Here is a 288,358-nt window from a genome sequence, read left to right as displayed (position 1 = left end):
TTCGGTTTCTAAATGGCATGGCTGTGTCCGGAGTCATCCTTAATGGCTTCTCACTAAGTATCTATCTATCTGCTTTTTTGTTTTACCACCTGTCTGTGCTTGAACCTGTCTGACTGCTGCCTGTCTATCTACCCTCAGAGGTGGAGTGGATCCCAACCAAAACAAGGACAGTAGTGGGCACACTCACATCCTTTTTCTTCACGTTTGGTCAGATGATCTTGGCTGGACTTGCCTATTGGCTAAAAGACTGGAGGATGCTTCAGCTTTCTGTCTCTGCTCCTCACTTCCTGTTTTTTGCCTACAGCTGGTGTGTGTGCAGAATCCTTTTGGTCAGATGGTTGGAATTCCTTAGCTGTGATTGATCCTTTGACTTTGTGTTCTTTGCTTGGTTAGGTGGTATTCAGAGTCAGCTCGTTGGTTGGTGGTAAACCGTCGGTCTGAAGACGCATTAAAAAGTCTTCATCGAGTCGCTCGAATCAACGGAAAACCCGAAGTTATCAACAAGCTGACCGTAGAGGTGACTGTCATCCTTTAACATGAGGATTTGATCCATCCCATCAGCTGACCTTCGGCCCATGTGACTGCAGGTGCTACATTCTCATATGAGAAAAGAAATCGAGTCCAGTCGATCGTCCTTTTCAGCGATCGATCTGATGAGGACCAGAGGGATGCGGCGAATTTCCATCTGTCTGGTTGCTGTTTGGTCAGTTAATCACTCAACCTCCTGCTTTATGTCCTTATTTGTTTTATCATGGTCAGTCCAGTAGCACAAGTTCGAAGTCAGTCATAAAATACTTTAATACTCATTTATTTGCTGACTGTGACCACACATCCAATGCACTCATAGTACTAGAGTTCACCTGTGAACCTGTCTACAGGTTTTCAACCAGTTTTGCATACTATGGCTTAGCAATGGACTTACAGAAGTTTGGGGTGAGTTGTGTCACAGTTGTGTATCTCCTCTTCCTTTTCTCTCATCTGGTGTTCCTTTGGTGATGTTTTTACTTAGTTTAGTTTAAACTGCTCTCTTTATGGCTGATTCACACTGAACTGTCTCACAACTGACTATTGGTCGTTCCAGGTGAGTATTTATCTGATGCAGGTCATCTTTGGAGCTGTAGATATTCCAGCCAAATTGTTAGCTCTGGGCATGCTCAGTTACCTTGGGAGGAGGGTATCTCAGGTGTCCTGTCTTTTTTTGTCGGCTGTCATCATCTTTGCCAACATCTTTGTTCCCACAGGTAATATGATTTCGAGGTTTAAACAAAGTTCTGGTTATTTTCTTGTTGGATTCTAAACCCATTCTGATTACCAGTTTTTCAGACTATAAGTTGCAGCAGCCAAAATATATAAAGACAAAAAAAATCCTACACAAGTCGCACTTTTGGGAGAAATTTATTTAACATAATACAGGAACAGGAGCAGAGGTTTCATCTTAAAAGGCAAACCATAATAAGGAAATAGATAACAATAATAGACTGAACATAGATGCACGCTTCACTACTATAAAACACTGATGTTTATTTAGCCTCATGAAACATAGGACGAATATTGAATATTAGCTGAACAACTAGCTGAACAATTATTTAGATAACCACAGCATAAAGAGCATGCTTCAAATGACTAAATCCATTGAAAGCCACTATGCTGATGCGGAATAATTCCACCAATTGATGCTGTCTGTAGCAATTACTGATACATAAACATACAGCACCCTCTAGGGGTGTTGATATATATATTTATTTAAATCACACATTATAAGACGCTCCTGAGTATAAGTCGCACCCCCAGCCAAACTGTGCAAGAAAACGCGACTTATACTCTGAAAAATAGGGTTGTTTTTTTTTCATATTATCGCCTAATTGAACCCTTACCTTGGTGTTAATCTGATACCAAGCACTCCTTTTTCATACCAATGATTCTGTTGGTCTGTGACTGAGTTGAACTTTTACTACAGTCCATGTCAGATCCCCATCTGATCTGCATTCTGATCCGTCTCAAAACAGACATGCAGACCCTTAGAACCACCCTTGCCTGCCTCGGTAAAGCCTTTACATCTGCATCCTTTACGACAGTCTACCTGTATACTGGAGAGCTGTACCCAACTGTCATAAGGTGATACCACACACCCCACAACACAACAGAAGCTCTTCTGCTCATTGCTAATAGTTCTGACCGTGCTGATCATGTGTTCTGGACCGCACTTTCAGGCAGACGGGAATGGGCTTTGTTTCCACGATGGCAAGAGTGGGAAGCATGGCAGCCCCTGCTGTCCTGATCTTGGATGAGGTAATGCCACCGATTTAAATCTTCAGTAGTCAGAACATGAAAAGAAATAAAGTTAGGTTGAAAGGAGGAAGGGACGGGGTTTGGGGAGGTATGTAAAAAAAAAAAAAACTTTGTCTGACTGTGTACTGAGATGGATTTGGTCTTCATTTGCTCGATCATAGCAGTAATACAGAGACTGTTGCTGAGGTATCATAGACATTAATGTCACATTTCCCCAGGTCTGGCCTGCTTTACCCAGCATTGTGTATGGTGGTGCCGCAGTTCTGGCCAGCGGTTTTGCCTGTTTCCTCCCAGAGACTCTCAACATACCATTGCCTGACACAGTCGAGGATGTAGAGGAAAAATGGTGAGCTGAAATGAGAGCAAAGCTTGTAGATTGGGAGAAGCTTTCAGCTGTTTTATCATGGTGTGGATGCAACAAGGAATTGAGGAGAAGATCCTAAATCATAGCTAGCTTACAGCCCCTCACACCCCTAACCTAACATTACCGAACAAAAATGGTTAGCAATACTGGACCTATCTAACAATACAGTTTTGATCCAAATTCCTGCTCAGAAAACTGAGACATACATGGATCCATTTGCAACCGCAGTTGGCTCTGGTGTGTGTGTGTGTTGGGTGTGTGTGCAGATGCGCGTGTACATCTGTGTGTAGGTGTGTATCTATGAACTGGAGAAAGTTTGTGTGTAGCTTTTGAACTTTTTTTGGTGTTCAAATACTTTTTTGGTTTAGGGTCAAAAATGATCCATAAGACAATCATAACACCCTAGTGGTGCACAGCCCACATGACAACAAACGTAAACAAAAACATGTTTTTCTAATATGAAAGTCTCTTCAGGAGAATTCACAGCATATTAATTTGAAAAGGATATGTTAAGGCATTTATCCAAAACTAAACATGGTAGTGGGTCACTTTTTACCTGCAAGACAACACAAGGGTTAAAAAGATTGTGTCTCATTTGATGTATTTTAAGACTTCTTCTTAATGTTTTAGTAATTGTTTTCTTCTGGTAATGAATAAGATGTTACTCACTAACCGTTTAATAACAATCATGTTTTTAGGTCAAAAGGAGGATTCAATTTTAGACGGAAAGAAGGCGGGTCTGAAAAGGAAGGCGGAGCCCCACTCAGTGACGCATGCCAGCATAAAGGGGTGGCCAATAAGGAGGCGCTTCCCTTAAAAGAACTGAAGGACACAGAAGAAATTGGTCTTAATGCTCTCTGACCAATCAGATGACTCCACATGAGGATCCCTAACGTCCCTGGAACTGATCAATCAGATGTGCAGAGTAGATCTGTTCAACAGACTTTTTAGTTATATAAAATTACTGATGATGCAAAGACAAAAAGCATCTAAAAATCTAAAAGAAAATGTGCAGAAAAGTGAATAAGCAACAAGTGATTACAAACTGACTGATGTAATGCATGGAAAAAGAAGCAGACACCAAAAATGATATGGTCGCATTTTTGTTGAAATCAAAATAGCTGCATTGTTACTGACTAATCAAACTTGCTCAGACGATGGTAACAGTTCAAAATAAAAATATTGATTAAATCTGAGCAGCCTACGTTTTTGATTTTCCTGTCTTGTAGAGTGTTATAAGGCTTGTTTGTCATTTCACTACTACAGTACAGTACATGTGCAGTTTTAGGGTCCTATAGGATCACTTCATACTCTTCTTGTCTCACTCATTTTCAGTTACCCCCATCCCTGATCCTGTAGTTAATTACTGTATAAATCAATCAGTCACAGCCTGTCCTCTGGTTGGAGGACAGGCTGCCCTCTCTTGTAGTCACAGCCCCCCTTGCACACTTACGAGTTCTCCTCTCCCTTTTTGTCTTTGCTTTACCGTACAGTAACTACACTAAATGTTGTTAACTGTTAGTCACTTAAAATGAAATATAATTGAGACAATGTGGCCCAGTTGGAATTCATACATAATAAAGCTCTGCCTGTTGTTTCATTCTTTATGTGTAACTGTGAGATACTTTTTTCCCTTCAGGGGTCGCCATAATGAATCAGCTTCCTCCATCCAACCCTGTCTTCTGCATCCTCTACTCTAACACCAGCTACCTTCAGGTCTTCCTTCACTGCATCCATAAACCTCCTCTTAGGTCTTCCTCTAGATCTCTTGCCTGGCAGCTCTAGACTCAGCATCCTTCTACAATAGATTCATTGTCTCTCCTCTGGACATGTCTGAACCATCTCAGTCTCTGACTTCTTCTCCAAAACCTCTAAAATGTGCTGTCTCTCTGATGTCCTCATTCCTGATCCTGTCCATCCACTCCCAAAGAGAACCTCGTCATCTTCATCTCTGCTTCCTCCAGCTCTGCTTCCTGTCTTTTCCTCAGTGCCACTGTCTCTAGGCCCAACAACATGGCTGGTCTCACCACAGATTTGTACACCTTTCCTTTCTTTGAGCTGAAACTCTTCTATCACATATCAGATCTGACACTTTTCTCCACCCATTCCAACCCGCCTGCACTCGCTTCTTCCCTTTTTTTCCACACTCTCCATTACTCTGGACTGCTGATGGGATAGATACTTAAATCTGTACTCCCTCTTGCTGTGGCTTACCTTCATTGCTTTCCTTTCCAGAGCTAACCTCCACCTCTCTAGCTTCTCCTCCACATGTTCCGTGCTGTTGCTACAAATCACAATATTGTCTGCAAACATCGTAGTCCATGGTGATTCCTGTCTAACCTCATCTGTCACCCTGTCCATCACCATTGCAAAAAGGAAGGGGCTAAGACCTGATCCCTGATTTAATACCACCTCCACCTTGAACTCCTCTGTCACCCCCTACAGCACACCCTCACCAATGTCTTACAGCCCTCATACATGTCCAGCACTGCTCTAACACACTTCTTTGTCCCTTCAGACTTCCTCATTCAATAATACAGTTCCTCTCTAGACACCCTGTCATAATCTTTCTCCAGATCTACAAACACCCAGTGTAGCTTTCTCTGACCTTCTCGGTACTTCTATATCAACATCTTCAGAGCAAATAATGCATCTTTAGTGCTCTTTTTTGGCATGAAACCACACTGGTGCTCGCAAATGTTCACTTCTGCTCTTAGGGTAACTTCAACTCCTCTTTTCCATAGCTTCATTGTATGGCTCAACAGATTTATTGTTCTGAAGTTTGGACGCCTCATTAACAAACGGGATTGCATTAAATCACTTGCTCCTTCACGGCTCATTCATCAGAACATAAGGAAGGACTTGTCATCTCGTTTAGCTTATCTTTGCCCCCCAACAACCCACTTTAAAACAGCATTCAAATCAGTCAGTCAGTTACAGTCTATTCGTTTGCAAAAACAAAAATCTCACTTGAAGGCCCAGTATCATTTCATCCCTTGGCCCCATTATTTAGCCCCTCCCCTCCATAATGCTTGTTCAGGTGAATACAAAGAACTGTTCTTACCATAATTTTAGCAGTAAAGTTAGTTAGCCCTCAACACAGAGGGCTACCATGTGAAAAAAAAAATCAATCCATTTTTAGTACTTTAATCTTGTTATTTTTTACGTTTACATTTTTTGTGACTAAATGATACCCAGTGCAATTCGTTGTCATGGTAACAGCTTCAGAGCCAGCACCAATCTCACTCAGAAGCAGCAGAGGTAAGAGGTGTCAATTCTGAAGGTTATGAGAAGTTAGACAAAGCATCATTTCAGAGGGAAAGTTCATCTCTTACTGCTTGTTTTTATCCAGATAATAAAGCAAAAGTTTGTTTCAAAGAACCAAAGTCCAAAAATAAATAGTTCAAATTCTCATCTTGTATTATCTTTTTCTTAGATTCTTAAAAAATTATAAAAATAAACACACTATAAAAATCGTTCATATCTTTCTTACTGACCTGCTGTGATGAACTGTGTATATCAGCCTATGTTCCAAGTTTCTGTCGTTCCGGCCACCCAGTGGAGTTTAGGACATAGAACATTTGGGCCATGTGACCAGAACATATTTTTTAGGTGTACATTATCACTGTGGATTGCCATGTTTTATACCATGGTCCGGGTGAATACTCGATTCTGATTGGCTGCTGGGTGTGCGTTAAAACCTTATTATTTTACTTTATTACTTTATTTAAATGTTAAGCTTAAATGTTTTATATCACTGTGCCGGCTTCTTTAAAACAACCTTTTGCTTCATCATTTGGACAACAACAAGCGGTAAGAGGTGAACTTTCTCTCTGAACTAACGCTTTATTCAACCCATCGGAAATATCAGCATAGATATATATTACCTAATCTTGACTGCAGCGGTGGTGCGGCGCGAGGTGGACTATTTGTTAGAAAAGCAATCCAAATTGGGAAAAAAACAAGAATTAAGGACTAAAAACTGGTTAATATGTATTGCTTTTGTATGTGACCATGGTATAAACGGGTTAATGGCCTTCGAAGTGTGCGTTTATTACTTTTTAACGCACTTCGCGGAAGCAACCGTCCTTTCAGGCTTCCACGGCGTGCGTTAAAAAGTTATAACGCACATTTCGTCAGACATTAACCCTCACTCAATCTACACTTTGCAGTCCATCAAAATCTGGTATAACCAAAGGTCAAATCTACTTTCATCGAGTTGTCTTATGCATATTTTGATGTACAGCTAATTATTTTGATTTTAACTAAAGATTTTAAAAAACTAACACGAAAACTAGATCAAACATTTCTTCACAAGAAAAAGTGTAACATTAATGACTGAAATAACTTGACTTATGTCCAATCATTAATTGACTGTACATGTGGACAAAAAGAAAACACGCAAACTGAGCAAAACATTTCACTTCCACAATCAATCCTTCCAGACTTATTTAGGTGGAGATTGATAGACTTGCAGAATTACACACCAACACATGCACGTTTGTGAAGGTGGCATTTTTCCAGAGATAATAGAAAAACTCATTTCTCACGTCTTAATTGGTACAGACATTTCCAAGCTTTTTTCTTCTCCTGCAGCAACCTCTCCAGGGGAATGCTGATTAACTTTCCTTTAAGTTCTAGTACTACCGACAGCACCTCCCCGCATCCCTTCACAGATCCATCATCTGACACTTCTCAGCTCTTTGGAGAACAAGATCATTCCGTCAGGTTCCATCTGCCCTCCTGTTACTGGCTGAGCATAACTACGTACTCATGGAGCTGGTCTGCAAAGGCCTCAAGAGCATAGAGAGAGATCCATTGTGAGGAAAGGAAGAGCCGCAAACAGCAGAGAACCCAGCCCACCATGGACTACACTTGCAGCAAATGCGGCAGGCGCTGCAGCTCCTGCATTTGCTTATTCAGCCACAGTCAGCACTGCTGCCCAACAACAAATTGCAGACTCCAAACTACAGACAGAAGGATGCCAGGTTTGGACAGAATGAGTGTGACGTCACTCATAGAAAACGGCTTACTTCTGGTTCCAATGAAATGAAGTCAATTCAGTTGCCATTTTCCACCGCGTGACGTCAGTAAGCAGTTACACGTCAATCTGGGTCAACATTTCTATGGCAACCACTCTTGCCAATCAGGTGTGAGCTTGTTGAAAGGCCACACCCCTAATGCTGAAAGCGGGCTCAGGAGACTCTTTCAATCAAACATTTTGAATGTTTGACATGGGACCACGTACTTTTATTGAAGCATCTGATTGATCGGTTTACAACTTGAAAAACTTGCATTGCAGAAAAAACAGAAGATTGACAAAAACATGTTATAAAAGGTAGCAGAGCAAGAATGGTTACGAATGAGTAATACCTGTTAATTTCTCAATAGATCTCATGTTTTGCTTCTTCGGGCTGTGCGGTTTCGCATCCAATGTGTCAAAATAAATGAACGTTACTTTTTTATTTTTTTAGAGGCCATTTAAACATTCTGGTTTGATAAATGTAGCAGCATGTCACTGGTATAAGTCCCAGTACTGGCAGAATGAACACAGAGTGGGACAGACACCCAGCATTGTTTTCTCCACCATTGTTTCTTTTATTGTCAAAGTACCCAATTCTACTTTGATCAGTATGCTCTATCAAAAGGAAGGTGTTTTTTTATCGCATAGTAACATAATTGGAGAATACTGCAATCCTCTGCTCATGACGTCACCGATCAAAGTGCTAATCAAAGATGCATTGATCTTCACGCACAATGTTTTTGTTTGCTAAAGACTGACGCCTCCCGATGGATCTGACGGCACACAGAATCCAACAAGGGGCCAATCAGAGACTGCAGTTTGCGTCGTCTCTGTTGATTGACAGTCCCTGCAGCCAATGGGAGTGCTGCTAGGCCTCTGGCCGCGGAGCAGGGGGGCGGGTGCTGCGGCGTTCCGCAGCACAGCGGAAGAAAATGGCGGCCGCGGCTGCAGAGCCCGGAGCGGCGGTTTCTGCGGTGGACTCGGAAGCTCCTTCAGAACCGGGCCCGGATGGCCAGGGATACGCTCAAGTCCCCTCCGGGCCCGACGCTTTGCAGGAATCTGAAGCGGCTAGCTGGCGCGAAGAGAGCGGAGCAGACGGAGAGGCCCGCCATGTCAGGCCGGAGCTCGAGCCTGCCAGTCCCATCAGAGAAGCCGCGCTGGAGCGGCTCTGCCCCGGACTGCCGGGGGACCCAGAGGCCGGCGGCAAATACCGCGGAACCCCGACGGACCCGCAGCTGTACGCCGTGTTTCTGCATTCCTTCCCGGTGCCACCCTCTGTCACCGAGGCCGGCCTTTCTCTAGACGAACCGGCCGAACCCACCACAAATGTGACGACGGACCGGGCCGAACCTGCAGACCGAGACCGGAGCTACACGGCTCTCATCCAGGCCGAGCCCCGGCCTGAGCCGACGGAGGAGATGACGAGCGGCCCGGAGCCTCAGCCTGCTGGGGGCCGCGGCCTCTCCGACCCCTCCCCACCCTGCTGGTCCCCGAAGAGGCGCCCTCCGCCGGACCTGGTGAAGCTGGAAGAGCCGCCTCGAGCAGACTCTCCATCAGCCTCCACGCTGGCCTCTGTTCTGGACCTCAGTCCCGGTTCCGAGGTTCGGGTTTCTCTGGACCACGTCATCGATGACGCGCTGGTGGTGTCCTTCCGGCAGGGAGAGAAGGTGTTCTCGGGGGTTCTGATGGACGTGTCTAAAAGGTAAACTCCCACTTCTCAGGTTATGGGTCAGAACCAACACCGCAGTTCCAAGCGCAAACTCTCAGAATGCGAACCAGGACCTGCTGGGCAGAACATCTGGACCACAAGTGTAAATTCAGAAGTTCTGCTAGAACACGGATATGTTACTGATGATCCCAATCCTGAGTTCTGCGGAAGCTTGGATCAGGAGACGGCCTTGAATAACTTCATAATAGTTCAAAGTGTCATCAAATGCTTTAGGACCTCGTAGGTACATTGATTCATATAGTTAATAGTTTTATTTCATTTCAAATCTATTCATGTACATAAATATAATTTCTACGGTGGCCCTGAAGTCCAAATCCCACCATCAAATCACTCAATGCAATGATGTGAAAGACCACAATAAAAAATAATAAAGCAATAAATATTTTAGAATTAAAATTAAACGAAAAATAAAGAAACAAAATTAAATAATACCAAATTAAAATCCAATGTTTTGGGGGAAAAAAGTCATTTCCAGAAAATAAAATGAAATGCTGAAAAAGCAAAACACAATAAGTACTATGGGATGTTGCTGATTGGATGATGATGTTTAATTTTTGACGTTTCAGGTTTTTTGAAATGCATCTTTGCATACTAAGAGTTTTATGATTAGGACAGAGCAGATTCAGCGTCGCTTTATGCCAAATAAGTTTTGGTTGAAATGATGGACAGTAGTGGTGTAACGATTCATTTGAAACAATCCGATCCTCTGACCTACAATGGATTCAGGACATCTTTACCCAAAACTTCAACCAGTGTGACTCACAGAGAAATACCTGCTACTGAACAGAGCAGATGTTCCAGATACTGGGTTCCTTTGATTTCTTTAATATCCGTAAGTGTACATTAAATTTGCAACAACCAAGTAAACAAGAATGAATGTCAAATCCATTCACATTTTAGTTTCCTAAAGTTCAGTCCACTGTTGTTCTTCCACATCCAAATGATCCAAAGGGAACATTCTTAGAACCTTCTAGCACACTGTATGGTCACATGACTTTCTAAATTCAAAGTGTTGAACTCATTGGACTGGAATGATGGTCGATCAGTTTTTGCTGACATCACATGTGTGTTGTTTTTACGTTATACTAAAACAAACCTACCATGTCTCAATCCAAATGGTGTTTTCCAGTGTAGATATCATCGATTTGGTTCACTTTGAAATGATTGGGTGATGGTAGAGGTTTACTGGATTAACAATACAGACAGAACCATCTGGTTGGATTGTAGGAAAAGAAATCGACTCATCTATTGTGTAGGTTACACCCCTACAGGGCAGACATTGTCATCCAACCAGCAATATCCCATAGTACCTACCTGTTCCAAGTTCTGATTGTTTCCCATTTTTTTAACATTTTGATTTCTGGAAATGACTTGTTTTATGAAACGTTTCCTTTTTTGGAATTTTGTTTTGATTTCTTTCTAAAATGTAAATTTGTTTTTTCTTTTTGTCGTTGTGGTCTTTAATTTATTTTCGTGTTGAGTGATTTGCACTCCAGGGCCTTGGAGGCACTTTAACGTTGGGAGTTGGGTCATCTAGACCCACTAGACAGTGCTCTGAACCTTTTTTCTTCAATGATTTGTGATCTTCACTGGTGTCCATGGATTACATGAAATCCTCTTCACCATTATCCACCTTTGTCATGGTAGGGATAATGTAAGGGTGGGGTCATGTTGACCCCACAAGATAGCACAAGGGTTAAAGACACTAACTAACCGATGAAGCATGTTTTTGCACGTGTGGGAGGAAACCCACACGTGCAATGTCCACACAAAAAGAACCCAGCGGGGATTTGAACCAGGACCTTCTCATCGTGAGGCCAGAAGGCTTGAGAAACCAAGTGACTAATCAAAGGACCGGTGCAGATAAATGATGAGCACAAGCTGTTCTATAGGGAGGAAGTTAAAAACAGGCTGTCCCGTGTTCTTGAATGCAGTTGTACTGCAGTTGTTGGGAACCCACGATGGCGTCCACACCACGGTACCTGGATAAAGTTGACGGTTCTAGTTTGAACCCTCCGGCGTAGCTCCTCTCAGCTCCTGCAGTGTCCGCGGCCACCCGTTCCCTTCTGAAAGTCGTCGCTCCTCCGTGAACAGCTGAAGCTCTGCGAGGACAACACGGCCGCTCTCACAGCCAGGCGCTTCTGAAGACACGGTCCAGATGGGCGCCGACGGCTACGAAACTTCACACCTTTGTCTGCTTTGCTTTCTCGCATGGCGATTGAAGCGGACCAAACCTCCTGGATTAATTGGGGCGTTCTAAAGGCTGTTCATCGGTTACAATCCTGAGACTAAACCATGTAAAGAGCACCTGCACCTCCTCTGATAATAGGATGCAATATTTAATATGTAGGAGGGTGTAGGGAAGGAACCGCACCGTCGGTGGGCGGATTGAGTCCTTCACTGAAAATGATAAATATTCTTTGAGAGTCTTACATCACTCACTCCATTTCTTTCCCAATGTGGGTTCACCCTAAAGCGAACGTGGACCCTCGCCCGCAAAAGGACCAGGTTAGTCCGTCTGGTCTGCACCGGAGTTCAGGTGACCTTTCACCTGCCTAAACGGCCGACTTTCTGAACTAAACCCTGGTGTGAATCAAACACACTTGTGTAAATGCACCTTTAAAATCTGTATTCAGCTTCTACCATCAACCTCTGGAGGCTTTTCCGCTTGTTTACTGTCATCTGTCTGACATGAAGGCGGTAGTACTAATCCTGGCCACCAGAGGGAGCCAACAAACAACAAAGTTGTGTTCATGATGAGAAAGATTGTTGTGAACTTCAGAAAAGGACTCAAATTAATACATTTCATATTTTACTTAAAGAAAAAAAATTATTATTTAAATGTAAATATTAAATGTAAATATTTTTGAAAGTATTGCGGACACTTTAATACAACATTTATCCATAAAGGCTTAACAGACTGCATGCAAATAATAAACATGTATTCGTAATATTAAATGTAAAACCAGAAACGAAGCTTTTGTTCAGGTCTTCAGTTCATCGTCTGATCTGGGCTCAGTCTATTTCCTGGAGTTTTTGTAAATATCCTTGCTGCTCTTCCTTCCTTTTTCCACACAGGCGACTAACTCAGACTGTTTTGTGTTTGTTTGTGTGTGTGTGTCTGTGTGCATGTGTGTGCACGCAGGTTCGGGCCATACGGCATTCCCATCACAGTGTTTCCCCGGCGGGACGACTGCAGCCGTGCTCCTGTCTTTCTGCCGCCATCTCCCAACAACACAGACCCGCCTGCCAAACAGGAAGAAGCTCACGACACAACACCGCCCCCTCCCACTTCTCCTCACACTTTGACCTCCAAACCACCGCCGCTGTTCCAGGAGGGTGCACCTTACCCCCCGCCTTTGTTCATCAGGGACACCTATAACCAGGCTTTACCTCAGCCGCCGCCACGCAAGATCAAAAAGCCAAAACGACGCTACCGCTGCGAGGAGCCCACCTCCATCATGAACGCCATCAAGCTTCGTCCGCGTCAGGTCCTCTGTGAGAAATGCAAAGGTGTGGTTGCATCGGTGGGGCACAGGGAGGTGCGGCGAGGCGCGGTGGACCTGAGGAGTGACGAAGCGTTACGGAGAAAGCGAACAGCCAACGGGCCCATCTCCTCCGAAGTGAAACGTCTGCAGAGCGACGACAAGAGAGCGCGCTCAGACAGGGGCTCGTCCTCAGGGATACACACTGCATCCTCATCTTCCTCCCACCGTGTCTTAAGGGGAGCGGCATCTTCCTCCTCTTCCTCCTCCTCCTCCTCCACTTCTGTTTCTTCGAGCCGCATGCGACTGAAGCTGAACAGTAGCAAAGTTCTGGCAAAAGGTTCCGTTATGGAGTGCTCCAAGGCTCGGCAGGTTCTTCAGAAGCTGGCGAGGAGCTCCCAGCCGGCGCCACATCGACGGCCCAAAGACCAAGACCAGAGTCCGGACCAGAGCCGCAGCAAAGCTGTGACTCGAGCCGCTGCCCTGCAGAATCACAACCAAAAGGTCCACTTCACCCGGCGCCTGCAGCGCCTGAGCGGAGCCGGCTCCAGCGGCCACACGGCGCTGCCCCCCAGAATGCGCCTAAAGCCACAAAGGTATCGTACCGACGAAGGCTCGGCGTCCTGCTCCTCCTCTCTGTCGCCTCAGAACACTCGTTCCTCGCCACCCAAACTGGCCTCAAACCCCACCCTCACACAGAATGCCACACCTCCTACCCTGACAGCTGCTCCCCCGACCCCTCCTCCACCCTCGGAGGTGCAAGGAGCCGGAGGAGCAGCGGATGGGAAGGCTGTGGAGGCTCCTCCCCCTTCCTCTTCCTCTTTAGACTCCTCTCCTTTAGAGGGCTTCCCGACAGAACCCGTGGACACCCCCCTTCCAGGGACTCCACCATTACCCTCCTCTCCACCCACCCCGACACATGACCCGTTCCCTGGCCCGTTTGTGCCCCGTGACCCTGCAGCGCCCCCTCCTGTTCCCCCTGTTAAGGCAGAAGGTGAGGAGGAGGAGGAGCAGGAGGAGAGTGGTGACCTCAAAAGGCGTCATAAGTCGCCCACACAGCCCCCGCCTCCATCTTCGTTTTTTTCCAAGTCTGTGTCCAAGTGTGTGCTGCCCGACGGCAGAACCGTGTGCGTCGGCGACATCGTGTGGGCCAAGATCTACGGCTTTCCGTGGTGGCCGGCGCGCGTTCTCGGCATCACGGTGTCCCGGCGCGGCGACACGGGCATGGCGGTCCGGCAGGAGGCAAGGGTGTCGTGGTTTGGCTCGCCCACCACCTCCTTCCTGCCCATCACCCAGCTCTCCCCTTTCCTGGAGACCTTCCAGTCCCGCTTTGACAGGAAGAGGAAGGGGCCGTACCGCCGTGCCATCGCCGAGGCCGCCAGCGCTGCCAAGCAGCTGACGCCCGAGGTACGCGCGCTGCTAACACAGTTCGAGACGTAGCATTAGCTGTGCCCGGCTCCCACCCATCTCCACCAAATCGATGCCCCGCCCCTTCTGCCCTCAGTGGGAGGAGCTGATTTTAGACTGATAATTGTGAGTCAGTATTCAAGAGTGAAGGCGAAGCTTCTGGTCGCAGCATTTCCGCTCGGCTAGGCGCTGCCTTTCCTCGGTCCTCAAAGCAAATCTTCACGGGTGTTGGACCAACCTTCAGGTCCGCGTGTGTTGTAGACCCGATCAGAGGACGGAGTTCTGCCCTCTACGGCCCGGTTAGCAGCGTGAATGCTGGGAAACCCCGCCGTGTTCCGGTTCTGTTGGGCTTTCGGAGGAGCCACTGAAACTTTTGTTCTGTTGAAGCACAAAAGGACCGACTGTGAAACGTAGTGCTGTGGTCCAGAACCGGCTCACGAAGGCCTGCGCGCCTGGACCCAGTCAGACCGTCTCTTAAATCCCAGACTTCTCAATTCTCTGATCAGATTTTGTACTTGTAGGTTTTTAGTTTTCCCTTTTTGGTCGTTTAAACCAGACTCAACATCCTCAGATGTTTTGTGAAGACAGTGCAGCCAAAGTCTAGGTCTTTGGTTAGAGAGCCCCGCCCCCCGGTCTCTGGACAGGTAGGACACTGACTGCTGCACAGGTCAGCTGTGACTGTGATGCTGACGCTGCATTTGACCTTTGCTGTGTGTTCTTGGAGCTGTTGGACTCTTTTTACCATCTGTTTGCAGATCAGAGAGTCTGAAAGAGTGTACATGTTTTTCTCCTGTTTCAAATCTGTTAATAAACTATCAAACTGTTCTTTCGTCATCGTCGTCATTTTCCCTCTTCTGTGATGTTCCACTGTGAGAGTGCCGCCTTGCTCAGCGGCATGCTGGCTGCAGACATTAGATTTTCTCACCTGCAAACAGATTTTTGGTAAAATGGTCTGCGGAGCTGCTTTTTACCAGAAAGCGCGGCAGGGGCGGACTCGGTTTTCCCAGCTGCTGCGCAGCGACTCTGGTGGAAGCACCTCTCTGCTCCACAGTGGAAAAACTGAACACAGCTTCTTGAAAATCTGCTGACAGGTCAGAGAGGTGCAGGTGGGCATCTGTCTGCAGAGCAGCATCCGTCCTGTTTCAGACGCTCTAGTTCAGTTCTCCCAAGAGGGATACATTCAGGAAAGTAGTGGCGGCTAATCAGAAGTGAAGGGATTTAATTTGATCATGTTAAACTAAAAATAGGTCATTTCCTAAAGCTGATCCTTGCGGAGCACCGTCCTGCCTGTTCAGGGTTTTCCTGCTCAAACCGGTTCAGCTTAAATTGACCCCTTATGGTTACCAGGGCTACTGAACATTACTGCTATCAACCAAAACCCAGGCTCAGGAGAAGCAGCAGGACCTAGCTGTAAAGCTGGTGAAGGATGAAGATGGAGACCAGCAGCAGCCGGTTATTGGAAAGAAGCTACCTTTCAGGCGTGTGTAGGCCGTGGCCCCTCGGAACAGGCGCTCCGTTTTCGGGAGGGGAAACCATTTTTACTCGCTGAAGTCCATTCGAGTCAGCGGTGGAGGAACCTTGAGCGCCAGCAGCAGCAAAGACAAATGTAAGTGATCGTCCTTTTATCTGTTCCATCAGAGTTTTAGACAACAGAAGCTTAGCAGAGCTTAGTTTAGTTTAGGGGGCATGGGGAGGGTGACCTTTAACCCCTTGATGCCCAAATTTATTTTCAGCTATAAAATAAGTCACATTTTTTGCTCTTAAGGAGACGCTGAATTAGGTTTATTTTGGAGCTGAAGTGGTCCGCTGCCTGTTTGCACCGGTAGGCGTGAAGGGGGGGTTAACGGATGGAAGGTCTGCTCTCAGACGGTTTGGGTCGGTTCCTGTCCTGACGGCCTCAGGTCTTCACGTCTTTCCTCTGCACTGTGTTCTGGATGGAGCCCCGCAGACGACGGTCAGACAGGAGTTTCACTCCGTTCCCTTTGACCGTGACAGACGTTCCTCACAGCCGTGTTCAGCTGTGGGGTTGCAGGTTTCAGTCCCAGCGGGACCGCAGTCGATCCCTGGATCTTTGGACCCTTTAAATAACCCACTGCGATAAAAATGGTGTTTTAAACACGTTTTATCTGTGTGTTTTTTGGATGATGGAGGACATATTGAAAGAACATTTAGCCTAAATAAGCATTTCTAAGTTTTTCATTAAATTGTTGTGAAAAAAGCAGCTTGAAAAATGTCAGATTTGTTATGTAGAAAATACGCTGGGGGGGGGGGGGGCACAGTCTTCCTGCTCTGCTCCATTCTGATGCCTCCACCTGCAGACGTATAGATCCACGAACGTCTTTGTTTTCCTCGTCTGAGCTTCAATCTGGATCTGGATAGCTCCGATATTGCTCGCCATTTTTGTTGCAACAGTAATGTTAGGTTAGGGATATGAGGGGCTGGAAGCTAGCGGGAGACGGTGTAAAAGGAGGGGTCTCAGTAACAAAGAGGGGAAGGGGGGCAGGCTTGCACCTCACCAACAACCCCCCCCCCCCCCCCCCACAACTCAGGTGAATTTCCCATAAACTCCTGCCGCTCTGCAGAAACTTTGTCCTAGAAAATGACAGGTTTTTTTGATTTGACCGAAAAACAGCATCATCATAATTCAAAGACCGCTAAGCAATTTCCTGTATCTATCTGCATCCGTCTATAGAGTAACTCTTGTAATGGATCAAAAGATGATCGGAGTGGGACTTAAACAATAAGTATGTTTAGCCTGGTGAAGACGCAGCAGTTCAGTTAACTGTTCTCATCCTGTCCAGATTAGAAAAGTCCAAACTGGTACAGAGAGAGCCTCTTTCAAGGTTATTCCTCACATCCACCTAGCTTAGCAATCATGACGTAATGTCCTGAATTGGTTTACAATCAGAGGAAATCGCTGAACACTGAGGTTGTCTCCTTGTTTTCTGCAGGTGCATGAACCCAGATCTACAGAAGACACGGGAGGATCCTCTGGAGATCCGGTGTGACTTTGTCAGATCAGAGTTAAGGGTTTTTATTGGAAATCCTGTCATTGAGTAACCTTTCAGCGCCTCCCTGGCATTCAGATGTAAACCAAAGCGCTTCTGTCAGCAGCTGCAAGAGATTCACTGGACTTTCAGAGCATCAGCAGTTTTCACAAAGACTCATGTTCCATTAACTACAGGTCTGGATCTGCAGCAAAATCATGCTGATCTGTGGGGTTAAAACCCTGAAAATCCAGATAATTCTGCCGCTGAGGCTCTGAAAATACACCAAATGTCACTGAATAAGGTTGGCATGAGGAGGGAGGAGCGTGGATATGTGTCATATGTATTCACCATGACACCAGTGTGAACTGTTTGTGCCGTTTGTCCTCCTAAAGGAGCTGAATAAAGAAAATCAACAAAACAAAGGGACCTCCTGTCATTTTTTGGAACAGGTGGAGGAAGCTTTTTGGTGTGGTGTATGACTATAAAAAAGGAAAGGTGTAGAAGACTGTGGTGTCAGCAGCCATGATGTGGGTTTAGAGACTCTGCTGCAGACATGAAGAAGCCGAGGTTCTCTTTAAGAGACCAGGATGGATAAGAGAAGGAATGAATCCATCAGAGGAACAGCTCATGGTAGATGGAGATAAATGCAGATGTAAACGAGTATTTCTCTGTCTCTCTGCAGCACAACCCTGAAGAGCTGCTGACACTGGGAATCCTGTGAACTGATTGGCTGAGAGGGCGTAAGCGGGGTCAAAGCAGCCAGAGAACGGCGCCGTTGGACGTCAGTCACTGAGTGTGCAAATTTATATTTTTAAGAACAGAGTTATTGCAAGACGACCTGTTTGTGTTGCCATAAATCCCGGGTTTAAAAAAGTGATTCCACGGGTCGTCTGTGCGTCCTCCAATCAGCGGTTACGTTAACCAATCATCCAATGATCACTCAAGAAGTGTGGCTTTACAGACGCTGCAGTTTCTGAGTCCGACTCAAAATGAAGAGGCTCGGCCTTGTTTCCCTAACTCTCAGGTGTGACAGGTGTCACCATCTGGTTCTGCAAGGCAGGTCAAAGGATTGTCGCCTTTTCTTTCCCTGGAAACTCCTGGAAGCAGCTGAGGAAGCTGTGGGCCATCCATCATTAGATGGTGGTCCGAGTCTGAAGAGGCGTGTCCGTCCTCCAAAGCCGTCCATAGCACAGAGTCATTGCCCTTTGATCCTGCTGTGCGTTGATGTGTCCTTGGGCAAGGCACTGAACCCCACGTTGCTCCTGGTGGCTTGGGTAGCACCTTGCACGGCAGCTCAGCCACCGTTAGTGTGAATAGTTGAAAATAGTTTGATTTGTAAATCGCTATGGACTAAGAATGAACTCGACAGGTTCTAATGATGTTCTAGCGGTTGGGGCGGGGCTTAAAGTCCACCTGGACTCTCTGCTTTTACAGAAAACATCCACTCTCTCAGAAATTCATCATATTAGAGATGCATTTGGGTTTTAGTTGGTTTGTTTGCTTGTTCTCAGCGGCAGGAAGTGGGGAGGTGACGGACTGGGTTGTTTGCTTTTGTGTGTGTGTTTGTGCGTGTGTGTGGAGGAGGAATTGTCTCTGCTTGAAATGAATGATAGCTTTTCAAATGTTTGCCTTTAGATTTTTAACAGAAAGAGATGAAAATATATGAACTATAATGAAACAGAAGAGAAATGGATGCAGGTGTGAAGCGGGTTCCTGCTGGGTTCCAGGCAGTGATGAATGGTACCTGCTGCAGGTTTAGCCCTTGTGCCATCATGTGGGGTCTAGAGCAGTGTTTTTCAACCAGTGTGCTGCGGCACACTACTGTGCCGTGGGAAATTGCCCTCATTAAACTGATCCAACAACATTTCCCATCCCCAGGATATCAGCTCTGTCTTCATCCAAACAGGCCCTGATAAAACACTGAGAAGTTAGGGATATGAAAGATCGTAAAATACTTCTGATTCTGCTCATAAAGTCTCTCAGTTCTAACAAAAATACCAGCTAAAGCTCGTCTTTAGCGGTGTAGCTTTCCACAGAATCCGATGTCAGACCGTGGAACAAGTGAACAAAACAATGAAGCTCAGAGACGGTTGTCTTTCTGCGTTCTGCGGATTTTTCTCCCATGATGCATTGGGTTAAAGTGAAAACGTCTCACCGCACAATGAGTCTCTCCTCTTAACGTCTTAAAACAACAACGAACACAAATCAAACAGTTTTTAAATCTTTTAACTTAACTTCTAATACATCTTTTAGAAAAAACAGCTACAGCTTCCAGCTTTTTCTGCCACAAATATCACAAAAATGCACATGAGATTATGGGGGGGGGCTGTAGATCAATACAGACTATGAGTTTCTCCTGGTGTGCCGCGGGATTTTTTTCAAGGTTAAAGTGTGCCGTGGCTCAAAAAAGGTTGAAAAACACTGGTCTAGATGACCCCACAAGACAAGAGCGCTGAACCTCTTCACCTTTATCCACCTTTGTCATGGTAGGGATAACACGCCAATGTAAGATAGCACAAGGATTAGGTGAACTTTCTAAGGGGAGCCCCTGCTTCCTCTGGTGTGAAACCCTCTGTCTGTAAAACAGAGACACAAAGCTACATTTCTCTTCCTTATTTATTTTCCTAGTCAGCTTTAACATCTAATGTGGTCAGAATTTTTTGCAATACAATAAAAAAACTCACCATTAGGTCCCAAAGGCAGCCATCTTGAGCAGGATGTAGGAGGAGGCGTGTCTCACCAGCTGCCTTTTCATAGGTTGAGTAGAAGGCGGGTCTTCGTGTTTAATGAAACTTTTAAAGCTATAAGTTGTCAAATGTGTTATCTGCAAATGTCATCTTTTTTTAATTATAAAAATGTAATGTGGGTAAAGCATTGCAATATTTTAAGTAAATATCATAAATGTATTTAAATCTGAAGCTTTATTTTCTCAGTTGTCAGCAGGTGTGGACAATGGTGGTGATGAGATGAGATGATATTCATGTATTCATGTTATTTCTGAAGCTTCTCATCCACTTTAAAATAAAACGTCCTGTTTGGCCTCTCAGCTCTGCCCTTTTGCTTCCTTTATTTCTGGAGTGGAACGCAGGCAGCGGGTCTGGCTGTGCTCAGGTGGCTCTGACAGGTCAGTCGCTGACTTCCTACTCTTTCAAAAGCAAAATTTTCCATCATGCAGATTTGGGTTTGAATGTCTGTTAAATGTCACACACCTGAGTGAGGAAAATGGTGTGGCTTACCCATGGGGGAGCTGCAGTCAGGAATCATTTAGCTAAACAATCATCCATCTTCAGAACCCCCTTTTAGGGTCACACGGTTGCTGGAGCCAACCCCGCTACTATTGGGTGAAGGCGGGTTACACACTCACATGCATGTCCAAAGCCACCAATTGACCTAAAAAGCTTGTTTTTGTAGTGTGGGAGGAAACTGGAGAAAACCAGAGAACATGCGAACTGTGAAGAAACATCCCAGCCAGGATTTGAACCGTAACCTTCTCACTGAGGCGAGGGTGCTAACCACTGCACCACAATGCAGCTGCAATAATGTTCTCCAAGTAACACCCAGCTGTCATGGATGAGGTCTTCAGGTGGACACCTTCTTAATAACCAGCAGACGTTGGCTTTGGCCCACTCCAGATCGGAATCTCAGCATTCCAGCGTCCCGGAATCTTCCCCCTGCTTCTCTGACTCTCGCCTGGATCCTGACTACCCATCTCTCCTCTGATAATCTCATGCCTGTTATTGACCCCTGCATGCCTGACCCTGATTTAGCTTTATGAACTTTTAGCTGAGCTAATAAACCTGCTGCAGTTGGAACCAGCCATCTTCCTGTTCTTGTGACGGGTAGGGACATAAAACCATCCTCCCAGGGACAAAAATATCTCTCCCAGCTAAAATCGAATGCAATCTCAAATTCGTGGTTTGTAGAGATTACCCACAGCATGTGGACAGGGTGTTGCTCGACCCAAGGAACCAACTCACAGAGGGCTTAACCCCCATCCCCACATCAGCTGCTGGGCCCTCAAAGAAGGGACAGGGGCAGACAAGAGATAATTGGTGACTGACCTCCTTGTACTGCGCTACAGGATTTTTTGGTGAGTTGCAGTTTATAATGACACCTGTTGTTTGTAGGCCTGCACGTCTAATGTGCAATTGAAAACAGAGGCAAAAATGTGTAGCACACATACAGCCCAAAAAGCATGGAGGTCACTTTAACTTCCAGCCCTCTCACTCAAGGTTTTCACCCCAAAACTATGAAGGTATTAATGTTCCAAAATGGATGAGCTTGTAGATTTGATTTGAGAACTTGTAATACAGAATGTGAAAACTTGTGCATCAAAAATCGGCATCTGTGTGTAAAAATCTTCTGCTGTGAACTGACAAATTTCCATTTGCATGTGTTTATTTAGAGTTACAACTTCAAATCTGTGATTACAACTGCTCAAATGTGCTTCTGCGTGTGCTCGAATCTGCTGGCGCAAATCACAAGTGCGCTACAGCTGCGCTCTGAATTCTGACACATTCCTTGCGAGAAATTTGTGTCAAAAGTGATCTGTGTCCGATAATGGAACAAGGGGGGGAGGGAGGGTTAGAGGAGGCGGAATCAACCAATCAGAGTGCAGGACTTGGAGGACTTGGTATAGTTAGAAAGATCTTCACAGATTCGGACTTCCTGCTTCAATAATTCTTCCGATAATCGTTAAAATGTGACAGAGTATCTCAATCATTTTGTATTAACACGGAGAGTGAACTACAAATACATTTCTAAAGAAAAATGTCATTTTTTTCCCTGCAATTTAATGAGAAATGATCTCTTCGTGCTTTAAATGAAGACAGACAGCTAGACGGCTGCCAACAGGAAAATCATCTTTGTTGTAGCAGGACAATAGGGCCAGGGCTATTGAGCATCTTTATTATAAATCAGATGGATTAACATTTGAAAACATGTATTAGAAACCATACTGGGTCTGTGACACCGCGCTATGCCGGCGGCCAGCCGCCGAACTCCCCGCCTCTTTGGAAGCACCACCATCAGGGTGCACGTCACCATGGGGGAGCAGACTCTCTTTGAGCAAAGAGCTGCACATCAGCAGCGAAGGTCCCCAGGCATCCCAGGCGTTTGTCGTCGTCGCTACGGTGACGAGACTCCAGCTGCTGTCGGATCCGTTACGTCGAACCCTCCTCCTCCCCAAAGCAAAGCTCTGCTGTCAGCGCTGACAGGTCTCGCAGCTGAATCCCTTTTGGCAACACTGGGTTGCTGGAGCCTATCCCATGTACTGTTGGGTGAAAGCGGGGTACACCCTGGACAGGTCCCCAGTCTGTTGCAGGGCCAGAAACATTTCCATTCCCAAGTTCATAAAAGATTATTTATAAATTTAGAAGTCATGCTGAATGGAGAATGTCACGGGTAAATGAAACTCTCCCAGTAGGCAAAAGCTGTTTCCAGGGAAACTAATCAGCAGGTGAATGAGCAGTATGCATAGTTTTTATTTCTTATCCTTTTCATAAGATGATGTCTCTGTGAGGGCAGACTCACAGGAGCTGATGGATAATCTACAGGTTCAAACTCATATGCAAAACTTAAGAGACCATAAAAATGTTTGTACTGTACAAGGGGACTCTTTACTTCAATTGCTCAAATTTGAGACCAGAGGAATTTAATTAACAGTTGTAATCCCAAAAGGAAGCAGGAAGAAGGCAAAGAGTAGCATGTTTCATGTATATTTAAATAAGTTCAAGCTGTTTCTCAGAACTAGAGTCATTATTTTCACTATAATTTGCTTTAATATTCCTTTGAATTACTGCTTTTTTTACTTGTGTATGTCATTTGGAAGAAATGCCAATCTTTATAGGTACCGTTTTTGAGCTGCACACACTCTTGTCCTTACATGTCCTTAACGGTCAATACACCAGCATCCCATAGAGGGACAGATCACTTGTCTGTGTTTTTGGTTACAGCAATGATGTGATTTCTACTACCTCATTGGTAAGCATTGCTGCATAGACGCACCTCAGCAGGTGACACGTATGTCACGTGCATGTGCAGTGACAGCAGAACTGTCTGAGCACTGACACAGTGCGCCCTCAGGTGAGGCTCAGGGTCCAGGTGATCGCAATGGTTAATAATCTGTTAATATTTGTCTGGACTTCAACCTAACCCCCAACACTCCCCACAGTGAAGAATTGTCACACTGAAACAGGTGAAATGGACGGCAGCTTCCAGGTAAATTTCCTATCGATCAGACCCATTATTGACACACACAGAGGCAGCTGTGTGTGTTTGTTTGTGTACCTGTTTGTGTGTGTTTGTATTCATGTGAGTGTGAGCAGCAGGGACAGTAAACCAGGAATTGATCCATTTTCTCCGATGTGTGAAAGAGTCAGGATGACCTGGAGAAGCAGCTTTCAAAAAAGCAAAACAGGACAGCCGAGACAGACGGATACATCAGAAAGAAGGAAGATGGGATGGAAGCAAAAAACGCAGTGGACATGATTTACACCATTGAAGATGTCCCTCCCTGGTACCTGTGCATCCTGTTGGGACTGCAGGTAAACGGCTGTGTGTGTGTGTTTTTCGTTATTAAGCTGATGATCATGAACTCGTCTCAATGCCATCATAAAGTCAAAACCACACTTTAAATTCTAAAGTGTGTGTGTGGAGGAGGAATTGTCTCTGCTTCAAATCAATGAGAGCTTTTCAAATGTTTGCATTTTAGATTTTTTAACATAAAGAGATGAAAATATATGAACTACAATGAAAGAGAAGAGAAATGGATGCAGGTGTGAAGCGGGTTCCTGCTTCCGCTGGTGTGAAACCCTCTGTCTGTAAAACAGAGACACAAAGCTACATTTCTCTTCCTTATTTATTTTCCTAGTCAGCTTTAACATCTAATGTGGTCAGAAGTTTTTGCAATACAAGAAAAAACTCACCATTTGGTCCCAAAGGCAGCCATCTTGAGCAGGATGTAGGATGAGGTGCCTTTTCATAGGTTGAGTAGCAGGCGGGTCTTCGTGTTTAATTAAACTTTTAAAGCTATAAGTTGTCAAATGTGTTATGTCCTTTTTTTTTTAATTATAAAAATGTAATGTGGGTAAAGCATTTCAATATTTTAAGTAAATATCAATAATCTAAATGCAGAAATCTCTTCTTCAGTTTCCTCACTGGCTCTTTTCTCCCCAAAGAAACTTGTTTGGCTTTTATTAACTTTTAGCTTTGGGCTTATGACTTAGCTAGCGCTCCGAGCGAGTGACGACTTTATATCACGTAACACAGCAAGACAGGTGGATGTGGTGAACAAAATCTGGTAATTTTCCAAAATAAATCTCCTACTGAATCAGAAATTTAAAAAGCGGAAAGACTCAAATCTTTTTTTTATTTTTTTATTGACAAAATTAAAAATTATTCAGCAGTTTTACCTTTTGGCAGTAAATGGTTTTACAAATAGAAAAAACTAGAACAAAGTCTAAGCGGCAGATGAAAACAATATAATAAGATAGAGTAATAAGCAATAAAAGCAAATAAAACATAGATATTTATTACCAAACTCAAAGTGTCAAAAAAAAAAAAACATTCAAATAAAATAAAAAGAAACAAAGGCATTAATCCACATAAACCGATGAAAAGCTGAAGAGTTTTACAGTTTTCGATTTATGTATTTTTTTAAGAGATTTATATTAAAAAAAGCAGGAAATCATTTTTAAAATACAAAATTTGAGCTTCTCTTTTATTAAATGAAATGTATGAATAAAAGGTTTACCTAAAATAACAAAAGAATCAAAGTTAGCGCATGAATTTATTTTCTGTATGTGGCCCAGTACCAAGCGGCCCTCGCAGGGTTTGGGACCCCTGAGTTAATGGGAACAAGCAGCACGTTGAAAAATGACGAGTTGAGGACACCAAAAATGTAAAAAAAAAGTGACGCAGAGAGGGGGGCCCTGGAAATATGTCCATATATGACAAGTTGGGAGAAAGACTGCACCATTTACAATAGAGGCACCAATTGTATTAATTTTGCGTCAAGTTTGAATCTAGGCCCGGGTCTGGGTCCGCATGACCTGGCATCTGGGTCCGGATCCGGCCAGCTGACCCCTAGTTAGTGAGCCCTGATTGAGAGGAACACATGGATCCACAGAACTAAAAAGAAAGCTGGGTGTGATCTTGTTTGTTTCATTTGTTAATGAATAGTAAGGCGTTCCAGCATGTCCTAGGGGCTTCCTTCTAAATGAGCACGCTATCTTCCCAATCATTAACTTTGCGGACTGAAACTTTCCTTCAATTGTTCTTGAGTCCTGTTTCAATGTTCTCCACTGAGCCTCCTCTGTTATGGCTTTTATTCTGGAGTAGAAATGCTATCAGATGCACAGAGGTTGTGAAACAATTAACAAAATAATCAGTGTGTGCAGGAGTAAAGGCCAAGAGGTTGTCCTCCGTCGTGCTGGAATGTTAATGAAAAAGTTTCCTTGAATTCAGTCTCAGCATTTTTGGAAACCAATCATTTATCTAGATTAAAGATAAGGTGCTGTGCAGTCAAAGTAAATAAAAAGTTTATTTTCAGTCTTTTATTGTTGAAGAATGATCAAACAGGACAGAGTTATGAGGAAACATCAACAATTATTTGGTTCCACAAGAAAAAAAAAACAAAGATCAAGCATATGCTAAAAGTGAATGTGTGTTCCTGTGTGAATGGAACTGTTACTAAAGGTAGAACAAAACTTTATATGCATGAACTTGGCAGGATCCAATAGATTTCAATCAGTAGTCATCTATTCTGTCAATGCTGAATACATGTTTATGTGTTCAGCATTGACATGAATATTATGAATTAATCATTTATACAAATATTTAATTGTGTTTAACCCTAAAGCAAAAAAGAAAAAGATTTCACACAGAAACTCCAAACAAGGGCCAGAAGACAGTATTGAAATGTACATCTTTTTCCACTTTTACTGCCAAAAAGGGAATTTCAGACCCTTAAACGAGTTAAAGTTGCTCTGTGACTAGATCCCACCCCTCCTCCTCTGACAGTTTTTCTGGGATTGTTCCGTTTGAAAAACGGCAAGGAGATGCTTCATTCATTCTAACACCATCTTCCTGCTGCAGTCAGGTTTCTGTGAGACAGAATAGATCAACACGATCATCAGTTATCAAACCATTCAGTAGCAGACACTTTGAGGACAGACGTCTGATCTTCAATTGGTCACCTTTATTTGTTTTGTCATCGTCATCATTTCTTAATAAAACAACTTAAAATGGTATTTCAATCATTTAAAAAGTTGACTGATCATTTTAAGTGTGAGTTGAGGGAGGAAAGTCTGGGCATATTTGCTGTCCCGTGGCATGGATGGATGGATGGATGAATGACTGGATGGATGGATGGATGGATGGATGGATGGATGGATGACTGGATGGATGGATGGATGGATGAATGACTGAATAGATGGACGGACGGACGGACGGATGGATGGATGGGTGGGTGGGTGGGTGGATGGATGGATGGATGGATGGATGGATTTTTAAAACTGCAACATATTTATATACTTTGTTCCTTTTCTCTTTATTGTTATGTGTGTCATTATAATAAACTGTCCACACTTCCTGTTTCTGGTTCAACAATACTATGCCACAGTGGCAAATGCATTATACAACTTGAATCATTACGAAAAACCAACAAGTCAATGTTAAGAACCAAATGATAGCAACTGTGTAATGGAAAAAAACTCAAACATAACAGGGGTGGGATTATGTGAATTTGCTTCTTCCCACTCCCTTTAAAGCTAGTAATCAAACTCTTTAGATTCAGTGTAGTTGATTTTATTGATTGATTACATGAATTTAAAATAATTGAACACTTCATTACAAAAATTACAAAACACAGATGCAGCAAACCCAGTTAAGATATCAAGTAATTAATTGTTGTGATAAAAGACAAAGATGTTAGAAGAGGTAGAGTAGATGCAAATGTGATTTTCCCATTTTTATGTAAAGACAGTGGTTTTTAGACAGTAGAGCTGGAATGTAGGTTACAATTCTGCGCCTTACTCCTTTTTTTCACAGCATTACCTGACATGTTTTAGTGGGACTGTTGCTGTGCCGTTTCTACTTGCTGAAGCCATGTGTGTGGGTCAAGACCAAAACACTGTGAGTCAGCTGATTGGAACCATTTTTACCACTGTTGGCATCACTACTCTGATCCAGACAACTGTGGGAGTCAGGTGAGTCTGAGCAGGTACACATGGGCCAGGTAAAGATCTTCTCTCTTAGTGTGGTGAGAGTAGGAGATAACAAGTGTGTTCTTGTGGTTAGACTTCCTCTGTTCCAGGCCAGTGCGTTTGCTTTCCTGATCCCTGCCCAGGCAATACTTGGCCTTGACCGTTGGAAGTGTCCCAGCGAAGGTCAGAGTCTGTCTGTTTCAAACCCTGTTCTTCATGAACTCACTGCCTCAAGGTTCTAAAGTTTGATTTTATCCACAGAGGAGATTTACGGAAATTGGAGTGTTCCCCTCAACACCTCACACATCTGGCAGCCTCGCATGAGAGAGGTATGAGGGCATCTTTGGCATTTATACTGTGGTCAGAGGTAGATGAAGCATAAAGATCAACCATAACATTCATCATTTTACTTCAAAGAAAATTTTGGTGTTGCTGTTTCTGCTCCTGGACTTCTGTATTTTCAAGCTCACTTAAACTGATAAAGGTTGGTGTTGCTAAAACTAAAAAAATAAAAAATTGCTCTGTGCGCATCATCGCTAGTGACAGACGATACCAATGAAAGGAAAGGTATACAAAACTGTGGTGAGCCCAGCCATGTTCAGAGTGGCACAGAGGAAAAGATAGGAAGCAGGAGGGAGCAGAGATGGAGATGCTGAAGTTCTCTTTGGGAGTGACCAGGGTGGATAGGATCTGGAATAAGGACATCAGAGGGACAGCAAATGTTAGAGGTTTTGGAGGGGAGTCATACACTGAGAAGGTTCAGACATGTCCAGAGGAGAGACAATGAACCTATTGTAGAAGGATCCTGAGTCTAGAGCTGCCAGGCAAGAGATCTAGAGGAAGACCAAAGAGGAGGTTTATGGATGCAGTGAAGGAAGACCTGAAGGTAGCTGGTGTTAGAGTAGAGGATGCAGAAGACAGGGTTAGATGGAGGAAGCGATTCACTGTGGCGACCCCTGAAAGGAAAAGAAAAAGGAAAAGTTTGACTCAACATAAAATGTGAATCCACAATTTCCTATTCTATCATTCAGGCTAACCAACTTCTTTCTTTATTCATCACGTTGGTGTAAGGGGGCACTGGAGCTGCAAAGTCTCTGGGCTGGATCTTTGTTCTTAAACTTTTTGTTCTGCCTAAGAAGGCTACAGACTTTGACCTGGAATTAAGTCATACGCCCAGTCCAAGTCTGCTGGGTTCTGATCCAGTTCACATGAACCAATGAATCGTTGTTTGATGTTTCCTGCAGATTCAAGGTGCCATCATCATGTCCAGTCTGGTAGAGGTTATCATAGGTCTGTGCGGGTTACCCGGTCTGCTGCTGAAGTACATTGGTCCACTCACCATCACGCCCACAGTTTCCCTCATTGGCCTGTCTGTCTTTACCACGGCGGGGGACCGTGCAGGATCCCACTGGGGCCTCTCAGCTCTGTGAGTCACCTGAACAAAAGTGTCACTTGTGTGTTTCTGTGTGTGTGTGTTTTTCTGTCAGTGTGGAAGGTAATGTCCTCCCAGAATATCTGAGGATTTCATTGGAACAGCTAGTCAGTTTAGTGAAATGTTCCATAGACTGGATCAGGGCAGGAGGTCTTGTTCTAATACCTGTAGATTTTATCTAGAAGTTAAAAGGATGCTGCAGATTACCACCTAACTGATCTTCAGATATTTAAGGTTTTTGGTTTAACTCTATCTGAACTTCCTGCAGTTATGCAGTTAAGTCTTCTCTGTTGACACTTAAATTGGTTTCTGCGTATAGGTTAGAGTTGACAGGTGCTATGTTGTCCTGTACCCCTCTCCAAGTCCTTGAGAATGGCTACAGATTCAAGCCATGAGTTTAGGGAGGTGGGTGCCATGGGAGTTATGACTTTGGGTCTGTCTGTGGAGTGGATGGAGCCCTCCTGGACAGATGCTTTAGAGCACAGCACATACTTTGGGCATTGAGATACTTGGCTTTGGCACTTTCCCCTGGTGTTGTGGCATGAATCTCCACCCCGCCTCTGTTTTTAATTGCACATTTGACATGCAGGAAAAGTTGGACACCCCTGCTTACAAACAACAGGTGTCATTAAAAACTGCAACTTGCCAAAAAATCCTGTAGCACAGTACAAGGAGGTCAGTCACCTATGATCTTTTGCCTGCCCACATCCCTTGTTTGAGGGCCCCAGCAGCTGATGTGGGGATGGGGGTTAAGCCCTCTGTGAGTTGGATCCTTGGGTCGAGCGACACCCTGTCCACATGCTGTGGGTAATCTCTACAATCAATGAATTTGGAATTGCAATAGATTTGAGCTGGGGGAGATATTTTTGTCCCTGGGAGGATGGTTTTAAGTCCCTATCCGTCACAAGAACAGGAAGATGGCTGGTTCCAACTGCAGCAGGTTTATTAGCTCAGCTAAAAGTTCATAAATCTAAATCAGGGTCGGGCACGTAGGGGTCAATAACAGGCATGAAATTATAGGAGGAGAGACGAGTAGTCAGGATCCAGGCGAGAGTCGGGGCAGGCGGCAAACAAACAGTCATATACAGGGTCAGGAAACAGAAGATGAGGTCCAAAGTTAACGCTCGGTAATGAAGGCAGAGTGGCACAGACAATGCTTTGCACTGAGCTGAGCTCAGTGCAGTGCTTTAGTATGCTGTGGTTGATTGAATAAATAACAATCGGGTGCACAGCATCCAGGAAGTGTGCTCTGGGGTTGCTGGGAGCTGTAGTGTACCTAGAACTCTGGGGACGGCTCCTGCCGATGACCAGAGGCGGAGACAGAGACTGAATTCTGACACTACCTTTCTGTGCCAGGTCGGTCTGTATGCCCATCGTTGCCTCTGTAACTAGAACTTGACCTGTCTTGGCTTTCCAGTTGTTTTCCTGATGGAGACCAGTGCTCTTCTCCTCACAGATTTTATTGTGGGTTTTACAAAACAATCACTAAATAAATGCATTAAATGTCAGTACTAGGCCTATGTGTTTTTTATGTGTTGGAATGACATTGTACCTATTGTGCTTTACCCCCTCATGTTTTTATAGTGGTTTCTCATTCTATCTGCAGGTGTATCCTGTGCATCGTTCTATTTGCTCAGTACCTCAGAACAACATCAATTCCTGTTCCTTTTTATAGCCGAAAGAAAGGTCTGACCTCAACCAAAGTTCAGATTTTCAAAATGTTTCCCGTAAGTGAAAAATAATACAGTGTTCAGACACATGTTGATGCTGTGATTCAGTTCTGTGATTTCTAAAATCCTAAAGTTTTTTTCCACCATCAGATCATACTAGCAATCATGTTGGTTTGGCTCGTCTGCTACATCCTCACTTTGACAAACCTGCTGCCCAGTAATCCAAGTCGCTATGGTCACAAAGCCCGGACTGATGCCCGAGGCGACATCATGGCATCAGCGCCATGGTTCAGAGTGCCCTACCCATGTGAGTCCGCCCATTCTGATGATGGTGATGATAAGGAAGAAAAAAAAATTGATATTCAGATATGACCATATCTTCAGGCTTCAGGTGTGATGTGAGACTGAAGAGTGTCATCAAGAGGTCATGATTGTGGTTGTCGGGATGCTGAAGACAGTCTGCAAATGTTAAAGATAATCTGAATAATGATCTATATTGCCTGTACATAGCAAGAACCCCCTTTTGGGATCATGGTGATTACCATCCGAGCTACTGTTGACCGTAAGCAGGGTACACCTAAAACACCAGTCTGTTGCAGGGTCACAAACTAACATGCAAACCTAGAACCAATGTAGGAACACCAATTAACCAATGAAGCATATTTTGGGACTTTCGGAAGAAATCAGAGTGCCAGGAGAAAAACCCACACATGCACAAGGAGAAGATGCAAAGTCCACACAAAAAAAAATCCAGCTGAGATTTGAACCAGGACCTTTTCACTTTCAGGCAACTGCGCTAACCTGCTTTACCAACTACACACCTTTTTTAGTCATGCTGGTAGTTTTCTATGTGTAAAATACACATTGAAGAATGTGATGTGAAAAGGCTTTAAGTCATATCTAATTTTCCTTGTTTTTGATGCTTTTTACAGAACATATCAAAAATGTTAAATGCATTGACAATTCAATTCAATTCAATTCAATTCAATTTTATTTGTATGGCCCAAAATCACAACAATAGTCGTCTCGATGGGCTTCGAAGTAATACATGAACTCAAAAGGATCACGAATACAAAGAGTTCAATAGGAAAATACTAAAAAGAACTAACAAACTGACTAAGCTATACTGGCATCCCTGCCCTTAGACCCCCCTTTGCGGTAAGGAAAAACTCCCAAAAAAAAAACGGATTCCGGAAAAAACGAAGAAACCTCAGGGGTGAAAACGACGAAACCTTCATGAGCTTTGATATGAATGAAAAAACACATTTAAATTTATGGCAAAATTCTGAGCACATGTTTTTTTCATATATATAATGACAAATTGGAAAATTCAGAGGAATTTGAACCAAGTAGCTTCAACATTCCTGTGTCACTCAGTGCTAACCACAATGGCCCTGTTGACATTGATGATCGTGATCAGGATCATGATAGTAATGGTTATATTGAGGGTCACAAACCTGGAGCTTCAACTTGTTTATTTTCAGTTAGTCCAGGAAGTACAAGAACACAAATTCATGGAACATTGGCTTAAGACATCAAAAATTTTTAGCTGCTGGAAAAACAAGATAAAGGGATGAAGATGGACAAACTCAAAGTCCCTGAAACATCTGTTAGAAGACAGAAAAAAAGTTTTCAAAATCATAAAAGTGGTTGTGATGAGGCTGTTTATAATAAAGTGCTCCTGTAACACGAAGGGGGCTTTTCCCCTACAGGCCAGTGGGGGCTGCCTGTGGTGACAGTTGCGGGGGTGCTGGGCATGTTCAGTGCCACCATGGCAGGTATCGTGGAGTCGATTGGAGATTACTATGCCTGTGCCCGTCTTTCAGGGGCCACACCTCCTCCGGTACATGCAATTAACAGGTTAGGGTGACGCTGTGGACTAAACCAAACTCAAAAGTTCCAGTTTGGGCTGAGTTTTTCTGTCATTGTTTCAGGGGGATCTTCACTGAGGGTGTCTGCTGTATCATTGCTGGTCTTCTGGGTACAGGAAACGGTTCCACCTCCTCCAGTCCAAACATTGGTGTTCTGGGCATTACAAAGGTCGGTACATTCATTTACCTAAAGAGACCTCTTAGCTTACCAGTCCTTGACTTGGTGAAACAAAATGAACCGCGTCTGTAGATTTGCAGAGACTCATGTGTTCCTCTTGTGTTCATGTGTTCCTCTTGTGATCCTGATGATGTTGGCATTTTTGGTTTGTCTGCAGGTGGGGAGCCGAAGGGTGGTCCAGTATGGGGCTGGTATAATGCTCCTGCTGGGATCAGTTGGAAAGTTCACAGCTCTATTTGCCTCACTGCCGGACCCCATCCTGGGAGGGATGTTTTGCACGCTGTTTGGTTAGTTTCAGGCATCAGAGCTTCATGCGAGAACTATGACAATGCCTCATAAATCCAAGTCTTTGTTTGTTCCTCAGGAATGATCACAGCCGTTGGACTGTCCAACCTGCAGCTTGTTGACTTGAACTCATCCAGAAACCTTTTTGTTCTTGGTTTCTCAATGTTCTTTGGCCTCACTCTGCCAACATATCTGGACACACATCCTAAGTCAATCAGTACAGGTACGTCTGGGTTCATCTGTGCCGAAGGACAACAGCTGGTCTTTGATAGGAATAATATACAGAATCAAAAATGATTCATTTATATCAAATCACTAGAGCTTTATTGGACCAAATAGAAACTCAGTTTTGGTAAACACTTGGGGCAGGAATTTGAACTGGCTTCCAAATTCCAAGTTTTGGTTTCTCTCACTACGTAAGGTGAGTGTGAAATGGAACATTATTTTTACTGAAGAGTCTGTCTTCTTAAAACTAATTCTAGATCAACATTTATTTTATAACCTGCACTTTCTGCTGATGGTTAATATTTGTAATATTTACAGCAATAAACCATCTTTCAGACACGCCAAATCACCATCCAGCACGTAAATGCAACCAGCTCAGTCTCAGTAATGGCTGCTTCATGCAACATTTCCACAGTATTGTTGGTCATAGTTAGATAGGAATGTTAAAGGACATTTAGACTGAGAAATTCCCTCACATGATTAATAAAGTACAGTAACATGACATAATCTCTCCTGTGGTAAATGGGAGAAAATCTCATTACTTCTGTTACATTAATATAAACTAACAAACAGGGACAGAAGGAGCAACATTACCTTTGACTTAGAACCCTTCCTGTTGCAAACACTAACCACTCAAAGAGAAGAAGAAAGCCGGAAAAGATCAGTAACGAGTTTTGAGAGCTGACTAACTGATGGCTGAGGAAAGTGAAAGCTTGGATTTATATGAACGCCCTTTACATTTTTGGACGGTGTGGCTTCATTCAGATTCATGTCATGAGGATAATTCAGACATGCCTTTTGTATCCAGGTGTTCCAGAACTGGACCAGATCCTGACAGTTCTTCTGTCCACAGAGATGTTTGTTGGAGGTTTCCTTGCCTTTTGTCTTGACAACACAATACCAGGTATACCAAAAAAAAAGTATTTATTCATCGTAGTTCACTTGGTGTTTTTTCAGGTTTATTCTTAACATATTGGAATCATCTATTGTAAAAAGGGCATGACCCGCTGTTTTCATGAACACTTTCTGTGTTTGGGTAAAAACAGAAAGATGGCTGTTTTAGGAAGAGCAAATGGGGTAAATGTCAGAACTTCTGTACTGAGTTGGCCCGGGAGTCGGTGCTGGTGAAATGTTACTGTTTGTAGGCAGAGAGAAAAAAAGAATCAGTGTGTGAAGGAGAGGAACTGAAGTGGAACGGTGAGGTTACGCAGAGCAGAGGTGGAGAAGGTGGAGGACTTTGAGTTCTTAGGGTAAACAGTCCAGAACAAACAGTGGAAAAGAGGTGGAGAGATGTGTTCAAGAAGGTTGGAATGGGTGGAGGAAGGCTTCAGGTGTGATGTGAGACTGAAGAGTGTCATCAAGAATTGAAGGAAAGGGGTGGAAGATGGTGGTGAGACAGAGACAGGAAGCAGATCTGGAGGTAGCAGAGATGAAGATGTGGAGGTTCTCCAGACCAGGATGGAGAGGATCAGGAAGAAGAGGAAGAGATCATGGTGGATGTTTCCTTATCTAAGAAGTTGATGAATAATAGAGACAATATTATGAAACCAGCTGATCACTGCAGTGTTGTTGTGGTGATGGAGAAACAGCTGTATTTTTGGAAACGTTACAAGCAACTATCCTGAATTAAATACGCCTTTCAATATGGAAAGACTGAACATGATTATCACTATCTTTCAAAAAATATGCGAGATCAAATAGTTAATGCTTAGCAGAGTAATGACCGAACAGGGAGTTCTGAACCTCAAGCCAGATGATTTTATTTACTCCCTAAAGTTCACAAAGTTATATCTTCTTCTTGCAAACTCTTTCAAATGCTCCCAGGGTGATCACTAGACTGCAGCTGTAAAAGCTAAAGGTCAGCTACATTTTGACAAGGAAATCAAACGTACCTTCAGTCTAACGTAAAGGGTTAAGTGACACTCAATAAATGTTTTTTTTTCACCTGTTTGTATGTCTTCCGTAATATCCATATTAAAATAACAACTGTGTGCATCAACTGTAAAAAGATGTTTTCTACAAATTTGATTACAAAAACATACCAAAATATAGAATAGTTCCAATTATTTAAATCTATTCTTCCACAAAAGACTTTAAAGTTGATGGACAGAGCTTTTTACTCATAAAAAACATGACCTTGGGCATTTAAATAAGGCTAAAAGGGAAAGTACTACAATTCAATTTTATTTATGTAGCCCAATATCACATTAATGGTCGTCTTAATGGGCTTTTTACCCGTAATTGTAAAGTAAACATAAAATTTTAATGATCATGAAGTAACAGAATTCAATAAGTAAATTCTAAACTAAACTAAAAAAACAGACTAAACTAAACTGGGTATCCCTGCCCTTAGAGGAGAAATTTTCTTAAAAACTGGATTCCAGAAACAAATTACAGAAAAAAAGAAGAAACCTCAGGAGTGTCAACATCACAATTTTTCACATTTGCACCGGACAAATCTCAAAAAAAGGCTTTGTGCTAATTCACATAACTGGATGGATACTTTCAAGTGCCACAACCTCTCTATTAAACTTAGATTAACAATAGATCTCCACTCCATTGTTTTCTGGACACAACAACTTTAAAGGACACAACAACTTTTTTAAAGGAATAGATGCACCCCTGTATATAAGCAGTTACCTCCCTAACACACAGATGCAGGACTAGTTAAGTTCTAGCTGCTAAGATTCCACAGATTTCGTGTATAAAAAGATTTTTACAGAAACCACTAAGGTGTTCCTCACTGTATTGCCCAGCAGAGAGCGCTCCTGGACTTTTTCAGGTTCGGCTTTAAGATTTACAAGTCCAAACCCGCCCAGGTCTCATCTGCTCTTCCTGTTGTCGCCACTTATTCTGAGCCACCTGTCAAGCTAGTCAACAGAATAAAAGAAAAGTTTAACTGATCAGGAACAAACTGATCAAGACTTCAGAATAAATCAGCACTCCAAGGTCATAAATAAATACTTCAAATTTCACGCCAAAACCAGGCCAGTCAAAGAATGACTACAATTTCTGGGCCATGGTGAGAGAGAGCAGGGAACCTCTGATTAGAGAATCAAAAGTTTGAATCCCTCCTTTGTGTTGAAGAATATATGAGTGAATGGGACTGCGGCTGTAAACCATTTAGGGTCTTCTAAGAAGGGATTAACCCTTGTGCTATCCTAGGCACTTTACAATGGGAGTTGGGTCATCTAGACCCACTAGACAGTGCGCTGAACCTTTTTTCTTCAATGATTTGTGGTTTTCACTGGTGTCCATGGATTACATGAAATCTCTCCACCTTTATCCACCTTTTTCATGGTAGGGAGAACACGTCAATGTGAGGGTGGGGTCATCTAAGATTCTAAGAATCTGTGCCATTTACCAATCAAAAAGTGGTAGAGTCTGTATGATTTGATGGTCCAACGCAGGACAGACAGATGGAGACGCTTTAGACACTTTCAGAGGGGGAGCAGGGATTTCATCTGTGGAAGGACGCTGAGATTACCGCAGGCAGGAAGGAGGACCAAGCGCTGCCAGAAACAAACGTTTTTTTTTCCATAGTTTTTGTAATGCAGATTTGTTTTCATCTTATTCTCAGGTACCAGAGAAGAAAGAGGGCTTGTGGGATGGGGTTCCTCCTCCATCTCCTCCTCTTCCTCCTCGTATGACTTTCCTGTGGGGATGACCGTGATAAGGCGGACCCGGTGGCTCAAGCGCTTTCCCATCAGCCCCTCCTTCACAGGTTTCAGGGCGCATGATGATGATGCTCCTCCCGAGCAGGAGGAGAGAGAGGAGGAGGATGAAAGCCAGCTGCCCACCACCAAGTTGTGACGAAGCCTTGACTCTGCACAGAAGCAGAAGGACGCTGCCTCCACTTTCACAGATAACCCTGTGAGAAAACGCCATTTACAGGACTGTCAAGGTGTTTATCTGTAACCCAAAATTTCCCCACTTGAGCAGCATCTGTTACCATGGAAACAGAAAATTAAAAGAAAATTAAGTTTGATTTGATGTGTATTATTTTTCCCTTTTATTTGTTGCACCACATGCATGTTGTGGGCTACAGGTCTTAGAGAACACTTATAGCACACGTAAAGTTGAAGTAGGTGAGACGCAGGCACTTTGTAGAGATTTTTCAGTTTTTCAGTTTGTGTAGATATCCCACACTTAAGTGCACGTGCACCTTTTAATTTTTTTTAATACGAAATGGTTTATTGTGTCATGATGTGTATGACGCGACAGACCCAGACGCTGGAACCCGGAAGCAAACTCAAACCAAGAAGTAGTTTAACAGATTTATTTCTCTTCCAGAATGGGGCATAGAGAAAGTTTGTAGCTTTTGTAATCTTGCTGATACGTCCTGTCGTCTGCGTTGAATCTGGATGTTGGAGCAGGGGTTCGAGACAGGCTTGGTCCTTGGCAGGAGACTTGGCCAGACAGGAGTGAGCGAGACCGGAGCGCGGCGAGACAGGATCGTCGTGGCAGGAGCAGGATGGATCAAGCTCTTCGAGAGGAGCAACCAGGTGGATAATCGTAGTGAAGAACCATTAGAGCGAGCGACAAGGCGAGGTAAGTAACAAGTTGAAACCAGGAACACTAGGTTAACTTGGCGACCACACATAAGCACCGTAGAGTGTAATGAACTGGCGATGAATACTGGGGTTGGATCTCCTTAAGAAGGCTGGAGCGTAATGAGGTGAGTATCTGCAGCTGGTTCCAATCAGCAGAGCAGAGGAGAGATGGGAGGGGGAGAGTAGGCTGCCAGAGGCACCATGACATATTTCAAGCAATCAAACAAGAATAATACACAAAAAACATTACAATCCTCAGTTATACATTCATATAATGACATATCAAACTTAGGATAATTAGACATAAAATGAAATATGGCTTGAAAGGGAGTGGAAGGAAGCGAACTCATATAATCCCACCCCTGTTCTACCGCAACCATTTTATTACATGATTTATCATTATCTGGCGCCTAACTTTTTTTTTTGTAATATTGTTTTTATTTTAATTTTTGGTACATTATCAACCATAATCACAAGCTTTACATCCAATTTGTATATGTGAGCAAAAATAGAATAAACAAAATAGAACAGAGAAAAAAAAACTAAACAATAACAAGAAGAAAAAAAAAGCAAATCAACCTCTACTAATCAGGAAATTAAAGAAAAGCCATCTTTTGATACATTTTTCAAATACAAATGCATTTTTTTTTTTAAATACTGAATGTTTACAGAGTATTCTTAGTTAGTCTTGGTCATCCACAGATCCATTCTCCAAATTAAGACTCCTCACAAAACTTTTTAGAGGACCCCACATTTCTGCAAACAGTTCCAACTTTCCTTTCCTAATACATGTAATCCTTTCTAATGGAAAAACTACGAGCATCTGTTTCACCCAGTGAATCAATTTGGGCCTACAGGTTCTTCTCCAAAACATTGCAATGGTTCTTTTTGCTTGTAAAAAATTCATGTCAATCATAATTTGTTCGCTTTTACTAAACTTGGGATTTGAAGGATATATACCTAGAATAAACATAACAGGATTTGTTGGAACAGTTTTTGAAACAGTCATCTCCACTGCTTTTCTAACCTCCTCCCAAAAAAGTCTTATCTCAGGGCATTGCCACATGCAGTGGAAGAGAGTCCCTTTAGCCTCAGCACACTTACAACAGATATCGGGAATATTACTGTTATATCGGTTCAGTTGCGCTGGTGTTATATATGTTCTCATAAGCCACTTGTATTGCAGAACCCTAAACCGAGTACTGATTATCTGTTTGTGAACTTTGCTACAAGCTAACTCCCAATCTTCCTTTGACAAGGTTGTTTTGAGATCCTCATTCCAGGCCTTAAATTTAAAATCAGAGTTTTCCTTAGAGTTGGACAACAAAAGATCATAAAATTCTGATATGGCACCTTTATTCCGACTATTTTTAGAAAGCATTCTTTCAAGTGATGTTTTTTTTGGCTTAGTTAATTGATTACCCTGCCTTTCTCTAATAAAACTCCGTAACTGAAGGAATTTAAAGAAACATTTCCTATCAATGTTATACTTGCATGTCAGTTCGTCAAAGGACATTAGTGATTCTGAATTTGGTAAATATAGATCCTGTATTGATTTTAATCCTCTCGAAGACCAGTCTTGAAAGATAATATCTGCCCTCCCTGGGATAAAATACTGGTTTCCCCAAATTGGGGTGTACAAAGATAAGTTATTAGTTTCATTAGTATGCTTGTATACCCTAGACCAGATTTTTATTATGTATTTAACAATTGGATTTGTAGTTTTCTTAATCAAATTAAAAATCGTATCTGAATAAAGATAATATGGCAGTGGTAAATCTAGACCAACAGATTCCATTTCTTTCCACTGGGGGGCATCAATAATTTCAAAATAAAATTTTATTGATCTTAATTGTGTAGCCCAATGATACCAAATTATATTTGGACATTTTAACCCGCCCTGGTTATATGGCAGTTGCATCATGGATAACCGAATTCGTGCTTTATCATTTTTCCAAATAAATGCAAGAAATTGTTTTTTGATTTTTGAAAAGAAATCATCAGGTGGGGGCAATGGTAAATTCTGAAACACGTACAACATTTTGGGGAGAGTATTCATTTTTATAGCATTAATTCTTCCCATCAAGGAGAGAGGTAAGGACATCCACCTATCAACAGACACTGTAATTTCATTTATCAAAGATTCATAGTTAACCCTAACAACGTCGTTTAGTTTACGTCTGATTTCTATACCTAAATATGTAAAATGATCCACAAGTTTGAATGATAAAGCCCGCGAGTTAGGATTGCTAGCTTGTTTTTCATCAAGTACTAGAATGGCAGATTTTGTATTATTGACTGTATAACCAGAGATCTTGCCAAAGTTTTCTATCAATTTTAAGATAATTGGAATTGTTTTACTCATGTTTGAGATGAATAGGATAACATCATCTGCATACAATGCAATTTTGTGTTCTTCGTGCCCGATTGTTATTCCTGCTATATCCTTATTTTTCCTTATGGCAATTGCAAAAGGTTCTATTGCCAATGTAAAAAGGAGGGGCAACAAAGTGCAACCTTGTCTACATCCTCTCTTTATCGTAATCGGCTGCGAGACATTTTTGTTTGTCACCACCTCAGCAGTAGCATTTAAATATAGTAAGCGCACCCATTTTAGGAAGTTGTTGCCATACTCAAATCGATGTAAAACGTTAAAAAGATAAGGCCATTCAACCTTGTCAAACGCTTTTTCGGCATCCAAAGATAAGAAGGCTTTATCTGTGGTGTTATCTAAACCATGAATAAGATTAAGAACCCTCCGAACGTTATGAAACCCCTGCCGCCCTAAAATGAAGCCGTTTTGATCCCTATGGATTACATAGGGTAAAGTTTCTTGTAGCCGTTTGGCCAAAATTTTACAAAGAATTTTTAAATCAGCATTCAAAAGGCTTATTGGTCTCATGTTTTCGCAACAGTTGTTTGGGCGGCCAGGTTTGGGTAGTAGTGTTATAGTGGCTGCTGTCAGTGATTTTGGTAAACTTCCACATTGAAATGCTTCTAAAAACATATCCAAAAGAGGTTTAAGTAGTTTAGATTTGAATTTTTTGTAAAAGTCAATTGGAAGTCCATCAGGGCCAGGTGTTTTACCTACCTTCATATCATCAATAGCCTTACTGATATCTTTTTCCTCCAAACTAGCTTCAAGTCTTTCTGTAAATTTTTCTGGAATTTGAGGAATTTCTACAGAATCTAAAAATATATTTTGACTATCACAGTTTTCCCCTGAGTTGTATAATTTCCCATAATATTCTCTAAATTCTTTGTTGATTTCTACAGGATTGGTTATTGTAATACCTTCGCCATTTATGATTGAAGTTATTGCTTTTTTAGTTTCTAATTGTTTAATTTGCCATGCCAATAAAAACCCCACTTTCTCTCCTTGTTCATAGAAGTTCTGATTAAGCCTGATAATGTCAGAAATTGCTCTATCTGCTGACATTTTGTTATATTCTGCTTTAAGTGTGAACAATTCTTTTTCAGCATTAGCAGTATTATTTTTGATCACCTGGTTCTGAAGAGTTTTTATTTTAGTCTCGAGTAACAATCTCTCTTTATGAAAATCTCTAGTTTTGGATGAGGTGTAACTAATTATATATCCTCTCACTACAGCCTTAAACGCCTCCCATTTTATTGCTGCAGTTGTTTCATTTGTATTAACCTTGAAGTAGTCATCTATTACCTTTCCAATGTATTTCAGAAAATTATCGTCTAACAGCCATTTTTGATTTAGACTCCATTTGGGTGGATCTCTGACAAGGGCATCCTCTGTGTAAATGATGCCACATGGTCCATGATCTGACAGCAGTATACTATCATAAAAGCAATACTCAATTTTGGATATTAATAAGGCAGATATTAAAAATAATCAATGCGAGAGAAAGTTCGGTGTGTTCCTGAATAGCATGAGTAGGTAATGTCATTGGGTTTTAAATGTCTCCAGATGTCTATTAAATTTAATTCACTCATAAAATGTTTGATCGTTGTCCTGCTTTTATTGTGGGTATTGTCACATCCAGTAGATCGGTCCTTAGTTGGGTCTAATGTACAATTCCAGTCTCCTGCAATTACATAGAGACCTGGGAGGGTGGAAAGAATAAGAAATAAATTGACAAAGAAATGATCGTCATCGACATTTGGCCCATATAGATTCACTAGATTCAATCTGGTTTCAAGTAGTGAGCCTTGGAGAATCAAATATCTTCCTAATTTGTCTTCAATTACATTTGACACTTGGAAAGGAACTGAATTATGTACAAGGGTCATAACTCCTCTTGCTTGTGAGCTGTAAGATGCTGCATAGACAGTTCCCTGCCATCTCCTTCTAATCTTCACATGGTCCTCTTTGATAGTGTGTGTCTCTTGTAAAAAGACTATTTTTGCACCTGAGTCATTAATCTTATTCATTACTTGTTTTAGCTTTTTTATTTTCTGCAAACCTCTGCAATTCCAGGATATGAAATTAATTTTCATTTTTTTAGACATTTTAAATCAAAAAACAAAGTTCTGATGACTGATTGTTTGAGAAGGTTGATCACTGAACAAAACACACTCTGAACTTCACAAACAAAAGGAAAACCCATCCCACACCTAAGTGGTTACCCCCCCCCCCCTTTCTATATAGCTTCCTCTAACCTGTAAGGATAAATCGTTGACCTCGATTGGTCCTCTAAAAAAAAAAAAGAAATGTCACTAAATTAAAACGCTCCCCTGCTCCGTTTTATTTTCTCGTTCTCTACCCCTTTTTTATTCCCCTTTTTTCTTTGTTCCCCTTTTTTTTCTTCTTTTATAATGCTTTTAAATGTTACTGTGCACTGATATAAAGATATCAAACAGAAATGTACATAAGAGAGTCAGTAAATAAGGCATGTGCAGATTTAACTGAATACAATTAAAGAGATGTTAATGATATACAAAAACAACAAAATAGATAAATAAATAAAAACGCTGCTTTATTATGCAGTATTATCTAGCAGGATTTCTCTTGGATTTCTCTTATTTTCCTACTGTGTACTCATTGTTCATTAATTTAGAGATATCAAACAACCAAACAAAATATTCAACATGGGTAGTAGATATGGCATGCACAGATTTAGTCAAATGAAATTAAGCAGAATGTTTTTAAGATTAAAAATAAATAAATCGAACAGAAATAAAAACTTGCAGAGCCTAACCTAGCTGATTAGGTTCCTCTTATTATATTAATATGAAGATACAAAAAAAAAAAAAAGTATTTAACAGAGCCCAGTAAAGGTGGCATACATAGGCTTAAAAAAGCTGTATTTTTACTATGCAGTCTAACCAAACTAGTTAGATTTTTCTCTTTCAATGCTACTTATGAACTCCTGCACTTGTGATACATTATCAAATGTGTGAGTTCTTTCTTTGTATGTTACCAGCAGCTTGGTAGGTGGTCTGAATCCATGCCTCAGTCCCAGTCGCCGCAGCTGCGCGCGCACCGCGTCGTACTGCTTCCTCTGTTTGTGCACCTCAGTTGCCAGATCGTTGTAAAGTCGAACGTTGATATTCTTGTATCGGATGTCCCCCTTCTTTCTTGCAGCATTCATTACAGCGACTTTCTGCTTGTAGTTCAGAAACCTCATAATCAGAGGTCTTGGTGGATCTCCCGTAGCTCTTCTGGGTCCGACGCGGTGCGCTCTCTCCAGCACCAGAGGCGAGCGCAGAGGTCCCATGTCCAGCGCGTCTGCTAGCCAGTTCTCCAGAAATGAACACGGGTCGGGACCCTCCGCTCCCTCCGGCAGTCCGACCACCCGAATATTGTTTAGGCGCGATCTGGTTTCCATATCAACCAATTTATCCTCCAAGGCTTTGTTTCTTTTTTCTAAGTCTTCAACTTTGCCTTTGAGAACACAGCACTCGTCCTCCACCGCGGAGACGCGCTCCTCAGCTTCTCCGATCCTGCTGGTGCAGTCAGCTAGCTGCTTTGTTGTTTCTTCCGCTGCTTTCAGAATATCGTTCAGCTTGTCCTTAAACTCATTCTTTAGGTCCCCCACCGCCTTCAGGATTTCCTCCTTAACAAGTTTAAGTTCACTGGCCGCTCCGGTATGGGGCACAGAGCTAGCTTCTTTAGTATTAGCATCTTCCTCCCCCGGACCAGCTGTTTCTTTGCTGGTTTTTGGCTCTGGAGATCTTCCGAAGTCAGACAACTTCGACTGTGTAGCTGTTTTCCCCTTTTCCTTGGCCATCTTGGCATGAGTTGGCATTTTCATTCAATTAAAATTAGCTTCCCGTGCACACTTTCCCCAAATTGGATAATTTGAACAGGATTTTGGCAAAAAAATATCGGAGCTGGCTCGCGCACGTCTCTCTAGTTTGCGGCCATCTTGGGAAGTCTCGCGCCTAACTTTTATCAGAGAGAAATAAGAATCCTTGAGTATCAATAATGCACATGACAAAGATGAACTGGAAGGAGCTGCATTTCCAGAAGAAAATCCAGGGTTGAATGCTGCACTGCTGAATGAAAGCTGAATTTGCTGAAGAAATGGCTGAACTGTCCCGGAAAATCCTGGAATATCTTGAAAAGTTAAAGGACCAAAAGTCAAACCAGGAATAAACTGAAAAAGTTTAACGTTGTAATAGTAGAATGGTTAAAATAGGTCAAAATTGTACAAGAAGTTAAGCATGAAAGCTTGTTGAAGAAATGGCTGAACTGTTGAAAATTTGAAGATTTGAAAGAACGAATATGTTAGGGGAAAGGAATGAGCTGAACGATTTAATAGTAGAATGGTTAAAGTAGGTGAAAAACTGTAAAAAAAAAAAAATTTAGCGCAATGTATTTTAATTGAGCAAAAATCCTGGATAATCCTGGAATATCTTGAAAAGTTCAAGGACCAAAAGTCATAGCAGGAATAAGCTGAAAAAGTTGAACATTGTAATAGTAGAATGGTTAAAATAGGTCAAAACTTGTAGAAGGAGTTAAGCATGAAAGCTAAAATTATTGAAAAAATCACTGAACTGTTGAAAATTTGAAGATGTTGCTAAAATGGCTAAAAGTGCTAGCATTAGAATCAACATCATCAACTGACTCAAAAAAAACCCACATTGTTTGAGAGTATCATATTGGTAAAAGCTACATGTTCTAAGTTAATAGAAAAATCCACTTTTTTTTAAATGGTGGCTTTTCTGTTGATTTTATCTCCATAGCAACCATTTTATGTTTGGGTCGCCTGGGGTTGACGAACAAATCGACGTCAGTTTCAGATGAATCAGAAAAAGTAAACCTTTGGACGTCCATAGCAACGAAGTTTGTTTGCTAACCACGCCCACATTCCTTATATGTCCAGATCCAGTGAATTTCAATGTGTTTAGTTCCAGCCATGGATGAAGTTTATTGCAATATTTGCTTCAGATTTTGTCATAAAATGGCCACCAAACAGTAGGTTGTTTCGACATCCCATAATGATTTCTAAACGTATTTTATAGTCCAAAGCCCTTCGATCATTTTAACATTTGAACGGTGTCTCTAGCTAGTCTGTTGAAGTTATAATGGTTGAAAGAAAAATAGGTTTTCGAGGATTCTCAATGTATTTCAATGGAGCAAAAATCTTGGAAAATCCTGGAATATCCTGGAATATCTTGAAAGGTTCAATAAAAAGGGGCCACCATATAATAAAATGAAATGAATAAAAATTAGAATAAAGTTGTAAAATCATAAACTCATGATTTAAAAATTCATAATTTTAAGGAAAAAAGTCATGTTATTTCCAAAATAAAGTTGTATTTTCCTAATAAATAAAGCTGTACATTTACAAAAACAAGAATGCTTTTTTTCTTCTTAATTTGAGCTTCAGAACATTCCAGGCTATAGCAACAATCCTAAACATCAAAATCAATCAAGAAAAAATAAGCCAAGTGCAGCAGATTCAGCGACATACTTAAACAGTAATGCTCGATTGTTTCAACGTTTTGTCAAATGTAACATTTTATTTCTTCTATGGTATTTATTTATTTATTCATTCATTCATTTATTTATTTATTTATTTTGTGGTGGCCCTAATAATCCGTCGAAATGACAACTACGTGTCTTTTTTTTAGTTATTGAAAATTCCTTCGTTCTAGAGCCGCTTACACGGACATTAGAGAAGCGCGACGGCGCCATACTGCCCCCTGCTGGTGCGAATTCTGAATAGCATCGAGGCAGTTCCTGGTTAGGGGAAAACACGTTTTTTGGCGACTGCTAGCTCAGCTTCCAACTTTAGTTTGTAAAAGGATGGAATAAATTTCTTCTTCGTTATCCAAAGAACGACCAATCAAAGGCGATACTAAAAGTGAACTTTGTAGGTTGCATATGTGTATAAGGTATGCTTTTGTAAAGGAGTTTGGCCACGGTTAGCCTCGGCAGCTCGCGGCCCCCAGCTTAGCTAGCGGACTTGCTAACTAGCTCCTGTCCAAAATGAATGAGTGCTGCGCCGCCTCGAACTGTGACTACCAGCAGCGGGAGTCGGGAAAAGACTCGCAGCTTTTCAGCTTTCCGTTGGACCCGGAACGGTAAGATTTAGGATTTATGTCGCTTTGAGGGGAAAACCAGGCCGCTGATCCCAAACAGCGCGAGATGTGTAAGTGTTAGCACTAGCTTAGCACCGCGCTAACTACTACTAGCGTTAACTGTGTGCAAATGGCGCAGTCTTGATGGTTATGAAAGAAAAGTACACGCGAAACGCAACACTTTAAACGCGTTTAACCCATTTAGTCGCATTGAATCGCTTAGACACGGATGAAGCCTTTATAAAGAGAGACAAACCACTTTAAAAACATGTTTAGCGATGTATTATTATTAGCCGTTTGAAGTCGGCCCGGTCCCCGTGTTTGCTAACCTGACCTCAATACATCAAAGATACTATTTAGGTGATTAGATAAACTCAAGCGGGAGCCGTGAGAAGACTTGTTGATTGTTGAGTTGTGTATTGGTGTTGTTTGTGTCCTGAGAGCGTTTTCAGTAGATGTTAGCCATCAGTACAGTAGCGATGAGCGTGCTCGCCTGCAGGTCTTTCCCCGTGTCCTCAACAGAAAAGAGGCGCTGCGCTTTTATTTACTGCTCACTTTAGTTTTAGCTTCATTCTGAACATTCGCTTATTCATGATTGGCACTTATAACTACACGAATTCAGAAGATGCTTTCATCTAAAGCGAATTACTCATGGAGTACACTACTAACTTACGCTTTTCAGTGGTTTTTCTTTAGGAAAATGTTATTCGAACTAAATATTTTTGAGGTGGCATTTCACTGGTCTGTTCAGTCTGTGCCAACATCTTTAATTTTATTGCATTTTATCCTAACCTACAAATCAATACACTTTTGATTGCTTGAAATGAATAATATTCCAATATCAATCAATTCATGAAAGACAAAGGTGTTTTTAATTCGTTTTTGTGGCATTTTTCTGATGCTAGAGGATATGGGTACAGAAATTTAAGATTCAAAATGACATTGCTTATCATTTTCTTTATTTAAATCGTTCAGGAGCAGATGAAAAAGTGCAGTTTGAAAAAGCTCATAGTTGTTACGTATCGGCATGCATCCACAGTCTCCCTGCTCTGCTCCATTCTGATGCCTCCACCTGCAGACAAATAGATCCGTGTACGGATGGATAGCCCTGCTCACCATTTTTCTTGTTGCTATAATGTGAGGTTGGGGGTGTGGGGATCTTTAAGCTAGTGAGAGTATAAAAAGACGGATGACGGGAAGTTAAAGCAGACTTGTTCTGCTCCAATAGTCCCGCCCACAACTCAGAGGTGAATTTCTAATGAACTCCTGCTGCTCTATGGAAACTATGCCCTAGATAATGACACAATTTTTATAATTTTGGCTAAAAAATAGCATCAGCATAAATAAAATACCACTGGGAATACTTTTAGAATGGATAAAAAGATGATCATAGTGGGATTTTAAATCCAAACATCGATTAATTATTTTAGGGTGAGCAGATTCCTATTTATTGATTGATTCTTATCCAAAAACATATGTTAGTTTATTTTATTGTAAGAAATTTGGAATGGGATTCTTTTTGTAATTCATTTATTTCAAGCAACCAAAAAAAAAAGATTGCTAATGAAAACAAACAAAAGAAACACACCCAAACATAAACCAAACGTAGGCTGGTGAGTCTTGACTGGATTGGAAAAATAAAAAGTACAAGATACGTTACCATATACAAATGTAAATGATGCCATTATAATTACTTCAAATCTTAAATCAACATAGTTTTACTCATCCATACCGTTGATGACACATTTAATAAAGGTTTTTTTTCCAAAAGGCTTTAGTTAATGGTATGAAGCGAATGCATCGAATTCCACCACTATGATGCTTTTTGTAACTGCTTTTTGACATTTTTATTGTCATTCAGTTCCTAACTTCTAATTAGATGTATTTCTATTTTACCAGTCCAAGTGCAGATCATTTACCAAATCCAAAGAGAGATTTCTATTCATGATACTTCAACCTTTGTTGATAATTGTAACCCTAACTATTACTAGTTAGCTGATGAGTGTTTTTTTATTAGAAAACTAAAATCTTTTTCAATCAAGATTAGAAAACTGGAAAGAAGTGGAATCAAAGTGAATCAAATGGAATAGACTCTGTGTTTTGGCTGTGAGATTCATCCTCATTCAGCCTCAGTGGTTTCTCTTTGAAAACACAGTAAATTACCTTTTCTTTATTTAAGTTTTTTTGTAACTATCTTCTAAAACAGGGAATGTACTGATGTTGTTGGGCCCCCCCTGAAGTGTGTGGTTGACATTATCAAAGATGTTTTTGTGGCTGAACGCCGTGACTTGAACTCATTCATCATGTCTCAAGTGTGATTGTGCCCCCCCTCCCTCTGTATTTCCAGCTGCAAACAGTGGACCAACAACTGTCAGCGAACAGACCTGGCTTCTCAGCCCCCAGAAACTCTGCATAAACTCTACAGACTTTGTTCCAAACACTTTGAGTCCTCCATGATCTCCCAGCAGGTAAGAGTCCAACCTGCTGCTCCTTTACTTATCTGGAGAAACGGTCACTTTCCTTTGTGCTGGTTGCTGTTCCTGCGGTAGAAGAGTGCAGAAATACATGATGGCTTAAGCGTTAAAACATTGACGTGTACAAGCGCAAAGCCGCCTTTCTCTGCAACAGAATACCCTGATTCACGTTGATCGCGTTGTAAAGGTATGTAAACACAGAAGCTAAACTGCGGTGTAACAGTTTTACTCTTGCTTATATACTTTTTGAAATGAGTAAAACGATGACCCGTTTTAAATGTTGCACACTGAAGCGTTAATTCACACGAAAAAGTTTGAATAAAACGGAATCTTGTCTGCAACCAGGACACCTGTAACTTCTGCTAATCACCTCCGTGCAGCTTCAGTTTAAACTGATGAAGCAACAAAACCTGACAGTTTTACCAGGATACAGAAAGAACTGGCAGATAAAGCGTTTGGACTCACAGCAGCAACAGGAGGTTTTACAAAAGGTGTGATTTGGAGACAGGGGTGTCGTTACACACTGATGCTACGATGCTATCATGCTAACAAGTAGCATGACTACTTTAAAGTAGATCACGGAGAGGACCTGGCAGATAAACGCAACAAAATTAATTCATAAAACATTTATAAAAACTGTATTCTATATTTAAAATAGAAAACACTTTGTATAAAACTTTATTAGTATTATACATATTGACAGGGCTTTTCCTGTCAATCTGCTCCTCTTCAGTAAATCAGTAAATCTTTTCTCAGCAGGTTATATTTTGACTTTCCTGTTGGTTCAGACCACAGGTGACTGACTGAAACCCCTCTTCTCATGGGGACGTTTTTCAGCAGGAAAACACAAACAACTCATTTGGGATTTCATAGACGGCGTGAAAACAGCAAAAGCAGAGAGCAAAGACTGATTAGAAATCCAAACAGGAGTTCATTAACCCTTGTGCTATCTTAGATGACCCCACCCTTATATTGACGTGTTCTCCCTACCATGACAAAGGTGGATAAAGGTGGAAAGATTTCATGTAATCCATGGACACCAGTGTGGTTCACAAATCATTGAAGAAAAAAGGTTCAGCGCACTGTCTATTGGGTCTAGATCAGTGTTTTTTTTCAACCAGTGTGCCGCGGCACACTAGTGTGCCGTGGGAGATGGTCAAGTGCGCCGTGGGAAATTGCCCTCATTCACTGATCTAAAAACATTTTCCATCTCCTGGAAATCAGCTCTTTGTTCATCCACACAGGCCCTGATAAAACACTGAGTAGTTAGGAATATAAAAGATCTTAAAATTGCTTTTTCTTTGTGTTTATTTAATTCTATTCAGGGCTCCAGACTGCGACCAATTGCTCGCATTTTGCGACCAAAATTTGAGAGTGTGCGACTGAATTTTACATCCAGTCGCACATGTGCGACCAGTTAATTTGCCTCCCCCACCCTACGTATTTTTTTATACATTAAATGTGGAGGGGGCACGTCAATGATGAATGAAATAATCTGTGACGCAAGCGCACACGCATGCAGGCAGACACACACACTCGCGCACATGCTCATGAAACGCGAGCACACACTCTCGCGTGATGCCCGTCTGTGAGGCGGCCACTGCGTGTGAGAAGAATAAGTCACTGTAAGTGGCTAAAATATGTGGAGGGGCGGGGCCTAGAGATATTCGCGCGCGCGTAAACATCTGTGGGAAGGAAACGGAGACAAATATAGTCACAACCTGATATGTGCGTCTGAGCTATGAGTAAGTGAACTATTGATTCATTCTTCCGGCCTGCGGCTAGTGCACAGCAGGGGTCTCAAACTCGCGGCCCGCGGGCTATTTGCGGCCCCCAAGATGATATTTTGCGGCCCCCGCCTTAATATGAAAATTTAATGTTACTGCAGCCCGCCAGTTTTAATGAATGACACTTTTTCATTGTCGTGCACGGAGATGACCAACCAATCACAGTGGGGTAAATGACTCTTGGGGGCGGGACAAGGACGGGGCTTGAAAGCAGGACACCTGACAGCCCCCTCCCTCCCCGGACCACATGAAGGAGTTCCTTACTTTCCTTTCTAGAACCTATCTATTCGATCGTAATTTTCTAAATACATGCAGTCCGTGCTGAACTTTTCTCTGGGTCTCACAGAACCGGAGGAAGGTTTAGGTTTTGGTTACGGTTACGGCGGCGCATAAAATGGTTCTCGTGCACGGCTGTTGTTACGGCAGCACACCGCTCCCGCGGGAGTCGGGTCAGCTGAGGAGAATAAATGTCCCACACCTACATGCGTGACAGGGGCTTGAACTTTAAATATGTGCGAGTGACAAGATTTAGTTTTAGACACACTGAAAATACGTGGGGAAAATGCAAAGATAGACGTGTTTGAGATGAACCGGCACCTCGCCTGGATCGTCGGGGAGACCAGGCCGGGGTGGGGGGCTGTGAGATGAAGGCGAATCTGCAGCGAGACTGAAGGACAACAGGAAGTTGGAGTTGTCCTTAACATTCAATTTAGTTTTAATATTCCTCTCCCTCTTAGTGTGATCTGTGTTATTATATATTTATTTTACGATTATTTTAATGTTTTGTAATGCATCTACCCTTTTTTAATGAATTGGTATTTTAAATTATTTTAATTAATCACTCAACTACAAAAACCATCAGGACATGTCCCATAATGCATTGTTTTGTAGTCTGTAGGGCAGCTTTCAGTCAGTTCAGTTTCCAGCTGTGTCTAGGTAGGTTTGCCCCTTGCTCCCACCCCTTTCTCGCGATATTTTTGTGATGATTGACAGTTGATGTTGGAGCAAAAACAAAAAATATATGTCACACACCAGGTGATCTGCGCAGCGTTGAGTCCACCTGGGTGATCTCAAATACGCTTATTGTGCATCTTGGCTGCACCTATTTGGTGTCACAAAGATACATTTCCATCTATTTTCTTTACTATTTGTACTGTCATGACAGCGATGGTGCTGTCAGTTTACCTTGTTGCATTTTCAAAAGTGAAGAATAAAATGTGACACTGAATTTGAAACAGCACATTGTAATTTCTGCATCTATTATTAAAGTATTCAATAGTAATACAGTGGAAATTAGTAGATTTGGTTAGCATGTTGATTTACGGTATGCGCCCCTAAATTTTCTGGTTGTGCCCCTAAAATTTTCAGTTAGGGGCCACTGTGCTCCTAGTGAAAAAAGTTAGTCTGGAGCCCTGCTATTAAAAACATTTTGATAAGAATGACGGTGCCGCGATTTAGCTGCAGCTATAACTGTGTAAGGAAAAGTCCCGCCCCTTTAACTGTCTCCGCCAATCATTATTGAAGGCATAATCACACGTCATCAGTCTGACCAATCAGAAGTGCTTAAAGTCTTCACTTCCTTGTCCCAATTCTGCTCGTAAAGTCGCTCAGTTATAACAAAAATAGCAGCTAAAGCTCGTCTTTAGCGGTGTAGCTTTCCACAGAATCCGGTATCAGACCGTGGAACAAGTGAACAAAACAATGAAGCTCAGAGACGCGTGTCTTTCTGCCCTTTTTCGGCAGTTTTCACACTACATCTCCCATGATGCATTGGCTTAAAGGGACAGTACACAATGAGTCGTCCTTGTGAAAAGTCTTAAAACCACAAAACAAACAGTTTCTAAATTTTTCAAATTTAACTTTTATTTCATCTCTTAGAAAAAAACAGCCGCAACTTCCTGCTTCCTGCCACAATTATCACAAAAATCCACGTGAGATTGCGGGGGGGTGGCTGTCGATCAATAAAGACCATGAATTTCTGCTTTTTTTTTTTTTTTTTTTTTGGATGGTGGTTTGCCGCGGGATTTTTGTCGAGGTTAAAGTGTGCCGTGGCTCAAAAAAGGTTGAAAAACACTGGTCTAGATCAGTGTTTTTCAACCTTTTTTGAGCCACGGCACACTTCAACCTCGACAAAAATCCCGCGGCACACCGGCATTCAAAAAAAAAGAAAAAAGGAGAAACTCGGTCTGTATTGATCCACAGTCCCTTCATGATCTCACATGCATTTTTGTGATAATTGTGGCAGAAAAAATTGTGGCAGCTGTTTTTTAAAGATGTAATAAAAGTTAAGTTAAAAGATTTAAAAACTGTTTGATTTGTGGTCGTTGTGGTTTCACGACGTTAAGAGGAGATAGTCGTGCACCCAGACGCTCACACTGTCACTTTAATAACCAAATGCATCATGGGAGATGTAGTTCAATAATCCGCCGAACCCAGAAAGACAACCGTCTCTGAGCTTCATTGTTTTGTTCACTTTTTCCACGGTTCGACACCGGATTCTGTGGAAAGCTACACCGCTAAAGACGAGCTTTAGCTGGTATTTTTCTTAGAACTGAGAGACTTTTTCAGCAGAATTCAGAACAAGGAAGTGAAGACTTTAACCACTTCTGATTGGTCAGACTGATGACATGTGATTAAGATCCCAAGAATGATTGGTTGAGACAGTTAAAGGGGCGGAACATTTCCTAACATAGCTAAAGCTGCGGCTAAATCGCGGTATCGTCATCCTTATCAAAATGTATTTAATAGAATCAAATAAACACAAAGAAAAAAGTATTTTATGATCTTTCATATTCCCAATTTCTTAGTGTTTTATCGGGGCCTGTTGGGATGAACAAAGAACTGAAATCCTGGAGATGGGAAATGTTTTTAGATCAGTTAATGAGGGCAATTTCCCAAGGCACACTTGACCATCTCCCACGGCACACTAGTGTGCCGTGGCTCAAAAAAGGTTGAAAAACACTGATCTAGATGACCCAACTCCCAACGTTAAAGTGCCTAGGATAGCACAAGGGTTACAAAAAACTGTTTTTATTTGATGTTTTCATGATGTTTTGACTTCCTCTGTATGTATTTAAAGTAATATAATTTTTAAAATAACATCTATAATTTTTTTTTTAAATAATGGAATCATTTGGTTGTTTATTTTTTTTAATTAAAAAAAGAAAATTTGGGCTCTGGGGTTGTGATTCAAACTTGGAGCATCAAACCAATCGCAGCAAAATCCGTTTCAAGGCGTTTGCCGCCAAAAATGCTCCGCCGAGTGCGTTCTGGTATTTCTCTTTAGGAGATGCTCAAGCTAGCGGTAGCTCCCAAACATCTGCATTGATCTGCAAACATTTTTACAGCTGGTATTTAGTAAAACTTTGTTTTTGAGACAATTTCCAAAAGAGATGTTAAAATAAAATAGTTTTTATTAAATATAACCCACCACTTGTAATTTTTGTTAAATTAAAAGCAGGGAGAAAAAAATGATTAAAATCAAAAATGAAATTTGGATTAAAAAAATCTGCCATTTGTATTTTTTGGCCATGTCGCTCAGCTCTACTTACTCAGGATGGGGGCTTCAAGCAGAAGTTCCTGCCCTATCCAATGTGTCCAGACAATCAAACTGCAAAGCAAGGATGTAGGTTTGGTCTAACTTATATAATCTAAACATTTTATCAGCATTCAAAACTCATAGTTTGAAATGACCATTTAAATATGCTTTTACTTGCTATTGTTGATTTCATTTATCTTTTTTTCCCTTTAGCAAATAAATGTAAAAAAATAAAAAATAAAATGTTTAGGTCCAAAATAACAGCAGTCATCTTCAAGCTACAAATTCTAAGAGTCCAACTTCCAATGATGGATGCTCTGATGAAAGGGGTTGAAGGTGCCAGCACCTCCAGGGTACATCTCATCTGCTGCCCCCTGGGAAAAAAATGGAGACAATGAAAGGGCAGAAAGAAGGAACATAGAAAGAAGGAAGAAGGTAAAATGCAGAATAGACAGCAAAAGTTGCTTAAGACTTTTGGTCTGAAATAGGGCTGGGCCATATGGCCTAAAACTAAAATGTCCGATTTAATGTTTTTTAATTCCATTTCCGATTTATTTCCTGACACCCCCCCTTAGGGAAAGCAATAAGTACAAACTTCAGACAACATAAAGCAAATTTTGCTTTAATCAAACACAAGACAAATGTAACCCCCATTTCTGGGATGAATAATAAATAAATGAACTCACTCTGGGAATGAAAGTCACACTTTGTAGTCTAGACTAAAAAGAGACAAACATTCACTTGAGAGTAGCACCATTTTCTAAAGAACTAACAATACATTCAAATCTGAGGAAAAATACAGAGTGACTTCTTTCATTGTATCTAGCCCAAACAATGCAACAACATTCAGGGATACATGGCATGATTATGCACTCTCTTAATAAACCCTGTCTTCTCCACGGTATCCATGGGTACCATGTCTTTGCCTATATGCAAAGCGACCGCTTCGGTAATTCTTCTCCACTGTGCCTTGTGCAAAGGATTCGGCTCCAGTTAGCGGTTTTTTAGCTATGTTTTTTTGGTCACTGCGGTTTTGTTCGCCTTCGGGTGACTGGCATTTTTCAGATTCGTCTGGATGTCTCCGTTTCAGATGTTGGAATAGGTTTGTGGTGCTGCTGCCTTTGACTGCGATGTGCTTTAGGCAAATGTTGCAGCGTGGGGTGTCTTGCTCCACGTCTGTGGCAGCAAACTCATACCAGTTCCAAACAACAGACGATTTTGTTCCTTCCCACTCTCACCAGTAGCCATTTTTGTCGCTTGCTGTTTTGTGTGTGCTATGATGTTGTTGTTTGTCTCTTGCCATATTGTCGTGTGAAAGGAAGCTCCGGGGATCCAAAAATGCGCCATTACACAAAAACTCGATGTAGTTATTTTTTAAATTGGCCATAACAAAAAATTCGAATTAATAAATTCAATCGATTTTTCGCCCAGGCCTAGTCTGAAATATATATGGAACTGCTTTCTGTGCACAACCACACACATCTACACACTGAAATACCTGCACACCTGATTAGACCTGCACACACACATTTACACAGATCTACACAGACACAGCCAACTCACATACTCATTCATGTATACAAACCCTAAAACATGCAAAGATGATCTCATTTCATCTTTAACATGAGCAGAAGCGAATGTTTGTGGCAGAAATTCCACCGTGTATGATCATAATGTGACGATGTTGCAAACAAAAGAAGAGTTAACACAACTGAAAGAAGTCAAATGTTGTGTGGCAGGTCTGTTTTGTGTGTCTACTTAACCATATAGAGTGTCTAAAGACCCCCAAACCTGCCAATAAATGTAAATAAACATAAGTGGGCGATGTCCAACTGGGTTTGTGCAAAGAGTCTTAATGTGAGATTGTCCTCTCTTTACATGAGTAAAAAATAGTTTCAGCATAGCTCATGTTTTCTAACATGACACATCTTTCTATTTTTCAGGATGCTTCCACCTTTGTCCTAAAGGAAGATGCTGTTCCCACAATATTTGACTTCACTGTGAATAACCAGTCAGAAAACAGCAGGAAACGAGCTCAAGAGCCTGTAAGTCTTTTACGCCATCTTTGATGCAACTGTTTGAGTCCATCCAACATGGAGGCAACTTCAAGTAAAATGTCCGTGTTTTCCCTTCATTTAGTCAGAAGAGGAACCTGCTGCCGTGAAGAAAACAAAGGGTGCATAAACGTCTTGATTCTTTGCCGTTTAAAATTTGTATTAAAATGCAGAGACATTGGATGTGAATGCAGTGTCTTCAGTTCTCACATATACTGTATGTCTTGTATCTTGTCAGGAAATTCAGCATCAGAAGTAGCAGAGGAGACAATAGAAGTGTCTGGTGAAAACAGGGCCCCTCTGGCGTCAGAAGTAGATCCCCAAAGCCACGGGATTGGAACCACCTCAAAGGCGGAAGATGTTTTGAAAGTTTTCTTCAAGGAAATTCTAGCAATGACTGGATTTAGCATCAGTGGAGCAAAAACTGATGAGCCAATAGGAGGCGCAAGGGGCCACCAAGTTCAAAATCATGTTTGCTTAGAGAAAATTGACAAGAAGGAGATCTTGCAGTTCAGCGAGGACCTGATGCGCGAGGAGATTCAGACCAGTTTACGACTCGCCCGATTCTTCTCCATTCTGCTTCAGGATGCGACCAACATCGAGGGAAAGGAACAGATTCCAGTCTTCATCAGGTCCGTCACAGTGACTGGTTTCCCGCAGAAGCACCTCATTGGCTTTTTGCCATGTGACTTAGACGCGGAGAGTCTGTTTTATATGCTAATCTCTGAGCTGCGAAACAAGTGGGGTCTGAGAATGGAGCACTGCAGGGGCCTCACCTATGTGGTCACAGGGAGCATGTGTCAAAAGATGCGAGATCTTACCTGCAAAATCCTACAAGAGCATCCACAGGTAGTTTTGTCACCAAGTGACCCTTATGCATTCAACATCTGGATAATCCGCTGCATGCCTGTGCCTGCCATCCAGAAAGTGGCCGATTCGGTAGAAGAAGTGGCGTCGTTACTCAGGAGAACGCCAGAGCTCAGCAAGCGATTAGAGGGGAAGATCCAGGTGACATACGGGCATATAAAGGGAGAGGTTGAAAGGATCAAAGCCAGCCTCGCCGGGAACTGGGAGTACAGCACTGATGCCTTCCAGACCATGCTAGAAATCCTTGAACCAATCCTGAACTGCATCAATGAGGTCATCTCAAAGGTGGACGAAGACACGGCTGAGCGGATGGCCAAGCTCAAGCCCATTCTGAAGAATTTCAACTTCATCATCACACTTGTAGTTCTAAAGAACACCCTGTGCTGCGTGAGCATACTCAACTCAAGTCTCAGGGGGATCATAAGCATCAGCAGCACGTTGCAGTACACAATTTCCAACGCCTTGAAGCTGGTCAACAAATACCTTCAGGATCTTGCAATACTTAACAGAAAATGGTTCTCAGATGCCATGAGTCGAGCAAAGAAGCTGGCAGTGGAGATCACAAAACCGGAGATGGGTCAGGGAGAGGCAGCTGAGATGCCATTGGAGGACTTTTACAGAGAGACTCTTAGCCGGCCCATCCTGCAGTACCTCATTGCTGAGGTGAACAGGGTGTTCAGCATAGAGATGGTGAGGATTCTGCGATGGCTCTCCTTGGTTCCGTCTTACATGGCTGACCATAATTTCAGCATTCGCAGGGATAAAGTAGCCGATGCAAACTTGAACAATCTTGCTCGGCCCGACACGTTTTACGAAGAGCTCGGCTGCTGGGAGGTGAAGTGGAGACATGCGAGCAAGCGCAGGATCCTGCCGACCACGGTGTTCGCCACTCTGAAGATACCAGATATTGGCTTTTACCCCAACGTTCAGAGCCTGCTGAAGGTGCTAGGTACAGTTCCCTGTGTGAACGCCGAGGCAGACGTGTACGGCCAGTACCACATGGTCCTGGAGCGGTGCCACGTCTTCCTGAAAGCCACGCCAGTGGACCAACGGCTGTGCAGCAAAGCATTCGTTTATGTGAACCAGGATGTACATTTCAATGTGGAAAAAATGGTGGAGACGTTTGTTCAGAAACATCCAGAGATCTTGCAGCTGCTGCAGGTTGTAAGTAGACACTAAAACGATGCGTATCGCTTGGATTTTTGTGTTTTCGTTCCTCGGTAACGTGTTGTGTGGCTGTATTTTCACAGGATGACACAGCAGAGATAACTCCACAAGGTAAGATTTATCAAGTTATTTTCTTGAAGCTGTGCATTTAAAGGAGCCCTCTTCCTAAAAACACAAAAAAATAATTCATGTGGGTTTGGATAAGTATTACTTAATTATACAGAAATCGTTTTCTGTGGCAGTTTGTCAGAGTGAGCTAAAATAAGCTTTTCAGTAGGCCCGCACAATAAATCGCAAACCTAATGTCATCGCATTATCAAGCTGTGAATGCACATAACGCAAATGTTGGTGAAAATTGAGATAAATGGTAAATGGGCTAAGACAATCTTATGGTAGCTTAAAGTATTCAACAAATCAAATAATCCCTTTTTGACCAATCAGATGGAGCCTTTTTTTAATGTTAGATGCTGCCTCCTATGTAGACGAGGGCCATTGGAGTGTAATTGGAGTTATAATGACGCTTATTTGAATCAAACTGTTGCAATGAAATTGAAACAATGTTTCTAGTTATTCTGCTAATTGTTCATTTATCACAAGTTATTTTGTCATCGCCATATTGATCACTAATATTGCACGTCGTGAGTTTTCCTCACATCGTGCTCATATCTTCCTCATATCTTACCATTCAGGATCACTTCCACAGAGACATTTATTGTAATACATTTGACTGATTCAAAAGAGAAAAAAATAAATAGCATTTTCATTCAAAGTAGATTTGAAAAAACGACATATTTAAAGTCCAGCATACGGGTTTCGTCCAGCCGGAGTTGGGGGCGCGAGACGAGCCAGAGGCAGGATCCACAGCCAGGTGTAGGGGCAGGAACAGAGACGAGGTACACGGTCAGGTACAGAACAGAGACGAGCCAGAGGCAGGATCCACAGCCAGGTGTAGGAGCAGGAACAGAGACGAGGTACACGGTCAGGTACAGAACAGAGACGAGCCAGAGGCAGGATCCACAGCCAGGTGTAGGGGCAGGAACAGAGACGAGGTACACGGTCAGGTACAGAACAGAGACGAGCCAGAGGCAGGATCCACAGCCAGGTGTAGGGGCAGGAACAGAGACGAGGTACACGGTCAGGTACAGAACAGAGACGAGCCAGAGGCAGGATCCACAGCCAGGTGTAGGGGCAGGAACAGAGACGAGGTACACGGTCAGGTACAGAACAGAGACGAGCCAGAGGCAGGATCCACAGCCAGGTGTAGGGGCAGTAGTAGAGGCGAGCCAGAGACGAGGTACACGGTCAGGAACAGGAGCACGAATGAGCCAACTGCAATCTGGAAGCACTCCCTCACTCTGGAAGCAGTCCCTCTGTCCCACTCCCCAGGAGGGGAGAGGGACAGAGGGACAATACATGAATCTCACTGCACCAAACAGAGGCATGGAAAACTAAATGATGAATACTTATCAAGAACAGAGGAGAGAAGGAGGGTAGAAGTAGATGAGAAAAGAGGACAGAACCCCAGTGCACCATAGTTACCCCAGCTTCAAAATTACTAGCAGCCTACTAACAACTAATTGTTATTGTTATTAATTTTAATTTAAAGACATTAACATTCATTTAAATAATCTCTGAATACTAGCTAGTCTGACAATAAGCCTTTCCAAAGAGGAATGTTTTCAGTCTAACTTTGAATGTAGAAACTGAGTCGGCCTCTCTTACATGAGCTGGAAGCTTATTCCATAAAACAGGGGCTTGGTGGCTAAACGCTCTACCTCCAACCGTACTTTTACTAATTCTAGGAGCCACAAGCAGTCCTGCATTTTGGGACCGAATTGTTCTATTTGAGTGGTAAGAAACTATGAGGTCTTTAATATAGGATGGGGCCATACCATGTAAGGCCTTAAAGGTAGGCATGAGGATTTTGAACTTGATTCTAGAATCAACTGGGAGCCAGTGAAGTGAAACTAACACAGGAGTGATGTGATCTCTTCTGTCAGTTAAAAGATTTTCAACATTAATTTGGTAAAATAGGTACCTGAAATGAGTAAAATAGTTGTTCTCTTGTGAACTGAAAAGCATTTGTCCCCTCCTTCATTTCAGTTGCAGTCCATGGGAACCATGCAGAGAAGGACACTGAAGAAGAGCTGCAGCTCATAAACCTGGAGATGGATGCTGACAGGCTGGTGGAGATGAAATGCGCAGAGACTGACCGAGAGGCTCTGAAGTCTGCTTTGCAGGCCGCAGTGACCTCTGCTTACAGCAGTCAAACCAGGCCACACAGTGATGTTGGTACAGGCCAGGATGGAGAAGTGGAGTATGTGACCAAGTCTGAGATGAAAGAAGTCCTGGCTGTGTGTGAGAGCGCTGTCAGGGAGGGCATCCTCATGGAGGTGGGGACCTCCTTCTTCTCTCTGATAATCGACCGCGTTGTGAGACTCGGGGACAGCGATTATCTCCCGCTCTTCCTCAGATTTGTGGACAGTTTTGATGTGATGCGTCTGGAGCTGATGGGATTTATTCAAGCAGATCTGGACTGTGACGCGATGGTCCAGCGGCTGATGGACATCGTCACTGTGGAGTGGCATCTGGATTTGAGTAACTGCAGAGGTCAAGCGTATCTCGGCTCTGGTGACATTTCCTACAAGCTAAAGGCCTTTGCCTGCAAAGTTCAGGAGAAGCACCCTCTGGCTATAAGCACCCACTGTTCTTGTTACTCTTTCAACACATGGTGGTCAAAATCCATCCCAGCCCCCGCTGTTAAGAGAGCACTGGACACGTTTGAAGAGGTTGTGGCGTTTTTTGGCGGCAGCGCTCCTTTAGAGAAGCAGCTTGACCACGTCATTGCGTTTGGTCTTAGAGAGAGCTTTGAGAAGGTTCAGGAGTTACAGGGGGCCTTCTGCTCTGTTTGGCACGAGAAGCACGATTCCTACGAAGCTTTTGTGCAGATTCTAGAGCCGTTGGTTGAGTGTCTTGAGAAGATCAAGAGCAGCCCACAGAGATGGACGCTGTCCGTGTCTGACCAAGCAGGAGCCCTCCTCCGCAAGGTCATGGAGTTTGACTTCATTATCGCCATGGTGGTCCTGAAGAACGCCTGCTCCTTCACCAGAGAGCTGAGTGCGGGACTCCAGAAAGACCAGTTCAGCACGGCATCCCAGCTGTCCCAGATCAGCGGCATTGTGGCCACGCTGAACCGAGTGAAAACGAACATGAAGGTCTTTCATCAGAACTGGTTTGACGAGGCCTGCGCCATCGCCCAGAGCCTTCGAGTACAGATCGAAGTGCCAGAAAACTCTCTGCCTAGAGACGGGATGATCAAGCCCGTGGGGTACTACAAAGACTGCCTGAGTGTGCCTCTCATAGACAACCTCATCAATGCTGTGAAGGATTACTTCTCAGATGATCACAGAGAAGCTCTCAACTTCCTCTCGCTGGTGCCATGCTCCGTCACAGTCAGTTACATGTTTGAGAGCTTGAAGTCGAAGCCTCCGCTCTACAGCAGTGACCTTCCAGACGCAGACAACTTCTTCACGGAGCTGTGCTGCTGGAGAGTGACTTGGAAGACCAAAGTGGCCTCTGTGACCATCCCAAGCTCCATATTTCATACACTGCGTCTGCCGCTGATGCAGTACTTTGGGAACATCAACATTCTGCTGAGGATCATGTCTGTGCTCCCCAGTACTGTACTGGAGGACTGTGGGGTTGTAATGCGCCACAAAAGGTTCCTGGACTACCTAAGACACACAAATCCCAAAGACAGGTCTCCATGTTTGGCCATGCTGCAGGTAAGCACAGACTACAGCAGAGACCTGGACCGCATGGTGACCCAGTGCTTGAAGGTGACTCCACAAGCCTTGGAGGGCATCTGTCTGGTACGTACCTTCACTCCTCAACGTCACGATAAAGTTTTTAATCTTTCCACTTTTGTAAATGTGTTGGGTTTGTTTTCCCCAACCAGAATCAAATGTGTGCAAATGTTTGGTCCATATTGAACCATTAATCCATTAATTTTACATAACAGAAAAAAGAGATGTTTTTCCCACTTTAATGCAACTCTCTCCTTTAATACAGAAGAATGTTTGAAAGCTGATATTTAATTCTTATTTCCCTCCAATAATGTAGACTGTATTTTGAAATCCCCTTTTCTGAAAACCAGTTTTCAGAAGGTAGTAAACATGCTGGGTAGTTTAGGCCCCCGTTTCAAAATTAGTCACATTTGAAGCCTTTTGTCACTTTGTCAGGTGAACTATGAGGTCATAGAACTGTCAGGAGTGACACGAATTGACTCTTCAAATAACATAGCAAATAAGCAGGATGAGCTCAGTATTCTGTGCTTCACAGCATCTTTTCGTTTTCTTCTTTTTTTCCACTCCTAAAGACCCACTCTATTGAAAAAGCTGTTTTTAACATGTTCTTACGGCGTTTTGCTGATGATGGACGACATATATGAAGAAAATTAAGAATTAAAGTGCATTTCTGAGTATTTCTTTGTTCAAATTCTTGAGAATCCGAAGCAGGAGAGAACAAATGGTGCAGTCAAATAGATCCATGTACGTCTTTGTTTTCCTCGTCTGAGCTGGAATCTGGATCTAAACCGTACGGCTGGATAGCTCTGATGTTTCTTGCCATTTTAGTTGCACCGGTAATGTTAGGTTGGGGGTGTGAGGGGCTGGAAGCTGGCGCGAGAGTGTCTGACTAAATAGCAATGAGAGCGTGGTTGGGTTTGTTGCCCACCTCTCAGAGGTGAATTTCCACTGAACTCCTGCTGCTCTGCAGAAACTGTCTAGAAAAAACAACACAGGTTTTTTAGATTTTGGCTCAGAAAGCCTAATCTTTATTTAATGACCACTGAGAATGATTTAATTGTAGAGCAAAGAGATGATTGGAGTTTAAACCCAAATCTAAACCAGATGAACTAATGTGTCTTGTTCTTCTCGCAGGACAAAGAGTCTAAAAGTCTGGTGAGAAACATTGAAAACAGCATGGAAGGTATGTGGAGATGTTTTTCTGTTGTCCGTTCAGCTCTTGTGTCGCTATAATGGCGCCCGTTTTCTTTTCTGCCTCTTTTTGTCTAGTGGATTGTGTGGAGAAGGAAGTTGAAGAGCACAAAGTCCATCAGTCACCTGAAAGGGTTCAAGATGTTGAGGTGAAACCTGCAGATCAGAACGGACACACAGAAGACAATCGTCGAAACCTGCAAACGCTCTTCAGGCTGGCTGCACATTTGGGGAAAACCAACCTCGGGCTGAGCGACCTCTCAGAAGAAGAGCAGGAACTGTACTTTCAGGACCTCAAGATGTGCCACTGGTTTGGAAGCGAGGGCAAGAGCGCCCCCCCTGTTGGTGATGAAGAAGTGCTGAGCCTCCTGACGAATGCCATCAGAGAAGTCATACTTGAAGAAATTCAGGAGTCCCCGTTTTTCTCTCTCATCACAGACAAAGCTGTCAGAATCGTCGATACGACTTACCTGCCTGTTTTTGTCAGGTATGTTCGGGAATCTTCTCCTAAAGTAGAGCTCATGGGTTTCTTACCTTTTGACGAAAGCTCTGATGTTGAGATGCAAGCAAGTAAACTTGCAAAGCTCCTTACTGAGGACTGGGGGTTACCCATGTCTCAGTGTCGAGGCCAGGCTTTTATGTATTTAGGTTTAGGCTATCAAACCCTGAAGAAAATGTCTTTGGAGTTCCTGAAGAGCTACCCACTCTGCGTCGTCACGCCCAGCGAGTCTTGTGGGCTGGCCCAGTGGCTGGCGGGTAGCGTGCCTTGCCCCTCGGTGGCGAAAATGCTGGACATCGCGGAGGACCTGCTGCTGTTCTTTGACGAGTCTCCGTGCCTGCAGAGACAGTTGGCACAAGCTGTTGACGGTCTGCTGAACAACCCCAGGGAAGCTTTGGAGGAAATCCCAGAGACCTGCTGCTCCAGGTGGAAGAAGAGGGAGGACTTCTTCGACATTCTCACCGACACGTTGGAGGGCATCCTGAGCTGCCTGGATGCTGTGAGCTCCACAGCCACAGGGGCCAGGTCCATGCACGCTCAGGTCCTCTCCACGGCTTTAAGGAACATGGACTTAATTATCACTCTAGTGATTCTGAAGAACGCCTGCGCTCCGCTTCGTAACTGCAGCACGGTTTTCCGCTGCGGCAACCCTGCCGACATCCTCTGTGAGGTGGAGAAAATCCCCACCATCATAGAGAGTCTCAGCAAAATGCTGAAGAACATCAGCAGCGTGCACTCGCTTTGGTTTGAACAGGCGTTCCAACTGGCAACCAAGGTGGCTCCTGAACAAGTCTGCTTCTCAGAGGAAGCCAGCAGCTACGATTCTCCTGAAATTTACTACCGAGAGAACCTGAGCATTCCTCTGCTGCAAAGTCTCATCGAGGAGATGAAGTATTGCTTCTCAGACGGCCACTTGAATGCACTGTCAGTCCTGTCTTTGTTGCCCGCTTGCAATCCTCAGCCGGTAGAGTCTGGGGAAAGGCCCTTCACCCTCTACCTCTGCGAGGTGGAGGCTGAAGTCAACACCTGGGCTGCCGTGTGGAGAGAGAAGTACCAGGACGTCGCCCCTCCGACATCTATAGCCGAAACCCTGGCCCATCCAGAATCCAGGAATCATCCAGCGGTGAGCCTGCTGCTCAGACTGGTGGCCGTGCTGCCCAGCGTCAGCATGGAGTGTGACAGAATGAAGACCACCCTCAATTCTCTGAGGGACCTGCTGAAGAGGACGGTGTGCAGAGGCAGTCGAACGGACCAGCTCATGCTCCTCTATCACTCCACTGCGCTGCAGAGGCTGCCAGAGGTCGTCCAAAAGAGCGCCGAGGTGGATCCGGAGAGCAGCACTTACCTGTCGCAGGTAAAACTCACCGTGCTTTGGTGCCTGGATTTAGGTTTGAAAAAAGTATTGACATTTTGTGGGCCTTTTTTGTTAGCTTTTCTTTCTGTTTCCCTTCTGCTTCAGTCTAAACAGTAGGGCTTTTTAGTGCATTAGTCTGAAGTAGCTTAATCAGGCTTTGAAAGTTTTTATAACAGCACGAAAGCTTTTAACCAATTATGATGTGAAATAATTGACACATTTACTAAACAATAAGGCAAGTGATCCAGATAAAAGTGAGTTTAAATTGTAAATTAGTGAATTTATGTTAAGGGAGAATGTAAGGTGGCGCAGTGGTTAGCGCTCTTGCCTCACAGAGGCCGGGGGACCTGAACCAGAATACCAATGGGGGGGGACCTTTCTGGTATGGAGTTTGCATGTTCTTCCGTGCATGCGTGGGTTTCCTCCGGGGACTCTGGCTTCCTCCGAGCGTCCAAAAACACGCTTCATAGGTGAATTGGTCACTGTAAATTGTCTCTAGGTGTGAATGTGAGAGTGCATGGATGTGTGATTGTGGCCCTGGGACAGACTGGTCCCTGTCCCCTGCCTTCGCCCACGAGTGGCCGGGATAGGCCTCAGCAGGAAACAAACGGATTAGAAGATTAATAAATGAATTAGTGAGAAAATAAAAAACAATTCTTAATTCATGATTACTAGATAATGTGACTAAAACGTATTTTACAAAGTCTACTGAACATCCATGAAAGCAGAATCTTATTCTGTTTGGTCCCGGGCTGCAGGCGGGTTTGTGTCCGAAAATGCTTCTCAAGGGCTTCAGGCTGCAGATTATTGAGTGGAATAAGTGTAGCGAATGCTTGGAAATAGAAAAGTAATATTCATGATCATTTCAGACCATTGTTCTGATGAAAGCATCAAGTCTAGAGGTCATTGGTTGGTGTCGCTTTGCAGCATTTGAGCAAAAAACACAAATATCCCAAACAATTTGAGGAGGTTTCTAAATATGAGTGTGTAGTTTAGTCCTTCATGGTGAGATGAGCTGTGTTACTGTTTCAGTCTGACTAAAGCCTCGTCTCTTTCAGGTGATGCAAACTCTCCAGCGTCTAAAGTTAGACCCAGGTGAGTGCCTTCACGCCGCTTTAAGCTGCTTTCACAGCGAACGCCGTACGCGCGACAGGGCTGTCCAGTTTCACGGGTACTGTAACTCCCTGTTCAGACACGCTCAGACTGGCGTTTTCAGCGTCCGGTGCGGTGTCTGGCAGCAGCGCAGCAAGAGTTCTACGCCAACTGGAAACACCTGTCTTCACATATCTGAGAGTCTGTAGTGCATCAACCAATCAGAGACTCAGCTGAGGCCCGTGAACAGCGCCACAGTCCAAAGTCAACATGTTCTACCAACATTAATAAGATCCTCTCATTTTATTTTTTCTATTCTCGGGCTAATCTAACTGGTTCACAGAGACAGAAGTAGCAGCCGTCATTCAGAAGCATGTAGACGGTGAAGCTCAGCCTTCTGGAGAGTCTCTGAATGATGTCATGAACCCAGACATGGAGACGGGATTACCGACACTTTTTTAGAAAATACTTGATCTGCCTCCATCTTCTTTGTCTTTATGCATTGTAATGAGATCTACAGTCAAAGCTTGCATGTACATGACAGCAGCTCCTCCCACATGCGGCGGGAGCATCAGGGTTAGGAACACATTTGTGTCGAGCAGCGAATTTGAACCGAGGCCGCGGCGTGCATGAATCTGACGTGGGAATCGCGTTTGGCGTGAACACGGCTTTACGGTGTCTTCTTTCTGTTTGTAAACCAGAAAGCTTAGGCCGGATTCTACCTGAAGCTACCAATTCCTGGTCTGGCGTGGGGGAGGGAGCAGCTGACGGAGAGGAGGAACCTGCAGATGAAGAGGTGATGCTGATGACCGTCCCCGATTCCAGAGCAGCCGTGTCTTTCTATGAGCCTCAGCAGCGCGAGCACATCATCAAGGAGCTCTGGGACTCCCAGTTCTTCACCATCATCACCGAGCAAGCGGTTGAAATAGACGGGCAGCTGTACGTCCCGCTGTGCGTCAGGTACTTGAAAAAAGATTACATCCAGTGTGAGGAAACTCTGGCTTTCATCCCCTTCACTGACGACTCGCTGGTCCTTTGTGAGGCCATTGAAATTGCACTGTCTGAGAAGTGGGGGCTCAACATGGAGTACTGCAGGGGTCAGGCCTCCCTGAGCGTTGGGGAAGTAGGAGCCCAAATGAGGGCCGTGAGCTCGGCTATCGCCGAGAAGTACCCACACATTGTCCGAACGGTTAGCTCTGCTCTGTCGCTGAACGGCTGGCTGGCCAAGTCTTCTCCTGTGGAGCAGGCGGCCGGCGGAGCGGCGCTCATAACCAGGCTGCTGCACTGGCTCACCGAGGACGCACAGCGCCAGATCAAACTGGAAGACACGATCCTGTACGTGTTCCAGCAGGATGAGGGGCGGGGCAACGAGCTGAGGGACAAGCTGGTGAAGAACTGGGAGAAAAGTCACGACATGCATGAAGTTATGGTGGAGATCTTGGAAGCAGTCATGCTGTGTTTGAATGAGCTGAAGGTGGAGGGAAGCACGTCGGAGCAGCAGCAGGCGGCCTCCTTCTTTGAGGCTGTCTGCAACTTTGAGTTCATCTTTTCCACGGTGGTGCAGAAGAACGTCCTGAGGGCCACGCAGAAGCTCAGCGCCGCTCTTCAGGGCAAACCGTTGGACGTGTTGATTGCTGTGAACAACTTGCCCGACGTGAAAGCGGCCCTCTGCAAACTGGAGAGCGACATCGACGTCCATCACAAAAGCTGGTTTGAGGAGGCCGTGTCCCTGGCCTCCAAACTCAACGTGACCATGTTGCATCCCGTGCTCCTCGAGCCCCTGAGCGACTTCTACAAAGAGTCTGTGAGCGTGAAAGTTGTTCACCACTCGAAGGTAGAAATCAGCGAACTTTTCACCGAAAAGGTGTTGGATACGTTGAGATGTTTGGAGATTGTGCCTTATGCAATGTCCAAAGTGGAAACCAGCGTCCTCAGCGGTCTGGTGTTCCGCCTGTACAAGGAGGACCTGCCCGACCAGGTGTCTCTTAGCTTTGAGATGAAGACGTGGAAGGAAAAGTGGCTGGACCCTCTGTCCGGCTACCTTCCATCCACTGTGCTCGACACGCTCAAGACGTCCCAGATCCGCAGTTTCAGCAACATCGAAACTCTCCTCAGGCTGCAAGTCATCCTTCCTTTTTCCAGGCGGGAGAGCAACTTCAGACAGGGCCGGCGCAGCCTGCAGGACTTCATGCAGCAGCAGAGGAGACTGCTGTCGGAGCTCCATCCTCTGTAGATTCAAGTCCCAGCGGCAGCTTCAGCCACGCCTCTGCAAGTCGCTCAACGTCTCCCTGAAAGACAAAGGCTCTCCTGGAATCTCTGAAGACTGGATTCCCATGTACACTGATGAATTTTATCCTGCAAAGCCCCTTCCTGTGCTCCCCTTTTCTATGAATTTGTAGTTTGTACAGTCGTTCTGCCCCACGGGACCAACAAACCAACAAATGGAGAAACAACAACTCATCGCTGATGCTTTTCAATGCTTGTGTGCCTTGATGAGACACTAATATTTCACCTCGTGTTCCATATTAATGGAGAGTCTAATGATGTTCTGTCTGCTTTTAGATGGTGGGGGAGGGATTCAGAATGATGACATTGGCCCGTCTCACATGGGGGGCACAACCAGAAATAGTTGGTTCTTGTGTCTCCTGAAAATCTCCTGTTTTTGTCTCCTTTCAGAAATTTGCTGTTTCTTTAAGAAGGATCTTTCCTCAATAGTAAAACTCCATATATATTTGTCAAAAAAAATTATTAAAATAATACAAAAAGACGTTGTGTGGTGGTCGTTCACATGTAGTATCTGTGAAACAACAGCAGATGGCGCCGTGGAGCTTTACTGGACCCCAGAATGCAACAGCGTTTGTTCTGATAAGTCAGATTTAACAGCACATTACCTGAATACCATGAGAATTACATATACATTATGCATCCTTACAATAACAGCAAAATTATACATTTCCCCACAGATCTTAAATTTGATCAGAAGGAATCATCCAGTGGATCTACACGATCCGAATTCGGCATCTTCTCATTTTGTTCTGATATTTTAGTCTATCTACAAAGAATTCAGCAGTTTGCATCGAGGAGTCGCTGTCAACCGGGTCTCACTTTGAGCTCTTCTAGTTGTCTCGAGCGAAAGCGTCTCCATTAAATAGAATCGGTCAGAGTTGACATTTTAATTTGTTTTACCTGTGAGCTGACAAAGATCTGCTGTTTAAACTTCTTAAATGACACTCTGACCCTAACTGTCGGTGTTTAAACGTCCACAAAATTCAGATAACAGGAAAGAATCAGATCCATGCAGTCCAGATGCCACAAACCTCTTCATCAGTCTGCTGAATTGATTTATTCGAGAGAGGGGGGAAAAAAACACACTCGATGACGTCACCATTGAAGTTCTGCTACTTTTAAACGCCCTTCCCGTCGACAATCACTTTAAAAGTCGCCACTTGTCTGTTCTTCATGGCGTTACCTTTGCTCACATGGAAGCTGAAGGGTTTGTAAAACAAACCGTGACAACAAAAACGGCAGTTGCCATGGATACGTAACGCTGTTCCGGAGGATCATGGGACTTTTGTCTCTCGTTCAGTTTACACATGCGCAGTCGTAAAAAAATTAGGTTTTGGTTGAAATATATTTATAACTGTACTGTTACTATATATGCCACTTTATAGTGTATAAAGTGACAGCAACGTTGCCCCTGTATTTTATATATATATGTGGCTGTCTGCCACCGAAACATTAGCTTCCTTGCCTTTGCACGTCTTAAGTAATCCCAGACACTCAGACTTTATTGTCTTATAGTTATTTAGTAAAACTGGAAGCTTTAATTTGCAGAAGCAGAACAACACATACAAATGTTCCACAAAGTCTTTTAAATGAGGTGACATGGGTTTATTTTCTTAATGAACATAGTTTTATAATGTAAAATACCAAAAATCTCAGACATGTTTTGCACTTAAAAGAAAAAACGCCGTCTTCTTTGAAAAGAGAGAACTCCAGTGTGTAATCTGAGGGCTGTGCGCCCCTGAAAGACTAAACAAATGCAGCCAGAAAAAGGTTTAAATTGCATCACTTCTCCTAACAGCATGACGCCAAGCTTTTGACTGTGAAAAACCACTTGTAGGTGTTTTTTAGGAACAGCAAAATGAAAATAAATTCTATCAGCAAGGGCTAACAGGAATTTCTCCAGTTATTGAAGCAGAGTTTAAAAAAAAAAAAATCACTGACCACAAACAGAAAAAAAAAAATTTGCTGCATTATTTAAATTTAAGGTTTCATGTTTTTGCTGCTTTAAACAATTACGTCTTTAGTGGTTCGTCTATCATAATACACACGTTATTGAACATGTGATGTGTAAAACATGACACAAATATTCTATGTAATGCCATATATATCTCTGTTACAGCAAAAGTCATATGTTACAGTAATATATTGCTTTAGAAATGGCTCCAGCAGTTAAAGTTCGGCACTGATATAAGACCTCTTGCCGTCTGTCATGTCAGGATTAGAGTGTTCTCCAGGAGGACGTTAAAGAAAGCACTTCATTCAGGAAAAACGACAGACTGTTCAAGAGCTAAGAGCAAAATCTTAGGTTTGAATCATGCGAGGAAATATTTCAGGGATTGATTTCAATAAAATATATGTAAAAATTGCATGTTATAACAAATGAAGATAGAAAAACCAATTCCCCATCCCATGAAGTGGCCGTGAATATTATTTCTTCTTGTGACTGAAGCATCCTTTATTTGGTCTTGGAACATCTTCACAGAGGAGCAAGCATGCAGCCAGGAATTTCAAAAGCTTTGTGAAGTGAAATAAAAGTAAAGCTTTAATCATTTATAAGGACACTGGTGCCTTTACGCCTCCACTTAACCACAGTCTAATGGGCTGCATTCACAAGAACCAGATGTATTTCCACAATTTATCTATTGTAGTGTTTGGGGGCCTGCAGCCAGGACGGTGCCAAGTCGTGTCAGTCCTTCGTTGTTTCGGGGGCTTTTATTTTTACCAGGAGGTACAGGTGGAGGGGAATCTCTCGATAAGACCAAAATAGTGTAAATTGAAATGCTCCCAGATTCCTGTTTGCTTGGCCTCAGCACGCTTTCCTCCTCTGCTGCCAAGAGGGTCTCCTCAGATGCACCAAGGTGTTGTCATCCTTGGAGAAGAAGAACGCGTCCAGCCCAAAAGAACGATAAAAACAACCAAAAGAGAACTTTAGTTCCCGGTCTCCTAAAGCTGCTCTATGATCATAAATCCCAACATATTTATTGGATTATAAATTATTTTAGTACAGAGCGGGAAATGTAGTTTAACAATTGAGAGATTACAAAAACGGTTTCTAAAATCCTCCTTTTCTTACCCGTCATGACCCCAACAAATGGGACTGACATCAGACGGCTTTCCTGTTTTGTTTTTTCTCCAAAGCAATGACAGTAAAGAAATCCAGATTATTACACGGACACTCTTTGATTCATTATTAACCCATTAACGCCTGAATTTATTTCCAGCTACAAAAAAAAAAAAATCCCTTATGACTTTGGCTTCAAGTCTCTGCTAAATGAAGGAGCAGAAGTGGTTTGTTTGATGCAGATTTGCACCAATAGGGGTTGAGATGTATTATTCTTAGGTTTTTTTCCTCCTGTCCAGCTGTTGTTGCTGAGGTGGAGGATGGTTTCACCCTCCGACTCTTAGCTCGGCCTGCTTTTTCCTGCTTCTTTAGCGCCTGAGTTTGTCTTCTCGTGCTGCTTTCCTGTCAGAGTTCAGGCGTCAGCCTGGGTTTCGGAGCGCCGCAGACACTAACCGGCATCGGCCGCTCGGCTCTCCAGCAATCACTTGCTGTGACAAAAAGCAGATGATGGGATTTTCTGTCCAACACAAACCTGTCCAGACTCATGAAGATTCAGCGGATGAGGCAATCGTAAAAATAATCAAATGGTAGAAAACATGTTAGTATCTGTGTACAAAAAAAGTGGATAAACTTAAATGATTAACTGGTTTTGTTTGAAATTACATTTACTTTACACTTTAAAGATTGTGTTATTGTTAATGAAACTTCAATAATAATTTGCAATTAAAATGATTTCATATCATGGAGCCTGGTCTCTACTATTGGTAATTATTGTGGTTGACCTCCTTCTTTGACTTTTATTGTTGCCGGAATTTGTTTCCAACTATGACCTAAAAAAAAAAAGTCATGTATGTTTTTGCTTATAAATAGAAACTAAATTAAAGTCATTTTGGGGCCAAAGTGCTTTGATGCATATTTGCATCAATAGGCTTCAAATCCTGAATTTGAATCCTTCTATTTGCAGCAGCAGCAGGACATTCAAAGGAATGTAACTTTCATTTTCTCCTGCTAAAGCTTCACATTACAGGAATGCTGGACGTTGAGAGCAGAATGTAAACTGAATGAAAGCTTCAGGTAAATCCTCGCTGGACACGTTTGACTCCGCATGAGGCCGCAGCAGTAAATCTGCCCTCCTGCAGAATGCGAGCGGGGATCCTCCAGAGGGAGAGTAAAGAGCTCTTCCTGTCTCCCCAGCTGAGCCTCCTGATCTTGATCTTTCCGACTTTGGGAGAGCAACAGTCTGCGCCGAGCATTTATGCAGAACGAAGCCAGATCTGGGCTCGCAGGAAGTTTTACACAAGAGCAAACACATGAACATTAGCATTCACGTTTTCCAGAAAGACATCCGGTTGAATCATTTTTCCTCCAAAACATTTAGAGGAATGTGTAAAAAGTAGCTGCAGGTCTCCTCAAACACGAGTTTTTAAACTATAAACCCTGCCTGTGTGAGCTAACTAAAAACCACATCCCAAGTGTTATCGCTTCTCTGTAAATCTGGCTTTTACCCCAGATGGACCATGCTGCTGTTTTGAAGGGTATATTATTCTATTTAGCCGTCTGCGTTGGTTGGAAGGTGAGATGTGCAGATCAAAGGGATTCAGACCCGTGTGTCGAGCCGCTACACAACATTCTGCTGTGTGAAAGAGCCGCCGTGTTTGAAGCTATAGGCATGTCAAACGTGCAGGTCTAAAAACAGTGGCGTTGGTGAACCGTCCGGGTCTGACCGGGCCTTGGCGCTCCTCAGAGGAGAGCAGGAGGCCGGCGTGGAAGGGAGGCGCAGCTCAGACGATCAGAACCACCGGAGCTTACATTCCCACAGCTGGCTCAGGAAACGTGGAGAAAACGCAAATAAGAAAACGTCTCCCCTCACAGAAACTCTCTCGGTTTGCATTTGTGCGTCCATTCCTGCAGAAAAACATCATGTTTGTCCTTCTAATCTGACTAAATAAAAGATGCCGACATGATTCTTAGAAATGATCTTGAAGGTGAAGAAGAGCGAAGGACTGTGTGTTATTTTGTGAACAGATAAAAACAAATCCTTCAAAATAATGCAAAAACACGGTCGGTGAAGTGCTGCACAGCTATTTTAAATGAGGTTAAATCCAGCCAAACACTTATTCTAATATTCTAAAATGCAAAGTCAGTCATTTACTGTATGATTTAAATGAAAGTGTATTATTGTGTATTATCCTGGAATGTGTTTGTAATATTCTACAGCAGCATTTTAAATTCAAACCAAGTGTTTAGAACCACTTTATAAAAATGTACAGATAGTCAAGAAACTGTACAAAAAAAAGATTTGATGAATTTGACGGAAACTGCTCGGGCTTCAGTCTGAAAAAAAGCAAATTAAATTCAGAAATAGGAAAGGCAACAAATGCAACAGTAAAGAGTCAATTTACACGACAGCTGGGCCAATAAATACAATAAAGATCGATTTGAAATGTCTTTTCTCTCTCTCTCAGTGTTTTAATGCATGATGGTTCATTCAGTATTTGCACCAGCACTGGAAACTGAAACGGAGTTTTATAACAGTCCAATGTAAATAATAAATAGTATAGTTTTTTCATGCACATCTTTAATAAGTAAATCTGTTCTGTCGGGAGACTTTATGGAGGTGTAGGTCTGAATCTGGTCGTCTCCTCTTCACCGTTTGGGAGAAAATTCATGGCGGATTTTCAGATGATGTTGGCCTTAAAGCTGTTTCCAGCTCAGAAATCTTCACTGAACTTTATGATAGTAATGACAGAAAAAGTGTAAATAGAGTGAAGTTAGCGCGGGGGCTGCTGGGAGTCCCGCTCCGGGTGAGGACGGCCTCCCTCGGCTAGTCTGTGCCGCGGGTTGCCGGTTCCCCGTCCAGCCCGCTTTCTTATGCTAATGCAGGTCTGACATCAGCAGTGAGATCAAAGCCGGCCGAGGTACTTTAGAGGCGAGCCTGCCCCCCCCCTCCTCACTCTGCCCGCGCCCCTTCACGCGGTCCACACGCGCGCGCGGACCCTCACCATGCTCACCTGGCCGCGGTTGTCCTTCCTCCCCGCTCTGGGATTTACTAAAGCGTCTGGCTGAAGCCCCAGCGGAGCGCTCGCGACATCTGGACCGGCAGACATTCCCGCGTGTGTCCCGTGTGTGTCGGCGCGTGGAGCGGGGGGTGCAGAGGTAAGCTGCTGCTGCTGCTGCTGCTGGCCGCGTTCGGCGCTGCGCAGCTCCGCCCGCGAGCGCAGACGGAGCGGCGGAGGCTGGAACCGGGAGCGCGTGACCACAGAACAAGCATGCAGTTCAATACAAGAAAAATACTTCGGAAGACTTTTTACGCCGAAATTATATTTAAATATTCATTTATTGTTTGTTAGTGTTTTTAAATACTTTTGGCAACAAAATCAAAAAGTGATCGTTGAAATCTATTGTTTCTTGATGAAATAACAAATTTGATTAAATTAAAGAAACAGCTAAATTGTTTAACTTTGTGCGCGCAGATTCAGGTCAAACCGCACGTAGATGTAAGGAGCTAAAAAAGCTTAAAGCCTTCAACAGTCCGGACAACCTGCGCGGGTTTGGGCTGTTTTTTCGGGTCACGCGGGAAAACGCGGGTCTTGTTTTACCTCTCAGGCCACCAGGGAGCTCCAACAGCAGCTGCGCTTCGTTTTCTGTCAGCTCCTTTTACAAGATTTATCCGCCGTTTTCCCACGGTTTGGACCTCACCTGCCTGACATCCATCCTCACGCGCTCGCTGCACGCGCCCACAGAGAGAGCGGCTCCAGCAGGCTGAGGCTGCTTTCCCGCTAACGTCAGCCCCAAAACTAACGGAAGAGGGACGTTTACAGTTAACGAAGTTCCAATTTAAAGCACATTTGCATTTAATGCACAGGAAGAATTTTTTTAAAAAGGAAAAATTATCAAAATGTGTTAATAAATGTATTTTTTCCGCACTTAACATCATTTTGGTAAACTTCAGTCAGTTACAAAATGCAGGAAAAGAGACACTTCCTGTACATCTGCGTTGTTGTCCCTTTTAGCTGATGTTTGTTTCAAGTCAGCCGGTGAAACATCAGTGCAGCTTTTGATTATTGGAACCTCTGGCATGTGTGAAACAATGAAACCTACAGCTTATTTTCCATGGTTGTTGTGGAAAAGATGCTGGACGATGACCTGAAGACGTTTCAGCAGAACCGATTCAGAGGAATTTCTCCATTTCTCTGTTTACCAAAGACTATTCTTTTTGGGATGGGGCCTTTATCAGATCTCCGAGCTCACAGGTTGTGGTTTCCTGGAGAATTCCACGTGGCCCATCATGGCACTGCAAGCATTCACCACAGGACTGAGAGGAGGAGCTGTGCGATGAGCGTTAACCTCTGTGTTTGAACCCAGCAGATCTTTGTATTTGTGTCCCGCGTGAACCGGAGCCTCCATCCATCATGAAGAGCCGCTCTCACATCCTGCCTGTTGGTGTGCTCACAGCCCTGCTGCTGTCTCAGGTCTGCTCGGGCATCAAATGGCTGTAAGTAATCTCTGGGCTGGCCGCCATTTTATTCTGCATTGTTACAACATGTCACGAGAAAACAAGATTTGCTGGATGTTTAACGGAGTGGTGGGGTTTTTAAACTCTCCTTTAAACCAAGGTTTGGTTCCCGTTCAACCAAAGAACGGAAGGGGTGTTAGCCAGAGCGCTTCCAGGTCCCGTTGGGAAAACTTCTTGTTACATAAATGGGGAAAAGACCCAATATGTTTATTTCAAGCCCGAAATCGCAGATTCAAATGGACCAGCCTCTGCCGCTGTGTAGTTTAGTTTGGGCTCAAAATATAAAATACTTTACCAAATATTAACAGAAACTTTGAATTGGAACAATATGCTGTTTTATCGGAGTTCAAAAACAAACGCTTAAGTTAAGTTTTAAAATACAAAGTTTCATGCGGTCGGCTGCGATGATATTTGGATTGCGATTTTGCTGTTCAAACGTCTATAGTCGCCTTGACTTTACCCAACATATAAGTAGTTTAAAGATAATGCAGCAACAACAAACAGCTGTGAGTGCAGGGTCACCATCATTGGACACATAAAGGCGGCAAAGCAGATCGCTGTAGAGGCCGCACTGAGCGGTTCCACCACCTCAGAGCCAACCCACCATCTTTAAGCCTTGCCAGCTTGGTAAATCCGTGAAACTTTTGTGTTTTTTGTAGTAGGAGTGTGTAACCTTTAAAACGATACGTCCTGCTCCTCACCACAGACTAAGACTAGGTAGTTAAAGATAGAAATGGTGAATTATCTTTAATTTTCCAAACGAGTTCCATCATTTTACGGCTTATTTGTTTTTCAGTTTTCTCTACCCTAAGCGGCCTCTGTTTGGGATGTTTTCCTGGTAAAAACAAAAGAGTCTCACCGTCTTAAAATATATCTGGAGACGTCACTAATACTGTCAGACTTGTTCCCACAGACCGTGGATTCAGCCGCCGTTTTTCTCTCTGTTCGGTTTGCAGAACACTGTCTCAAACGACTTCGCACATCAACCAGACCCAGCACTGTAAGCGGCTGTCTGGCCTGGTGTCGTCGCAGGTTCAGCTGTGCCGCAGCAACCTGGAGCTCATGCAGACCATCGTCCAAGCGGCCCGAGAAGTCAAGAAGACGTGCCAGAAGACTTTTGCTGACATGCGCTGGAACTGCTCCTCTATCGAAATCGCCGCAGACGGCCAAAAATATCCGCCAGACCTCGACAGAGGTATGAAAATCCACAACCTTACAGGGTCGTGAAAAAACGGGGAAGCAGTTTCTGTTTGAAATTCGGTCTAAGGATTACAATGCTCATCATTTATTTATTGCCAGCAGGATCTTTCCAGCATTTCCTTGGAAATGCACGGTCATGTGCGCAGTCCTTACATGTGCTTTTCCGAAACCCGACTCTTCTCAGCCCATCCACAGAATGTTTCCATTTTTATCAGGACCTTGAGTCTCACAGGAACGGTTTTTGTGGCTTTAGGGTCTCTCTGAAATGGACTTCGGCTTCGGCTAAATGAACAGTTTGCATCTGACAGAAAACGGCTCATCTCTAACCCGTCGTGACTCGGAACTGAGCAACCCGCAGTCCGACGGGATTTCTTCCTGTACTTCCAGTTGGTCCTGCGCTGGAACAGATGTGCTCTCTGTGTCGGCACATCACTACCAATCACACCGGGCCGCTCTCCGCTCTACAGAGTGCGGTTTAAAAAAGACATCGTTTCAGCTTTTGCCTTCATTTTCTCTGAGATAACAGAAACAAAGAGGAGAAATCAAAATATGTTCACAAGCTTTGTTAAATACAGGGTTCCCTTGTTTATCGCAGAGGTTACATTCTAAAAATATCCCGCAATAGATAAAATCCACAAAGTTGTATTACAAATGTTTTAAGGGGGAAAACTCCTCACACATTCTACACTTTTCTCAGACAGACATGAACATTTTCACAATTTGCTCTCTTGTTTAAACTCTCAAAATTCAAACCTTTACTGTCAACCTAGTCCAGTTTTTTCGAATGAAAACAAATAAAATCAAAGATTTATGTAGATGTGTCAAACTGAAGACATTCTGTACAGCAGACACGGCACAGAGGAGACTGCCAATCGGGACGCAAACATGATGCGCTGTAAAAAAAAAAAAAAATCATGCAAAGTCTGCAGAACAGCAAGACCGTGAAACGTGAAATGCAATATTTCTAGGGAATGCTTTATTTTAAAGGAACCGGTTTACGTCAGAGCAAGCTGGTGACTCCGAACTAAGGAATTACACAAATTGGTCCTAGACTACTCGATCACAAGAGCAGCAACAAATTCAGAATAAACCTCTGGAAGTAAATACAAGAAAGGTCAGACGGTTTTATTGGTTAAAACTTTAAACTGCAGAGAAAAAGCAGCTAATCTGCAGAAATCCAAAGGATACAGTGAACTAAGAGTTCATTGTTTTTAAAAACTTTTTAATCAGACTTTTTTCTAATGATTTTAGTTTACAACTGAGGAAGGTGCACGGTGGTGTAGTGGTTGGCGCTTTAGCCTCATAGCAAGAAGGCTGTGGTGGTTTAAATCCCTGTTGGGTGTTTTTTCTGTATGGGGTTTGCGTGTTCTCCTCATCCATGTTTGGGTTTTCTCCGGGCACTCCGGTTTCCTCCCACAGTCCAAAAACAGGCTTCATGGGTTCATTAATGATCCTAAATTGCCCCTAGATGTGCATGAGTGTGTTGTCCTGTCACCTGTTCTGGGTGTACCCCACCATCACCCAACAGTTTCTGGGTTTTTGAAGATGGATGGATGGAACAGATGAAAGACCCAAACAAAGCTCCTGTCTTTATTCTGTTCTGTTGTGTGAATGTCACTGTTGTAAATTGTTGTTTGATTTATTTTCACCTCAGTTTACGTCTCTGTATTTCCCCACGATGTTTGATCAGAGTGAAATGAGTGAAGGCCAAAGTAATAAAACCCGTTTCAGGGTCAGCCGCTGACTCAGTCATGTAAGCCTGGTGTTGACATGGAGGTGTGACGACGGTTTCCTGATGTTCTGGCTTGTATAATGGATTCTTGTAATGAAGTCATAATTTAGGGATGTAATTGGAGCATGCCTCCTGTCTTTCCACCTGTGTGACGCCGTTTTCTTTTCTCTGTTTTCAAAAAGGAACGAGGGAGGCTGCTTTTGTTTATGCCTTGTCCGCTGCAACCATCAGCCACACCATAGCGCGGGCGTGCACTTCCGGAGACTTGCGCCTTTGCACGTGCGGTCCTATTCCTGCGGAAATTCCTGAGCCTGGCTATCGCTGGGGGGGCTGTGCCGATAACCTGCATTATGGTTTAATGACGGGCTCCAAGTTTTCCGATGCTCCCATGAAGATGAAGCGATCGGGTTCCCATGCCAACAAGCTGATGCATCTACACAACAGTGAAGTTGGGAGACAGGTGATGACCTTGGATATTACCATTCATTTAGTCCATTCCCGTTCAGATAAAGTGGGGCGAGAGGTCTTAAGCTACGTTCACACCCGGCATGTGTCGCACGTTCAACAAAACTTTTAGCATGCGGTGTTCACACTGGACTGTGGCTACCCCATACTGGCGCATGTACCAACAGTCGGAGGAGGCTTGATGAGGAATGTCAAAGCCGTGCAAATCGGGTGAATCTTTTCCCTTCACATATCTATTCTGGCATGTGAAAGACTTGGTGTCATAGAATGCTGGCTGGGCACAAACTGCAATTATTCATTTTTTCTCCATGATCAATTTTCACACTGTTGGCATTTCTGTAAATTAACATACATCTGAGTCCCTGATTGGTCAAAGTTCAATTAGTTTACTTTCAATGCACGTTTTGTATGTAGCGACTGAAATTGGACATGAAAACTTGGGATAGCGACATGCAAACGCGAGAGTTTTGAATGCGGAAGCCCTTGTTTTTGTTTTTCTTTGAGCTCCCATGACGAGTGAATTTCTCCCTGTGAGATCAATAAAGTTGAGCTCCATTCAAAACGCACATTTACGCCGTTTATGTAGACATTTTATTGGAAGTGGTCACTTGAACGCGCGATGCTGGGGCCGGTGTGAACGTAGCTTTTCTTTCCATCAGCAAACTCAAAGCAGCTAAACGGCTTTTACAGATTGTACCACGCAGAAATGATTGCTCCTTCATCTCTCTGTCCATCTTCAGGTACTGAGAGAGTCGATGGTGATGAAGTGCAAATGCCATGGTGTATCTGGATCCTGCTCCATAAGGACTTGCTGGAGAGGACTCCAAGACCTCAGGGAAATAGCCATGGACCTTAAGACCAAATACCTGTCTGCCACCAAGGTGATTCATCGGCCCATGGGGACACGCAAGCAGCTGGTACCTAAAGACATTGACATCAGGCCGGTGAGGGAGAATGAACTGGTCTACTTGCAGAGTTCCCCAGACTTCTGCTCCAAGAATGAAAAACTGGGCTCTGTTGGCACGCAAGACAGGTGATGCTGCCAAGTCATATTACTCCTTCAGTTTAGCTCAGTTTATGACTTTCGTTGACTATCAGAAACTTTCCAGTGAGGGACAGGCATCCCACATGAAGAATTTAATTACAATATCTATGGTTACATCCCCCCGACTTAACAGAAAACCAGCTATAAACGTAAAGAGCTACCTCTGAGGTGTCCACATCCAGGCCTCAAGCTTCTTGGTTTTTTCCAAACAACTCTGTCAACGCAGCTTCTTATTGGGGGAATACACCTGAGCCAGGTAATCAGGTGGAGCAGGGATGTCTGGAAAACAAGCAGGAGGGGGTTCGAACCTTGGCAGGGTTATGTTAAGGGTCATGTTGTGCCACTGCTGTGCCTTTGAGCAAAGCCCTTAGCTCAGGATGCTGCAGTGGAGCAGCTCATAAGCCACAGATTGGTCTGTGGTTGTACCGGGCAGCTCCCAGCCATGAATGCCTGAATGTGAACAGAGCGTCCTTGAAAACAGACCTCCCCTGTATAAAGAAAGGTAAACACATTTTTACATAGAAGCAAAAACAAAGTAAAAGAAAACAAAAATATGCAAAAAATTAGCAGATTTTGACATCATTATTAAACAAGGAAAACCCAAAACTCCACACATTACACAGAATGAATGGCAGTAATGTCACTGGTGGGATCGCTCCATTTCCTGTCTGCTCTGGCCATGAAGCCTGAAGGGAACGCTGCTTTCTAACAAAGAGAACTTAGCAGGTCATGAAGCAGGAAAACAGATAAAGGTTCAACTCAATGGGAACCAGACTGTGCACTCAAACGGAAGAAAATAAATTTAAATTATATTTAATCTAATTGCAAAAAAAGATGATGGAGTTCAAAGAAACATGCTAACAGTGGTTCATTTGTCTTGCTGACGGAGGCAGTTCCTGTTGCTCTTTGTGCTTGTGTTTTACCTTGAAATCTGCCTGAAATTCAGAGATTAGTGGATCTATAAAAAGAAGAAAGTAACAGTTTTTGCGTTTTGACTTTAATTTCAGCTATAAGATGACACATTAAAGACCCACTCCACAGAAAAAGTCATTTATGGTGTTTTAACAAGTTCTCATGATGGAGCACATTATAAGAAAATTAGGCCTACAAATGCATTAATGACTATTTCTTTATTCAAATTGTTGTGATTCAGGAGCAGATGAAAAGGCTGGAATCTGGATCCAAACTCAGAAGAGAATTTCTAATGAACTCCTGCCGCTCTGCAGAAACTATGTCCAAAAAAAACGACCCAGGTTTTTTGATTTTGGCTAAAAATGACAGAATCGCAGTTGAAGGACTACTGGGAGCGATTTGAAAATAGATGAAAAGATGTTTGGAGTGAGTCTTTAAATCTTATTGGTTATGCGGGTTTTTATGTTGATTCTTTGTTGCTCTGATCTCAAATGGTTGCCTTTCCTGCTTCCACTGTTGTTAATTCAAGACATAAGCCGGGGCTAACTTTTGAGAGGATTTTTAATTGGAAGCACTTAACCAATAATTTAATAATAGCTTTTTCTTTTTCTCTATGTGAAGCTCTTGTCTGTCAACACTGTATAAGCCTAAACCAGAGGATTAGCCCTTGATCTGGACTGAAAAGTTTGTCTAAAGGGGAAGGAATACTTTAAGGATTTATTTCCGTCAGTTTCTCCGGCTGTAGCTAAAAACTCTTAGCACTGGAGGAAGATGGGGGCCTCAAGTCTTTGGATGTTGTGAGGGTCTTGATCTTTTCGACTTTACATAATGGTTGGAGACAGTGCTTCTGAACTGGGAGACCTGGACACTGGTCCATATTTTCTATAAGGGGGGACCGGGGGATGTGCTTTAGCTACAGCAGACCACACTATTCAGCCTTCCTGGGAAAGTCTGCTCCAGCCTACTGAAGAGAGGAATTTGTCTGGTAGTCAAATGTGTGATTTATGAGGATTAGTGGGGTTTTTGTCTCGATTGTGGAACAGCGAATCAGTTCTACGCGTTGCAAAGAGCGCTTGGGGCTTCAGCGAAGTTTGCCTATCCAATCTGTATTTGCTTTTAGGATTTTTGTCCCTCAGTTTTCTGTGGGAGCTGCTCTGGGAATATGGAGTGCAGGGCCCCCTACTAAAGGCCACCCAGTCTCTGTTCACTCAAGGCAGGACTTTGGTTTGTAGTCTTGGGAGTAGATTGAATCTGTTCCAAATGGACGTCGTCACCATTTGTGTTCATACATTTTATGAACAGAATTTTTAGGCACAGCCAGAGTTTTGGTTTGGGACCCACAGGGTTTGGCTCCTGCTGTTTACAGAGGATGTTGTTCTGTTGGCTTCAGTGTGAAGATTGACATTGTGACGTGTGAAGCGGCTGGTTTGAGATTTGGCCTTCTAAGTTGGAGGTCATGGTCCTTGACCAGAAAAAGGGGTTTGGACTCTCTAGGGAGGTGGAGCGCTCCTGCTCTTGCTCCTGCTCCTTGTGAAGGGGTTTAAGAATCTTGGGATCTTGTGTTTACATGTGAGGGTAAAATGGAGCCAAAGGTTGACAGGCGGAGAAGTGCAGCAGGTTCAGAAATGAAGTCATCGTATGGATTTGTAGTAATTTAGACAAAGGTGAGCCAAAAGGCAGAGCTCTTGATGTGCTGGTTTGTCTTTGTTCCAACTCTCACCTGTAGTCAGGAGCTTTAGCTCATAACCGGAAGGATCCCACATTTTGGCGGCTAAAATAAGTTTCTTCAGCAGGGTGGATGCGCTCTCCCATAGGATGAGGAGCTTGAAGTAAATTCAATGAAATTCAAAGATGAGGTGGCTCAGGCATCTCTTTCAAATGCCTCCTGAATGTCCCTGGAAAGTTGTTCCAGGCATGTTCCTCTGGATGGAGGCCCCATGTTGGAGGGATTATGTGCCTCAGCTGGTCTGGGGGCACTTTGGGGTTCCCCTGGCAGAACTGGAGGATATCTCTATGGAGAAGGAGGTTCTGGGCATCTATGGTTTAACTGCTGTGCATGGTTTGTCTTGACAACTCTAGATGTATCTGTGGCCTCCAAACATCTTCAATGGAGCTGGCCAGGTCAAGGATCTTGCTTTGGAAAACCACAATGGGGTATCAATGGTGGTACAATGGCAACTGGGCATTTGTCCCATCCAGTCTCAATCTGTCCTGTTTCAGGACATTGAAGCCAAAATTCTTTGTCACTATCTGCTAAGTCACTATGAGCTAAAGTTAATAAATTGCCTGTTAATAGTAGCTAGTTATGACTGAGAACGTGTGTATAGAGTGGCTGGAGCCTGTGCATTCAATTCAAAGTTTTTTGACTTCCACTTCCATCGTCCTGCTGTTACTGTCAGCTTTCCCATTTGATTTGTTGACTGACTGTGAGGGAAAGTAATGAAGGCAGACCTGTGAAAAACGTACAGAGCACTGAACTGATTGTTTTAGCATTACACTGGTGTCCGTAAAGTTGGAATAATTTGAATTCAGGGCTTAAGAACGAATCACATGAAATCCATTTTGGTCTGTGAGGGTGGGAACTGAAGCGTCCCCTTTGGGAACACCACATCAGCACCAGACCCGTCCTGCAGACAGAATGACCGTGAATGTCTGCTCATACAGGACATTGATTCAAGTGCTGTCAGAATTAGTAGCACTACTGACTGTCCTAGCAGGGTCGATAAGACGCAGTGGCCCCTGAGAGTGCCCTGTCTGTGGCTCGTTCAGACACTTGCCACAGAAAAGGCCACTCTGAAAGGGCCACTCTAAATGGAGTCCTTGTGCTGTTATCTGAGACAGTTACTGTGGTAATGTGGTTATTCTTGGGACTGAAGGCACTCAAGCTGATATTGATTCAAGAGACCTACAGAAATGGGGACAGAGTTAATGGTCACCCAGGATAAAGGTTTGGTCACACCTTTCACTTCTGCGTCTGTTTGTGACGCTGCAGCTCACTTATGAGCGCGACCTCCTACAGACTATCTGGGTCATTTTGGGGGAAAAGAGCAGCTCTCTGCCTTAAGCCTAATGCGTTTTCTGATAAAGACTGGAAACAGCGCTGCAGAGGAGCAGACACCGCACATCCTGCTTTCCTACGTTATTTTGGGCGGGATTGCACCAAATCTGTTTCATCAGCAGAATCTGTTGCCCTGTATTATCATTACAGTGAAAGAATGCTGTGTGCATTAGTCCCGCTTACATTTGCTCTGCTGTATGGTGACTCGGTGCTCAGCAAAAGCCGGAAGAAAGACTTGACCCATGGCCAGGAAGGGAGTTGGATTCAATGGAGTAAAGCTAGACGGTGAAGTTACACAAGCATTTTGTTTATCTTCTGCTTTAAAAAAAAAAAAGCAAAACAAAGCCAGGGTTAAACACCCACCCCAATGAAAACGGTGGGATTTTTTCTGATAATGGAAGTTGTATAAAAAGAAAAGGAAGCTTAAAATGGCATTTCTGAATATTACTTTATTCAAATTGCTGTTAACCAGGAGCAGATGAAAAAATATCATTTGAAATTATATTATTTGTGACGTAGAAAATACACCAAAGTCTTCCTGCTCTGCTCCATTCTGATGCATCCACTGTCAGACAAACAGATCCACGAACGTCTTTATTTTCCTCGTCTGAGCTGGAATCTGGATCCAAACTGCAGATGGATAACTCTGATTTTGCTCGCCGTTGTTGCTGTTTGGTTGGTACTGGTTGTAAGGTTAGGGGGTGTGATTGACTGTAAGCTAGCGAGAGAGTGTGAACAGAAAGCTCTCAGTAACGGGGAATGGAAAGGGGGGCGGGGTTGCTATTACAGCTCTGCGGAAACAATGTCCTAGAAAACCACAGGTTTTTTGATTTCGGCTAAAAACTGCAAGATCGTAACTAAAAAACACTGAGAACACTTTGAAAAAAAGCCCAAAAAATTAACAGAGTGGGACTTCAATAGGAGGAGGTTTCTGTATTTTACTCCATTATTGATGTGTTCTGCCCCGTGTTCTTCCACCACGGGGCAGAACAGACATAAACGTAGGACAAATCCAGTCCCTAAAGTATTCCACCACATTGTGTTTGCTTATAAATGTCACACATCACATGATTGTCCATCATGTGTACCTCGGCCTTATGCCACTTATCACATATAAGCAGATGATAAACTTGAGTCAGGCTCTCATTTATGTGGGATATAAGTTATGCGATCACAATATTTTCTCTTTACTGTCAAATGAAAGTGCACATTTGTTGCTTATTCTTCTGTTTCTCTCTGCATTCTGGTGTTTTTCATTTTTTAGAGCATTCAGTATCTGCTGGAAGTGTCTGAAACGGGTTCTTTTTGCTGCAGTTCCTGCTTAGAAACATCTGTCTGCACTGTGAACAGAGGAAGTCGGCAAATAGGAAAAGGAAACAACTCTTTAGAAAGTATTTAAATGATCAGCAAGTCATTTTCATAAACAAAAAATCTTGTCATTAGAAATCTAGAAACAAGGAGTTCTACACGAGCAGTCAAAAGAGCTGCAAAGAAATAAGACTGTTAGATAGAATTACTTTAAATTGGATGTTAAATAGCCCAAAAATACATATATTTTTTAAATTCTAATCAAATGTTTGTATTTTTTGAGATCTTGTGTACAGTGAGTTTTCATGTACAGTTATGTGGAGCGACAAAAAACTAGTGTGATAAGTGGAAAAGACTTATTTTAAAACAATGTGAACAAAAGGAGAAAACCATCTTAGTACATCCTCTTAAAATCTAAAACGAGCACTTTTTCGTAGAACTAAATCTAAATGATTGTTTCCAAAATACTGACAATGAATGCCAGCTTAACTTGTCAACATTTATTGAACTTTAAAATAACAACCTTAAAGTAGAATCAAAAATTACAGTAAAAATGTTTTGAGTGTTAGATAAAAGTAAACAACAATAAAGTGCTTCTATTGCATGAAGCATTGTAATAAGAATGAGAATAATTTCTAGATATCTTAACAAGACAAAAACAAAATCTCAACTGTACAGATTTGGAGAAAAGCTTGGAGAGTGTAGAGCAAAGGGATGTTAGAGGAACCCTAATAAAACATCTGGAATGTCCAAAAACGAAGTTCTAAATCTTTACAAGCGTCAAATAGAGAAGAGCTTTAACTTGAATCACGTGGCAGTTGTGAAGCATCTTAGTTTCTGACTGGATGAAAAAGTGAAAAGGCCTCTGCGGCGCACACCAGAGGCTGGTCATCAACGGCTGTCGGAAAACAAGAGTAAGCCAAGGGGGGGTGGGGTGGCCGTGTGGACTCAGCATGTTTTGTGAGAGGACCATGGATGCCCCGGGCCTCTTCGGTGAGCCCCAACAAAGCCCCGGTTGCTTAAAGACAGCATAACAATGGAAAAGGGGAGAAAAAGTGCGTGTCGGAGAGAACACGAAGGGTTACAGCCGACAACACGGAACACACTGAAGGGCTGTGGCTTCATTGCATGCATGTTCGAACCACGGTGTTGTGAAACACAAAGCACAAGTTCTAAATGTGTGTGCTCTCCTAATTTCAGGCAGTGCAACAAAACCTCGGTTGGCAGCGACAGTTGCGACCTGATGTGCTGCGGACGTGGCTACAACCCCTACACGGAGAAGCTGGTCGAGCGCTGCCACTGCAAATACCACTGGTGCTGCTATGTAACCTGCAAAAAATGTGAGCGGATTGTGGAGAGATACGTTTGCAAATAGGCCTGTGCTCCTGCCAGCAACCCCCCCCCCCTGAGCATAGAAGGCTACAGATTAACCAAAGCACTACATTACCAAGAAGGCCTACTTTTGTCTTAAGCTGTTTGTATCTCCACAACAAAAGATCCGCTCCTGTGCATCTTTCCTTGTATCTTATCTCTAAACGTGGAGGTGTTTCATTGTTCAGACCAGTGCAGATGGTAATCGCACAACTCCAGAGAAACTAAAGGTCACTTCTGTCAATTACAAAAAACAGTGAAATATTTGAGGTTTTCTGTTGGAAGAAGGTTTGCTCCCTTTGTTTAAAAAGCAGATTCTTTTATAGACCTAACATATTTAAAGGTACTATCAATGCTTTACTTTCCCTCTCATGATGGACGATGGAGGACAGAATACTATAAAGGGAACCTCAAATGCTTTTCGCTCCTGGAGGATTTTGTTTTGAACTCATCTCGTGCCGTGTGGATCCTGATGTGCCTTCATCCCTGTGGAAGAGCAAAGATCGCAGAGACCTTCATCAGCACTTGGCTGCAGTTTTTGGTCTCACGTTCAGGCGGTTCAAATGTATTTTTCAGAGCATATAAAATAAACTCATGGATTTTCTAAACCACTTTACCGTGGATGTATATACTGTTACTTTGTATTTTAAAAATAAACAGAAGTATTTATAAAAATAACCCCTCGAGTTCTATGATTTATTTTTTGACTGGTGTTTGTTTGATATCCACATTTTACAGACCAAAATGAGAAGACGTTAGTAATGGGGTTGAGTCCTCGCAGATGCAAACGTCAACTTTGAGAAGAGTTGGATGGATTTCCTTTCTCCTCCAGCCATGCGTTGGCCTCAGGATTTTGAACTCGCGTGAAGCTCAGCATGCTCGCTATCACGGCTGTGCTTTATGGTCGTGGGCTGACTTTACAGCCATACTCATTCCACATTTAAACAGGCTGATTGTCCAGTGCAGTTGAGCAACAAAACGTTTATCTGGAGTTGGGACATTTTTGAGAGTTTGCGGCTCACAAAACAATCAGAAGTGATCACGTCCCAAAGCTAAACCAACAAGTGAGTCATTATGTCACACCTCACAAGATTAGATCATTCCTACGTCTGACACGTTAACTATGTGAAAGGAAACGCTGGCCTCTGCCAAGTGACCCTCTGAGAAAGCCCTGTTTTTAAGCTGTGACGTGAGTAAGCTGACCTCACAGTTACCTACCGTCTTAGAATTCTTATACTACACGTGTGTACTGTATATGCCTGTGCCAGTGACTGATGGATAGGTGTTTAACCATCAGTCGATTTCAATTCCTACCATCAAACCACATCAATCTAGCAAGTTCTTAATCAAATCAACCTGCGTGATTGTAAAACTGTTTCCAAAAGAAATAAATGGATAATTGTTGTAGGAAAATACCATGGATCACAAGGATTAAAAGAGGAAAAAGTCAAGAACAGGAAAGCTGACAGAACTGAGCTAGTTTGCTACACACGAAACTCAGGAAACGGTACGTTTATTAATACGTTTATTAGATCTTGGCCAGCTTTGATGTAGACCTGATGGAATTTGTCATAGATAACATAAAAGTTGAAATATTTGTGGACATAACTGTTTAATCCTTGTGCTATCCTAGGCATTTTAACATTGGGAGTTGGGTCATCTAGACCCACTAGACAGTGCTCTGAACCTTTTTTCTTCAATGATTTGTGATCTTCACTGGTGTCCATGGATTACATGAAATCTTTCCACCTTTATCCACCTTTGTCATGGTAGGGAGAACTCGTCAATGGAAGGGTGGGGTCAGCTAAGACAGCACAAGGGTTAAAGATGAGGGTAGAAGCATTTTCTGCATTGGATTGGGCCCGAATGACAAACTGAATTTAAGAATATATTTTTTCTTTTTGCTCTGTGTAAGGTTCCATCCATTTGACCCGCTGTTTCCCTTTCATCCACCATCCACCCCACATTTTGGGTGAAGGCGGGATGGATGGCTTACCACCCCATCGCAGGGCAAAGCAGAGTCTGACACACACACTCACACCTCAGGGCAGCTTAGAGTCACCAATTGATCTATGATACATATTTTGAGACTGTGGGAGGAAGGCCGGCATGCCCGGAGAAAACCCACAATGCTCGAGGAGAACATGCAAGCAACACACGGAAAGAACCCAGCTGGGATTTGAACCAGAGTCTTCTTGCTGTGAGGCGAGAGTGCTAACCACCACATTACTGTGCAGCCCTTGAAACATTTCTTTTCTTTTCTTTGGCATTTCAATAAACTTCTGGTGGTTCTCCAGTTTGCACATGAAAATGGAGAACATGGTGTTTCTGTTTTGGGGCTTTGGCCTCTGCTTGAGTCGCTGGTTTATGGGGCTAACTCTGTTATTCAAGGATTAATAGATGGTAGTAATAATATTAGGGCTAATACCAGCTTGGACAGTATGCTTCCAAAAGCAACAGTACTCTTGATCGGCCGGGCGACTGGGAGAGAGACGGTTTGGCCGCAGCGCAGGCTTTCAGAGGTTCTGACCCGTGCTGTAGATGCACTTTTGTGGATCGGACCCCAGCTGCCGATCTTGCAGGCATTTAAATGGGAGCACAGCAGCAGGTCAATTAACCCCCCATCCAAAATGCTTTTCTGTGCATAGGGGGGTTGCAGAAAAAAACAGTGTTTAAAGCATCAGGCATTATTTTAGCCAAAAAACGGAGAAAAAGTGTTAAAAGTTTGCGACATATTTGCCCTTGATACATATATGCAGGTAATTTAATAATTACTCAGATAGTTTTCAGTGTCAATCATTAATTTTTGTTTTTCACCAGCTATGTATTACATTAGGAAAAATCAAGCCCGTTAAAGATTAACTTGCCGCTTAAATGCCTTCTGGTTGGTTTCACTCACATCCCAGTGAAAACAAAAACCACAGAACAGATCCAGATGATCAAACAGCGTCTTCTGTCCTGCAAACATTGTTTTTCAATGAATTTAGGTAAGAGAACCAAAGAGCAGCAGCATTACAGTCCCATACTTTGTGGTTGACATATTTTATGTAGGGGCAGAAATCAAAGCAGTTTCTTTAGTATTTGAGGCTGTTTTCAGACAAAGTAAGTAAGAAAAGCTGCACAAATCAAGCCACACATTGTGCTGAATTTCAGCAGCAAGAGCATTTGGAAATTAATATAAATGAGCACAATTTTGTTTTTATTCTTTGTAAAGATTGCCTCATTTACATGTATTGTTTTATTGTCCAAACCACATAATAAAGCTTTACGACAACACAAAAAACTGCAGCAGGTTTTTTGAATCGGTGCAGCAGAACTGAAGAAAGTAAAAGTGCAAGAACCTCTGGACAGACGGAAGAGAAACCTGATGACCCTGCACGGGGAAGACGACTAGTCTCTGCAAATGCAATGACTCTGGTCAAGAAACTGTGAGAAGGATAGAGAAGCAGTTGAAGTAAATCACATTACCAAACATTTGGTCCTCTTTTGGAAGTCACGTGTCCGAGTGTTTGCTGTGCCCCCCATTCTTTCCTCCAGCAGGAAAAGCTCCTTGTGTTGCCATGGAACCTTGAAAGTTCTGCAGGTCTAAGCTTACTGGTGGTTCTGCTCTGGTTTGGGGCTGTGCTGGCTGTTTTGTTCTGCTTTGCCCTGAATTGCCTGTTTTTAGCTCTGCTCTGACGCTGAAGCCCATCTGCGCCACAGCCTTTATCTTCCAAGGCCTCTTTGCAGACCCACTCCAAAGAAAACTGTGTTTTGGTTGTTAGCATGTTCTTCTTGTAGCATTTTTCTCCTGATGGAGGACTTATACGAAGAAAATGAAGATTAAAACAGCATTTCTGAGTATTTTTGTATTCAAATCATTGTGAATCAGGAGCAGACAAAAGTACAGTTGGAAAAAGATCGTATTTGAGACGTAGAAAATATGCTGGGCGGGCCACAAGCTCCCTGCTCTGCTCCATTCTGATGCAGACCAACAGATCCATGAAAGCTTTGTTTTCCTCGTCTGAGCCAGACTCTGGACGGCTGGATAGCTTCAGTATTGCTCATCATTTTTGTTACACTACTTATGTGAGGTTACAGTTGTAAGGGGCTGTAAACTGAGAGAGTCTAAACAGGTGGGTGATGGGAAGTGGGGGCGGGGTTGCTCCATGCCAAAGGTCCCGCCCCTAAGATTCAGCAAAAGGAATTATTAAAAAAAAAATTATTTGTAAGGTTTGAAAAAAACCTACAGAAATAGTGTACATTTTTTAATTTAAAAGCTTCAAAGACTTTAAATTGAAGGGACATTTTTATCTAGAGTTTCCAGGCAAATGTGCAACAATTCAAAATGTTTCTAGACTTTGAACCCAGTTTTTTTTTTTTACAAATTGCGGTTCTTTTTTAATAAAGAAAAAAAACCTGTTTGCTTTGAACAATGTATTGTCATGTCTTATAAAAAGCTTTTTTGTGTTTTTAATTTTGTTATTGTTTCAAAAACCAGTAAGTGCTGCGATGTGAAAAAAGGTATAATTCTACACTAGAAGTCTGAAATTATTTCAGCAAGAAGTGTAAAAAATAGCAATAAAACATCTTTTTTTTTTTAATCTCTATTATGCAAAATGTTAAAAGTACTTTTTTCTGGCATCTTCATCTGCAGTTTGTTTGTCTTTATTGCACAACATTGCATTTTTTAAGTGGTAACTTTGATGTTGTTGCAGTAAAAAACTAATGATACATTTTTCAACAAGAACTTTAAAAAAATACCAACAGTGGTGTGTTTTTACTTTAATGTGAAACAAAATGTCACCAAATTTTTTATGACGAAATTCTACTGTTTTACAGTTAAAAAAATTCTGTTACATTTTTTGTTGTTAGATTCCATTTTGGAGAGGAAACATCCTCCAAGAATGTAAAGTATACCATAAGAACAGCAGCAAAAAGCATGTTTAGAATAAAATTTGATTTTCATTTTCTTTATGGTTAAACACTGGTAACATCAGCTGCCAGTTTTTATACTACATGACATCTACATTTTGTTTCTTTCAGTATTTTATCGTGCTGTATTAAACCAAAACTAAATTAAAAACAAATATTAATTAAAAAGAAAAACAACACAATTAAGAGTTTACCTCTAATCCTCCTAAAACTGATGTTATATTTAATAACCAGAATTTGCCAATTTTCTCATGTTAAAATAGATATGGCAGTTGTGTCTTTACTGTGGTGTTTATGCATACATTTAAAAAAAAGTACCACAAATGTTTTTTATTATTTTAATATAAAACAGTCAACTTTTATCAAATGTAAATTAGTCATTTTTTCTCGTCACTTTTACTATAAATGTAAAAAAAAAACTGGACACAAAACTACAGAAAATTTAATGCTGCATCAAAGAAAATATATTCTTAACATTTTTTTAGTTCTTTTGGAAAATAATTAACCTTAGTTTTGTTTCAGGTAGATGAGTCCTGAATAAAGAAAACAATGGTCTCCACAGACCTGTCTCCATTTTGTCTGAGCAGTCCAGTGGAAATATTTTGGCCACATTTGAGTCTGATAGAGCCTTTGAGTGTGTTAATGGATCGTTTTAAAAATGTCTATTTGTTAAAAGCAGTCGCCTAATGTGCCTTTCATCTCTGAACGTTTTTCCTTCACAAACGCTAGTTTGGAAAGAGCATGTCTTCAAATCTGTGCATCATTTATTCCTCTTTGGCTGGGACCTAACATTGATCAGTAACACGGGTCTGCTCTTCATTCTTGTGTCGACAATTTCCAAATACAGTTTGGTTCAGAGCTCCGTTCATTCATCAGTTCCTGCTGCTTGGGTTTTGATTTTGGCATTATTTTCTCCACAAGTTTACACAGGAACTGAAAGATTTCACAACAGGGCTTTTTCATGAAAATAAATCCATAAAAGTAGAAAATGTAAATATAAAAAACATGCAAATGATCCATTTCTGACTAAATTGTTTCTTTTAGAGCATTAATAAATATTGGTAACATATCGGTTAACGTGAAAATGAATCTTAGCAGACCACCAACACGAACATCAAGCAAAGACATTGATGATTAGTTGACCTGAAGAAGAACTGCTGGTCATGAGAGGAGACGCATGAGCTTCAGAAACATCATCAAAGACACTTCACACCCCGGACACTCCCTGTGTGATCTGTTGCCTTCAGGCAAACGCTGAGGGTCAAACAAAGAGCAGCTTTTACCCCGCTGAGATAAACATGTCAAACATGAGTAGGAAATGCTCAAATTAAACCTGGACTTCTTCTAGACTGCTTGAGCTGTGCAGAACTTTGACCATGTAGGGTTTTTGTTTGTTCTTCTTACTTTATTTTTCTGGTTTTAACTATTTTAATGCTTATTAATTGTGCATTCTAGTTTTTTTTAATGATATATGCACTTTTATCTGGCAACAAGTTATTTTTAATTTCCTGTTTTTAGTGACTGAACAATGCAGTCTTTGTGCATTTTTATGTATATTATTTCTTATTTTTAGTTGTAAGTTTCACCATGGCAAATTGTTTCTTTTAAGGGGCCTATATCATGTAAAATCAATTTTTAAAAAGCTTTTAATTGTTTGACAATGTTCATTCCTCTCGAAAAGAAACCCCAAAGTGTTTTTTTTTATCCATTCACTCATTTCTGATCATTCCTCTAAAAACCTGCTCTCTGAGCATCAGCCCCTCCCAATCCACAAAAACGAGTGTGTTCTCACATTGTGACATAGACCAGTGAGAACAGCCCCTATCAGGAAGAGTCTGTGCTGCCAGCCCCGCCCCCAGGCCAACAAACACACCCACTTTCTCCATGGAGCTAGCGGTGATCTGCTAAACTCTTTCTTTTTCTATGCACAATATGCACATCCATCTTTGCAAAAGTTTGGATGTTCTTTGTTTTCGTGGGAGACACCCAGACACACTGCCGAGGGCGACTCGAGGTTGACGTCAATGAGCCAAAGGCCGTGCCTTAAGAGATCGAGTCATCTTACATTCAGGTAGAAAAATGAGCTGTGAAAATTACTCATATTTTAAAGAAAATAGTTCTTTAGTGTGGCCAAGGTAATATATTTTCATAAATGCAAATGTTTTACTCTAAAAGGCTGAAGTATAGTATGGTATGGGCCCTGTAACGTTAGTGTTGCTCAGACCAGAAAGCACTCTCTGAATGTCATTGTATTGGCGACAATGACAATAAAGATCTGTCCATATGAGGATCTGGTCTGAGTCCAAATCCAGATTTTGAGCCTAATGAGGAGAATGCTGTCTAGTGTGGGTCATGGTTCTCTCTGCACTGCTTTCTGCTGATTTGCTGACTCAGCTGTTACTCCGGAGTCACTCTTTGAGTTCTCAATGAGTGGAGAGCATTTCCTTTGGGCTTTCAGCAGCTCCTGCAGAGCTCCAAATGAATGGTGGAATGTTTGGTTAGGGTCAGATATTAGACATGTTTGCTAGACCTGGATGAACACTTGGTCCACACTAAGACATTTTGAAGTTCTCAGTGATGTACAGTAAAACAAGAAGTTCAATTTGTTCAAAACATCAAGTGAATTCTCTTGATTTCTTGGGTGTGTCTAAAGACCGTTACACATATATATAGGCCGTGTACCTGTGCAAGATCTGACAAAGAAGAAGTGAGTGAGCTAAGGAAAATGTTGGGGTTCATTTCACATTACAAAGCCTGCATTCCAAACTTTTCACGCATTGCCAAACTCCTTTACACCTTGTAAAACTTTGAAAAGTGGAGTGTTGAGTGCCCCAAATCCATAAAACACAAAACTTCATAGGGAAAAGAGAAAACAGACTAACACCAGGATTGAACTGGACTAGAAGAACACAGTCGGGTACTGAGCCAGCAGAATACACTTCTGTCTAGTCATCCTGATTTAGGGTACCCCAATTTTGAAGAACCTTTTATTCTTCTTTGTGATGCATTTGGAAGACTGTTGGTGGTCCCGTGCCAGGAACAAGACCAAACAAGACCAAAACAAGGCCGAATAAGACCTTCTGTTGCCACGGTGGCACATACAGATGCAGCGGCCACATGCTCCTCTACTTCAGTCAGTGAACTACACACCAAAAGGACTTATTCCTGGACCAAACTTATTACCCTCAAAGAAAATTGGACCAGATGGACACCGGAAAGAGTGGAATTTTTTCCAGAGGACACCCACAGGAATGGACTAAAAAAATATAAAAAAGAAAGAAGACTGCGGAGAGACAACGCAGCAAAAAACACAGGAAAAGAGGAAAATGAACTGGGATCAGGACAAAATTAGCCAGGGGTCCACATACCAGCAGTGCCAGGCCTTTTGGTTTCCAACGCCCGTTCTTTGGTCAACAAAATGGATGAAATTAAACCCATATAAGCAGTTGTTTTGTAGTCATAATAGAAACCTAGTTAAAATAAAATTGAAAAAACACTCCAAATCAATCCATGAAACTTGCTGGATATCCTTTTACCGGGCAGACCGCACATCAGACTCTGGTAAGACAAGAGAAGAGGGTGTCTGCATATATATCAACAGTTGTTGATGTACAGATGTTACTGCAATGAGAAACACTGCCCCCTAAACCTAGAGAGGCTACTGGTAAAGTTTAAACCCTTTAATCTGCCCAGGGAATTCACCCTAGTGCTTGTGGCTGCTGTGTATGTCTATCTAAGAGCTAATGCTAATGAAGCTATGGAAAAAACTGCACAAGAGCATACGCAAACACCAGGACAAACATCCAGAAGGCTTCTTCATTGTGGCAGAAGGCTTTTATCACGCCAACTTAAAGACTGTGCTTCCCAGATTTTATAAGACTGTAGACTTTAAAACAAGAATGGAGAAGACACTAGGTATACACCAACATCTGGAGCCTATTAATCCCATCCTTCCCATCACCTTTTTGAAGACGGACCCATACACCTCCTATCAGCAGGTCTAAGCCACAGTACAAGACTAAACAGTACTGGACTGAAGAAACTACACAATCTTTACAGGACTGCTTTGAGAACACCATTTGGGAACTCTTTGAAGAGACAGATATTGACCTTTACACATTCTCAGTACTGTCTCACATTAATTTTTGTATAGACAATGTAATACAAAAACAAAACAAAACAAAAACAAAAAACAGGTCAAAATATTCTTGACCAAAAGCCCCGATTTTACACCAAAATCAGAGTACTATTTCATACCAGGGATTCAGAAGACAGGAAAACCTACAGAACAGCTAGAGCTGATCTGAATGGAAACATTAACGCTGCTGAAACAAAACACTAAAAGCAAATAGAAGCTAATTTCAGGGAAAACAACTCTGGGTTCACGTGGAAAGGCAAGAATTGGAGCAGATTAAGAAATTCAAGTTTCTCAGTCTTCATATTTCAGAAGATTTGGGCTGGGCTGTAAACACCACCCACATTATTGAAAAGGCCCAGCAGCGCCTATACTTCCTGAGAACCCTGAAGAGAACCAAGCTCCCCAATCTTCTGTGAAGGAGTGGGAAGCTTGTCCCACTCAAGCTGGCTATTTATTGACGTTATGCTAACAGATAACGATGCTACCAACCATTCTGCAACTGAAAAATAATATTATTGACTGATTGATATCATCTTTACTTTATGTACCTCTGTCTTTGTCGCTTATTTCCTCCTCTTTTTTTCTTTTTTTCTCTTTCCCAGGCACTGGGAAATTTTGGGCTTTTTGACATTTTGAGTGAGTGAATCTCAACTAAAAGGAAACTACAACTTAGTAGGCTTCATTGTGTATAATGTTGCAAAACGACGCAAAGACTCTTTCGTCTGCGACAGAACGAGCTAAGAGACATTGATTGCGTAAACACTTCAAAGTGTAGCATATCAGTGAAAAGCAGCTTTTCTTTGCTTCAGAATCCGTGTTTATATTTGCAGGTTTGAAGGCAGGCACTTAGTAGCACAACTTAACACAGTGATGAAAGAAGTCTTTGTTCCGAGGAGTTGATAGAATGAAATGCCAGAAGCAATGATTATTGAGACAAATCTGACTACATTTCAGCATTTAAATGTTTGTGCTTCTGGATGAGTTGAAGTCCCAATCAGCACTTAGCATGCAACAAAAATGGTGAGCAATATTGGAGCCATCCAGCCGTACAGTTTAGATCTAGATTTCAGCTCAGACGAGGAAAACAAAGACCTTCATGGATCAATTTGTCTGTAAGTGGATACATCGGAATGGAGCGGAGCAGGAAGCTTGTGGCCCACCGACTGTAGCCTGTTTTTCAAACTGCATTATTTCGTCTTCTCCTGATTCACAATTGGAAAAAAATAATACTCAGAATTGCAAATCTAAGCTTAGTTTTACTTTCTATATGTCCTCCATCATCAGAAAAATGCCACAAGAACATGTTAAAAACACCATATTCATTGGAGTGGGACTTTTAGGGCCACCATATGGAATTGTTTGTGGTAAATAAAACTGAAATTAGATATATTTTTCTGTTTTATCTTTCTCTTTTAAGTCATATTTTTACCTCAAACCTTTCTTTTGTGCACAGTCCTCCATCTCTTCTTCCACTCCATACCCTGACTGTTGCACTCTGGGACAGCTGACAAAAACTTTCTCCTCTGCCTGCACCCCCGCCTGCACTGCATCTTTTATTCATCAGCAAGGGCGACCATCTGTCCTGACCTGTGACGGCGATACGTCTGAAAATCGTCCTTTGAAAAATCAGATAAGGGACTCAACATCAGATAATGTGGCCCAGGATTTTCTGAGGATCTAATTTCCTTAGTCACTTTGCATATCTGAATATCAAATTTTTGAGGACATGAAACAGACTCATTAACGTTTCGGGGTTGAATTATTCTTAAATGTTTTATGCTAATCAATTCATATAAAATGAAAGAGTGCTTTCAAAAAATAAACTTGTTTGATAACTTCCTTCACGAGTGCTTGCAAAAAAAAAATCGGGGTAGAAAACAGAAAAAAAAAGAAAAAAAGAAAAGCAGCCAATTGATTTTTAATCTATCTGCTACATCAATGCATCAGTGAAACTTTTTCAAAGTTTTAAAGTGGATGGTCACCACAGGGAGAATGTAGTGAGCTGTGAAGAGTTAACGCTTATTTTCACAGCTCATTTGTGTCATTTCCTGTTTGAGAGCATATTTTAGAAGCCATGCCAGTGGATGCAGTCACTCCTTTTTTCTCCTCCTGCCCCTCTCTTGGCCTCGCTGCGGTCTGCACATTTCTAACCCATTCTAAATATTCAGATCCTAATATTTACTTCTCGCCTTTGAGTACAACCTCAGTAAATTTGTGTGCAGGAAAGTGGAGGCGGCAGGAACTAATGCTCTCATTAATTCTCTGGAGGCAAACAAACATTTGTCTACTTTGGGGCTGTGTGACTGTGCAGGGACTTAGCTGCAGAAATGCTCAAACATCCATAGATACAGGTGGATTCTATAGAAATGTTAAGCTGCCTAAAAGTTGTTGAAACTGACCATAAACTTATTTAAATCCTCAAATGTTCACAAATAATAATACTCGTTCAGACCAGAAATCACATCAAAGAATTTCAACCATCAACCATTCCCCTTGCATTTGGATTTAAACAGATATAATGTTGTTTGTAGCTACTTAAGGTTCTACAATATTATCTGTAGTTAAAAGAGCCAGTGCTGTTCTTTCAACTTTAAGCAGTTTTAGCTTTGGGCTCTTGGCACCTCAGTGGAGAGAGTGCCCCTTAACAGGATACTCACATTACGTTGTCAAACCCTGGGATTGTCTCTGATTGATCCACATGCTCCTGAACTTCACCGTCTGTTGCATGACAGTAGATTGATTTGAGCATATCTTCTGTAGGCGTGACAGAGGAGTTGAAGGTGGAGGTGGGAATGCACCAAGGATCAGCTTTGAGCTCCTTCTTGTTTCCATGGTGATGGACAGACTGACAGATGAGGTTAGACAGGAGTCTCTGTGGACTATGATGTTTACAGATGACATTGTGATCTGTAGTGAGACCTTGGAGCAGGTGGAGGAACATCTAGAGAGGTGGATGTTTTTATCTGGAAAGAAGAGGAATGAAGGTCAGCTGCAGAAAGACAGAATCTGTGTGTGAATGAGAGGAACCGAGGTGGAACAGTGAGGTTACAGGGAGCAGAGGTGGAGAAGGTGGAGGATTTTAAGTTCTTAGATTCAACAGTCCAGAACAACAGAGAGTGTTGGAAAAAAGTGGTGACGCGTCTGCAAGCAGGTAAGGACGGGAGGAGGAAGGTTTCAGGTGTGATGTGTGACACCATCCTTTCATGTCTGATGTAGAAGACTGTGGTGAGAGTAGGCTTGTTGTTAGTTTAGAAACTGAAGCAGAGATAGAAGGCAGATCTGGAGGTAGCAGAGATGAAGATGTTACACGGCTCAAACCTGAAATAAATAATCACTTGGAGAGTGACCATCGTTTCTAGTATGCTTGCAACACATCATAGACTAACTTCACATCAAATTTGGTATTTTTCTAGTCATAGTTTTAGGTTTAACCCTTTAGCACCAGATAAATTGCCAATGACATCTAGATAACACACACTCTCTTAAGTGCACTTGGCTGCAGACTCCAATGGCCAGAACCATAAGTCCCCCTTTTTGAAAAAGAAAAAACAGAGGAAATCTGGGGTTTTGTGATCCAAATCAACTGAAATCTTTACTTTCAGATCAGGCAGATCAAAGACCATAAAAAACAGATCAGTAGATTCCTGTTGAAACAACAACAAATTTTTCCTGATTCTTGTTCAAACACGACACTGTGCACAGCTCCGTGCTAAGCATTATCTTGCACGCTGTGGAGATGCATCCATTACTGACTGCAAAAGAGCCACCACAAGTATGAAAAACTGTATACTTTTGTTTGTTTGGTACTGAGGTAAAAGCCAAAAATGTAGCCAATTAAATGTATATTTATGCAAACGACAAACACTTTAGAAGGTAAACATTAAAATGATTCAAGAAGACTTTTTTTAGATTTATTTCTCACAAAATGTGTAAATCAATACAAAATAATCAATACAACCAGCATCTTTAATGCTTTAGAAAGAAAGTCTAAAAAAATACCTGTTTGAAAATGGGAAAGGGAAAAGCCAATGCCTTTTTAAGCCCATCGCTTCATCTACTTTTCACATATTAATCAATAATAGTACAATAGTATTTTGTCTTTGTCTTTTCCACATTCAGCATTTTACGATCAATAATTGGATATTTCCTCATTTTTGTTTCTCCCTCTTATATGTTAAGAACAGTTTCTCTCTAAGTTAGATGATAAATTGTTTAACGTCCAGGCACTGGTTCTCAAGGCTGTTCCACAGTTTGATTCCGCACACCAACAAACACACACACTTTACGCAAAAACAATAGATACAAAATTTCAAACTTACTTCAAAAACCTGTTGCTTTTTGGGGGCATTATTAGTTTTAAATGACATCAGAAACTTAACTTCCAACATATATTTGGAAGAGAAAAGACACAGGACATGACAATGAGGACTTTTGTCCTGATCACAGAGATCATCCCATTTCTCCCCAGCCTGACAAAAGGGTTTGGCCCCTCAGACTCTGCAGCTGGCCCTAAATCTCCTTTCAAAATCCTCTAGTAACCTTGGTGGTTCTGCACCTCTGTCCTTTAAACACCCCCCTTTTATCTGTCCCTCTAGCCTGACATCAGCCTCTAGCATTCCTCTTTGTATCACATGGTGCTGCAGGCTGAGAGATCCAAGTAGCAACATGGTGCCAACATTCCAGTGTAGCACGCGTTTTGTTCAAGGGATTTCCTGTGAGCTTTCATGTCAGCATGGTACAATTACTGCTGCTCAGCAATCACTGACTGTGACAGGTGGACACGGGGCCAGGGGTGAGCGTCAAGTCGGCCTTGAGCTCGAGGTAGCACTCGGAGCTTAAGGCTCACTGGGAGACCATTTATGCAGGACGACAAGTTTTACAGATTGAATTAAACAAAGCAAACAAAGAGACAAGAAATAGCGGAGAAGAGAAGCATTGAAGCCTGAAAGGGCAAGAAGGCTTGGTTCTCAGGAGAGTTCACTTCTTCTCTTCACTTTGATTGTCTGAAGTTGTAATACACTTAAGACACACAAGGCCCACATTAACTCTAAATCAGATCATATTTAGCACAGATTAAATCAAGCCAGCCTCTCAACGAGGTGCAGCTGTGTGTCCGGCTCTGTTTTGACTGGGCCACTTGAGGAGGCTTTGATGAGAAGCGAAGAAATGAGTTTCCAAATCACTCATCCTTGCAATATTTCACGGACACGCCTTTGGTCCATCAGACAGACTTGTAATCGATGTGTTATTTTCTCAGACCTGGCAGTGGTTTGAATTTGCTCTGGCACAAGAGCTGTTTCATAGAAGTAAAAAATTAACTTTGCCACATTAATGCAGTCTCACTCACCTTTCATGCCTCATCTTTGTTTCATTCTCTGAATCTGTGAGTGTTGCTCTTCCTTTATTCTCCCAGCTGCTGCTGAGTCAATATCATTCTTTACAATTTGCTTAATTAGATTCCAACATCTGCCCCTGCAAAGCTTCCAAAGGACACCATTGTTCCTTCACTGCTGGTCAGTGATTCCTGCAGAGGGTAAATGGATTTCTTCAGAAGAATGTCAGAAATCTTTTGTTTTGCAATCCTGGTAAAGTGACCGCAACCGTTCTGAGATTTGTTCTTCACTCTGCCAAACAAGCCTGATTCTTTTGAGTGGTTGCAGTGCTCACATGAGGAAGACCAGATATTTGCAGCATCACTGAGACGTGATGGAAGCGTTTTCCAAAATATTACAGAGGAACCCCGTGTCTGCTGGTTTTAGGTGGTAAAAGACAGTTGTAAAGCTTAGTTTTAAACAAGCAGGTTGATGTGAGTTTAGGAGGATTTAGATGCAGTGACCCGTGACCCTGAAAGGGTTAAAACGGGTTTAGGAGATGAATGAATGAATGAATGAATGAATGAATGAATGAATGAATGAATGAATGAATTAATGAATAGTTGCAGTGAATAAGGGAGGAAGAAAGATGGGACAGATGTGTGTTGAAGAGCTGGAGAATATTGATAAAAAATCCATCCATCCATCCATCCATCCATCCATCCATCCATCTTTCTTCACTCGCCTGGAAAGTGGGGCAGCACTTTGAGCAAAGATGCCCAGACTTCCTTCTCCCCGGACACTTCCTCCAGCTCCTCTGAGGGGCCCCTGAGGTGTTCCATGGCCACCCAAGAGACATAGTCTCTCCAGCGTGTCCGGGGTCTTCCCTGGTGCCTCTGGCCATGGGACATGCCCGGAACACTTTCCAAGTTCCGTGTCCCGAGGGCGTCCAAACCAAATGCTTAAAGCTTAAGACTTTAAAGAGCTCCTTTGATGAAAAATTGTGTCTTGGGTGTCTTTAACATGTCCTTGAGAACGTAAAAAAATCTATGCTTATAATTGTGATTCTGAGTATTTCTTTATTCAAATTGTTGTGAATCAGGAGCAAATGAAAAAATGCAGTGTGAGAGATTCTTTGTGATGTAGAATATACGATGGGCGGGTCATAAGCCCCCTGCTCTGCTGTGCAACAAGGAAGGGGGAGGCTGGTTGCTCTTTGTCAACAGTCACGCCCACAACTCAGTACTTCTAAGTTGGCGCTCTGCAGAAACTAGAAAACGTCCCGGGTGTTTTGATATTGGCTAGAAACAGTTTAATTTCAATTAAAAGACCACTGAGAACTATTTTACAAAGGTTTAAAATATGATCAATGTGGGACTTTTGGGACAAACCAGCTCTTAAAAGTTTCTTCATGCTAAAAATGTTTGCAGTTCCTTTGATCTTTTTGACTGATCTACTGTCATGAAATTACACATCCATGTGTTTTCAGACATTCACTGTGATCTCTGCCAGAAACCATGAGCATGCTCACGGCATCAGTTGCCGTTCAGACACTTATTGGGTCACCTTTGTGTTGTCCAACCCATCGAGTTCAGCAAACACAGGGGCTGATGTGCAGATAAATCCAACTTCTGTGGCCTCCACACATGCCTGAGCAATGAATGTGAGCAACCATCAGCAGCTGCTGGAGCACCTCTGCACCAGTACCCCCTGCTTGACCCGGTCTGGCCCGATGGACCAGACTTCTTAGGCAAATTAAGGTGAAAAAGTCAACAATAACCTCTCTCACCTATCACAATGTGCTTCTGGAGTTTCTGTTTTTACCCTGATGCTGTTCATTGTTATCATCTTTCTTTTTTCTCCACGTTTTCTGTGTTTGCAGCGGCAGCTTTGGTCTCTGGTTCTCCTCCTGTGAGGATCTCCTGTGTGCTCTGCTGTCCTTCCTGCTGCTGGACATTTATTTTTCAGACTCAGAGTCTTTGTTTTTGTTTGCTTTCAATCTTGTAACCATTTGTAGAGCAATTGCTTTTCTGTGAGTTCTTGTCTTCAGCCGCCCACCACTGACCTTAAAGTCTCAGTCACGTGCACACGTATGGGGGGTTGGCATCTACGGATGCTGTGGGTTTTTGGGCTGTTTGGGCCAGTGGGGAGTCGTAGAGATGAGCAGCTGCATATTAAAGATGTGGTCTTGCAGTTCCCCTCAGTCTTAGCGGGCCACCTTAAAGGATGAACGTGTCGCTGTTGTGTGGTAAGTGTATGGTGAAGTATTCACAAGACGCATTGTTGATTCATGGCTGTTGATGTCATACGTTGCCCTAACGCAGCACTTCTGTCATTAGTAAGGTGTGTTTCCAGCTCCTTACTGCCCAAAGCTGCACAGACATGGTGTGCAGGTGAGACACGAGACCTTAGGATGCCCACACAACTACACTCCTGTGGCCTAATTTCCTAATATCTAACAGTGAGACTGCACGCAATAAATGCACACTCAACGTGAACAGCACTAATGACTCCTTGCACAGTGTGCAGTATTTTATAGGGGGGTGGGAAAAAAAGAAAAATTCTTTTGACGTGACTGTGTCTTATCAACGTCACCCTTACATGTTATTTATGTGTTCACAAAAACGTCTCTCCCACAGCATGCTCCTGGAAAAACATGTGCATAAATATTTTCACTGTGATCTAAGACCTTGATATTTTGTGTGCCCTGATCAGGTTTGCCCATTATTTACCCCCAGACATCCCGTATCCACCCATCAGGGCAGTAGTGACTGAGGCATGAGAATGATTGCATAGGAAGGTAGTTCAGGACTGAACTGAAGTTTGATTTACTGGTCAAAGAGGCTGCAGTTTGGCAGGAGAGTCAAGTAAAGTCTTAAAAGGCAGAAGCTTAACTTTATTTGCATTTATATTTCTTGAAGTGTTCCACTTCCAACTATAACAGCAGCAAAAGCTGACTGACACATTTTAGCTCTTATTTGTGATCAGGAACATCATCGGTGCAAACTCATTTGACAAAGACAATCTTTCTTCAAGCCCTTTTTTCTGAATACACAATCATGGCAGTTTATAACAAAATCTGTCTGTTGTGCTGATTCAGGCTCACATAAATAAAACAAGTGGCCTGACAAATTGAGCTGTTATTACTACCAGAAATCAGAGCATTTTTTGTGGTCAGGACTTCTCCCCATGCTTCTGGAAACAACTTCCCATTTTTAGGAACATATTAAACTGGCGGAGGCCACACATAACAGAAGTTTGAACATACATGCACACAGAGGCTTTTTCACCTCCGTCAGTTCTTTGTGAATTATTAGTAATGTGTTTACTGGTTCACTGTACTGTAATATTGTAAAATGCTAAAAAAAAAAAAAAAAAAAAAAAAAATCTGTAGGCAATACTATCATAATTTAATCTTCACTTATTACATTTCTATGTATATTTGTTTCATGGGACTGGAGTTTATGTCTGATGTGCTGGACGTTCCTTGATATCTCCCTGTATTTGGTGTTTTTAACTTGTGGCATTTTTCTGAAGATGGAAAACATAGATAAAGAAAATTAAGCTTAAAATATAAAAAGTATACTTTTTTAATCAAAGCATTGTAAATGAGGAGCAGACAACATCTTTATTTTCCTCGTCGAGGTGTAATCTGGCCCAAAACTGTACGTCGGCATAGCTACAATATTGTTTGCCATTTTTTGTTAGGTTGTAGGTGTGAGGGGCTTTAAGCCAGTGGAAGAGCACGTAAACAGATGGGTGATGGGACTGGGGGAGGGGTTGCTCCACACCAAAAGTCCCGCCCAAAACTTTGAGGGGAGTTTCAAATGAATTCCTGCCGCTCTGCAGAAACAATGTCCCAGAAAACAACACAGGTTTTTTCCATTTGACCTAAAATAGCATAATCATAATTAAAAGGCCACTCGGAACAGCTTTACAACAGGTGGAAGGATGATTGTTATGGGACTTTAAATTGACACATTGCTTTCTGCTTTTTCAAAAGTTTAGTATAAAGAATCCTTATCGCCTTATTGTCATTCTTTTTTTTGGTTGAGGTAAAAAATCTCCATGTCTTCTGGGTTTTCATGCCTGATGCTGTTACGCTTTGCTGGCAAAGACAGAATTGTCTCTGTTGATGAAGCTGAACGCAGTTATGCAGAAAGACATGGAGTCCGTCTTTTGAAATCCTTGTTCTGCTCACGCTTCACACAGAGCTCGCCTCGACTGATTGGCTGTTGTCCCCCGAGCTAAAGCAGATGAAATCTAAAAACTGTCTATTTATGGCTGGTGTTTTACATGTATTAGGTTCAGTTAAAATAAACTCTATAGTCACTGCACATGTGGCAACAAAAATAGTTATAATTCAGCCTTTTTACTGTGCACATTTATTGCTATACAACCGAATTAATACTTAATAAATATACCATTATGTAATGATGTGTATAATTAAAACAGCTGACATATTATGTTTTACTAGAGCATTAATGTCATCTAATTTGCAGTGGATGGTAAAAAAAAACTATTTTTTCCCTAATTTCTAACTTCTGCTTTGGATCCTGATCGTGATGCTTTCAGTGTTTGTGTGGTTGTTGGTTGGAATCTGTGATTTTGCTTCTCTATGACAGAAATGGAGCTGATGCAGAAGAAGGGAGTGTTGGGGTGGCCTTCACTGACTGATAGCTCTGCCAAAACGCTGTGTTTATTTGCTTGGAGAAGACAACACTGCACATTTTCTCATCATCTGAGATAAACACTAGTAGTCGTGTGTGACTGCAGCTGTATGCAGGCTCTCCGTCACAGCTTTGATGTTTCCTACTAATAGTCAGAAAACTTTTGTCTGCCAATTAAAACCATATTCAATTTCTCACACAATTGCAGTATGAGTCAGAATCCACTCCAGACATGCAATCTTTTAAATCCCACCCTCATTTGTAATGACAGCCAAACAGCAGAAAGGAAAGATGGATCAAATATTTACTTTCTCCATTGTTTTCCTACCAAAGTCTCCTCTTTCACAAGATATTCATAAGATTTAACAAAAAATGAGGTGAAGAATATTTTAAAGAAATGAAATCTGGCAGGTTTGATAGCAGTTTTCCACTCGTTCTGTCATTTTGGTGTAGTAAGTCACAGAGAGACTGACAGTTTAGAACATGTTCCATGATAGGAAGATGAATGAGAAAACAGACTCATACATGGATCATCAGAGGCAGAGAACTGAGCGAAAAAACAAATATTATATTTCATGCCTAAAGGTAACCACGAAAAATTACAGACTGAACAACAATCACAACCTTTTCTCAGAAAATATGACATCATCTTAGGTGATTGTGCAAACTGAGTCAAGTTAAAGTCTCCAACGTCCTTCATTTCTTATATATTTTGTTTTCATGGAGGCGTCTTTGGAGTTTTTGCATAAAGTTCTGATGAAAGTTACTCATCCAGTTTTGTTCCAGCTTTTTCCACTGGGCACAGACACATTCATTCATCTTCGAATTTGTTTTTTCCCTTTCGGAGTCACGGCGTACAGACACAGCTACGTCTAAATCAAGGCTATTTTGATGTTTACAGCTGTAGATATTCAGGATCCATTCTGCAGACATCCATTTGACAACAATCCTTAACTTATTGCTTTGTGTTTTATGAAAGGGATAATCCATAGTGATAATGCACGCCTAAAAAAGAAGTTCCGGTCACATCGCTTAAATGTTCTGTATCACTGCGCTGGCTTCTTTAAGGAAAAAGTTCAGAGTTGGAACAGAACCTGAAAAACCAGAAGCGTTTTTGACTAAAACATGGAAGCTAAAATCTATTTAACTCTTCTTAGAATAGCAACCCACTACAGCACAGAAATACTCAGACATGCAATTCTAAGCTTAATCTTCTTTATATATGTCTTCCATATTTAAAAGAAATTCCACAAAAAACATGTAAAAAGCACGTCTTTTTTTCAGTCTAAAAAAAATGATTGAAAATGACCTAAACACCGCCTACAGGTCAGGAAACCAGCTAGAACACAGCACAGCCCGGAAGAATCTGCTAAAAGGAATTAAGGATGCCAAAAACAACTACAGACAACGGATAGAGGGACACTTTAGGAACAACGACCCTCGCAGCATGTGGAGAGGAAGTCTCTGACTGACTACAACAGAACCACCACACAGCTCAGTCAGGACAGGGATCTGTAAAACATTGACAGAGTCGAAAACCAAAGTGTTCCCAGCAATTTTTCATCAACTGTTATCATTTTTTCTTTAAAGACAGTTATAAACTAAACAATCTAAAACATAGCTTTCTTGTGTTATCTTTGTTTTTTCTCTGAAACAGATTTTGACACATCAGCAGGTGTCCAAACCTTTTTAAGGAGGGCCAGTCTGTGTGAGGTAAAAAGGTTGTCCAATGATCGGAACGTGGGCGGTTTGAACTCCGCTCCCCACTTCACCCTCCTTGCCTCCAGTGCGGCTCCACTGGTGTGTGAATGTGCGTGAATGCCCCGGTGACGGTCAGAGGGGCCGTAGGCGCGAACTGGCAGCCACGCCTCTGTCAGTCTGCCCCAGGGCAGCTGTGGCTACAACACTAGTTGTGAATGAATAATGGACACACTGTAAGAACTATGAGCGTCTGGAAAAGCAGAGAAAAATCGAATGTATTAATATTATTATTACTCAAATGTAAATGAACAATGTAATGAATATACATTGGAATGGTACACGTTTCATTCTGTTACATGGAAAAGAATTATATCTTAATATATGTTTATTAAAATGACTGTGATTGCCAAATAAAAAGTCTGCCTAAAAAAAAACAACAACAAAAAACACATTATTCACTTTTAAATGCTCACTGTAAACTTGAACATTTAAATCATGTGAACAGGAAAAAGCAGAAATAGTTAACATACTTTTGTGGTTTTGACCACAGAAACAAATAAATCTGTTTCTTTTTGGCCCTTAAGGCTCTGAATGTTTGCAACCATTTATGACGAGCTTTAGCTAATCACAATTAATTAATGAGGATTCTTAGAACGTGCTGGGGGCCGCAAATTATTGATTTCATGTCAGGAGCCTGCCGGCCGGTAGAATTTTGAACGTGAGCCGCATTTGGCTCACGGGCCGGACTTTGGACACGTGGTTTAGAAAATGGCTGCACTTTGATGTGTTTATTTTTTTAATGCCTTTAAAGACAATTTTTTAAAAGTAATTTGTGATAGAAGGAAGGTCTAAGGGCAGGGATGCCCAGTTGAATTTAATCTGTTAAGTTTAGCCATCAGCTGTTGTGTTTTATAACTGATTTTATGTTTTTGTATAATTACAGGTGTGAAACCCATTGAGACGACTGTGTTGTGATATTGAGCTATACAAAATAAAACGGAACTGAATGGAATAAAAGGACACAAGCCACATATCCACAAAGGCTGATGAAATGTGACCTGAAAGGATTCAGCAGTCCAAAGCTCCAGAATGACCTTCAGCTGAGACGATGAATCTGACACTTGTGGCTAATTTAAAGTGGTCCTTTCCCACTTTTACCGACAGGCTGTTTGTTTATTGTTTCTGTTTTCCACGAGCGTTAAAGCTTCACTTTAACACACTGAGTCAGAGCTCTGTGAATAGCCCAATAAATTGACATGCTCTGTTTAGTCCACCATCATAAAGCAAGAGGCCAGAGAGTCACGGGGTGTTTGGTTTCTTCTAAAAACCCCAAAACTGCAGCACAGATGAGGAGCCGAGGTGGAGAACAAAGCTGAAGAACAAAGAGGTTTTATTGGAGAGCATCCCTGTGGGGAGCTGGTGCCCTCAGAAAGGCTGAGCTTCCAGAGCTGTCTCTGCTGCTCCCTGTTGTGGTTTAACTGCGGGGTGAGGTCCCATCTGTGTGTGCACTTAAGGTCATGCGCCCGCTGACCTCTCCCTGTTTCCTAAATTAGGCCTCTACAATATAGATGGACGCCTGGTATGAATGACATCATCTCTTGATAATATCTGCCACGTGGATGGCTTTTATCCTTTGTTCAGGCTCTCTGAGATAAATAATAACCGTTTAAACTTGATTCAGAAACATTTCACATGTTGGAAAATGCTTCAACGAAAAGAACAAACAACCCCTCTTCAAAACAACTTTGTAATTTAAGAACCTGTGTTTTAAACGGTCGGAAAATGTCTCAAAGAAGGTAGAAAGCAGCACGGTTTGGGAACACAGCAGTTTGAAAGCTTTCAGAGTTAAACCTGCAGATGCAGTTTCAGGCTCTAACCGCGTTCACCCTGTTAGGAGTGCGTCTGACCACGTTAAGGTAATGTCACCTTGAATACGTTCTATTACTGATTCACTGGATCCTGGCAGTGAGGAGACCTGCTGCTGAGGCTCAAGGAGATTGCGTTTTTTTCAGTGGTGGTCAGTCCTCACAGATACTAAAGCTATGGACACACCAGGCATGTGACACACGCTTAAGAACACACGCATAGTTCCGTGAATGCAGATTTAGCCTGTGGTGTTCACACTGGGCAAACAGGGAGGGGCTTCTTCTTGTTCTTTTTTCACTGTTCACTTGCAGATGTACTCACAGTTGGAAGAGGCTTGCTCCAGGTTGTTTTCTTTTACAGCTCTAATCTTCACGATCAATTTTTAAATGGCTGGCACTGAATTAAAAAGCATCCATATATTACTGCCAAATCTCCTGATTGCTCGGCGTTCGACCTGGTTTAACTTTTAATGCACATTCAATGGCTCAAAATGGGACATAGAAACTTGTGTAAGTTATGTGTGAACACGAGTTTTTAATGCCTGAAAGGCGTTTATGTGCGCGGCGGCTCTTCCCTCCCTGTGCTGCGGCTCTGTATGTTTTTGTAAAATAACTATCAAGTTTTCAGATTGTCGTGGTGCCTTTAACACCGTCAGGTAGAGCGAGCAGGCAGGAGGAAGAGAGCAGCGTGAACGCGCGGAGGGGGCGTGTCTGCAGCTGTGAACGCCGACCACAGTCTGTTATGGGATGGAAAGTTTTTATGGAAAGACAGTCAGTGACGATCCTGGAGCAGACACATCAACGCCCCCCTAAAAAGCCCCCCCCCCACTAGATTAAAACCACCCATTTCCGCGTGAAATTAATTAAATTTTTGTTAGGGCGCCCCTATTATCCTGTCACCTTGCTGCTATGATGACCGTATGTTGCGCTGTCTGTGTAGAACACACTGGAGGGCGGAGGGGGGGTCGCACACAGGGGAAAACAACAAACAGGTAGAGAGGTGGGGCGGGGCTTAAACTCACCGCTTATGATTCCAGACCCGCAACAAACTAACAGCTGCTTCCTAATAAAAAATAGTTGTCATCCATAAAATTAATATCATTTATTGGATTTACTGGATTTAAAGAAAATAAATAAATACAAAGGAGTCTGCATCAAAGTGAATTTGTTTCCATCGTCTTACTTATCTGAACTCTGGGTGTTTGACAGACAGAAAAGTCTGTTCAAGGTTGTGGAAAATGGACAAAAGATCACAGGAATCATCACGCTCATAAAGAATAAAAATAATTAAAATAAATAAATGTCCTGACAGCATTTTGAATCAATACAAGTATTGCCAAATGAAATGTCGAAATATATTGGCAAAAACATTTTTTCTAACACATCTAGTGTTGCGGCGCCATGTGCTTTCATCTCAGTGGAAAACTGATCCAAATGGCTCTTTGAGAGGTACAGGTTCAGACCCCTGACATAGACCTTTCAGTGGAAGGGGCACGTTGCTGAGAGCAGTTTGAATGTAGCTTAAAACCTAGAAAATCAACTGAAGGACTGGACCTGCCAGTGTTACAGAAGCTTAATCATTTTCAACATTTATTTGTTCTATTTCATTTATTTTCAAAGCCTTGCATCATACATTGCGAGTGTGTAAAAGCAGTGAATGTGAGGCTGTCTTAAGGCCGGGGTTTACATTCTGCCTGCACTAAAAAGATCTTTCTCCTGCTGTTTAACCTGACGTTTCTTCTCCACCTTAATGGTGCCAAAGGTGCAGAGGGATTCTGGGAAAAAAGAGCAGAGATGGTTGTTCGTCTGGAGGGACCACTTAAATCTGAGCTTGCATAAACTGTGGGATTTTTTCAACAGTTTACTGGTCTCCTGTGGAGAAACATATAGGACATTTTTAAATTCCACATGCCTATGGAGCTAAGTGCAAGATGCTGGATTCCCATGAATGGAAGCTCCTCCTTGTGGTATTTCCAGCGTTGAGCAGAGTGTATTTGACTACCCTGCTGCAATGGAGTGTGACTCTTTAACTGTTGTGAACTGAGCCTCTTAAGGCAGGCTAGAAGGTGTTGTGAGTGTTGTGTCCCTGCAGGACTGTTATCAGATCAACGGCTCGAGCGTAAAGCAAATCTCTGCGCAGGAACAAATTCTTTCATTTTGGATGCAGCTTTAAATTTGCAGTACCCATTACATCAAAGACTTGATAGAAAATTCTGATTTCTTGGAATTGGGCTGTTTTTAAAAAAACCTTTGATGAAATGCACACCAAAATGTTGAAGTATCCTTTTTTTAAAAGGGCCTAGATCAAGCCTTTCAGAGTAAACTATATCCATGTATATGATAATATAATACCTTTGACCTACAAAAGAATGATTTTTTAAGAAAATATTAGTTCATTTTCACAGTTCATTTTCCAACCCAGAAGTACGATCTATATCTCTAAAGCTCCGCCTTTCGCTCCTTGTGGGTGCCGCCCATTTCATGACATCACCCTAGAGCCGGCCTCGGCAGCGTGTCTGCGTTTCGCAAAACAAACAACATCTGTCACAATGTGAGAACCCACTCGTTTTCATGGATTGTTCAACTTGATTTTATGTTTTGTGCAATTAGTGAAGCCCGTTGAGATGACTGTGTTGTAATATTGAGCTATTTAATTAAAGCTGAATTGAAATGAATTCATTTTCTGGGACACATTTTCTGCAGAGTTGGACTGTAACCCTCCGCTGATATCCCATCAACCCTTTGTTTACACTCTGCTTCTAGCTTACAGCCCATCACAACCCTAAATGATCTGATTCCCTGAAGCATTTAGGCGTTGTTTAAAACCATAGATAAAAGTCTCAGAGGAGCCTGGAGAGTGTGAACCAACAAACAACTCACTAGTACTGGCCCACTATGATCTTTTCAATAAAATCCTCAGGACGTCATTATAAGCAACTTGTAACCTCTGCATGCTGGATGCCCTGTAGTCAAGCCACAGGTGTGGTTTATAAATAGCAGTGTAGATAGATTTGAATAAAATAATTTTAACGTGATTAGAACATGAATAAAACCTGTGTGCCTGAGCATATAGTAGAGAACATTGTCTACTGATGTCATCGTTATAAGTCATATTGTCGTTAAGAACATGACCAAGATATTTTACTTTATGACAGATGTCAACCTTAGGAATACATAATTTAGAAACCAGGAAAATTCAATTTTAACATCAGCCTTAGAACAACAGATTAGCAGAACACTCTTATTATCATTATTTTTTAGGACCATACATGGAACCGATATTTAAACGTTGTCGCAAACCGGAGCTGCTTGGGCTAAACCACTAAATGATCTGTGTACTTCAAATGATTTACTTTATGGGTGAATTTAGACTGGACACGGTTGGTTCGCTTGAAGTGAACCAGAGTTTATTTTCCCAGATAATCCGGAAGAAAATTTCAGTCTGACTCCACCAAAGCGGATCCTGGTCCAGGCCCAGGATCCACTCTTGGACCCACGTTTGGAGGTGGTCTCAGTTTGTTTCCAATTGGACTGATCTTCGGTTCGTTCTAAGAATCTTCAGTCTGAATGCAATCACAATTCAACAATACATCAACTAACCAAAATATCCACGGTACCCGGTGGTCATGTGATGTAAGCACAGTAGGAATGTAGCAACGTATGAGCCTTGGACAACTGTAAAGCAACGATTGTCGTTTTATCAAACAGAAAAAAGGGTCCAACTGTTTATTTGTTAGGATGCTTATTTTAACACGGCTGAAAACTCTTTTTACATGCTTTTCTGTGTCTCATTAAGTGGCACTCACTGCTGTGACGTCATCCTAAAAGCTACCTTGCAGTTTCTTAACAGAATTCTCCTAAAATAATACCATAACACCACAACAATGAGACACAACAACTCATTGAAATCCGGTCAGATAAATGTTGAATCATTGAAACAATTTTAAACGTGACAGACGTTGCTTCTCACCGTTTTCCTGTCAAGGATTCTCCCAGTCTGAATGAACCCTAAAACTGCCAATCATACTGCCAGCGTTCCATGCATTCAATTCATTTCACAAATCATTGACATACAGATTGAAGAGGGCAGAGAACAGCATGGCTCCTTGCCTCACCCCGTTGGTCACACCAAAGGAAGACCAAACACTTGACCTCCATCTCACTTGCCTTTTCCGATGAGAGTACCACTATGATAATATTCTCCCAATTAGCCATGGTTTGATCATATTTCAAGAAAAGCTTAGTGTGATTAACTCTATCAAAAGCACAGACAAATTGTGCAGTCTGTACTCATGGACCTTTTCTTTTAAAGCATAAATGCATTGTCTGTCCCATGTTTAGCTTTCAAACCAAACTGTTTATCAACAGAGAGAATAAAATCTTTCAGTATATCTAACAAAATAATTTCTGAAACTTTAAAAAGCACATTGGCTAATGTTATCAGTCTGTCGCTGTTCATACAGTAAAGCTTGCCAGTCTCGCTTTTTATAAGAGGCACTAGCAGCACTGCCAACATTGAGTAAGGTAGTACCCCATGACTCAGGAATCCAGTAAAGAACATGGCAAGCAAAGAAATAGCTTATTAATGTGGACCAGGCCACATGATTTATTATTACTGAGTTTCTTAATAGCTTGATAAGAGCCTATCCGAATGTTTGCATTACTCTGTCCCTTTCCAACTTCAAATGCTTCACTCTTTACACTGTTGAATAATGTGATGTAACGCTGTCGCCAAAGGTCTGCAATCATGTCTGCTTCCATGATTTCTTCAATAGTACTCTGGAGAGAGGTTTTTCACTTATTAGCAGTTCTCACCTTCTTCCAAAAGTTTCTTAGCTACAGAATTTTCCCTGCTCATTCCTCCAAAAAATAAACGGAGAGCATACTTACCGGGGTATTTGTCATTTTCTTGCTTCTACCCATGATGTAACCCTTGTGCTATCCTAGGCATTTTAACATTGGGAGTTGGGTCATCTAGACCCAATAGACAGTGCGCTGAACCTTTTTTCTTCAATGATTTGTGATCTTCACTGGTGTCCATGGATTACATGAAATCTTTCCACCTTTATCCACCTTTGTCATGGTAGGGAGAACACGTCAATGTAAGGGTGGGGTCATCTAAGATAGCACAAGGGTTAAATATGTCTCTTGGCTCAGCAATATGATCATTCCATCCAGCCTTAACTTTTAGCTTCCTATGTTCGACTGTATAATGCTTGCTGGAAGTTTAGAATTTCACTATACAGGGTATAAAGCTCCTTCCCGTGCTTGTCATAGCTACAATCAACATAAAATCACAAAGTAGCATCCATAGCAAGATTTATGTTACTCAGTGATCTGTCTGTTCGAGCATAATAGTGCAGGATTTCCTCCTCAGTAAAGGAAGACCAATCTAACTTATGCCTTATTTGAGAGCTGATATTTCCCGTCAAGCAGGCAAATGTTCACATTTAATTGACGTTATCCCGGGTATCATCATGCTCAGTGGATTATGTGCATTAGCAGTACTAAGACAGGGTTCCAACCATGAAGTGGTGTGCCAGGCTACACTTAAGTAAGTACAACTATGATTTGGTAAAAGCATTTAGCTAAAAAACAATAACGATTAAATTATAACTAAAACAGAACTCACATGAATGATTGGCAAAGATAGAGCCACCGTCTGAGATATCAGCATTCATATCTCCAACAATATGTCTCCTAGTTGTGTGACTATCTTCCATGAGAGAATCAATAAAAGCAAGCTTACTTAAAAACTCATCCACACTCTGAATATGTTGAATGTATTGTGATGCCCCAATGTAAGCCTAACCATTTTAACCAAAGGGTTAAACTCTATCCTTCCCGGAACAGCAACACCTCATGGAATCCTCCCTTTAACCATTGATGTGCTGAGGTCAGTGGTAGACTCCCCAGCTACAAAAAAGTCAGAGTTCAAAGAGTTCAACTTTTCCAGGTCTTGTTTTTATAGAAATGTCTCTTGGAGACAAAGTGTGTCACAATGTTCCAGACTGTCCACAACTTTGCATCGAGCAGGCCCACTCCCCTGTTAACACCACTGTAGGAGAATGCATCCACAGAACCTTCAGTACTGCGAAGCTGCAACGGGTTAGCTGGGCGTTCCAGCGCATTTACCTGCCTCTCCACGTCAACTGTCACAGCACGCAGACTGTCGCTGATATTGGCGTGAAGCTACATGGCGTGCCTCATAGCTCAAACCTCAGCTTCAACACTCTCCAGCTTCCCCAGCAGACTTGAAACATGCAGACTCAAAAAAGACACTGGTGGCAAATCATCCAGGTCGTGGGACACAAACACAAAGACTTTTTCATCAACCGCCTTATAAATAACAGGGTCAATCCCAGACTGTGTAACCCTTGTGCTATCCTAGGCACTTTAACATTGGGAGTTGGGTCATCTAGACCCAAGAGACAGTGCGCTGAACCTTTTTTCTTTAATGATTTGTGATCTTCACTGGCGTCCATGGATTACATGAAATCTTTCCACCTTTATTCACCTTTGTCATGGTAGGAAGAACACGTTAATGTGAGGGTGGGGTCATCTAAGATAGCACAAGGGTTAAACTCTGGAGCAGGCGGGCTTTGATGTGTGGCATCCACCATCTTGGAAAGTTGACCCAGACTCATGGATTTAACTTTATTCAGAAGGTCACAGTAAAGTTCTTTTCCTATCCATGTATTGGGTTTTAGGCCACATTTGATTATCTGCCATGTTGCTGCTAGTTTGTAAACTGTTTTTTTCTTTGTTTGTCGTTCCTGAAGTCTGCACTGAAGCAAGTGTCCTCGCTTTGACCCCCGTCATACTGTTTGAGAAAAGTGTGGGATTTCCTCTCCTGTTTGTTAAAGCCAGAGGTCATACACTTCTACACACTCACCGCGTGAGTAAAAGGGAGGCTCTCTGAGCCGGACACAGCCAGGAGGTGCCCGCGGAAGACCTTTGGCCATCCCGGCACTTTGCTTTCAGGTCAGCTGTGGACACATGCTGCCAGGATTTGAACAGCGCCCCGCCCTCTGAAGGAGTGAGGTCAGAGGGGCGGAGAGCCTTGCGACTTTCCTCCTTGAACTTTGTAAAACCTCTGGTCCTTTATGTGCAGTTGCTGTCTGGGTATCTGGGCAGGCCTGCAAATGTCAGAGGTGCTGCTTTCTTGGGGGACAGAGCTGGTTGACAGCCTGACAGGCTTCAATGGTTCGTGCCTGTGACCCTCAGTGGGGATGGCCCGCTTTAGACTGGCCCTTTTCTTTGAAGCCTCAGGGGACCAGGCTACAAGTTGGACTTTATTGCAGGGAAATGGATGAGTCGGCAACCTGCTGTGACCTGTCGTTAGCCTCAGGCCTGTTTTAACTTTTTAGACTTCACAGGTTTTTGAGCCACCGTGGATTACATTTGCAGCCACTCCTGTGCGACTGTGTCCCCACGGTGCAGCGAAAGGTCTCCTGCTGCTGCAAGTCCACAGGAGCCTTTTCTCAAAGGACATCACTGATGAATAGGGCGAGCTGCGTGGGAATATTGAGTCCATTCAGTGGTTATTTATTAGCTCGTAAACAAGACGTGTGTCAGAAGTATTGTTCCCCCCCCCCTTCTTTTTTCTACCCAAACTTTACAGAAAACAGATTATCTGAAGTAATTGAGGTTTGATTTGAGGCTAAACAGCAGGCATGAAAATGCAACATGGAAACAGACTGTAATGCTGCAGCGAACGGACACATTTATGCACACATAAATCCACAGAATTTAGATCCAGCCCATCTGAAACAGAACTTAGAAACCAGCTTTGAAGATTTTTTCTAAGACGATTAATCAATTATTTAAACGACTAAAGCAGAATAGAACAATGCGTGTCAACTTTTGTTCAGAGAATTTGTTTTGTTTATTTAAATTAAGATCGATTCAAATGTGAAAAATAAAGAGGGCACATGTTTTTCTTATCTTTTCAAACATAGACAATCCATTAAGTGTAGTCACATGTGAGTTTCTTGATTTATAATGAAGGATTCAGAGATCTGGATGACTGTTACTGTTTGAAATAAAAGAGGCATTAGTCATGGGGATGAAGGTGGATATTTAAAGTACAGTTTTATTAAAAGCTAATTAACTTACTATCTCTCAATGCTCCAAAGAACCTGCCATTAGGATGACAGACAGTGAATTTCTTTTTAATCCGCAAAACTACAAAATCAGCAAGGGAAATACTTACTCCAATACGTATTTCAGCCACTGGATGTAAAGTAAATAATTAGTCTACAGGTAGCAAAGAGGTCAGGGTTCAGCGGAGAGAAAGAAGTCGTTAAGCTCTCTCCTTCTGCCCGCGTAACCACTCTGAGGTTTTGTGTTTGTTTCTTTGCAACAACAGCTGATGACTGTGGGTTAAGATGGACACAAACCTGCTGCTTCCAAAAGGATAATTTCCCCACCACCACTCCAGATTTATTTTCTCTAGCCCCATCTGCTGACATGTTGTTGTCCTCCTGCCCCAACAAAAACAAAACCACCAACAGCGAGCCGTCCGCACACACTGTTGGACATTCCACACAAAAGCAGCACAATCTTCATAACTGCAATAAAATTACTTACATTACTAGCATGCATCCAATGGGCAGGACATCATTTAAGCCAGAGGGGAAAATGTTTGAAAATCCTCATTTCAACATAAAAAAAGGAATTCACAAACGAAATTTTAAGAGGATGTAATAATATCAGCTTGTCAGGAAATAAGTGAAATGACTGATTAGCTGCAACCAGCTGTCATGAAAAAGAAACAAATGTAAAGCAATACCTATTTTTACCCTGTCCCCAGCCCCTTTCCCCACAGTGATATTTATAGACGAGACAAAACCCAGAAATGTCATTTTGAAGGGCTGCCCACTTTACATGTCAAAAGCAAAGATGGTATTTTAGCCATTTTCAAGGCATTGTGTTTTGAAAAGCTGAAATGTACAATGTATCACAACAATTCCAGTATATCATGACATGTAATAGAACGTTGGTATATTAGCTCAAAGTGTGCAAACATCCAAAGCTTTTAAATTCCACCCAAATTTGCCTTCAAGCACATGGTAAATGCTTTCCGCGGCCTTGATTCTGACATTTCTTCTGTTTCTTGTTAAGTACTTTCTCATGTTGTCTTCAGGGCTTTAAAAGAACCAAAAAACAATCTGGTAATAATTCCCAGATTGGAAAAGAAAGACACTATTAATGACAAAGATTCGATGCTCTCAGAACTTAAACTCAGTGAAGTGTGAAACTGTGGTGTCTGCTCTTTGTAGAAAAATGGAGAATCGAATATCAAAAGAAAAAAAAATTAAAACATTTCTGTTGAAATTTAACAGTTCCAAAATTCCCATTTGATGTTATTGTTCAGCTCTTTTACAAAGAGAAACTGAATACACCAACTGGTAGAGGTCTTGGACTTTATTTGCTCTGGTTGATTTTCTCTGGTTTGAGTCTCTGTCGGGGCCATGTCTGCTCTGCAGCAATCTTCTTCTGGAACATCAACTTAAACCCCAAAAGGTTTGCATATTCTCACTCTGCTTACCAGGTTTTCCTCCAACAAAACAAACCTGAACTGTTTTTCATTTTTGCTATCCTAGGCACTTTACCATTGGGAGTTGGGTCATCTAGACCCACTAGACGGAACACGTCATTGCAAGGGCGGGGTCATCTAAGATAGCATAAGGGTTAAGAACAACAGTCAGACTTCTCCTTTGCAGAGGATGCCGTGGTGCAAACATAACGACTTGTCAAAGAACGAAAGATTTGTTGTTTTGGGAAGTGGCTTTGTGAGCTCAGCTTAGACTTTCCTGTACAGAAATTTAAATCCGTTTGTGTTCCTTTGTAATACAAATATATCAAACCTGTTTTTTTATCTAAACATGAAAAACCTTAAAACCAGAAAAACAAACTTTTTCAAATTAACATTTTTCTTTTTTATGATCTCATTGTCATGAAACAGATGGAAAAAAAAGCTTCACAGAAGTTGTTTAAAGTTGCTATTTCATTTTACCTTTTTTTGTGATTGTCACTTAAAACATTTTTACAATAATAACATTTATAATATTTCATTAAATAATCTTCTTCTTTCACTTTTGGCTCCTCCCATCAGGGGTCGCCACAGCGAAAAGACCCTCCCACGAGGATGAGTCGCAAGGTTAACTTGACAATGTTTTTACGCCGGATGCCCTTCCTGATGCAACCCTCTCAATCCAACCGGGCTTGGGACAGCACAGCAGCAGAGAATGGAATAGGGAGCAGCCCGAATTTGAACCCTGGTTTCACAGACGGAAGGCGCTGCAAACCAGCACGAGCTATACCGGCCCCTATTTCATTAAATAATAATATAATATAATAATTATTGCATTATTTATTTCTCCCTTTGTTGGCATGTCATTTTCAACAGTTTTTGGTGTTTTTAACAAGGTCATGTGGCCTTTTCTGATGATGGAGAATTTTTGTGAAGGAAATTATTATTCAAATTGCATTTCTGAGTAATTTTTTTTAAATTGTGGTGAATTAGGAGCAGAAAGAAATACCATGCCTACATCATACAAAATCATTTTTTAAGCCCTAAGTGTATTATAATGTTCATTCCCCACGAAAAGAAACCGCAAAGCGGTTTTTTAATCCATGTATTTCTGAGTTTTCCTCTAAAAACCTGCTCTCTGAGCACTTGCCCCTCCCAATCCAAAAAAACAAGTGGGACGACCAGGAAAAAGAGGGTCCCAATATATTTAATTAATCAAATACAGTTCAGTGTGCATTTGTTTTGTTTTTTTCCCTGTTTTTTTATCCATGCATTTCATCATTTCTGTAATGAGTTTGATAAATCTGTTTTTGTATTTTATTGTTTACAATTAATGCTTGATGTCAATCAATCAATCAATCAATCAATCAATCAATCAATCAATCAATCAATCAATCAATCAATCAATCAATCAATCAATCAATCAATCAATCAATCAATCAATCAATCAATCAATCAATCAATCAATCAACCAACCAATCAATCAATCAATCAATCAATCAACCAATCAATCAATCATTTAAAAGGATCTCCACTGATGTACACCAGTGTTTATAATTTCAACAACAAGGAAAGTTACTTTCTAAGTTTATTTGAATCTTGGAAAAAAGTTTAATGCTAAATGGATTTAATAATAAATGTGATTTTTTTTTAGAAACTTGTCTTCAAACAGCTGAAGCAGGCATGTCCAAAGCGCGGTCCACAGGTACAACAACAAAGATTCCAAAAGAGTCTTAGCTTTTGGGCTGCACATTAAGGTATCATCTAGTTAAATACAAATGAAAATACTGACTATGCAGTTAAAACCACTTAATAATTTGCACCTCTATCATTTTACTGTTATTTGTTTTGAATTTATAAAGTAGTTCCATAAATCTTAGGTTGGAAGAATGCAGGCTCAGCTCACAGCACGTCTCTGCTTTGAGGATCAACCATAGACTGTAAAAACCACCAACTGTTTTTACAGTCTATGGGATCAACTGACCAACAGTATGACCGCTGAGGGAATCCAGCAGCACTGAGACAGGGAACAGGCAAAAACACAACAACGGGAAAAGATAAATCATCTGAGTGGCCCAAACTGTATGAACCAAAGAGGGCAAAACAAAGCCAAGACAAAGCAGCAACGGTTCCAAACCCAGCACTTCCAGAAAGCGCACTGGAGGGGACACAGGATTGTAGGGCAAAGCTCTAAAACGCTATTTGTCTCCAGTAAGTTGGTTTAAGTGGTACTGCTGCCCCCTCATCTGTGTCAGAGTGGATGAAAAATAGTGATAAAACAATTCAAGTAAGTAAGAGCTTTACAGGCTTTACATTTATCTGCCATGGACTTTTGTTTCTCCACAAAACTGGCTACAGACAAACTCTCAGACCTTAGCCTCATTCATCACACATAAACTGGACGGGCCGTTCTCTTTACATGTTTCATGACTCACTCCTTCTCCCTGTACGCCCTGCCACAGATACTTTCACTTTCTATTGATGTAGTTCTGGAGACAATTTTCCTGATGGTCTTCTTCAGCCTTCTACGGTGCTCGGAATTATTTGCCAGTTTCATCAGTTGAATCTTAGCAGCCCATCCTATGTAACATCTTCATTTCAACTTTTGATTTTCTTGTCTTTAGCCTTTAAAGAAGTAAGACTGATTATCTAGAAAAATGAATCCAGCCATCCATTGTCCAAACCTGCTGGATGCCTTTTGGGGGTCACAGGGGTTGCTGGAGGCTATTTCAGCTACTGTCAGGTGAAGGTGGGGTGCACCCTAAAATAGGTCAAAGAGGGCGGGGCGAAGGGGAAGGGGGCAAAGTTTCTCCGAGCTAACAGTATCGCCCAAAAGCCAGAATTGTATATATAATGAGCAACTGCCACTGGGAATAAAATATTGGGCATAATAAAATAATAAAACATGGGCAGGTGATCCTGCCCATGGCAGGAGTGCATTGCAAGAGTTAAGGTTAATTCAGTTGGTGTTGTTAAACCATAAGTGAGTTGTTGTTTTTTCCAGGCAAGACTTTTGCAATGTTGGTCATTGTTTATTCTCTTCTGTTCAATGTTGGAAAGGCCTATTAAATGGTTTTGCAGAGGATATTGGAGTTTCCAATTAATTTTGCCTCTTGAACTTCCAGCTGCCCGGGGTCGTTCGGTGCATTGGACAAGGGTCAGCTCATTCCTGTGCCTACTAGAAAGGGTTATATGATAGATCCCAGCGCCTCAGCTCCATCCTGACCTACGCCACAGGGCAGCTGCTACATTGGTGTCAGAAGTGGGATTTGCTGCTGTCAGTAAGATGCAATGATGGAGCAGATAACCAGCGATATAGAGCGTCTTACCCTGGAGAACAGCTTGCTTCGGAACGCCTACGACAAGGCAAGAGACAAAATGTCTCGGTGTACCACCAACAGGATGGTACTAGTGCTCCCTGCCCAACATATCAGGTGACTCGAGCAGGACTTCAAGAACCCTCGATGGCTGTCTTAACCCCTGCGGTTGCAGAGCAGAGGAGCAGCGTTACTTGAACCCCTGCGAAGCTACCAAGATTTAGCGGCCTGACTCTCGAGCCTTACCTTGGCCAAGTGGATTTTGCAGTTGCTTGATAGATGGAGCAGTAAGGAGACGGCTATCCACCTGGCCCTTGCTCTGGAGGGTCCGCCACTTCAGGGCTTTGTAGACTTAACGGCAGAAGAACGTTGTGACCTGCAAGTCATTCGAAAGAGAACCATGGATCTTGTCATCTACAAGTGATTGCATCATAATGGAGAGAAGCAGGGAGCTTGTGGCCTGCTGACTGTAGCTTAGCCTGCAGTCTTAGAAAAGGTCAGAAAACAAAAGCAGAGATGCTTCAATCTAATTTCTTCTGTTCTTGTCTTTTCCCCGCAGAGTGACACAGCAAGGACACTGCAGGAGTTTTATCTTGTCTCTGCTTTCATTGTGCTTTTGGACACAAATCAATGCACTCTATAGAATGCCTTGTGGAAGCTTATGGAGCTCTTCTCTGTCTAAATGCTCTTACTGTTCTGCTCTGGAGGGGTCATGCTGTGGGCCTGCAGATTTACATAAAGCCGAAGCCTTTTGCTCACACCGCAACAGATAAGCCCGCTTCTTTCACAAGCTGTAAAAACATTCTGACAAGGACATGTCATCCAGCCTCTGCCTCTCTAAAATTGGCAGTTTCAAAAAAACAAATAAGAGATCCAATGAGACTCATGAGAGGGAGAGGACAACTCAAGAGATCACCTGAAAAATCCACTTCAGTGCAAAGGCAAGAGCAGGAGAAGGAGGCTGCAGATTAAAAATACACCCAACTAATGTTTGACTTCATCTGACCAAAGGCTGCCGTGCAAACTGTGGCTAGAACCAAGTCAACAAATAGATTTGAGCTTTACTGTGTGGTGTATTTTCATGGCTGATCATTTCACCTCGTTGGGACTTTGCCATCACTGGTGGCTCTCCTCTCAGAAAGGTGACAGTCAGCTGGAGGACAAAGCGCTGGCGCAGTCGGGCGTGGAATTGTTTGGAACAAGTGTTTCCTGAACTCAGATACGCCTTGGCCCCTGGATGCCCTGAGGGTATATTGGCTGCTTGTCCCACACACCTCTTATTTACTTCTGTGGGTGGGGGAAACAAAACCAGAGCAGATCTAGGAGTGGTTTCCAGTTTTACTGAGACACTGTCAGCTTTCAAACTTCAGTGACGCTTGCAGCGTTTGGTTTTTTGAGGCATACCTAAAAAATTACAGGATTTAGTCTGATCGCATGGTGTGCCACACATTTCTGCTAAAAATTTTAAACAGGCAAGCCAGTGTCCGGCGCCCACTGTAGTCAGCTTTGAATAATGTAGCTTGATATGTTTAGTTAAGAGAGTTATTTTCTGCTTTACTCCGCTGACCCTTGAAAGTCAGCCAGTCAAATATTTTATTTGAAACTGAAGTTCAGATTTTGGTAAAACAGTGTGTATAAAAATATTTTCTTATTACTAGTAGGAAAATGTGTGAGTTGTTCTTTCTCTACACAGGGCAGAGTTAAATCAGTGAAAAGGCAGCACTTTGATGAGGATATCCAGATTATTAAACTTCATTATACTGCTCCCAAAATCTGCTTTTTATTCTATTCTAAATCTGTTATTTTTGGGGCCGTTTAATGAATATTGAAAAAGTATTTGACTCGTTAATGTCCAGAATGCCACAATCTCAGCCTCATAAAGAGCTGCAGAAAGGGGTTTATGGGAGTAAAACTAGACTAATTATTTTCTATCTTTTTAAGCTTTCTCAAAAGCAATTTTGAAAAGTGTGAAATGCTGATAATATTTTACCATAAATTTTTGCTTTAAGACACAGTTTTATGTTCAATATAGTAAAGAGACTAGATGAGGAGTTGAAGTACATGTTTCGGGAGGTCAGGAGGTTCTTCCAGAGAACTGGACAGCTACAGTTAACCCTTGTGCTATCTTAGATGACCCCACCCTTACATTGACGTGTTCTCCCTACCATGACAAAGGTGGATGAAGGTGGAAAGATTTCATGTAATCCATGGAGACCAGTGAAGATCACAAATCATTGAAGAATAATCATTTAGTTTCTGTTGTGTGTTTTTAATTTAACTTTGTTGAAAAAAGGCATCCTTACATTTACATTTGAAATATATATGGTGGTGAATTGCTGCACAAACGAGTCTTGTCACTTCCCAGCTGAAGACTGTAAATATCATGTGGATGAAGGGGACACACATCTTCCAGTCTGCTGCTTGAAGACCCAGCCCCCACTTTCTGTTCCTGAATTTAATGCAAACGAGGAAGTCTCAAATGTGGCAGCTCCCAAACTCCCTTACTGAAGTCTGCTGTTGAAACTCCTCAAATTCTCATAGAGTCTTGTGTTAAAGATTCATATTTTAAAACCAAAATGAATGCATTTACAGCTGGTGACAAATCATTCTTCCTGCAATGCATAACAATCAGGTAGGTGTGAGTTCAAGTGATATTTTTTCATTAAATAAGTGGTTTTAACTTTACTAGAGGTCTAATCTCTCTGTATATTCATGAGCTAATTGGATTTCTGATTGACAGGTGAGTGGACTCAACATGTTTCAGACTTTACTTTGTTATATCTAATTGCTGAGCTGGTCAGAGTAAACTTCAGTAAACTTGTCCGTTCCATTTTAATATTTATTTTTGTCATGAAGATTCCAGCATTCCAGATTAACCCTTGTGCTATCTTAGATGACCCCACCCTTACATTGACGTGTTCTCCCTACCATGACAAAGGTGGATAAAGGTGGAAAGATTTCATGTAATCCATGGACACCAGTGAAGATCACAAATCATTGAAGAAAAAAGGTTCAGCGCACTGTCTAGTGGGTCTAGATGACCCAACTCCCAATGGTAAAGTGCCTAGGATAGCACAAGGGTTACCTGTCCAGAGTAAACAGATTAACAGTGATTGGTCAGAGTCGCTCTGAATCATCGTATCATTGTCATCTATGGCAACTACTGTCGCCATTTGGAGTGACTCAAACGACTTGACTGGTTTCAACATGGCGGCGCCCGTATCAGGAAGCAATGATGAGGGATTTTGCCTCATTTCGCAAGAGCCAGAGGTAAGGCATTTTCTATAGGTGACGTGACAGCCATAGAAAATGGTGTGACAGTCTATGGTTCCAACCAAAGGAAGTCAATTCAGTCGCCATTTTTCCGCAAAAATGTCCATTGCCATGTTGGAACCAGATGTCCTCAGTAAGCCGTGATAGGTCCGTTTTGGTGTGAGTCTACATTTCTATAGCAACCACTCTCTCCAATCAGGAGTGAGTTTGTTGGAAGGCCACACGGGCTTAGGGGAATCTGTCAATCAAACGCTTTGAACGTTCGACACAAGACCACCTGCTTTTACCGAGGCATCTGATTGGTCAGTTTAAAACTTGAATAGCTTGTGCTACAGCAAGAATATGAAAAAAAATATTGGATATTAGAACATGTTAATAAAAATACTGACGAAGTGAATGACTGAATAATAGATGTTTATTTCTTTACAGAAGCATATGGTATTTTGGCTTCTTGGGACCAGCAGGTACTTCCTATTTCGAATGCGAGTGTAGGTCTTAAACATAGTTAATCTTAACCCTACCTCCATTGACCCCATAATATATATTTTTTTGGTTTCACATGTTGTGGAAACATCAATGAGCATCCCTGTGTGTGTTAGAAAAAGATGTATTTTGGAACAGGGATGTCCTGTTTCACGAGTCAGTTTGGCAGACCTTCAGCCGTCAGACACACAGCCTCACAGCTGATTCCAGAATATTTCTGCTAACATGAAATCCATGAAATCTGACATTTCTCCTAAATATTTGCAGAGGTGCTTTAATAACTGCAGAGACACTGCCACAGATTTCCATAGCTTGCTGAGAAATAGGACAATTTTTCTTTCCTGATTAAATGGTCTTCCTTGACCAAACAAAGGCAAGTCTGGTCTTTTTCAGACACTGCTGCATGTTGTATCTGGATAAGACCTGGACTCTTTCCTGTTGCCAGCCCCCAAATACCATGTCAGGCATAGGTAATACCTCTTTGTGTAGATTAGGACCAGCTGTAGAGGGACCGTACTGACATGCTGGTGGAAAATGTGTGGCTTTGAGGTAGCCAAGAGACTCATTCTGCAGAACTGTAAAAACATTACTCCTCATAACTCACTTTTTTTTAAACTCTTTTGGGACTAATAATACTTACACATCATTTAAAAATATTGTAAAAGTACATTTAAAAACCCACTAAGAAATAACTACAGCAAATGTACATAATAATACCAGTATCAATCAGTAAATCAGCTCAAAACATGGAAAACCCGACCTAACCCAAAGTGACTGAATTATTGCTATAATGATATATACTGATGATGATGTGCTATTGTCATCTCTGTCATAAAGACTCATGACATCCTCTGATGTACAGCCACAGATCTGAATATGAATCCAGTCTGTGGTTTACTACTATGTTACAAAAAAAGTCAAGACTTTTCTTGATCAAATGCTTCCAAGCACACGTAGACCTAAAACTTGTACACGTCTTTGTAACCCTTGTGCTATCTTAGGCACGTTAACGTTGGTAGTTGGGTCATCTAAACCCACTAGACAGTGCTCTGAACCTTTTTTCTTCAATGATTTGTGATCTTCACTGGTGTCCAGTGATTACATGAAATCTTTTCACCTTTATCCACCTTTGTGATGGTAGGGAGAACAAATCAATGTAAGGGTGGGGTCATCTTAGATAGCACAAGGGTTAAACTATTTTTCTCCTGAATGTGTTTCTGCTTTTTCCATAGGAACTGGTGGCTTCATACCATCAGAAATGCATGTTTTTAATCACGGTTCTTCACCTGTCCTTACACAGGATGCTGTGAAGTCCAAGGTTCACAGAAGAAAGGGGAGATGATTATTCAATGCTCAGCATGGAGAGCTGGAAGGATTTGACTTCTAATAGTTTGGTCTGAATTAGGCCTGCACAATTAACCGCAAATTTATGGTTATCGCGATTTCAAGCCGTGCAATATCCATATCACAAAAATCGGCGAAAATCGCAATAAATGTTAAACCTTAAATGTGCCAAAACAATCTTATGGGAACTTGAACTACTTAATGAATTAAATAAATCCCTTTATGCATTTGACCAATCAGTTGGAGCCCTTCACGTTGTTAACCAATCGGATGGAGCTTTTATGTTAGATGTTGCCCTCCTTATTAGCACTTGTGCTATCCTAGGCACTTTAACATTGGGAGTGGGGTCATCTAGACCCACTAGACAGTGCTCTGAACCTTTTTTCTTCAATGATTTGTGATCTGCACTAGTGTCCATGGATTACATGAAATCTTTCCACCTTTGTCATGGTAGGGAGAACACGGCAATGTGAGGATCGGGTCATCTGGACCCCATAGGATAGCACAAGGGTTAGACGAGGGTTATTTGGGGAATATTTGAAGGTATTTTGACTCTTATTTAACTAAACTTTTGCAGTAAAATGGAAATGTTTTTGCTATTTGTTCATTTATCGCAAGTTACATCGTCATCGGAATATTGATCACTTATATCGCTCATCGCGAGTTTTCCTCATATTGTGCAGCCCTAGTCTGAATTGAAATTACGTTTTTCTGATTATGGTTTATTTCACTTTCAATGGCTTTGGACTGTATTTGATATTTATTTATTAGTTTTTCTTTAACCCTTTAACAAAGGAGATGTTGTCAGTGACCCCCTAAATACCACACGCTCTTTGACATACCATAACTCTCTACGTGATCATTGTAAAAAGGCTGATTGTGACGCATACATTACTGAAGTAAAGTATTGCATAATGACGCAAAGATGCTCACTCAACATTAGGCTGGGAGAACGTTATTAAGAATTTTAAAAAAGCGTCTCTTTTTTGTCATCCCTTCTACTCAGTCACAAGTAAAAACTGCCTCCCAAAGAGTTACACGAGGGTCGGTGCGAGGAGAAGTGCCTTCAGTCATAGCACCTTCTCAATAACAGCAGCACAAGAATGGAAAACTGTTGCTCAGAGTATCAGAGAATTTACCAAATATAATCTGTTTAAAAAGCACATCAGAAACTGGCTCCCAAAACAGCAAACGTGTTTACCTTGTTTTATGATACACCTCTCCCCCTTTGTCTGATCTACCCAATTATGTGCCTCGTATAGTAAATTTGATGTTTCATAATTTATACTTTTTTAACAATTACAATTGTAGGTATTTCTACTGATTGTCTTATAATTGTATTTTTAATTGTATGTCCTATTTATTTTACGTTTTAAGAAGACGATATTAACATTTGTTCTGGGACAACAGATAAAAATAGCCATTGGGCTAATTCTGGCTGATTGCAGTTATGCTTTTATTGTGCATTGTCCCTGAAAATTAAGATAAAAAAAATTATTTCTGTAAAATGTTGCATGTCAGCGGAGAGCTGTTTTTCTTTACTTTAGAATCTGCCAGAATTACTTCGGTTAAATGGATGAATAGTTACGGTGGTGGTAAGAACACTGGAGCTACAGCTCTGGTGTTACAGAGTTAATAATGGTAAAAAAATATGTATGGTGCATACTTATATAGCATTTTCTACATTTCAAATTCTACATTTTTATGGCATTTTATATACAAGCAGCAAAATTAATAAAGCATTGCACAAATGCACGACTTTAGCAACATGCAGTAAGATTAAAATAAAACAAGGTAAATATCATGAAAGTAAATGAAACAATATATAAAAGAACAGTAAATGTAACTGCAGTAGGGATGTATTTTATTCAAAGGCAGCAAAGAAAATTCATGTTAGGAAGGAGAACCTCTTCTGCTTATCACACCAAGACTATCAGCAGCACCTAACGTAAAATAGTTAAATTGATTTCAGAATTTAGGGAGTCAACAAAGTCCGCATTTGCAGCACAAGAACATGAAACCCGTGCGTTAGGCAGTCGGGTGAACTGGCGACCCACAGGGTATCAAACAAAGCCGGTGACAGGCTTCAGTAATCCTCTGCCGAGATGAAGCGCATCATAAAATTAGAGAGCAGAACTCTGAAAATGTACCAGTGAACACAAAACGACACTATGCTGGTCTTTGATGGCTTCATGGATTCAGGAGGAATCAATGAAAACGTTTTTGTTCTTTTAAAACACTTTAATAAACTCATAAACTCACGTTTGCTTCAAGGTTGCTTTAATAGAAAGTTTTTAAGAAAGTGACTTTCTCATCAACTGGATGGTTTCTCAAGTCTGCTTCACTGCTCATAAAAACTGAATCAAGCACAAACAATCTGCTCACTTCGTTTTCCTTTTCTTGTTTAAACCATTTTCATTCTTCTTTTTTAGATTTCAAAATAAGGAAGGAATCAAAAGATTCTAAGGAATTAACTTTGTTATTTTAACAAATGAAAATGCAGAAGTGCTCTTTTACATTAAATATGGCAAAAGTCTGGTGTTTTTAATACTATTCTACACAATGCTAGTTTTTTTTAAATAGACATATTTCCTTTGTGATATAAATAAATAAAACACATTGATTACAAATAGAAAAAAAACATTGCTTGAAACTGGCTGAACTTTCTTCTAAATTGCAGGAAAACATAAACAGAAATCAGCACCACAGTAATTTAATCATCTGTGAAATCATGTCTGAGTGATGGTCCAAAGCCACTACAATGATCAATCCAAACATCAAAAAAGAGGGATCTGGTTGGTCACCATGGTTACAAACAAAAACTTCCAGTTCAGCCAAATTAAGTAAAAAGCACTTTTTAAATCTTTGCAACATTTTTTCCTGACAAACAAAAAACCAAGAACATAACTTTTGTTTTTATTTGATCAAATTTTAATCCAATAAACAGATGATATTTCGTTGTTTTTATTTTTATTTTAAGAAACTTGAAGATATCTAAAAGTGTGCGGACTCGGACTCCGTGTGATTGCCAATTTTTTACCGTTTTTTAATTTTTTTAGTCAAACACTGACAAGAAGTTTGATGCCAGAACTCATGAGGATCTGTTCCCACTGCAGTTTTAAAGGTTTTAAAAGTATTAAAGTAAAGTAACTGCATTATTCCTGACTAATAAAAGTTTGATTTAACTCATATATTTAAAATTTGCCTTTGGTCTTTTGAAGGTTAAATAAGATTATTTAGCTAATTAGGTCAAAGAGGCCTGTAGGGGGTATGTACTACAACCATGTGGCTTTGGTGTCCTCAACATAATGGCTGGGAAATTTTAGCTCAACTGTCCCATCAGGAAACCACTCAAGATAAGTCTTGAAAACGATGTTGATCCAAACCTATCTCAGGAAGTAGCCCACTTGAAAGATAAAGTGTGGAATCGTTACTTCAGGTTAATTCAGCTGCTCTCACTGACTCCTAACACTTGAAATCAGTGTTTACTCAGCGGCTGAAATCCAAATCCTACCAGCTGTGCAGTATAATGACTGTGTAGTGATGCTGCATCACATCATAATGCTTGTATTACAATTAACTTTTTCTTGCTCGGAATTTGCTAGAGAAAGGCAGCATGTTCTTATGCTCACATTTTCCTGTTAAATGGAAAGTAAAAAAAACTATGATGGCACAAATGACCACTTTTCCAGCATGGAAATAGGTAAAATTGGAACTTGTGTTGACTTTATAAACCAGGGGCTTAATGCTAAAAGAAGCATTTTGGTCCAGTTTCTTACTGACCAGACCAATCATTTACAAAATGTAGCTTTCATATTACAACCATTGAATTATGACAGTGTTATATTTTTCTAAATGTAACAATTTTAACATATTTTACTTTTAACAGAAGCACATACAAGTGCCGCTAAAACTGTTAACCAGGCAACACTTGATCTCATCATTTTAGCGTCTCTGTGGTTTAGGGAAGCTAATTCTGTTGCTTCACTAAACAATATATATGTGCCTGTCATGAATGAAATGGCTGTTTGGTGTGAAAGACAAGAGCCGGATCCAGCAGCACATGATACGACTATGAGGGAGACAGAGAGGTGTTGAAATAACAAACTACATCAACAGAAAAACATAAAGTAGAGAAATGACTGGAAATAAAACAAAATCTGGAAGCATTTAACTTTTATTGATAATGCAAAGGAAGAGTGTTGAGTCTGCAAGAAAATCTAGATTTTAATTTGTGGGAATGAGATATATTTTATTTTATCCATGTCACGACACGGACTCCGTAAGTTAGAAACTCTACAAACTCATTTTTCATTCATATTATTAGCATTTTTCTGTAAAGCCAAGGAGTCACAATGGAGTGACAAAAGAGCAGCATGTGGACCCTTAGCCTCATGTTGCAGTCCTCTGGTGTAGACTCATTGATTCTGTAAAGTTGTTGGTAAAAAACAGTACATTGGCCTTGGTTTTTCTTTCATTATAAAAGACATTTCTAATCATCTCAAATTAAAAAAAAAGTCAGTGGTAAGAGAGCTGCTTTAAATGCTTTGAGGAAAAAGGGCGTTTCAGACATGACAAGTACAGATTAGGAGATTAAAAGCCAACATAAAGTCTAAGTGGCTTCGGATATTTTAAGTCCTTTTGTCCTTTACTGTGGTTAAGAATACACTGTTATTCACTCTCTGCTGGATGACCATAATAACTGATTATATGGTCATCCTGTGCAATTTTTGTGTGTATATTGACTATATTTTTTCTTTTTGATATATTGCTCTCTGTACCTGTACTGCTGCCGCAACAATGAAATTTCCCCATCGTGGGACTAATAAAGGAATATCTTATCTTATCATATCTTTGTCCATTCCTCTGGGTTGAATCAGTTTGTTGGTTTTCAGGAGACAGATGTACTGTATGTCTCAAACATTTCTGGACTATCTGAGGAGCTCTAGAGGATTTTTGGCCAGCACCATTTCAAAGAGGTGAGAAAAGATAAAGCAAGGCCAGCTGACTGCTTGTTTTTATTTTTGTTTACCACTTTATATAACATCAATCGTTAAAAAAGGGCAACGCTGTACTTATTATTCCATGACACCCCCCCCCCCCACCCCATTTTTAACAGACTGCTGTAAATACCCCACTTCCATCAATCACACTCATGGGTCCTCCAATAATCTCATCAATTCACCTAAAATCTGTTTGTTTCTCCGGATTAGGAAATAAAAACAATACTCCCACAGTCACACCTGCCTCACAAATAATGATGCTCCACTTTATTATTTATAGAGTAACATTATAGCTCATTGGTTCAAAATTAGACACAAAGATATACTATCTAAGTAAAAAGGAAAGGAAAGCTCAAACTAAGCCTGGCAGCAATAAACCAAACAAGAAGCGCCCCCCCCCCTGTGCCAGCACAGATATTTTTAGAGCAAATGTGGAGAAAGTTTATGTATCAGGACTAGTCCAGCACTGAACTTGCCCTCTGTGTATTTCAGTTTGAAAGCTCTGGTTTAAGTGTAGGGATTCACTTTTTGGTTTTACATTTAATTAAGGAGGGTTTTATTAATCAAAGTCAATATTCAGGTGCAGCAGAAAAAGGTAAAACATCTTCGACTTAAAAATCTAAATGCCAGCTGACCGTTTTTGAAAGTTTTTCTGCTGTGGAGCATCAAACTATCTTGGGGGGGAAAATATACACTGACACTATGAATTTAGAAAACTAATTATGAGTATGTATTTTCTGTTGTATCTCAATTTAAATGAACGTATTAAACAGGGATGTAAAAGATACAGGTACTGTATGAATCAAAAAAATCAATTGAGCTCTGAGAGTAACAGCAGTATTAGTTAAAAAGCACAAATATGAAGACGATTTTGTCAGTAAAAAGGTACTAAATGGTTTGGGAGTGATATAATCGGTTTCTGTCAAACTTTGTCAGTTTCTTTTCCGTTTGTGTCTCTACTGCAGGCTGCTCATTCCTTGTCCTTGAGATCTACCACCGTGACTGTTTTCCAGATCTCCAAGTCCTGCTAGCTGCTGATTAGCTCAATCAGATGTCTCCACATTCTGAATGAATGAATGAATGAACACACCTGGTTCAGGTAATCAGCAGCAAGCAGTGCAGGGAGAGCTGGAAAACAGGCAGGGTGGTAGATCTGGAGGAGCATGAGCAGGTCTGCTCTGCCCGTCTGGTGCAACGAAAAAAGAATACAAATGTAATCAATATAAAAATATATTTTTTTTACCCTAAATTAAGAGAGAGAGAGAGAACCAACACACAGATACGCAGAGAGAGGCAGCAACTGACCTGAAAGACAAGAATGTGTCTAGAATGAACACTAGGCTACAACGGTTGAGTGATGTTCCGCCTATAAGTCTACTGGAAACTGTGAATGAAGCATTGAGGGCAATCACAGAAACCAGTGAACAGGTTTACACTTTAAAATAATATCATTTAAATAAAAAGGCCCAAGACCATAAAAACATTTAAAAACCATTAAAATAATTTTAAAATCAATCCTGAAACGCACAGGGAGTCAAAGCAGCCATGCAGTCATTACCAGTGTAATGTGTTCCCGCCCTCTGGTCCTCGTCAGGACTCGTGCCGCTGAGTTCTGCAATAGTTGTAGATTTGAAATAGACTATTTGGGTAAACCAGAGAACAGGGCACCTCTGTGCTGGCAAGAGAGAGGAACGGGCGGACTCTGGCAATGTTTTTGAGATGATAAAATCCTGTCTTAACGACATTTTTAATGTGTGGGATAACATTTATCTCAGAGTCAAAAAGTACGCCCAGGTTTCTAACACATTGAAAAGGTTTAGAATTACGAAGATGCTGTAAAATTATCTCTCTCTCTTTTGTCGCCTAAGCAGCACAAACTTAAATGTGTCTGCACTTTCTTTTACACAAGACTGTTTCTGTGGACTCCCCCAAACACTCCTCGATCAAGAAGAGCGGTTGATCTGATGTACATGATTGCGGTTATGCTGGTGCATGATCTGTGTTTTTACTGTCTGAGTGATTTGACGCTGAGTTGCACAAGGCCAAATTTTGTGTGTGTGTGTAGAATCTCGACCTGAAGCAGGCAGGCGTTTCAAATAGGGAGGCTGAAAACTCTGCTTCTATCCAAATAATAACATGCTTCTCTGTTGCTCCCACTGTGTCAAAATTCCAGCCTGCTGCGCTTTCAGGCTCAAGAAGGAATTTCTGTCTGGAGACGCCAGAAGCATTTAGTTTGAGCAGAGGTGCTCAACACAGCTGCATACAGAGGCAGGGACAGACAATCAGGGATATCAAACACGTTTACGTTTTATATACACTTTGATGCAATCCATTATTATCATTATTATTACACGGACATTCCAAAACACGCAAGAAGTGCATTTTTGGACCCTGGAGCAATAGACCGTTCACGCAATCAATGGGAATAAAAACATTTCCCACCATAGAGGGTTAGTGCAAGGTTGTTGGTTTTTTTCGGTTCAGAATCCTCTGTCATTATATTTTATTGAATTATATTTATTTCAAATGGGTAAAAAAACAAAACACCCAGAACGATACAAACCAATAAGAAATAAAATGAAAAATAAAGAAAAGGTTCCATTAGACTGAACTAAAAAAAACATGTTTGAAAAGGGGCTAGGAAGAAAAAAATGTCTATTTAAGCTTATACCTCTGTGTATACAATACATATTAGTCCATAATATTCCAAGTAATTGGTTTTTTTTTTCTTTTCCCCCCAGACAAAATGTCATAGTAAATAATTGGATAATTCATAATTTTTAATATTTTACGAACAGTTTCTCTTTAAGTTTACAAGTCAATTGTTTAATGTCTGGGCATTGTTTGCATTGGTTATCAAGGCCATTCCACAGTTTAATTCTGCACACAGACTCATACTTTTCCTAAGGGCAATAACTGCCCTGAATATTATGAGGTGATTCCTTATAATATAAGCTGAAAAGATGGTTTCTACTGTATACTCCCAACATTAATATGCCTTGGATAGGACAAGGGTTAAGGTGCATTATCATTGGCATATTTGATTCACAATAAGGTTATAAAAACTTAGCTTTGCTGGGCAAATGCCACAGCTTAACTAAACTCTGGCACAGATCAAATTTGTGTATCCTGGTCTGCTTGATAATGAGGGTCTTGGTTCACTTGTAAATGGACTCTGGTGATTCCAAAGGACCAAAGAGTGGAGGAGAACCAAAGGGAGGAATTAAAAAACAGCCCATTACTTAGAGAGAATGTGACTCACTAAATAGTTTGAAAATATCTGGTAGGTAAACAGTGAGGATGTGCAGGTGCTTCTTAATATGTGACTGTTAAAGAGCTTGCAGGAGAAGCCAGTTTTATTTTATTTCCAAGTTAGAGCTTATTTACAGCCCCCAAGTGAGCGGCTGCTGAAACTGCATGGTTTTTCCAGGCAGTTTGGTCTGCATCAGTCTTTGGATGACTCTGGAGAATGCTGTGTGTGAACGATAACCAGAGGAATTTGTTAAGGTTATTAACATTCTCCACTCATTCAAACTTGAGATCTCAGGACTCTTCTAGTCTAAAAAAATAAAAAACAGGCTCTCCAGAGTGGACTTTCATTTTGTGCCAGAGGTCTTTAAAACTTTCTCTGATTCTAAAGTCAGTCTAAGTTTGATCCTGAATCTGTTTTGTGATTAGTCAGTTTTGATCACAAAAGAGTTGCTGAATTAAATGTATCACTGTTCTCATCCACAAGATTGTTTGATGGAACTCTTAACCCTTGTGCTATCCTAGGCACTTTAACCTTGGGAGTTGGGTCATCTAGACCCACTAGACAGTGCTCTGAACCTTTTTTTCTTCAAGGATTTGTGATCTTCACTGGTGTCCATGGATTACATGAAATCTTTCCACCTTTATCCACCTTTGTCATGGTAGGAAGAACACGTTAATGTAAGGGTGGGGTCATCTAAAATAGCACAAGGGTTAAACACTCTGGGATTAACCCTGTTATCTATAAGACGGTTGATGAAAAAGTCATTGTGGAGGATGAACTACTGTTTGTGTCCCACTACCTGGATGATTTGACACCAGTGTCATTTTGAGTCCGCACCTCTCAAGTCTGCTGGAGAAGCTGGAGAGTGTTCAAGCTGAGGTTTGAGCTATGAGGCACGCCATGCAGCTTCACGCCAATATCAGCGACAGTCTGCGTGCTGTGACAGCTGACGTGGAGAGGCGGGTAAATGCGCTGGAGCGCCCAGCTAAACCGTTGCAGCTTCGCAGTACTGAAGGTTCTGTGGATGCATTCTCTGATCTACTGTACAGTACGTGGTTCATCAATAGTCAGTGAAGCTCTGGTTAAACTGTTGGAGAAATACCAACACACCTGGACCTGGACAGTTCTTCATATAAATACAGCTCCACGATAACAGTCAGAATTCCAGGTCAGGAGGGCTTCCTAAAGCCTGAAAATCATCCTACTGACAAAAAAAAAGTTGTTAAAAGAAATTACCAGTATAGTTTGAATTAAACTGACAACACATAGAAGCATCATTAAATCTCACCAATCTGCATAGTGATTATGGAATCAAAAAGAAAAGCAAACAAATCTTTTTGGCTAGTGGTCTTTTGATTTTGTTTTTAGGTTAGTGTTTGTTGCTGAGGCACACAGCCCCCTGGTTCCTGTTTCTGTTGTGGCTTTTACCAAAGGTTCAGTCAACATGTTCACTGTAATGAACTAAACTAAAGCTGCTTTTACACTCGATGTGATCCACGCAGCAGGGGCCGCCGGTTTCAATCTTAAGTCAATGGTACAGATGCGATCTGAGGACCTGCAGCACGATTTGAGCGACGGGCGCGGTGGTATGGCAGCGGCAAGATCTTTGATTTTTCTGTAAATATGTCCTCCATCATGAGAAAATGCCACAATAAAATGTTAAAGACACTAAAAACTCAATTTTCATTTGAGAGGGTCTTGAAACCCTGATTTTCCGTTGAGATAATCTAAAAATCTGGCTTTTTTTTCATGGACACAGTTCAGTCCCAACTGATTTAAGTAGACCAGTAATATTCTCAGCATTAGTAGAAATCCCTTTAGATTTACCATACTTTAACCAGCCGGTTTTCTGTCATATTTTATCTTTTTTGTCAACAAAAATAAACTGTGTCTGAATGCCGCCCGCTTTTAGCAGTACCTCTGTTTCTCTGTGACCCATTTGATGACTTGCTGTCCCGCATTAAGGCCCGTTCACACCGGGATGAATTTCGCCGGCAATTTTCGGCGACGTTTAACGCCTCGTGACTAAACAAAGGGCACCAATGTGAGTGTGCACACCGACGCGAAAAAACGCCACGCGTCAAAGCGTCAAAAAAAAAAACGCCTCGGGTTCGTTTTTTTTTTCGACGCGTCGCGTCGAAATCTATTCGACCAATGAGAATGGCGCTTTTGCACACGTGTCTGGAGCTTCTGAAGTTACAGTAAAACACAACTTGGGGGCGCTCAAACACAAAACTGCCTTGCTGAGCACACATACCAGCGAAGAAGATAGACGTCAAGTTGCGTCTACACTGCCGCGAAGAAATAATGACGGACATTCTAAAATATCCCTGAACCAAGCACCAGTTGGAGCTACTGGTGCTTGAAATATTAATGTTTTCTTTGTATTATTCTGACAAGCGCGTAAATACTTGCTCTCTTCTTCTGAGTGAAAAGCGACTTTAAGAAGCCTAAAGTTGCGCAGCGCCACCTTGTGTACAGGAGTATTTCTGTTTACATTAAGCGCCATCTAATGTCAGGGAATGAAATTGCATGTTCGCTCGGCTCATCGTCAGCGAAGATCGCCTGGGTGTGAACACAAAAAACGTGGCGAAAAACGCTGGCGAATAGCGCCTGGCGAACATTCGTTCCGGTGTGTACGGGCCTTTAGTCTGAGGATGTCATCAACATATCACAGGGCCAAAACGGAGTCCCAGAGTGGTTGATCTAATGCGTCTTCCTCACCAAAGCTCAGATCTTTGAACCCTCGATGTGCCGCGACACCCATATAGCACTACAATGCTCAATTCATGCTGCTGCCAGACTGACGCTCAAATGGACCTCTGATCGGGTCTGTACATTGACTTAACTTAGAAAGTTGATGTTTCTGACACAAGAATCCCGTTTGGTGTGAACAAAGCTAAAAGCCTTTAGTCACATGCCTGATTTCGGGTGGGCGGGTCATAGAGAGGAGCAGCTGCATCTCAAGAGGAGCGCAAGTGTGTCTTGCAGTTCCCTTGACACTTGTACCTTAAGGGATGTCGTGAAATGACATGTACCATTGTTGTTTGTGTTGTAAGTGTACTATGAAGTATTTGTAATGAAAATGTAAGCTACACACACTTATGACAGACAGGTGACGCTGTCGCACACACTAAAGGCTCCTTAAGAACTGCGCGCAAATGCTGCTCACATGATGTGTGCACACGATACATAGGTGCCCGTAAGGCGCCCCTAGGAAGCCCACATGAGCTGAAATTGGGTTGACTAATTTCCTTATTTTAACATTTCTAACCAAGCATTCTATGCAGGGCTGGACTTACCGTTAGGCAAAGGAAGGCAGTTGCCTTTGCCCCCAAGGCCTTGTGGGCCCTGAGCTGGACATATAATAGAAATGTCTAAAATAATTTCCACGCCCTTTATTATTTAACTCTGTCATCAAATAAATCCAAATCAGTAATATAGCACAAGACTGTTAATGTGAAAGCGTGTCATTTTCCTATCCAGTAAATGTTTTAATCAATCGTGTCTGTTCCTGTTCCACCATTCCGTTTGTGTATCATTTTTTCTTTGACAGGTTAACATTACTGTATAATGTAAAGCACTCACCCATGGATTAAGGGATTGCGGGTTTGATTTCTGCTCTAACTGGCCATGTTTCAAAGACTAAGACCCTAAACCCCACATTGCTCCCGATGCTCTGGCTCTGGCTAGTGCTGGTCTATTTGTGTATGGATGGCTGAATGGGACTCCTTGAAAGCTTAAGGCCTAAAAGAAAGAAAAGTTTGATATAGTAGATGGCAATTACTATTACTAACCTCTAAGCTGCCACATAGATACTGGATTTATTTCATTAGGTGCAAAAGGGAATCCCACCTTGAGGGATTACTCGCTCTGGGGGTGTGGTAGATGGAGTGGTGTTACAGCACAGGTCCTGGTGGATTGCATTGCCTCCCTTCTGCACTGATGTCATTCAACATTCATACCTACCTCATACCCTGCAGAATGGCTGATCTTGTTACCTCTGAAAGAGCGGAACACAGGAAGAGTAAAGACCTTGCCGTGTAAGAGTCTTCCTGGATGATATTTATCCGAATAGCCTGAGGGAGATCTCATGTACGTACAAGGCATTTGGGAAGAACATGAAATGCTCCTCATTTTCCCTTACAGGATGATTTATTTCTGAAGCCTAACTTGCAGCACATGTGTCTTACGTGTACAGAGCAGCACATCGGATATGACGGCTGACCTAAATACCTTGGGACTCATTTGTCTGGAGTTCAAAGGGGTCCAAGGGAATTTTTGACCCTACAATCAGTAAAGCCTCCTGGCTGTGCCATACATTTCAGCATTAGTACACGTTCATGCTGCTTCACAAGCGGGAGCCTTCAGTCCAAGAGCCAGAAACATGTGAGCCAACACCTGAAAAACTGGGAATCAGCCATCATGCAGCCTCAGTTCCCTCAATCACAAGGTGTGACTGTCGGCTATGAATGTGTAGACATTGTTAAGACGAGCTGTAACTGTAGCAGTCAGGATATCAAAGCCATGTTGTGGCCTAAAATACATCCCTGTCTTCAATAAAGGTCTTTATCTTTGTCACGGACCATCCCCAGCTCAAGTATCCACTTGGTTTCTATTCTTAGCTCCACTGTAACTGGGATTATGGTGACATGTTGTCTATTGTGGGTCTTATTGCAAACAAGTATCCGTTGCCGCAGGACGACAGCAAGACAGTCGCTTCGTGGAGTCTTTACACGGCGTGCAGCTGGATCAAGTGTCAAACACGGCTGCTGAAGTTTGCTGCCCAAGAGGAGAGATGTGTGAAGGAGCGATTTTCCAAAGATTTACGCACTAAGGTGGGGCACCATTGTGTAAAAGTTTCAGGCTGTAAAATAACAGACAAACTTTGTTTTTTATTCAGGTTTTAGGTCTCTTGTTCAGCAGCTAAGCAGACAGAGAGAAGAGGAGAGTCTCTTGTGTTAAACTGCTTATTTCTAACTGGGTTTGAGTAATATTTGGAATAAACCCACATGAGAGAGCAAGTGAGTGAAGAAGAAGAAAAGGAAACTCAGGTAAAAGATTGGAGAACTGAAGTGAGGTTAGGGGGAATTCGGAGAAAGAAACAAAAAAATGTGTAGAAAAAATAGAAAAATAACAAAAAAAAGACAACAAATAACGATGATCAGCTTCCTTTACTAAACAAAAGAAACCCGTGCCATATTTCTAAGTTGTGCTTTTTCTGGAATCTGTGGGGGAAGCAGTTTTGAAAGTTGTAAAACAATCGTCCTACAGTTTCAAACAGACGTAACTGATCTGTGTGTCAGTGATGAATTCCAAGTAAAAGAGGATAAAAAAGGAAAAAAAACCTTAAAATAATGATTTGAAACAGAAAGTTGGACAGCTCTCTGCAGCAAACACCTCTTCTGCCTCCGCTCTGAATGCAATCTGTGGGGGCATCCAGTTTCAATGTGAAGTCAATGTAAAGAAATGGGGAGAAGTCCTTAGGCGTGACTTGAGTTGCCAGAGCTGCGTGATTCCCAAGCAGAGGCAGGTTTTGGGGAGCGTGTCAAAAAGTGTGACTCACATGAACAGTATTGATGAGTGGTGCAAATTTTCTAAAGAAAAAGGAGGAAATAGGAGAATATTCACTTTGCATCAACCAATTAGGAACCCGGCTCAGTGGGGGAGTACAAAACAAACATGGAGGAGAAGCTTAAAGTTGAGGTTTGTGCTCTTCCTGAACTTCATGATATTTTTTCATATTTGTATCGAGACTGGAATAAAAAGGTCCATTTTTATTTTATCTTTAATTTTTAAACCTATGCAGGACAGCAAATGGTCAAAGTGTTGCACAGAGAGGCAGTAGCACTGCTGAAAATGGCCATCATTCAGATCCAGTTCCTGTAATGTATTGGTGAAGCTCAGCATCTCTAAATGATCACATAAACATGACATGGAGACGTGATTACCGATGCTTTAGTAGAGCTCTTCAAAATAGAAAAAACTCAAGCCACTGTCGGCACAAAAGTCATCGACCACTCAGTGAACCCTTAAATTGAAAAAATGAAGGCAATTTTATTTTCTAGGGGATGCAGCGAGCCACAGGTTGCCAACACTCTTAAAACATAAGAAAAGGGTGAAGCAGGTGAGACAGGAGTGTTGAACGTATTTTTCATTTCAACTCCCAAAACCTGCGCATTGTGCATGAAGCCTGTTAGTGCTGCTGATGTGTTAAGGCAAATCTCCTTGCATTCAGCTTGACTGTTAGAAATGAGGGAATTGGAAAATGAGAATGTAGTTTGTGTGAACGTTCCACGGCCACTTACATAGCACCTAGATACTCCATGCGTGCAGCAGCAAGGAGCCAGTATTCACACCTTACTAATGACTAGAGTGGTGTGTAAGAGCGCTGTTAGACGGCATGAGTTAATGCCACTTATATTACCCGGTAAGGCGTTCTTTTACAGTACAGTACTTACAGTGTACTTAAGTGGTATTTACATGGTACTTATTGTTTAACTACTGGGTAGTTTCAGGGTATTTACATGGTACTTTTTATGGAATTTAATGGGTACTTACAGTGTGTTTACGTGGTACTTTTTATGGGACTTACTGGGTACTTACATGGTACTTTTTTGGGTCTACTCTGTATTTACATGGTACTTACTGTGTATTTGTGTGATACTATTTGGTTCATGCCTATTTGGTACATACTGGGTTGCACCGTTGCACAACATGTAAATACCCAGTAAGTATATTAAAGATACCCAGTATGTACCACATAGGTAAGAACCAAATAGTACCACATAAATACACAGTAAGTGCCATGTAAGTACAGAGTAGACAAAAAAGTACCATGTAGCTACCATAAAAACTACCATGTAAACACACTGTGAGTACCCAGTAGAATCCATAAAAAGTACCATGTACATAACCTGAAACTACCCAGCAGTTGTGCAACAAGTACCATGTAAATACCACTTAAGTAGACTGTAAGTACTGTACTGTAAAAGAAAGCGTTACCAATTACCCTTACAAATACTTCCCAATACACTGACCACACGCACTACAAGAGTACCTTCCCTTTTCATGATGTCCCTTCAGGTGGCCTCAAGAGAACTGAAAGCGCTCCTTTTAAGATGCAGCCGTCTACGACCACAGCACCACAACTCCTACCAGGCAAAACTACTAAACGCTAATGTGACAAATAACATCTGTCCCCAACCTGTGAACCTGCACCTCAAAGCGGCAAAAGACAAACACTACATCACAATTACACAGACATCCAAATGACTTAACCAAGCAGACTTGACCTAATTTGTGGATATTTTATTTTCTTCTAAACCATTTGGGCCGCATTTACTTAATGTCGAAATTGTAAGAATTTTTTATTCTAAAAGTACATTTTCTTATGAATTTTTATAACTTTTCTTAATAATTTGATTTGCCACCAATTTTATGTACCTACAAAAAGTTTTGAAAGCCTTTTTGCTGCTATGTTAAATATTCATATTCTATACATTCTATTGATGTTTTTAGTTGCAAGACTCAGTTCCTTTCATCTTCTTTGTTGTTGTTTAGCTGCTCTATCATGGACTAAACTTTGCTGATTTTGCTGTCTCTGGAGGATCGCAGATATGCAGAGAATGCGCTTGACCAAACTGATGGCAGAGTCCGAAAAGCCTGTCACGACAAAGATTTTCACTTCAACCAACAAAGCAGCAACCAAAAGGGAGAGCCCGCCTTAAAATGAAATAAGCTTTTCACCAGAAGTGAGCTCTGCTAAACAGCAAAAGTACAAAAACACAAATATAGTACTACGTGTTTAGCAGAGTTTAAACCTAAGTCATACAAACAAAGGAACTCTTTGAAAGTCGACCTTTACTATCCAGAATCCACTGTGAGCACCGTTTTCTGATTCAGGTTCTTTGGAATTGAGTTGGAGCCCCTTTTCTTTTTCAGCAGAACATGAGAAGTCTCTGGAAGTGAGGTGAACTCAACAGAAGAAAACAACAAACAGTCTGGTCTGATCGTTTACCTGTTGGTTCAGCCCGTTTAGTACCAAAGAAAGGATTGTTCAGTTTCAGATCCCAAAGTGTATTTGTGTTGACCCACATCATGTTGTCTCATCGTCCACAGGACAGTTCACTGTTCAGAACTGTTCAGATTGGTTTGAGTTTAAGTGAGGGACATCAAAAAGTCTGACTCTACCAAAGTTCATTTTCCCATTGAAGCTATCTTTAGGAAAAAATACATTCACAATGCAAATAAGAATAAATAAACTGGAATGCAAAAGCCAGTTTTAAAAAAGCGCACAAGTTTGTTCAATCACCGCCTGTAAGTGCCAGACATGATCACACAATGATCCGTCATGCACTGGTCGAGGAATTCCCTCCCTCTGTTGATGAAACAGCCTCAGCGGTTGCAGCCCTTGATGTTAGGCATTCCTGTCAGGAACATCCCTGGAAGCATTCTAATTGCTTAAAATGAGCGTACCCTAAAGGTAAGAGCGCAGCAGGCTTAGAATAAACACCATATTTCAAGAGTCTGCCCATGCAGAACCTGCAGGATGTGCACAGAAAATGTGGTCCTCAGGACACATGAAGGAAGTCCTTCAGTGCAGGCGATCACAAATGCAAACCTGAGTACCGCAGGAGAGCGCGTGCCCCCCCACGGGAAAGAGGACAACACCTGCCAGTTCCAACTCTACACCTACAACTTCCAAGGCTGGTCCTCTAAACAGATCCAAGGGTGGGGAGCTGAAAGGCAGTGTGGTATCGACCATCACAGCGGCAACGTTCACCGTTTGTGACGGCGTCCACGGAGCAGGAGCGGTTTGAGGTTTCATGCTCAGATTCCGGCCTCAAACATGACGGAAGGATGAAGAACTTCAGAACAAAACTTGGATTATGACTCCCACACCTGCCTTCCTGACAGCAACACTGATGCCCCTTTAGGACACATGGAGCTCTTTAGCCCAGTGTAAGGTGAAGAAAAGGACCATGCTTTTATTTAAATACTTATATTTCACGCTTTTAGCCACCCTTATACACAAAATTTAGACCAAACCCTTTATTTCCCTTTTTTATTGTAATTTTTATAGCAGAATTACTTTAATATTCCGATTGATTAGAAACACGGCTTATTATTCTGTTTTATTTCTTGAAAGGCTTCAGTCGTACTGTTTGTTCTCGTTTCAACCAGATAAAAAGTCACATAAAGTCCGGTTTATGGCTGGTTCATCACAGCACATTCAGCTGCTCTTTCCTTTAAATTCTTTCAGACAATCTGTTTCAGTTTCTGCTTTTCATTTTTTCTACTTAGACTTTTATACTCCATCTGTCTATGTTGGTCTTGGGGTTGCTGGAGCCTGCAGCTACTGATGGGATACACCCTGGACACGTCACCAGTCAGAGTCACACCTACGGCCAATTTAGAGTCACCAGCCAGTTTTTGGACTGTGGAAGAAAAAAAAACGTCCGGAAAGTCCAAAGAAGACCCGGACACGCACGGAGAGAACATGTGCATAAAACACTTAAGAATCCCAGCTGGGATTTGAACCAGGGCCTTCTCGTAGAGCGCCCAAGAGCGCTAACCACGATGCCATCTTTGTAATTTTGTCCATGTTCAGACAGATTTGTTGTTGCCCAGTTGTGGTTACCCAATCCAGCAAAATGTCACAACTAAAATGAACTTCTCAAGGATTTCTGTCAACATTAGAGAAAACCTGGTAAAAATACTAGTTGTCCCAGTTACTGTTGGGCGAAGGCATGTACACCCTGGACAGTCTGTCGCAGGGCCGATGGAGCTGGAGCGATCCCGATCACTATGCCGGCTCCAGGGAGACGAGCTGGCGGCCAGACAGAGACCTGCTGCAGAATGGGCAGCCAGCCTGCTTGGGCCTCCTTAACTTTATGAATTTTTTTTTTTAATTGAATCGAGGCAAAACTAAGAAAGTTCCTCTGATTTTATGCTTGTTTTTATTTTTACTCTCTTTGGTTAGTGCAGGACTGCAAGCCTTCAAACTCGGTCAGAAAAAGAACACAAATGTGGAGAACACATTGGGGACATTAACTTTAACCCTTGTGCCATCTTAGGTGACCCCATCCTTCCATTGACGTGTTCTCCCTACCATGACAAAGGTGGATGAAGGTGGAAAGATTTCATGTAATCCATGGACACCAGTGAAGATCACAAATCATTGAAGAAAAAAGGTTCAGAGCACTGTCTAGTGGGTCTAGATTACCCAACTCCCAATGGTAAAGTGCCTAGGATAGCACAAGGGTTACGTTAAAATCCAGTGGGGAATGCAGCAATGTGCCATCTTCACTTGTCTTGCACCTGAGCTTGTGCAATGCACATGTGTCGTTTTGACAACACAAAAGCTCACTAATTCACACCCAGCGTTTTTGCGAACAGTTTGATTGTGATTTAAAAGGAAAAAATACTAAGAAATGCAAAAATGAAATCATTTTCATTACATTTGTTTGCTTTCATAAAATGTGCAAAACTCAAAAAGCACCTTCAGCGGAGGGGGACTCTAAAGCCTGGTTTATCTGGTGAGGCTCCTGGATTACATGGCATTTAAGAAAACAGTTCAATCATCATACAGTATTTATCCCACGAAGGGAAATCCGCATTTGACCCATCCCCTGGGTGAGTGGTGCGCTCGGGAGGCAGTAGCCCAAGGGCCCTCACTGGGTGATAGAAATTGCTCGCCATTAATATGGTGATTGCCCCCAGTGCCATTGTTCATTCCCCTCCTGGAATCAAACCCTGGTTTCCCACGTGGTAGCGTCCCACCTTACCAACTGAGCTACCCAGCCGCTCAAGAGTAACCTGGTTTATTTAGGACATGTAGGTGCATGCACTGGCATCCACGATTACATATCAGGATGTCACTGTGTGTTTGCCAGTGTTCTTAGCCACAAAAACATCACAGGATATGAAATCATTCTTTGTGGGAGAAATAGAAAACCTTCAGAGGTCTTCAAGTCATAACTTCAATGGCTGTCCTCAAGCGTATTCTGAATTATGTAAATTCATCTTTTTTTGCTATGTTTCTCGATTGAGGGAGAGTCTCTCTGCATGGTTCTCTGGGAGAATCACAATGTTCTCTGTGGTCACATGACCTGTTGGTTGATATTAGGCTGTTTGCAGCCAGCTTGTAAGCTCTGCGGTCGTCACCATGTACCACACTGATGCCATCAAGCTTGTGGGCACATCCAGTTGCAAATTATTTATATCCCTGGCAGATTTGAGACACTTCACTTCTTGTTCTAAAGTCTTAAAATGATACGTCTTGTTCCTGGTCTTGTTACTTCCAAACCAGGTATCAGAACCCCACAGGTAATATAGGAATAATAATAAGTAATTTCTAAAAATAAAGTTTAGCCTCAAATGCAAAAGTAAGTTAATGCAAACTTCCAATTTGCTGGTTGAACAGAAGTCAGAATTTGCAGGGAGTATGAATGATTCCAAGCTTGATTGTTGTCTTTTAGTGGTTGCAACATTCCCCAAAAGGAAACAAGAAGCAAGTTGAGGCGTTCAGCTATTATGGAGCAGGTGCCTCCCAGGAAACCCAGCCTGCCGCCGCTGCAGCTGGACATGGTTGTGGGGAAGTTGATTTGCTGGACATTGACCTTGACTTCCATGAATATTTGGAGAATAACAAGGAGTCATCACATCATTGCAGCACCACTGATGATCTGGTTTCATAAGAGACACATTTTTGCTGTCTTTGTACTGCTGTGCATCTGAAAAGTTGGACCTCTAGTCCTGCTCAGGAAAAAGGTGAAATGACGAATTTGGAAGACATGATGGCCTCTGTTTAGTTGCTGCTGAGAACGCTTTATTGTTTTGTCTTGTTCCCAGGAAGAGCTGCAGCCCCCATACTTAGCCTTCGAGCACAAACACCCCCCACCATCAGGTACATTTGTGTGTCATGTGACCCTAAGTTCTTCCATACATTTGTGTGAGTTTGCTTCAATTAAGACCTTTGAGTTTTGATAAATCAGCATAAATCAGCTCTCCCTGGCAGACGTCCGGGTGGTCATGTGATGCGGCTCTGCCTCTAGAAATCGCATCACCCGGACACTGCTGCATGTCAGCTGTTGGCAGGCCGTTCTTTCTGGACACAAGTGGGGTTCTATTCTTCATTGTTCTGAGAGAAAAAAAGGCTCACTTCAACTCCACTTCTTCTGTCTGTTCAAAATTCCAAAGGAGCAGAAATTATATTTTTCTCTCAGAGAAAGGTGCAAATCTGTTCTTGTGAGAAGTTGACTTGATTCTGAAAGTGTCTTCTGGTTTTGTGACCAGAGGTGGGAACATGTCCTAAAGTTCACAACTGCTTTAATGCAACCGGATAATACTGATGCATGTGTCCATGGGAGCCAGAGATGGCATGCTTTGGAGAGGGACAGGGCTTCTCCAGTCAAAACATTCATTGAGGCCAGTCTCCTTTCAAGGTTTTGGCCTTTGTATCTTCCATTACAATGCACCATCCTAAGCTCTAAATCTTTAAGTATACCTCATGTTAATCCCCATGTAGAAAAAGTGGTTTTTCACAAGAAATTTCCCAAATCCTCCCTGAAAATGCTAAGCAGCTTCTTGTCCTGTTGATTCTTGTTTGGTTCTAGTGGGAGAAGGATTCAAGTATGTAGAAATAAATATTTTGGAAATTTTAAAATGTCAGCATTGGGATCAAAATTAGCAAACTGCATTTACTCCATTGAATGTAATTGAATAGTTTTGGATGGTTTTCAGATGTTGTAATTTTGGTTTTACGACTGTACTTTTACATATACAGTACCTTAATACAAAACAAGCTATTCACTACTTTTGATTATTGCGTAACCCTTGTGCTTTCTTAGATGACCCCACCCTTACATTGACGTGTTCTCCCTACCATGATAAAGGTGGAAAGATTTCATGTAATCCATGGACACCAGTGAAGATCACAAATCATTGAAAAAAAAAGGTTCAGCGCACTGTCTAGTGGGTCTAGATGACCCCACTCCCAATGTTAAAGTGCCCAGGATAGCACAAGGGTTAAGAGTTCATTACGACCTGTTGCCCCAGGCATGCCTGTAGAAAAAATATATGCATCAACATTATCACCCTATGAGCTCCTGGTTAACAATCTTAACATTTTGTCTGGGCCACCTGTGTGGCCACACACACACATTTGCCCCTCTTGCTTTGTGTCCAGTCTCTTGTGGCGCACTTTTTGGACGTCGATGGAGTTGTCTGAATGAATAAATATCCGTCAGACGTAAAATAAAATAGGACTTATAGATATCAACGATATCAAGATATCAACGATATCAACGATATCAAGATATCAACGCGCTGCAGAGTGGTGGGGGTCTTTGGCCACTGGGGACCGGCCCCTGTTCAGGAATCTGCCTAAGAAGCATCAGCCACATTAGATTATTCAAAATACCTGTAACTCCCAATCTTTTTTATGACATTGAAAAAAAAACACATTTTAACACATTAGCCATGTTAGCGTATTTACAATAACACCCAATCTTGTTTGCGAAACCTAAAAAAAGACAGATTTCGTTAAAACAAACGTTAGTGATTATGCTAACTCCCAACCTTTTCAGTAACATAAAAAAAAAATTCAACACAGCTACACATTAGCTTTGTTAGCGTATTTACCACAACACCTAACCTTGATTGCAACTTATAGAAATACACAGTGACATTTTGACAGAGCGCCGTTTGCCTCTCAAAATCGCTTCAACGTCAGTTAACTCAACCAGAATGAATCCATAAATAAGGAGCTCAGGATTATCAGGCGCAGTTGTTTTTTGTCTTATAGTGCGTAAAACACAGTACATATGTGAGAGTCTACTTTTACATCTTTGTGGATCAGCACAGAGATGTGCAGGTTTGTGTTCATTGGTGTTCAAGGCTGAGCACAACAATCCAGTGCTTTGGTTAACATGTGTGCGCCATCGATAACATTAAGCCTCAACCTACTTCTGCTGTTGAATCTCCTCTTTATCTCCACAGGGTTCATTTTTGTGTTTATGTGTAACCCCCCCCCCCCCCCTTCCCCCACTTCACTCCCTCCTTTTCTCCTCTCCGTGTTTTCTTTAGCCCTCCCCCCTTTTCGCCTGCTCTCTCCTCCATCTGGTCTGAAACTTAGAAGAAATAAACAATATTAATAAGTAATTCATAAAAATAAAGTGTTGCATCAAATGTAAAAGGGGATTAATGCAAATATACACACTGTTTACCTGAGGAATATGACACAAGCCCACATGAAACAACAAAATCTGTTAAGTCTGGACAGGAGAAGTGCAGCTATATGGGATTTCCACTATTGTTTTCATAAATGTCCTTTTTTTGGCCCATTTATTACAGCTTTATCCTTACTAGACACATTAAGTGATAAGCTCCTGATTCATCTAAAGTGGCTTAACTTCTGTGTTTTTGAAACAGACATTTTCATCCTCTTATCTCTTGACAAGATAGAAGGACCCCGTAACTTTCTGTAAAATGCCACTGACCCAGATGCAGCTTGCATGGAGGGCTGTATCATTACAACTCAACGGAAACAAGAGCTGAGTCGAACCAGTGAAAGTGGTGGAGGAGTAAGTGCTCTTTCAGCCTCATTAACACTCAGCCAAGCAGCAGCAGCAGCAGCAGCAGCAGCACTCCTGCTGTACAGCTCAGCTTCATGACCAACATTAAAAATTCTCCGCTTTCCACCTATTCTATTTTCCACAATGTAGGTATTGAAACATTTTATTTGTTTTTTTTTTTTGTTTTGTTTGTTTTGTTCCCAGACTACTTAACAGGGCTTAAATACACCCCTAAAGTATTCAAAAAACGACATTGTAATTTCTCCAGGAACTGTGAGAAAGTACTTTCACAAAATGTAGACAATAAACAAAGCATATATGAGTTCTGCAACGCGTCCCTAAGGTGCTGCTTATCATATGGGAAAATGCAAAGAAACGTTTATGAGAGGTTTTATTGATTCAGTAAAACGTCTATTGTAAAACTCAGCCCTCTGTCTGCCTGTGTGGAAAATCCTCATGCAGTGGAAAAGCTGCATCAGAGAAGCATTCACACAATGCATCTGTGCATTTCTGCTTAGTGTGAAAACAAAGCTTCGGACCATGTGGAAGCATGTCTGAAAGCATGTGTTTTGATCATTTGCAGCTCTGGAGCTGCCAGGTGTGTTTGCATAATTGTACAGTGGGAATTATTAGTCACAAGTGGAAACACGAAAGAAAGTTGTGAATCTTTTTAGGAGCGGATGCCTAAGCCAGTTCAGCCCAAGGTCAGAGCAACTTTTAGAAAAAAGAAAATGTGAAAGAAAAAATGAAGTGACCCCATCAGACCCTGCAGGTCTCAACACGAAAATGTTAAAGATCTAGTGACAAAATTAATAGAAAAAGGCTGCAGGTAATGACTTGCTGGCGACAGTAAGGGTTTTTTGAAATATTATGTTATAAATGACTGAAAAAATGTTGAAGGGAACTGTTCTCTAGAGTAAACCAAATATGCTAAGCTCCACTGAAAAGCCTTCTAAATCTAACATCCAGACTATGGACCTGTGACTCCCCTCACCAGCCTGCACCGCACACACTGATGCATGCACTTTACTGTTTCTTGTCTTTCTATTGTCATAAAAGGCGCTTTATTTTTCATAACGTCATTTGCTTACTTCTCGCCAACTGTCTGATTATATTGGTGCCAGTTTGCGACCCAGTCAGTCTTTTTTTGTCCACTAAAAATGCGCAATAGAAATACACTAGATGAAGCCCGCAGTACGCCTGCCTCAAGGCAGAGGGCGCTGGTGATCCCAGAGACTGTGATACCATGGATATTTATACCGTTCAGATATTCTTTAATATTGTTCAGCATCATTTTCTAAACGGAAGATTAGTGTTTAAACTCAGGGATTAGTGGAGACACGTCTCTGGCGGTGATCTCTATTGAGACAGAGAGACTTTTAAAACTAAAGAAAGAAAAGGAACACTAACGACATAACTAACAGGTTATCCATGTGGTTTTTTTTTTTCAGAAGGAGCAGCGCACAGAATTCATGTAAAAGTAGAAGTAAGTCAGTAAAAACAATTTGGGTGAATTTTTTTTCATAGCTACAGTTTGTAAATAGAAGAAATATGTTGAAATGAAATTTTAAATGACACACTTTACTAGTTGCCAATCAAGTTGTGGATAAGCTACTCTGACTGTAGGGTTAGTATGTTTGTAAATCTGAATGATGACGTTGGTGCCATGAACTTCACTGACATGAAGTACACCTTATCCCTTGTACTATCCTTGGCACTTTACCATTGGAAGTTGGGTCATCTAGACGCCACAAGACAGTGCGCTGAACTTTTTCGTGGTTTCACTGCTTACAGTAAACTAAAGTCTGTGTCCTTTTTTAATTTGCAGCAGATAAAAGCTCCGCTTTAACTGAAGGTTTTCTGTGACAGCATGCATTTTTCGACCTTGAAAATGTGTGACTCATATTAATGGTACGGTAATGAACTTTATTCATCCTTTGTTTGTCGTCTGATTTCTGTGCGGGTTCTATTTACTACATCTGGCTTTAGGCTACTTTTCTTTTTCAGGTCCTTAAAAAAAAGCTTTGGTAGAATCAAGTTGTTATCTTGACCCGTTCAGATTGTGGGGGGTGTCGTTTGAATACAAAACAAAACTGTGTTTAGCAATGGAGAGAGAGAAAAAGTGATGTCATTGGAACAACAGTGCTGTGTGAGAAACTGGATTATATTTTATATTTACTGCTAATAGAGTAGAAAAGTGTTACTCCTGAGCATAGAACCACTTTAAGAAAAAAATATGACAATTTAAAAAGAGAGAGAATTTCAACAAGTGTGTTTATTAAATATGAAATGGGGAAAAATGTTGTGACATTCACAGTTTGTATTTGTGTTTCCATGTTTGAACCACTTGAATATTTACATGTGGGCAAAATCTTCTTACAGCTCAGATTCAGATGTTCTGAGTGAACTCATTTGTTCTGGTTTGAAGATGTGGTTGTTTTGCTGCTTTTTGAGGCATACTTCAGAAAAAGATGAGGGGCAAAAGGTGCAGACAGTTCATCCTTTTCTGCTTCTTTTCATTCATAAATTGCAGCAGGCAGTGATGGACACTCATCTACACATGCACATTAAATACCTCAGACGCTGAGTCTACTAAGCTTCACTATGGCCATGTTGACAGAATAATAAGTCAGTAACTGGAGTTGGATGAAGAACGCCGGGCTCTGTTCCGAGGAAATCAGCCGCCCTTTGCGGGCGATCACCCATGTGGACGGTGGAGCCGAAAGGAAAATCTTCTGTTTGTGAAGATGAACGCTTCGTCCTTCAGCCTGGTGGCTTTAGAGAATCTACATGCAGGGTGGTTGGGAGGACTAGAAGGACTCGGTTCCAAGCTTTTCCTAAAAAATGAGTATTATTAATTTGTAAAATATAGACTTTTAGATTTAAAATATTAGCTAGACTGACTAAAAATCATTTTAATTTTGCAGTTGTTAATAACAATGGATTAGATTTATCGGCACTTTTCCAGACACTCAAGCATCCATTATTCATTCACTCCTCATTTATACTTGGTGATGACAGAGGCGTTGCTGCCAGTTTACACCTATAGTCCCTCTGACCATCACCGGGACAGTCATACACATTCACGCACCAGTGGAGTCACACTGGAGGCAAGGATGGGGAAGTGTCTTGCCCAAAGACACGATGGTGTACTCGGTGGGGAAACGGGGATTGAGCCGCCGACCCTTAGATCAATGGACGACCTGCCCAACCGCCTGAGCCACTGCCTCCCCATTTTAATGGGTAAAAGCAATTTGAGGCAGGTGTCCCCTCTCCCTCTGACTTTGAAACAGCTTTGATGGATCTGTTAGAAGTCATAGAACACCGTTTTTAAGGCAGGTTCTCTGGAAATGAACATTTTTGAATTTATAACTACTTTTTTTTGGTAAGTACTATCAAGCATTTCGCAGAGTATCAGGATCAAAAAAGATGAATTTGGAAGCCGACAATCTCAATGTTTCAAAGTAGTCTAATTGGCTGCTCTGCTGCTGTGAAGTCTGTAGATGGAAGGATCTAAGGATGACAAGCATCATCATCTCTGTTGTTCTTGTGATGCTAGAACCGTCACAGAACAACATGAGCACTTCTCAGTCCCTGTGTATGTGGTACCCACATCATAGTACACGGTGGTGGTCAACTGTCATCTGACTACAAAGAAATTCTCCGTTTGACTTCCTGTTCAGGCCTTTTGAGATTACACTTGTTTGGGGTTTCCCCTGCTTTCTCACAGCCATGAAAGGTGGGCCGAGTGTAAGTGAGCTCTGTAAATAAATTGGTTTTGAATGTTTTCATGCCTCACATCACATTTGAAGACTGCTCGGATGATCTACAGCTTCAGAGAACATACCCAGGAAAGAGATTCCAACAGCATTTATTATTATTAAAAAGGATTTCTGGGTCCTTAAAAACTTAGAAGGATTTTTCCAGACGTCACTCCCCCGTAAATAAATCTCACAAATATCTTCTCTGGCTCTTAGACTTTAAGACAGTTCTTCTCTGACACAAGTTTAAGATTTATTTTCCTTTTTTAACATGCAGTCTTTACTTTGTCTAAACAAACAATATATTTATTGTTTTATTATTGAATAATTTATTGTTTAATCCTAGAAAATAGCAGTTTACATTAAATCTGAGCCTAAATAAAAAAAATAGATATTATACCTCAAAGGTTTGTCATTTAGTCCCTAAAACTTTATGAAAACATCAACAGAGAAAATAAAATAACCTGATGAACTACCTTATCTCCTAAGTTTAAATCATCTTTATGAATTTCTAACAGAGCACTAGAGTAGATCTTAATTTTCATTTTTGAATGTATTAATTTAGAATATATTATATATCAGCACAAACCAGTGACGTTTGGTCAGGAGAGGCAAGTGAGGCTCGGCCTCACATGTAATTGTAATAAAATAGAAAAAAGTACATTAAGTAAATATTATTTTCCACTGATACGTGTTAAAGATACATTTTCAGTTGCCTTGACATGTTTTCCACAGTTTCTGAGGTTAAAATCGCAGAATTTGAGTGTTTCGCGATCACATACGCAGTGGAAACTCCGTGTAAGGCTCTGGAGCGCTTCACCTCATGTCTGATTGCAGGACTCAGTTTTAACGTTGATGTGCCGTCAGAACGTTGCTGTAAGGGCGGAAAAAAAGCTGCCGGTGGGGCGAGCCTCACTAGGGGGCAGACGTGAGCTGACTGCTGCTTTGTAGCTGTGACCCTTGTGCTATCCTAGGCACTTTAGAATTGGGAGTTGGGTCATCTAGACCCACTAGACAGTGCGCTGAACCTTTTTTCTTCAATGATTTGTGATCTTCACTGGTGTCCATGGATTACATGAAATCTTTCCACCTTTATCCACCTTTGTCATGGTAGGGAGAGCACGTCAATGCAAGGTTGGGGTCATAGGATAGCACAAGGGATACTGGTGCATTACCAGAAGCAGTTCAAAGTAGGCGCCAAGCTGAAGCCAACAGCAGTGAAGGTCAAAAACAGCGGGAGGGTTTTCATGCTTGATCGGCTTCATTATGGAGGATTATATTGCAAAATTAAAACATTTTTCACAACTGTGTTACCAGGCAAAATGGAAGATAATCGAGGATAGAAGACGTATACCGGAACTGAAAGGTTTGCTGGAAACTCCAATGCGAGGATGTTGTAATCCAGACTGTTCCAGAGGCAACCGAGTTACTCCAGCTGCCTCTCACTCTACAGGCTACAAAAGCATCAGTGGAGAGGTCATTCTCTTCATCAAAAAGGCTTACAGTAGAAACAGAACAGACCAAGGACGTCTTACTCCATTGGCCCATCTCCCTTGAGAGGGAGACTCATTAAACTAAAGGAAAATAAGGAAGACTTTTCCAACAGATCATAGAGCTTTTCGTAGAGAAGGATCGGTGCATGGACTCAAAAAGTAAGGCCAAACATCAAATCAAATCAAATCAAATCAAACTTTATTTATAAAGCCCTTTTCATATAAAAATATAACACAAAGTGCTTTACATTAAAACAACAAAATATAAAAACAAGCGTTGACATGGTTTCAATTTTTTTTAAATAACATGGGAGTAAGTGGAAAAACATGTAAGTATTTGAAAACTAATTTCTAGGCATAAAATAATTATTTTTATGATAAATTTCACAGACAACATTTGATAACTGATTAAAGAACCAGAAGTTGATGTTTGAAAAACACCAGAAAGTTACTGAGGGTCAAAATGAAATGTGTGCTGAACCCATCTGTATACTTTAATTTGTTTACAGTATATATGAATAATTCATACACAAGAAGTGTGTTCTATCCATGTCCATAAAAGAAATGTAGGACAAATATCTTCTTGTGTGTATCTTATATACTGTTACCTGCTGTTGGATGAATGGTGAAATATTCAGTTCAGTTCTTGCTATTGTAAATCTGACTCCAGAGGAGTCGGTGCCTCACCAGCCATCCACTGAGCACGGCCTTGAACCAGAACTCTGTTGTGGGGTGAGCTCAGCTGAATATTTTAACAGCACAAGGTGGTCAGGTTCTCCTGTCTGAATGGTGGTGGTGGAGTACTGATGTTCAGTAGCCTCCACTATATGGAGGCTCCGAAGCGCATATGGAGCCCATCATCCACTTCCTGACAAAGCGAGTGTGTTATTCAGACATCGTGATCGGAGGCCGCTATCAAGGGCATCGGTTGCCGTTTATGCTTCACCAAGGGATGCTGTTTAAAAATGAAGTTGTGGAGATTAACAAAATAAATTAATCACTTATTCTTGGTCCAAATGACCCACACATTGCTGTGAGTTTGTCATTTCAACTCAACTTTAAATCTATAAAGTAAATGACTACCATATGGTATTTTACCAGATTTTACATCCATTCCTATCTTTTTTGTGCAAATGCAACAGAAAGAAAGAAGCCTGTAAGCAGCCTCTACTCAAACTAAGCCTTTGCTTGTATTTCAGACAGTCGCTCTTGTTTTCAGAGACCAGCCGGGATCCTCAATTTTCATTTTCCAACACATCTGGCGGAGAGGCCTTCATCTCGCCATCCCCATCGTGCAGGAGCAATATGGAGGAAATAGACTTGTGGCAGAAACTCAAGGAATTCAATAAATACGTTTATGACTAAACTAAACTATGATAGACCAAAAGGGAGGCTAAACAGAGCACCTGAAAACGATGGACTTAAATAGACAGAGGGGCAATAAACTGAAACAGAAACAGCTGTGGGTGGTTGAAACTGGAACCCGGTGTGATGGTAAGTGAAGGAAAACCCTGAAAACAGAACATTACTCGAACAGAAAACAAAGCAGGACTTAACCGAAAACACAATTCAAGACGACCAAACTTAGAAAGACACCAATCATCACGCTCTCTGCTCCTCTTGTTTGTCTTTTCCCGTCATGACCTTTGTCAAAAGGCGTGAAGCAAAGTCAGTCCGATCGTGTGTTTTCGTTTGAAGCTAATCATGTTTAGTGAAATGATACAAGCGGGGATGAATCCCATCCAGAGACCGTCTGGATGTGTAACAGAACCGCCGTCTTTCATCCCAAACAGAGGCATAGATGTCACCAGTGAACGTGCAGAGGCAGCACAGTGACTGCTGCACATAAGTAGAAGATCACCAAGCAACTATCTAGTCTTACCGAATGTTCTGTGATATGCCTTTTCCCCATTGTTTCCTCCTGTTAGCTGAAGGGGGTTGTTGAGCAGACCTTTGTGTTTTCGGGGAGTTTTTTTCTGTTCGTTCATATGTCAGGTGTCAGTTACATCATTTACTACTGAAGGTAATCACCAGAAACCATAGAGTCTGCAAGCACGGGTTATGTACCAGCATTTAAAAGAGCACGAAGAGAGAATATCTGTTTTATTTTCAACCAATGCCTCTGAAATACTATTTTACTTGAATCTCTGAACCGCTTTAATGATGCTGCTGCAGTTTTCTAGTACACGCCATATACCATCAGAATCTGTACTTGAGTTGGGACTGCAGTGAAAACATTAATTGTATTTCTGAATGCCTGAGAAAGTCTCAGCTCTGCCTCTAAAAAAAAAGGAAAGTATTGGTACAGATATTGATGCTTTGTGGCTAGAAAACTGGAGATGTGGGATTCTGAAATGACTTAAACAGCTGAGCGAGGTCACAGAGCGGTGTTGACCAGCCAGATGAGCTATGGGCCACAGTTGAGCAGCTCCGCCTGGGACTGGTCAAACCTCAGAGAGGTCTGAGGCGACACCGGAGCTGCTGTGTGCGTCTCTGCGTGCCTGTAAAGCAGTCCTCCAAGCTCTACGCTGGGAATGTCATCTACCAATAAAGAGCTCCAGTTGCAGCGCAGTGTCTGAGCTCACAGAGGAGAAGGATCTAAACTGTAATCAGTGTTGGCCCCGGCCGATACGTGATACCAGTCCCATGTTAGGAAGCTTTAGGAAGTGGAGGTAGAATCCAGGGTGTTTAGTCAAGAATCCAACACAAAGTTTTGAGCGTTGTGAGGAAACGACAGAAAAGTAGCAGCTAAAAGTTTTCAGGTTCTTCTTTTTTTTTACAATCATCTCTTTGTCTTTCATGTTCTCCATAACTGAGGACTTCAGTGTTAATACAAAGCATCAAACCTAAATCATTAGGCTTACAATAAAGCCCCCCCCCCAGTCACCCATAACTGAGCTATTCGTTTACACGCTCTCCTGCTAGCTTACAGCCCCTCACACCCCCAACCAAATATTAGCGGTGCAACAAAAATGTTGAGCAATATTGGAGCTATCCAGTAGTACAGATAGTTCCAAAATCCAGCTCAGACGACTACAGTGTTGGGTGTAATGAATTACAAAGTAACTATTTACTGTAATTTAATTACTTTTTGTGGTGTTCCCTTTATTCTTTTATTTTAAAGCACAGACATTAAAACCTCACTAACTTTAGTGCTTGTAAACTTGAGACACAACCAAATACCTAAAATAACTCAAAGTCACACATTTAGAAATAAATACAGCCCCCCCCCCAACCCCCCCCAATGAATTGTATGTGCCATTGTGCCTTTGGGCAGAATATTCAACCCCCAACAGCCCTCTTCTGTAGAACACAAACTTAGGTGTAGTTATTTGATGAAACCTTCAGAGGAAAAGTGCTAAATGAAGACTATGATCTTTTGTTAAAAAGGCAAATCAGTAAAAAAGACAAAACATTTTCTTTTGAAACTACGTGTTTGGATAAAATTAAAAATAAGATTTACTTCAAGGCAGATTACCTTGAGGTGACTCTTTCTGCTGCTGCTCGACTTGGTTTCAGCCAAAGGTAAAGGAAAAAAATAAGTAGCTCAGGCCAGATATTTGCTGCTGAGGAAACAGCATTTAGCTAAAACCACTGAAGGTTTTAGTCATCCATTAAATACTTTTGACGACTGAAGGCAAAAGTTCTTCCAGCAAACTTAAAGAAAAGTGGTAGTTACATTTAGATTGAACGCTTTAGGACAAATGCAAGAAAAAAATGACCAAATGCAAGAAAATCATGCATGTATTTCAATGTCTTCTACGTTGTATAAATCCATGCAAAAGTATGTCAGAGTAGTAACCAGATGGTTTTACTCTTTCACAGTTGGTATTTTATTTGACTTTTAATGCGGCTGCATTCAAAGTGATCTCCCCTCTGACACCCTCCCTGTCATTTCTCTGACCACAGCTCTACAATCACATTTGCATTTTTTTGAAGGAGTACCTGCATCTTTGCCCACAAGTGGCTGGGATAGGCTCCGGCAGCCCTGTGACCCCGAAAGGGAATAAACAGAATAGAAAATTAACGAAAAAAGGATGAATGAGAGTACCTGCATGGAGTTGGGTCAAGCCACATTGCATTTAATAGCAGTTTGAACCACTTTTGTTCTTAAACTTCTGTCTATTTGCTGCTGCTGAAAGGAAAAGGAAACTCTCCGACAGTGTATTTATTTCAATAATTTTCTGGAAACATTCCTCAGAGAGTTTGGGCCATGTTGACATGACAGCATCACACAGTTGCTGCAGATTAATCGCTGAACATCCATGATGCCAATCTCCTGTTCCACCACATCCCAAAGGTGATCTGTTGGGTTGAGATCTGGTGACTGTGAAGATCTTTTTATTCCAGTGAACTCATTGTGATGTTCAAGAAACCAGTCTGAGATGATTCCAGCTTTACGACATGGAGCCTTATCCTGCTGGAAGTAGCCATCAGGAGATTGTACACTGTGGTCATAACGGGATGGACACGGTCAGCAACAATACTGATGCTGTGGTGTTGGAACCAATTGGTACTAAGAGGTCCAAAGTGTGACAAGAAAATAGAGATGCTTTTTTGCAAACCTTGATTGGAAACAGTGTTTTGTTGAGTTCCTGTTGTCTTTCTATCAGCTGGAACAAGCCTGGTTGTTCTCCTCTGACCTCTGGCATCAACAAGGCATTTCCACCCACAGAACCTGTCCTCTATTCTCATCTACTTCTACCCTCCTTCTCTTCTCTAGTCTTGATCATTATTCATCATTTAGTTCTCCATGCCTCTGTTTGGTGCAGTGCGATTTATGTACTCTCTCTCTTTCCCACGCCCCTCCAGGTGAATGGGAGTGCTTCCAGATTCCAGTTGGTTCATCCGTGCTCCTGTACCTGACCGTGTACCTCATCTCTGGCTCGCCTCTACTACTGCGCCTGTTCCTACACCTGGCTGTGGATCCTGTCTCTGGCTCGATGCCCCCCCCCCCCCCCCCCCCTCTGCTGGACTTTAAATGTGTAGTTGTAGATTTAGATAAGTTAATTCTTCTCTAAGAGTTCTGGTAAATCGCCTGTCCGTCCTGGGGGAAGGATCCCTCCTTCATGTGGACACCCCTGAGGTTTCTTCGTTTTTTCAGAAATCATTTTTTTTTCTTTTAGGAGTTTTATCCTTACCGTGAAGGAGGGTCTAAGGGCAGGGATGTCCAGTTTAGTTTAGTTTAGTCTGTTAATTCAATTTAATATTTTTTCAATTGAGTTCTATGTATTCATGTTCCTTTTATATTTTATGTTTCACTTTTTCAATTACCAATACAAAGCCCATCGAGACGACTGTTGTTGTGAATTTGGGCTATACAAAATAAAATTGAATAGAACTGCTGCTTACTGGATATTTTCTCTTTTTCTGAAGTCATCTCACCAACAACTATGTCACGTTCAAAGTCACTTCAATCACTTTTCTTCTCCGTTGTGATTCTCAGTTTGAACTACAGCAGATCATCTTGACCACGTCTACAGAATCTCTTTTATTGGTTTACCATCTTCTTCTCTCACTCTGCACAGTAAAAACATGATTTAACTGCAGTAAAATAAGACAAATCCAGCATTTGTTACATCATAAACTTCCATTTTTCAAACCCCAAACCTGCATTCACGGCTACATTTTTTGCTTCTCTTCATATTTGTTCTCCAAAACACACGTCCCTAAATGTAACATCGGCAAAATCCACTCTGACACGGTTAGCTACTCACCTCTTTGACTGCAGCCTTTGCAAAACGGAGCCGTTTTCACATGCAGGAATATCTGGACTCCAGCCAATCAGAGGTGAGCTCACCACTTTTACCATCTATGATTGGTTTAATGCACAATATGGGCTGTTGATGAACCACAAGCAGGCTTTCAAAGTCGTAAAGATATGTGCATTTTATACCATAAATGCACGGATGAGAGCTGAGATTTTTATTGGTTGCACCTTTGAAAAATGAGCGACTTTCAGCCCCTTCTTTAAGGCAACTGCACGTTTAGGTTTGCTCTGAACTGTCTGCTGCAGCATGCACACAGTTCCAGTTCCAACACTTCACCCGCTGTGAGGCTTGGTGGTGTTTGGGGTGCTGGTTCTGATTCCTCAGGACCTGAACATCAAAGTTATTGAGCAAATTCTAAATTCAGTCCTATGAAGTGTTGTTGATCAGAATGTTTAAGTCATGTAAGACCTGATAGAAAATGTCATAATTATATTGTAAAATACTAAATGAAAAGTGGATTTCTGTTTTGGAATTGGTCAAAGTTCTGTTTGAATTACTTTTTATTTTTAATTGTATTTGTTTTTATCATGAATATGGTGAAGATTTTCAGCATTCAATCTTTTCTGACAAAAATCCAGTCGTACGTCTTTGGTGCAGGCAGAACATCCACCATGAGCTTTTGAGCTGCAAACCTTTTAATAGCAAAAAAAGTCTGCCATACAAAAGTTTATGTACAAGGTCACTGAACTGTAAAGCAGTTTATGGAAACAATCTGAACTGATTCTTTTTTTTATTTTTTTTTTAAATACATTTCTTCCCAGCAACCACATGTCAGTGGAGGGGCCGCGTCATCATGGTGGAGCTGGACCACTGATCACCGACAGAGCCTAAAAATAAAATAAAACTCTCAAACGCTGACAACTTACGTTGCTAAGGAATAAAATATGTATTGATTTTCATTGGAACAGACATAAATAATACAAAAAAAAAAAAAAATAACAGATCATCAGTGCAAGAAAGCGTTAACAGGGAGACGCCAGCATAATTCACAGACTGGGATTAAAGACGCTCATTAACAACCTGGCGAGGACGCACAACATCAGAGAACAGGTAAAGAACGACGACACATTAGAAATTAGGAAAACACATTGGATAGAGATGGAGGAAACGAAAAAAAGAAAGATAAAGACACAATTGCACCATTTCCCTGCCATTTTGTGTGTAATCCAACCCCCCTGTCGTCCTCAGAAGAGGGAAAAGCTCAGCCTGTCCGAGTGGATGAGATGAAACGAGTCTTGCACTGGAAGTCTGACTGAGTGACTGGTTCCAGCTGCCGCCTCACTTTGTAAAAACAAACCCCGCTGTGTTTAAAGCTCATTGGTGGGATTATTTTAACTGCATGCTGTTGTGCAGTGCCACACATACACACGTCCAAATAACGTCTCCGGCACAAGCTCACCGGCAGGCACCCTGAAAAGTAAAAAAAAAACCAACCCACTGTGGAAATGCTGGAACCGCCAGCTACAAAAACAACAGCTCAACAGGAGAGCACAGCAGAGGAGGAGTGCTCGCCGACATCCAAGATTAGAAGAACCTTCCAGTTAGGAATAGTAAAATAAAGGTGAGTGGTGTTAATGGTCCCCTACAACGTCAAAACAATCAACAACACATGAATAAACATGATGCTTTAATGGGCCCAATCCATGTACGATTTAAGGAAATCTGTGTTCAAACAATATTGCTGAAATCAACATGACTATCATCTTGCTGCCCCTTGGTTGAAACTTTGGATTGTTTTCATTGAAAGGATTAGTATGGAAATGCTTACAGTAAGTGCAAAACAGCCAGTAAGAACTGTGATCCTGCAGGCAGGGAGCCAACGGTCCCCGTTTTTCAGTCTCACTTTCAAATCTCCCGCTCTCCCTCGGTTGCTTTCACCTCAGTGCCTCTGTCTCACTTATCAGAGTTCTTTCGCGGCCGGCGGAAGCTGGACATGTTCTCGTTCAGTGCATAGATGCGCCTAGAGAACTCTTCTAAACCCGCCACGTCCAGCTCGCCCAACACGTGGTCGTCACACTCCACAGCCACTGCGTGCTCCACAGGGATGCAGCGGTAGTCTTCAGGCCGGCCTCCATCCGCTAAGCCTAACCCCAGGCCCAGGCCCAAGCCCAGGCCCAAGCTGGTGGCCTCTGTGCCCATGATCTCCTCGGCCCGTTCCACAGAACAACACAGTTCTGAGACCACACTGACGGGTGCCTGTCCCGGTACTACGGAGCCATTTGTCACACTCATGTTCTGGACTGTGCTGACTTTTTGTGTTGTGGAGGAGGTGGATGCAGAGGTGGGGCTGTGTTGCTGCTCTTCAGATACGTGCTCCTTGTCCGCTTCAGTCTCCTTCTTGGGTTTGACCCCGCCCCCTTCTTCCTGGTCCCTCTTCCTGGCCTCTGAAGCATCAGCCTGCTTCAGTGTGACCACAGTGGTTTCCAGAGGAGAGGGCAGGTCTTTGGAGCCCGTCGGAGGCGGGGGCTGCACCTCACTGGCTGTGTTGTAGCTGGAGGAAGGGGCCGGCTTGAGCTTTGGCTGGGCCTCGGCCTCCGAGCTCGCCCTTTTTCTCAGCCCTCGGTCGGGGGGGCTGGTGTGGCCAGAGTAGCTGATTTCCGAGACGGCGGACACACCCAGCTGGGACTTGGTGGGCACTGGGATTGAGGTGGAGATGTGATGTCTGTCGCTGTGTGAAGGAGAAAAGAGGGAAAGGCCGTGATCAAACTGCTTCTGTGTACACAAAAACCAAATTCAAGACGAGATTTAAAGCGGATTTGTTGCTGAAGCAACCAGCCAACAAGGGAGAGGGGGATTTCCTGAGGAGGCCACTGCTTAACACCCTTCAACCTTCATCACCCGCTTCTGGCTTCTAATCCAGGGGCAACTCAAGATCTTTGTAAATCACTCCACCTTACAGCATTCACAAAGTATTTGTACAGCCTGCAGGACAACACTCCACATTCTGCAGATTGAAAGAGCGCAGCAGGCGTTCACACAAGTATGTCAGATATTTTCTTCCCAAACAGATAAGTCTTCAGCTCTGGGACACCCCACCCAGCCTCTAAACTCAAGTCATAAATCTGCTTAAATGGGGATCTTGCTGCCTCTTCCAAGATCCAAAGCCATGTGTAATTCACCGGGTACTTAAACGCCGAGTTCAGTGACCCCTCTGCTATCGCAGGAGCTCTGCTCTCCACAAAGATTTTCATGTGCTGGTTGGAGGCTCAGGGTCAAGCCTCTGCTTGTTCAGCTCAACATGCAGCCATGAACTGAAATTTTCTGTTATTTGAAACTCACTAACATGCTATTCAGAAGCAACACAGAAAGCAAGACTTCTAGTTTAGATTTACATACAGTCTGACAGTTACAGACAAGCCTGCAGGGACAGCAGTTCTAAACCTGTTTATATTATAACTTCAATATGAAACAATATCGAGTAAGTAAAAAAATAAAGTAAAACAATAGTCTAGCGATGTATAATATAATTATAATTAATTAATATTATTGTTATATGTCTTAGTCTTCATTTCCAGTTCAAAGACAAACAGCATAAACTTATTCTCTCTGATCGTTGTTCCCATTAGTCTTTTAATTATGATGATGCTGTTTTTAAGCCAAAATCCAAAAACCTGTGTTGTTTTCTAGGACATAGTTTCTGCAGAGCGGCAGGAGTTCATTAGAAATTCACTCTGAGTTGTGGGCGGAGTCACTGGCACAGAGTAGCCCTGCCCCCTTTTCCAGAGAGCTCTCTGTTGTTAACCGTTTGCTCTCCCGCTGGCTTACAGCCCCACCTTCCATTACCCATGAAAGAAATATGGGGAGCTATATCAGGGCTATCCAGCCGTACAGTTTGGATCCAGATTCCAGCTCAGACAAGAAAAACAGAGATTTACGTGGATCCATTTGTCTGCAGGTGGATGCATCAGAATGGAGCAGAGACACTGTCACAAACTCTTTTTTCCAACGACATTTTTTTCTTCTGCTCCTGATTCCCCATGATCTGAATACATGTTATTTCAAGCAGAATTTTCTTTTATACTATATGTCCTCCATCATCAGGAAAATGCCACAACAACATGTTAAAAACACAAAAACAACATTTTCAGTGGAGGGGTCGTTCAGAACTATGGGGATTTGCTGTGGACCGCTGTGGACCCTTCCTCATCCTAGTTTTTTATCCTCATTTGATTCTGCAACTTTGTTTTTTCCAAAGCTAAGCCTAATCTTGAAAGGTGTTTCATCCTGTTTGATGATTACAAAAATATAAAACAAAACACATGAAATATTGACTTTAAAACAAACTGGAAACTGCAATCACAAAAGAGCATTTGGACTTTCAGTCTCAGTGGAGATGATACTCCACTAATGTACTGTTCTCAGAGGGGTGACTATCCAATAAATGAGAGATAAAGAGGTTCATCTTCACTTTATAATTCATAAAGGTGCCATTCACAGACAGGTTTGGGTAACAATAAAAACAGAAGTGGTGATCTCAGGGGTCTTATTGACATTTGTGGTCATGGTCACCACTAAACATAAAAGCCATGTTAAGTAGGACTCAGAGCTGGACTCCTTTGGATTCCTGCAGAGACAGTCTGAGCAGAGTTGCTGAGGACACAGGAAAGGCTGCTTCTACAGCATGAATATACAGCACTGTGAGAATAAGTACATGCATCATCAAAAAAAAACAACAGATGAAAATGCTTTCAAACTGATGTGTACAACACGGAGTAATCCAATAACAGGAATGCAAAATAAAACAGTGTTCCCTCGTTTATCGCGGGAATTACGCTCTAAAAATAATCTAAGATACGTGATATCAGCAATGTAGGATTACAGATGTTTTAAGGCTGTAAAATCCTCACTACACACTTTCTACACTTTATTCAGTCAGACATGAACATTTTCCTCTCTTGTTTAAACTCTCAAAGTTCAAACCTTCATTGAAAAATAAGTCGAGCGCTATAGAATAAAATAGATTTAATCGTGATCTCAAATCTATTGAGATTTGGCGAACTAATGTCCCTCCATGTTGCGTGTTGTCAATGATTCTGCATCACTGATAGAACATGAATTAAAAAGCAACAATTTTGTTGGGGTTGTAGATGACATGGTGCTGGTTACTCCCAAAGGTGGGAAAGCAGTGGCTCTAAATAACATGTTTGTGAAGGAACAGAGGTGAGGAAGAAGGAATGTTAAGTAAACTGATAGCAGAAGCTCCTGCAGAGACAAAAAGCTGTTGCTAATTCCAAATATGTGGTATGAAACAGTCTAGTGATAGAATACCATCAGCCTCAGCCCTCTTCACCTAACCACAAGAGACTTTTTACATCCTCAGAGTCTCAACAAATTTATCATACTTTATCAAAATAGTAACTTTTTGGGGAATTTTTTTAATTAAAAAAATCCTGAGAGACTTTCAAATCATACAAACCAATATCTTAACTGATATTGTAGGATTTAGCTGAAGGAAAAAACTTGTCTCATTTTAACACTAAGACCAAACGCGCATAGCATGTGAACAAGTTGTGTAGTGCGCAGGATTCTATGGGGTTGGAAAAAAATTGTCCAACACGCCACCGCCTCACGTACTTCACCCTTACGTGTTGCTAAAGTTTTCACTACTACCTCAAGCGTGCCTGTAATATTTTTGCCTGTGTTGTCAAGATCTTAAAATTTCCTGTGGGACGTCTGCATGTCCCGGACAGATTTGACAATTTTTCACCCCAAAGGACAGTTGGGACTAAGACATTAAAGGAATAGATACATTTACCTATTTGAAGGTGTTCTAGATAAATTCTGGCTTTCATACCTTTTTTACATTCTAGAATAATATTAATAAAGTTTAGAATATGAGAATTTCAGACAATTTTATGTTTTTTTTTTTACTTGTTGAGTGTGATATTTGTGGTTTGTGAGAAAACAAACACTAGACTGATATATGACCTTGAAACTATTTTTGAAAACTAATAAACGACAAATTATATAACTTTAATAATGGAATGCTATCTTTATAATACTGCTAGGAAGGCATTTGATTGTTAAAATGATAAAAATTATTATAATAAAAAGCCGTATTTTTGTGTTCCTATAGCTGTGCCTCCTTTTTTTGAAAAGTAAAATGAACTCTGTTTGTGGTTTAGCTCAGCAGTGAAAACTTGAAAAATTAATTGAAACTAAAAACGGAGAACTGGAAGCAAAGAGGGAGACACAAAAAAAGGGGAAAACACTAATAATTTTTTTTTAATTTGCTAACAGTTTTAGGTTTAAATTTGTCCTTTTATTCAAGTTTAAATTTACAATTGTTTTTTTGAAATTTGTTCAGTATTATTCTTTCAAATTTAACGTTTCATTTTTAAATGTTCAATAATTCCTTCAAGTTAACGATGTGTTATTGTGACTTTAAAACTCTTTTCAAATGTTCTTTTTTCCAATTTACAATCTGGTTTTCCATTGATTTTAAGCTGATCCTTATTGGACCCCATAGTTGTTGTTAATGTTGATGTTTTTCTCTTGTGTTGTTGACTTGGCTGAAGGCTTGAAGTTTCCAGAGCAGCGTTGTGGTATCATCGTCACGCAGAAGTGTGACTGTGGCAAACCACCGAATAAGACTTTCACTTCCATTCTGAAAACATGAAGAGAACGCCACATACACATACATACACATGCATAGCTTAAGGCTAAGTGACCTTGTTTTCATCTTATATCTTTGGGGCCTTCCACTTTCTATTAAGCAGATGGTTGGTGGAGTGCTGATTTCAGAGCTCAGGCTTTTCAAGGCTTCTTTCCTTTCAAAACAAAAGATTATACAATTAATGTGTGCAATACAAGTTTTCCCCTTTGCTGACCTTTGTATATCAAGGGAGATCAAAGCCAGCTTTGTCTTTTATAGGGCACTGGAGCTGAAGTTTGATGCATACCAACTTCCAGCTTTTAGTGAAGGTTACTTACAGGCCAAGAAACAGCGGAAGAAAAGGCAGAGCTATCGCTCCAAGTCATATGAGGCATAAATTTAGTCAGAAATGATTTACAGATGACAAGAAAGGAAGATCTACCCTTAAAGACACAGCATATTTAACTTCACTTACTCTCAAAAACACGTCAAGCCTTTAAACTGAGTGCTGCACATCCAAATTATTCTCTTATCAGGTCAATCTTACTTGAAAAATCTAGTTTTCTTAACACTGATGAGAATCAGAAAAAGATCAAAATGCCCTGAACCAGCATCCTTTAAGACTTACTTTATCTAATATACTTACAGTATACTAAAAATGATATGGTTTAAACAGCAATCAAGAAGTACTCTTTTAATGTATTATTTAACATATGAACGAGTGAAAGTTCAATGTTCAGTCATTTCCAAACCACAAACTCAACTTCAAATATCGGCATTTAAAGTAATAAACAGCTAAATTGCACATGCTAAATTCCCATCAAACCTTGCTCATTTAATTGGACGTAACCCTTTAACACTGGAGCATTAGCTCTTTGCGCCATTATTGATAGCAATGTGTTGCTACAAAGCCGATTTAAAAAGCAACTTTTAGCCACGGAAGGATCAACTGATTTAAGTTGATCGCGTGAACGGATGCCGAGTTATGGCACGTCAAAGAGCCTGTGTTATTTAAGTATCGCTGGGGAAATCCTTCAAACGTTCCCAAAACATGTTCTGGTTCTGTATTTGACAAAATTAATTTGGGCATTTCTGCTTAAGGTAAGTGTGTGAAGTCATTGTCTTATTGTCTTAACTTAAATGTCAGTTCAGTGAAAGATTTAAAAAAAAATGTAGTTTTTTTCAACAATGTGCATGGACATCACAATTAGTTACATATTACAACATTTGACAAAAATATAAGAAGTTTTGATAGTTATGAAAACAAAGTAAAATGTCCAAACCAGACCAATACACTGATGGTTTTAAGTGCACGTCTCATTCTTACCATCGCACCATCAAGCCATGTTCCAGGAAGTTCTTCAAGTTGGGCAGAGTCTGCTGCAGGTCTGGAGTGGTCAGGCCGTGCTGATATCTCAGCTGCAAGACAAGGGAAGACAAACTGTAGCAAAAACCTAAAACAACACATTACATCTTTCTAGACCACACATATGCCAGGCCAACATCCCTTTGACCTGAACGCACTTAATGTTTACAGAGGAAAGAAATATCACTAACAGGAGAAGTCTATTCTCTTCAGAAAATAACCAATCTAGACCATGGACAGTGCCTCCTGATAACGAGGCACGGGTATTAATGTGCAAGTTATGCTGAAAGACAACATTAGATGTGAGTGGCAAGAAAACACATCTGTAAAAACATGTGGAAGGATTGGAGCAAGTCACATGGTAGAAAACCTCCCATGATCTCTGCTACTCCTTCCAGTAGACGTGTCATTAAATGTGGCTTTGAAACTTCCCTCCCCTCCATAACAGATCTTTATTCCATAATGAAAGAAGAAATGTTGAAGAAGACAAAAAAAATAACAAAGCCACCTCAAAGCTGCAGCTTTGTTTCCAGAGCTCCCAGCCCAACAGCTGAATTCTAACACACCAATGCCAGCTCATGTCTCAGGGAGTTTATTTAACTTTGGTGTATGAACAGCAGAGAAGCATCATGTCACACGTCCAGCCAATATCCCACAGGCCCCTCCACAGCTGTGCTGCCTGCACCGGCTGACATCTGCTTTGTTTCCACTTGGGTGCCACAGCAACACTTCAGCTCCCCCCTCACATACTCTTCCACTCAGTATTGAAGATGCAAGTGACCACAAAAGCCCATTCGCCAAAAATTCTACTAATTTTTTTATAGCAAAGTAACTACCGTATTTTCCGGACTATAAGTCGCTCCGGAGTATAAGTCGCACCAGTCCAAAAATGCATTATAAAGTGGAAAAAAACACAGATAAGTCGCATTTTGACGGGAAATTTATTTGACAAAATCTGAGACCAAGAACTAATAAGTTCCACAACCTCATATGACACAATCATGGCAGACTGTTTATCTCATAATTTCACAGTAATTCTTTCTCATGCATACTTATTTATTTATTCCTTTCATGAAGCATCATTGGCCAACTAATATTCTGTTTTCATCCTGTATTTGTAGAATTTAGTCATTTTTATTGCATTTCTGAATTTATGAAATCATTGGAAAATAGAATGTTATGTTGTTAGCCTTCAAGATCTTATTGTAAAAAAAAGTTTGCTGATTCTCTGAGTCACTTAACATACTCTTAACACTTAACATACCTCATACATCAAATTGACCCAGGAACATTCTCTGTTCCTCACAAATGAACATGACAGGAGGGTTAAAAATGTATTTATTTCAATTTATTTCTAATATAAGTCGCTGCGGAGTATAAGTCGCACCCCTTGCCAAACTATGAAAAAAAGGGCGACTTATAGTCCGGAAAATACGGGTATATGCTTAGAAATGTGAAAGTAATTGTTTTTTGGGCCACCAAGACTGAGTCCACTCAATGTAAACTTCCACTCTGATCATAATTTGTTCTATTTTCAAGGAATTCCCAGTGGTCATTTAATTATGATTGTACTGTTTTTTGTCGAAATCCCAAAAAAACTGTCATTTTCAAGGACATAGTTTCTGCAGAGCGGCAATCGCTTATTAGAAATTCGCCTCAGATTTGTGGGCGGAACTGCTGACATGGAGCAGCGCTCTCTCACGCCCCACGTCCCTCACAAACCTGAGCTAACTTTATGGGTGCAACAAAAATGGCGAGTAATATCGTAGCCATCCATTCATATAGTTTAGATCCAGATTCCAGGTCAGAGGAGGAAAACAAAGACGGACATGGATTTATTTGTCTGCAAGTGGATGATCAGAACGGAGAGGAGCAGAGAGCTTGAGGCTTGCCAAATATAGAACCTATGTAACTACTTCAAACAGCATTTTTGTCTACTCCTGATTCACAATGATTTGAGTAAAGAAATACTCAGAAACACACTCTTAAGCCTAATTATCTTCTTGTCCTCAATCATCAGAAAAATGCCACAAGAACATGTTAAAAAACCCAATTTTCAACAGAGTGTGTCTTCAAACAAATAGTATCTATGGTCATGTTTGAAACATTGAAATGCCAGGAGAACTTCAACAATTAGAGATTTATAAGAAAATCTTTTCTTTTAGAAGCAAAATAAAGAATCAGAACCAGCAGCTCTGCTCGTCTTTGGTTCAGTAAGCTATGGTGTTACGCGGGCACAAGAAAAAGATTTAACTGCTAATTTGAAAGCATCGAGTCTCACTATTTTTAGACAAGGGGTTTGCCAGGTCAGCTGAAGAGAGCATGCTTTTCATTTAGGATGTTTTAGACAAAATCACATTGTTTCTGCAGCAACATTTGCACTTAAATTCTCAAAGCATTAACTCAGTAAATAAGGAAAAACCCTAATGTTAAATAATGAGAGGCAGTGTGCGTTTTATTACAAAAAAGGCACTGATGAGCTTTGAAGATAACTCCGAGTCACCTGCCCTATTGGCACGCTTACTCCCATTAACTTAAACAATGTTAAGAAGGACAGCATAAATGGATTAAGACTAAAACGGGATGTTGACTCACTTTCTGGATCAATTACACAGAGCGAGATTCTGCCAGCATAATGACAAAACCCCATTCCTTATGACACATCATAAAGCATTCATAAGTCTGCAAATCTTGTCAGTGTCCAAACGGCTCCCATCTGTCAGGGAAGAAGCAGAGACTGTGAGATCCGGATAAGTGGGTCACCCACCCAGAAACTGATCTGGTGGCAAAAACGTTTCAAACCCAAAGAACAACAAGTGTTTCATTCAGAGTTCTGGAGAAGTTTGGTTTTCTGACCAACTGATGGCATAAGTGGATTTTGCAAAAGTGGTCAAAACAGCTTTTTTTAATGCCGCCCTTAAGAAAATAAAAACAAAGGATAAAGATGGCTTTTTCCATTGCCAGATGTTGGGAAATCTCAACAAAATCTTGGCGTTCTGGTCTAGAGAGCACTAATTATGATTTGCTGATCAGCAAAGAATAAACATGAGACGCATTAGAGAAATTAAGCAACATTTCTCAAACACTTAATGCTTTCTTTGTCGAAAAGTGAGCAAAATGCTATTTCTACTAGTATTGCTTGGACTCAGAGCAGTACGCTAAATGTTTAGAAATGTGGAAAATCTTGTAGATTTTCTAAAAATCCACCCCTATGATGGTTGTGTAAGTGGAGCTAGAGTATTGCTTAGTATCAGTGCAGGTATATCAGCTCTACATATGGATCTTGTAGAGCGGTAATTTGGAATAAATTAAACAAGCAACCCTCTGGTTGACCCAGTTCCCAGCCAGTCAGACAATCAATATTCATGAATTTGTCTGGTCCTTCCGCATGGAAACCACATTAACATTATTTGTCAGAGTGTGCTTCATATGTATATAGGTGGTATTCATTCCCCTTAACTCACAAAGCCATCTATTCTGGATCCTGGCTGTCAAATATGCACATGTCAGGCTTCTCCCATCTTCTCCACTCACTTGAGATAAACACAAACATTAGTGACCCGGCTAAGTCAATCTGGAAGAAGGGAGAATGTGGTAAAAGAGGAAGAAATGTGCAAGGCAGCTTAATGGTAAAAAGCTGGGTGTCATTTGCAGCAGTTGGCGCCAACCGAAAGCTTTGATTTAAAGATGGAAACAAACAGATGAGTGGAAAGGTTTAGATTCTGGTCTGTAAACCCAAACTGTTCCCTGTGAGTGTGTTGTAACTGGTATAAGAGCAGTGAGTTGAACTGACATTAAATAAAACACCAAGTTTTTACTCTGAATCACACAAAACGGCATGCAGAATCAATCAGTGTTTCAATGACAGCAACCAGATGACATACATTGTTCAGATTCAGCATGCATGCAAACAGGGCTCGTCATTTCCAGTTTCTCATTCCAACATCCCCATGATGAAAGCTGAACTCGTGCATGTGCATGTCTGTGGATGTGGCTGTAAGGTCTTTTTAAAAAGCCATCCAGATCGTGGTGAGAAGTTCCAACTAAGTACTGCTTAAGGACAAGAGGACCTGGCTGAAGCTGATGAGGCAGGGTATGGATGCTTCCCACGTTGTATAAATGATAACTGTTCGTGCCTTTGTGTCTGGGTGATCCTACTCCTGATTACCTTTGCAACAAAATACACTCTAAACTATTGAAACTTTGACATCTGTACTGCTATCAAGTTGGAATGAAAGCAGGATTTGGCACCAGTAAGACCCAAAAGCCAGACATGCATTGGCTGCCAATCCACTGAAGCCATGACCAACCACAAACAAGTGAAGCAGACTCCAGCCAGCAGGAAACAGGCAGTTTACAGTACACGCCACCAATCATTTGGCCAAACCTTATTGTTTGCCCCAAGCCCTGTACAGAGGCTAAACAAACATGATTTTGCTTACGCTGCATATTAAAGTTTCCCTTAATTTGTCACTACTAATCACCGTCAGATTAAGCCCAAATGTAGGCAGGCTGCTAAAAGGTTGAGGTTGATTGCTGATGATGTGATTCAGAGGAGTGTCCTAAAAAACAAAGCGCGCCTCCTCTGCTCCAACATACAGTGTAGTAAATGAGTAACACAGGACACTTTTAGAGCAAACCGTTTCACCGTTTCACTCAGGAAGGTCACATGAAACCCGGGATTCAGAATATTTTTCACCAAAACACTATAACAACTAAACATTCAGCAACATTCAGGGGGGCATGACACTACTAACACATCTATAAAACCAGTATTACAGGAAAATGATTCATACCAATCTAGCATGGCAACATTTCCACTTACGTTATTTGTATTTGTTCTATAATATGTGGTCACATATTTAAATCTCGCTCCAAAGGGTTTTTACACACGCCATTAGAGAAAAAGTGCTATAAAATGCTCCATAAGCAAAGGCCTCTGGGCTCATTAGAGCAGCTTTTAAGTATTGAGTATCCTTCTGGAGCCATTTGGCAGGAACTTCATATCGTCACTTAGTCCAAAATGAAGTTCATGGCTGTTGCAACCAAGGTCTTAGTATATATCTTTCACATTTTACCTTTTAATGAGAGTAGCAGAAAATGTAAAGACTTCTTATAACCACCATTGGTTTATTTAGATGCAAAACCATGTCATAAGTTTCTACGTTTTTTGTACAACACACTGATGCAATGATGGATCGTGGCATTTAATGTCAGTCTTTGTTTAGACTCAAAACTCCCATGCTGTTTATTATCCTCAATTCAAAAAATGTAGTTTGGCCATTTTATTGTATTTAACCAAATTAAATGGTATTTTCTAATTTATACCATGGAGCTGTGTGACAACCACTCTGCATCCCAACCGAATAATGCTTAGAGCTAAACGCAGCAGTCAATATAATAGAATGTCCGAATTCTGCAAATAACAGCCAAAGTCACTTGTTTCACTACTTTTTTGAAAATGAAACAGTGCTATAAAGAACATTATATACCGTATTTTCCGGACTATAAGTCGCACTTTTTTTCATAGTTTGGCAAGGGGTGCGACTTATACTCCGCAGCGACTTATATTAGAAATAAATTGAAATAAATACATTGTTAACCCTCCTGTTATGTTCATTTGTGAGGAACAGAGATGATGTTTCTGGGTCAATTTGATGTATGAGGTATGTTAAGTGTTAAGAGGATGTTAAGTGACTCAGAGAATCAGCAAACTTTTTTTTACACTAAGATCTTGAAGGCTAACAACATAATATTCTATTTTCCAATGATTTCATAGATTCAGAAATGCAATAAAAATGACAACTGTTTCTACAAATACAGGATGAAAACAGAGTATAAGTTGGCCAATGATGCTTCATGAAAGGAATAAATAAATAAGTTTGAGAAAAAATTACTGTGAAATTATTAGATAAACAGTCTGCTATGATTGTGTCATATAAGGTTGTGAAAGTTAAAATGCGACTTATAGTCTAGTGCGACTTATCTGTGTTTTTTCTACTTTATAATGCATTTTTGGGCTGGTGCGACTTATACTCCGGAAAATACGGTACTCAAAGGAAATGAAATGAATAAAAAGTGAATTTTACATGTGTGTATCCTAAAATTGAGCAATGCGTTGCTTAAATTAATGACATATACGAGTAAAACACGCACACACCTAACATCATCATAAGCCTCACTTGAATTGTTTCCTCTTTTCCTTCTTCCTCCCTCCCTCTCTGCACTGAGTGACATAGAAGTAAGTAAGTAAAGTAAATCTTTATGTATATAGCACTTTCTCAGAGAGCGACTCACAAAGTGCTTCACAATGTTAAAACAAACACAGTGGTGAACTAGGAACTACTCCCACTGCAAATCACAAGGCTATTTTTAAATGAAAAACATTTAAAAAAAATTAAAAGAGATGCTACAGTCATCGGCATAGTGTTAATGTTATACAATAATATCAAAATTTCTCCACACAATAGTCGGGCAAAAAGTATTTAGTCAGCCACCAATTGTGCAAGTTCTCCCACGTAAAAAGGATGAGAGGCCTGTAGTTTTCATCATAGGTATACCTAAACTATGAGAGACAAAATGAGAAAAAAAATACGGAAAATAACATTGTCTGGTTTTTAAATAATTTATTTGTAAATTATGGTGGAAAATAAGTATTTGATCACCTTCAAACAAGCCAGATTTCTGGCTCTCACAGACCTGTAACTTCTTCTGTAAGAGGATCCTCTGTCCTCCACTGGTTACCTGTATTTATGGCACCTGTTTGAACTGGTTATCTATTTAAAAGAAAACCGTCCACAACCTCGGACAGATACACTCCAAACTCCACTATGACCAAGACCAAAGAGCTGTCTAAGGACACCAGAAACCAAATTGTTGCTTGTTTATAGGCGACCAAAAACTTATTTTCCACCATAATTTACAAATAAATTCTTTAAAAACCAGACGATGTGATTTTCTGGATTTCTTTTCTCATTTTGTCTCTCATAGTTGAGGTATGGAAACTACAGGCCTCTCATCTTTTTAAGTGGGAGAACTTACACAATTGGTGGCTAAACTAAAAAACCGTAAATGGCAGCAGGTCAGGTTAAATTGAAAATTTAAATTTTTTTCCTCATTTACTCAAACAAACATTATGCATCTTTGGTTTATAGAATTATTTCTGATAGATCGATTAAAACGTATTTACATTTCATCGCCCTGCTAACCAAATAGCTGCTTGAGCTAATCAAAGTATCAAAGACAAGCACTTTTTGATGTTTTTGAAAAGAGAAAAAAACTGTATATGTTCACTAGCTGAATGTCCACTCTGAGATTTTGGTTGCAAATCTACAAAAAAAAAACTTGCAAAGTCCTTTGCTCTTCATCTCCAACAACTTTATCAGATCTCATCTAAGGAAACTCCCCTCAAAGAAGCTCTTTTCTTGCTCAGCAGTGGATTTGAAACAGTTGCTTGTGCCTGCTGTGGTGCAGCACATCAATGATTCGCCCATCTGGTCTAGCCTGGGCACATAATGAAACTCAGCCCATCCAACCTTCATTCATCCACTAAATTCAATACAATGAAATGTTGACCATGACGCTCACAAAGCAGCTGCAGATGGAAGTGGAAAGGTTTTATGTACTGAGAATATGTTAAAATAATACTCCGATATTTTTAAGTCCTCGCTGTGTTTTCAGTTCACATGTATAATTATCCTTGTGACAATGTGTTCTGGTGTTTTCAAATTGTGTATTTACAGCTTCACAAGGGCTCATATGGCACAACTGTGGTTCTAAACCTCAACAATCATGTGGTAGAGCGCGGAATATGAAATCCAACTTGACTGATTGCTGCAGCCTTTCATGTGTCTATATAAATATACAAAGACGTTTGTTTGAGTCTGGCTAAGGTCATATCATCCATTCAGAACAGAAATTCACTTCCCTTCAGCTCAAAGCAGCATTCTGACCTTGAATACAAGCCACAGTCAATACTGTCCGCTCTTGAAGCCATAAACACTACAGGCACTTGGTTGCCACAAAAAGAAATCTTTCAACCAGCTTTTGAATTGAGAGAAGAATTATTGCTGCCTCAATCTTGACCTGTAAAAAAGCCGTCATTTGTTTTCACGGATAAATTGGGGATAATATGAAATGATAGTATCATTAGGAATTTCTAATTTGTTCAATTAAATGCCACACAAATAAACCTGATCGGTCATCATGGAAGCAATCAGAAGATAAAAACCTGGCAGTGTTTTACATACTGGCAGAATAAAACCTATGGCCCACTTAAGCTGTTCGGGTTTCAAAGTAACTTAACACCTTACTAAAACATGACAGACTAGTTTTCTAATGTATTGCAGGTCGTCGTATTTGGATTTTATTTTTATTGTATTTGTATTTCAAAGATTTGAAATGTACCGCTCAATTCTTTCATTCAAACTTTAAGACAAAGGTTTGGACCTGAGGACGGCTGTGATGAAGAACATGATGACAGTGTCACAGACTTTTACAAAAAGGCTTCCAAAAAGTATATCTACAAACGTCTTTGGTTATAATCCTCGCCACTTATGAAATTAATCCTTTGTATGACACAAGAAATGGTCTGTGCGTTATATTCATAACTGTGTTCTTTTGGTGCCTGATGAAAAACACATGAAGTCTGGGCTTCGGGCTTTAGGTGTCATCCTCCTTGATTTTTGTTGAACACTGCAGACAGGGTGGTGTATCTTACAAGAACAGTAGGGACTTTCAAAGGCTCTGAAATGTACGTAAGTGTTAAAAGCTGTTCGCCAAAATGTAACAGTATACCATGTGTGCTTTATGAAAGTCACAGGTTTCTAATTCTTTTACTTTATCAAGCTGAATCATCTACGATGACCTATGGCTTACAGACAGTGGCTCTGATATAGAGACACAAAGCAGAGTAGAAGATGTAGAGGTTCTCTTTGGGAGGGACCAGCAAGGATAGGATCAGGAATGAATCCATCAGAGGAACACATTATGATAGATTTTGGGGAGATAAATGCAGGGAAGCAGATGGAGATAGTTTGGACTGGTTGAGAGGAGAAACAGTGATGATGTTTGTTAAAAGGATGCTGAGGTTGGAGAAACCAGGAAAGAGGCCTAGAGGAAGACCAAAGAGGAGGTTCATGGATGTAGAGAAGGTGGGCATGAGGGTAGGAGGAGAAAAGAAGAGAGACATTTGATGAAGATGGTGGATTTTGATTGGTGACCAATGAAGGAAGTACATCTAGAAACTGAAGTGTGGAGATTCTGAATAGACTACAAAAAAAGATAATCTAAACCTCTACAGCTACTTTAACCCTTTACCACCTGCTCCAGGGTGTACATTCTTTCGACTACCGTAGCTCATCAAGCATTTACGCAATTAATTCCAACCAATTCTGAAGTGGCCTTGTGATTAATGTGCAGCTGATTCTGACACATTGAAAAGGAACTTAACGTTTACTGTAATAAGTTTTTGCATATCAGTGCAAAGCTGCTTTTCTTCGCTTTAGAATCCATTGGAATTATGCTAACTGTGTAAACAGCTGAAGAGTTACAGTAGTTTGAACAACCTGTGTTATTTTTGTCACCGGCGACAGCTCAGGTATTAAAGGGTTAACAACGGACGGGAATAAACAGCCAGGAATCAAAACCTCCTGGGAAGGAGGCAAAAACAGACAAGAAGTACAGAAAAAAAAACTGCATGAAGAAATAATGCGTTTTTGAGAAGAGATGTTTGCCTGTTACACCCCTGTCTAGGCACAAGGGGGCGTAACATTGCCCTTTAAAACATTTTTGAATTAACTGTAAGAATTGAAAATTTAGTCACTGCTAGATTTTTCCAAAAATGGTTCATCCAATTAGTCACAGTCCCCATCGAACAGATTGTGATTACATTTGCAAACAGCATGAATAAAAGGCATGGGAGTTTCGTTTCTTTTAGTGTCGTTAAAGGGAATTCAAAATAAAAAATGAATGCAAAACATTTACAGAAAATAAAAACCATTACAAAATAAACACAAGTGAAGAAGCAAGAGTATTTTAAACCAAGGCAAAAAAACTAAAAGTTTTGAGTGGTAATTATTAAATGAGAATTCAGTCATTGAGTCTCTTTTTGGAAAGAACAACCCGAGTCACAAGATGTAGAGTGCAGCGGTTGGCCAGGTCAAATATCACACATTTTTTGAATGTTTGCTTTTGTTTTACGATGCAGATTGTCCTGAAACACTGGTGGCTCTGGAAACATTTCAAAAGAGGCGGAATCAGTTGGACATCACAAGCCACGCTGATTCCGTGCAATGAACATGCTTTTTTCCAGAGGGACTGGGGCTCAAGGTCAAGGGTTGTTTTTAAGTCACTAAATCCTTCATAAGTCAGTGTGAAATTAACTTAAAAAGTGAATAAAAGAAACAAAATCTATCTGAATAAAGTCAGGGAAAAGGAGTTGATTAAAAATAAGCCAGGCTGAAAAAAAGGCTACAAAACTAAAACCCTGCAAAAACTTTTAAGGGTTACAAGAAAGTACGACTCCTTGTAAGTTAAATCAACAGAAATAAAATGCGAGCAGTTGAACCCAATTTATCTTATTTTATGAATTTTTCTGCTGTGTCAAACAAAGATAAATAAAATACGTCTTGGTGTTGAATACCGATTTTTTTTTTTAACTTCATTCAACATCCTTTAGCTCCAGTGGATTTCCACATCAACCCCTCCAGCTTCTTCCTTTCCATCCCCTCCATTGGGTAATGTAATGCAGGTGTGGCGCACAAACTGTGCCAGAGTCCAGTTCAAATGCAGCTTAACTCAAACCAGATTGCTCAGTCACATTACTTGCTGTTACATTTTGCTTGGGATCATGTTGCTGCCAAATTCGGTCATGAAATTTACATAATTATGGGAAAGGCAGTGTGAGATGAATAGGAAATTCAGTTATAAAGACCACCAGTGGCAAGAGACTAAACTGGGGGTGGGAGGTGGACCTGCATGCTGTGATCGTGGTGTGGTTACAGGGTGATCGTATGTGCAAGTCAAATGCAGGGGTCTGCGAGTCTGGCGTTCCACAGTGACACCTATTGGAAGTTACAGAGCTGCTGTGGCCTTCAGGGCTAATGACCCCCATCACTGTTAGACCTAAGCTAAGCCCCGTAACCCAACACCGACTAAAGCTCACTCTGTTTTTGAAGTCACAACTCTGGGATCAACTTTCTGGCAGGAGCACAGGCAAGTAGGCCCATCATTAATCCTGCATTTCTTTCAGGAAGTCTCATTCTCTACATTCTACAGCTTCTTTTTACAAAGCTTGCAACTGTAAATTGTCTTCAAATCACAATTGATTAGAGAAATGTATACCAATGGTCCTGCCCACAACTCAGGTGAGTAGCTTTCCCTTTTTTTTTTTGTCCTGTCCAATAGCTGAGCAAAGCAAACAGATGAGACCTGAAAGTCTCTTGTGTTGGACACATTTTACTGTTACAACAGGAGTTATGGATCTTCTGACACAAAAGTTGTATATTTGCATAAACCACTTTTGTATTTGGGGCTAAACTTTACTTCTAGTAAATAGGAAATAGGAGGTGTCTGTGTGGAGGGGGGGGGGTAGAATCGTAAAGCAGAAAGTAACAAGTTGCTAGAAGTTTAGAGTCATTACTGTCAAATGTAAATGTTGGCCTAAAGGGGGCGGGGCCTGTGCACACACTCAAATGTTAACAATGTCCTGTTGGCTTCAAAAATGTTCACACACAAACATGTCCGCATGTACATAATACAACTACAGTTCACATGCACATACTTATGCATACAAACCAACACATGCATACTATTTGTGCAAAGGTAAGCTGACACCTGTGCTCAGGTGTATGTTTATGCTGAGGTGGATGATGAACTGTAAAAAAAACAAGGGGGGGGGGGGGGGATTCCACCTACTGCCGCTCTGCAGAAACTATGTTCTAGAAAACGACAGTTTTTTTTATTTTGGTGTAAAAACAGTATTATCATAATTTACAACTGGAACGCTTTGGAAACAGATCACGTGCTCCTAATCCACAACAATTTGAATAAAGAAATACTCAGAAATGATATTCTGAACCTAATTTTTTTTTCAAAATATGTCCATTATCAGAGAAATGCTACAAGAACATGTTAAAAACGCAAAAACACAATTTTCATTGGAGTGGATCTCAATTCCCCCCACCAAAGAAAGGAAGCCCCGGTTTTCAACCTTTCAAAATAAAATGGTATAGAAACACACCTTTCAATAAAGAACTCAGAATTTCCGCGTTATAAAATGTTCCTTTACCAACAAATTGTAAATATGTACATCAGGGGTCGGCAACCTTTTTTACTCAAAGAGCCATTTGGGACCACCCCTAATAAAAAAAAAAAGCACCCGGAGCCACAACCCGTTTTGACATCATTATATATATTATGCATGTATATATTATATCAAAGGTGCTCATTACGTCGATCGCGATCGACCGGTCGATCTTCAAGGACATGAGTGTAGATCGCGGGCCAGAAAAGATTAAAATAAATAAATAAAAGTACTTCTTTAAAATCCACCAGCCAATCAAAATCCTCACTGAGAAGTACGGGACTTGATTGACATCTAGATTGGCCAATCGGACATCGTCTGAAGCATATGTCGCTGCAAATGCACATTATATTCTTTAAAGGATGATACTGCGGCCGCTTGTGGGAGGAGCTACTGGTTCTGGTCTGATCGCTGCATGGAGCGATGTTTTTGTCAATGCATGGTAGACACGGAGAATTTGGAGAGATCAGGATTATTATTTTGAAGAGTTCTACTTGGTAATCATGTTTCCATGTGTGAGTTCATAAAATCATCCCAGAGAAAGTCTCTGCTTCAACTCCCGCAGGGATCTCAATCTGACGCCCGTGTTTCAATCTCTCTGACAGAGTTTGAAGCCAAAGTCCCTCCTCCGCCTCTTTACCTGCTTTTCCTCTCTACCTGTTCACCTGTTCACATCCTCGGCAGCTGAGAGTTGGTTTCCCGCGCGCTCCTCAGTGTGTCCTACACAGAGAACGCAAAATACGATAGTCGGGTCGCTCCAGCGCCGCACAAGGATGAAAGAGCCGGACGCAGGTTATAGCGGGGATAGAGCGGGTTAAGCAAATGAATGGAAGAAGGCGGCCCGCTGAAGAAATATTCAATATTGTACACATTTTATTATTAGTCTGAACTATCTTTTATTTAGAAAAATCTTTTATTTTGTTAAATCAGTCCAGTGCGGGGAAAAAACATCAACAAAAGTTATGTTGGGAGGTTTTTGGCTGGCTCTGGCGGTTTTCAGATGACTTTTGGGCTGGAAAACTGTGACTCTATCTGGCAACACTGGCGCAAACTCTCTGTCATCAGCGAGTTGCTCTCTGCCCCGCGGCACGTCAAGTTCCCGGCAGCAGATCACTCCGCCCCGCGTTTGTCCTCCTGCTATCAGCTCTGCAGTTCTCGCCCGATAAATACGAGCTCATTACGAAGCTGTTTTTTACGTGGCACGCGCTTCGTGCGGCGCCAGCAGTGACTTTGAAATGCCATGAAAAATGAAAAAACTAAAATAAAATTTAATTATTACAAAATACTCATTATTTTCTAAAGTCACAGGGAGCCACATCAGATGGATGAAAGAGCCACATGTGGCTCCGGAGCCATGGGTTGCCGACCCCTGATGTACATAATACATAATAACCACAATTCTAAAGCCCTATTGTTTTTTCTCATTTTAACATTTTTCAATAATTTGTATACTTTTAATAGCATGCACAGCTCAGCAACCCCCTGAAACAAGCCATTTTGACCCAAAGCAATTGGATAATGTAATACATCATGTTTCATTGAGGAGCCCGGTCAACCGGCACATTGAGTCCCCAATGGAGGGCAAAGTGGCAGACAGGGTTCCAAGAACACCCGCATGGATGAGCAGACTGGTGGAATCTTCCCCCATGGACAACCCAACACACCAGCCACCCAGACTAAAGCCGGATGGACCGCTGCAGGCCTGCAGCACCAAAAAGCAGAGAAACCCAGGAACAGCAAGGCCAAGCCCTGCCAGAGAACAGGGTCCAGTACCATATTGCACCCACCCAAGCTGCTTTCACACCGTTTCGTCAAACAATGTTCAGCCCAACGTCATTTTGACAACTGAAAATCTGGCCCAACTGAACTTGGAATTGAATACCTCTGGTGTAGGTAGTCCAATTAAACAGCAGAAATACAGTTCAAGGCCAAAGAAACACGACAAGATTTTACCAACTTATGGGAACTCTAAAACGTTGAAACATTAAGGAAAAATTGTGTCATTTCCCAAAGGACCTCTCCAGTGATACTCTGTTTATGAAAAAAGGAAATTACTGTAATGAGCCAGCTTGGGCACAAACGTAAATTCAAACTAACGGTCTCCAGCTGTGGATGGCAAGTGACAAATCTGACTGTAAACAAATTAGTCTGGGAAATGCCATGTTCAGCAAATATAACAGAACATGAAAAGGAACTTGTTGAAAAGGGGAGAAAAAGAATGGCGAGCAGCATAACAGTGCAATAAACAAAACAGAAAAGGAAAATAAGATAAACCCCAGCTCTGCCTTTCATTGGCTTAGTGTTTCAAAATTAAACTTGTCACGGTACTGAAAGAGTAGAAGCTGTGTCCGGTTTACTTTGGAGTGCCCAGAGCATTCTCTGGTCATCTGGGTTTGTTCAACTGTGACCCTGCATAGTGTTAAGGGTGTTAAAACATATTTTGTGCTGCTGAAAGATTGCACTAACTGGAACTGAAATGGCTGTAATTAGATACAAATAGACTTTTCATTAATGGCAGAGTAATTGGCATCAGTGACTGGTCATGAAACATAGCTTCCTCAAAAGTGGTTTGATCTCTAACAAAAGCAAAAACTGAAAATATGATTTTCAATTTTTTTGTATAAAAACTAAAACCAACTTGAAACAACTTGATTTCTATGAGTGATTAAAGCTCATTCTGAATTTGATCCTTGTTCCAGTGGGTTTAATGGTTAGAGCATGTCATTCATTTTCCTTTTTTTTCATTTTTTTCATTTTCATTTTTTGTTTTGCCATTTCCTCTCCAGCTGCTGTCAGCTTCCTCATGCAGCAGAATACACACAATCAGTTAACTTCCCTTCTTTTAAGTGTGGACACTGTCTACTTTCAGCGAAATGACAGAAGTTCACGTCTGTCCCAACAAAAGATGAACTGTGTGTTGAAATTGTATCAAGTCGTTTATTCACACCAGAAGTTCAATACCAGATGGATTTCTTTTTCAAATTCTCTATTCTCTATTGACCAAATCAGATTAGGAATGAAGGAGAGAGGAGGAGAACAAGGAAGAAATCTCCATTGTGTGGTTTCATTTTTTTTTTTTTTCCACACACACGCAGACTTTCAGAAGCCAAGTGCAAAGATTTTTCCAGTAATTCAGCAAGGAGGAAGCTTGTAGGGTTGAATGTGTGGTTTGTAAGTCTCTAATGAGCTGGATAAAAGCCATCGCTGAAGTTAAATAAAAGACCCGAGGAAAACGCAGATAAAATCAGGCCTTTCAAACCCCCAATTCACAGAAATGAACCACTTACAAATGAATGAATGGCTCTATCTTCAGCAAAAGGAATGGTGATAGCTGAGCACCGTTTACTATTTATAGTGAGTAAATAGCTAATTTAAGGATGACTGAAAAGATACGGTGTGACACTTGATCTTACAGGAGAACTCCAGTGGCTCAACTATTATAGGGGCCTTTAGGGAGACAAACTTCTGAACTCAAACGTGGAATTGTGTTGCACAAACTAACAAATATTAAAGTAATGAAGTAGAAGCTTTACACTGGATCACTCATGCAATATAGGTCCAGTATTTAGATTTGTATCCGTTTATTATTAGTAATTTAGCAAGAAATGGTAGTTTCTGAACAATGGGTTCCTAATAGCAGGAGTTAACAACCTAGCTGACACATTTTCGGCCTAAAAGTCTTCAGACATGCTGGTTTGACATAACAGTCTATGAATCCAAACATAAAAAGCAGGTAAATAAATCAAAAGTACAAAGAATTCTTAAAAGCGTGAATGAAAATAAAAAGCTAAAATCGAAGACCTCAAAATGTTACAGCTAAATACTTTTATGTGATACAGGTATAAAATAAATAAATATAACATTATTTCAAAAAAAGTCTTTGCTAAATACACCAGTCCTCATTTCGTTAATTATACAGTTCACTGTTTTATTGACAGCAATACGATGCCATAAATGATTACTGGTAGCAATTTTCTAATTATACTGAAGCCTGTATTTCCAGCGGCAGAGATAATTACTGTGTTTATCTGTGCTAAAAAGAAACCTGTTTTGGGGGGAAAATGGAGTTTCAAGTTGCAGGACAAATTAGGGCTTCTCCCTCCTGAAAGTCGAGTTCTGAGTGTCCGCTGGCTTTGTCTCGTAATTCCACTCATGGAGCAACCCAATGGGGAAATCTAGTTACTGTGTTTACATGCCTGACCAGCCATGTTTCCCTGGAAGGTTTCCTGTTTACACAACATGTAGGAAACCTAGTTAATTGAGGATGCAGAATGTGACCTAGTTACTAAAGTTTAAATTAATGCCCCAGTGGTCTAACACAGTGTGGCTCCATTTTTTATTTAAGTAAAAACAAAAGGTTTATCAAGTTTACCAGGATAAAACATAAACAATTTCAGACGGTCAATTGTCGGTGCGGCCAATATCGACAGAAATGTGTTTCAAGCATAGAAATATATTGACCGCACCAAATGAGGTGATCCATAAGAATCTAAAAGGGTTCTAGTGGAAAAGTAGACCCAGTCAACATCCCGAAAAGGGGCAACTGGGCAGGACACAGTGAATTGAGTATTTTGTACTGACCTGCAAAGGAAAACTTTAACATTTTCTTTAACATGTTTTAAATATATATTTAAATGACAAGTTAACTTCTTTAAATATAAATTTAAATAAAAAACTTAACATCATTTGTTTTTCCTAAAAAAAACCTTGAAACCTTAAAAAGCCATTATTATAAAACAAAGTAATAAACATGAAAAAAATTAATGCAATGGTTTCTTTGGTTGTAAAAACAATCTTTTTTCAACATCAGTAAATGGGGAATTACTTCCTCTGAAGCCAGCCTCCCATGGAGGGATTTTTGTGCCATGATTCAAAGTGTAACACTCACTGTCTTTAGCGCATTACTTTAAACATTTTCTTTGCTCAAAAAATTATTTCGCACTTGAGAAAAAAAACAATGCACTTGAAACTGCAAAATACGTGCATTCAAAACAATTTTCCCTCGAGAGAAATGTTCTCTCTTCTGCGCTCAAAACAGAGCAGGGCACCACGTTACAAATGTGCCACAAAAGCCAGCCAATCACAGACATGGAAAATGAAGGTTAATGCTAATTGGTCGGAAATTCTTCTAATCAGCTCGTAGACCGGATCTGGTTTGTGCGCAACTGAAAGAATTTCAGCCACTCAAACACACAAACGTACATCACACATACATGTTCCATACAGAAAGTCCCTATGGGCTCCAAGAAAATCCCATAGACTTCAATAGAAAAATAAATAGCCATTACTCATTCATTCTGTTTGTCAGAATACCATTCTTGCTCTGCTAACCTTTTTATTAACACATTCTTGCTAATCTTGAATTTGTTTCATGACATTTTTTTCCTGTAGTGCAATTTCTTCATGTTATAAACTGACCAATTTGATGCCTTTATAACAGTATGTGGTCCCGCTGGCCCTCACATCCAATATTCATTTGCTTAGAGACAGAAAAAAACAATTTTCTATGGGTGACATCACACTCACTCAGCCAAGTTCTCTCGTACAAGCAGTGATACAAACTGTAAATCAGTGTAGTCTCCTTTTGGAGTTCATAAGACAAGATGAACTTGAACCTGACAAAACAACAGTTCTGCGCAAAATGCTTTTGTTATGCAATGTGAAACCAAAGAGCTCCAACTCACAGCTTTAACGGTTTGCCAAATGGGTTTTGGCAGTGGACACTTGACTGCTGTTAATGATAAACTTAAGCTGTAGTGATCCCAGGGGCTGAACTACGGGGTAACAAAGGGGGGCCGCTGCCACCCCAGCAAATAGCTTTGCCACCCCAATTTTTGAGTCAACATTGACAAAGAACCCTTGATGGCGATAGAGGTGTTCTCGCCTCAAACATGTTTCGCTCAAAATGTGTTTTTTTTTTTTTTTAGTTCATCGTTTATTAGTTCTAGCAGTCATTACAGGGAAAATACTTGAAATAAATGTGTGGCATGAATAAAATGTCTTCATACTGGAGATGGGAGCATTTATTTCTTTAATCATACGGTAGATGCTGCTTGTGGCTGATGAGCAATGAACCTAAAATGATATCTATTGTATGTGCTATTGTCCAATTTACTACCTCAGCTTTATTTAGCATTTACTTGAATACAGAAACGTGATTTTCATAATTGGAGAAAAATTCAGGTGTGAAGGGGTTAAGAATCATCAATACAAGCATTAGAAAGAGCACCTCAGCTAAAAGATCTGCTGTCCTTTTATTAATAAGAATAATGAAACTATTTGAAAGACGTGTTTTTGATTCTTTTATATGACATTCTCTGTTCTCAATTCCCCCCCTACGCCCCAGAGTACCGGTAAACCAAAAATCTTTTACCAAACACATAGTTTGGGAATACTGCAAGTAGCTTCTTAACACAATAAGATAACACTTTTTGGGTAACACTTTGTTTTAATTATTAATTTCAATACTTGCGTTTCATTTTCAAAATGGCTAATAACCTGTAGGCACAGGTCAAACAAGACAAAAAAAAACAATTATTTATTTAACCCATGAAACTGTTTATTAGCCAGTCAATTTTCTTTTTTCTATTTTGTTTTTTCTTCATTATATCAGATAGAAAGTGAAGCAAACCTCTTTAACAAAAGAAATAAAATGTTTATGGTGCTTCTGAAAAAACAGACATGGGCTCATCAAACTTGCTTCGTTATGAAAAAAAAAGATTCTGGCCAGATGACAAAGATTATAACATGATAGAATGAACACCCCACCTCCATTACCTTTTCCTGGCCCTGTTAATAAAAGCTATCATTGGGGGATACAAAAGAAACATTCCCGCAGAAAATGATCCTTTACATCACAGAAAAATGAGATGATGCTACTGACATCAAGAGAAAATGTCTACTTCTGGGGGAATTTGAAAACACCAAATCAGAGGAAAGTCTCTTAACTTGATATGAAGTACTCTGGTAAAGACGTTGTGGTCTGTAGCTGCTGTGTTAATTCACATGAAAAGCTGCCGATTGGCAGAGTTGAAAGCAGTAATAAAAGCCACATGTGAAGTGGAACAACACGGGATTGAAAGACTAAAACAGAGCTAGGATGACATTTTTCAAATACTGACCAGCTGGGGCCAGCATTGTTTTATTGTAAGAGCTGTTTAATTTCATTTACCCACAAAAAAGCCAGCAGTCATGACTAAATACCTCCCAGACACCCAACTGGCAGCTCACAGGGTTTGATAAATTAACAACACAAACAAGTTTTTCTAAACTTGCTGACATAAAATATACTTGTCCTCTGCCCTCTGCATTCTTATGTCAAGTAGGTGGGGGCCCAAGGAGCAGGAGTTGGCCAGCCAGATAAAGTCCACAGGAAAAAAAAAATGTTTATGTGGCTTGTTTCAATTTCTATCTGATATAATGAAGAAAACACAAAATTAAAAAAAAGAAAGTTAAGCGTTACATGTCCGTAAAAGTTATATCGTGATCCTGTGCTATATCGTGGTTCACCTTTTGCAGTTTCGCCATTTTCTGGATTGTTTTTCCATGCAACTTTGCAAGTTTTTTTTTTTTTTTTTAAACAGTGCACTGTGTTCTGTATCCTGATTGGCTGTAGAGCATTGTCAATCAATCTCCTCTCTTGCGTGTCTCCTTCAAAGAATGTGTTCAATTTACCAGACTTACTTAAATCTTCTATCGCAATCAGATCATGGTTTTCATTTTATAATCCTGGACTTGTTTTTCTACGAAGGTTTGAACTTCCAGAGCTTAAACAAGAAAGAAAAATGTGAAAAGTTCATTTTTGTCTGAGAAAAGCAACTTAAAGTGTGTAGTGAGGAGTTTTACAGTCTTAAAACATCTGTAATCCTACTTTGTGGATTTCACCCATCATAGGATATTTTTAGAATGCAACTTCTGCGATAAACGACAGAACACGGCATATTGAGTATATGACAGCAACAGAAAAGTAATAAAACCACTTACCAATGAAACTTCGTCTTACTTTGTTCAAAAATATCTTTAATGTAAAGGAAGTGGCTCTTCTTTCGATGGGGAGGCATCCCTAGATCAGTGTTTTTCAACCAGTGTGCCGCGGCACACTAGTGTGCCGTGGGAGATGGTCAAGTGTGCCGTGGGAAATTGCCCTCATTAATTGATCTAAAAACATTTCCCATCTCCAGGATTTCAGCTCTGTGTTCATCCAAACAGGCCCTGATAAAACACTGAGGAGTAAGGAATATAAAAGATCGTAAAATACTTTTTTGTTGCGTTTATTTTATTTTATTAAAGACATTATAATAAGAATGACGCGATTCAGCTGCACCTTTGGAAAAGTCCCGTCCCTTTACTGTCTCCACCAATCATCCCTGGGGGGCTTAATCACATGTCATCGGTCTGACCAATCAGAAGTGCTTAAAGTCTTCACTTCCTTGTCCCGATTTAGCTCGTAAAGTCGCTCAGTTCTAACAAAAATACCAGCTAAAGCTCGTCTTTAGCGGTGTAGCTTTCCACAGAATCCGGTATCAGACCGTGAAACAAGTGAACAAAACAATGAAGCTCAGAGAAGCGATCTTCGGCCGTTTTATGCACTACATCTCCCATGATGCATTGGGTTGTGAGAGTGACAGCGCACAAGGAGATCTGTTGTTAAACGTCTTGAAACCAACGAACACACATCAAACTGTTTTTAAATCTTCTAACTTAACTTTTTTTGCATCTTTTAGAAAAAAACAGCTGCAGTTTCCAGCTTTTTCTGACACAATTATCTCAAAAATGCATGTGAGATTGTGGAGGGGCTGTAGATCAATACAGACTATGAGTTTCTCCTTTTTTTTTTTTTTTTTTTGTGGATGCTGGTGTGCCGTGGGATTTTTTTTAAGGTTAAAGTGTGCCGTGGCTCAGAAAAGGTTGAAAAACACTGCCCTAGAGGTTTGGCATAATTTATAATCCAGAGTCTGAAATGTTTACTGTCAAAGTTTAACTCAGAACTGTTAGAAACTGTTCCTCCCGGCGCCTCCGGGGGTGGGCCCCTGGGCTGGGTGGCCCTGGCCCCTTTGCTGGGGGTGGGCTGGGGGACGGCTGTTTGACCACCGGGGGACAGTCTACCAGCTGTCCCCAACTTACCCCCTTCCTCATATAACCTCATATTAGGGTGAGGGGGTGGGGGGTCTAGCCTGCGATGCGCCTTGGGGGGGGGGCTACTTGGGAGTGGCCCCCCTCCTATGGTTGCCGTATGGAGTGGGCCCCCCCTCTTTCGGTTTTATTTGCACCTTAGACATGTAGGGTCCTTGGTAGGGGGGGTGCTTGGACATCACTGCAAGCAAGCAGCAGATGTCCTCCTGGCACCCTACCCGCCAATTTTAACCGCACCTTAGACATTTAGGGCCCCTTGGTGTGGAGGGTGAGGGGACATCACTGTGAGTAATCAGGAGATGTCCCCTTAGTGCCCTACTCGCCAATTTTAACTGCACCCCCCTTAGTACACACACCCCTCCCCCTTCAATATATACATTCAAACATAAACACACACACATGCACACAAACACCCTCTCAAACACCCATACACGCACACACATTTTACAAGGAAGGTGGGACCTGGGTCCATCTGTCCCCTACCCCTTCCCTGGTGGGGGGTGCGGGCCCCTTGGCGATGGCGGCCGTGTCCCTTGGGTGCCGGCTCCCTGGGCCCGGCGGTGCTCTCTCCGCACGGTGGGGGGGTTCATATTACACCTGAGCCGGGGGTGTTCGTGTCCCTGGGGGGTGGGTCCTGGTCCTTGCCCCTGGGCGCTGGGCCCCGCCAAACTTCCAACATGGCCGAGCCTGGTCGGGCCATATTTATAACATCCCTTGTGGGCCGCCCTTTTTTCCCCGGGGTTCCCCCCTCCTGGGCGGGGGCGGCGGGCCCCTGCCTTGCTCCTACCTGGACCAACCGTGGGCCGGGTGGGTGGCTGCCTGGAGTGCGGAGCGGGTCTCCCTTGGGGGGTCCTGGCTCGTACCTGGGGTCGGGGCGGGGGGATGCCCGGAACTCCTGGGTGGTGGTGGGGTGCTCGTCTGGGGCTGTGGGCGTCCCTCTCCGGTGGGGCCCTGCGTTGGGCTCTTCCGGCGCGGCGGGGGGCTGCTTTCCTGGCTGGGCTGGGGCGGCGCTCTCTTTCCCTCTGCGCCTCCCTGCTCTCTGGCTCTGGGGGCCTCGCGGCGGTCCTGCTGGCCCTGGCCTGGGTGGCGGTCTTGGTCGCCCGGGGGGCGGTTGTTCCCTGCCTGTTCCCGTGTGGCGTTGGGGGGGCTCCGGCTGCCGCTGCTGCTGCGGCGGGGGTATGGGTGTGGGGGTGGCTGGGCGCTCCTCCTCCTTCTTTTCACATTCCACCATCCATTTTAGAAGAACATAAACACTCACCTGAGCACAGGTGTTAGCTCACCTTTGCACTAATAGTTTGCATGATTGAATGAATGAAAGATTTCACACTAGTTGGTTTAAAGGCATAGGTATGCGTTCGTGAACACTATCTGTTTTGTGTGCATGTTGACATGTGGACATTTTTGCGGCTAGCAGGTGTGTTGATAATATTTGAGTGTGTGTGAACAGGCCCCGCCCTTTTTGTACTACATTTGAACCGTACCGTAACGATAAACAACCAGTAAACCTGTCTGCTCTATGCTGCTTCATGGTCTTACCCCCCTTCCCCTCCTATTATCACCCTCCTACCCCCCCCTCTCTCTAACGTCCCTCTCTCTTCTTCCCCTCTTTCCTTTTCCGTCCGGTCCAACACCAAAGATTTTCAAACATGATTGAAATTAATAAAGTTTGGCCTCAATTACAAAAGGGGTTTATTCAGACATACCTTTGGTTTGTCTGAAGATGAATAACCCCTCTTGTTAAAATAAAATATGTCCAACACAAGAGGCCCTCAGCTCTCATCTGTTTGCCTAGCTGTTGGACAGGACAAGTTAAAAAAAAAAAAAAAAAAAAAAAAAGAAACTGTTCCTGTAAAAACAATAAATAAATTAGCTTGTATTTATGTGCTTGTAAAAAAATCTGAGTGACAAGAAAGAAAGCAGGAAACACAGTCGGTCCACTGTTCAGAGAAGCCATTTTGGATTCTACGGTGCTCTAAAGAACCAAAGCTGTAGAAGTCTCCTGCACATTTAGCAGAGTTGCACTTGAAAGCTTGACCGACAGTATAAGATACTGTTTACATCTGTGCAAAAAAAGAAACATGTTGGTGATACTTATTTAGAAATAAAAAAGAAAATACTAAGGTCACAAAAGTAAATTCTGGGTTTCTTTCTGCTATCAAACACTGCTGATCAGTAATGGTTCAAAAAGGCCCATTCCTTCCGTGATGAGCAGAAATGCAGGCAGCTGAGAGACAGAAACGCAGCATCTGGAACCCACAGATACATGAGTGGCATTCATGCAAAATCCACTCTCAAACACAGACAAGCTTTGGGTGACCAAGGGAGTGAGTAACCATGACAATAAAGAGTTATTGCCGCAGGGGGAGGGGGCCAAGGAAGAACATATACACAAGGATAATTCCATTTAACTGAAATTTGGATGAACAAGTCAATACTCTCACTGTGTAACTTAAAGAAGACTAATCAAATTCTACAATTATTACTACAGTGATTATAAGTAAATTTAGTCATTTGGACTCAGGACTGCCCACAAGTGTCTTGATGGCATTGCAGCACTGGTTTTAAAACATCAAACGGGCTCCCGCCCTTCCTCCCACGGCGTCTAGTCTGCCTCTTTACCTTGAGCATATACTACATAAAATGTATGACCAAAAGTGACTCAAACATTATTGATTTGATTTTTTTCTTTAAATTTTAAACAAGCTCATTTAGAACTTTTTTTTGAGTGGCGATATCAATTTATTTAGGTTTGACTGTTAGCTAGACTGTGCTTATTATATCGGAAACAAATGTTTAGAGCTTTGGTACAAAGTCCCACAAAATACACAAAATGTTTTCAAACTAATGTTAGCTATTGATACTAATAAACTTGCATTGCATTGCAGCACGTCAAGTCCCCGGCAGAAGACCACTCCGGCCCACTGGAGTGTCTATTGAGGATCGCCCCGCGTGTCTCCCCCCGCTGCTGGCTCCGCAGTAAATTACGCGGTTTACAGCAGAGCATAAACACGAAAGCCGCTGCTTTCTGATTTTGTAATAAAACGCCTCATCTGTTAATACTAAAAGTATCTCCTCACAAATATTTGTGTACTCTTTCTTCTTAGCTTTTTAATCATCAATAAATAATGTTATGATGCTATATTTATTAAACAGTATTTTAGTCTCAAAATACTATACATATATATACACATATACATACACACACATAGAGAGAGAGAGAGAGAGAGGTAGATCTTTAAGACATTGTCGTCTTAAAAGTAGCTCACATGCCAAAAAAGTCTGAGCACCCCTGATCTAGAGGATTGTTTTCAAAGTATGAAATATTCACATATATTGGTTAATTGGAATCAGTCTGTTTGATATTTTGTAAACACGTGGCCGACACTTGCAGAAACATTTGTCAACTGTATCACAAACTTAGTCTTAGAAATTAACTTCTTTCCTTAATTGTCTATATAGCATGTAAGCTACTATTTTTTTTCATGCATAAATCATGCAATATTTGTTCATGTGGTGATATTAATGAGGTGCTAAAAAATCTGATTGCCCTTGAGTGGCCTCTTTGTTTTTATTTTGAGGGCATCTCGTCTGCGCTAGCTTTATTCCCTTGAAAATTTGTATGTGAATGAAAAAAGTAATGACTATCAAATAACTTTTAAAATTGGGGTATGAGTAAAGTATTTAATTAATATTTCATCCAGTAAATAAAGTAAAGTAATCAATTACTCTTTAAAATTATTGAAAAAAATAAAAGTACATTAACACTTGTTACTTGTTTGTTTGTTTATACACGTTTCATTTACACTTGATTATCTTGAATAAATACAAGGAATGTGAAAACTTCACCTGCACTGTTCAGTAGCAGGGATTTCTCTCTGAGTCACACTGGTTGAAGATTTGGCTAAAGATGTCCTGGATCCATTTTAGGTCAGAGAATCGAATCTTCTCCATCCATCCATCCATCTTCCTCCGCTTATCCGGGACCGGGTCGCGGGGGCAGCAGACTGAGCAGAGATGCCCAGACTTCCCTCACCCCAGCCACTTCCTCCAGCTCCTCTGGGGGGACCCCGAGGCGTTCCCAGGCCAGCCGACAGACGTAGTCTCTCCAGCAAGTCCTGGGTCTTCCCCGGGGCCTCCGCCCAGTGGGACATGCCCGGAACACCTCTCCAGGGAGGCGTCCAGGGGGTATTCGGACTAGATGCCCGAGCCACCTCAGCTGGCTCCTTTCGATGTGGAGGAGAAGCGGTTCTACTCCGAGCTCCCCGCGGTTGGCCGAGCTTCTCACCCTATCTCTAAGGGAGCGCCCAGCCACCCTACGGAGGAAGCTCATTTCAGCCGCTTGTATTCGGGACCTCGTTCTTTCGGTCACGACCCATAGCTCATGACCATAGGTGAGTACTGGAATGTAGATCGACCGGTAAATTGAGAGCTTTGCTTTACGGCTCAGCTCTCTCTTCACCACGACGGACCGATAGAGCGACCGCATAACTACGGACGCCGCTCCGATCCGCCTGTCAATCTCACGCTCCGATCTTCCCTCACTCGTGAACAAGACCCCGAGGTATTTAAACTCCTCCACCTGGGGCAAGGACACTCCACCCACCGAGAGATGGCAAGCTACCTTTCTCCGGTCAAGGACCATGGCCTCAGATTTAGCGGTGCTGACCCTCATCCCAGCCGCTTCACACTCGGCCGCAAACCGCCCCAATGCACGCTGGAGGTCCCGGTTCGATGAAGCTAACAGGACAACATCGTCTGCAGAAAGCAGAGAGGAAATCCTGTGGTCCCCAAACCAGATCCCTTCCGGCCCCTGGCTGCGCCTAGAAATTCTGTCCATAAAAACTATGAACAGAACCGGTGATAAAGGGCAGCCCTGCCGGAGTCCAACGTGGACCGGGAACAGGTCTGACTTACTGCCGGCTATGCGAACCAAGCTCCTACTCCGGTCATACAGAGACCGGACAGCCCTCAGTAAGGCTCCCCTGACCCCATACTCCCAGAGCACCCCCCACAGGATGCCACGGGGGACGCGGTCGAACGCCTTCTCCAAATCCACAAAACACATATGGACTGGATGAGCGAACTCCCACAATCCCTCCAGCACCCTAGATAGGGTGTAGAGCTGGTCCACTGTTCCACGACCAGGACGGAAACCGCACTGTTGTTCCTGAATCCGAGGTTCGACTATCGGACGGACTCTCCTCTCCAGTACCCTGGCATAGACTTTCCCAGGGAGGCTGAGGAGTGTAATTCCCCTATGGTTGGAACACACCCTCCGGTCCCCCTTCTTAAAGAGGGGAACCACCACCCCTGTCTGCCAGTCCAGTGGTACGGTTCCCGACCGCCACGCGACGCTGCAGAGACGTGTCAGCCAAGACACTCCCACAGCATCCAGAGACTTGAGGTGCTCAGGGCGGACTTCATCCACCCCCGGGGCCTTGCCACCGAGGAGCTTGTTGACTACCTCAGTGACTTCAGCCCGGGTAATAGACGGCCCCACCCCAAAGCCTTCAAAAGAAGGCGTGTCAGTGGGATTGAGGAGATCCTCGAAGTACTCCTTCCACCGCCCGACAATGTCCCCAGTCGAAGTCAACAGCTCCCCACCTGCACTGAAAACGGTGCCTGTGGAGAACTGCTTTCCCCTCCTGAGTCGCCGGATGGTTTGCCAGAATTTCTTCGAGGCCAACCGATAGTCCTTCTCCATGGCCTCACCGAACTCCTCCCAGGACCGAGTTTTCGCCTCCGCAACAGTCCGGGCCGCAGCTCGCTTAGACTGCCGGTATCTGTCAGCTGCCTCTGGAGTCCCGCAGGCCAGCCAGGCCTGGTAGGACTCCTTCTTCAGCTTGACGGCATCCCTTACTTCCGGTGTCCACCACCGGGTTCGGGGGTTACCGCCGGGACAGGCACCAGAGACCTTGCGACCACAGCTCCGAGCAGCAGCAGAGACAATGGAGGTGGAAAACATGGTCCACTCGGACTCAATGTCCCCAACCTCCCTCGGTACCTGTTTGAAGTTCTCCCGGATGTGGGAGTTAAAGACTTCCCTGACGGAGGGCTCAGCCAGACGTTCCCAGCAGACCCTCACAGTACGTTTGGGTCTTCCAAGTCTTTCCGGCCTCCTTCCCCGCCAGCGAATCCAACTCACCACCAGGTAGTGATCGGTGGACAGCTCCGCCCCTCTCTTCACCCGAGTGTCCAAGACACAGGGCCGAAGGTCGCCTGAAACAACTACAAAGTCGATCATTGACCTCCTGCCTAGGGTGTCCTGATGCCAGGTGTATTGATGGACACCCTTGTGCTCGAACATGGTGTTCGTTATGGACAAACTATGACGAGCACAGAAGTCCAATAAGTCCAATCGAATCTTCTATAAATCGAATAAGTGAACCTAAATTATGATATGAATTATGTTCAAATGAATCGTTACACCCCTAATGCAGATAAATGCAGTTGAGAATAAACTTCAACTGTGAATAAAATGTAGACGGGTCTTTGTGGAAAAAATATTTATATTGATTATTGTACTAAAGAACTTTATAGATGCAGAAAATGCACCTCCTTTTTTTCTCATTTTCTCCTTCTCCTTTACTTTTTTTTAACTTGTCCATTTCCATCTTCACTTGCAATCTTCCTCCTGAACGATCTTCTCATTCTTCGCATTGTTTCTGTTTTCAATAACTTTTTCAACTATAAATTATTTTCTTTGCTGCATTTTTTATTTCTACCATTGCATTAGGTTTTATCTTGAACTATTAATCACAATAGTGTTCAGAAAACTGTAGGAATCATTTATTGTTTTTCTTGTCTTGTTGCAAACAAGTCAATTTCCAATTTGCATAAAAAAATGCCTCCTTGACTGTGTATGGAGTGTCCCCACTAAATAAATCAAACTTTCCCTGGCTGTAAGTTATATCACCGTTTAGCATCCAGCGTGACAATGCATAACGTGCTTTACTTTATTTAAAAAATAAAACTAAAGACCAGGATAGTCAGTCACACAGAAAAAGTTTAAAACTGCACTAATATTTAGACATTAAAATTTAAGATTTTTTGTTAAGGCCTTACTTCCGAATTTTCAAATTCAAGGCTTTTAAGACTTTTTAAAACCCAGCTGGAACACTGTAACCAATGCTATTAACTAACATTAGCTGGGGTGTTCATTAGCCAACATTTTCAGATGCCATCACGAGACAGGGATAATCTTTCAAATTCAACTAGTCCCTCATGAGCCGACTCCCAAAAAACAGTTTACGTTCCAAACTACTCTGGCAGATCTTTGAAGAACCATGTAGGGGGAAAAAACATTACCCTTCATCATTAGCCCAAAAGTGGAAATGACTTACCAAAACCCTAACCCAAAAGTGTTCAATATTGTAAGAAAAAAATTATTAAAGCCTAAGCAGAGATGCCACGACATCCATCTCCACGGAAACTTACTACTGTTCTGGACCAGGGACCCCCAAGGAACACACAAGTCAGCCAAGACACATTGAAATCAAGATATAGTCTCCCAAGTCCCTCCTGGGTATTCCCTGGAGATTTCTTCCCGTGGGACATGCCTGGAATACTTTCCTAGACTACCTCTGGGTGAATCAAGAGATTTTTTCCAGATCAATTACAAACAGGAATGGGGGGTTAAGCAAAGACTACGATTATTTTGACTTGACCGCTGATAATTTTATCATGCTTTGTAGATTCTCATATTCGCAAGCAAAACACAAATTTTTTTTCTGTTTTGTTATCCTCTCCCTTTTAAATATAACCAAACATTTTGGCTTACCATTATATTTATTAGAAGGAGTCCCCCTTTGCAATGGCTAACAACCAAAAACTACTGACCACAATATGTGGAAATTCAATAAGAAAAGTTAAGTGTTTCATAAAGTCATAGGTGGTTGTCCAAAGGAATTCTCATAAAATCCTGGAACCCAAGTGTATTTGCAACACACTTACTACCCAGCTATGTTAACACACCCAAAAACTGGAAACCACACAACAGTGACACACACTTTAGTGGTCTGAGGTCTTCTTGTAAAGCATAACTGCTGACCAAGAAAAAGCCGAGCTGAAAAGCAAAGGATCCTCTATTAAGTGTACTTGTAAGACAAGAAGCCTCAATTTTTTTGCTCTTCTCTCTAAAAAGCACCATAACTCAATAGTTAAAATGAAGTGAGCGCACCACCATAGGTACTGATCTCAAAAATAAAGTTCAGAATGGTGGATATCTTTTTATAGAAAGGGACTCTTAAAGTATGGTTAGAAAAAAGGGGGTTTCACCAACAACTCTCTGGATGTAAACTGTAACTAACAACAAATGTTTGTGATGGAAAGGAGAGACCACACATTCAGACTGAAAATAAAACACGAGTGTGAAGAGGTTGGAAAAAAAGAAAACCTGTGTTGGGTTTGAAGAGGAATACAAATCCAAGGGACCTCCGACTTTTACTTGAAGACAGAAAAACAATTCTTCTCTGGCCCAGTACATATGAGTCAGATTTAAAATTTAGAGTCAACCATTAAATGCAGGAGAAGAATAATGTTCATAGGGAGCATCCTAGCATCCAAGAGAACATAAAAATTATATTGAATTTACCAGTTACCAGAATACCTATATAGTACTATTTTATCTTAAATATCTTTGCTCTATAATCCTCAAAGTGGACTTTAGATTGCAAAGATACATACAATTACGGTTAAAGTTTAGACTCCAGGCCTCAAGAACCGACCTCCTGCTGTTCTTTTCAGAAACCCTGCTTAATGTGCTTCTGATTACCTGGATCAGGTGTGCTTTGCCAATAAACAACACTGGCAGGTTAGTTGGAAAAACATGTAGGACACTGGCCCTCGAAGTTTGATACCTACACTTTAAGACCAACCAAGCCCTCTCAATCACGAAGCGTGAAATGTTAAATGTCAACAATCGCGACCTAGTTTTTGATAGAAGACATTTTGCCTCTTATAAAAGAAGCTTTTTCAATCATGGGGGGAAAAAACCCTCTTGGATAACAGAAATATATATTTTTTTGTTAATATGGAGCTAAACTAGATGAATAAGAAAATTCACAAGCTAAATAAAATGACCTCTCATGTAATTACAATGTTTTAAGAATGTGGGCAACATCTTGAATGGGTTGTTAATTGGTTAATCTAAATTGTCCCCTAGGTGTGAATGTGAGACTGCATGGGTGCGTGATTGTGGACGCTCTACCCTGCAACAGACTGGCAACCTGTCCAAGGTGCCCCCTACCTTCGCCCACAAGTGGCCGGTATTGGCTCCAGCAGCCCTGTGACCCCAAAAGGTAATAAAAGGAAGAAAATGAATGAATAAATGAATGAATCTTGAATAGCAAGATCCATGTATAAAAGTTAGCTTCTCATAGCTGTTAATTTTAGCTTTGAGGCTCCTTCTGCTTCATCCTTGATCAACTGCCTACATATGTTACCAATTTTAGCTTCCTGATCTTTGCCAAGGTCATGGATAAACAAACTTTCTCACAAGCACAACCTCTAAAGATGTGAATTTACATACAACGAATATAGGTATCAATATGTGGATTAAATTACTGTTTTCTGTATTTTTTCAATTCTATGGAGACAGTCTCTAAAAGGCCTGGTTGCCAAGGATATCTAGAATTAGTTTCACATCTTATAAAAATCAACACAGATGTACTTCAGCTTCAGGCAACCCAAATATATTATTGGGGGAAAGGGCTATCACCTTTATCGTGTAGACTTATTCCATTAAAAACCTCTAGCTTGATTGCTTGATGGCCTTTTGAGGATAAAAGAGGGAGTGAGGTTACTTTGGTGGCACTCACTGACTGGTTGTTGACAGCAGTAGCTTGAGAACAATTGTAAAGACTGTATGTATATTTGTTAAGGAGCTGCATATGAAAATCATTGAAAGGCGAGAAGAAAAGGCAATGTTATTACAGTGTCCTTCTTTTAAGAGAATTTATGGAAGGAGCCACAAAAGAAGAATGATCAGGAGGAAATAATGTAAGCAGGGTCTGAAGCCTATTGTATTCAAGCTCAGACCAAACCCGGGAGGCTGAAACAGGCTGCAGAGTTGGTAGACAGGCCCAAAGGGAGGGTGGCGAGTTGTGAGGGCAATTTAACACTGGCTGGAGCTTTGGAGCTCATTTAATCTTTATGGGGAACACAACTGCTTTGGCTTTGGTTGCTGGACGACTTGTTGGGCGCAAGCGCCTGGAAATCGGTTAGGATATACAACTAAATATTATAAGACAACCCACCAATTTCACATCAATGCAGGCTAATCACAGATTCTCACTATGCCTCATTCTTTGAACCACATTAAAAAAACACAGTTCTCCAAATATTGTTCCACATGTCTTGCATTGGTACAAACTGTAGTAAAAAATGAGATTTAATATAGTGGACTGTCAAAGAGTGCTGTTGATGGTCTCACTGATTTGAACAAAAATCCGCTACTAAATTAAATTTTATATACAAACAAAAGTGTTTTTCCATCGCCTTATTTTAAATAAAGCAAAAAAAAAACAACTTAAATATTTTAAGTCTTAAAAAGAGTCAGATTTCTCTTAACATTCTTACAAATACTAGAAAGTAAACTAAGGGGGTTAACATAAAGAATCCAAGTTTAATATGACAACTGGCATTTAGATTTAAAGTACAGTGGTATTGCTTTTTTTTTTTTTTTAAATAGATCTGTTTAGTTACGTAGCCTAATGAATGACTCCAAGATGTTGAAAAACAATGAAATCTTGACCTAGTTTCTGTATGAAATTCCTAATATTATTGTATTAGCTTTGTAATTAAAAACATGGCCAGACCTAAAGATAAAAAAATATGCTCCATAGTGTTTGCAAGATTTTAATCTGTAGACTTTTTTATTTTTATATCTATAATTTTTTTTTCTCCCTCTCACCCTCCGCGGGTGTTTTCTCCTCCAAGCTTGGGTCCTCTACCAGAGGCCTGGGAGCTTGAGGGTCCTGCAGTATCTTAGCTGTTCCTAGCATTGCGCTTTTCTGGACTAAGAGGTCTGAGGTCTTTCCAGGTATCTGTTGTAGCCACTCCTCCAGCTTGGGGGTTACTGCCCCGAGTGCTCCAATTACCACAGGCACCACTGTCACCTTCACTTTCCATGCTTTCTCCAGTTCTTCTCTGAGTCCCTGGTATTTCTCCAGTTTCTCATGTTCCTTCTTCCTGATGTTCCCATCGCTTGGCACTGCCACATCCACCACAACGGCTTTCCTCTGTTCTTTGTCCACCACTACAATGTCTGGTTGGTTCGCCATTACCATCCTATCAGTCTGGATCTGGAAGTCCCACAGGATCTTTGCCCTCTCATTCTCTACGACCTTCGGAGGTGTTTCCCATTTTAACCTTGGGGTTTCCAGTTTATATATATATATCACATTAAATATTTGGCTAAAAGAGTTTTGCACCATCTCCCACAACAGTCTTTTTAAAGAAAGAAGAAAGAAAAAGTAATGTTTTGAGACAGTTTTCACTGAGTAATTTTAACCGTCCTGACCACTTACTTTGAGGTGGAGGGCAGCTACATAATGTTCCCTTTTTTCCATGTCTGTGGGTCATATGGTTTTTATCATAGCTCAATAACATGAGCTAATGACAGCAATAGGCGATGCCAAAACTAGGCAGAAGTTTAGTTCATGTTTAACTTTCTTGTTTGGATCAGATTAGATTTCTTGGGCAAAAAATAGAATCAAAGAATAAAATGTAAGAAGATCAATAGACTACAGTATGGTAAACACATTATTCCTCCCATCTACCTAGCCTGGATGAAACAGGCATGAAAATAATGATGGGACTTGAAAACGTTGTACATAGCTAAAATTAACGCACAAAATAAGCTATTCCTACTAATACTACCATTTTTACGTACAGTGATATGATACGCATAAATACTTGTTTTGGATACTGTGTATTATACTTATAGCTTTGAAAGAGAAATAGGTCTAGTACACTTAGAACCTTAGCAGGCAGTTTTACAAAGACTGACTGTTTTAGTAGCTCATGTTCTATCTGGCTTCACCACCACCTAAAGTGGGCTCCCCAATGACTCACAGCCAGATTTTAATTGAGCTGCAGCTGGTACACTTTATGGCAATAGGAGTTTGCTTTACTCCAGTCATTCGCAACAAGGGATATTTGTATGCCGTTGGGTACCTAGGCAAACTGCAAGGAGTAGGTGAAAAACTGCCAATATGTAGCACTTGTAGTAATGGTCTTTGTACAGCCAAAAAGCAAAGTTAAGATGGACAAACAGCTCAATTGTTCTTTTGACTCTTGACTATGGTGCAAGTCTAGCAGAGATAAAGCTTCAGAAAGATTCAGAATATTTTAAATAGGATGTTAAAGAACTGCACTTGTATTAGCTTGTGCTATCAGCATACCTGCAGACTACTTGGACGCGATATTTCCTGGTACTTAATGCATTGCATTGCATTTACAATGGCACCAGAACACAAAACTTTTTAAAGCACTGTACTACCTTCCTTGAAGGTCCAAAGTGCTTTACAATCACTGACCCAGTCACCCATGCACGCACACACATTCACACACTGCCAAACACTGACGCCAACCAAATTCTGAAACAACGGATAAAAAAGCTTAAAACAGCAGAATTAAATGTTTGAGTTGAAAAGAAAAATGCGATAAATGTAAAATTGGAAAACCTTGACGAACATACAGTATCAGCCTACCACTCTGGCCCTTAAGTCTACAAATCATGGCATGAAGCTGCCAGAGAAAATAGGACGAAGAAATCTACAGACTATTCTCAAAAGTTAGGAACAACCTGGAAATGTAACAGTTTTACCAATATAAGAACTTCTTTATTCACAAAATATTTAAATTGTTTTATCCGGATGTTTCATTCAGCTGTATTTACATTTAAGAGAAAATTCTATTTTCTTTACAGGATTATTTACATCAGTGGCCTTTTTTTGAAGGAATGACCACATCGTGAGCTTTAGATTGTGTTCTAGCTGAATTGGCTGGTGCTTGAAAGAAAGGCTGAACTTCAGACCAAGCATGACTTAAGGTGTTTCTCTATCTTACTCTTGTCAGGGAAAATTAATACGAAGCAGAAATGCAAAAGCTGCCACTACCCCCAGATGTAACCTCAACTTAGTGCAGCTTCTTTACAGACAGCCTCATGACAGGAGGCCTCAGATTGAACCTCTGTCTCTCTGTTACTAGCTGGCTTTTCCATTGGGGCCGTGAACCCTTCGTCAGATTCCCTGTACCAGTTTAAACACTGTTGAGTAGGACAACCAATAGCGGATTTTTCTAACACATAGTCTGGTCAATCACCAGTCAGTCAGATCATCAGCTAAGTCAGCTGTGAAAACAGACCTTGACTTTGTATCAAAAAGCAGACGTGGGTCAAACTGCGCAATAAATATGTCAAAGACTACTACTGAAACATTGGAATTTTTCTAAATGGAAGCCTGTTTGCTGGCCAGTTACCACGATAAATCAAAAAGAACAAATGGTATGAAAAAAATACTAATTGTAAAACATTTTATTGGAGTCATTTTGGTTCATGTTTTCTTTCATCAACTCTATTCTACTTGAAATTACAAAAGACCTTAATTTTTACTTTTCTGTTCAGAAACTATAACACTAACAACAGAAAAAATTTGGTTCACTGTTAATGATTATAATCAGAATGTTCCCTTGTTCATCACAGGGCTTACGTTCTATAAATAATTCATGATAGGGGAAATCTGCAAAGTATGATTATAGACGTTTAAGACTACGAAACCTCTCACTACACACTTTTTAAACTTTCTTCAGACATAAAACTTTCACACTTTTCTCTCTTGTTGAAATTCTCAAAGTTCAAACCCTTGTTGAAGAATAAATCCAGCTTTACAGAACGAAAACAAAGATCTGATTGCGGTGAATATGTCCGCCAATTTGGCAAGCTGCATGTGCCGCATCTGTGTTGAAGGCATGGCACAGAAGAGATTACCTGACAAGATCAACAGCCAATCAGGACGCAGAATACAGTGCACTGTTAAAGAAAAAAGCCTGCAAAGGTGCGCTGAAAAAGATCTGTGAAACAGCGAGACAGTGGAAGCAATACAGCAAGGGAACACTACATTATGAATTCACACACAGGCATACTGGCAGGATGTTTTCAGCAACAAGTTCCAAATATTTGTGTCATGTTTTAATGTAACCTTGTCAGAATTTTAGCTACAAACTAAGTTGAACTTAAAGAATGCATTAATGAAGAAAAAGAGATTTAAAAGTCAAACACGTACGATGAAAAACCCTTGCTGCCTCATCATGCCTATTCAGGCTAAAGCTCCAAATGTCTACGAGATGTGAGATTCGCAGAATTTAAGGTCACAAAAGACAAAACAATAGAGGAAAAGGTGGAAGCAGGGAGCACCAGAGGCTGTGTTTTTCTCCTCCCCTCCCCAAATCAAAAATGAAATGCAGATTACAACTTCAGATTTTAAACAACTGAATACTTCACTAACAAATCTATCATGGAGCTCAACAACTTATGTGGCTAAATTGTATTGTTTGAGAGTGAACCCGATAAGCCATCTTAAGAGAACGGATGGCGTGAGACACACATGGAATGTATATTAAAGAGCTTTGAATGCGAGCTGAAATTTCATCCAGTAAAAATACAGATGTTCTCCAATGCTGCAAGTAATGGAATGTGTTTCCCTTTCGTAATATCTCAAACCTCTTCAATGTACAACCATTGCACACAAAAAAGAAAAAAAACAGATCATTGTTTTATTGTTTAACTGCAAGGACGACATTGGTTTTATTGTGGATCCCATTTATAATTAAATAAAAAAGCAACAAAAAAAAAGGAAAAATATATATGGGTCACATCTTTTTGGACATGTGGAGCATCTATTTGCTGTGGTGACCCCTAAAGGGAGCAGCCAAAAAGGAAAAAAGTCAACAGACACGCAGCCCCTAAATTTAGAATGTTTATAAACAACTCTTATTAAACATAATAAATGTTGTCTTAAAAACCAGGTCAACAAACAGGTTCATAAACACTAACACAATAAAATGTTTTTACTTTTTGAACAGAAATAATCCCCAAAAAAGAAAGGAAATGAATACATTTTGCTTTTTTTTCTAAAATTCTTGAACTGATAGTTGTCTTTATATATATATATTTATATATATATATATATATATATATATATTTATATATATATATATATATATATATATATATATATATATATATATATATATATATATATATATAAATAAAAGGGTCAATGCTGCCAATCTATGAAATATGTTACAGTATGGCATATGCTCTCCTCACATATACCCACCTGTGTCAAAGCTGATTACTACCACCTGAGTTCAAAACCTCAAGTCTGAATCTTTTGGCAGTTGTTCCATGAACACTGCTGAGGACGCCCTGCAGCCTCAGTCTCATTTTTCATCTGCAGCAAACCCTATTCTTTTGAAGGTCCATAAAAGCACTGCTTTGATGGCTAGAACCATGTCTTTAATAATTAATATTGTGTCCGTAATACCTGGGATGTAGTAGTCTTCACACTGTCAGTGATTCCACTGTGACAACTAAATCCATGCTTTTCTAGATTCGATCACATACCAACTGATTTCTGTCAAGAATATTTTTCCATAAGCCACTAAACATGTGCCTTCTATCAGCAGGCAAATTAAACTTTCAGCAGGAGTGAGTATGATGTCTGATGGCAACACATGGTTGAGATTCATGAAACTGAAATGTCACTAAGCTATGATCATCATGTGTGGCTTTGATCAAAAAGGGTGGGGGTGGGGTTAAAGGTGGGAATATAAAACGAAATGACTTCATTCCTAAGGTTTTACAGATGAAATGAAGAACAGTCTGTTATAAAGTGGTTATGCTAAACTAAAAACAAATGGAAAAAATAGCCCATGAAATATTACATTTCAATCCAAATTTATAAGAAACGTGCTTTGAAAAAAACAGCCTCAACCTTTAAAACAAAAAAAAAAAGACACTATTTGTTAGTAATACTGCTAAAAACAAAACAATATTCCCAAGTGGGACTGCTTCTATGATTTGCTATTAAGTACATCATTGCAATCAATACATTTAACTTGTGATGGATTTTTCTCAATTTCTTGTGTTTTTTTTCTGTGGCGAGGGCAACACAGGTCACCTATCTAAAGACTTTTCTCCCTCCTACCTGCAGGCAGGAGATATTGCAGTCTGCCATGCAGAATGGTGAGGCTGCATGATTCCTTCTACCCTACTGCCGCCAGACTACTGCACTCCTGCAAAAACCTCTGAATTTTAACATGACCCGTTTATCCTCCTTACACCTCCCTCTCTAAAATCTATTTCCACATCTATATTTATTGTTATTTAAATTGCACTTGCCTCACTGACTAGTTTTGACCTGCCTATGTCCTTCAATTGCTGGTGGTGTTTAGACAGTCTTGTCGTGTTGCATCTTTGATGCTGTGCAGGCATGGCAAAGAAATCTGGACCTGTATCTTCTATATTTAATCTAAACACTAAATGAAAGGAGGTCAAGAATTTAGGGGTTTTTTTGCGTTTATATTTTAGTTGAAACTAAAACCATTTGGGTTTGACAAATGTTGATGGCATTTAAATCAAGATCTGACAAGCAACTTAAAGGATGTTAGCTCAAAACATTGACTGTATATAAGAACTGGACCAAGTGAGTGTGATGTCACCTATAGAAAAAATGGCTTGCTTTTGGCTCCAACAAAATGAAGTCAACTCATTCACCATTTTCTGCAATATGAATATCTCCATGTTGGAGCCAGATGACGACAGTAAGCAGGGATTGGTCCGAATCGGACTGAGTAGTTGTTTTTTTTTTAATGGCAACCACTTTCGTCAATCAAGAGTGAGTTTGTTGGAAAGCCACACCCACTATCACTTGATAAAGTACTCAGGAAAATCTGTCAATCGAACATTTCAAATGTAAAACCACCTACTTTTATTCTGGCATCTGATTCTTCAGTTTATAACTTAAATAACTTGAACTAAAGAAAAAATATAAATAAATAAAATTAAGATCATCAAGAACATGTTAAAAAAAAGATATCAGAGCAGAACTAGTTATTCTGACAAATGACTAACAGCTGTTTACTCTATAGAAGTCTACAGGATTTTGGCTTCTTGGATCCAGCAGGTTCTTCCTGTTTGGAACACTCAGTCTAGTTCTCATATACAGTCAATGGTTTAAACCTACCTAATTTCTTTCTGAAACAAAGTGTTGGAACAGGTGGAATTACCGTCATCCCATCAGTCCATTCAGCGGCTTTTTCATCTTTAAGATCTTATAAACTACTTAAGTGGCTTTGGCCATTGTGTTCAATGGCCCTGATGGATTTTCCTTCTTTTCATAGCTTCACACCTGCTAGGTTTTCATCCCTAAACAGGTCTCTGGTTTTCTTATCAGTTACAAGTTTTAACTGAAAATGTAGTTTTAAAAGGGGAAAAAAATGTGGAATTCAGCATTTATATTAAATGCAATAATTTTCTTTATAACTGGGATGGGAAACCAGTCAGTCACAAAATGAGTGGGTTTAAAAAAAAACTGACATCTTTCAAGGTTTTAATTTGTTGTTCAGGTGTAAATACCTGGAAACAAAAGTTGGTGAGAATATCATTTGTCTGATATTCATTTTTGTATTTTTGACAAATCCAAATGTTTCCAATCATCAGTAAAATAAAGCACCTTTTTCCTTAATGTCCACATACATTTGGAGGGGACTGCAACATGACTTCAATTCTGAATGGTGTTTCAATTAAAAAAAAACCTTTTGATTATGTTAATGACCTGCTTTACTCTGATATGGGCCATAGGGGTTTGCCTGAACTTAGACAACAGTCACAATTCAAACAGATTTCCACTTTTGAACTTTTAATGCTAAAATAATGTATTCAGCAAAACGTAATTGATAAAAAATGTTTTTTGTGTGTGTGCTTTTTTTTGTAAATAAATAATACGAGAGAAAGAAATTCCATTTGTCCGTTTACAGCTAAAAATAGGATGGATTTTTTGTTTAAGTAAGTGCAGTAAATGTAAAAAAAACTGAGAAATACAATAATTACAAAAGAAACATCATTTAATTCAATGACATTTTTTTAGTTCTGTGCATTGTGTTTAAATGTGGATCAGTACATTTTCAAAATAGCCCTTTTTTTCTCCTTTATTTTACTTTAATTAGCTTTTTCATTTGAACCTCGTGTTTTTTATTGTAATATCAGTAACATCACAGTAGACTAATACTGTGAAATTACATTAATGAGCTCCGGAAAAAACTCTAAAGAACATGAATTATGTGAAAAAGATTTTTGGACTTTGAAGATTGTGCTGTTTTTTCTTCTGAAGTTTTCGCTGACATAAGCCATCGTTTTTTTTATTGGTTGCGTCTGTATCTGTTTAAAGTTTGCGCCAATGTTTAAAGAAAAGGAGGATGAATAGCTAAACCAACATTAAGTTGCTGCCATTTGATTTGTTTAGATGTTTATGGTGCATCAAGCAGTTAATAAGGTTGAGCTGCTGTTAAGGCAGGTAAGTTAGATTCTGCCTTTTGGGATTCTTTGACAAAAATGCATTAGGAATGTGCAAACCAAGTGAAACATTTGAATTCAAATCCTAGAAGTCAAGTATCTAACTGGACTCCAGCCAAACTACAGAGTTAAAAGATCGTCTTACATCATTTATAAATCAAAAATCCATTCAAAGCTTTGGCTGCTGGTTGTTTATGCAGCGTCCAGTGACTGTAGCTCAGCAAAACGTCACGTTCGTTTGCAGCTTTTCTTTTATCACTGCTAGATAAGCCAGTGTTTTATATAAATGTTGTGTAGATTCTAAATTGTATTTCTGCTGATTGCAATGTGTGAATGTATGTCCTTTTTACTGCATTATCAAAACTCCATTTTAAGCTTACAAATCCATCTTAAATCCACACATCTCTTTTGGATCATCTGCTTGTAAGACAGCATCTAAATACAGCATTATAGTTTCTGCCATGTCATCCCTTTAAATATCTAAATAGTAACGTTTCCATGTAGTTCTTAGCTTATATAAAGCAAAAACAGAACAATATAAAAAGCGACTGTGACAGTGCAGTACATTATCAAAGACGCTCTAGTAATTCAACATCGATGAAGAAACTCACAAATAATTAGTCTTTGGCGTAAGTTGTGAATCTTAAATAAATACGATTTTTTCCCCCATATATTTAGAAGCAAAGTTTTTCAGGCATTGCTTTTAACTCCCCCTTTCTGAACAGGATTAGATAACAGCTAGCAGATTGAGCTCTTGTACATGGATCAGTGTAGTGGTCCAAAATGAGCCACCTGCTGGGGTTAATTGCCCCATCTCACTTAGTGGAAGCATCATTGACTTTTTGCCTGGACGAAAACAGGCAATGGAATGCAAATTGTTAAAAGTCAATGATAAATGTCTTCAAGATGGGGGATGAGGGGTGATCATGTTTAAAATGTTAGGTGCCCTTTCATGAGCACAAGTTCAGGAGTTCAATAAATCCCGTGAAATGATGAAAACTAAAGAGTGGGAAATAGTCAAAAGAACAAAGACGTTCTCTCACATGCATGACTACAAGAGCAACGGTCCGGAAATTTCATACTTTACAAGAAGCTCAAGCGAAGGAGTCCTCGCATGCCTCCGACTGCGGCACACGGCACAGTAGGAGGAACCCAAACACAGACGGGTCAGACGATAAGACTGGAGAAATGCTGTGTATTCCAGGGATGAGCTTAAATTCACTTCTGTGACAACCAGTGCTAGAATGTCAGTGAATGCTGGTTATCCAAAGGCAAGCACAACAACACCAAGATAAGCTTATTTTATAAGACCTGTACCACATATTAGGAAGTTATGAGAAAATTCAGACACTTTTCATATAAAATGACAAAAACTTTCATCTGTACCTGTGCAATGTTCTTGTTCAGTAAGTAGACGCCGTATTCAAAATGAAACCGTTCTCCTCGATGATACAAAGGGAATCTGGAAAAGAGGAAAGACAAAAAAAAAACTTTTTTTAGGTTTAATAATCAGTTTATTACTAAACAAGGGTGTATTTTACAGGTCTGGCTGACATCCTCTTTCAGGGAAGAGTCACTCCAATCTGAAACATTCAGTTTCATATAGAGACAGTTGTTAATAGCAAAGAGAATGTGAAATAGATGAAAGCCTAAAGGCCATGATCCTCATAACGACTTAGATCAATAGATGCTTTAAAGTTTTGAATTAAAATGAACTTTTCCGTGATTAATTTTTGTTGTTTATATTGATGTGAATATAGATAGAATACAGATGTACCCCACAGGGTTTTGGCTGACATTAAATACATCAAAATGTTTAAACCTTTTGACTTCATTTAATAAAACTGTAAACAAATCTCTTCCTTTTTTTCAAATGAATTTTTAGAATTTAATAAATGTTGTTTACGACCAACACACGCTCCTGCTGCTTTACAAAAAGACCTTTTTTTGTTTGTTTCTAGAAACCTACACCACTTGTAGCTGGAGAAATGTAATGCAGGTGTGTTACTCATTGTTGCTCCATAAAGCTTTAGTAACGGGACTTTGAATACTGGCTTATGCAAATTATTGACCTTTTTTTTTATAAACCAAAAAAACCTATTTCACCAAATATTTCCTGTCCCTGTACTGTTTTGGGATTTCTTTCAATATACAATTTCAATGCTTTTAGTTAGTCGCTTTAGTTGTGTATTTTTTCCTGACTGTTTGTTCAAAAGGTTAAAGATTTCATTCTGCCTCAATGATAGTATTGGTGTTCCTTGGAAACAGGATGTTAGCCTCTTCCCACCAGAATGCAGACATTTGTGTGTGTTGTCACGGTAAGTTTGTGAGACTGAACTCATCTCTCAAAAGTAGGTTTGGGAAATTCATAGGATTCCTTCTGCATTCCTTCAAGTTTTTGGGTTGTCCGGACCCGTGAACGCTCATAATCAGTAGTGGTCACATCTTAGGAGGACTGCAGGTGTGTCTTGCAGTTCTTTTATAGTGTATGCAACCACATTAGGGGATATCATGAACATTGAACTATGATTTTTGTATGCAGTAAGTGTATTGTGAAGTTTTTGTAGTGGAAGTGTCCTTACGCTACACTCTGGTCATAAGTAAGGTGTGCAAACTGGCCATGCACAAATGCTGCACGGATAGCGTGTGCAGGTGGTATGTAAGTGCCTGTAGGATGCCCACACAAGCTACACCGTCTAATTTCATTATTTCTGAAGCTTTATTCACATCGCACTCGGCAACACGCATTCAAGCGATCACTTTCAATGAATAGACTGTGCTGTACAAATAAACTTGCCTTGCCTTGCGTTTAAAACTCTCATGTTCATGTGTCCCTAAGCAAGTTAACATGATCTTTTTCGGGGCTCCACCTACAAGACGCACGGCCAATGAGTGTGCTTTGAAAGTTAAACCAATGTAAACTTTGACTGACAGCGATTTAAACGGTGAAATACTCAGAAATGCAAAAATGAAGTGATTTCTTATTACATTTGCTCTGTTTCATAAGAAAAATCCAACACGTACATTTTAAAAAACTCAACAAAAAATAAGATTTTCATCATCAGAGGGGAACTTTAAAGACAAAGCCTGCAACAAGATTCACAAGATTTGCACTTTTCTGACATTTCACACCAAGCGGACATGGTAAACAGTAGAAAAAGAAGAAGACGCCCCTCCCTGCTTGTCCAGCATGGCCTCCATGGGCTGAACGCGCTTTGAAGAATGAATGTGAACGCGATTCACATGCCTGGCGTTACAGAAGCACACACTTCTCACGTGAACAGCACTAACGGGCTCCTCGCAGAAGAGTTGAAAAAATGAAAAATCTATTGGACACACCTGCGCCCTTCACCCTTACTTACCCTTATGTGTTGTATAAGTGTTCTCTACGAGCTGTGGCCTGCAGCATACCCATAGAAAAAAATATGCATGACTATTAACGACCTACAGGTTCCCTGAAGGGTCCCCAATCTTCAGATTTTGTGTGAGCCACCTGTGTGCCCGTTTGCTCGATTTTCACCTACAAACAGCAAAAATCCATTAAGTAAGATAAAACTAAGCTTAATGTGTTGATTGAAAAATACTTTGAAAATACAGCCAGACTCAATGAGATTTTCATCAAATGTTGCACAAAAACACGAATATATATAACGTGTTTTCTTTTTCTTTTTTTTTTACATAGCCTGATGTGTGATCCAAAATAAAGAACTTTTACAATGTAAAGATACTTGACAGGTTTTAACTTGAGGCTCATGTCTTTGGTTTTCTTTTTTGGTCTGAACTGCGGAGAGCATCATCTGAAGCTGTGACTGCTTGGAAACACCTCATCCCACAGCACACTGGAGCTCTGGGAAGTTGGAAAGTAAACCCTGAACAGATGGACATCATAGAGGACGGACAATGAAACCCAACAGTAGTTTGCTGGAAGGTCTGGAAAGCAAACGTGAGACTATAGCCTGGAGGCCACACAGTCAAGTCCTTGTTCATCCTCCACATTCATGACCTACAGCAAGGCCTGTGTGAAGAAAAAAAAAAAACATGCCGGGTTTATTTCTCGCCACAAAAAAATAAAAAATAAAAAAAACTACCAGACATAAAGAAAAAGAAAGCAGGCATTCCCTTCCCACTGCTCACATAGCCAATATCACCTCCCCGTGACCATTTTCAATTTGTTTGCTGATGAACACAATGAAAAAGAAAATAAAGTCACTTGCAGCAAAAACTAAAGTCCAGTTGAAAAAGGACTGCTGTCTGCTGTGTCGCAAGTCCAATTGGAGAGGAACTCTGGTAAAGAAAACAGCAGAAACTCCTCACAGGAAGACCAAGTTATAAGAAAGGAGAATCAATGGAAGATGAACCAAAGAAGTATTGAGAAAACCTGCTATTTTTATTTTACACATTAAAGTCCCCTCAAAATGCAGAAGCAAACACATTTGAATAAAACATGAAATAGACTTAATGAAATATACAAATGTAAATTGTGGAGTTTGTGTCAGCTTTCCACAGCAACACATCTATGGAAGCGATTCTGTAGCATTAATAAAAAGCAAAGTCAAAACCAGAAATGCTTTTTCATTTTCAAAATGAAGCTGCATTTTTTGACTAAAAAATAAAATGAAAAAGCAATCCACCAAAATGCTTTTTCTTTTCCTTCCTCAACACAGCTTATTCTGTCACTTAATTAAAATTAAAATTAAAATGGTATTTGACATTTCATTTTCAAGACGTTCTCTGGTAAATGTGTAGCATAATTGATTTAGAAATGTTTAATTTGATGTTTAAAATAGATTAATACAAATGCTTTTTAATTTTCAAAATGAAGCTGCATTTTTCGACTCAAAATTTAAAAGAAAAAGCAATATACCAAAGTGCTTTATCATTTTATACTTCAACCCAGCTTTTTCTGTCACTTAATTAAAATGATAAAGAAAATGGTATTTGACATTTCATTTTAAAAAGGTCCACGGTAAATGTGTAGCAAAATTCATTTAGAAATGTCTAATTTGACAATTAAATGGATTAACAGAAATGCTTTTTAATTTTCAAAATGAAGCTGCATTAAATGACTCAAAATTCAAATGAAAAAGCAATATTTCAAAATGCTTTTTCATTTTATACTTAAAATCGCTTATTCTGTGTCATAATTAAAACGAAAATGCAAAGAGGGGATTGCATTTGCATTTTAACATCCACCCTGGGAAACTTGTAGCAATATTCATTGCTTAAAAGCATTAGCAGAGGGGAGGCGGGGCGATGACGTCACTGCTTTCTCTGTGTGTACGGCCGCTGACACACACACGCACCAGGAGCAGACTGTGTTAGCGGCAGAGAAGAGGGTTTTGTGATGGTTGTGAACTTCTGATGAGTTTCCACAGCTTCTCAGAACTACATAACAGCATGTCCTTCTTCTGCGGTCCTCCTCCTGACGCACCACGGACACGCTTTTGTTCTTCGGACCGCCAGCTGCCTTCGCATAGTGGAGCGCGAAGCTCCCGATGATCGCTGAAGGCGGAAATGCTGCTGCGATCTGAGAAACCATCATATGAATTTGTGTTTCCAGTGGTGTCCAGAACAAAATAAACACTGATGCAATTCCCACATATTTACACATTTATTTGCAGATTCGCGCTGAATTTGCTGTTTGATGACAGCTGGAGCTCCATCAACAGACAGCAGATTTCTCCATGCTAAACGTTGCTGGTTGGACCAAAAACACTCATTCAGCGCGAAGCTGCAGGAGACTATCTTCATAATGTGCTTTTATTACTGTCATGATTATTATTAAGGGCCTGCTCTGCTCGATCATATGTTTTTAAATCCGTGCGGTGAGACGATGCTGAAGAAGTTGGGTTGCGATTCACAGCTTCTGATTCGCGAGGGAGATAAAGGAACATTCTGCTGGATTTCTCGCATTAAGATCCAGGAATCCAGGTTTGAGCAGTCGAGGTCCAGCGGTTTGTGAACAGGACCCGGTTTTAGGTGATCTCAATGCGAACACAGACACACCAGGTCTCTCAGCGACAGCGGCCGTACACACGGAGAAAGCAGTGACGTCATCGCCCCGCCTCCCCTCTGCTAATGCTTTTAAGAAATGAATATTGCTACAAGTTTCCCAGGGTGGATGTTAAAATGCAAATGCAATCCCCTCTTAGCATTTTCGTTTTAATTATGACACAGAATAAGCGGTTTTAAGTATAAAATGAAAAAGCATTTTGAAATATTGCTTTTTCATTTGAATTTTGAGTCATTTAATGCAGCTTCATTTTGAAAATTAAAAAGCATTTCTGTTAATCCATTTAATTGTCAAATTAGACATTTCTAAATGAATTTTGCTACACATTTACCGTGGAACTTTTTTAAAATGAAATGTCAAATACCATTTTCTTTGTCATTTTAATTAAGTGACAGAATAAGCTGTGTTGAGGAAGGAAAAGAAAAAGCATTTTGGTGGATTACTTTTTCATTTTATTTTTGAGTCAAAAAATGCAGCTTCATTTTGAAAATGAAAAAGCATTTCTGGTTTTGACTTTGCTTTTTATTAATGCTACAGAATTGCTTCCATACACATCATGGTATCGTGCATGTCTGGGTCAGAGATGTGAAAGCAGAAGAGACGACTGAATAGCATTTTAAACGCTTAGCCTGGAGTTTAACTTGAAACAGACGCCTTCACTGAGCAGGATGAAATAAATTACAGTCAAGTGGACTTTCCAGAACAAAAAAAATTACTTTGACTGTCAAACAAGACAGAGAGAGACCAGAGCAAATGGAGAAAAAGTAGACAAATTTCAAACACATCATTGGACCAGTGCTTTTTGCCTTGTTGTGCCTAACAAATCTCTTACAAACAACTTGGTTTAGTGTTGGTTCAGATTGAAACTAAAATGTCTGGCTTTGCTTCAGACAGATTCATCACTTAGAAAACACTATAGAGTCCAGGTACACACTAAATCAACCCTAATTAACACAAACCTTCTTTAAACAAGCAGTTTTGAACTTTTAAATGCTAAAACATAATACTGGGTTTACTAAAGTCGATATTTAACACAACATGCACCAAATAGAAAAAAAAGGAAACATCTGTGATTTGAAGATGCAATTTTTCTAGACATGTAAACCATCGTTTTCGGTCTAACCCCTCTTCTGAGCAGCTACCACAGCACAGGGCTCGACATAGCCATTTGTCCGCTGGCCCGGTCCTGTTTTTCGAGCAGTGCGGACCACAAGACTTTACTTTTCACTTGTCCGCTCGGGCCACTAAAATATCTAACGGTTTATATATTCTTCACCTTTTTCAATAAAGTAAATTTTGCGAAAACGTGTAGATTTACCTCGTCTTAATAATTTAGTTTTTCTGCTAGTCCTGTGTTCAGACTTCAAGGGTTTCTATGGGAAACCTTTGATCACTTCTCCTTCTCTCCCGCCTGCTCGCGCGCGGCATTCACTGCCGAGCACCACGCGGCACGCGCTCACTACTTTTTTTTTTCAAACTTTATTGAATGTAACAATTCAATACAAAACAATGTTAAACAGCAACACCGAAGGCACAAGCCAGTGGGTTATTATTACATTTAATTATAAATCCGACACCGTCACTGAAGAGAGACTGAAGCATGTCAGAGATGTGGAAGACATGGCAGGAATAGATAGGAATATGTTAGTAGTTATTAATTAGTAGTATGGACAGCAAGATATTTAATGAATGCATTGAAGATGAAACTGTATGCACTAAGCTTTAAGCTGAATGTCAAAGAATCAAAGGCAACTCCAAATACCTGAATCTCAGACTCAAATGCAGTAGAATGTTAAACTACTTAATTTTGTTTTTCTGTACAACACTGTAAGCAGTAAGTATTTCTAGTTAGCTGAATGATCTCAGTTAGACCTGCACGATATGAGGAAAACTCGCGATATGCGATATCAGAGATTAAAATTGCGATAACGATATAATTTGCGGTATATAAACAAACAGCAAAATAACCAAATAACCATTCCCAGTTTAAAAATTATACTCCAAATGACCCACGTTGACATAGGTTACAAACATCTAACATAATAGGGCTCCATCTGATTGGTCAACAATGTGAAGGCGTCCATCCGATTGGTCAAATGCATTAAGGGATTTATTTGATTCGTTAAATGGTTCAAGCTGCCATTAGATTGTTTTAACACATTTAAGGTTTATGATTTATTGCGATATTTGCCGTTAGAAGCACCATGAAAACTTCTGAACTAGTGTTACCTACTACACTGCAGTGCTCTCTTCAAAACATCTGAAACAGACTAGAGCAGATTTAAGTTTGATATGGTCTATTTTCAGTCATTGAAAAGTGTAGAAATAAGTGATGTCACCAGAATGCACCAAATTGCACCATATTAAAAGTTTCCGGGGGGGCATGCCCCCGGACCCCCCTAAAGTTGCAAGCACCTGCGGAGCGGCGGGTCCCGCTATGCGCGGTGTCGGGCCAGTAACTTTCAGGCAGGGCCAGTAAGTTTCAAAAACTACTGGCCCTGTGGGCCAGTGCAAATTTCTGGGCTATGTCAACCCCTGCAGCAGCTAACGTGCAAGCCTCCAACGCTATGTAAACACGAAAATGTGTAATTATTAAAAAGAAGCTATAATATAAAGAGGACAAAAGCAGAAACATGCTGGGAAGTTCCTCGTTTTTATGAGAGATATGTGATTGCCCCTGGCCTGCCAGCTTCAGGAGGGCAGACACTTGTTATTACACAGGCAACTTCAAGCAGGCATGTTGTTTCAAAGAGGGAACGACCAATAAACAGGCATCTCCAAAGATTGCACAAAGCAACATAGCCTGCTTCCTTGTCCTGTTCGTCTCTTTAAAATTCCTCCTAGACCCATCTGTCTGTCATATCCATTGAAGGATTTTTTTCATTGTGAGCAGTCTAAGTTATAACTCTTTCATCTTTGCTTAATCGAGCACAACCAGCTAGACTGTGTTCGTGGCCTGAGCCCCAGGGGCCTACAAGCAGGTGTCAGCAGCACATTATGTCATTTATAACAGTCTGTTTTATACCAGCCACATTAGTTCAAAGAAAAAAGGTGAAGCTGTTATATACCCAAGGCTCAGTCAGAGCTTTAAAAGTTGACTGCTTTTGTTACACAGCCTGCTCAGAATCGATGCAGCTTTATGGAGTTTGACGTTGTCTCTATATTTTCTCTCTACCCTGTTAAAAACAAGTCTTGGAAAAGCAGAGCACCAAGACGGAGTGAAACTCAAATAAAGCAAGTAAATTTAGGAGTCTTAGAGTTTACTGGTCGCCTGTCCTTTCCTCTGGGGTGCTTTGTGTTAAACCAATAAGTCTGAAGGAGAACGCAGCAGAGCTGGGTGGTCGAGCTTTGCTTCACTGCAGTTAATAAAAAATACAAAGAACGGGCTTTTAGTGACTGACCTGCTGTATTGTACACAAAGGCAGAGGTTTCCATATGTATTGGCTTGGCTGTTATGACATCCTAATTAATAATCCAAGTGACTTCTGCTGCACGCAAGGCAACTGCAAAATCATTTTCCCACTCTGACCACTGCAGTTAAAGTGTCTCATAAGACAGGTGGCAGCTGCCTGCTCTGTCAGACTGGCTTTTTTTCACAACTCGTAATAATATCCAGGGGTTGTCTTTGGTCTTTGTTTTCATACTCTCTAGTAATTGCAGCTGACATGGGTGAGGAAAACTTCTCTCTGCTCCTTAATGGAATACACCAGGAAGACATCTCTATCAAACAACTCTGAACAACAGTGAAAATGTGCCATTATTGGATGCAAACCCAAAAAGAAGTTCAATAACTGTTGACAGTGTAAAGTTTAAATACTTTAAAGTCTGTTCTTAAAGTGGAATTTCCTTTAACATCAATTAAATTTAGCTTTCAGGTCCAAATTTTAAGCACATATAAAAAAGAAACTGCAGGTTTCCAATTCTTTTTTTTTTTGATCCACTTTATTAGGTCCACCTTGCTAGTACTGGCTTGGACCCCCTCTTTTGCCTTCAGAACTGCCTTAATTCTTCATGGTATAGATTCAACAAGGTACTGGAAACCTTCCTCAGAGAGTTTGGTCCATATTGAGATGACAACATCACGCAGTTGCTGCAGATTTGTCGGCTGCACGTCCATAATGCCAATCTTCCGTTCCACTACATCCCATAGGTGATCTATTGGGTTGAGATCTGGTGAATGTGGAGGCAGTGAACGCCGTTGACATGCGGTGAGGTTCACGGCTGATGAGGCACTGACGTCATCAGTCAGATTTACCCGACAGAGTAGTTTATTCAACATTTGATTGGCAACAGTTAAAGTGTGTTGTTTAAAATTTCATTTCAATATTTGTATTACGTTGACAAACTGTAGCATAGAAAAAAAAAAGTTATTTTTGACTTACTTTTACTTAAAAATGAAGCCTGTGTGGTGCTCCTTTTTAAGAAAAACACATGGATAACCTTAGAGTTAAGATAAAAGAGATAACGTTTTCCTTTTCCTTTTTCAGTTTTAAAAGTCTCTCTGTCTCAATAGAATTCACCACCAGCGACGTTTCTCCACCAATTCCTGAGTTTAGACACTAATCCTCCATTTATAAAATGATGCTAAACAATATAATAACACTTAAGACTGCTGCAGTCAACATGCTACCACTAATTCTATTATTTTTTAGCTGCAGTGTCACATTCTCGAGGATAACCAGCGCCCTCTGCCTTGAGGCACACAAACTGCATGCTTTCATGTTGACGCCAAATTCTGACTGTACCATCTGAATGTCACAGCAGAAATGGAGACTCAGACCAGACAACGTTTTTCCAATCTTCTATTGTCCAGTTTTTGGTGAGTCTGTGTGAATTGTAGCCTCAGTTTCCTGTTCTTAGCTGAACAGCAGTGGTGTGGTCTTCTGCTGCTGAAGTCCATCTACCTCAAGGTTGGACGTGTTGTGTTCAGAGATGATCTTCTGCAAACCTCGATTGGAACCAGTGGTTCTTTGAGTTCCTGTTGTCTTTCTATCAGCTGGAACAAGTCTGGCTGTTCTCCTCTGACCTCTGGCATCAACAAGGCATTTCTGCCCACAGAACTGCCGCTCACTGGATATTTTTTTCTTTTTCTGACCATTCTCTGTAAACCCTAGAGATGGTTGTTTCTGATGATGGCCGTTTCTGAAATACTCGGACCAGATTGTCTGGCACCAACAACAATGCCACCAAGTTACTTCAATCACCTTTCTTCTCCATTCTGATGTTCGGTATGAACTGCAGCAGATCATCTTGACCACGTCTACATGCCTACATGTATTGAGTTGCTGCCATGTGATTGGCTGATTAGACATTTGGATTAACGAGCAGTTAGACAGATGTGCCTCATTAAGCGGCCAGTGAGTGTACAGCCTCAACCTTTCTTTAAGGCCTTTCCAGTCACTGTACCATTTATCCATGAAAACAAACAAACCCAACATGACTTGATCAGCAGGGGTGTTCAGTTTTAATGTTAGGTCAATGTACTGATTGCCATCAGAGGTCCAGTGTCAGGTGTGGTGTAGCCCAATGTTTCCCAAGATCAAATATAGGAACTTTAATGAAAAATTCATATTGCCTACACCAATCAAGAACTCAGCAGGTGAAGTCCAAAACCAACATAGAGGAGAAGCTGATCAGAACTTTATCATATTTTTTTTTCAATTCTGAGGGTCCTCTTAATTTATTCTTAATTTTGTTTTTGTTATCAAACTGGGTCACAGAGATGGAAGCACCGCTGAAAGTGTCTGTTATTCAGACACAGCTCCTGCAGCAGATGGTGAACCTCACAGTACCGGGACAATATCTGATCCCAGACACAGAGACATGTTTGCCAATGCTTTTGTAGATCTTGTCAACAATAAATAAACCTGATCAATGCCAACCGTGTCTTAAATGAGATACACAGTCAATGCTTTCATGTAGTGATGAGACTAAAAACTTTTGACAGTAGCTCCTCCCACATGTTATATGCATAATATTTATAAACACGAGTAGCAAATTTGATGTGCATCAAAAAAGAGGTAGCAGACGCGAATTTCCATATGGATCATTGGTGTGAACGTAGCATTACACTTACATCAAACTCAACCAGCAGGAGCCATTTGGGATTAAATCTTGCTCAATGACACTTTGACACATAGGTGGTCAAAGCATGAACCGCACCCAGAATCCTCTTATCAGAGGCCAACTACTCTTCCAATACACCAGGGTTGCACCTAACACAAGCAGACAGAATATTCGCTGCAGGACAGCTGGGTGCTACCTTTGAGATTGGGTGAGGAGCTCAGACTATAGCCCAGTCTTGAGCAACTCTTTCGAATGCCTCCTGGACATCTACATCAGGAGGTATGTTAGGCATGTCCCCATTGCTGGAAGTCACAGGGAAGATCCAAGATTCCCTGGAGAGACTATGTCTCAGCTGGCCTTGGAGTGCCTTGGTATCCACCCCAGCAGAAGATTCTGCATCTCTGCTGAATCTGCTTCCCTACGATTCAGCTCCAAATAAGAGGAAGAACACTAAAGAATGAATGGGCCTTTCTTTAAAGAATTGAGTACACTCACATACTGGTAATTCTTCAAATAGATTTTCTCTTTAAAAGGCATGCACTATTCATTTGCATGCACAAGGGCAAATTGTAGAGTTCTAACAGTAAAATGAGCCAAACCTCAACAAAAAACAATGAGTCATGGAATCTTGTGCAATCATATTGAGAGCAGATACACAAGGTTCAAGAAAAATGTAAAAGAGAAAAAACTTTTTGTTTTCAAACCTCTATTCCATAACAGAACTACTTGGGAAAAAAAGAGATTTATCTTTGGCCGAATAAGGAATGTTGCAACATCTGGAATGAAATAGTAGTTACTACTGGTATCTACACAACAGATCCAAAAAAGTATACAAAACTATTGGAATGGCAATGCCAATTATTCCTTATTGGAAAGGACATGAGACGTTCCCCCTTTCCAAAATTGCTGCCATCAGATGAGCCTATGGCAACATCCGTGGACGATTACAAGAAAAACCAGCAGTAATATAGGAACAGCTCATTGTACACATGAAGCCAGTAAATTTCACAAACATCTAATCGCTGTTGTTGATACTAATGGTGACCCAACAAGTTAGTAGGTTCAAAAACCACTACTATTTCACACAGGGTTGTTAAGGGAAGTTTATTTTTTAAACTTAAAAATAAACACCATGCCTAATTATTTATCCGCTATCTTTGACTAAATTTAGATGTGTTTTTAATAATGTGAAAAGTTAACTTCAAGAAGCATGCAAACAAATAAGTCAAATTGAGGGGAAACGTTTTTACTAATAGTTTTTACTAGCTTTACTAATTTCTAGCCTTTATCAATCACCATATGTCCACCATCTGTCTCCTCAGAAGTCAAAGTCCTGTAAAGCTACTATGGAGTCCAGCCCTTATAATAACTACAGAAAAGAATAAAGGATTCATCATCTTTCTTTAAGTCAAGTCCCCCACCCACCCCACATATATCCACTGACCAGAGAAAAATCCCATCTCTGGCACAAAAAAATAGTTACCATATGTAAAAAGATTTAAGACTTCACCCAATTATTTCCCCACCAAAGTAAAGCAATACCACAAGATGCTGTTTTCTCAAAATAAATTTTAGCACAGATTCCTTCTTTTATATTTACATTTTTATATTTGCTGAAGAATGAACAAAGACTGCCTACCTGTCATCCTAAAGGTGACTTCCTTCTGAGCCATTACAAACATACCATTATCATTGCGTTGTCCTGGAGCAATTTGGCAAAAAAAATGCAAAAGAAGAGCAAACATTCTGCTCGCTGCCAGTTTTTAACAAAGGACCACAATAATGGCTCTTTTTTAAATTTGATATAAATTTCTGGCTTTTATGCTGATCAGGTTATTTATCTTTTCTGCAAGAACAGAGTAATAAGAAACATTGACATTACTCGTTATAAAGGACAATGTATTTTCTGTTTATGTTACTGAACAACTGTAACATTTTCTCGAAATCTCATTTGGAAGTAAAGAAACTTAAAAAAAAACATGGCTAAGGAGTAAACGATGAGACATGAGCTGTACCTAAAACTATTTACAAACAAAAGATTTATGGCACAGATAAAAGCCATGAAAGATATAATACAAATTCAACAACAAGGTAGCGTTAAATTGACAAAACCGTCTCTATGTTACTTCATTAAAATAAGTGGACCGCCAATTAGCCTATTTGAATGAGTTCACGGTTTTTTGGTATGTTAACCTGCTGTTGCTCCACAATGCTTGCGTCACCACTGTGCAACTACAGACAGGACTAACTGGGTACGCTCAAGTTTTACTCTCCTCTCCAGTGCACGTCTACTGTAAAATACATGAACTCACTCAAGCTGCAGGAAAGTAATATCCTTTCTTCACTTTAACAGATTGTTCTCATGTTAATCTTCTGCTCATCTCTGGCATTCATAATGTGTGGAACATTTCCAGCAACAGGTTTTGTGTCTGAACCAAGCAAAAAGATGTGAATTCCACTTACATCCATTATTCCAAAGACCATGACACTGAATTCCTTTAAAACTTTCATACAACTATGAAAGGCAGCTCTTGATTTGTGACGACTAGGTTCTGGTCTCAATCACACACCAGACATCTGGATCTCATCTCCCCACTTCTCCCCTATGCAATCAGAAACACTGGAACTAAGCTCTCCGCATGAGCAAATGTGGGTGCAACATGTCCACTGATTGCAGAAAATATCTCTGACCCACAGGATGTAGATCCCGCGATCCCAAAAGGTCCAAATTATTTTGGAGCGCCAAAGAGTTCACTGATCTCTGGAAGCTCTCTTTGTACAATTCTTACTAGTTTTAAATTCTGGACAATGTTTGGTGGGACACAGTCAAACAAACTCAAGTCTGTGCCTGGTTTACAGTGGTAAAATTTAAAACAGTCAAAAAATTCTATTCAATTTTATTTCTATAGCCCATTATTACAACAATAGTCATCTCAATGGGCTTCATACTGGTAATTGTAAACGAACAGTTGCAACAAAAAACAATGTGGTGTTATCCATCACTATTATGCAGAAGAGGTAAAGTCATTGCTAATCTATCCACACTTTGGCAAACTGATCCATAGCCACCTCACTTATCACTACTAGTTACCTCTTTGCTACACTTTAATTACCTTCTTTCTGTAAACTTTTAGAAGGCCTGCTGGTTGCTTTCCATCATCACACACATTGTTTTACTGAATGCCGGCTGCCCACCAAAGGCCTAAGGGCTCATGGACAAATGAAGAAAAGGTGAAAGTTAGCTGAAATGTTTGGCCCTGTTCAGGGGCACCTAGAAGCAATACTAGACAATCAAATGGTCTCATTAACCGCCACTCATCCATTTCTCTTTGTTTGATGCTGATCTAAATATGCTGCATGGAAGGGTTAAAATGGCTAAAGCGACTCTTAGTGAACTCCTCCAGCTGCTGCCAGACATAATTACCCATACAAAGAGGTTGCTGCGCCATGACAGGTGTGGCTGATGCCATATCTCTTCGTTTCCCACAAAGACACGAAGGTTTCGAAGTGTTAGATTACATACCTCGATATGCCTTCATTAAAAACAGATACTTGTTTGCGTTTGGTTATAAATCCAGCAAAAATGTTCTTTTTATTGGTTTGGGATGTTGGGCAACAAACGGAGTACAAAAAAATCTTTTTTTTCCCCCTCAATGAAAAATTGTCTTGCATTTGTGGAATGTCAATCATTACTATAGTACATTTATCACAAGCATGAAATGATCATCACACAGCAGGGTTTTTTAGGCATTCCTTCTTGATGCCTAGCTACAAGACCATAACAGACACAAATAACAATTTCATTACATTAAGCCTCAGTGTAATTACAGCTTCCCTGCAATTCATCACTCACTAGTCACCTCAGAAAGAAATGCCTCAGGTTGGACTATCATTTTATTGCTTGCAAAGCTCTATGTCAGCACGTATTAATTATGAGAGTCTCAAATCCAACAAAATTAGAAGCAAAGTTTTACAACCCAGAGCATGTAAAAAGCACTGTCACAAAACGGGTAGTGTGATTTACAATGTCAGTAATCTGAACACCTGAATCAACGCAATGTAATAAAAACTTGCAGTCGTTACTATGGATAACACATAACTAAAGAAAAATTCGGTGGTTTCTGCAGTTATAGCAGAAGAACAAAATAATACATCCAACAATGTGTTCTTGGGTCACAGGAAAAATAGCTGGTATTTGCAGTTATTATGACTTACACCTGTTTTAAAAGGACTTTCTTTGTTTGTTTTTTTGTAGAACACAAAGTATCTTAATGGACAACTGTCACTGTAACATGCTCAAACAGCGCTACTCAGATTTTCATGGGAAAAGACTTGCATTACAGTCTAAAAATTGTTTAAAAAGAAAAGATGTCTATAAATGTTACACTGACTCTGCAATGAAATGGCTTCACAGTGAGGGCTGTTTCTTTTTGTTTTTTGCCACTCATAATAGTTGCAAAAAATGTAATTTACAACCTTTAGTTGACTTTTGCAGTTTGGTTCACTCTCAGGTGACGGCAGCTCATGCCTTTGCTGCAGTAAACATGCAAAGTTATGGACTGTTTTTCTAAGAGCACATAATGTGCAAAACACTAAGGTTGTGTCTGAATTCCAAAATCCAGAGCCTTGGAATTTTCCCAGAAGTCCCTTAGAAAAACAGTGTGCATCGATGTTCACTAGTTTAGCAAATACAAACCGCAATGCATACGGTTTGAATAATTTGTCATTTAGAAAAATATTTATGCAAATTTGTTTTATTAATCCCCCAACACCATGGATTCACAAAAAGTCTTCATTAAATATTCATATTTATTAGGCTTTTACTTTGGCAAATGGCTGCTGAGATGCTGTTCTTGATCAAGAAAAAAAGGTGTAGAGAGCATGGTATCTAAAGAGTATTATTGTGGGACTATCCTGGTCACTGAATAGTCCCACACAATATACCGGTAGTCCTTTATGTATAGGGAGTAGTGATGGAATTTGGACATAGTCCCAGTGTTCACAAAACCCAAGAAGCATTTTTTGATTGACCGACCTGACCAAACAACAACAATTAAACCCCACACTCATTTAAATAAAAACAATTTCATATTTGTTTATACCATAGTGAATTATAGGTCATAGATTAGTCTTCCATTTTGGAAGATAACAATCAGTGAGTTGACTTTGATTTTAACTTCATTTATTTACCCCCCCCCCCCCCCCCCAAAAAAAAACAACGACAAAGAAATTTTAAAAAAAATAAAAAAACAGTTTTAGAGGATTTCCAGAAAAATAAGATGGCTGATAAACTGAAAATACCATCAGAAATGTCAAAATCGTATGAAACCCTAAGAGCAGCAAAGCAGCAGTGATCTCTGAAAGTGAATAGTTAAAGCCTTAGACACAATCCTGAAAACATGATTTCAAAAATGTAGTTGGACAGATCAAACTAAAAACATGTGGCTTGGATTACTGAGAGACTCTTTCGAGGAGTTGCATAAATCTGGTATGTTGGGATTGAAATAAGCTATTGTAGGATTTTGAATTTTGAACTCTGTAAGAATTAAAATGGTACTGATTGTGATCTAACATATATTATACTAGAATGTAGTTGTAGTATAGTTCTATTCTACACATTATTATTTCTACTTCCACTTCCTGACTCTGAGCTAAAAAAATAAGATGTTAAAATCTTTGAGGCTGAAATACTGAGTGGCTTCCGTTGAAAACCACCTGACGACTAAAGAGTTGTTTAGCTTTAACTTTTCAACACCCCAAAAAAGAAATAAAACATAAAAAACGATTCGTGATACAAGACCAAAATTGTGAAGTGTGTCCTTTTTGTATGAATTTGTATTCTGTAACTCTCACAGAGCCCAAAAATGAAATCACTAAAACAGAGAGAAAACAACTATTTAGTTAATGAGATTAATGTAGAAAGTGTGAAGAATTTAAAATGGTATAAAAACATGCTGAAAATAACTACTACAATGGGGTTGGTGGTAAATGTTACAGTCTTTGACTGGTACCGCAAAAGAGTTAAAGCCCCAGTCCCACTGAAAACTCATTCCAATCAAAAAGCTGTGGGGGCATCTGAACAAACATCAAGTTCTGGGATTATTAGGGATTCGTCAGACAAAATGTTGGGGGGGCAAAGACATCCTCAAACATACAGAATTCACGAATACTGACAACCCCAACCCCCCACCCCCTCAGAAGAGGCCAGTTTCATCCATCATTTCTTCATCCGTATAATTATTATTCTCTGTGATCATCTTTCTCAGTGTATCAGGATATTTTCCGGTCACTTCTGAGTCAGCTGATGCCATTTCTCCATGCAGGGAGAACCAGCTGTTGCTCGCTGTTAAATATTATTTAGCGGCCGGCGGGGAAGCCAGGCTGGCGTGCTCTTCATCTCCTTTTTCGGACGCAAAAGTCTTATACAAGCGTCAGTTGTCTAAATCTTGTGATGAACAAGGGGAGTCATGTGACTGAAAAAAAATCTGCATATATGTGAAACGGCAAATTTGAAACACTGTATATATATTGTCTCTTTAAAAAAAAAATCAATAGATTTAGTTTAAGGAGAAACAACAAGGAAAGATATTAGAGAATATTTTAACATGAAGGTTTTGAAAATAATTTATAAACAGGCACAAGGGCAATAATGTTTGGATTTATTTAGAGAAATCGCAGATAAAACGAGTTAAAATTAGAAGGTAACTATCTAAGATCACTTGTAACTAACTATCTAGGAATAGCTATACAAAGATTTCAATATGGTATCTTCGTCTTTTTTCGGTCTGTCATTGATTGGGTAAAAATAACATTTTTGGGGTGTAAATATACGATATTCCCTATGCCTTATCCAATACTGCCCTTACGGGTGGATAACAGGCCGTGTACGGTCGAAAAACAGGCAAAACTGTACGAGGCACACAGGTGGTCAGCAAAAAATATTCAGATCGTAGACCGTTTTGAAAGCCTGTATGGGGTGAATGTTCATGCACTTCTTTTTGTACAGGCATGTGTGACAGGGGTGACAGGTCATAGTGAAAACCTGTAAGGGTAAGTAAGGGCAAGACATGCGAGCATCTACGACACTCCACGGACCCATACAACCCAAAAACCATTGTACTGATCATTCCCCTTATGTGTGCATGTGACTTAGGCATCATCTCTTTAGTCGGAGAATCACTAAATGATTAGGTTTATCACTATTACTCAAAAGGAGAAAGCACAAATTCTTACAGAAAGTGAGACATAGGCATTTCAAAAAAATTCACAGACATTTCTAAAATGTTTGTTTAAGAAAAAAAACTAAATTTTGAATAGAAATATTAATGCAAAGCTTCTTTATTGTTCTCCTGAGTTATGATTTCTAACAAGGCACTGGTTAAAGTTACTTACTCTCTCTCCCTCTCCGAGAGTCTGTCAGTAATGGTGTCCTTGATAGAGGAGCGTGAGCCTTTTTGGATCACTGGATACCGGAGAGGAATCTGTAGGAAGCACGAGATCATCAAGACCAGGTGTGCTGTGTAACCCAGGGCGACTGCAACACTCCCATCATCTTTCACTGCAGGACAGAGAGGAGTTATGTCAACAGTTTAATCAAACACATTTAAAACATCACATTTAATTTGTATAAACACATGGTGAAATTAAGGAGAAAAATGTATGATTTATGGTTCATGAAGACTTTAATTAGTCTCTCTCCAGAAACAACCACCTTGTGGTGATGGGGTCGCTTTGGGAGCTTGAGTGATCCCAAGAGCTACACATTCTGGGGACAAATGTTTCCGATGGGTCCAACTATGAAAGGCCAGTGACAAGCCAGTGACAAGCCAGTGACAAGCCAGACTAATGGAAACATTTGAAACAAGGGGTGTCAGACTACAGGCCTCGGGGGCTAGTGTCCTACATGTTTTCCAATCAACCTGCCATGGAAGCTCCGTAACTGAATAAACACACCTGATCCAGGTAATCAGCAGCAGATAAGATTTCAGAAAAACTGGCAACTCGAGGCCTGGAGTTTGACACCCCTGTTTTAAACAAAGTCACCAAAGTTCCTGAAACATCACCCTGGAGCCAGGCCCAATGTTGGGGTTTCCAGCCATAAACCTGGCTACAGGCTTTGTGTCATGAGACATCCCATTAACAAAACAGCCCAAAAAAATCATGAGATTGCCATCCTGTAGGTCTTGGAGCTCTGTAAAAAAAGACTCAAAAGACCATGTGATATGGATAGGAAAAATGGACTCCAAGCATTGAGACATGGAATGTCACCTCACTCAGTGAAAAGAGCCTGACCTTGTGCATGAAGGCTAGACAGTACAGACTGAAGATAGTTGGGCTTGCCTCCACACACAGTCCTGGCATTGTCCATGGTGGGAGGCAATTGACTAGTGTGTGTTTATAACACACCTCAGTCATGTTGAGCTTCAGTCGAGTGGACGAGAGGTTCATGTCTCTTCATCCATGTGTTGGGCGAGATCTCTTACTGTGGTCTCAGCTTATGGGGTAATACAATGGGCTCTAATAGGTGATTCTATTGCTCTACTTGGAGATTTCCATGTCCACATGAGCAATGACGAACAGCTCAAAGAGCGTGATCAAGAGATGTCTCACTGGTCTGAACCCGAGTCGTGCTTTCTTATTGGACTTCTGTGCCGGACACAGAACAGGTGGTCATTGATGCACTTTAGAGTTGTCATCTGACCTTCAGCAGGGGTTGACATAGCCCAGAAATTTGCACTGGCCCACAGGGCCAGTAGTTTTTGAAACTTACTGGCCCTGCCTGAAAGTTACTGGCCCGACACCGCGCATAGCGGGACCCGCCGCTCCGCAGGTGCTTGCAACTTTAGGGGGGTCTGTGGGCATGCCCCCCCCGGAAACTTTTAATATGGTACAATTTGGTGCAGTCTGGTGACATCTAGCACTTATTTCTACACTTTTCAATGACTGAAAATAGACCATATCAAACTTAAATCTGCTCTAGTCTGTTTCAGATGTTTTGAAGAGAGCACTGCAGTGTAGTAGGTAACACTAGTTCAGAAGTTTTCATGGTGCTTCTAACGGCAAATATCGCAATAAATCATAAACCTTAAATGTGTTAAAACAATCTAATGGCAGCTTGAACCATTTAACGAATCAAATAAATCCCTTAATGCATTTGACCAATCGGATGGACGCCTTCACATTGTTGACCAATCAGATGGAGCCCTATTATGTTAGATGTTTGTAACCTATGTCAACGTGGGTCATTTGGAGTATAATTTTTAAACTGGGAATGGTTATTTTGCTGTTTGTTTATATACCGCAAATTATATCGTTATCGCAATTTTAATCTCTGATATCGCATATCGCGAGTTTTCCTCATATTGTGCAGGTCTAACTGAGATCATTCAGCTAACTAGAAATACTTACTGCTTACAGCAGGGCTCCAGACTAACTTTTTTCACTAGGAGCACAGTGGCCCCTAACTGAAAATTTTAGGGGCACAACTAGAAAATTTAGGGGCGCATACCATAAATCAAAATTCTAACCAAATCTACTAATTTCCACTGTATTACTAATAAATACTTTAATAATAGATGCAGAAATTACAATGTGCTGTTTCAAATTCAGTGTCACATTTTAATCTGCACTTTTGAAGATGCAACAAGAAGGTAAACTGACAAAAGCATCGCTGTCATGACAGTACAAATAGTTAAGAAAACTGATGGAAATTTATCTTTGTGACACCAAATAGGTGCAGCCAAGATGCACAATAAGCGTGTTTGAGATCACCCAGGTGAACTCAACGCTGCGCAGATCACCTGGTATGTGACATATATTTTTGTTTTTGCTCCAACATTAACTGTCAATCATCACAAAAATTTCAGGAGAAAGGGGTGGGAGCAAGGGGCAAACCTACCCGGACACAGCTGGAAACTGAACTGACTGAAAGCTGCCCTACAGGCTACAAAACAATGCATTATGGGACATGTGTCCTGATGGTTTTTGTAGTGGAGGGATTAATCAAAATAATTTAAAATACCAATTCATTAAAAAAGGCTACATACATTACAAAACCTTAAATAATCATAAAATATATAATAACACAGATCATACTAAGGGGGAGAAGAATATTAAAACTAAACTGAATGTTAAGGACAACTCCATTTCCAGGCGAGGTGCTGGTTCATTTAAAAAACGTCTATCGTTGCATTTTCCCCAAGTATTTTCAGTGTGTCTACAACTAATGTTGTTTTTGCTCGAGCGTGTTTAAAGTTCAAGCCCCGTTAGCTGTCACGCATGTAGGTGTGGGACATTTATTCTCCTCAGCTGACCCGACTCCCGCGGGAGCGGTGTGCTGCCGTAACCCGTTTGATGCGCCGCCGTAACCGTAACCAAAACCTAAACCTTCCTCCGGGTCTGTGCGGCCCAGAGAAAAGTTCAGCACGGACTGCATGTATTTAGAAAATTACGAGCGAAAAGATACGTTCTAAAGGAAAGTAAGGAACTCCTTAATGTGGTCCGGGGAGGGCGCTGTCAGGTGTCCTGCTTTCAAACCCTGTCATTGTCACGCCCCCAAGAGTCATATACCCCACTCTGATTGGTTGGTCAGCTCTAGGCCCCTCCCCCTACACGCATTTTAGCCACTCACAGTGGCTTTCCCTATTCTTCTCACACGCAGTGGCCGCCTCACAGACAGGTATCACGCGAGTGTGTGCTCGCGTTTCATGAGTATGTGCGCGAGTGTGTGTGTCTGCCTGCGTGCGTGTGCGTTTGCGTCTCATTGATTATTTCATTGATCATTGACGTGCCCCTTCCACGTTTAATGTATAAAAAAATACGAAGGGTGGGGGAGGCAAATTTACTGGTCGCACATGTGCGAATGGATGTAAAATTCAGTCGCACACTCTCAAATTTTGGTCGCAAAATGCGACCAATTGCTCGCAGTCTGGAGCCCTGTTACAGTGTTGTAAAGAAAAACAAAATTAAGTAGTTTAACATTCTACTGCATTTGAGTCTGAGATTCAGGTATTTGGAGTTGCCTTTGATTCTTTGACATTCAGCTTAAAGCTTAGTGGATACAGTTTCATCTTCAATGCATTCATTAAATATCTTGCTGTCCATACTACTAATTATACCCATTACTCCATCCAACATATTCCTATCTATTCCTGCCATGTCTTCCACATCTCTGACATGCTTCAGTCTCTCTTCAGTGACGGTGTCGGATTTATAATCAAATGTAATCATAACCCACTGGCTTGTGCCTTCGTTGTTGCTGTTTAACATTGTTTTGTATTGAATTGTTACATTCAATAAAGTTTGAAAAAAAAAGTAGTGAGCGCGTGCCGCGTGGTGCTCGGCAGTGAAAGCCGAGCGCGCGCAGGCGGGAGAGAAGGAGAAGTGATCAAAGGTTTCCCATAGAAACCCTTGAAGTCTGAACACAGGACTAGCAGAAAAACTAAATTATGAAGACGAGGTAAATCTACACGTTTTCGCAAAATTTACTTTATTGAAAAAGGTGAAGAATATATAAACCGTTAGATATTTTAGTGGCCCGAGCGGACAAGTGAAAAGTAAAGTCTTGTGGTCCGCACTGCTCGAAAAACAGGACCGGGCCAGCGGACAAATGGCTATGTCGAGCCCTGTTCAGGTGTCTGACTTGGTTGAGGAGGGACGGAGCTTTTAAACTATCACGGCCTGGTGGTGAGTTTGAGTCAGTGGGGGCGGAAGAGGCATTGCATTGTTATGTGGGAGTCTGTTGGTAAAGTCTGGCTGAGCTCAGAGTCAGAGGGGCATTAAACTCCTACATCACAGAGAGTGTTCACAAGGTAGCAAGAGAGGCTGGAGACAATGAGTCTAAGTGGACCATGTTTTCCACAATCATTGTCAATGCAGCTTTTATAGCTGTGGATATAAGGTCTCTGGTTCCAGTCGATACAGCAATCCACAAACAGTATTGGGTAAATTACTTCCAAAAAGTAAGTGATTACGTTACTTGATTTCTGGTTTCTGGATCATAACACCAGAAAAGTTGGAAGAACAGGCTATAACTTCAAGACAAAAAACAAACAAACACAAAAGTATGCTACAAGGAGTTCTACTCAAAATATGGATTTCTCGCAACAGATTACCCAATTGCCTGGCTTATCTGGCAAATGGTTAGCCAAATGGTTGGTTTGGTGTGATTTTCACATACCCGTGTTTCGCCAGACTATTTTTAGCGCTTGAGTGATGAAACGTAACCGAAAAAATCCTGTCGCTTCTCAAACCAAGATTTTCAGAAGAAAAGATCATTCATTTAAGTGGGAGAACTTGCACATTGGTGGCTGACTAAATACTATTTGGCCCAAGTGTATGTTCAGCAGTTGATATTTTGATGTATTTATGTATTGCATTTCAGAGGAGAAAAATTCTACTCAAACTAAATGAGATGGATGCTCAAAACAACTTTTGAAGTCTAACGTGAAAACTGCTTAGTGTCAAACTCGGTTTCCAGAAAGGTCCACCGGCTTTGACATCAATCAGTGATGTAGCTCAGAATAATAAAAAGAAAGAAACAGTTTACCAGTTCATTTAGAGAAGCATCCTTCATTCATGTTAAGTGCCTAATTACCTTCAAGCTAAAATCCCCAAAGACATCCAACATGTGGGTAACAGTTTTCATTGTTCCTTAAACAAACATCTGCCTTAACAACATGAATCAGCGAGAAAAAGAAAAAAAAAACATCAGTCCACCATAAGTTTTCTCCACCATTGCTCTAGAACTTGAACAATGCATCGAGAGACATTTTAAATTACCTTGAAAGTCCTCAGAGTTTGGCAGTTTGACTCCACAGATGACATAATCTGACTGGTTGACCTGAGGATTAAGTTAGAAGTTTCAGATTAACAGATAATGAACAGCCATTAGAAACAGACTCAAACAAGATGAAAGTTCAAAAGAAAAGCAATTACAGTCTGGCAGAGATTTACAGGAGGGTAGGTCTATTACTGTTTGATTTGGGGGGAGATGTGTTCCAGAAATATGACCGCTTTGGTTGATCAGTAAAAGATGAATTTAAATGCACTAATTCAAGATCAGGCCTGACTTACCATTTCAATGGGGTAGATGTACGAGAGCTCAGAAAGGAGCTGACGACAGCGGAAGGTCAGCTGGGCGTTTGACTTGAGGAACTGCTCTCTGAAGAGATCAAACAAACAAACAAGTGTGACACAATGACAAATCCGGTGGCAGAACAAAACCAAGTTAAGGAAATAGGAAATAACCAGGCAAAAATGGAGCAAATATAAAGCAGGAAAGAAACTAAACAGACAAAGTGAAGGTAAAACATGAATAAATTAGAAAAACTCTTTTCTACTATTCATGGGGAAATACAAGTCCCAAAATGCAGTAAAACGAACTGAATGTTTGTTAATTAGCTTTTACATCATTCGCAGATACAACTTACATCTTTTTAATTGTGCAACATACAGTACAGCTTTCCAAATTATGCAGCAATTGGTTTTTGCTTTCAGGCAGTGTTTCAAGTCCCATTCCAATCATCAATTGATCTAATTCTATCTAATTGTCAAAGCCTTCCCAGTGGTCTTTTTGATTATAATCATGCCATTTTTTGCCAAAATCAAAATGACTGTCGTTTTCTAGGACAGTTTTTGCAGAGCTTCAGGGTTTCATTAGAAATTCACCTCTAACTTTTGGGCGGGACTGTTGGCGTGGAGAAACCCGACCCCTAATTCCCCTCACTCACACAGCGGGTCAAAAAAGTTTTTAGTCAGCCACCAATTGTGCAAGTTCTCCCACGTAAAAAGATGAGTGAGGCCTGTAGTTTTCATCATAGGTATACCTCAACTACGAGAGACAAAATGAGAAAAATATCCAGAGAATCATATTGTCTGATTTTTAAAGAATCCATTTGTAAATTATGGTGGAAAAGAAGTATTTGGTCAAAAACAAAAAAAGCAGATTTCTGGCTCTCACAGACATGTAACTTATTCTGTAAGAGGATCCTCTGTCCTCCACTGGTTACCTGTATTTATGGCACCTGTTTGAACTGGTTATCTATAGAAAAGACAACCGTCCACAACCTCAAACAGTCACACTCCAAACTCCACTATGACCAAGACCAAAGAGCTGTCTAAGGACACCAGAAACAAAGTTGTAGACCTGCACCAGGCTGGGAAGACTGAATCTGTAATATTTAAGCAGCTTGGTGTGAAGAAATCAACTGTAGGAGCAATTACTAGGAAATGGAAGACGTACAAGACCACTGATAATCTCCCTCCATCTGGGGCTCCCCACAAGATTTCATCCTGTGGGGTAAAAATTTTCACAAGAACGGTGAGTACAAATCCCAGAACCACAGGGGGACCTAGTGAATGACCTGCAGAGATCTGGGACCAAAGTAACAAAGGCTACCATCAGTAACACACTACGTTGAAGGGGACTCAAACCCTGCAGTCCCAGACGTGACCCCTGCTAAAGCCAGTACATGTGCAGGCCCATCTAAAGTTTGCTAGAGAGCATTTGGATGATCCAGAAGAGGATTGGGAGAATGTCCTATGGTCAGAAGAAACCAAAATGAAACTTTTTGCTAAGAACTCTACTCATCGTGTTTGGAGGTGAAAGAATGCTGAGTTGCATCTAATAACACCATACTACTACTGTAAAGCATGGGGGTGGAAACATCATGCTTTGGGGCTGTTTTTCAGCAAAGGGACCACGATGACAGATCTATTTAAAGGAAAGAATGAATGGGGCTATATATATGGTCAGAGTTTGAGTGAAAACCTCCTTCCATCAGCATTGAAGATGAAACATGGCTGGATCTTTTAGCATTAAAACCATCCCAGACAAACTGCCCGGGTAACAAAGGAGTGGCTTCATGAGAAGCATTTCAAGATCCTGGAGTGGCCTAGCCAGTCTCCAGATCTAAACCCCATAAAAAAATTCTTTGGAGGGAGTTGACAGCCCATGTTGATCAGCGACAGCTCCAAAACATCACTGCTCCAGAGGAGATCTGCATGGAGGAATGGGCCAAAATACCAGCAACAGCTTGTGAAAACATTGTGAAGACTTACAGAAAACGTTTGACTGCTGTCATTGCCAACAAAGGGAATATAACAAAGTATTGAGTTGACCAAATCCTTTTTTTCCATCATAATTTACAAATAAATTCTTTCAAATTCAGACAGTGATTTTCCGGATTTTTTTCTCATTTTGTCTCTCATAGTTGAGGTATACCTATGATGAAAATTACAGGTCTCTCATCCTTTTCAGAGGGATAACTTGCAAAATTGGTGGCTGACTTTTTTGCACAACTGTGAATGAGAGCTCTCAGTTTACACTCTCTTCCGATAGCTTACAGCCCCTCATACCCCCAATCTAACATTACCGGTAAAACAAAAGTGGTGAGCTGACTAGGGAGCTTGTGGCCCGCCTAGTGTATTTTCCAAATCAGAACTGTAAGCTTTTCAAACTTTTCATCTGCTCCTGATTCACAATTTGAATTAAATTTTAATTTTCTTCATTTATGTCCTCCATCATCAGAAAAATGCCACAAGAAAATGCTAAAAACACAATTTTAACAGAGTGGATCTTTCAAGACTGTCAAACAGTCTTCTAAACAGTTCTTCACAACAGTTTAATAACCTTTTTTCTAAGTATATTAAAAGCTGTCAAGAAAAAGCCCTGATTCAATTGAAAGTTCTGACCTTTCAATGGTCTAAAAGTGGTATACAGTGTTCTATCTTAAATTTGTTTTTGTGTAAGTTTGTTCCTCTCTAAAGCACATAATCTAAATTCAATGATGTTTGACTAAAACAAGAAATTGAAAACCACCATCATAGCTCTATCAATGTTATCGTAAACAGATTTGCTGAAAACAAAAAACAAAAAATTAAAAAAAAATCTCCAAACTATTGCCAGTTTAAGGTCATTTTAGATGTACGGGTTGGCTAAAACCTTTGAAAGATTAAACAGATTTGTAAATCTAATTTTACTTTGAAATCACATAAAGTAATTATGGGATCATTAACTCAAAGAAAAAATCTCATTTTGAGTCCAAGCTTTTGTTGTCTAAACCCAAAGGTTTAAGGCAGACGGTTTTCTAATGAGAAAACAATGTTCCTCCTTAGTCAGGATCCATCAGCTGTTTCTCATAAAGCTGTTTTTTTAATAAAAATGTGGCATCACACTGGTACTAGTCACAAAGTATTATTGCTCTTATTACGTTACAATTTTTGTTTTCACAAATTCATAAGATGCATTTAATTTTCAAATTAGACTGTTTCACAATAAATGTATGTTATCCTTCATTAATGTATTGTCATATTGCATCTTGTTGAAATGTATCTTTTATCCTAAAATAAAACAACCATTTAAAGGAGAGTGCATGACATCACGTTTAATACAATATTAGGTAAAAAAAGTTGGGATGGAATTATTTTGATTTTTTGTTGACATGTAAATTTTTTTTTATCATGTTGGCTGATCCCTGGTATCAATAGACAAATAAACCTTTGTTTTGATAAATAATCAAAAAACTCCACTAAGGAATTTACCATCAACAATCAAAATCAGTTCAGCTACAAACTGTAAAGTTCCCTTCAGTACAACAAAGTTTATGAAATTGAGAAAAAATTTAAAATTGAGACATCCAAGAAGTGTTTTTCTTGTACTTAAGCTTTAAATCCGGTCTAACATAATCATGTCCACTTTGGGTTCTTGGTAACTAACGACTGTTATCCAACACTGTTATTATCAAACATAGATGGACGTTGAAGCGGTTTTTCTGTGCAAACTAATAGGTTAGAGTTTTCCATTTAACAGTGCAATGCTCCTTGATAGATAAGGTTAGCACTTGGCAGGCGGATCTAACTGGTGAAACAGCTGGAACTGTAAGCAAATATCTGTGCAGCAGGTTTGTTTCCGGTGGAGAGTCAAAGATGAAAGGCATACCGTGCTTCGAGAGTGCATCTTTGTGGTGTAAACCAGAACACAATATTTCATTTCATGATGTGAGGTAAACCTAAAGGTACCAAATGGTGCGTTTCTTAACTTGTGCTATCCTATGGGGTCCAGATGACCCAATCCTTACAATGACATGTTATCCCTACCATGACACAGGTGGATAAAGGTGAAGAGGATTTCATGTAATCCATGGACACCAGTGAAGATCACATATATCTGAAGAAAAAAGGTTATGCGCATTGTCTCGTGGGGTCTAGATGACCCCACTCCCAATGTTTAAGTGCCTAGGATAGCACAAGGGTTACATAATATTAAGGACAGTTTCCTAAAGAAGCTGTTCCCAATTGCGTTTAACTTAAAAATATCAACTCTATAGCCGAAACAAATGTATGTAGAGCTAGGGGACCCTACACATGCCTGAAGTTTATTGATTTTATTATATATTTACAACCGTAGCTACAATGACAGCCTTCATCTACACATTTCTCCCTAAAATATTGAATAAGTTGTTTTACTAGACATCTTTCTGAAAAAGACCTATTGGAGTAGTATGAAAGTTTTCCATTATAAGCCAATATTGTTGAGTTGGTAACAAATGTGTAGGAGAGAAGACAGTAATAGAGTGGCTAGAATGTTTTTTAAAAGCTGTTCTAACAAGTTTTAAAATAGGATAAGAACACTGTGGTTCATTTAAATAAGTTCACTTTCATGTACAGTGTGCGAGTGTGTGTGTGTCCATGCATGTCTGTGTAATAATCTGTCACCGTGTGCACATGAAAAGGGATTTCAGAAGAAAATGGTAATTGAATGTGATCCATCCTCTCCAAAAAAGCGTTTCACTTTTCACTTAAATTTACCATTTGGCTTTGCATAAGGCTACAAATCTCCAACTTCTTCCATTTTGTCAGTGTGTTGCAGGGTTGCACAAGTGAAAGAGCAGATAGACTGGTGTGAGATAAACGTTTGATCTGGAATCAGTCTTGTGTCCAACAGACTTCAGCTTATATAACTGGTAGCCCTATAACAACTGGCTCACGCAAACACTCTTCATACAACACAGAGCCTTGTCTCACAGCCGTCTGAAGGTGTGGAGATGCTTTTCTTTGGGCTTCCTTTATGCATATGTGGCTGATCTCAACACTGAAGAGGTGACATGAACTGTTTTACTTATACACATATATATAATACAAATCTTTTTGTCATCCACGTTATTATCAGACAGTTAGCAGAACTACCTTAAATAAGAAACCTGACAATGTGTAGTAAGAAAAATCTCATTATTTTAACTCAGTTTGTTCACACTCAAATTATTTATCAATCAGGTATCACTCCTGCAATTAGTTCTTTTTTCTCTCTCCATTTTTACTTTATTTTGCAGATTTACCAACAGATTCTTGATTTTGGACACACTGACATCTTTTGGCAGCGTTCTTTATTAAAACATCTGGAGATCTATCAAAAAACAGTCATAAACTGTTTTCTAAAAATATTTAAACTGTTCCAACGAGTGGCTAGATTTTTTATTAAGTTACAAAATGTATTTTTTCAATGATAATTCTGGTTGAACACAATTGTATTTCTCCAAGAAGTCTACTAAATTTAAAACACGCCGTAGAATTTAGTACCATTCAAACAGAATCCAGAGTTTGGCGTTGGCCAGTGGTATCCAACTCATAACCTGGATGACTCAAATGTGTTTAGATGTTTATTAAGGCTGAAAAATGCGTCGGGATGCGAAGTAAGCAAAGGTCAATGTGAGAGGAATAAAATTGATCCAAGTAAACCAATAAATTGAACCGCATACCTTTTGGCAGTGCACTCCTTCTGCATGCTGGTTAAAGAGTCTCTTTCCTCTTTAAGACTCTGTTGCTTCACTAAAAACTCTTCATCTGAAAGAGACAAAAAGAGAAAAAAACTTTAACCTTTTAGGTTGGTGCCCTTTTACCCCCCCCCCATCAGATCTTTGGTGTGGGTTTAGCGTATGATGGCTGGCTTTCAATGTAAATTGAAAGATTCAACAACATTTCGGGTAAGACTAACATTATTTTACTAAGACAAAAGTCAAAAGAACATATGTGCAGATAGAAGAACCTGTTATACTGTTAGAGTAAAGGGCAAAAAAAGATAAAGACTGCTTAGAACGGCACGGTGATGAGACAGCCAGAGGAAGTTGTGTAGCTGCACGACTGGCAAGCTCACTCTGTTCTGCACAAAACCACAAAGATTTATAAAAATAAATGGGATAAATTGAAGTTTCAGCTCTCAGAAGGTTTGGCCAAACATCCCATGTTTTGTGGTTTGATTGTTAACACAAAAATCAGTGGTGAGGTTTTTCCCTCAGACAGCTAACCTCACTGTCCAGAGAACGCTCAGAGCGTTTTGGTGTGGAGTCCACACTTCTCCACGGTCGAATGAGCTGCACAGACATAGAGGTTCCCACGGTGAAGGCCTTTTTGGATATGATACTCTTATTTTACTATAAAGGCCAGATTTGCCAAATCCATCCATGGATGTATGGTCACAAATAATATGGTCACCCCAGATGTAAGGAGTTTCCTACTATAATAATAACGATTAAAAACTGGGACCAAACTATTTTTGAGTTTCACTTTATTGAAATATGAAACCAAATGCTTTGCATTTCTGTGTACAGCAGACGTCAAGGAAACACCAGGTAAACAGAAACTGTCAAATTTGGCTTATTTGCTAACAAATTAGGTATGAAATCCACCCTTTGTCCAAGAGCCTGAAAGCAGCTGGCACAAACATGTGTGTCGAGCATATTCAATTATCACATAACTTAGGATCAGATGAGCCACAGAACCTGCTTGTTATCACATACTCTCATTCCCACCATGTGCCTCTTAAACTTATGAAAGTACGAAGAGAAAGTGTGATGGAGAAAAAAAAACAGAAACTCTGAAATATCTCCATCAGATTAGTGGCAAAGACAGATTGCATCAGACAGATATAAGACAGGCTATCCGCCTGCCATGAGTGATGATACAGGTACATATTTCAAAATAGACAGCATGAGCGTTTACTCCATTGCTCCTTTTATGTAATGCCCAGCTCAAGCCTATCTGCTCTTACCATCAATCTTCTCATTCTTTCATCCCACTAACCTGTTCCAGTTCATAAAGAGGATTGGTACAGGAAGGTACACCAGTGCACATTCATAAATACTAGAGTTTATCTTGATATTCTAAAACATAAAAATATATATTTTATTACCATTTTGTTTCAACTAACTGTGGACACAAATTAAATTCATGGTCTAAAACTCTAGGGGTTTATTCAGACAAACCAACCTTATTGGTAATGACCACAGAGAAACAACTTTAAGGGAACTGTAGTTTGGACAGGGTTATGCAAATATCTCCGAATTATGATTTCAGTATTCCACTGTGTGAAGGACTTTTCACAAGATGAAAATACTTGAAACGTTTGTCGAGGTTTCCAATAGTAGAGGTCCAAGTAAATGAATCAAGTTCAGTGCTCAGGGAAAAAAAACAGTCTTATAGACCTTCCAGGTTTTACATTCTTAAAGTTAAGGTTTATAAAAGTAGAAGTAAAAAATTAAAAAAAAATAGGAATAAGTTCCAATTGATAAAATCGAAAAACATTTAAATGTAGGAAAGTACTGAGATTACACACAACCAAATAATGACTTTGCTGCAATGACAGCTTGATAGCGCAGTATCATGTTCCTTACTAGCCTCCTGATGTTGTTCTGTGAAAATGCAATACACTCTTCCACAAGTGCTACATACAGTTCTGAACAATCATCCAGTCTCTGTTTAGACTGGTCCCAGAGATGGTCTACGGGGTTCAGGTCAGAGGTCATTGCTGGCCGAAACATATGAGGCACTTCCACCTTCTGAAGTCCCGCTGTGACAATTCTGGCACCTAGTGGTGGAGCTTTATCATCCATGAACAGAAAGTTGTGGGTTTACTGGTGGAATCGGATGATGATGAATTTTATAATGTCTCTGAGGTAAGAACGTGCAGCTTTGGACCATCCACAAAAGCTAAATTGGTTTTGTACTGTCTGGTGTTTCCTGCCCAGACTGTTGTTCCTCCTTCACCAAAGGCCAACCCTGGGAACCATGTTGATCTTGGCATATTGCTCACGTTGTCTTCTCTAGCAAAGCTGACTACTATCATTTCTGTGCAAAGGGACCCCACACTCATCGGTGAACTGAATGATAGAACATTGCTGCATTGTCCTTTGTCATGGTCTTGTACTCACTGCAAACGCCGTGTCTTGGTGTCAGTGGAGTCACCTTCAATGGTCGTCTGGCATTCAATTCAAAGCAGTGGAGTCGGTTGTGAATGGTTTATCTTTAAACCCTAGTACCCCTCACATCTGGTAAACAGGCCTGCAGCTGTGTGGCATTTGCTAAACCACGTCTGAGGTCACAGGTCTTTAGGTTCTGGTCATGGTTGTGGTCTGTCACTGGCTGGGCTCCACTCCTGGGTCTGTCTCAGTCTCTGTCAGTAGTTCTGTGTCTGGATGCAAGTCAGCTGATGACGCTTTGACACAAGTTCACCTGCAACATCTGACGGTCTACTACCAACATGAAGGCGCTATGACCAGGTGGTGCTGCACGTCCATTAAGCCACATCGTGTGTTCATGGCTGTTTGAAAGATGAATTTGGAATGACTTGCTGACAAAAATCAACCTTTTCCACTCACAGGATTTTGACATTGTTGCCACATTGTACAAGTTTTTCTTTTAGAATTTTTTTGGTTTTGGCACGGACAAGTAAGACACGCTGAACACAGAGAGACTATTATTTGGAAAACACTAAAAGGGGTGCATCTATCACCTCAATACAGTTGTCACCCTATGCTAAAAATATGTGAAGCAAACACTGTATACAACATACAGAGTTTTTCACAAAATCTTTAACTTATTGTGAGTAGTGCACAAAGTAGTTGAGTCCACTGCCATGCTGGAAAAATCTATATACCTGCAGTCCAGCACAGAGGTGGAGGCGTAACATATTTTAGAATTTATTGACTCGCCAACTTCAATTTAGGTGGAAAATATGACAAATGGAAATGTAAAAGTGAACTTTCCCATTCAATAAAATTAAAGTGAATAATGCTTGAAATGAGTAAAGGATTCTTTTTCAAACACTGTAAATGGAAAGTGTTACGCAGGTGTCTAAACGAATAAATAAGCTTATGAAAGTTTAATGGATGTTATGGCCTTGGTTTCTTTCGTTCAAGATATTTGCCCGAGAAAAATAGCACAAATACGCACTAGAAAATGGTCATGAAGATCTTGAAACAATAAGTCAAGGCGGCACTTTGCCTGGCAGGCTGCTCAGCAATATGACGCATTTTCATCATGATGTTTTTAATAGGATTTTTTTTTCTCTAAGGTGACAAATACCTTCACACACAATGCCTTCACAAAAATGTTTCCCCACCAGTGGAAAAACTCAACCGTTGACATTTATTGGTCAGGAGAAGTGGCTGTGCTGCAGAGAGTGCAAATACCAACTATTTAAACCATAATAAAAAATGTAGCACACAAACCTGATTTATATCATCAGCTGAAGGTCAATGGGGAAAAAGTGGACTGAATTTACGGAAAGGAAAAGCAATTCTCATTTAAAACTCATGATGGAAAGACCTAAAAAATACTGTACTCCTCAGTTTCATTAGTAGAGATGATGTGAAACACAGAAAATGCAAAGAATCCGTTAAAATGTTGCACCTCCACCATCACCAATTGAAATTCAGACAAGCCTATCTTACACTTCCTCTGCATTTTAAATGCTGATCTTGTAAATCAGCTGGTATTGAACAGCGACACTTTAACTTGTCATCAAGATGATTCAGACGGTTAATGCATTCTTGTGCTTATTGTACTAAAAGTGTCCAGGATGGTGAAAAGGAAGTGCACAACCATACGAAGCATAAAGACAGGACAGGCATCAGCATGTCTGCAGAGCCTTTCTAATTACAACTGAAGGAAAAAAAGTGGATACTTTTATCTCTTCCTCTCCTCAAATATGCACGCATGCATGCCCACAAAAGCAGAGCCTCTAGTCTGTTTGGGTTTTAAAGGCACTTTGTTTTGAAAGAAGCGAGCCGGCAGGAAGTAAAACACCGATAGGAGTTATTTGCCAACGGCCCCAATGAAAGTGTGAAAGGCAGGAGGACCTCACACCCGCCGACACATGGGATGCTGAGGAGCGTGAGGACTGGAGGTTAACAGTTGATACGGTGTTCCCTCTGGGGATAAACTCAAGCAGCTTATTTACATAAGCTATTAAACTGTCAATAACACTTGGAAAGATACCTGGCTCTAATAGAGAGAAATGTGTGAAAATGTTTAAATAAATCAAACATGTGCTTCTGATCTAATCAACAAACATACATTGATCAGTTTCCACATTAGAACCATCTGTTTAATATTGTCTATGACTTCTTTGTTGCCATAACAGCTCTGACCAGTTGAAGCAATAACTCAAACAGACCTTTCATGGTTCTTTGTAGTATCAGACACGAACACAGCAGCGTCTTTTAAAAACATTTCAAATGTAGGTTATGGCCTCGACAGAATGTAACTGTTTTTCAGGATGTCTCCTAGTGGTAAACAGGTTTAAGATTTGGGAAATTTTGAGTCAATACCTTTAGCTCTCAATCATTACTTAAAGCATTCCTGAATAAAGAGGCGTTGGGTTTCTGTAGAAATGCTGGCTAGAATGTACACCTACAGTTACCATGATGGTACGGATGCTCAGTGGGTCTGTCCATCGTCAGGACAATGATACAATATCAGAAAAAAATATGCTTTTATACATTTTCCTTTGTGCCACTTCAGTAAGGGGGAGAGAGAAATATTTTCAGGGAAAGATCTCTACATATCAACTGCTTACTATCCGCTCATTTGGCACTGGTGCAGGACATGTCTGTCTAATGTTTGGTTACATCCTACCACCAATTAGACTCTTTCATCGCTGGAACAGTTTTACTGAAAATCAGACACAGTTACCCTCAACTTCAATTAGAAAACATTCATTTTTCAACCATGGATGAACATTGTGTACTTGGCTGCAATCACACTTTTCTTTATACTTATATTTCACTGACAGGACTGATTACAATGAGGTAATCAATGCTGCTTACACTGACTGTTGATTGTTTAAAAGCTGTGGCTGATCAATGTACAAAGCACTGGTTCTATGCCATATTAGGATGCATGAATGATTTTTCTCCATCCAACTTGTATAACAAGCCCAAAAAATTAAACTGCATTTGATAAAGTCATGCCAGTCTGCAATGTGAAAGAGGAGGTAAAAAAAAACAAAAATGATGGTGCCAATCACAATTCATACAGGCAGGAAATCCACTGCTGTGTGAGGCATTATAAGCCTCTAAAGCCAAACGAATATTGTTTGCAACTGAAAGCTGTTTTTGCACGAAAACAGAATAATGTTCAAGCGCTGATTAGAAAAGTTAAACACAAAGCTGCAAATACAACACAGCTAGGGAATAAATGGCTTTAAAACCTCCAAAAGTTCTTTGTTCAAACATTTGTTAGCTGTGAGCTAATTTATCGGCCAGACATTTTATAACCAGAGTCCATTCGTCACGAAACCAGTGAGAGTTCTTGAAAGAAAAGTATTACTGCAACTTCTAGCAGTTTCAGGTTAAGTGGTGGGATGTCAGAGGTTTAATGAAGGCACAACTTTTGAAAGTCACATTCAACACAAACTGTGTTCAATGGGCTGTTCAACACAAACTTTTAACACAGAACTTCCTGTTGCAAACATAATTCTGGGTGATTAAATCCGGATATAAACAGTTTGCCAACTGTTTTCATATTGTGTTTAGAAACTGCCTTAAGAAAATGAAAATTTGGCAAAATAATGATAGAGAATGGTTTTTTTCTTGGGCCACAGTTTTTCCATTTCAAGTCATATCACAAATACCAATAAGACCAAAAGATTATCTGGAAAGGACCTTTTTTATTATTTGCACCTTTTATGCTTGTTTTGGAAATACCATCAGGGTAAAATTTTCCTTTTATAACTACAAAATTGTTTTTCTGCAAAAGGAAAAGACTGTAAAGATGTTCAAATATGGGTTCCAGCAACTAAACAGAGTTTTGATTTTCACACAACTTAAAAGTGTGGTTTTGATGTATTGATATTACCTTTTTTCTGCAGTTGTAGTCTGTCTTTCTGTCGAATGTCAATTTCTCTGGCGAGCGCCTTCCTCTGTCTCTGCAGCTCGCAGCGCAGCACCGCTATATGCAGCTGCATACACTCCCGCTCCTTCTTCTGCACCAAGAAAGTGAAGAAAAACAAATGCACATTTAGATCACCCGTAGACCTCAGTTTTGGTCTTGTAACACCAAGTTATATTTAAGACAACTAACTGTGGTGTTTACCGGCAACATTTGCCATTGTTGTCAGTCCTAGATTCAGAGTTTATTACTTTTCCAAAAGGAGCCTAAAAGTCCAAGTAGCTCTTTGATCAGCGAGCCCTTTTTTAACTGCCTAATGCCGTTTTGTTGGCATAAAACACATTTACAGAGAAAAGCTCAAACTAAAATCATATCATATGGCAAGGATGAAAGGGATCCAAGAATTGAAAACATCTCAATGAGGCCTGACATCTGTGCTGGTGATGAAGCTCTTCAGTTATGAGTCCCATTTGTGTTATTGGCTGGCTGTAGCTTTAGGTGGTGTGGAGCTCTATATTTTAACACTATGAATTTATAAGTATATCAGTACATCAGTTAAATGTGTCTAATAAAAAACTGTTGATATACCTAATATAATTGCTGAGATAAATAATGTCTACTAATGGTAACATCAGTTGAAGTTTTTGATAGGAGGTTATACAGCAAGCTCATAAAATAAGTATGTAAAGAAATGTCTAGACTTCCTTTTATTTCCTGTCGCTAAGAGGACATCAATAAGAAATAAAATGAACATTCCGAATTTAAGCAGTTGGAGGGCTCAGTTGGCTGCATGTAGGACGCAAAACCAGGGTTACTTTCCCAGGGGGCATGATGAGCTTCATCCAGTGTGGGTCCTTGGGCAAGACTCTTCACGCTGCAGATCCAAGTCTGGGTCCCCCCTTTGCTAGTCCCCAGCCCAGACAAAATACAGATGTGTCAGGAAGAGCATCCTGCATAAAAACTCTCTGCCCAACTGCCTGTGTGAATCGGCAAAAGCTGATTTGCTCTGGTGCCCCCTGACGGGATGTACTTCAAGGTGAACAAAAAGGAATTTTCTGGATTTTGGCAAATGGTTGCAATGATACAAAGGAGGCCTAAATACTTTCCATATCCATTATATGTGGAAACAGAGTCCTTACAGTGTAATATGTAGTGTTGAGGTCTAAACAACCTAAAACGTAGGCGCGGGGTAGTCTTTCCCTCTCACATGATTCAATACACATCTGGACACATGGTCCAAGAATCGACCAAAAAGACACTAAACTGTGTTGATACAGTCCAGTTCTTTTACCTAGATATTTATTATTCAGTTGGTGTTTAAAACTATAAATGGAGATGTCATTTAGGAGAGAATTTATTTTTTCTTACTGGCACTTTTTATTTTAAGCAACAAAAATAAAATGTCTAAAGAACATATCCGCTTCAAAGATTAAAACCTGCATTTTTGGTAAAGGAAAAATATGAAAAAAAAAAATCTGAAACAGAAAAACTAAAAATTGAATGAGCACCAATTGGAGGTTCCTGGTCTACGGATATCACACCTCCCACTGGCGGACGCAGAAAGGAGCATATCCCACAGTGAGATTTAAAAAAGATAGAGACTTTAATATACAGTCTATGCAACTGTGCAATTAGTCAGTCAGTTTAAGACTGAATATGGTCAACATGTCTTGGCCAGCCTAAAGCTGGGAGGTTCTGCTTCCTAAAGATGTTGAGTTTCAGCTCACAGCAGAACTTGAGGGTCTCTGCTGTGAGCGTGCTGGAACAGGGAGGGGAGAACACCAGAAAAGTCTCCAGAACTCCAGTTCAGACTAAAATGTAGCTCTCAAAACTCCTGTGACAGCTACAGCAGCCATTCTAATTGATCGTTCAGAAAGGTGAGAACAAAACAGTCCTCAAAAGTATGCGAAAGAAAGTCCCAAAAGATGTCGCTATTCTGTTTTTAAAACAAATGATACTGGGGAATCTGAAAAGCTATGTTTTTGCTGGACGTTTTTTCTTTTTTTAAACACAAACTTTAAATCACCTCATTATCCATGATGAAGAACTTGATTTAAACTTCAAAAAGTGAATTAATAAATACTTGGAGGACATTCAGGAAACAGGAGGGAAAAAATTGGTTTAAAATTGGAAATGTGGGACCTTGCTGGGCCGGTCGCCGGTCAGGGCTCATCATGAGAAAAATCATTCAATTCCCCTGACAATTGTTTAGAACAAATAAATGTGTCTACTTCTGCACCAAAAGCTTCAGTAAACTCTCAACACATTGTCCCTGACCGGCAAGGAATCAGAAACATGAGCCAACATCTTGTTTCCCCTTTGGATAAGCCTCTGTCAGGCTCTATGTCAATATCTGGCCATGAGGAAGGTTCTGGAGTGAGCCAACTGTGTAATTAGAAACAGACCAATGGCTTTATGAACAGATGGACATGGAAAGCAGCACATAAATGGCAATATGTGTGAAAGACAACAGAACAATAAAAACAAATCTTGGGCTGGAATGAGCACATCAGATAAAAGATATATGAGACAAAAATCAAGAGACTACTGACAAAAAATTGTTTGGGAGGACAAAAATGTTGATTTACATTGGAGATTGAGATGGATAGTGCAGACCTGGATCTGGTTATTCAACCTGTGAGCAGCCTGATAGCAGGGACTCTGGCATTTGACAAACAAACACACAGACTACCCTGGATCGAAAGAAACACAGGCAGGACTCATCTGGAAGATTTCTGAGGGTTTTTGCAGAAAGAAGAGATGAGAATCAGTTGACTGATATTGCCTCCATCCCTGTGAAGTGTAGCACCGTGATACTTGCATGTTAACCACTGCTGCCTTCTCAACCTTCTACGCTTTCACCGAGCTGCATAAGATGACAAGTGGGTCACAGGAATGTGCGTGTCGAAGAAAGACTGCGAGCCACCAGCGAGATCTGCCCGACTCCTCCGGAACATCAAACAGCAATGGGTCAGCTGAATAAATATGCAGCAGGCATGGGGGGAGCGTGTTATAACCCAACAGATTAATGACAGAGAGTGGGTGCAAGGGTGAAAAGGCCATGTGCTTGAGTTTTTGGCCTCCACTCTGCCCTCCTTTGATCCACACACACTATGAGGTGAACATTAGGATAGTACGGAGCACTCGAAAGGCGGAAACCCTTAGAAGAGTCACACAATGCTCCACTCAGAACTGCAGTAAAGCAGCAGGCAAGGATTAAGTGATTTATTAGCTGATTTGAGCCCTCAAACAGGGTTTCAAGGAATGTTTCACTGAAATATCAGAGACGGAGCTTTAAAAGGGATTCTTTGTAACTAAAAGAATGGTGCCTCGGTGGTTTTTTCGGGAAGTCTGGAGCTTGTGGAAGAGCTCTGATAGGTAGGGTGGAGATCTGTAGGGAAAAAGTGAAGTAAAAAAAACAAACAAACCACAAAGCATGTAAAATGTTTATAGAGAACTGAAAGGGAAAGCAACAGGTGCAACAGCTGCCAGGGCAGGAGCACCATGGAGGCACCAAAGGCCTTTAAAGATTTTACAACAGGACATGGTCACCTTTAAAGAGGGGAGAACTTGAGTGTCATCAAAAAAACGGCAACAATAAACTTATGTAAATCTATGACAAAACAGGAAATACATTTGAAAGAAAATGCACCTAAAGGACAAAAAAAAATGCATCAGGACTTTTATTGCAGTAAAAGATAAGAGATGTTATTGAAGCAAATATTCAGTGTAAGCAAAGTCTAACCTAGGATCAAAACTGGGTTTTTACAGCTGTGTGGCTGCCAATTCCAAAAATGCTAAAAATGCCATCCTGCTTTTGCTGTAAGACTTAGCTGAGGATATGAAAGGCGGTGGAAACACAAACAGGGGCTTTTGGTTAACACATTATCACTCTGACAGACAGATATTGCTCCGACTCCACTGCTCAGTCAAGCTATGAAAACATTGAATAGCTCCTGCTGGTTACAGTGATGTGGAGCAATGCTTTATGACTACATTTTAGGCTTCAGCAATAAAAGCCCCCAAAATCTCCCAAATTTTAGAAAATAAACTAATGATACCTATTAGTGGAGTATCAAAGAGAGTGGCTATTATTCATCAAAACTACTGCAGGTTTAATGTGTTAGAGCTCCCAAAAATCCTCCTACTTCAAAGCACAGACATACTTCTATGTTTAGCAAAAGACCAGCAATCATCTATTCACTTCTTTATACACCTTTTTTGTGGTTATATTGTAACTGTAATTGTAATAAGGATCTGTTCTTTGGCCAAAATATTTTCTATGCACCTTTTAAAAATGTTGTTTGAACTAAAGTTCCTCTTGTATTTTCTCTAAAATGATATAAGCTCAGTGGAATAGAACCTAAAAGCTGCCTATAACATAGTTTAAGAGCAGCAAAAGCCAAGAGAAGATTTTGATTGGCCGCATTGCAGACAAAGGCTCACCCGATCCGTGCAGGTTGCCGTCGTCCTCAGTCGTTCTTCTATTTCCTTCCCAATCTTTTGCACAGTCACTTGAGTCTGCTTGATGGCTTTCTGTGCTGTGTGAAGCCTGCATGAAGACAAAGTAACCAGAAGTGTTACCTTACAAATAGCATATTCTGGAATGGTTCAGTTGATTAGAGGAATAACTACAGATTTATTTCTGACGATAACAGCTATTCAGTCTGTGAGTACAAATGTTCTATGACCACAATATATTCCCAAAAGGCTTTATTCATTTGTTTTACATGCATATGAACTTAAATGACATCATGTCATTATCCATAGAGCTTTAGCAGCTTCAACTCTTCTACAAAATCTGAGCTTGTTGATGGAAATGTTTCAACCAAAAGGTTTTCCAGAAGCAAATTGTGAGGTCAGACATTGATATTGAATGAGAGGACTTGGCTATCACAATGTTCACTGTATTTTGTTGGGTTGAAGTCACAGGTAAGTGAAATTCTTCTACGTCAAACTCGTACAATTCATGGACCTTGCTTTCTACAAAGGTGCAGACTAATGTTGGAAAAGGCCAAAGTGATCCAAAAAAACAAAACATGGGAGCAAAGAATAGAACAAAATCTCCTTGAGCACAAAATATTACTTTGACCAAAACTATGGGGTCAAGTCCAGCTCCTAAAAACAACCCTCACCATGATGCCCTTTCACGAACGTCATCCATGGCAGAATGCAGTCAGACAAACACAGTTATCCCAGCAAAGTCTGTGAGTGATTCATGTCCACTGCTGTAAAGTTCTTCACACTATTGTAGCATTGCACTTGGTGATTAAAAGCTTGGGTTCAGCTGCTCTGCTGTAGAAAGGCCCATTTTGAAAAAGCTCTCTATGCACAGTTGTTTGAGGAATCTTAAGGCCACATGAAGTTCAAAGGTTTGTGAAGAATGACTCATTCTGTCAGCTTGCGTGGCTTGACACTTCATGGCTGAGTTGCTGTGGTTCCCATTTGTTTTTGCCTCTATGAACTTTTGTATTATATTTTAATACCAATGACAGGTGACTATGGAATACGTAGTAGCATGGACATTTCCCAACTGGACTTGTTGCTCAGGAAACTTTCTATCACAGTACCACACTGGAATGTATCAAGCTCCTGAGAGCAACCCTTTAATTCAAAAATGTTTGTAGAAGCAGTCTGCATGCCTGGGTGAATTATTCAATACACTTGTGGACATGGAAGCGGTCAGAACACTTCAATTTCATTATTTGGAAATGTGAGACATACTTGGTAGTATAGGTCACAAATATAAAAGCTAAAATCCTGTTGTGAAAAAATTGTCTTTGCGAAGGGTTGTTGTTGTTGTTTTTATTCAAAAACAGAAATATAGGATTTTATAATCAAACACTATAAATACTTTTTATCAAAGATCCATCCTTCTTCCAAACCCACTGAATCCCTTTTAGGATCACAGGGTTGCTGGGTGAAGGAGGGCTACAAACTGGACAAGTCACGGTTTGTTGTAGGACCACGTAACCACACACTCTCACATTCCCTCCTAGGGACCATTTAAAATCTCCAATGAAGCTATGAAGCATGTTTTTGGACTCTTGGAGGAAACTGGAGTTCCTGGACAAAACCCACACAGGCACAAGAAGAAAATGCAAACTACCACACAGAAAGAACCCAGCCTGGATTTGAACCAGGACCTTGTCACTGTGAGACGAGAGTGCTAACCACTACCCCACTGTGAAGCCATTTCCATTTAAGATCTATAATAAAATAAGAAAGCTGATCAAACATTGCCTGACAAACATGAATGCATAAAGTCATGTATGTAGAAACTACCCAAAAAATACAAAAATCTTATAAATATATATGTAAACATAACATTTTCCAATAATGAATTAACCACAAGAAGACATAAGTATGGCGTTTCATGGCTGCCATTAATTGAATTGAATTATTCAGAAAATGAAATTACAACGGCACAAGCGCAATGCTAACAGAGTGACCATTTATTTCACAACTGCACGATTGCAATCCTAACTGAGCGACGATCCTGCGCAGTCGCTGGGTTTGTGAACAGTGTTCAGGGGGCGTGTTTGTCACTTGGGGGCAGTAACCTTTCTAGTCAATCTAATTGGCTGAAATTTGCAGGTCAAATGTGGCGAGGCAACGGGGCGGGATGTACCGTGGATTGAAACGTTTACGAACGGCCAAGAAAAAGGTAAGAAAGTGCAGCGGGTTTTTCTGTGCTGTAAGTTTTTCTCATGTGAAAATCACTTCATTAGGTAAATATACATGTACACTTTAGTTAGCCTGAGAAGGAGCTACTAAGCAACTCAAAGTACAGGAAGCGTGTATTAGCATGCGATTAAGAAATGTAAACAATGGAGCCGCATCTCACTGTTGTTGATCTATTTTCCTTCATTACAAAAGCTTTACCTCTTTCGGGTCTGTCATTTCGAGACTGGGGGCAGAAATCAAAAGTTAAGTTACACACCTAACGAACAAACAGATATTAATTTATGTATAAACATGCAAAAATAAAAACAAAATAATAAATGAAACAACATTTTAAACCAATAATTAAAAATTAAGCAGTAAAACGAAGATTCTTTTCATACTACATGGGTGAGGTGTTGCTCCATTGTCAGCATTTGTTAACTACAGTTTTGGAACTTTCCAGAATACATCATAGTGGTACAATCCTACAATAACTAGAAAACTTTTGACAATTTTTTCTCAAATGACCAAACTTTTTCTCTGCAGACAACAGAGAAATACTACAAGTCCATGGTAGATTTCCAGAAGCCTATGCCTATACACTGCAGCCCAAGTTCTTATGAACATCATTCAAACATTTGCTTCATTCATAATCTGTGGTGATTTCTTTCATTCAAGAGTGTTTTTACAAAGCAGTAAAATGACATCCAATCACTAAAGGAGGATTTGCATCTGCAAACAAAATTTGATCCTCCGTAAAAAAAATGTGCAAATGCAGAATAATTTTGTGCAGGTTTGTGCTGCCAATGGTGAGTTTGCATGGATTTTGGAGTGTGGTATACAGCTGTACACAAAAATGCAACTCAGTGATCAACTATTATTTACCATTTTGATGTTTTTATTCTTCATATCAACTACGTTTTTTTCCCTTTTTTCTGTGCTAATTATTCTCTTCCTCCCTTTACCCTCTCCTTTTTCTCCAACCAATTGGATCTAATGTGTAGATTCAAAAACAAAAAAAGAGATTTAAACAATTATTAACACCTGATTTATTAATGGATCATCTAACAAAACCCCAATTGTAAAAATAAAATCTACGAAGAACTAGAGGCTGTTTGCGCTTGTTTGTTCATTGCGGTACATGAACAAATAGCAAAACAACCAAAAACATAATCTCCATTTCACTGCAACAGTTTAATTCGAATAAGAGTCAACATAACTTAAATTACACTCCAAATGACCCCCGTCAACATAGTAGGCGAACATTAGGGCTGCACGATATGAGGAAAACTTGCGATATGCGATATTAGTGATCAATATTGCGATAACGATAAATTTGCGGTAAATAAACAAATAGAAAAATAAACAAAAACATCATTCCCATTTCATTGCAACAGTTTCAAAATTATACTCCAAATGACCCTCATCGACATGGGGGACAAACGTCAGGGTGGCTAACCCTGGTCCTCAAGAGCCTCAACCCTGTCTGTTTTCCAATTCTCTCCAGACTGCTCGATAATGATAACCAAAATCAGGTGTGTTCAGTCAATCAGGATGTGAAATCACTTCAGTCAGCCAATCAACAGCAAGCTGGTTAAGGAGAGCTGGAAAACAGGCAGGGTTGAGGCTCTTCAGGACCAGGGTTAACATAATAGGCCTCCATCTGATTGGTCAACAATGGGAAGGCGTCCATCTGATTGGTCAAAGCATAAAGGGATTTATTTGATTCGTTAAATGCTTCAAGCTGCTAGAAGATTGTTTTAACACATTTTGGGTTTGCGATTTATTGCGATATTCGCCGTCTTTTGCGATATGCATATTGCAGAGCTGGATATTGCGATAACGATAAATTTGCGGTATATTGTGCAGGCCTAGCGAACATCTAACATAAAAAGGGCTCCATCGGATATGTCAACAACGTAAAGGAGTCCATCTATGCCTTGGTCAAAGGCATAAAGGGATTTATTTGATTCGTTACTTTAAGCTGCCATAAGATTGTTTTAGCATATTTAACGCAACCATTTATTGCGATTTATGCATATTGCACAGCTTGATATCTCGATAATGATAAATTTTTGATTTATTGTGCAGGACTGGTCCGTTTTTTACTTCAATGACTTACAATATATTTTCGGTGTCTGCGTTTTTATATGACAGAACTCGTTTAACACTGCCTTCACTCTCAGCATCCAGTTTTGTGAACAGGGAGGCCAACCGACAAATTCGCACTCCCCACCCCCCACCCACCCCCAACACCTCTGCTGGGAAACAGCAGCAGATAAACCCAGCAAACAACACCTGAACGTTCTGTCTGCCTTTCACTGCTAAAGAATGTCAACACATTTATCCAATTGCCATCACATTATCTCACCGTTGTCTGCTTCCTCGTGGAATGAAAGATGAGATTAGAGAACCTGCAGGTACACTTCCAATTCTGGTGTTTTGGGGGCTGAACTACTACATTGCTTTAAGTCATTTATGAATGAAAAATGCATTTAAAAAAATAGGCATGACTGTTGAACCAATTTCTCTTGAAAGAGTCAGAAAGAAACGGTGCATTGTGATAATTATTTATAATCAAAAGTTTGGATGAGTGTAATGACTAATAAGTGTCCACTCCCTGCCCTCATCTTCATAAAAAAAAAACAATCTATTTCACCTTGTTAATTCAGCAAGAGGAAAAGCTGTGAACGTTGTTTTCTTCCCTAAAAAGTCAGAAAACAAGTGAACCACAAAGCCACTACCTTCTATTTGTAGAAGTATATTTGTTATCAACAAGCCAACAGACCTTCACAGAGAAGGAAGATTTTGACAGAAAGAGATCCTTTCACCACTGATAACGGAAAAGAACGGAAAGTATGCGTCTGAGAAAGAAAAAAAAAGACTTAAGACTAAAAAAGCAGACGACAACTCCAGTGACATCAAATGTACTGCATGTTTAAGAAGACTCTGCAGGTTTGCACTCGAGAAACACTTTTCTACCTACTGGTGCTTAAAGCACTTTTACTTTTTCACACCCCAACAGGGAACCATCATTTTAACCCACTGGATTACTACTTGTCTGCAGGAGGTGTTTCAGACCAAAGAGGTCCTCCAAAGATCCAACTGAGGCAAACAGCACCAAGGGCAGCAGGGAAGCAGACCTCAGGGGCTTCCTGAGAGAGTTCTTCCACAATCTCTTGAGGCATGAGACCTCCCATAAAGCTTTGCCATCCGTACACTGCTGTACATGCTTGCATGCCTTTCAGGGAGCAAAGGCATAAGCAGGAAACACAGGAGACATATGGTTCTGATCACAACAGAAGGAAAGAACGTTTCTGGTTCCAAGAGTTTAAGACGCAGTCCTCGACCGTGAAAATTGGGATTTTGTAACGATGTTTTCCATGTGTCACTGGAGCCACTGTTTTATTCGTCAGTCACTGCAGTGACACTCCAATTAGGAGCATCAGTCTCAACTCTCAGTGTTGTAAGAACGAACCATCTCCATCTGTCATTTAGGCTAAAACATCCATGCTTTCTGATGACTTTCTCAGGACATTTTTACCAAAGATAACCTTTACCCCACAGTTTCTAAAAAACCTCCAGTTTACTGGGAAAGTCTTAGGTGGCATTCACACTGAACATGATTTGCACGCCAAATTCGCATCCTCCACCTCTGTTTTGACATGTGGCAAATTCACTGCTGGCCGCTTGTCCAAAAATGGGTTCCTAAACCTGATGCTTCCGACATGTGGGAGGAGCTACTGGCCAAAGTTTTTAGCCTCATCCCCATATGGAAGCATTGACTGTTTATTTCTTTAACAATGCATGCAAGGAGGATGTTAAGAGATCAGGTCTATTTAATCTGAAGAGCTCTACAAAAGCATCACTAATCCCGTCTCCATGTCTGGGTTCATGAGATCATTCAAGAGATTCTCCCAGTATGGTGAGGTTCACCATCTACTGCAGGAGCTGCATCTCAATAACAGGCGCTTTCAGTGGTACTTCCAAATGCGGCGCACTACATTGTCGCATCGCTCGAAATGCACTGCCGTTGCCGCTGACCCTGAAATTGCATCACAGGACCTCTGATCACGTCTGCACCTTGACTTAACACTGAACTGGACGCCCTGGACGTGTGAATCCCGCTCAGTGTGAACAAAGTTTAAATACAGCCCTGTAATTCTAAAGAGTTTCTCTACGGAATTCCAGACTTTTCAGCCAATTTAGGTTTTCCAAGAACTGATAACTCTGAGGACTGGCCTCAAGACTAAAACTGTTTAAATTATAAATCACTTTAATAACCATTCATTCACTCAGTGCATTACACTCCATCAAGCTCTTGTATCAACACAAGGCTGCAACACCATTCAGTGAAACATTTCAACAGGACTGACAGGTGAGATTATTTCAGCTGTAATACAATGTATTCTGATTTACTCAATTTGCATTTAAACATCTTAATCAATTATGCCCTATGAATGTTTTAGTGAAATTGTGTTTTCTTGTTAGCTTTTAGGTTAAACTCTTCACTCAGAGAAACATTTTTTGACACCATTCTGCTGCAATAACTAATTTAATCTTAAAGTTTCTTTACCAGCTTTTAAAAAAAAAAAAAAAAGAAAATCACCCATTTTCATGCAAACACAACACAATAAAAACAGTTTTTTCTCTTGTTCATATTTTGGAGTTGCATGGTGGTGTAGTGGTTGGAGCTCACACCTAACAATGGGATGGTCCTGCTTCAAATCCCAGCTGGGTCCTTTCTTTTGTTGAATTTGCATGTCATCTTTGTGCATGTGTGGGTTTTCTCCGGGCATCCCGGTTTCTCCCATAAGCCCAAAATCATGATCCATATACCCATAGGTTAATTGGTGTCTCTTTAAGTACCCCTTGGAGTGAATGTGAGTGTTTTTGGCCCTGTGACAAACCTGTTCAGGGATACCCCGCCTAAACCCAACAGTCGGAGGCTTCAGCTACACTGTGACCCCTGAATGGGATAAAGCCGGTTAAGAAGATGGATGGATAAATGTCCATATTCTCTATTATTATAATAAATTTATTTCCCACAATATATTTAATCCACGCATTTATTAGGAGAAATGTCATGATACTTCCCAACAAGGTTTTCATCACCACTGTCGTACTAATGTCCTTCTCCCCATGTAAATAAAAAGCAACCTCACATGAGATGTAATGTTATGTCAGATCATAGCATGCAACCAGGCATCACAGCCAAAGTACACAAAGATCTTCCTACTGGATGAGTTCATTGCAGCAGTCATGCATCAGCTCTGAATATAGCCTACATGCATAAAACAAAGCATGTTCTATAAGGCTGTTAAAAGAAAGAAAATCCTGGTGGAAACCTGACTTTCCAAAGCAACATGATCCTATTATTTCTCCAATTTTTACTAACTCAATGAACTCCATCGGCCCTAAAGGTCATTCCTGATCTCCACCTTTGATCTAAAAAGTGATTGAAATAGAGCGGGTAAACCGTCTTTTCCATTGTGTCCCCTAAAGTTATGTAGACACCGGGAATGAGATGTGTGTTCAAGAACGTGTTGAACACATTTTTAGCACGGTGGTGTCCAAACTAGACTGTCACTACCCGATACTACAACATGTACTCACAGTTGGAAGAAGCTTTGAGTGAATTGTGGAAGCGGTGTAAATCTGGTGAATCTCGCTCCAGACTAGGCCTGCACAATATACCGCAAATTTATCGTTATCGCGACATCAAGCTGTGCAATATGCATACCGCAAAAGATGGCGAAAATCGCAATAAATGGTTACCTTAAATGTGCTAAAACAAACTCATGGCAGCCTGAAATAGTGAACAAATGAAATAAATCCCTTTATGCATTTAACCAATCGGAAGGACCCGTTAACGTTGTTGATCAATCAGATGAGCCCTTTTATGTTTGATGTTTGCCTCCTACGTCGACGAGGGTCATTTGGAGTATAATTTTTAAACTGTTGCAGTGAACACGGAAATTATGTTTTTGGTTGTTTTGCTATTTGTTTATATACACCGCGAATTATATCGTTATCGCAATATTAATCACCAATATCGCATATCGCGAGTTTTCCTTATATCGTGCAGCCCTAGTCCAGACCTTTTCTTTCACAGCTCTATTCCAATATATGAAAGACTTGGTGTCATAGAATTCCGCCGGGCACAAATCGCAAATATTCAATTTTCCTCAACGAACAAATGATCAACAGTTGACACTTCCATGAATTAAAACAAAAGACACTACCCATTCGTCAACTACCAAATCCGAGTCCCTGACTGGTCAAAGTTCAACTGGTTTGACTTTCAACACCCGTTCACCGGCCAAGCGTTTTGTACGTAGAGCCTGAAATGAACCTAAAAACACATGAATACATGAGATTGGAATGTGGGAGCCCCAAATGCACATATTCGCTCGTTTACATAGACTTCCCATTGGAAGTGCTCGCTTGCACGCGCGTTGCAGAGCCCGGTGTGAACGTAGCTTAACAGCTTTCTGTCTGTGTAGCAAAGGGTTTGATCACCAGCTCAGCCTCTGTAAAACAGACAAGAATTTGCTGGTGTTTGGTGCAGCCCGTCTTCCTTTGAGATTTGTTGTGAAGGAGCCCTCGTCCTCAGGTTACGCTCACCGACAGAAGTCATCATATGGATCAGCAGTGAAAAGGGAGAGAGCTGATAAATTGCTATCATCAATCAAAGGCGCTGTGTTCTCAGTGAGCCAGTTGTCACCCTTTTTTATTAAAGCCCTCAGAATCTAGACGAGGAGGAGTGGGAGAGACGGGTGGAGGAGCTTGAGGGTGCGTGTTCACAGACACACATTACTGCTTCAGAAAAATGAAGCATTATGTGGTCAAGAAAAGGCCTTTCATAAATAATGCTGCTGCTCCTTATCATCCTTTAATGCAAACTTTAATGTGCAAACCAAGTAAAGTATGTGGTGTACCCGTGTGCTGCAGGGCCGAGATCGGAGGGGCAGAAAGGAAACTCTGTCGTTTTTGTGGCTGCAGAAGGCTAATCTGCAGGAGTTTACAATATCCAATTAATCATTTTATATTGCATCATCATAAGTAAGGGCCCCAAAAGGGAAGGGGGCCTAGTAAAAATAGGTGCACCACTGAAAGGCTGCAGGCAGAGAAGGAAAAAGCCTCTAACTCCACAGAGTCTCACATGGCAAGAGAGCAAAGCCGTGCAGGAAGCTGCAATAATACGAAAAGCCAGAGCAGACACCATAAAACCTACACCTCTAATTCAACTCCTTTCCTCTGGAAGCTGCTAAAGTAGCACTAGCTGGCTACACTCAACCCTGGACCACATAATAGACGAGTGGACCACTCAGGTCCTTTTTTTCTCCAAACTGCTAAATCCTGTGACGCATGCCTGACCCTCAAACAGGGAAATGTCAGGGGAAGCATAGCTACTAATGATAGGATTTATTTGGAAAACATCTATAAAGTCAACCTTCCACAAATGCATGTTTTGAAGTCCAACTTGAAATAATTATGCAGTTTTAACATGGGACTTAAGCTAAACACGGGTTTCCCTGGGGGAAGCCCTGCTCCTTCCAAAAGTAGAACTTACACTTTACCACATTTGAATGTAAATTTAGAGTGCACTGTTTTTGCATGCGGATGCCAGGGTTCCTTTGTGTTCTCAGCTGGGGTTTCCCCTCAGAGCAACACATCCATCCTTAGATCTCCATCACCACCTTGTGGTGCCACATGGTACAACATCTTAATATCTTCAGTAACTCTGTTTGACGTGGCCTTAATTTGTGCTGGCTAAAATGTACTTGACGTACTCCACTGCATCTAAGAAAGTCTGCAGAGTGCAGGCTTTGTGTGCTCATTAGACTGAGAGTTTTTCAAAAATCAGCTCTTTAGTTTGCTTTCATATGCTGTCACCTGCTGGATAAAAACAATTCTACATTAAGACTTACAGTACGGAGGCCATGAAGTGCAAATCACATCAATAAATCACCCAATGCAAATACAAATTCTAAATATCACAATGACAGAAGAAAAAATAAATAAAAAAAAATAAAAAAAAACATTACATTTTAAAATTTAAGACAAAATTCCAATACCCCAAACATAAACAATCTAACAAAACACAATCCATTTAAACAAAACAGTAAAGGTAACTTTTCAGGAAACAAGAGTAGTTTTCCAAAAAATCCAAATGAAATGCCAAAAAAGGTGGGTATCATGGACGTCACTGATTGGATGATGACGTTTGTTCACCTTTTACAACAGGAAGTTATTCGGTACAGTATTATCTTCTGACAAAAACATTTTTTAAACGTCTGACCACAGCCACTGCAAAATTTCAGTGATTGATCAATCACCTCTTCACTCCAGCTCAGGCTAAACATCACTTTACTTTTAAACACAAACGTCATCATCCAATCAGCAGAGTCCCATAATACCAACCTTTTCCGGGTTCTTATTTCGTTTCCTTTTTTAACCTTTGATTCTCATTTCTAGAAATGACTTTTGTTTCTTTTTGACATTTTAGTTTCCAGAGTTTTGTTTTGATTTCCAAAATGCGATGCTTTATTCATCATTTGTTTCGTTGTGATCTATGATACGTTTTTGCGTAGCGTGATTTGCACTTCAGGGTTGCCCTACAGAGAGTGTTTGACTAAATTATGGATAAAGAAAAATATCAGAAAATGTCGTCATCAAACCAAACAACCCAATGCTCCAAACTGAAAAAGGGTCTTACGGTAGGAAGGTTTGATACTGCTGACTTTGATGGGTCTTACCTGAGCAAAGAGAAAACGCTGTAGGAGTTCCTGACTGAACTCTGGTCTACCTGAAGAAGGCTGTAGTTCTTCTGCTCTGACTGATCCTGAAATGACAGGTCATGAGGTCAAGACAGTCCAACCAGTGTCCTGAAATCAGTCCATAAGAACTGAATTACTTTGAGATACAAATGTTTTGATGAGCAGACAAAAGCACACACCTTGCGGTCAAAGTCAGCGGCGTAGTAGCCATCATTCAACCCAAATATGATCTCATTCGGATTTCTGGAACGAATCTGTGGACAAAATGAGGATTAACAGTCGATGGAAGGACAAAGAACAATGAAGCGCAGGCATCTGGAAGCACATGAAAGCAAGCTACGTGTGATTTATGAAAGCAGTTTCACTGTAAAGAAGGCCGTCTCCTCAGGAGTTTGACGTTTCCCTCCTTTAATGTAGAAACACAAAAACTGACCTGATTTATAAACAGAACAATTACATTTCCAAATCAGCATCTTCTAAAATCAAGCTTTGTTGGCTTTATTATTTATTTATCTATTTGATTCAAACGGTCTTTTGTGTATTTTACTGCCTCTTTAAATTTTATGCTGTTTTTAAATGTTTGTTCTTCAGTTTTTAATGCCCTTGTTTCTTTTTTTCGTGTTACTTTGGCACCCTGAAGGCGTTGTAAAGTGCTGTATAGCTTCAAAAATTCATATAGAAGAAAGTCTTTGATGCCAACCCTGTTTTTGAATTATTAATAAAAATAATGTTTGCTTCTCGCTTATATTAAAAAAATATATTGTAATGTCTTGCTTCCACACAACAGCACAAACTTAAAAGCTACAAAATCAATAAAACACCAATATGAAATAAATAAATCGGAATAATTAAAAAACACATTTGCTTTAAGAAAAAAAAAAGTAACTTTAAACTAAATTTAAAAGGTCACACAGCATGAATGCATCCATGTCCAACCAACACAATCTAAATACTACATACTACAACTACAATTGGGCTAAAGTGCTCAGCCAATGAGAAGTTTAGACTCTTTCAAAGTTTTTTTTCCCAATAAAAACTCAGGATTTATGATTTTGTTTTTCTTTCGTCAATCCGGTGAGTACAATATGACAAAATATTTGTGTCCCAAGTGAAGCTTTTTCTGTTAAGCAGACACACTTGTGCTTCATTCCGTTTTTGTTTACGGCTACATTTTCTTTTCTTAACGTCTCACAGCTCCCTCAGTCAGCAGGACGAGCACAAAGCTCATCAAACCTGTGTGGGAACCGTTAAAACCTGGAGACTGAGCAGTCTGCGGCTGACATCGGCTGAGCAGTTTCAATTTCATAAACAAGGTCCAAAATGAGGAGTTTCAAAGGGACTCACCGCTTGTCGCTGGGCTGGCCACAATAAATACTTCGAGACAATTCAGAAGGAATGATTTGGCAGCAACCAGCAGCTGTCTTGGCGCTAAAGCTCAGCAGCAGAATTTAATATTTACCTAGCTGGAGTTAAACTATTGTTTTAACCGCAGGACTCCCCAAAGATGGAGCTCAGCAGCAGGAAAACATATTTTGCTTCAGGCTGAGAAACGCTTTTTTTCTCTCTGCTTAGGATCTCAAATCTTCACAGGCATAATGAAATGATCATCTTTGATGTGAACCTTTCATTAAAGAAATCGAAAAAGTGCTACAGAAACACTAAACGGTTTAAAGTTTAACAACGACAAAAAAGATAAGAGCATATAAGTTCAAAACAGTGTAAACTTAGTTAAAATAGGCAAAAACTCTCAACACTCAGACTAGAATGTTTTAGAGGCTGAAGATGTGGAACTGTGACCCTCTCCAGAACCATGGTAACAAAAGATGTCTAGAAAAGACAACCGTCCACAACCTCAAACAGTCACACTCCAAACTCCACTCCAAACCAAAGAGCTGTCTAAGGACACCAAAAACCAAATTGTAGACCTGCACCAGGCTGGGAAGACTGAATCTGCAATAGTTAAGCAGCTTTGTGTGAAGAAATCAACTGTAGGAGCAATTATTAGGAAATGGAAGACGTACAAGACCACTGATAATCTCCCTCCATCTGGGGCTCCCCACAAGATCTCACCTGTGGGGTCAAAATGATCACAAGAAAGGTGAGCAAAAATCCCAAAACCACACAGGGGGACCTAGTGGATGACCTGCAGAGATCTGGGACCAAAGTAACAAAGGCTACCATCAGTAACACACTACGTTAAAGGGGACTCAAACCCTGCAGTGTCAGACGTGTCCCCTGCTAAAGCCAGTACATGTGCAGGCCCATCTAAAGTTAGCTAGAGAGCATTTGGATGATCCAGAAGAGGATTGGGAGACTGTCCTATGGTCAGATGAAAACAAAATGAAACTTTTTGATAAGAACTCTACTCATCGTGTTTGGAGCAGAAACAATTCTGCTCTAGAAGAGATCTGCATGGAGGAATGGGCCAAAATTCCAGCAGGTTTGTGAAGACTTACAGAAAGCATTTGACTGCTGTCATTGCCAACAAAGAGTACACGACAAAGTATTGAGTTAAACTTTTGCCATTAACCAAATAAACTCCATAATTTACTTATAATTCTTAGAAGAAAAAAATCAGAAAATGTGATTTTTCTGGATTTTCTGGACCTATGATGACAATTACAGGCTTCTTTCATCTTTTTCAGTGGGAGAACTTGCACAATTGATGGCTGACTAAATACTTTTGTGCCCCATTGTGTATGATTTATGCTAGAAAAAATCTAAAAGTTAATTAAGAATTTCTTTCAATATCGTTGAAAGTAAGTCTTAATTCATGACAAAGGAACCAATTATTAGTTTGGGTTGTTGTTGAGAGATCATGGATTTTATTTCATCACTTTTTATCCCAGAGTTTGCACTTTGTAGACGGTCCCTTTCACATCCATCTCACTGCCAACTGTCAGCAGCATGAAGAGAGCAATTCTCATCAAAAAGAAACTAAAACCTCATATTTTTTTCTTCTGAAATGTCTTAGATGGTTGTTGTTTACATTAAGACGAATCAATAGAGACATTTGCTGTCAGTTTAAACATTTATTAAACCATTGTTTGAGTCCACAAAAGTCTGAATCTGTGAATATCTTTCCAACTTTAACAAACTGTTTTTGTGCGCCTCAAACTAGTGTCGTGTTCTGCTGAAATTTACAGCAATAAAATGTTGTGATCTTGTCGTGAAGCTTCTGATTTCGATCAAGTCTGAAAATACATGACTGGAAATCACTAGTAGAGGGTGAGCCGTAATCTAATGAGAGCAGTCTTTAGAGAAGAAAGAAACCAACCCAGATTGGAGAGTGAGGCTTATTCTGGTTGTGATCAAAGGGCTGATGAAAGCTGGATTTAAGAAGGCTGTAGTAAATGAATCCAAAGGAGATTTCAGATTTCATTCTGCTGTCCTGGGACAAGATATAAATATACCACATTACCATGCTCTCCTGAGGTTATTCTTACATTGTGTGTCTTAAATGTAAGACATGAGATTTATTTGTAAGTAGGACATAACATGGTTTATCTTAACATTTCCTTTTTCTGATGTGAAAATAACATTTTTATTTTATTTTAGATAAAAACATATTTTTCCAAAAATGATGTCTGGAGTCCATACTATTATTTATTTTTTTACTTTAGAAAACTGGTCATTTGGGAAATACTTCAGGACCTTTTCAAAAATACAAAGTTGCCGTTCGATGCAGTGGAAACATAGGAAAACCCCACCGTGTTATCATCAGCACATTCTTGTGAGTGGATGCTGACCTGCTGTCCTGTGTATCGGAGTCCATCTAGATTGACCTTCCATTCAATAAGGAGGTGGTACTGTTCCTTCTGGCCCCCCCAGATCCTGACCATGAAGCAAGACACTGATGTGTCCAGTAAGTCTGGGAGCATGCCAAAGTCCAGGCTCCGCCAGGTTGGGTTCTGCCAGGCACACACAGGAGGATTGAAAATCAATCAAGGGTTCATTACTCTTTACTGCTTATCAGTACAAAGTAACATGTCTTTAGATCTGGAATCCTCGGATTTGGCATTGATCTAAAAATGACAGAATACAGGATCACGTGGAATAGTGCTGGAGCTACGGATGTTGGAAACAGAAGATAAAAGAATAAAAATGTGACACATACAGAGATAACAGTCTGAAAGCAAACAAGTGGATGTTTTAGGGAGTCAGTAGCACAATGTGATTCCCTGCACTGAGGGAAAAGGGCACTCTAGAGCAATGGTCCCCAAACTTTTCTTAAGCCACGGACCGACCGGTTGGACGCTAAAGTGTCGTCCAAATTTTTTTAGCTTCCAGTTACCCTAAAACTTTTGAGGCTAAATTTACCTTCATCATCTGTAAAATATCTGCAGCCGGTTTCATCTTCATTTGTACATTAAATTTTGTGTAGGAACCGTTGAAAGGTGATGTAAATATTCCCAATATTCCCATAACTGTCTAAATGGAAGGTGGAAAAGAAAAGAAAAGAAATCAAACATTAACTTCAGCCTCATGGGTCTTTTAAGGAGCGACAGAAAAATATGAATAAAGGAGAAAAAAACTGGTGTTTTCGAAATTTGTCTGATTATAAGCATAAATTGGCATTCACTGTTTGAGCAACTATATTAGCAGCATCTCGAAGTGTCACAATAAATCCATATTTGGAAGAAAGACTCCCGGTTTTTAGTCTAAGGCTCTTCTTCCTTTTCCTCATCGATTCTTTTCTGCAAAAAGAAACCTTCCAAACATGTTTGTTATGGTTCACTTTGCTAGCTTGGAGGTTTACTTTTAGTGCTTGGTGCAGCCATGTGGCCAAGCGACTTAACATGCGTCAAGAATGAGTCTGATGGGACGGAGAGAATCCAGTAGTTTTCCAAAATAAACCTTCCTTCAGAATCACATTTTAAATCAAAGGGGAAAAAAAGTAGCTCTAATGTTTCGTTTCTCTGCAGCCCGGTACCAACTGTCCCACCAACTGGTGTCGGTTCGTGCCCAGGGGACTGGGGACCACTGCTCTAGTGTAGATTAACCGTAAAGTTCGCCTCCATCGTCCCTGAACTCTTAGTGCACAAGCATGACAACCGTTTAAACAACACATTCTCACCCCAACTCCTCAGAAAATAGTCGACATTTTTGTTTCTGTTAGTATATAAATCAGAAATTAAAGTACAATTCTTTTTAGGGCTGAAAATGGAAATCAGTCACCAGCATTTCAGGATTTCCTAGCTTCAGCATCTAAAAAATGATGAGTTGGGCTCACCCAAAGCCTCATTATGTAACACGGAAGGAGGGGTCCCTACCTATGCTTCCATATAGAACAAACTGAGGTGAGAACGTGTCGGTTTAAATGGAGCTACGCAGCAGTTGTGTAATGGGACAACCTTTTTGTGTCAGCAGGTTAAAAGGAAAACACAAAGACAGAGAGCACCAAGAAATACACGTCAGCATAAACGTGAAATGTGGCAAAGGGAAGCTGGGTTAGGAGACGAGTCATGATAAAGTTTGTCTGCTGAAGGAAGTGAGAAGTGTGCGTGCAGAAAACTTAGAGGAGCTCATGACCGGGCAGCAGGCCCAGAGATAATAGCATGCCATTCCGACTGTCCCTACGCTTCATCTGCAGCTGTATTTGCCATGGAATTAGATCAGGTAATTTACACGAAATGCTTACAGACCCAAAGATGGTGTCAGGTTAGCACAAATACTACATTTACATGGACTTGAGTTTAGAAATCTGGTTCTAAAGCTACAGGGAAATTTCTGCAGATGTTAGATGATGCCAACAAGCACTGACTGTAAATGAGAACTGGACCTAGCGAGTATGACGTCACCATAGACAAGGGTTTACTTCTGGTTCCAAGAAAATGAAGTCAATTTAGGAGCCAAATTTCTTCTTGATACGGACGACGTCATGTGGGAACCAGACGACGTCAGTAAGCAGTGATTCGGTCCGGGTCAACTTTTCTATGGCAACCCCTCTCACCAATCAGGAGTGAGCTTGTTGGAAGTCCACATGCGTTTAAAAGCAAGCCACATGAAAACGGTCAATCAAACATTTTGAACATTGGATTTGAGACCACAAACTTTATTGAGGCATCTGATTGGCCAGTTTATAACTTTAATAACTTGCAAAAAATGTATATATAAATAAAGAGGATTAACAAGAACACGTTAAAAAAAAGGTATCAGAGCAAGAATGGTTATTCTGACCAACAGAATGACTGAGTAATAGTTTTTTATTTCTCGATTAAAGTCTATGGGATTTAGGCTTTTTGGAGTCCGCAGGTACTTCCTGTTTGGAACGCCAGGGGGGAGGGGTCACTCAGTCCAGTCATTTACACCCAGTGGTAACAGGCAACAGTAATCCATCCTAATATTCCTACAAACACTTTGTGATTCTTCACAACAAAACAACACAAAACACGCACTTTTCTTATTGGGCAACAGTTAAGGACAACTTTGGTTTTCACAGGAAGCAGAGTTTTAGTGTTTGCTCACCAGGGAGTCTCGAATGACTTCACTTTTGTAAAAATCTGCAAAATAAAAACAGGAAAGTAATTTGATTAACATAAGTAATCTTTCATGAAAACACCTGCATGTAGTTTGGTTAAGTTCTACTGCACAGAAAATCCTCAAATGCCACTGAGATGAGGTCAGAGTGGTGACTGTTCTTGTTATAGCATTGCATTACAGTAAAGCACAAAAAAAGATTGATTTAGCTAAAAAGACAAAGAAGCTCTGCAGTTTATGATGAATTAGTTACTGACTCATTTATGGCCTTGGTGAATACATCTCATGAACTGTGCATTCTATAGGCTCTTGTTCTGGAATGATCTCAGCCATTCTCCACAGACAAATTAGCTAGTCAACGTGTGTGAGCTTAGTTAGAACACTAACCTCTAGAGATGCGACCCCCTACACAGAGGTGGAGGGTGAAATACGTGTCCAGCAGAGGAGAGCCATTCTTGTTGACTATGTTCCTGGCAGCAATACTCCGTAGATGACGCAGCCGTCTCTGTTTGGAAGGAGAATGACAGACAGAGGAGGACAATCATTTAACAACAGGCTAAAAACCAAAGGAAGCAAAGTTAATTTAGTGTATGTAATGTTCTATCTCAGTACAAATAAAACACACAGACTGAACCTCTGGTTTCAACGCAACTCAGCATCAGACAATTAACAAGTTTATAAAAATACAGATTCCTGCAGGGTGAAGAAGAAAACTGGTTGAAATGTAGACAAAGGACTCAAACCAATCTTTCTTCAGTGGTCAAACACAAATAAATCTATTTCAGAGATTTCCAGTTCCAGGTCAATGCCAATAGTTACATGTTTGTGCTCAGCAGCAGGGTCTTAAAACTTATTTTATTGCAAAATTATTGTAAAAGCGTGGCCCAGAAGAAAAGCCCAGCGACTATTACATTTGAAGACATTGAAAAAGCACTCGATGAGTTGACATGACAGTCATTAGGATCAGTCAGAAACAGCTACTGGAGATGAATGGACGAGTCTGAGATCTAACGCAGGAAATAAGGAGACTTTCAGCCCATAATGAATGAGTCAACACAATCAATATCTTAGAAACAAGTGGAAAACTTGGAACAACACTTCAAGATGAACTCCGTGTTTATAAAAATAAACCATTAACCCAGAAGGAAAAAATCAATCATTATACCATGGTCCAGGTGAATTCTCGATTCTGATTGGCTGCTGGGTGTGCATTAAAAAGTGATAATCAACGGTGATAATGCACGCCTAAAGAAGAAGTTCCAGTCACATAGCTAAAATGTTCTGTGTCACTGCGCTGGCTTCTTTAAAACAAACTTAAGATTTATCATCTGGACAAAAACAAGCAGTAAGAGGTGAACTTTCTGAACTGATGTTTTATTTAAGCCATCGTGACGACCAGCATATATATATCGCTTTCCTTTGCCGCTGCAGTCGAGATCGGTGGTCAGAGCGGTGCGTTGTCGCGGTAACATGACAACGCGCCGCTCCACGTAACAAATAGGCCGCTTATTGTGAAAAAAAGCGACCCAAACCGTAAAAATAACAAGAATAAAGTACTACAAACTGATTGAATATTTATTTCTTTTGTAAGTGACCATGGTATAAGCAGGTTAATGGCCTTCAAAGTGTGCATTATCAGAATTAACGCACGCCGTTGAAGCCTGAACCATCCGACACTTCCACGGCGTGCGTTATTTCCGATAGAGCACACTTGAAGGCCATTAACCCTTACTTAAACACTTTCATTTTGTTATTTGATATCAATAACAGTTCTTGGTTTGCTAAATGACCTGCATTTGCACTGGTGATCTATGAATAAAATGAAACAGAGTTTAAGAACTGGATTATGATCAATATTAGGCCTGCACAATACATAGCAAATTTATCGTTATCGCAATATCAAGCTGTGCAATATGCATGTCAAAAAAGACGGCAAAAATTGCAATAAATGGTGACCTTATGGAATTTTGAAGTATTAAACAAACAAAATAAATCAATTTATGCATTTAATCAATCGGAAGGACGCCTTCAAGTTGTTAACCAATTGGATGGAGCCCTTTTATGTCTTTTTTTGCTTCCTATATAGAGGAAGGTCATTTGGAGTATGATTTTTAAACTGTTGCAGTAAAATGGAAATTATTTTTTTGGTTGTTTTGCTATTGGTTAATTTCCCGCAAATTATATCGTCTTCGCAATATTGATCATTAATATCGCATATCGTGAGTTTTCCCTCCTATCCTGCAGCCCTAGTAAATATTTAAAGAAAAAAAAAGTTTAGTAAAACAAAAAGGGGTGGGATTATATAAATTCACTTCTTCCAACTTCTTTTCAAGCAACTGGTCAAAAAAATAGCTATCAATCAAAAAATGAATATAGATAGGGGTGTGCGGAACAAACCATTACAAAGAAGCTGGTTACTTTTGCTTACTTTTTACTTAATTGTTAATGCTCTATTGTTTTGTTATTCATAATCTGCTGTATTTGATAGCAAATCAGTTTAAATAAATTTCTATTCCATTATATTTTATTCTATAGTAAAAGATCTCCAGATTACAGATATTCTACTAGTATACTGTACTCTTTATTATTCAACAGTACTTTCTTAAGCTTAATTGACTAAAACATGTACTGAGGTCAATTTTCATTGTGTAACATGTACCTTAGTGACGATTAAGAAAAAACAACTAGTGTTGTAGAATTAATTGTAGCAAACTAATGGAGAATTTTTTTCCATTAGATAAATAACTGTCCTTCTTTTTGATCCTTTATAAGCAAAGGTTTATGAAGACATGGCTGGATAAATAAAAGAGTATAAACACATAATGTTCATACCAACGGGACTGTGCAGTACATAGGTGGTCTTTAGAGGCTTCGTGATCAGATATTTTATTCTTTAAAATGGCACAACTTTTCTTCACCAACCAGCCCAGTTTCTCAAGAAAAAGGCCAGCCATAAAGAAAAAAAATCCAAGTCATGTGATTCCCTTTAAGATTAAGAGTCACAGAAAGCCAATTGTTCCACGGTAAATTTTCAACCCTAACCTTGAAGTCACTGCAGACTTCTTATTGGATTTATGAAGACCACAAGCTTTAAAAGAGGATTTGATAGAACAAACGTGATGGATCGGACTTTCTAAAGCAACATGAATATACTGCCATACAACTGGTGTGACAAAGCAATCGGATGTGCTAGTTTCCTCTGAATGGCTGTTGTGCAGATTAGAAACTGTGCAAAATGAACAAAAGCAAAGCTGAAGGAATGTTGACCACAAAAATGCATCAGCAAACATGGTGACCTGTTATAGAAAGATACCACCAAACATGTACAATAAAGTTACTTTGGGAATTCAGTCAGAATGACCTACTTTGTCAAGAAATCATTGAAGAATGACATCTTTGCATGCAACATTGTATAAAAGAATCACGCTATAGATAGATAGATAGATAGATAGATAGATAGATAGATAGATAGATAGATAGATAGATAGATAGATAGATAGATAGATAGATAGATAGATAGATAGATAGATAGATAGATAGATAGATAGATAGATAGATAGATAAAACTTTTTTTTAAAACAAGGAACATTGAAAAAGTGTTTTAATGAATGAACACGAATCTAAACATTAATTACTTGACTTTTGTCATCTTTCTCACGGGTGACAGGAGGTTTACTTAGTGTTGGCAGTTCTGATTGTCAATGAGCCATTTCTTTAACTGTGTCTTAAATGAATTGTATGCATCTGAAAATTATATGCATCTACAAACGAGCTGGACTGAAAATATGTGCCAAGGAGGAAACCTCATGTCACTATCTAATATCATATCTAATATCAAACTAATATCATTTTTTTGTTTTAATATGGTGTCTTTGAAAAACTTTATTCATCCATCATTCTGCTGACTTTTGAAATCACTGCCAGATGTCAACTTGGGTCGTGTTTGCTCTGAGAATGAATGAAAGACTGAATGAAGAGAGAAGTCAAGGGAACAACATGAGCTTTTTTTTACAAGACCACCATCAAAGGAATCTTGAAATTCAGTTTATAAAATTCAGACGAAGATATTTTCTAAGTCAAACTGTGCAGAGAAAGTGCAGCAACGCCACTGTGATACCTTTAGCTGAGCTGTCACTTTTCTTTTCCACGTACCGCAAACTTCTGTTTTCATTTTCACACCAAGTCTGACTAAAAACATTTCAATTTACTAAGCAAAAGCAATAATTAAAAAATATATACTTTTGAAAATAGTAGCCAGTAACTGTATTCGAAATACGGTGTGTAAAAACGGGTGCGTTTATTTACTCTCTGCTATCATCAACAAGCTAGCTCCAATTAGCTCAATAGTTAGCGCGCTGCCAGGCCTCCCATCAGCAGCCAGCAGGTCTACCTGCAAACTAACGTGAAACACAATGGCGGGGTAAAGTCTGCGCCTTTATGTTCCTTTCAAACAGTCAAGAAAAGTCAAGAGATTGGCGCTAACCTGCTGGGATGTGAGTTCAACGTGCAAGGCTCGAGAGGATGAGGCTCCAGAGTTGGTGACAGAAGAAGCGGGGGCAATAGAGAGGACCCGACCGGTTATGGAGTTCATCCTCCCGTCGGCATTCAGCGGCTCTGCTTCATTCAGCAGAACACCCCCATAGTCCAGACTTAGCTCAAAGTTTCCGAAGCCACAACCAACCAGACGAGGCGCGCAGGCTCTTGTGCTCTGCTGCGGCTGTCAGCGGCGATCCGGCGGTACGTAAACAAAGTATTGGCTTTTCTGCTACGGTTGATTCGGAAATCCGTCAATGGTCACGCAGCTTTGTGATTGGCTCACAACAACGTCTGTCAGATAAAGGCGGGGCTTTATTGGTGGCTATTCCTGTTCCTATTGGCTGACTCATCTGTTCGTCGTGAAATAAGGGGCGGGTCTCTGTCAAATGTGTCAAATCTGCAAAGTATGAGGAAGTAGCAGAAAGCAGCGTGACACGAAGCTGACTGTGCTGTCAGTGGAAGCCTATGCTAAAGCGCTGACACCAAAGGGAAATTTCACTTTTTAAATTTTCTTTTTTTTCAAACTATTCCTTCAAATGAGCATTTTATAATAAATAAATAAAAACTGTCTTTAAACTCAATGCAAATACAGTAATCCACACAATTTCGTTTTTTCCTAATTTGTATTTATCGCCAGTTTGTGAAGTGTTAAAGATTATACTCGTACCATGAAAACAAAAAACGCAAAGGCAAATTAATGGAAGAAGTTGCCAATTTTATCATTTCAGCATCTGAAGTGGATTTTGGCTGCAGCCTTATAACAATAAACTGACAGGTGATAATCAAGAAAATGATTTTTCATGTATAATTGTTGCGTATTTTCTCAAATGGCGTATTTTCTGCAGTATAAAACGTGTTTTTTAGACAACAAGGTTTGCAATTGTTCCAAAAGAAACCCCTTTCTGAAAAACACTCAGCAACCAGCAGAGGGCGCACTAGTCACGCCGGGAAAAACATAGCGTTGGGAGTATGATCCTGCAGCCTTCAAGCCTAGGATTTTATATCTACTGGTTTTCAAGGGTCCCCATAGATATGATATGAGCTGGAGGAGAAAGAGAAATTCTGGTTGGACCTTCATGAAATGATGATGAGCATCCATAAAAGTGAGAGAGTTGTCATTGGTGCAGATTTCAATGGACATGGTGCAGTGGTCCCAAAAGCCAAGTTCCATGGCCAGGGTTTGGGCCGCCGAGGCACCCGCCCTTGACTTCCACCCAAACCACATTGCACCGGCCTCTTTTGAGGTCTCCTACGTGTGGTAGGCCCATGGGAGAGTGGTCCCACGTAGCTCCTTCGGGCTGTGCCCGAACGGGGACTGTGGGAAGAGCCCCGGTCCCGCCTGCGAGCCCCAACCCCGGGCCTCGCTCCAGAGTGGGGCCCCGGTGACCCCAATCCGGGCGACGTAATCGGGTCCTTGTTGTTTCCTTTCATCAGGGGGTCCTGAACCGCTCTTTGTCTGGCTCGTCACTCAGGACCTGTCTGCCATGGGAGACCCTACCAGGGGCCTAAGCCCCAGACAGCTTAGCTCCTGGGATCACTCGAGCTCTCAAACTCCCCCACCACGTTAAGGTTGCGGTTCAGGTAGTTTGCCATCTCTCGGTGGGTGGAGTGTCCCTGCCCTAGGTGGAGGAGTTTAAATACCTTGGGGTCTTGTTCATGAGTGAGGGAAGACTGGAGCTTGAGATTGACAGGCGGATTGGAGCGACGTCCGGGGTTATGCGGTCGCTGTATCGGTCTGTTGTGGTGAAGAGAGAGCTGAGCCAAAAAGCAAAGCTCTCAATTTACCAGAGGAATAAACCTGATGAGCCATACAATGAAAAAATGGGAAAGAGTAGTTGACGCCAGACTAAGAGCAGAAGTGGAGAAAGCTTGTGACAGGGTGCTCAAAGAGGAACTGTATTATTATATGGGGATGTCTGGAGTGAAAGAGAAGTGTGTTAAAGCAGTGCTGGACATGTATGAGGGCTGTAAGACAGTGGTGAGGGTGTTTTGTAGAGGGTGACAGAGGAGTTCAAGGCGTAGGTGGGATTAAATCAGGGATCAGGTCTGAGCCCCTTCCTTTTTGCAATGGTGATGGAGAGGGTGACAGATGAGGTTAGACAGGAATAACCATGGACTACGATGTTTGCAGACGATATTGTGATTTGTAGCAACAGCACGGAACATGTGGAGGAGAAGCTAGAGAGGTGGAGGTTAGCTCTGTAAAGGAAAGGAATGAAGGTTAATCGCAGCAAGACGAAGTACATATGGGTGAATGAGATGGACCCATGTGGAAGAGTGAGGTTACAGGGGGAAGAGATAAAGAAGGTGGATGAGTTGAAAAAAAATTAAGAAGCGAGTGCAGGCGGGTTGGAATGGATGGAGAAAAGAGTCAAATGTGATGTGTGATAGACGAGTTTCAGCTCAAAGGAAAGGAAAGGTGTACAAATATGAGGAGAGACCAGCCATGTTGTTGGGCCTAGAGACAGAGGCACTGAGGAAAAGACAGGAAGCAGAGCTGGAGGAAGCAGAGATGAAGATGCAGAGGTTCTCTTTGGGAGTGGATGGACAGGATCAGGAACGAGGACATCAGAGAGACAGCACATGTTAGAGGTTTTGGAGAAGAAGTCAGAGACTGATATGGTTCAGACATGTCCAAAGAAGAGACAGTAAATCTATTGTAGAAGGATGCTGAGTCTAGAGCTGCCAGGCAAGAGATCCAGAGGAAGACCTAAGAGGAGGTTTATGGATGCAGTGAAGGAAGACCTGAAGGTAGCTGGTGTTAGAGTAGAGGATGCAGAAGACAGGGTTAGATGGAAGAAGCTGATTCATGATTAGATGGATTGAGTGATCCCAGTTTCTGACTGACAGAACACAGAACACACCTGATCCAGGTGACCAGTGATTACTGAAGCAGGGTTAGCTGCAAATCAAGCAGGGAAGAAGCTCACAAGGAACAGAGTTGGAGGCCATAGGAGTTTTGAATGGCCAATATTATGATATTCTTAAGCTTTTTATAGTAAACAATATCCATGTATTTTATAATATATTAACTTTGGCACACTAAAGAACTTAGTTACTTTTTTAATTGAATATTAGTTATTTTCACAGCTCTTTTCCAACCAAATAAGACGACTCAATTTTTGCTTCTTGTTGGTGCCGCCCATTTCATGACATCCTCCTAGAGTCGACCTCAGCAGCGTGTCTGGATCTCACACATGACAACAAACATCAGAACTTTTGCAAAGATGCATTTGCATATTGTGCATAGAAAAGGAAAGAGTTTAGCCGATCACCGCTAGCTCCAAGGAGAAAGTGGGTGTGTGTGATGGCTTGGGGAGTAAATGCTGTTTTTTTTAAATCCTGATTGATAAATTAATGGTTTTATTAAAAAAAATAAAACCAAATATCTCATAAGTTGTGAAATAATTTTAGATAACACATTTAGTAACAAGCTAAACCTCTATATCTGCAGTCAGAGTGCAACACTAAAGAAAAACATGTGATTATCATTCTACAGCTATCATTTCCTGGCTCCTCAGGAAAGTATTGCCTAAAATAGACCTTTGGTCCCCATGGTCAGCCCCAGTCACCGCCAAATCATGATATGCTGTGAAGGCATCTCTTTCAAAACAAACAGAATCTATTCACACCAATTAAAAACATATTGTTATAAAAAAATTGTGTTTGTGCCTTTTATTGTTATTTATTCAAGAAATTGTCATGTTCCACATCATTCATTTGGAAAATCAGTTTAATTTTCTGATTACTCCTTCTCATTTCAATTTCCAGAAATACACAGAAGCTTTAATTTTTTTCCCCCTTAAAAGAAAAAATATCTCAATGGATTCCATGAGTAAGGTCCTGTACTGCAACTATAGAAAAGTGCAGGAAAGGGAAACACACAAAAGAACACGGTTCATGAAAACATACAAAATTTAATTTAAATATTGGCAGAAGACATCTTTTGTCACATACGTCTGTCTTGCTGTTTATTGCTATAAAATGTATTGCACAGAGATTACACTGCTCTTAGAAATAAGCCACAATGGTGAGTCCACAAAAAATAATAAATTCTCTTTAACACCTGCTACCAATCTTTCTGCTTCTCAGCCTTCAGGATGATGATTCCCAGAACTTCCCATGTTCCATTAGTGAAAAACTGTTATGCACAGTCAAATGCAAAGTAACTTAACACCAGCAAGGTTTAAGCCCTTCATAAGCACAATTATGGACTAACAATCGCATGCCAGGTTTATGACATACATTATTTTCTACCATTGCTGCTCAAACTTTCATTGACGATTTAAAGAATCGAGTTTTTAATGGTGTAGATTTCATATAGTCTTGTAGATTCAAACCTGAATAAAGACGGGAACAACACCACGCAGCAGAACAACTGTCAAGGGACAAGAAGGAAAAACTCCAAAGGCCTTTTTCTGGAGACTTTCTTTAGAATATGCAATACAAAAAGTGCATGAAAAATACTGAGGGACAAGCTTTCCAACTGTTTCTTTTTCCTACTACAGTATACAATCAATACTTCATGGCTTCATACATAATCATAGAAATGTGTACATCATCTATTCACAATATAAATCCACCCTGTAGAACGCTTACACTTTAAGTGTATACAAATACATGAACAATCAATGCACGTAGGAAACAGCATTTGTCTTTGGCTGAATTAAGCTTTGGGCTTTTCATTCCAATATCAAAGTCATACCTTTAATTTGCATTGTTTGTGCGTTGAGCATTTCAATCAGGTCATAAAGCACTTCATAAGGTTCTGCGTTGGACCTCAAAGAAAAGACACTGTCATGTCTTAAAAGTCTCAGGTTTAACCGAGAGCTTTATCTGGTGGAGACTGCAACTCTGCTCAGTTCAAACAGAATCTCATGGGGGGGAAAAAATTGAAAGACAGAACAAGGCACTGCTTTTCATGAAGTGTAACTTTGTCCACACAAAGGCAGCAGTTAGAGGTCACTAAAGTTTAAATCTGCCCTCCCCTTGCAGAGATCTTCACCCATTTTTGTTTGCCGCACTGCAATCAGCATCTTTAACCAGCATTTACATGTGCAGGTAGACGTTCAGTGATGAACCAGCAACAAATTCACAATGAGAAAAAAAACGGTTGGATGTTGGGATTTTCAGCAACGTCTCTTTATCTCCTCACTGAACGTGCAGGATGTCGCTCTCTTTCAGACCATACCTGGTCTTAAACCTGTCAAACAGGGACTGAAGAGACCTGATGTACATGTCATGGTAGAGGTCCACCATCTCCTCAGTTGGATCTTCAATCTTTGGCACAGTAATTGGCTCTCCAACTACAACAAAATGAAAAATTAATACCATATAAAGCAAACGTGAGGGAAAACAAGTCATGCACAAAACAGAAAAACTGTGATGAACTTGCCTATGGTAGTTATGGGCTTGCAGAAAGGCACAATGCCCCAGGAATTGTTAAAGAAAAGGCCACTTCCATGAAAAAGGCAAGGAGCAAAGCCCAAGATCTTCTGCAGCTTCTTCTGAATGGCTCTCCAGTAGGTTCCCTCCTCAAAAATCACCTGCTTGTAAACGTCATTCTCTCCAAAAGAATAGACAGGAACCAAGTCGGACCTGAATAAACAAAGGAAAAGCAATTTACCAAATCTTCCTCCTCTTAAGGGAAACACAAAACAAACTCCAGCACTGTCAAGTAAAACAAAATTTAGGCAAACCCAAAAAGAACCCATAATGAGCAAAATCTCTCAAAAAGTTTTTTTTTCTACACACCAAACAGACATGTGAACAGAGAAGGATTCTCCATCCAACTTCAGCCTGTTGACAAAATGTTCGTAAATGCAGAATTCAAGGCAAACAAAGACCCAAAAATTGGAACTCAATCATTTAACTATGTGAAAATATGTCAATAAAAATATAAAATCAGGATGAAGGTGCCCCAAAGTCATAATGACAGAAAATGCCATGTTGTATTATTCCTTCTTTTTAATTTAGAGGGCCTACATCATGCAAAATGAACTTTTTTGAGCTTTTAAAGTGTATTACAATATGCATTCGTTACTATAAACAACCCCAAAGTGGCATTTTGATTCAGTCACACATTTCTAAGTGTTCCTCTAAAACCTGCGCTGTGAGCACCAGCCCCCCTCCCCCCAACCCCCAAAACCAAGCGGTTTCTTACATTGTTATATAGAGAAAAATACACAAAAAGGTTATAATTCAGTTATTGAGGCAGCTGGATAGCTCTAGCTCAGTTGGCCGGGAGTAGTACTGTCATATAGGAAACGTGTGTTTTCTTCCCAGGGTGTGGAACAAGCTAAATTAAAAAAAATAAAAAATAAAAAAATCATTTTAGTTCTAGTCAGTAAGAATCTGGACCAAATGTCCTTTTCTGTGTTAAAGGCTGCAGAACCCTGAGCTAATCAATAGCATCCATGTGGAGTGTTAACTTTAGTGTTGTCAGTTCTTCTAAAACAAGATCATTTCCAGTTTTTTTCCTCGTGTACTGGTCCAGAACCAGTTTGGGCCACAAAGGTTGTCAGAAGGGTTATCAGAGTACAATCCAAAAGCATTACTCCTGGAAAACAGGTCTGTTTTTGTTTTGGGTGGAATTACAATTATGTAAGGGGGTTATGCAAAGAGGAACTTTTTTTAAACTGACATTTGGGAAATCCAATATAATCTGTGACGAGTCTTAAATCAACAGTAGGCAAAGACTGAGATCAATTTCAGGAGGAATAACAGGGACACAGCTCCATGAATGTGTCTTCTAAACCTCTGGCTATGCAATATACTTCAATTCAATTCAATTATATATATATGTATATAGCCCAATACCACAACACAATTGTCTCAAATTATCTCTAACTGCACAAGACAGAAAATAAAATAGCTTATTGCTAAAGTAAACTAAACTAAACAGGCTAAGATAAACTGGGCATTTCGTCCCTTAGACCCTCCGTCTCAGCAATGAAAAACTAAAAAATAATGACGTTTTATGGAGAGAACAAGAGCCTTTTTCAGCCTCACATCTTTAAAATTTAAAGACATGTAGAGTCTGTTTTTGCTTTTAAGAGACTAGTGGCAGTCTCTTTGATTCCATTGTATGAGATATAAAACAAAGCAGCAAAGGTACCAGATTGTGTGCCCAAAGTGACCTGAAATCCCACTGCAGGCTTAATATGGCTGAAATGCTAACCTAGTTGTTATGAATGAAGGGCTACATAACTGCCCGTCTTTTCCAACCCACCCTAAGCTTCTTTGGACGAGCTGAACCTACTGATATGATAATCCTCTGGCACTTTTGAGAAGGAATAAGGTTCTTCTGGACTAATAAAATACACAGACGGGTCCCTCTGACCTGCAGCTAGTATTTGTGGTAGTAAAGGAGTTTAATGCCCAGATGGGGGCAGCCCCAGGTCACAGTGGGACCCCTCTGAAAGGCCACTACATACCACAAGGAGCTCCCAGGCCTGAACAGGACAACACAGCACATTCATAAAAGATTTGGTGACATGTTTAACCTTTCTGAATGTAATCTAGGATTTGTTTTGCTCCACCTCACGATGGGGAATAGCATTTCCACGATCACAACAGCTTTGGTTGAAGTTGTTTTTGCCACTCTCACCCTTTTTGCAGCGCCAGTCGAACAAAGCCTTTCCGGTTCCTCAGGGTGACACAGTTCATGCCTGGCGTGCAGTGCAGAGATTCTGCTGCACCTCCAACCACGATGACCACGGCGTTTCCAGTCCCGTTACATGACAGCAGGTAGTCGATGGAATTCCTGTTCACTGGGCAAATGCCTAAAGGAGACAAAATGAGGAGAGAGAAAAAACCAATGATATTTGCAACTCCGGTTTCCAACACATTTACACTTTTTGTAATTTTTGCCTGTTCAGAAACAGCAAAAAAAAAAAGAGAATCTTTGTCTGAACAACATCTGCAATAATTCACACCGACGTATGGTTTCCATGTTTAATCTAGAAGCAGAGGAAGCATTAATCAAAGCTCTCCCATCAGCAGAATGAGCAGATCAGTTTGAATCAGTCATTCAAGCAGTGCAACCGAACAAAGGTCTGTGCCTACACAAACATTTATCTACTATACAGCTAACATTTCAAGAGGTCCAAAAGCCCCAAAACTTCCTGAATCTTCTCACCTCCAGACATCAGGTAGTCTCTAAGAACAGGCAAGCGGAAGTTTCCTGCTAGAGTCGCCAGGGAGGGCTTGATGCCGGGAAATTTCTTGGAGAAGCCTGTTGCTTCAGTCCCAAAGTTGCAGAAAGCACCAAAGCAGAAGATACCATGCGGATGGTAGCCAAATATGTAGTTCCGGCTGGGCAGAAGATCATGGGTTTTAATGAGCTGGAAGACAAAAAACATGAAAACAGTGAAGTTCACCATTGCTTTTCCTTCTGCAAAGGTATGTTTTAAAAAGTGCAGGTTCCACAAACGGCTCACAGTTGGAACCTTGAAATTCAGAAAGGTTGGGTCAGAAAAAGAAGGAGCACATTGAGTTAATGTGTGGATTCACGTCACAGACATTGGAACTGTGTTCCAAGTGTATTCCACTAGTGAGAAATGAGGCCCACAAGAGAACAGTGATGCTTAAATCCTTCTCCCTCTGCACATCTATTTAAAATAAACAATTTGCATTTCAAATGCAATCATTTTGGTAGTGCAACAAATCTAGGTCACAGTCTGTGTTTGGTTAAAGCTAGGACACTTATCAGCTGAAGATTCAGCACACATGCTGTAAACCTACACGGTAGAAGACTGCATCAGCCTTTGAACTTCCAGGTTCAATTCAATTTAATTTATATAGCCCAATATTACAACAGTAGTCGTCTCAATGGGCTTTATACCATAAAAATGAAATCATAAAGAAAATGAAGTCATAGAATTCAATGGGTATTGGCTAAACTAAACTAAGCAGACTAAGCTAAACTTGGCATCCCTGCCCTTAGACCCTCCTTTGGACCCTTTATGTTCAAACCCACAGGTCCGAATAACAATAAAAATAATAAAGCGCACCTAAAGTTGGGCTGAGTTGGGCCTAAAGAGGGCTGAAAGGTCAACTGTGGAGGACGGATGGAGCGCTCAGCACCCAGTACTGCTGGGACAAAAGATGCGGTGGACTGGTGGTTAAACTAGACTTTTTGGGGTCCTGCAAAAAGTACAGAGCAGCCTTTGTGCATCAGTGAAAATCAGCCTTTTATCTACTGGTTTCCTATCAGTCACGTTGTAGACATGCAGAGGCCCTCACTTTGACTCACAACACCACCTCAGACTTTGACCAGCTGCTTTCAACTCATAAATGTACTTTTATCTCAACGCAAAATGACTGTCTGCGATTTAATGATCCAAGCTTATAAGACACGAAGACCTAAACACACTTCTAGTGAGTGAGTAACCCATTAAAAAAGCAGTGAGAAAAAACATTGCATTTTAAAGAAATATTCCCCCTCCCATCAAGACAAACATGCCAGATTACAGCTGGCATCAACCATCTGATCACATCAACTCACAAAAAAACAGGCCCCTACATAATGAGGTCAATACAACAAAGTTCAGCTCCTCTTTCGGCCTCTGAGACGGCCTATTCAAAAGCAGGACAAAACCGTTCTGTTTGCACCAAAGATTTCCGAGGCCTTTAGCCGGTTCAGTTTGGTTTACAATGTGCAAACACTCCACAGTTTGATCTGCACTGAAATAAACCTTCAATTCATCAAGCAGTACAACAAAATGAAAGAGGATGAAACATCAGAAGTAGGTTAAATTTCCCTGGAAGAGACAAAGCTAAAATCATAAACACTTTAAGATGAGTTTTTACTTCTTCTTTTTTCCGAGTTAATTTTCTTGATTTGTCTTTTTTTTTATCTTGTCCTCTTGAAATTAATAAATGAGAGGAGCACATTGTGTGTACAATGAAAAGGTTTAAAAGAAAAGAAAAAAAAAAAAAGAGACAAGCAAGCACAATTATAACTGACAGACTTTCACAAAAATGTTCGTGAGGTAAAAGAAAAAACAGTTAAGAAATTGTAGATAAATCAAGATAATAAATTAATTTGCTTAAATCATAAACATATTTAATCATAGTTTGAGCTATGTTGTGTGCAGTTTGAATGGCTAAATTAAAAACAAAACAACAATAATGTTTTTTTTAAACATACAAAGAGCCTCTCGATCTAAATAACATCTGATTTTATCCATTTTAATTATTCATACTATTTACTAATAACAAAAAATGTATTATTAATTATCACAATAATTTTATTTTATGGCCGCACTGACAGACAGAGCTCTGTCCTGGGTTCAGGAACAGTCACTGCGCCTGAACACACCTGACTGCTGTCCAGTGGAACAAATGTCAAACTCCAAGTCAACATTAAGGTACAGCGTGGAGCAGACGGTTCAAGTCCCTCCCGAGATAAACCTTATCAACCGTCCTATGGAATATCAGAGCACAGCTCATCAACCACAACAAGAGTTTTTTAATGCATATGTCATTTGATAAAGAGTCTTCCTTTAAGTGTGCACACACGGGTATAAACGTTCGTGTTCTCGTGACGGTAACAGGGGTTAAGGGTGGCACAGAGACGGTTTTACTTACTTTGACAGGGAAGTAGTCTCGAAAATACTTCCACACCGTCCAGTTTCTGACCCAGGAGGATCTCCTTCCACCTGAACAAACAGTGGCCATCAGCAACATTTCTTTCACTAAACTCAAGTCATTTACAATAAAACAAAAAACAACACACGTTTTAAGAACAAAACAACCTTTTTAAATATCTTTATTTACATTATAAATGTAAATTACTTGAACTGAACTATGGATCTGTGATTACTGTCCCAGTTGGTACATTAATTGAAATATTTGGTGAGCAATTCACTAACATTTTCTCCACTGGATGTGAAAAATTTGGCTTTTTTTGCAGAGATGCAGGAGGCTAAAATGCTTTTTATTGGCAAAGGGGTTACATTATTTAGATCAACTGACTTGACGTGTTGCATTTTAGAGGATAAAAGTCCCCTTTTGTAACCAAATACTCAGTTTAATTGACAGAAACCGCAAATAGGAGTGCAGAACCTTCTAAAAACTAAAATGGTAAGACGCAATTTCACTGAATGTGTGAAATCAATGATGAACCAATGCCCAGAGGATTTTTTTCAAAGACATTGACTTCCCACACCGATCATCTCTTGATCTTTGGTAAAAGAACTTCCATTGGTCTTTTAACTATTTTTGTAATATTTAGGCTAAATCAAAAGGCCTGTGTCATTTTCTAGGACATAATTTCTGCAGAGTGGCAGTCCATTAGAAAGGCACCTCTGAATTGTGGGTGGGACCATTGGCATGGAGCAACCCCACCCACACTTCCTGTTGTGAAGCCGGGACCCAGTGTATTTCTTCCATCACAAATTGGATCTTTTTCCAACAGCATTTTTCATCTGCTCCTGATTCACAACGATTTGAATAAAAAACAATACTCAGAAATGCCATTCTAAGAATAATTTACTTCATGTATGTCCTCTGTCTCGTAAAAACGCCACAAGAACATGTTAAAAACACAGAAAACCCCATTTTCATCAGAATAGCCTGTAAAAATTCTGAAGAAGCCATGAAACCCATGAAAGTCCTTAACGGAAAAAAGATATCTAAACGAGATTTTAGACTGCACACTAATCTAAATTCATACTTTTACACAGAACAAAAACATCAGACATTTGGTCCAAAAAGTATGGAGTCCAGCTAAAAATCTAACAATTATACTGCAACCATCCATCAAACACAGAGTTCTGCTCTCAGTGCTGTGCATTGAACCAAAGTAGATCACAACTGCAGTCCTAGGGGAACACTGTCCCACATTCTTCCAATGCCACTTTGCTCAAACACCTGATTTAGCTCATCAGCCATTACAGAGGCCTTATATCATCAAAGCCGGGTGTGTTTCAGCAGGTAGAAAGCATGTAGGACAGTGTGACTCGAGGATTAAGAAACAAAGTAAGATGCAGCTTTGTTGTCATTTTTCTTCTTACCTTGTTTTGGGGTGTTCCAGTCAACAATGAGCCAGGCAGTATACATTGCAGCTATCAACCAGCAGTCAGTGCAAAAAATGTAGATCAGCAGCACAGTGCAAGCAGCACCTGGATGAAGAGAGAAAATCCCAATGTGCTCAAGAATCCGCCCGAACTCAGTCAAGACTTCCCAGTAAACTGAGTAATTGGGACAATAATGACCAGAACTGAAGCCAGCGCATGCTAACCATGAAGATCTGACATACCTAATCTGGGGCTAAAGGGCTAAACTCTCACACAACCACACTTACCCATGGCTAAGAAGGTGACAACCCACTGCAGCACAGAAATGACCTGCAGATGCTTTTCCATCTTGGACCTGCAGGGCCACAGTCCTAAGGGCAGATCCTGCAGGGCGGAGAAGATGCTGGAGCCGGTGCCTGGACACAGAGCAAGCCGGGCCAGTCAAACCCCAGAAAAGTAGAGCAAACTTCAATAGAAAACGGGAAATGTGGCCTTTACTTTCATGCATTTCTGTTTGTTTGCATTTTGTTCCTCCCAAAAAGAAAAAGAAAAAAAAGATGTTTTTATGGCAAAGTCATGCTGAGTTCTGTTATTAAACAAGCTCCAACACACTCACATGTAAGCTCCCTTATCCAGCTCGTGCGAATGGATCCATGTAGCCAAATGTAAAATCCAAGAGGAAGTAGAGTAACAGACTAATTAAGCTGAGCTAAAGCCTTCAAGCTTTTACTGCAGAGTCTTAAAGAGGAGCAGCAGGACAATCTCGGGTTTAATCTGGCTACGCTCACTGAAAATAACCCAGCTCTAGGATTCTGCAGGCAATACCAGCAAATTGGGATGGTGCTCCTGTTTTAGACTTCTTCTTCCTACAGCAAGTATGCCAGAGTGTTTCTGCCGATGCCTAAGCGGTGCTCCCGCAGGGGGCTGGTCCAAGCTGGTCATCAGACAGAAAGCAGCCCATAAAAAGGGCCGGAAGCTGGAGCGAACACGTTAGAATTCAGACCTCATCTACGTTTGCCAAAGAAAAAAAAAAAAAAAAAGTGAAAATGGGTCCAGCAGCCCCCTGAGAGACCCCACAGCTTTCACCGCAGCTGCTGTGACTGAGCATGTTCTGAAGCTGCAGACCAGAGCAAAGTGACTCCAGTGAGAACTTCATCGTATCAAAAAAGAAAAAGTAGAAAATTCCATTGGAGGTGTTTAAGAAAGTCTCGCAAAACTTTGACAACCAGAGAGCCTTGAAGTTTGACTAAAATATGGATTACTGATTTTTTTTTTCAAATTCTTAGAGCAAAAACTGTTTTAATACAAATGGTCCATATTGCTGTGGAAATCTGTTTTATTTTTAAGATTTGGTTTCCTGCACACCAATGTTTTCCAGCTGACTATATTAACAGTTTTTTGACAAAACTATTGTGCTTCCACAACAAACAAACAAAGTTTCAACGATTTTGTTAAGACAGACGTTTTCATGACACTACAGCAGACTCACCTCTCAGGACACCGGAGTACGCAGCCAGAATGGTCTTCATCTCTGATGCTTTGGACAGCGTTGACGCACAGTGATCACAGATGATTGCTTGTTGCTGCGTCGTAGGCTACAGCTCCTCTGTCATGACCGCCTTCAGCAGCAGCAGCAGCAGCAGCATCAGCGGTGGCGGCGGCAGAAGCAGAACCGAGCGCACAGCGAGCATGAAATGAGCTCCAGGAGGGGCCTTTAGGAGGGACGGCGCAGGCGTGGAACGGTGCGTTTGTGGAGGAGTCCTACTTCTTCGGGTAGGCGCATTCCCGCAGGTGCGTAAAGTGGAGGCGGCTGTGCTGGAGCTGCGTCCTCCCCTCCGTATTTATGACTGGAGTCACGTGGGTCAGATGTCCACGGGGACCTCGCCCAGCCCTCAAAGCGGGACCACTCAGAACTTTGAGATGTGGAAGGAAGGAAGGAAGGCAGAAGAAAATGTCTAAAACTGGGGAAAGAAAACTAAAATCATCAGGAGGGTTAGTGTTGTTTTTTTAAATCAGTCGTTTTAACACAATAAATAATTTAAGTGACATATTTTCTCAACTTTTCTTATTAAATAAAATTCCATAAAAGTAATTATTTTAAACTCTCTGAGATATATTGGTTTTACAGAATATTACAAGAGTCTGCTGCAGGACTTTGTCAGAAAAAAAACACACGAAAGAGTCTGACTCTTTAAAAAAAATGGTTCAGTTTTTTTTAAAGTTCAAATTAAAAGTTGAAGTTATTATTTATTGTGTTTTTAAATTTTGCATATTTAAAAAGAAAAATGGGATTTTGCTTTTCTAGAAAGATCTGCTTTTTAATTAACTTGCTCATTTGCATGGCCAGAAAATTTCCTGAAAGGCAGACTCAAATCCTTTAATGCCCTGCAGGGCAGAATGTTGGAGAAACAGTTAGACTGAAGGTTTTTGTTTCTGCTAGAGATGATGGCTATCAAATGACACTTTCATTGATTGTAGGGCCTATTTTGCACAACATTTACAGTATAAATCCTAAAAGAAGCAGTTAGCTATATACAACAATAATAAATCTTACCAGCTCAAATATGAATGTCTTAAATTGGGTAGATTTATTTGTGCTTTTTAAGTTTTAAGGAGGTGAAGAGATTCTGAAAATGCCATTTCTGAAAACCAGAAGGAAGGCTATGTAAAGGGGAGTGTCAGAAATTATGCTTTTTATTAGTCTTTGAAATAAGGGCAGTAAACCTTTCACCTCCATTTTTAAACTTACAGCAAAGCAGTATTAAGTCCATACAGATACCATAGAAAACAGACTGAATCCAGAATTCACAATAGAGTGAAGCAACACAAACACATGGGTAGACCTGCAACTTTCTGATGTTCAATGAGAGATGCTGAGCGACGTTCACAGTTGTTCATACTGAGGGTCTCAGAACATCTGAGAATGGAGACTTGCTGGATCTGCTGGAATTTCAACCATTTGCAAAGCTGCTGTTGGGGTCTCCATCACGTCTCACTATTGTTGATCCCATCAGCCAACTTGTGAGAGGATAGCAGCCTGTGAAACTGAATTTTGACCTACTGAATATATACATTTATGTGAATATATATACATCTATGTGCATATATATATGTATGTATGTATGCATGTATGTATGTATGTATGTATGTATGTATGTATGTATGTATGTATGTATGTATGTATGTATGTATGTATGTATGTATGTATGTATGTATGTATGTATGTATGTATGTATGTATGTATGTA

The 288,358-nt window shown here is 40.8% G+C and overlaps 7 protein-coding genes across 11 annotated transcripts in view; 5 read left to right on the top strand and 2 right to left on the bottom strand.

The window, feature by feature from the left end:
• Positions 1-4,256, top strand: part of LOC101155455 (solute carrier family 22 member 6) — a 13,761-nt gene extending 9,505 nt beyond the window's left edge. For both annotated transcript variants that reach the window (XM_020709084.1, XM_011483818.2), the window contains exons 7-16: positions 1-57; positions 139-307; positions 394-517; positions 588-703; positions 879-933; positions 1,082-1,241; positions 2,007-2,115; positions 2,211-2,289; positions 2,508-2,635; positions 3,352-4,256. The exon at positions 1-57 is cut by the window's left edge and continues 98 nt beyond it. In XM_020709084.1, coding sequence (XP_020564743.1) covers positions 1-57; positions 139-307; positions 394-517; positions 588-703; positions 879-933; positions 1,082-1,241; positions 2,007-2,115; positions 2,211-2,289; positions 2,508-2,635; positions 3,352-3,514 — 1,160 coding nt within the window. In that variant the 3' untranslated portion in view covers positions 3,515-4,256. The remainder of the gene's footprint in view (positions 58-138; positions 308-393; positions 518-587; positions 704-878; positions 934-1,081; positions 1,242-2,006; positions 2,116-2,210; positions 2,290-2,507; positions 2,636-3,351) is intronic.
• Positions 4,257-8,341: 4,085 nt separating this feature from the next.
• Positions 8,342-15,131, top strand: pwwp2a (PWWP domain containing 2A). Its single transcript, XM_004076730.4, has 2 exons — positions 8,342-9,378; positions 12,551-15,131. Exons 1-2 carry the CDS (start codon positions 8,609-8,611, stop codon positions 14,328-14,330), a joined length of 2,550 nt encoding a protein of 849 aa, XP_004076778.1. The 5' UTR covers positions 8,342-8,608; the 3' UTR covers positions 14,331-15,131.
• An 8,238-nt stretch (positions 15,132-23,369) lies between these two features.
• Positions 23,370-37,141, top strand: slc23a1 (solute carrier family 23 member 1). Of its 2 annotated transcripts, XM_004076729.4 has the most exons (14): positions 23,370-23,506; positions 23,662-23,832; positions 27,338-27,495; positions 27,587-27,675; positions 27,754-27,821; positions 28,737-28,918; positions 30,531-30,651; positions 30,745-30,901; positions 32,307-32,454; positions 32,529-32,634; positions 32,801-32,930; positions 33,008-33,151; positions 33,962-34,057; positions 36,734-37,141. In XM_004076729.4, the coding sequence occupies exons 1-14, from the start codon at positions 23,489-23,491 to the stop codon at positions 36,964-36,966; spliced, it is 1,821 nt and encodes a 606-aa protein (XP_004076777.2). In that variant the 5' UTR covers positions 23,370-23,488; the 3' UTR covers positions 36,967-37,141. The 2 variants fall into 2 exon arrangements, with proteins under 2 accessions (XP_004076777.2, XP_020564742.1); XM_020709083.2 differs by lacking the exon at positions 23,370-23,506 and having other exon boundaries at positions 23,677-23,832; positions 27,358-27,495.
• An 8,702-nt stretch (positions 37,142-45,843) lies between these two features.
• thap12 (THAP domain containing 12) lies at positions 45,844-68,804 on the top strand. The gene is made up of 11 exons (XM_011483817.3): positions 45,844-46,211; positions 48,556-48,676; positions 55,951-56,052; positions 56,147-56,183; positions 56,300-58,092; positions 58,179-58,206; positions 60,199-61,967; positions 63,036-63,084; positions 63,171-64,945; positions 66,004-66,040; positions 66,739-68,804. The coding sequence occupies exons 1-11, from the start codon at positions 46,117-46,119 to the stop codon at positions 68,268-68,270; spliced, it is 7,338 nt and encodes a 2,445-aa protein (XP_011482119.1). The 5' UTR covers positions 45,844-46,116; the 3' UTR covers positions 68,271-68,804.
• Positions 68,805-74,316: 5,512 nt separating this feature from the next.
• wnt11 (Wnt family member 11) lies at positions 74,317-87,669 on the top strand. 3 transcript variants are annotated; one of them, XM_011483814.3, is made up of 6 exons: positions 74,317-74,540; positions 75,750-75,879; positions 76,857-77,095; positions 79,015-79,292; positions 80,038-80,241; positions 86,821-87,669. In XM_011483814.3, the coding sequence occupies exons 2-6, from the start codon at positions 75,797-75,799 to the stop codon at positions 86,962-86,964; spliced, it is 948 nt and encodes a 315-aa protein (XP_011482116.1). In that variant the 5' UTR covers positions 74,317-74,540; positions 75,750-75,796; the 3' UTR covers positions 86,965-87,669. The 3 variants fall into 3 exon arrangements, with proteins under 3 accessions (XP_011482116.1, XP_011482115.1, XP_004076689.1); XM_011483813.2 differs by having other exon boundaries at positions 74,321-74,540; positions 75,753-75,879; positions 80,038-80,330; XM_004076641.3 differs by having other exon boundaries at positions 74,322-74,540; positions 80,038-80,330.
• A 74,331-nt stretch (positions 87,670-162,000) lies between these two features.
• Positions 162,001-273,369, bottom strand: uvrag (UV radiation resistance associated). The gene is made up of 15 exons (XM_011483812.3): positions 273,036-273,369; positions 268,940-269,057; positions 268,541-268,575; positions 265,822-265,983; positions 262,252-262,326; positions 262,052-262,137; positions 251,070-251,175; positions 246,591-246,717; positions 240,215-240,299; positions 234,534-234,621; positions 234,240-234,300; positions 228,852-229,017; positions 210,767-210,842; positions 169,329-169,420; positions 162,001-164,074 (listed from the first exon to the last, which is right to left on the bottom strand). Exons 1-15 carry the CDS (start codon positions 273,141-273,143, stop codon positions 163,300-163,302), a joined length of 2,160 nt encoding a protein of 719 aa, XP_011482114.1. The 5' UTR covers positions 273,144-273,369; the 3' UTR covers positions 162,001-163,299.
• A 3,434-nt stretch (positions 273,370-276,803) lies between these two features.
• On the bottom strand, positions 276,804-286,936 carry dgat2 (diacylglycerol O-acyltransferase 2). Its single transcript, XM_004076639.4, has 8 exons — positions 286,601-286,936; positions 285,399-285,527; positions 285,109-285,216; positions 283,682-283,752; positions 281,229-281,433; positions 280,698-280,872; positions 278,484-278,686; positions 276,804-278,394 (listed from the first exon to the last, which is right to left on the bottom strand). Exons 1-8 carry the CDS (start codon positions 286,638-286,640, stop codon positions 278,240-278,242), a joined length of 1,086 nt encoding a protein of 361 aa, XP_004076687.1. The 5' UTR covers positions 286,641-286,936; the 3' UTR covers positions 276,804-278,239.
• Positions 286,937-288,358: the final 1,422 nt, after the last annotated feature.

Source organism: Oryzias latipes, chromosome 14 (assembly GCF_002234675.1).
Source record: "Oryzias latipes chromosome 14, ASM223467v1".
In the NCBI taxonomy this organism is placed as follows: domain Eukaryota; kingdom Metazoa; phylum Chordata; class Actinopteri; order Beloniformes; family Adrianichthyidae; genus Oryzias; species Oryzias latipes.
This window is presented reverse-complemented; position numbering and strand designations above follow the sequence as displayed.

Coding starts and splice junctions, on each gene's coding strand:
- pwwp2a (XM_004076730.4), top strand. CDS start 8,609: ATGGCGGCCGCGGCTGCAGAGCCCGGAGCGGCGGTTTCTGCGGTGGAC. Junction 9,379..12,550: donor CTGATGGACGTGTCTAAAAG/GTAAACTCCCAC, acceptor GTGTGCACGCAG/GTTCGGGCCATACGGCATTC.
- slc23a1 (XM_004076729.4), top strand. Junction 27,676..27,753: donor TTGGAAGTGTCCCAGCGAAG/GTCAGAGTCTGT, acceptor TTTTATCCACAG/AGGAGATTTACGGAAATTGG. Junction 32,931..33,007: donor GATGTTTTGCACGCTGTTTG/GTTAGTTTCAGG, acceptor TTTGTTCCTCAG/GAATGATCACAGCCGTTGGA.
- thap12 (XM_011483817.3), top strand. CDS start 46,117: ATGAATGAGTGCTGCGCCGCCTCGAACTGTGACTACCAGCAGCGGGAG. Junction 56,184..56,299: donor TGCCGTGAAGAAAACAAAGG/GTGCATAAACGT, acceptor GTATCTTGTCAG/GAAATTCAGCATCAGAAGTA. Junction 58,093..58,178: donor TCTTGCAGCTGCTGCAGGTT/GTAAGTAGACAC, acceptor GTATTTTCACAG/GATGACACAGCAGAGATAAC.
- wnt11 (XM_011483813.2), top strand. CDS start 75,797: ATGAAGAGCCGCTCTCACATCCTGCCTGTTGGTGTGCTCACAGCCCTG. Junction 79,293..80,037: donor ACAGTGAAGTTGGGAGACAG/GTGATGACCTTG, acceptor GTCCATCTTCAG/GTACTGAGAGAGTCGATGGT. Junction 80,331..86,820: donor TCTGTTGGCACGCAAGACAG/GTGATGCTGCCA, acceptor TCCTAATTTCAG/GCAGTGCAACAAAACCTCGG.
- uvrag (XM_011483812.3), bottom strand. CDS start 273,143: ATGAACTCCATAACCGGTCGGGTCCTCTCTATTGCCCCCGCTTCTTCT. Junction 268,576..268,939: donor AGGGGGTCGCATCTCTAGAG/GTTAGTGTTCTA, acceptor TTTATTTTGCAG/ATTTTTACAAAAGTGAAGTC. Junction 169,421..210,766: donor TGAACAAGAACATTGCACAG/GTACAGATGAAA, acceptor CTTGTCTTGCAG/CTGAGATATCAGCACGGCCT.
- dgat2 (XM_004076639.4), bottom strand. CDS start 286,640: ATGAAGACCATTCTGGCTGCGTACTCCGGTGTCCTGAGAG. Junction 278,687..280,697: donor CGACTGGCGCTGCAAAAAGG/GTGAGAGTGGCA, acceptor TTGTTTATTCAG/GTCCGACTTGGTTCCTGTCT. Junction 278,395..278,483: donor CAAGCCCATAACTACCATAG/GCAAGTTCATCA, acceptor ATTTTGTTGTAG/TTGGAGAGCCAATTACTGTG.